Below are 275,281 nucleotides of genomic sequence, written 5' to 3'. Positions count from 1 at the left end.
CACACACACCGACTCTAAGGCTCTCCCTCCCTTGAGTGCTCTTGAAATGTAACTGGCTTGGACCCACTTAGAGACATCCTAGCGTTCTGATTTTCTGAGTAACCTGTCATCTGTCCTTTCTCCTCCCAGGGTCTGGAGCCACTGTGGCCACCACTCTCAATGCTCTGCTGTGCCTCAGTGAATACTGGGCAGGGGGAAATTGGCAGCGTACTACTGGGGACTTTCAATGCTGGAATGGACTTAGAGACCACCAAGTTCGGCCGGCTATGCCGGCTCCCCCTTTACTGAGCCCAATGAGGGGAAATGACGTCCCAGGACATATCCTGGCCTTGAACCCTGGTCCCCTGGTCCCTAGCCAGCCGGCTCAGACCAAGCCCCAGGCCAGGCCTCTGGGCCCTCTCTGTGTTTGGTGGGAAGGACACAAGGACCCATGTCTCAGTCAGGGCTATGTCGAGGAGTGAGGACAGGGGAAGCTGGCCTGGACTGAGGAGGGTGACCCCAGAGAGCCACTGAGGCAACAGCTCAGAGGAATAGTGGGGAGCTGGGACTTCAGGCTCTGAGTCTCTTCCAAAACCAGTCCCCAGACTGACCCCCTGGGCTGAGCCAGGCTCTCCGGTCCTCAAGGGGCATGTGAACCTTCAGGGTCCAGGACATCCTGAGGTCAATGGGGACAGCAGCAGAAAGTAGGATATGTCAGGGGCTTGGGGATGGGCTGTTCTCCTACTCGCTGCAGCAGAAAACATTGGGGGTTCCTATGTCTCTGCCAGAGTTAATGATTTCCTTGGTTAGAGGTCAGGGATGTCCCAGAGCTATTGCTGTCCACTGAGGCGCTGGGCTCCATACCCCCCAGCAGGCCAGGCCTCAGGTGCCACAGCGCTCTCAGATGTACTCCTCCTCCTACCCTCCTCCCCACCTCTGCCTCTCCCCTCTCTTCCCTGCTTTATCAGGGAGTCAGATCTAATCTGAAGCAGAAGAGGAGCCAGCAATCCCGGTCCTGACCCTGGGACACAGGGGTCTCAGCCTGGGTTCTCTGAGGGGTTGGAGGGAGGGTGAGGGTAACTGCCTGTCTGACCTTCTCTGTGAAACCAGGAGAGGGAGGACAGGATGGAACACACACACACACACACACACACACACGGGACCAGAGCCCAAGTTTGGGAGGAGACTCCTTCTGTTCTCCAGGTCTACGGTATGATAGGGCTTCCCTTTCAGTCATGCTCAACCCCAGGTGGCCTCTGGGCAGAGCATGACTCCCTCAGAGGAAAGGTTTGATGGCCAGGTCTTGAAATGGACAGATGCCTGAACCTAGAGTGAGGAAGACCTAAGTTCAAATCTAGCCTCAGACACTTACTAGCTGTGAGACCCTGGACAAGTCACTTAACTCTTGTCTGCCTCAGTTTCCTCATCTATAAAATGAGGATAATAGTAGCACCTGACAAGCTGACTGTGAGGATAAAATCTGATATTTGTAAAGCACGTAACACAGTGCCTGGCCCATAGTAGGCCTTATAGAAAAGCTAGCTATTATTTTTATTGCTGTGGCACAAGGAAGGGGTGAGTTTACATCCCAAATCTCAGGCCACTTGCCCATCCTGGCTGTGAGGCGGCACAGGGAGGCGTTTACAGACAGAACATTTTTTACCAGCTTCATTCCTTTCTCTCATGGTCTACCATCTGGAACTCAGGCTCCTAGGGGAGAGTGAGAGGGCCACAGCTTTGCAATATCCCCCATCCCTCCCCACCTTATCCAGTCTGGCTACTCAGTGCCCTTCCTAAGGGGAGCCCAGAGCCCACTTGGCCCGCAAATGCTCTGAGGCTGACAGGAAGTCTCTAAGCCCAAGGAAGGTCAATGAGGGCCCCAGGATGGACCCTGAAGGGCCTCCCCTGCCCTCCCACCCTGGGCTTCTACCCCTGGTCCCCCTAGATGTAAACAATCTATCTTCTGGGCCCAACTGGAGGAAGAGGTGGCCCTGGTCCCTAGCAGGATTCTGCCTCCCAGCTCCTGGGAAGCCTTGAGAGCTAGCTACCAGGGCAGAGGCTCTACTGTGGGAGTGGGACATTCCCACCCAAGGGGGTTAGTGAGGGGAGGTGATAGGGAGAGGTTGAGGAAAGTAAGTCAAAGGCTTGGGAAGCATGGAAGACCAGGGAGGTGACACCCCTTCCCCCTCCCCTCCGAGCCTGCCAAGAGGGATCCCCCCTTAACAACCCGCACACTGTTCCCTGGGACTCTGACCTAACTAGACTGTTCTTGGAACCCATCTTCCCTCCTCTCGTTATACCCCAGGTGAAAAAAGAGAACCCTACATAAGACTTAGACTCCTCAACCCAATGAGTGAGGGTAACTACAGAATGTGAGTTGTCATGTTTGTCTGACATCCTTGCCTGCTTGGGCCTAGTCCAAATGGGGAGAGAGACACAAGAGAGTGGACAGACAGAAAGACTGGGAGACAGGGGAAGGGGGTTGCAGCTGCCAGAGGCTTGGGGAGGTCTCTAGAGAAAGGAAGAACAGAGCTGGGGGGGGGATGGGAGAGACAACTCCAGCCCCTCAGCTTTCTTAGCTCTTGATTCACTGGTGACCCTGTGGGACTACACCATGTCGTCAACACAGCCAGGCTAGCTGGCCTGAGCCCCAGGGTGTCTGCATGTTTCCTAGTCCCTGCCTCCCCCAGGCCTAAGCTAGGGGGATTGTCTCCCCTGTTCTCATCTTAGCTTCCATAAGGTGAAGATACCTGAGTGACCCTCCCCAAGGAATATCTCTCCTTGCCCCTAACTCTACTTCTGACCTAGGTTAGTGACTCAAGGCTGTGTCTCCAAGCAAAAACTCAAATCTTGGGCAGCTGTGTGGCATAGTGGATGGAGCCCCAGTCTTGGAGTCAGGAGGACCTGAGTTCAAATCTGACCTGTGGGCAAGTCACTTAATCTGGTTTGCCTTAGTTTCCTCATCTGTAAAATGAACTGGAGAAGGAAATAGCAAACCAGTCCAGTATCTTCACTAAGAAAACCCCAAATGGGTCATGAAGAGTTGGACACAACTGAACAACACAATATGGTGGGCACCTGGCTAAGCATTTTCATAGATAACTTCTCACAACAACCCTGGGAAGCACAGTGCTATGATGATCTCAGCTCAGCTACAGCTGAGGAAACTGAGGCAGACAGACATTAAGTGACTTGGCCATAATGCAACAGCTGGTAGATACCTGAAGGCAAATCTGAACTCAGATCTTCCTGACTCCAAACCTGCACTCTGGGCCACCCACCAAACCCACTATCTCTGCTTCAGTAGCTCCAGCCAGGCTGGGGATGTTTCCCCAGGGTCCCCTTGTAAGTCAGAAGTGGGTCCTTGCCAGGGGCAGCATGCCCTGGGGTGTGGGAGGGGTATGTCTGGGCCTCTGGAAACCCAGGGTCCTACCCTGTCATCTGTTCCCCTTAGCAGCCCATGCCCTTGTGGAGGGCCTCCATTAAGAGCCAGGGAATGTCATCCTCCCCTCCACCCAGCCCACCTGCAGGAATTCCAGAAGAAGTCACTCCAGGAGGCTGCACTAAGTTTTAGTGAGTAACACCCAGTGATTTCTTTCGTGAGGTGTGAACACTTCTACAAGTCAAGAAAGGAAAAAGGTGATCCTCTGAGCAAACAAATTAGCCCCATCCCTGAGGGCTTTAAAACGGTCTGGTAGCTCCAAAGGAATTTGCAGCTGTTTGTACAGGAAATGCCTACGGGAATGAGAAGAGAATTTCACAGTCTCCTCCTGCCTTCTCCCAGTCTCACAGCTTTGAAGGGCAGCTGGGGGCGCCATAGTGCATAGAGCGCCAGGCCTGAAATCAGAAAGACTCATCTTCCCCAGTTCAAATCTGGCCTCAGACACTTACTAGCTGTGTGACCCTGGGCAAGTCACTTCACCCTGTTTGCCTCAGTTTTCTCATCTGTAAAATTGTCTGGAGAAAGAAATGGCAAACCACTCCAGCATCTTTGCCAAGAAAAAGTTAGACATAAAGTGTCAGACATGACTGAACAACAAGGCACACATCCCTCAGAAAACAGGCACATAACCTCAGAAGATACAAATTACACGTGAAGGAAAGGTATTTACGCATTTATTAAATGGATGCCTAGGTGGGTTTTTTCTGAGTTTTTTTTTATATACTACTTTGTTCTTTTTAAAACCATTCTTTTTTAAATAAATAGTATTTTTTCCAATTACATGTAAAGATAGTTTTCAAAATTCATTTTTTATAAGATTTGGAGTTCCAAATTTTTTTCCCTCCACAAGACAGCAGGCAATCTGATATAGGTTATTCATGTACAATCATGTTAAACATATCTCCACATTAGTCATGCTGTGAAAGAAGAATCAAAACAAAAGGGGAAAACCGTGAGAAAGAAAAAAGAAAAAAAAGTGAAAATAGTATGCTGCAATCTGCATTCAGACTCCATAGTTCTCTCTCTGGATGTGGATAGCATTTTCCATAATGAGTCTTTTGGAATTGTCTTGGATCATGGTATTGCTGAGAAGAGCGAAGTCTATCAAAGTCAGTCATTGCACAATGTTGCTGTTACTGTCTATAATGTTCTACTGGCTCTGCTCACTTTACTCTGCATCAGTTCATGTAAGTGTTTCCAGGTTTTTCTGAACTCTGCCTGCTCCTCATTTCTTATAGCATGATAGTATCCCATTACATTCATATACCACAACTTACTCAGCCATTCCCCAATGGATGGGCATCCTCTCAATTTCCAACTCTTGGCCACCACAAAAAGAGCTGCTATAAATATTTTTGTACATGTAGGTCTTTTTCCCTTTTTTATGATCTCTTTGGGATATAGACCTAGAAGTGGTATTGCTGGGTCAAAGGGTATGAAATTTTTATAGCCCTCTGGGCAAAGTTCCAAATTGTTTTCCAGAATGCTTGGATCAGTTCACAACTCCACCAACAATGTATTAGTGTCCCAATTTTCCCACATCTCCACCATTTACCGTTTTCCTTTTCTGTCATATTAGCCAATCTGACAGATGTGAGGTGATAGCTCAGAGTTGTTTGAATTTACTGATCAATAGTGATTTAGAGCATTTTTTCACATGACTACAAATAGCTTTAATTCCTTCATCAGCAAACTGCCCATTCATATCTTTTTACCATGTATCAACTAGGGAATGATTTGTATTCTTATAAATTTGACTTATTTCTCTCTGTATTTGAGAAATAAGGCCTTTATCAGAAATACTGACTATAAAAATGGTTTCCCAGCTTTCTGCTTTCCTTCTAATCTTGGTTGCAATGGTTTTGTTTATACAAAAACTTTTACATTTAATGTAATAAAAGTTATACATTTTGCATTTCATAGTGTTCTGTATCTCTTGTTTGGTCATGAATTCTTCCCTTCTCTGTAGATCTGGCAGGTAACCTATTCCTTGCTCTTCTAATTTGCTGATGGTATCACCTTTTATGTCTAAATCACATACCTATTTCGACCTTATGTTGGTGTATGCCTACTTTTTGCCATACTATTTTCCAGTTTTCTCTAATAGTGAGGTCTTTTCCCAAAAGCTGGGGTCTTTGGGTTTATCAAATAGTAGATTACTATAGTCATTGACTACTGTGTCTCATGTACCTAACCTATTCCACTGATCCGCCACTGTATTTCTTAGAAACTACCAAATGGTTTTGCCAATTTCTGCTTTATAATACAGGTTTATATCAGGTTGGGCTAGACCACCTTCCTTTGCATTTTTTCCCCATTAATTCCCATGATATTTTTGACCTTTTCATCTTCCAGATGAATTTTGTTATTATTTTTTCGAGCTCTATAAAAATAATTTTTGGTAGCTTGATTGGTGTGGCACTGAATATGTACGTTAATTTAGGTAGAATTGTCATTTTTATTATATTAGCTCAGCCTACCCATGAGCAATTGATATTTTTCCAATTGTTTAGATCTGACTTTATTTGTGTGAAAAGTAAGAGCTATTCTTTTTATATAGGATGGCTCTCCAGGAAGGGACATGGGGAAATTTAGGCAGTATAAGAACTGAAGACATCAATAAAATTATTTTTGAAATTTGATTGACAGATCCCTGGCCAGAGTTCACTCAAACAAGGTAGGTCAGCATGCTGCTGTCAGATGTCTAGCAAATCTAATCAAAAGGACACTCGGGGGTGGGGCACACCGGAGGAGAGAGAACACCTGAGGACACACATCCTAAGACAAAGCCCAAGAAAGGAAGGAGTTAGCAGCCAAGCCGCAGCCTCAAGCGTCTGTACAGGGATGCCTGATGTTCAGACAACAGCCAGAGCTGACCAGAGGCCATAACGCAAAGGGGAAGGGTGGCCCTCCCAAATGGCGCTGAGACTCGGTGAGAGGAAGCCAGTGAGGGCCCATAGCTCGAATGGGTCTGCTTCACTCAAAAGAAACAAACTCTCTAGCTGCGTGACCTTGGGCATGTCACTTCACCTCCGTCTGCCTCGGTATCCTCATCTATAAATTGGGGGTGTTAATAGCGCCTCCCTCCCAGGGTTGTTGTGAGGATCAAACAAGATAATATTTGTCAAGTGCTTTATAAACCTGAAAGTGTTATAACAGTGACGGCTGTGAGCTACAGGGGGGTTTCAATGCTACAGGCTTTGGCTGAAGCTCATTCTCTCTGGCTCTCCCTCCCTCTCTCACTTTCATCTCTTCTCTCTCTCTCTTTCTCTCTCTCTGTCCCTCCCTCCATCTCTCTGTCTCTCTCTCTCTCTGTCTCTCCCTCTCTCTCTCCCTCCCTCTCTCTCTTTCTCTGTCTCTGTCTCTCTCTGCGTCTCTCTCCTCTCTTCTATCCTCTCTCTCCTCTCTTTCTCTTTTTCACCTCTTCTCTCTCTCTCTTTCTCCTCTCTCTCTGTCTCTGTGTCTCTCTCTTCTTCTCTATCCCCTTCTCTCTTCTCTCTCTCTGTCTCTCTCTCTCCCTTTTTCTCTTCTCTCTCCTCTCTCTCTTTCTCCTCTTTCTCTGTCTCTTCTCTTCTCTATCCCCTTCTCTCTCTTCTCTCTCTCTGTCTCTCCTCTTCTCTATCCCTTTCCCTCTTCTCTCTCTTTTTCTCCCTCCCTCTTTCTCTCTGACTCTGTCTCTCTCTGTATCTCTCTCCTCTCTTCCTCTCTCTCCTCTTCTCTCTTCTCTCTCTTTATCCCTTTTTCTCCCCTCTCTCCTCTCTCTCTCTCTTTCTCCTCTCTCTCTGTCTCTGTGTCTCTCTCCTCTTCTCTATCCCCTTCTCTCTTCTCTCTCTCTGTCTCTCTCTCTCCCTTTTTCTCTCTCTCCTCTCTCTCTTTCTCCTCTTTCTCTGTCTCTCCTCTTCTCTATCCCTTTCCCTCTTCTCTCTCTCTTTTTCTCTCTCCCTCTTTCTCTCTGTCTCTGTCTTTCTCTGTGTCTCTCTCCTCTCTTCCTCTCTCTCCTCTTCTCTATCCCCTTCTCTCTTCTCTCTCTCTTTTCTCCCTTCCTCTCTCTTTCTCCTCTTTCTCTGTCTCTGTCTCTCTCTGTGTCTCTCTCCTCTGTCCTCTCTCTCTCTTTTTCTCCCTCCTTCTTTCTCTCTGTCTCTGTCTTTCTCTGTGTCTCTCTCCTCTCTTCCTCTCTCTCCTCTTCTCTATCCCCTTCTCTCTTCTCTCTCTCTTTTCTCCCTCCCTCTTTCTCTCTGTGTCTCTCTCCTCTGTCCTCTTTCTCTCCCTCCCTCCCTCTCTCACTTTCACCTCTCTTCTCCGCCCTCTCTCTCTCTCTCTTTCTCTCCCTCCCTCCCTCTCTCACTTTCACCTCTCTCCTCTGTCCTCTCTCTCTCTCTCTCTTTCTATCCCTCCCTCCCTCTCTCACTTTCACCTCTCTCCTCTGTCCTCTCTCTCTCTCTCTTTCTCTCCCTCCCTCCCTCTCTCTCTCTCTCTCTCTCTCTCTCTCTCTCTCTCTCTCTCTCTCTCTCTCTCTCTCTCTCTCTCTCTCTCTCTCTTTCTCTCCCTCCCTCCCTCTCTCACTTTCACCTCTCTTCTCCGCCCTCTCTCTCTCTCCCAAAAGCAGAGAAGCTAACAACTTCTTGATTTACCTCAGTGATTATTTCATGCAGAGGGAGGATCCAACCAGGGGACAATGGCTGCCTTTTCTCTGGCTGTTTGCCGTGCCTGGAATGCCCTCACTGCTCATCTCCACCTCCTGGCCCATCCCCTGCCTACCCTTCAATTGCCAAATAAAACCCCAACTTCTGTAAGAGACATTCCCAAGCCTTTTCATGCTGGTACCTGCCCTCTGAGACTGCTCTCAGTGTGGCTTGTCTAGATCTTGTCTAGATCATAGTTGTTGGCATGGTTGTGTCCCCCATTAGACTGGGAGCTCCTCACGGGCAGGGACAGTCTTTCGCCTTTCTTTGTATCCCTGCCACCTAGCACTGTGTCTGGCACCTAGCAGGTGCTTAACAAATGCTTGTTGGCTGACTATTAAAAACATCTACTTTGCAATAATTCACTCATTTTAAGCCTAGGAAATGATGCCAGGGCCCCTAAAGTCAACTAGATTCCTTTCTTTTTGGATTTATGGAGGATTTTTCAGATAAAAGGTTCTTAATTCAGTCACAATTACTTTGGGTCCCCAGTTAGAAAAATTCCTAACACCTACCAAGTAACCTCCCCTTTACATCGTCTCACCTAGCCTCTTTGTGGTTGAGGCAAAATTCAGTTTGCTAGAAATGTCTGGGTAAACAAACAACAGATTATATTATAGGGTCTGCTGATAGCTAGACTTCAGAAGGGAAAGTTGAGGAAAGGGCTGAGCTTTTCTTGGGACTTTTCTCCTGCTGGGCCTACCTTTGAGGTGGGTCCCCATAGAGCTGATGACTCCCTGAGATCACCTCGTTTTGCCACAGCTCCCCTTTCTCCTTGAAAGTGAGACAGAAAGGCCGGCATGGCCTCAACCTTCCAAACTCCATACCCTCAGAATATCTCCCCTTGGGAAGTGGCTTCTTCCTTTGGACAAATGGCTCAGGGCATGTCCCAGTCTCTCTCTCAGCGGCTTTGGTTGGTTCAATGAGGTGTATAGGCCTTATTCACACTCAGTTCTGAGTGAGTCAACCAAAAAGTATTTTTTGCCTGGTTCCACTGTCAGAGCTGAAATGCGGTCATAATAACCTCCCCTGCACACTGTTCTGCATCTGATTCTCACTGAGAAGAATTGGTTGCTAGGGTAAAAATGATGGGAAATCTGAGGGGAAGTGGCCACTCTATCTTAGAGTTTGTGACAGAAGAGAGGAAGTCCAGGCATGATCTGACTCGTACCTTCCATTTAGGGAAAATAGATTTCAAAGAGTTAAGATAAAAAATTGTTGTTTCTCGTTCAGTCTTGTCCGACTCTTTGTGATCCCATTCAGGCTGTTCTTGGCAGAGACACTGGAGGGGTTTGCCATTTCTTTCTCCAGCTCATTTCATAGATGAGGAAATTGAAGCAAACAGTATTAAGTGACTTGCCCAGGGTCATACAGCTAGTAAGTGTTTGAGGCCGGATTTGATGAGTATTCATCAAATAATGAGTCTTCCTGACTTCGGGTGCAGTGCTGTATCCACTGCACCACCAACTGCGCCCCACCACCCACCACCCACCACCCAAAAAGAAAGGTAGGATCCCACAGACTAAAATGCTTCAAGGGAAGCCAGCCCAGGAGGTATGAGATGATGAGGAATGAAATTCTGCAGGTACAAAGGGAAACAATTCCACTGAAGAGGAAACATGGGATTTGTCTGAAGAGACCAATTGATACACAGAGAACTCACCAAAGAAACAGATTTTTAAAGAAGAACCATCCAGAAGAAGGAAACAAAGCCAGGTGATAGAGGGTGAATGGGAAGATAAGAAGGTGGAACGGCCTTGTTAAAACAATGCCAGGAATGCCAAAGCTCAGAAGGAGCCAAGACTGGCCTAGGGAGTGAAGAACTGAGCAGAAGCACAGGATTTCATTTTCTTAGCCATATTTGGAGGAAGAGAAGGATCAGAGAAGGGAGAGGACCTTTGTTTGGGTGGAGGGGAGGCAGGATGATCACAACGGACAACAGAGATGCCGGGAGACCCATTTTTCATTTTGTTTCCATTTTCTCGACCAAGGACGATGACTGGCCTTCTGACTAGAAATAGCTGAACAACTCACAGAAAGTTAATAGCCAGATAAATTTAGGAGACAGCGAGAGAGCCCCTCACTGCCCTGGATGAACTCTAATCATCAAGAAATGGCAGCTGACTGCAGAGCCCCTGTCAGTGGTATTGGAAAGATCATGGAAGATGGGAGAGGAACCCATGGGAGACTGGAGAGGGACAAGTGGAGCAGTTTTCAGCAAAGGAAAGAGAGCAGTGTCTACCAGCTCTAGGTCAGTGGAAAGGTTAGCCTTGGCAAAGAAAAGAATCAGAGGGAGAGAGAGAGAGAGAGAGAGAGAGAGAGAGAGAGAGAGAGAGAGAGAGAGAGAGCGAAGGGGAGGAGTTATAGTGATCCTGGAGATAAGTGATTGAGTGGGAGTGGGAGGATGGTCAGATATGATGTTTAGGAAGATTACTTTGACAGGCAACTGCACGATGGGCTAGAGTGAGGAGACACTTGAAGCAGGCAGACCTACCAGCAAGTTAATGCAGTAATTAAGGTGTGAGGTGATGAGGGCCTGCACCAGAGAGGTGGCAGGGGGGCATATACAAGAAATATTGTAAAGGTAGAATTCACAGAACTTGTCAACAGATTGGATAGGGTGGGGGGAGAGGTAGAGAGACAGAGGAGTCAAGGATGACCCTGGGGTTGTGGGTCCAAGTAACTGGGAAGATGGTGAAACCCTTGAAACAGTAATAGGGAAGGAAGTTAGAAAGAGGAAGGAGTTAGAAGGAAAGAGAAAGAATTTAACCTTTGGCATGTTTGATGATGATAGAACAACCGTCTTGAGATGGTCAGTAAAGAGAGGAAGATAAGAGACTGGGGGTCAACAGAGAGTTTAGGGCAGGAAAAGTTGATTTGAGAATCATCAGCATAGAGATGGTCATTGAATCCATGACAACTGATGAGATCCCCAAGAGAAGTAGTTTAGAGGTGAAAAGATAGATCCTTGGGGGACATCCACCCATCAATAAAGACTTAAATCAAATCTTGCCTCTGAAACACATTCACTATATCACCTTGGGCAAGTCACTTAAATCCTCAGCACATCAGTCTACTCTCCAAGAGCGTAAGTTGTGGAATGTAGAGTCTAGGTACTGATTTGCACTGGTAGAAGGAGCTTCCTCACGTGGGAATTCCCTATACCAACAAAATCACACCTATTGATACAATTATGGAATTTTAAATATGACTTAAGCGGTTGATTATGTTTATAGTTTTCCCAGTATTGAATAATCGTGCATTTCTGGCACAAATCCAACCTGGTCAAAGTGTATAATCTAAGAAAGTTGCTATAGCCTCTTGGTTCATGTTGTTTTCAATATTTGTAGTGATAAGGACTATAGATTTCTTTTTCTATTTTATCTCTTTATAGTTTAGGTATCAGGCTCAAAGTGGTCTTCTAGGAAGATTTTAATAGAATTCCTTCTGTGGTAGGTGAAATAGCTGCCATGTAAGGTAGGCCAATTTTATTTTTAAAATATATTGAAGCCATTCTCCAATAGATTATGAACAGAAAGTTTTCAAAGGAGGATATCTGAGCTACTTATAGATAAGAGAAAATGCTCTAAATCATGACTAACTAGAGAAATAAAAATTAAAGCAACTTTGAAATTCCACCTCCAGAGACCAGCAAAGATGGCAAAAGAGGAAAATGGAAGGGCTTCAGGAAAACAGGCACACTAATACATTATTAGTGAAGCTGTACGTTGGAACTCTAATCAAAAAGCTTCCAAGCTATGCATACCCTTTGACTCACTCATACCACTACTAGGTTTATCCTCCAAAGAGAGCAAAGAAGGGCAAAATGGACCTATGTGTACAAAAATGTCTTTTCATGGTGGATAAATATCAGAAACTAAAGAGGTTTTGCTAGGTGGTGCCATAATGCACAGAGTGCAGGAAGACCTGCATTCAAATCAGTCCTCGGACCCTTTATTAGCTGTGAGACTCTGGGCAAGTCACTTAACTGCTGGCTGCCTCATTTTCCTCATCTGTAAAATGGGGATAATAATAGCACCGACTTTGGGTAGGTCAGGACCACATGAGGTAACAATCAGTGCCTCCCCTTCCTTTCCTCTATAGTTGGGCTTCTGACATCATCATTCAACTGAAAATGCTTTCTCTGAGTTCTCAGGAGTTGACAAAGCTAATGCCCTTTTCTCAGTCTTCATCCTTCTTGACTTCTCTGGAGCCTGTGACGCTGTCAATCTCTCTCTTCTCCAGGATAATTTTTCCTCTCTGGTTTTTTTTTTTTTTGGTTTTGTTTTGTTTTTTCTTTTTTGGTGAGGCAATTGGGGTTAAGTGACTTGCCCAGGGGGTCACACAACTAGTAAGTGTCTAGGGTCTGAGGCCGGATTTGAACTCAGCTCCTCCACATGCCTAGGCTAGAGCTGTATGCACTAGACCAGCTAGTTGCCCCTCTCTGTTTTCTTGCCACTGCTCACTGATGGTTTTCCTCCTACCTGTCTGACCCGTCCTTCTCAAGCTCTTCATTCAGATCAGACCCACTCAATGTGGGAATCCCTGGGTCTCGGTCTTCTTCTGTCCTGGGTTTTTTTCTTCCTCTATATTATTTCCCTTGCTGTAGATTCAATTATCATCTCTATGCTGGTGACTTTTAGCTCTATTTGGCCAGCCCTGACTTTTCTCTTGTCTTCTGATCTTATATCTCCCTCCCCACCTGCCCATCACCCAGACTGGAAACCTAGTGTTTGACTGCTCCCCTCCCCCACCCCCACCCCCTGTACCCAACCTGTTGCCCAGGCCTATGCATTTTACCCTTATAACATCTCTCAGGTATGCCCCATTCTCTCTCCTGATGCAGTCCCCACTCTGGTGCAGGCTGCATCATGCCCAGCCTGGACTACAGCCATAGTCTGGGGGAGGGGGAGGGTCTGCCTGCCCACTCCCCACTCCAGGCAGCCTCCATTCAGCTGCCAAAGGGGTCCTCCCAAATAACAGGTCCCCCCCCCATGTCCCTCCCACCCCCACCATAAATTGCAGTAAATCCCGGTGGCTCCTATTACCTCCACGATCCCAGGTAAAGCCTGTTCTTTGACTTACCTGGTCCCTCCCTCCCTTTCTGGTCCTGTTCCCTGCACTGATCCCACCAGCCATGTGATCTTCGTTCCAGAGACACTGGCCTCTTCGCTGGCCCTTGCACAACACTTTCCATCTCCCAATTCGCTTTCATTGCCTTCGCCCACACCTGGACAGTCCTCCCTGTTCATCTCTGTCTCCTGAATTCCTGGCTCCTTCAAGGTCAGGCTAAAATTCCACCTTTCTCTCCTAACTCCTCTTCATCCCAGAGCCTTCTCTCTGTTCCTTATCCCGTGTTTGGCCTCTCAGCAGCTGGTTTGCGCACACTGGCTTACCTGTTGTCTGCCCCATTAGACTGTGAGTTCCCCAAGGGCAGCGACTGTCTTTGTACCCCTGGGCTTAGCATAGTGCCCAGCACACAGTAGGTACTTCATACCTGAGCATTTGCTAAAGTCTCCTTGGGGCTCCTCCCTCGCCCCCACAAAACACCTTGTTCGATTTGGTCTTTAGACCTTGTTTCTAAGAGTTTTCTTTGCTCCAACCCCACCTCCTATAATCTATCCTCTTCTTCCTCCCTCCCACTTTTTACAAAGAAGAAAACGGGAGAAAGAAAAGACTGGGAACACCGACTGATAATGGCAGCGATCTGCTCCCGCCACTCCGTCCCTGTTCTCGGACCCTGGTCCTCACACCTTCGTCCTTTCTCTCCTCTTCATCAGCCCTTAATGGTGGGCCCCGCTCCCCTCATAAGGTTAAGTTTGTCTTACTTGTGACTACTCCTTCCCCAAGGCCTCTAGGGGGCACCATGGTGCACATAGTGCGGGGCCTGGCGTCAAAAAGACTCAACTTCTTGAGTTCAAAACCAGGCTCACACCCTTACTAAGTTATATGACCCTGGGCAAGTCACTTAACACATTTGCCTCAGTTTCCTTACCTGTAAAAATGAGCTGGAGAAGGAAATAGCAAACCTCTCCAGTATCTTTGCCAAGAAAACTTCAAATGGGGTCACAGAGAGTCAGAAATGACCAAATGACTGAACAGCAGCTCCTTCCCCAACTCTACACTCCCCCCCTTAAATTCCCCTCTGCTGTCTCCCTTCCCCTGCCTGCTCCTGGCTGAGTTGAATGCATTTCGACCCCAAAGTCTGTGTTTGCTGTGTGTCCCTGGGCCTCCTTCTTGCACCTGACTGCCCTTCCCCTCCCCACAAAGCCCCACCCTCCTTCAACTGGAGACCACAAGGAAGAAGAAGCTGCTACTTCCCTTTCCTAACAAGGCTGAGGATCGGGAAACATTGCGGAATCCTCTGCCTGACCTTCTCTCCAGGGCTGGGGCCACCATGGGTCCTGCAGGCACTGCCCTGCTGTGCTTGGGTGAGTCCTGGGGAGGGAAATCCAAGAGGGCTCCAGGGACGGGGGCTCCTGTAGCTTTTACAGCGGTCTCACAGACCATTGTGGTCATTCCCCAGCCCATACGTGCCTTTCACAAAGGGAGAAGCTGAGGCTCAGAGGGGGGACTGATTTTCTGGAGGCCCCAGTGAGTGGGGGGCAGGATCCAGGTCTCCTGAAACCCACCTAGCCCCTCTCAGTCCAGTCTCCAGGGCCAGGCTCTGGCTTCCTTTTTGTTTCCTCTCCAGGGCTGGGTAGGAAGGAAGTGGGGAGCCAGGTCTAATGGGGGTCTTCTTCAACAGGATTGTGCATGGGCCAAGGGATCAAGGCACAGGCAGGTGAGCCCCTTCCCCCACCCCAAGCCCTTTTGCCCCTGATCCCCATTTGGCACAGACTGGGTGGCTGGGGAGGGAGGACTTCGGAGCCTTGCTGAAGCTAATGGGGCTGTCTATGGGAGGAGAGACTGGGATGGGGAGGGAGGACCCCCTGGACCTCTGGACTCTGATTCTCTTCCAGAGACATTCCTCAGACCCACCCTCGAGGCTGACTCAAGCCCTGTGATCCCGCAGGGGACACCCGTCACCCTCAGGTGCAAGGGACATCCTGGGGCTATTTGGTATTTTCTGATGAAAGGAGAAATTCAGTTCCAAGGTGTACTTGGAGAAAAGATGGAGGCTAACTTCCACATCCACTCCATGACAAGGGACACTGCAGGGAGTTACCACTGCTTCTATATGACCCTGTCTGGCTTCTCAGAGCCCAGTGAGCCCCTGGAGCTGGTGATGACAGGTGAGGCAGGACCCCCTAGCACCTGGCTCTACCCCTCAGCCAGGGTGGAAGTCTGTGTCCCCAGCAGATTCCTCACCCCTCCCCCAATCTTCTGCTCCTTGCCCTTTGTGCCCAAGCCCAGCTGGGGCTTAGGATTTATGATGGTAGGGCCCTAACTCTATGTAAAGGGGCCTGCAGTGTGTGTGTGTGTGTGTGTGTGTGTGTGTGTATGTGTGTGTGTGTATGTGTGTGTGTGTGTGTGTGTGTGTGTGTGTACTGGGGGAGAAGGGAGACAGAGCTGCACAAGAGATTTGGGGGGAACACTCCAACCAATAGAGGGGTTCAGCTATCCATGGTTATGGGGGAGGAGAAGACTGGGGAGAAGATCCTGGAGCTGGACTGGGCAGGAGGATGCTGAGGACCCCTGGAGCCCTCCAGGGGAGGAAGCTTCTGCCCCAGCCTGTGACCTGGATTGTTATAACTGTGCTCCTGCCCTCTCCTTGTCCCCCTCCCCAACCTCATCCCAGCCCTCTGCCCCACTTCCCTCCTCCGACTCCTTAGCTGAGTTCCTCCTCATGGGGTCATAGTGAATCTTGGGGCCAGAGAGGAGATAGGAGCCTCACCTCAGGGAGTCAGCACAGAGATCTGTTGATTCTGTTGAGGGTCACAACCCAAGCTTCCTAGGGAAGAGCAAATGGGGTGTCTCCCAGTCCGCAACCACAGCCTTTATACCTGGAGAAGGAGAGGAGGATGGACCCACAGGTCCCCCGGGCACTCACAGAGGAGACCAGGAAAAGGGGCAGTGCCTCCTCTGTCATTCTAGGCTCTCCTGTCAGTCAACAAGCATTTATTAAGCACCTGCTGTGTGGCAGGGACAGTGCTAATCTTTGGGAATACAAAGGAAGGCAAAAGACAGACTCTCCTTTCGGGGAGCTCCCAGTCTAAAGGGGAAGACAGATCCCTACGTCCAAACAAGTTACGGATGGGGTAAACGGGTACTAATCAACAGAGGGAAGGTCCTGGACATCAGAGGGATTGTGAAAGGCTGCCTGTAGGTGGGATTTTAACTGGGAGTTGGCCAAGGAGGCCAAGAGATGGAGAGGAATGAGGAAATTCTGGGCCTCGGGACAATCAATGTACACAGAGTGAGGAGAGAGAGAGAGAGTCTTGTGCAAGGAACAAGGACATCAGTGTCACTGGATTACAGAGGATGAGGAAGGGAGTGGCATGGAAGAAGACTAGAAGGAGAGAAGGGGGCTGGGTGAGGGAGGGCTTCGAATGCCAAGCAAAGGGTTTTTTACTTGATCCTAGAGGTAATAGGAGGCCGCTGGAGTTTCTCGAGTCATGGGGAGACACGATTGGACCTTTGCATTAGGAAAATCACCTCAGTGGCTGAATGGAGAATGGACTGGAGGGGGGAGGGACTCGGGGCAGGCAGGCCCCCAAGGCTATTGCCATAGTCCAGGTATGAGGCGATGAGGGTCTGCACCAGGGTGGAGGTGGTGTGAGAGAGGGGATCCTATTCAAGAGATGCTATTTAGATACAAACAACAAGAGTTAGCATCACACTGAGAATAGGGAATGAGAGAGGGAGGAGTAAAGGATGAAGCCTGGGTGACTGGCCAGTGGTGGTCCCCTTGACAACAATACGGATGTTAGGAAGAGGGAAGAGCTTGAGGGGAAAGACAACATGCCCAGTTGGGATGTGTGGAGTTTAAGATGTCTACAAGATGTCCAGTTCAAAATGTCCACTAAGTGGACATGTGAGATGTGAGACTGGGGGTCAGGGGAGGTTAGGACTACTCAAATAAATCTGATAACCACCCACCTGGAAACTCTAGTTGGAATCATGGTGATAAGAACCCCAAGTAAACTATCATAGAGGGAGAAGAGGCTCTAGAATGAAGCCTTGGGGATATCTGAGGTTAAGAGGTATGACTTGGGTGAACATACAGCACAAAACTGAGGGGTAATCAGACAGGTGGGGGGCTTAGAAAAGGGCAGGGGCTTAGTGTAATTTGTGGGATTCAATGGGTGAATAATGAGGGAAAGGGGACTCCTGCTGCCTCTCATCAAGAACTGAGGAGAATGAGTGGGGTGGAGAAGGGAGGGACTGAAACAGGGAGAAAGAACTGGGAAGGAGATCCCTGAAGAGCCGTGCTATGGAGTAAGCAACCAGGAGGAGACAGGGAATGATGGAAGACCAGAGCAAGGAAAGGACTGGGGAGAGGGGCGCAATCTACTGAAGAGGACACTATGGCCCAGTTGAATTCATATAAGGGATGCAAGAATGGTTTGATGGTACGGAAAACCAAGCACACAGCTAATCACATGAAAAACACAAACAGAAAGACAATTTGTTTTCAGTCATTTCAGTCCTGTCTGACTCTTCATGACCACATTTGGGGTTTTCTTGGTGGGGCTATTGGAGTAGTTGGCCATTTCCTTCTCCTGCTCATTTGACATATGAGGAAACTGAGGCACACAGGGTTAGATGACATGCCCAGGATCACACAGCTAGTAGGTGTCTGAGGCTAGATTTGAACTCAGGAAGATGAGTCTTCTTGACTCCAGAGCCAGCACTATGGCAGCACCCAGCTGTCCAGAAAGACAATAGCTGTAGGAAAGAAGACAGATGGCAGAGTACCATCATTTTGATGTCATACAAAGTGGCTAGAGAGAGAGGCAGCCTCGGAGTCAGGAAGTCCCAGGCCTCTGAGATACATAGGAATGAACACTGGGCAATAGGTGCTATTATTATCCCTACTTTTTTTTTACAAAAAGACAAAGGATGTGACTTGTCCAACTGCAAAATTCTAAACCCTGTATTAATAATGCATGGCATTTAATTTGTTTCAGCTCCATACATACACATCAAAATTTCATGAGACAATATGTATGCTTTTTAAGCATAAAACCTTGCATCTAGGCCTATACAGCAAGCCCTCACTGTCAGCGGCACCCAGCCAAGAAGTGGCCCTAGGACAGAACGTGACCCTCCGTTGTCAGGATGAGCAGAACTTTGACAGGTTCGTCTTCTACAAGGAGGGAGGGGCCAGCACCTGTCAGCTTCAGAACAAGACGTCTCAGCCTGACTTCCTCATCCCAGTGGTGACTGCTGCTCATGGGGGCCTTTACCGATGCTACGTATTTCACAGTCAATATCCCTACCTGTGGTCCGAAAGCAGTGACCCCTTGGAGATCAACATCACAGGTGAAGGAGCCCCCACTCCCACCCCTTTCTTCTCGATGTCTCCCACCTCTTCTCACTGGCCCTGAGACCCAGCCCAGCAGCTCGGGCCCAGGAAGTTTGGGGAGGGGAGGATCCTGGGTCCCCGGGAGGGGTGGAAAGTCCTCCTGTCTCCTTCCCTGATGCAGACCACATGACGATGCAACCAGGAAGCCCCAGCCACCACGGTTTCGCCTCTCCCCTTTCTCAGGGAATCTTTCCCTCAGAATTCCTGTGAAGGTTTAAGCATGGACATGCAATCAAAAACCAACTGATATTTCACTCACCAGGTGTCAAGCATTGCACTAAATTCTGGGAATACGAGGAAAGATAGAACCAGGCCCTGCTCCCAGTTCTAATGGGGGAGACCCCCATCCTGACAGAGGCTTGGAGGGAGGAGAGAGGGAGAGGTGCAGAGAGCTTAATCAAGGGCCTACAAAGGACACGGGAGAGGGAAGATCCCCCAGCACCTGCAGAAGTGGAGTCCTCCCCCAGCACCCCAATTCCTCCTGGGTCTCTGCTCCACACTGACTGGCCCTGGAAACTCCCTCCCCACCCCTCAAATGCTCCCTTAAGGAAGACTACAAGGAAGGGCAGAGAAGGTTCTCAGCACCAGGTCCCCCATGGCCCTGCCTGGCCCTTTTCTCTCCTTTTACTGGGAAGCCTGAGGGGACAGACAGAAAGGAAGAGGATCTGGCTGCCTGGGGAGGGGCAGGGGGGGGGGCAGGTCATGGTCACTAGAGAAAGGAAGAACAGAGCTGAGGCAAGATGGGAGCCACAGACCCAACCCCTCAGTTTTCTCTACTCCTGATTCACTAGTGACCCCGTGGTCATCAACTCTCCCCCAGAGCCTCAGCCCAGGGAGAGAAGGAAACCCCCAGAGCACTTAGATGTTTCCCCAGCCCTGCCTCCCCCAGTTCTGGGATGGGGGGAAAGGAGGGGTGTCCCACTTGTTCTCATGGCACCTCCCATGGGGGAAGAAACCAAGTCATCTTCCCCAGGGGATGTCCCTTCTTGACGCTAATGCTGCCTCTGACCTAATTCAGTGACTCAGGGCTCTGTCTACAAGCAAAGAGGGAAAATCAGGTCTGTGGAGCCAGGGGAGGAAAGCGGACCCTGAGGATTCAGAAGGCTCCTTCCCTCCAAACCAGCTCCTCCATTGGCCTTCCTCACTTTCCCCTTGTTCTCCAGAAGCCCAGGCAGAGACAGAGGAAGTAAGTCATAGGGGTTACAGAGCCATCTAATGTCAATGGCCGAGGACCCTGAGGGGCTAAAATCCAAGCAGGCCCCCATATCTCAGAGCCAGTGAGTAAAGGCAGAGGCAAGTCTCAAACCTAGGCCTCTGGGGTTCCATCCCAGGACCTCTCTGAGCTTCTCCTGCCCAGCTCCTAATTCTGTTCCTTCCCAAGTCCCAGAGACATCTGGTCCAAGGCCGAAACCTCCAGACATGCTATTAGGTAAGTAACAAGGGGAACCTCAGTGCAGGCGGTAGGGAGGCAGGGAGGCAGATGCTAAGTGAGGATGGAGCACTCCCTCCTGCCAGCTCCAGGACCATCAGCATTCCCCTACGTCCCTGCTCTGTCACAATCTCCTGGGCCTTCTCCCTTCCCCTGCTCCCAAGTCCTTCAACCCCTGGACATGCTTTTCAGGGATGTGAATCTCCCCTCAGATTGGCAGTTCCCTGAGGACAGGGCTTTGTCCTTTATCCCCACTCACACTGGGGGCCCCCAAGGACCAGGATGGTGCTAACACGGCCCCTCCAACTGCCCTTCCCCCTTGGCTTTGTCAGGTCTTCCCAGACTTCACGCGGGCATCTTGATGGGCATCTCGGCACTCCTCATCCTGCTCTTCCTCTTCTTCCTCCTCTTCCTCCTCCTCCGAAACCACCAGCAGCAGCAGCAGGCCAGGCTCTGTGAGTCCTTGGGGCTGAGGGTGACTTGATCTGAGGTCTCGATGGGGCACAGAGCTTGATCTCCAGTTCTCTTTTCAGGGACTGGAGGCGAAGATGCAGGTGTTGAAAAGACCCTCAGGAGGTAGGGCCCCAGAAACGCCCCAATTCCTCCCAGCCCCCTCCGCACCCAATCTCCCTCCTCTCTCCTCATTTTTTCCACCTTCTTCTACAGCTGCAGCCGGGCCGAGGATGCTCCCCTAGAGTCCCCGTGTAAGTGGAAAGGGAGCGTGTCCGGGACAACGTCTGGGACTGGGAAGAGCCGAGATCCTGCTGTTTCATCTCTGCCTTTTTGGCCTCTAGATGTGACCGTGGAGGATGTCCAGGCCGAGGAGCGCAGAAATCCCAGTGCTCTGGTGAGCCTCTCAGTCCAACTCGACAACATGGATATGCTCGTGGCACTAACTATACAGGCCCTATAGATGCTCCTAAGCTAACAGCTCATGTGGACATCCCCCAGCGCTCACCTCCCTTGTGCAGGTCCCGATGCCCTCCACCTAGACCAGTGTACCAGCCTCCTTCTCACTATCCCTATCTACAGTCCCTACCCTGGCCAACACACTCCAAAACTGATCCCACAAAAGGCACGGATTCACCTGTAGGCAAGATGTGGTGAGGTCTAGACTGGGACATTTCAGGCCTGTTTCCTCACCACCACTTCTATTTAACTTCTGCCTTGTTTCCTGGTGTAATCTTAGAAAGAAATGTCTTAATGGCTCTTTGTTATTGTCACTCCCTTGATTGTAGTATTTGTTTGCCATTCTTATACTTCATTTATATGGGGTATTTGAGAAACAAATAATTTCTTTAGGTCCGTTTTTTTTTTTCTAGGAGAGTTTTAAGCACCTCTTTTCTATAGAATATCCATCTTTTCTTCATTTGTGCTTAGGCTCATATTTGCAGGGTAGGTCCCCTTGGACTGCATCTTTAGCTCCTTTCCTCTTTAGAATACATTATTCCACTCCCTCCTGTGGTTTCTGGTGGGTGCAGAATAGTCTTGTGTTATTTGACTTTCCTTTCTTATATAATTGAAGGTCTTCTCTTGGTCACTTGCAGAATCCATTTGTTTCTCAATGGGATTATTCAATTTAACTATTATGGGGTCTTAGAGTTTGCAGTCTCAGTTTCTTCTGGAAAAGGTCTATGGATTTTTTTTATTGGCTCTTTATTTTCTGTTTTCAGAAATCCTAGGCAGTTTTCTTGTATATTTTCTTGCATTATCATGTTTAGGCTTTTTAACTTGTCTTGCTCTTCAGAAAGATCCATAATCCTTAGGTTGTCTTTATCCACCCTGTCTTTGAACATCCTCCCATCTGAGGTTGGATACAGTGAACTTATAATGTGACCCGTCTGCAAAATTGTCTAACTTCCTCCCGCTGAGTTCAGAGGCACATGAGTGGAATGGTGTGACTAATGGTGGCATCAGTAACCCAGGGCTGAGGTGTGGGAAAAGGTGACTGGTCACAGGACAAAGGAGCCAGAGGATTTGAGTATAGAAGACATCTGTGCTGTTTTTATGGCTATCCTTGCTTGATTGGCTCATCTCCCATCTTTTCTGCCTTCCCCCTAACAGGTAGAAGACCCTCAGGAAGTGACCTATGCCCACCTGATCCACAAGACCCCCAGTCAGCACCTTGAGCAACTTCCTCCATTCCCACCAGGGGAGACCACCCTCTATGCCCCATTGGCCATCCAGTAAGTATGCCAGTGGGGCCCAGGAGATACTCAACTCATCTCTCCCCAGCTCTACCTCTTCTTTCCCGGTGTGGGCCATAATCTCAACCACAAGACAGACTCTAAAGTCTCATTGGCATTAAACATCAAACACCCAGGAATTTGAACATCAGAGTATCCTCAGCCCTATCCTGACACTGAGCGAGAACACCTCAACACATTCCAGTTCTGTGGTCAGTAGACCAATTAAAACCCTTTTATTAAGCACCTACTCTGTGCCAGCCGCTATACTAAGCCCTAGGCAAGCATCACTTGAACCCTTACCCCCAGCAGCCTAGAAGTGTGCATGGACTGGTGCCTTCTCCTCCTACAATAAATATTTTCTGCCCTTATTCTGCCAAAATAAGGAAACTGGCTGAAAAAAGCAAGTAAACAAATAAATGTATGAATAAAAGAGGAATGTGGCTGTATTACTTGGGCTCTTTCTCATTGTCTTTCCCTGAAATCCCGCCTCAGTACCAACTTCCTCTTACTTGTCTCCACCCTCCCACTCACCCAGGCTTCCTTCCTTTCATGAACCCCAGGGCACCCCGCCTCCAGACAAATCTCCTTCCTTCCCTTTGATCCGGGGTGATATCATGCTTTCTAGCTCACAGGAGTAAAACTGGATTCTTTCCCTGTTGGGAAGAATGGGGCAGAAGACTTTCCTCCCATTCAGCTAGCTGTCTACTCGTGGGATGCTGGGATGCTGGGACTGGCCTGAGAGATTGTCTCCCCTCCCCTCCCATTGGGAGGGGCTGGAGAAGAGAGACTCTGGCAAACTGGTTTGGCCCTGGGCCTTCTGGGCAAACAAAGGGGAAAGACAGGTGGAGTGACGGGTCTTGTGAGGGTGGCTCTTACTCCTAACTCCCATGGACCCTGATCCAGTGTTTCCTCAAGCAGCAAGAGAGGAGGTGGAGATTGCCAAGCAGGCAGAACCTCAGTACCGATGCTCCATTCCTGGACCTTCCTTGGTACCCATTCTCCACCTCAGTATGGTACTGCCTAGCGTCATCACCAGCCTAGGACTGCCCTCGAGGAAAGGGCTGCTTCCAGCTCCTCCACCACAGCCCCACCTTCACTCTGACCACTTGCCCTACGACTCTGCCTGTTCTGTGACAGAACACAGATCAACGCAGCAATCGTTATTAAAAAGGTGCTGTGTGCCAGGCACTCTGCTAAATACTGTTGTTCAGTCATTTTCAGTCGTGTCTGACTCTCCGTGATCCCATTTGGAGTTTTCTTGGCAAAGATACTGGAGAGGTTTGCCATTTCCTTCTCCGGCTCATTTGACAAATAAGGAAACTGAGGCAAACAGGGTTAAATGACTCACCCAAGGTCACACAGCTAATAAGTCTCTAAGACCAGATTTGAACTCAGGAAGATGAGCCTTTCTGACTCCAGGCCTGGTGCTCTCTCCATTGCTACCTCACTGCCATATGCAGAAACGTGCATATATAGTCTCTGCCCTCAGACAGCTCATATTCTAATGAGGGAAACAAGAGGCAAAAAATTATCCATGCAAGATATATACAGTGTACATGGAAGGTGATCTCATAGTCAATCCATAAACATTTAGTGTTAGCATCTACTATGTGCTAGGCTGGACAGCTAGGTGGCACAGTAGATAGACTGCCAGGCCTGGAGTCAGGAAGACTCATCTTCCTGAGTTCAAAATCTGGTCTTAGAGACTTATTAGCTGTGTGACCCTGGGCAAGTCATTTAACCCTGTTTGCCTCAGTTTCCTCATCTGTCAAGTGAGTTGGAGAAGGAAATGGCAAACCACTCCAGTATGTGCCAAGGAAACCCCAAATGGGGTCATGAAGAGTCAGACACAACTGAAAAATGACTGAACAGCCACAAAAATGTGCCAAGCACTGTGCTAAGCACTGAGGATACAGAGAAAGGTGAAAACTGTCCTTGCCTTCAAGGAGCTGCCGGTCTAATGGAGGAGACACATGTGCAAACACATATGTGCAAACGAGATATATAAAGGATAAATCAGAAATAACCAACAGAGGGAAGGCACTAGAATTAAGAGGGATTGGAAAAAGCTCCCCATAGACAATGGGATTTTAGCTGGGCCTTTAAGGAAGCCAGGAGGTAGGGATGAGGAGAGAAAGCATTCCAGGCCTGGAGGACTATCAGAGAAAATGCCCAGGGGATAGAGCTCCAGCCTTGGAGTCAGGAGGACCTGAGTTGAAATACGGCCTCAGACACTTGATATTTACTAGCTGTGTGACTCTGGGCAAGTCACTTAACCCTGATCACTCACCAAAAAGCAACATAAATAAATAAATAAATGCCTGAAGCCAAGAGATGGAGCGTCTTGTCCAAGAAGGCCAAGCTTCTGGGATCAAAGAGGACAAAGAAGAGAGCAGAAAGTAATAAAACTGGGAAAGGAGGAAGAGCCCAGATTGCTGAGGGCTGCTCAGTTGACCCAACCCAGTTATGGCCCCGAGTGCAGGACGGCCACTGTTCTGCACAATTCCTCAGACCAAGCCGTAACTTTCAGTTTCCTTTCCACTTCTCAGCCTGGGGTTCCTGAAATCATATATCTGGATTTTGTTTTGAGGGGGTTTCTTTTTTCCGCTTTTCTCTTACTGTGTCCAGTTACTCATGAACCAGTGTCTAATACAGCCAACGTGGGGTGGTCTTGATCATTATTACGCCAAATTACTAGTAGGGGCGATTGTCCACCTGGCAGAAATTATCAAGGGGACTGTCACATCCCTGTAATAAAATGAAGATCTGACCTCGAATGTTAGCGTTAATTTGATTGACCTGTACTTGGCGTCATGGAGGTTGGAAATGGCCCCCATTTCTCAGCCTAACAATGATATTCCTTCTAGCACTGTAATTGGTATTCTCCCCTGTCTTCACTTAGCCCACCTTTCCCCTCTCACAGTGCCCATTTCATCTAGGGGCCTATTTTGTCTTTGATCATAGAGTTCCTCATCCCTTGAAATCATTAATGCTATTATCCCTGTCTTGCCCCCTGAAGTTACTATTACTTCGCCTAGGGCAAGCCTTGTCTTCTCCAAGGGGAGTGCATATATAGTTTCTGAGCTGACGGCCTCATTTATGACATGTTCTATAGTCTCTGCTCCTCCTAAATGGGAGATGAGCACAGTTTTAACACTTTGGCCTGCCCTAATCGGTATCCTCTTCAGTTCCACAATATGGTCTCTTAGTCTTGGTCTTTCTATATCTTTATTCAAATCCAAATATATTCAAATAGTCTTAAATAAATTCAAATCCAAAATCCAAATATTCTACCAGAACCATTTTTAATAGTAATTGTACATCTTCAGAAATAGCTTTTCATTTGCATGGGCAGTAGGCTGTGGCTTCCTCTGAGCCTGAGAAATTCAATGGAAAATAATGTCATTGTCATTCCTCTACCTTCTGCTACCATTGCCTTAACCAGGTGGGCCGGGCTTTCCTCTTCAAAAATCATCTCCTGGCTTTTAACCCCATCTTGTTCTATCATGACAAACTCACCACCTGTTTGGTATCTGTTTCCTCTTTCATCTTAGCAGCCAAGCATCATCTATTTCCTCTGGTTTGGTTGTGTGTGTGTGTGTGTGTGTGTGTGTTTAAAGGAAGTCTGTAAGTCTGACCTAAATCTGTTCTATTAACAGGCTCTGGTTTCTGAGCTGGAAGCTATTTCTTTTCTTTCTCTAAAGATTTTGTGGTTAGATATGGGACACAAAGGGCAGCTAGGTGGTGCCATAGTGCCCAGAGCATTTGGCTTAGAGTCAAGAAGACTCGTCTTCCTGAGTTTAAATCCAGCCTCAGACACTTACTAGCTATATCACCCTGGGCAAGTCATTTCACCCTGTTTGCCTCAGTTTCCTCATCTGTAAAATGATCTGGAGAAGGAAATGACAAACTCCTCCAGTATCTTTGCCAAGGAAATCCCAAATGTGGCCCTCTAGGTCCTCAAGTGTGGTCCTTTCACTGAATCCAAACTTCACAGAACAAACCCCTTAATAAAAGGATTTGTTCTATAAAACTTGGACTCTGTCAAAAGGCAGCACCCAAGGACCTACAAGGCCACATGTGACCTCGAGGCCACAGGTTCTCCACCCCTGACTTGGAGCTTCTAATTAAACCCTGATCACCTGCTCATTCAATTAGCTCTCTATTTCTATAGTGAAAAATAAACTTATATCTCCAGAATCAAGTCTACTCTTTCTCTGAACTTCTTAAGTAAGAATTCCTCTATAACTCACAAGAGTATATTTTTCAATTTCTGCGGTGGTGACTCTGCCTTCAGAAAAGTCAGAAATCCTTTGATCATTGAGTTGGAATTAGGGTTAGATGAAGAACCTTAGAATCAGGGCTGCTAATAGCCTAATTATAATAATAACAGAGCTTTACTACAACCCTAGGAAGTACCGGCTATTATTATCAACCTTATTTCACAAAGGAGGAAACTGAGGCTGAGAGGGGTTTTGCCCAGTGTCACCCAGGCCCCATATGCCTCCAAATATTCATGGCAACACTTTCCCTTGTAGCAAAGAACTGGAAACAAAGTAGGTGTCCATTGATTAGGGAATGGCTAAACAAATTGTGGTATGTAAATGTACTGGAAGATTTTTTGCTGTTGTTTCAGTGCCTTCCAACTTTTCATGACCCCCATTTGGGGGGTGTTCTTGGCAAAGATACTGGAGTGGTTTTCCATTTCCTTCTCCAACTCATTTTACAGATGAGGAAACTGAGGCAAAGAGGGTGAAGTGACTCACCCAGGGTCACACAGCTAGGAAGCTCTGAGGCCATATTTTAACTTGGGAAGAGGAGTCTTCCTGACTCCAAGACTGGTGGTGCAGGACTCTGTTTACCACAGCACCACTTAGCTGCCCCAGCTGGAAAATTATGATGCTAATGAGTAAGTTGACTACCCCGTTAGGGAAAACATAGATGTGAATGAAAAGAGAAGTAAATAGAGACCATATATACATACATATGTACACACACATATATACACTATGATTACAACCACGTAAATGGGAAAAAAAAACCAACCAGAATAAAGCAATTGAAACTGAACATGGCCAACTTATAAAGACAAAGCTGGGCACCAACGAAGAACCATGGGAAGACCTCTCCTCTCATTGGACAGAATGCCAAAGTTGTTTAAGGGTTGATTTGTTTGGTTGAATTTTTTTCTCTTTTTCTTCTTTTTTCATTCTTGATTATAAGAGATGACCCTACAGGAAGGGATAGGAAAAATCAATAAAATGTTGTTTCTTTTTAAAAAAGAATTTCAGAATCCTAGAGTTGGTAGGGTGTTGGCTTGTACAAAAAGGGAAAATGAGGCAGAGACAGACAGACAGGGAGCCGGCCAAGGCCATGTACCTGAGTCTATCCTCTCCCAGAACACCAGACGCACACACACACACACACACACACACACACACACACACACACACACATACACACACACACACTGGAGGCTACATGGAGGAAGACACTGTCTCAGAAAGGCTAGGGGATTGGGAAATTCTGGGTGGGGCTGACCCTGGCTGTATCTTGTGTCTCAGTCAGCCTGCTTGACCAGTGGCCTGTCTTCCCTTTCACCAGAGCCTGGAACCACCATGTCCCCCTCGCTGATCACCTTGCTGGGTTTTGGTAAGTAGGGAAAGGGATGTGAGGCTCAGAAGAGCCAGAAGGGGCATCAGAGACCCTGAGTGCCCCGCTCCCTTTTCTGTCTATGCCATTTACAGAGGGGAAGTCTGAGGTTCAGAGGGAGGATCTGATTTCCAGGAGATCACGCAGTGAATGGGGGAGAGGGTTTGGGCCAGGACAGGAACCCAAGTCTTCTGCTGCTCAACCAGCCAGCCCCCAGCCCTAAGGTTTCTCCCTGTTTCTTCTCATCCAGCATTTAGCCCAGCACCTGGAACATTTGTTTCAGTAGTTTTTAGTCATGTCTGACTCTTCATGACCTCATTTTGTGGGGTTTTCTTGGCAAGGCTACTGGAGTGATTAGCCACTTCCTTCTCCAGGTCATTTTACAGATGGCGAAACTGAGGTAAACAGGGTTAAGTCACTTAATCAGGATCATACTGCTAGTAAGTGTCTGAGGCCAGATTTGAGCTCAGGAAGACTCATCTTCCTGACTTCAGGACTCTATCTACTGTGCCGCCTAGCTGCCCACCTGGCACATAGTAGGCACTTAATGCTTATTGATTGACTGCCTGCCTCCCCAAGGTTTTGGTGGGAAGGATGTGTTGATCTGTGTCTGACAGAGATCTTCTCTGGCAGGATTATGGCTGAGCCAGTGGATCAGAGCTCAAGAGGGTGAGTGCTTCCCCCCTCCCATACACCCCAGCCCAAACTCCCCCTGACCCTTATCCAGGCTCAGCACTCACGGGACAGCTGGGAAGGGAGACCAGAGGAGCTGGGGTTGGGCTGATGGGTAATCTGGGAGGAGAGCCTAGGGACAACAAGGACAGAGGACACCCCCCCCAGACCTCTGGACTCTGATCTCTTCCAGGGACACTCCCCAGACCCACCCTCCAGGCTGAGCCAAGCCGCCTCATCCCTCATAAGGAATCTGTCACCCTCCGGTGTCGGGGATTTCCTGGGGCTGAGATGTACCGTCTAAGGAGAGAAGAAAGTTCTCAGCACACAGATGTGCTTACATCTGGGAGGCAGGCCGAGTTCCCCATCTCCTCGGTGACACCGGACACGACTGGGAGCTACCGCTGCCTGTACAAGAACCAATCCCACTGGTCCGAGCCCAGTGAGCCCCTGGAGCTAGTGATGACAGGTGGGAGGGTGCCCCCAAGCTTCCTTCCCACCCCTTCTCAGGGGCTGCTCCTTCTTTAGGGAGTCAGAGCCAGTCTTGGGAATGGAGAGCAGAGAGGACTCTCAGCTCTGAGCTCAGGAGGCAGGGTGGAGCAAGAGGCTCAGCCTGGGCTCCTTGGGGTGGGCCGAGGGGCTCTCCCATAGCCGGGAGATTGAGGAGGAGGGAGCCACAGCTGCTCTTGGAACAGGCCAGGAAAGGGACAACTTCCCCTTTCAATGCAATCCCCTTCTCCCACAGGCTGGTACGATAAACCTCGGCTCCTAGCCCTGCCCAGTCCAGAGGTGTTCTCAGGAGAGAATGTCACCCTCCAATGTTGGTCCCACCAGTGGTTTGAAATATACGTCCTGCACAAGGAGGGAGGGGCCAACCTTTCCCGGAGCCAAGGAAGGTGGAACCGCGCGAATTTCCACATCCCTGAGGTGACTGCTGCTGATGGAGGCTCTTACAGATGCTACAGCCTTCACATGGACACCCTCTATGAGTGGTCAACCCCCAGTGACCCCCTGGAGCTCAGGGTCAGAGGTGAGGGAGCTCCAGCCTGGGCCCTTTTATTCCCATCAGCCTAAAATGCAATGCTATGGCCAAACTGACTGCCCTGGGGATCCCAGAAACTGGGAGCATTTGGGTAAGGGAGACCCCAGGGGTCCCTGAGGAGGGTCAGAGGGAGTGATGACAGAGCTAGGGGTCTAACAACTGGAGAACATGAGTGGAAAGATTATGAAGTTCCCAAGGCCTTCTCCCTAAGTCACTGACAACCTCCATCCCCTTGCCAGATGCTTATACTGTGGGAAATCTCATCCGCCTCGGCCTTGCTGGGCTGGTACTCATCATCTTAGGAGTCCTGTTGGTGGAAGCCTGGCACAGCCAGAGGGGGCACCGAGAAGTGGCCCAGAAGCCCCTGCCCACGCAGTCAAACCAAGCCAAAGAGCAAGGCGGAGTGGGGGACCCAGTGAGTTTGTAACAAGACTTACAAACTGCTTCTCTCTTTGGCCACCTGGGAGGCTGACTGGCATGGTGTTTGCGCTCTTTGCTCAGATTCAATAAAAGGAGCACTTTGATACATTGTAATCAGCCTCCTTTCCTGCTCTCAAAATGCCACCTGCCCCAGGGCCCGTGGTGATGGGGGCGATGAAGGAGGAGATGAAGGCCCGCTGGTATTTGGCCACTGGGTGTCCTGTCCCTTCAGGGACTTCCAAATGCTCCTCCCTGTGGCTGGCTGTCCCTGGTGGAGCAGGGGCAGTGGACCCAAAGGCAGGACCCACTAGGAGGGCCTACTCCCATTCCACCCCTCCCATCCATGGCTTTGGAACACCCCCCACTTGGCCAGCCTTTCTGCCTCATTTCATAGTGTCCTTACTTTGTAGGCACCAGAAGATTACCCAGTGTGGGGGAGCAGGAACCAGAGACACAGGACCAGGGTGGACCCCAGTCTAGTCACTGAGGCTCTGAGGAAGTAGTTCTGCTACATCGAGACAGAGCTAGGGATCCTAGTCAAGCCCTGCCTGCCCGCTGGAACCTGTCTCTGGGGTCCCTCCTTTGCCTTGTTCCCCTGCCTCATATATTTTTGAATTGAGCTGATGGGCTATCTGAGAGATGCATGATGTGACAGATTCTTACCAGTTTACTGCATGGTGCCAGAAAGGCTGTTGAGCCAGCACTGAGGGTGGTACCGAAGGCCTGGTCTGATGAAGCCTTTTGCCCATCCCTGCTGGCAGATGAGGCAAGTGCTGTCATGGGTCTTTAAGCCCCTCTCACCCTACCTGGCCCCCACGTGAGGGACAGGGCATGGCGCTACCTCTGAGTTCACTCTTTTCTGAATTGAGATATGTGTGTATCAGAGTGGGAATGGACCAGGTAATGAGCTCAGAATCTTCAAAGCTCCCAGCTTTGGAAAAGCCAGCAGATGTCTCACCACAAGAGTCGGGTAAGAGAGTCTTCCAATGGCCACTGCAGCTTGGCCTGGTGAGAAGCCAACTCTTGGAAGCGCCAAACTCATCATGAATCAGCCTCCTAGCTGAGACCACCGGGTCCGACAAGCAAGAGAGTGACTCGTCAGCTGGCTATGACACACCCAGGGGTGAACTCGGTGCAACCTTCTTGTAGTACTTACTCTAAGTGTTAGGCCCTTGTCCCCATAAACAGATGAGGCAGCTAGGTGGTACAGTGGATGGCATGTTGGACCCCCTCAGATGCTTACTAGTTGTGTGACCTTGGGCATGTCACTTAACCCCTATTTCCTCATCTGTAAAATGAGGGTGATAATAGTATCTCCCTCCCAGGGTTACGATGAGGATCAAATGAGATCATCTGTGTAAAGCACCTTGCAGGCTTTTACAATGCTACCTGAATGTTAGCTGTGATTATCACATGGCAGAAACGGGACAGGAATGAGTCAAGGGCTATTCAGGATTTGTGAATTGAGGTCAGTGGAGAGGTGGTGGGACCTTTGAATAGAAAATTGTGGAGGAGGGTTGTGAGTGGGGTGGGGAGTGGAGTGAAGAAGTGAATTATTACCAATTGGGATGGATTGACTTTGCAAAGTCAATGGGACATTCCTTTGGAGAAATCCTATAGGCAGTAGAAGATGAAGTATTGCTGTTTGTCCTTTGTTTTCAAAGAGGACCAGTGACATCACAGGGTGATGTCTTGGCTTGCACATGAATTGGATATAAGTGAGGCAGAGCTGCCCAAAGTCATCAGTCTCACTTTGTCTTCCAGAGGCCTCAATATCCAGTGCCAAGACAAAAGTCAAGATGACTGGTGATGGCCCAGGATGCAATGGATGACCTTGGTGTTATCAATGACTGGCCAAGCTCGAAGTTCATCACTGTATCTGCTTTGGCTGCCTTCATGGCTATTGGAATAAATTGTTTTCATCTGCCCATTTCACTGGGCTGGAAGTTTTCACATGCTTGGGGCAGACATCCCCCTAATTCACCACTGGGTTTGAGACCCATCAGTTACTCTCAGCCTGGTTCAGCCCATCTGCTGAGATGGTTTTACTGGTGTGTGGCCACTGTGTGTGCTACAGATCCTTGGAGCCACAGGTGAGAGCTGTGAGCATGCCTGACAAGGGCTCGGTAAGCCCTCATACCAGATGTGCTAGTCCTCCATAGACATAAAAATGTAATCTAAGGTAGCTGATGAAATTCCGAAGAAAGAAAGTATAGAGAAAGAAAAAGGAGGAGATCTAGGTCAGAACATTGGGCAAGAACCAGCAGTTAGGGGGCAGGATGTGATGATCCAGGGAAGGAGACTGAGGGGTGGCAGTCAGAGAAGGGAGAGGAGAACCAGGAGAGAGCAAGTCTTCCCAAAGTTTAGGAAGGAGAGAGCATTCAGGAAGAGACAGTGGCAGACAGTGTCAAAAGTCACACAGAGGACAAGAATGTTGAGGACTGAGAAAAGATTAGGGAAAGCAGCAGTCAAGGGATTTCTCATAACCCACTGCAGAAAATCATTTTTGTTCAGTTGTAGCATCTGAAAGCAGATTGTGAGGGGCTGAAAAGTGAGTGGGTGAGACAACAGGGGCCCAGGTGTAGACAGCTTTTTATAGCTTCTATTTTAACACATTTGCTAATTTGGTGCTAGTTAGACCATCATGGCCCATCCCAGAATGGTGGGTGTGGGCTGAGAGAGCCTTCTCCATCTGAGCCTCCCAACCCCCACCTCCATCCCAGGCTCTCTGTCAGTGAGCCCCGATACGCTCAGCTCTCCCTCTTCTTGCTGATGGATGCTGCTGAATGAGATCTTTCTCTAGATCATGCTCACTAACCATGGGAGGGACCCAAGGTTGGGTCCAGGGTCCTCTTTTTAGTCTAAACTTCCCCTCCTGATGACTTCATCTGCTTCCGTGGGTCCAGCTATCATCTCTACATGGGTGACTCCCAGATCCCAAGATCCGTAAGTCTCTCCCTTGAATTCGTCTCAGATATCCAAATGCCTTTTGGACATCTCAAAGTGGGTGTCACAAACTTAAGATATCCCAAAGAGAAATCATTCTCTTCCCCACCTCCCAAACTCTTCTCTTTTCTGAACTTTGCTGTTATTGTCAAAGGGACTACCATTCTCCTGGTCCCCCAGTCTCACAATCTGGGTGTCACCTTCCACTCCTGTCTCCCACTTACCCCACACAGAAAATCTATTGTTAAGTCTTGTCTTTCCACATTCACATCTTTCTTCTGCGTCTCCTTCTCTTCATTTCTCATCAGCTATTCTATTTGGTTTCAACTCTATGAACATCCTGCCTTCCCCCAAATAGACTCATCTCCTGAAATTCCATCCTTTTGATTAGAGGGCTGGAGGACAGCGCAATGAACTCCTCCCAAGGACTCCCATTATAGAGGACTTCTTCCCTGAAATCCCATCATCTTGGAAATTGTCAGCTTTGATATTCAACACCTTAACATCCTCAGCTTCCTCTCTCCTCAGATTGGAGGGCTAGAGGGTGGAGCAATGAACTCCCAGGGCCTCTCTAAATGCCACGCTTCCATGCCTGGTACCCTCTGATGGACAAGGAAGCAGCTTCTCGTACCCAGCCCAGCCCAGATTGGTATCTTTCCTCCTTAGCCTTCTTGTCTTCCTTATTGTTCTGCCTGGGCATCCTGTCCTTCTAGGCTCTGCTCCTCCAGACTGACAACCTCTGAAATCCTCTCTGACTCCTTTCTCTTCCCCCATGACATCCTTCACTCTCCACTTTCCTTGATAATAACTAGTACTTCCCAAATGTGTCCTTAGCTCCTCCCATTCCTGGTAAGGTGATGGGTACGGGTATAAACCCACCAGTGAAGGGAATGTTACCAAAGTTTCACCAAAACCATGCTCCCAGGCTACAAATGCCATGGGTTAACAGGTGGCACCTTCAAGCCATTTGACTAGGTATGAAGGCAATGGGACAGCCTGAGCCTTTCCACCTCAGTCCTGCCAATCCAGGAATGTTTCCTTCATAGCCACAGAGGGAATGACTCTCCCTGAGACAGGAGCTGGATCACTGGTCACTTAACTCAAGACAGAATCCTCTCCTTCCAAACCGAGTTACTCTGCTTAGCCAAGCTCCCAGTGTGGAATGGCAGTGCACCCCTTCCAAGAACATGGAGCTGAGAGGGTGCACAGGACTGAGCCTGGGACATACTTTGGTCAGAAGTAGTAGGCAGGCCTTGCTGGACCTTGCCTCCTACCCCTTACTTGCTTAAAAGCTCTGCTCCTGCTTCTTTCACTATGGCAACCCTACAAAGGGTCTAAAATTTGACTGCTAACCTGTTGTCAGTCTCTTCCACACAGATTCCTGAAGGAAGAAGTTCCTGGAGGCTTCCTCCTCTTTGGGAAAGGGAGGTCATAAAGCAATCTTTAAGCTGTGCCCCTTTCCTTCCTGTGGCCCCCAAGTAGACTAGAACAGGTCTGGCTTCAATTTTTAAAGGTTTTAAGTTATTATTTTAACTAATTAATTAATCTTTTTTCAAGGAACACAAATCTATTGATAACCAACTGTCCTCAAAACTATTGGTGAATTAGGGTGATGTCTACCTCAAGCACGTGAAGACTTCCCTCATCAGAGTGAGTGGATGAGGACAATTTGTTCCAACAGTCATGAAGGTGTCTGAAGCAGGTACTGCGTAGCCCTTAGAGCTTGGTCAGACACTAAAGAGGCCAAGATCATCCACTGCATCCCAGCCACGACCAGTCTCCTCGACTTTTATCCTGCCACTGGACTTCAACGACTCTGGAAGAAAGAATAAAACTGATGACTTTGTATAACTCTGCCTCACTTCAATCCAATTCACATTCACTCGCAAGTTGAGACATCACCTCATGGTGTCATTGGCGTCCTCTTCAGAAATGAAGGACAAATAACCACAGAGATAAGCTGGAGGAGAAACTGGCAAACCATGCCAGTATCTTTGACAAGAAAACCCTAAAACTGGGTCACAAAGAGTCAAACACAGCTGAAATAACTGAGCAGCAACAAGAAAGAGTAAAAGGGCTGCCTCGCCGCAGTGGGGGCAGAAATAAGATTACCAACATACATTTGTAGACCACCCAATTAGTACAGTTTTGTGATTTTTGCCAGCTTCATTCCACAGCCTGAGGAGGAGTAAAGCTGGAAGATGGTGGGAGTAACACAAGTTTGGGGCTTGACAAGGCGAGAACTTTGATAGGATAATACTAAAATTAATAGCGAACTTTCATATAGTGCTTATTATGTTCCAGGCACTATGATAACCTCTTTACAATTCTCAATCATGTGATCCTCACAGCAACATGGGGAGGTAGTGCTATATTATTGTTCTTGTTGTTATTCCCTGCCCCCATTTTCCAGATGAGGAAACTGAGCCATCTACTAAGTGTCTGAGGCCAGATTTGAACTGAGGTCTTCCTGACTCCAGTACCAGTGCTCTAGGTAGTGAGGCACCATCTAGCTGGCTGCTTTCCACCTGCAGCTCTGCTTGATTTCAACTCTACAGGAAAATGATGCCCCCCCCCCCCCGGGTTAAGATGATCACTTCAGATCTCAATCACTATGCTGCTAATTCAGCCTTGGAAACTCAAACTCCTTCCCACCTCCCTCAGACTCCTCTTCACTCTGATTGGAGGGCTGGAGGGTGGAATACTAAGTTCTTCCCAATGTCCTCCTTTCTAGAGGGCAAGCTGTGGGCTTTCCGGCTAATTCCACTTCTCATCTGCAACTCTGCTTGTTTTTGACTCCAGGGAAGAAAATACCTCCAGTTTCCTTTTGCACATTGTCTTTTCCCATTAGATAGTAAGCTCCTTGAAGGCAGGGATTATCTTTCTTTTTTTACTTGTATCCCCAGGACTTAGCACAGTGCCTGGAACATAGCGGGCATCGTCATGGGCATCAGTAATAAATGTTTATTGAATTGAATTGTTAAGTTGAATAAGAAGTCAAGGGATGTGAAAGAAGAGAACAGCGGAGAATTGGAATGATCCCTCAAAGTGTCAGGGTGGGGAAGGGCAGAGACTGTGGCCAGTGCACGGGTGATAGCCTGGAAAAGAATTGAGGGGTGGGGGATCAGAGGTCATAGTGAGGATGAGGAACGGAGCCAAAGGATAGATAAAATGAGAAAAGATTATGGTCACATAAGGAAAATTCATAGTTTATGAACATAGAAGTGGTGCATTTGTGAGCAACGGCAGGGTCAAGGGTATGACCATGTCTGCATGTAGCTGGTATGGAGTGGAGGAGTCATTCATAAGGAATGGGTTAATAGTGGAAATGGGAAATTGAGGTATTTGATGGCGTATCAATATGTATGTTAAAGTCTCCTAATGTGAGAGCAGGAGTTGGGGAGGAGAGAAAGACTGTGAGCTAGACATCGACCTCATTGAGGAAGGAAGGTAAGTAGGGGTTGGGGGCAGTAGATAACAACTACCAGAATCTTGATTGGGTGATAAACTGGATTCAATTAACCTCAAAGGAAGAGGTTTTACTGAGTAATAGATTGAGGGGAAATGTGGCAGTATCAGTGGTGGGCAAGGTGTATTCTGACACCCCCACCATGATGAACAGTGAGTGGGGGGTGGGAGGGTATGAATGAGAAAGCAACCAGTGTTGGAAAACGTGGCCAGGGAGGCCATGCCATCAGGAGGGAGCCAGAAAATGGAGGGAGAGGGAGAGGAAAAAGTTTAAGATCAAAACAATTGGTTACCAAGGGAGCAGGCATTATAGAGGGCATGGTGGAAGTGGTGGGTAGATCTGGGTAGGAGGAGGATTGAATGGGATGGGAATGAGGGAATGGACAGCAGGGGGATGGGGAATGATGCCTGTACAATGAAAGTTGAGGGTTCAGACTCACTGGGGTGGGAAGAATATGATGGAGTTGAAGGAAACAGTCGCTTACATAATGAAAGCCACTCACAGCAGTCATCAAGGCCCAGACTTCCTGGTCCCTCATGGCATGGATGCTCCTACATCTGTAGGCTGCTCCTTTTCCTCAAAATTGTGCCACTGAAGAGTTTCTCCCTCTAGTTGGTCAGGACCCAATCCGTAACCACAAGAACTTTCAGATTCATTATCATCCACGATGAGGTAACTCTCAAAGCTGAAAATGTCTGTTCTCAGAATTGCTCATCTCCGACCCAGGCAGAGAAAAGGAAACAGAAAGTCAAAAGAAGGCCTTGAGGAATTAGAGATTCATGAGCTCCCTTCTCTGGCCCCATGCATGGTCCTGTGCTTCCAGCTATAAACCACTATTGATCAACAGGGGAAAAAAGAATCGACTGCCCCACCCACCACCACCACTTTGCTGCATGCTTGTCTGAAAGAGAGATTGTGGAAAAGGCCCAAAGGGTAGGAAAGTCTGGAGTTCCGCTTCCAGGAGCCAAGATGGCCGAGTGAAAAGGTAGTCGCTCTCACTCTCCCCTATCAACCTCTGCAAACCCAGAAAATATCAGCCCAGAAAAAAAAAAAAACCTGGAACACCTGAACTAGAAGAAAGACAAGGAGCAGCAGGGCAGTAGCCCAGCAAATGGGTCTCCCAGTGCCTCAGCAAAAACAAGGGGCCCCAGGAGGATAAGTACCCTGTGGCATTCATCTGAAAGGAGGTGAAGAAAACAACCTAAAGGCTTCCTAAAGCCCCGAACTTGCTGATTCCAACCCAACACCAGGTGAGCTGTAGGAGCCCTGAAGCCCCCAATTGTGAAGAATCCTGAAGCCCAGGTGGTAGAGCAGGCAAACACCAACACCTGGACCTCCGAGTGCCTCAGTGAGGGCGGGGGAACCGGTGGAAACCAGCTCAGAAAACCACCAGGAGTCTCGGCAATCCACCGCAAAGGAATCTCCCAGTGCATTAGCAGAAATGAGGGAGACAACACTGCAGGGGGCCCCAGGCAGATAAACATCCTGCAGCAGCCATCTAAAAGGAGCAGAAGAAAGCTAAAGGAAAGGAAAAGCAGGCAACCTAGAATTGCCTGAAAGTTCCAGCCTTGCTGATTCCAGCCCAACACAAGGTAAGATGCCAGAAACCTACAGCCTCCGAATCCCAGCATAAAAGGCCCCAGAACGCAAAGCCAATGACCAAGACCTAGGCTCCCAACACAAGAAGCTTGGGTCAGTACCCTCTGTTCCCCAGCAGGAGAGCTCAATCTCTTTAACGGCCAGGAAATAAGGAAACACCATGAGTAAAAAGAAACATACAATAGACTCATATTATGAGAAGAGTGAAGATCAACACAGAAATTCTGAAGAGGACAACATTGTCACAAACCCACATCTGCAACAAAAGGGAATATGAACTGGTCTGAAGCCCAAAAAGCCTTCTTAGAAGAGCTCAAGAAGGATTTTAATAGTCAAATGAGAGAGGTAAAAGAGTCCTTCAAAAATACAATTGGCCAGTTGGAAAAAAAATACACTGAAGAAAACAAGTCCCTAAAAAACACAATTGGCCAATTGAAGAAGGAAGGACAAAAACTAACAGAAGAGTACTGAAGAAACAAGTCCCTAAAAAACACAATTGGCCAGTTGAAGAAGGAAGTACAAAAACTAACAGAAGAAAACAATCTGTTAAAAACTAGAATTGGACAAATGGAAACTAATGTCTCTATGAGAGAGCAAGAATCAGTCAAACAGAAACAAAAAATGAAAAAATAGATGAAAATGTAAAATACCTCATCAGTAAAACAACCGACCTGGAAAATCGACTCAGGAGAGACAATTTAAAAATTATTGGACTACCTGAAAATCATGATGAAAAAAAGAGCCTGGACAGTATCTTTCAGGAAATCATAAAGGAAAACTGCCCAGAAGTCCTAGAACCAGAAGGGAAAATAACCATAGAAAGAATCCACCGATCACCACCTGAAAGAGATCCCAAATTGACAATGCCAAGAATATAATAGCAAAATTCCAAAATTACCAGATGAAAGAGAAGGTGCTGCAAGCAGCCAGAAAGAAAGAATTTAAATATCATGGAACCACAGTCAGGATTACACAGGACCTTGCAGCTTCTACATTAAAAGACCAGGGCATGGAACATGATATTCTAAGGCAAAGGAGCTTGGAATGCAGCCAAGGATTTACCCAGCAAAAATGAGCATCATTTTTCAAGGGAGGAGGTGGATATTCAATGAAATAGGAGACTTCCAAACTTTCCTGATAAAAAGACCAGAGCTCAACAAAAAATTTGATCTTCAAGTACAGTACTCAAGAAGGACCTAAAAAGGTAAATGGGACAGAAGGATACAATATGTTGTTAATAAGGGGGGGCTGTTTAAACCCCTACAAGGGAATATGAGACTTGCAACCCTTGAGAACTGTATTGTTATTACACCTTGTTAAAGGAGTATACATAAAGAGGGTGGATATTAGTTGACTTTGATGTAATGATAAAAAAAAATCTAATCAAGTGGGTTAAATGGATCCAAATAAGTGGATCAATCTGATCTTAGAAAAGTACTGAGAAAGGAGGAGGCAGACAAGGGTAAATTACATTACAGGAAAAGACACAAAATCCTATTACAGCAGAGGGAAGGGGAGCATTGTTTGAACCTTACTCTCATCAGATTTGGCTCAAGAAGGGCATAATATAATCAGTTAGGTATAGAAATCTAACTTGCCCTATAGGCAGTAGGAGGGAAAAGGGGAAAGAAAAGGGAGGGGGAAAGAAAGGGGGGGAAAAGGGGGGAAGCAGCAGTAAGACTAAAGGGGAAGAAAAGGGAAAGGGATAATAAAAGGGGGAAGGGACTGAAGGAGGCGGTGGTCAAAAGCAAAACACTAGTGAAGGGGAGAAAGGAAAAAGGAGAAAGAAAAGCATAAATGGGGGGGGAAAGGATGGAGAAAAAGACACAGATAGTAATCATAACTGTGAATGTGAATGGGATGAACTCTCCCATAAAACGGAAACATTGCAGAATGGATTAAAAACCATAATCCTACAATATGTTGTTTACAGGAAACACATTTGAAAAAGAGTGACACATACAGGGTAAAGGTAAAAGGCTGGAGCAGAATATATTATGCTCAGCTGAAGTAAAAAAAGCAGGGGTAGCAATCCTGATCTCAGACAAAGCAAAAGCAAAAATAGATCTAATCAAAAGAGATAAGGAAGGAAACTACATCCTGCTAAAAGGCACCATAGACAATGAAGTAATATCATTACTAAATATATATGCACCAAATGGTATAGCATCCAAATTCTTACAGGAGAAGTTCAGGGAGTTACAGGAAGAAATAGACAGCAAAACTATACTAGTGGGGGACCTGAACCTCCCCCTCTCGCACTAGATAAGTCTAACCACAAAATAAACAAGAAAGAAGTTAAGGAGGTGAATAGAACATTAGAAAAGTTAGGTATGATAGACCTCTGGAGAAAACTGAATGGGGATAGAAAGGAATATACTTTTTTCTCGGCAGTACATGGCACATACACAAAAATTGACCATGTACTAGGGCATAAAAACCTCACAATCCAATGCAGAAAGGCAGAAATATTAAATGCATCCTTTTCAGATCATGATGCAATAAAAATTATATGTAATAAAGGGCCATGGAAAGATAGACTAAAAAATAATTGGAAACTAAATAATCTAATCCTAAAAAATGATTGGGTCAAACAACAAATCATAGAAACAATCAATAATTTCATTCAAGAGAATGACAATAATGAGACAACATACCAAAACCTATGGGATGCAGCGAAAGCAGTTCTTAGGGGAAGTTTTATATCTCTAAATGCTTACATAAATAAAATAGAAAAAGAGGAGATTAATGAATTGGGCATACAACTAAAAAAACTAGAAAAAGAACAAATTAAAAATCCTCAACTAAACACCAAATTAGAAATATTGAAAACCAAAGGAAAAATTAATAAAATTGAAATTAAGAAAACTATTGAACTAATAAATAAAACTAAGAGCTGGTTTTATGAAAAAACAATAAAATAGATAAGCCTTTGGTTAATTTAATTAAAAAAAAGAAAGAAGAAAACCAAATTACTAGTATCAAGAATGAAAAGGGCGAAGCTACCAAAGGAAGAGGAAATTAAAACAATAATTAGGAATTATTTTGCCCAACTATATGCCAACAAATTTGACAATCTTAGTGAAATGGATACATATTTACAAAAATATAAATTGCCCAGATTAACCGAAGAGGAAGTAAAATACTTAAATAACCCCATCTCAGAAAAAGAAATTGAACAAGCCATTGATGAACTCCCTAGGAAAAAATCTCCAGGGCCAGATGGATTTACATGCGAATTCTATCAAACATTTAAAGAACAATTAATTCCAATACTATATAGACTATTTGGGAAAATAGGTGAAGAAGGAGTCTTACCAAATTCTTTTTATGATACAAATATGGTGTTGATACCTAAACCAGGAAGAGTCAAAATAGAGAAAGAAAATTATAGACCAATTTCTCTAATGAATATAGATGCAAAAATTTTAAACAAAATACTAGCAAGTAGATTGCAGCAACTTATCACAAGAATAATACACTATGACCAGGTAGGATTTATACCAGGAATGCAGGGTTGGTTCAATATTAGGAAAACTATCAGCATCATTGAGCATATCAACAACAAAACCAACAGAAACCACATGATCATCTCAATAGATGCAGAAAAAGCTTTTGATAAAATACAACACCCATTCCTATTAAAAACACTAGAAAGCATAGGTATAAATGGAGTCTTCCTTAAAATAATAAATAGCTATATCTAAAACCTTCAGCAAGCATTATATGTAATGGGGACAGGCTAGAAGCATTTCCAATAAGATCGGGGTGAAACAAGGATGTCCATTATCACCACTGTTATTCAATATTGTACTGGAAACCTTAGCTTTAGCAATAAGAGAAGAAAAAGAAATTGAAGGCATTAGAATAGGCAAAGAAGAAACAAAGCTATCACTCTTTGCAGATGACATGATGATATACTTAGAGAATCCTAGAGAATCAAGTAAAAAACTACTTGAAATAATAAACAACTTTAGCAAAGTTGCAGGCTATAAAATAAACCCACATAAATCATCAGCATTTCTATATATTACCAACAAAGCCCAACAGCAAGAGATAGAAAGAGAAATCCCATTTAAACTTACTGTAGACATATAAAATATTTAGGAGTCTACCTCCGAAACAAACCCAGGAACTCTATGAACACAATTACAAAACACTTTTCACACAAATAAAATCAGATCTAAATAATTGGAAAAACATCAGTTGCTCATGGGTAGGCCGAGCTAATATAATAAAAATGACAATCCTACCTAAGCTAATTTACTTATTCAGTGCCATACCAATCAAACTACCAAAAAATTATTTTATAGAGTTAGAAAAAATAATAACAAGATTCATTTGGAAAAACAAAAGGTCCAGAATATCAAAGGAACTAATGAAAAGAAATGCAGGGGAAGGTGGCCTAGCAATTCCAGATCTTAAATTGTATTATAAAGCAGCAATCATCAAAACTGCTTGGTACTGGCTAAGAAATAGGGAGGTGGATCAGTGGAATAGGTTAAATATGCAAGACACAGTAGTCAATGACTATAGTAATCTATTATTTGATAAACCCAAAGACCCCAGCTTCTGGGATAAGAACCCACTCTTTGAAAAAAACTGCTGGGAAAACTGGAAAAGAGTATGGCAGAAACTAGGCATAGACCCAAATCTCACACCATATACCAAAATAAAGTCAAAATGGGTTCAGACTTAGATATAAAGGCTGATACCATAAGTAAACTGGGAGAACAAGGAATAGTTTACCTATCAGATCTATGGAGAACAGAAGAATTCATGACCAAACAGGAGATAGAGAACATTATGAAAAGCAAAATGGATAATTTTGATTACATTAAATTGAAAAGTTTTTGCACAAACAAAGCCAATGCAACTAAGATTAGAAGGAAGGTAGAAAATTGGGAAAGAATTTTTACAACCAGTCTCTCTGATAAAGGCCTCATTTCTAAAATATATAGAGAATTAAGACAAATTTATAAGAACACAAGCCATTCCCCAATTGATAAATGGTCAAAGGATATGAACAGACAGTTCTCAGATGAAGAAATTAAAGCCATCTATAGTCATATGAAAAAATGCTCTAAATCGTTATTGATTAGAGAAATGCAAATCAAAACAACTCTGAGGTACCACATCACACCTATCAGATTGGCCAACATGACAAAACAGGAAAATGATAAATGTTGGAGAGATGTGGGAAAATTGGAACACTAATACATTGTTGGTGGAGTTGTGAAATGATCCAACCATTTTGGAGAACAATTTGGAACTATGCCCAAAGGGCTACAAAAATGTGCATACCCTTTGATCCAGCAATAGCACTTCTAGGGCTATATCCCAAAGAGATCAAACAAATGGGAAAAGGACCCACATGTACAAAAATATTCATAGCAGCTCTTTTTGTGGTGGCAAAGAATTGGAAATTGAGAGGATGCCCATCAATTGGGGAATGGCTGAGCAAGTTGTGGTATATGAACATAATGGAATACTATTGTGCTATCAGAAATGATGAACAGGCTGACTTCAGAAAAACCTAGAAAGACTTATACGGTCTGTTGCTGAGTGAAGTGAGCAGAACCAAGAGGACTTTGTACACAATAACAGCCATTATGCAATGACTAAGATTGTTAAACTGAACCCTTCTCAGCATTACGAGGATCTAAGACATCTCCAGAGGCCTCGGATGGAAAATGCTGTCCACATCCAAAGAAAGAACTATGGAAGTCGAATCGCTATCACTTATTTTTACCTTCTGTTGAGTTTTGTTTCATCTTCCCGATGGTTCCTCGTATTGGTTTTAATTTTTACTTACAACTTCACTAATGTGAAAATATGTTTAATGGGTATGTAAATGTAAAGCCTATGTCAGATTGTGTGCCGTCTTGGGGAGGGTTGGGGGGAGGAAAAGGGAGAAAAATTTTCAACTCAAAAGCATATGGAAAAAATTTTTTTAAAAAAGGGGTAAGAAAGTCTGGAGCTCACTTGAGCTGACAAGAGAGTCCACCCTCCTGGACCTAAGTAGGAATGAGTAGGAAGCAACCCCAGTCACCGGGGAGCAGTCAGAGCATTTTCTGTGGTCTCTCAGCAATGGGTTGGGGCACAGGCCCACTTCCATGGGAGCCTCATGCCTTATAATCTTGTCAAATTGATCATAAGTCCCACTGATCCTTTATTTTATTGTCATTTATTACTGAGCTCAGAATTCCATTGTAGTGGATATTCTGATATCTCCACTGTATTTCTGTCTCTGATGCAAAATTCTGGGGCTAGTTTGTGTGTTCAGCCTTCTTGGAGAGCTAAGACTAAGGCTAAGAGATATACCTGGCACCCCAAGAGATTTAGGGAAACAGCTCAATGGTAGAAGTTAGGGGAAAGCAGGATTGCACACCAACTCTAAGATTTACCAACAGTTTCAAAGGCCTAGACTTTCTTCCACTCTGAGGCTCTCACTGAGAATTTGTGGACCATATGATTTTCTGTCCCCATCTCTCTTGCTTTTTTTTTTAGCCTCTCTTATCTCTCTCTGTTCTTTTTTTGTGACTGTGTTCCCTTCATATTTCTTTTTTTTTCCCCTTCATATTTCTGTAGCGCTTTTGAGACCAGCTTCTCTCATATGGGACCTCTGAAACAGGGGCACCAGATTCAAGGTTCTAAAAGCAATAGCTTATAAGCCTCTCCCCAACGTGTTTCCTCTTCCTTAAGTCAGGCAGAGGCACAATTGCTTCGAAGCAAAGACATTTAATGAAATAGCTAAGGGAGATATTTTGTAACAGAACATTCCCCACCCCCAAACTGAGGGCATATGCTCCCACAAATATGCACACCACCAATGGGGTGAACATGTGTGAGGAGGAAATGGGCAGTGGTTGTGGAAGGCCAAGACATACCTCCGCTGCCGCGGACTCCCAGGGTTTTGGGGAGGTGTTCTCATGCTGCTCTCACTCAGCCTTCTGTCACTGGTTCCAGGGTCTCTTGGCTTGCTCCGCCGGCCTCCACTCACTCCTTGCTGTATACTGGTCTGTTGTTTCCCGGGAAATGTTGTTTCCTGTGGCTGCTTTCTTTGCAAGGAGAGCTTTTAAGTTGGACTGTGGCATAACATTAAAAAAATCATGGTAAATGTTGCAGTGTGAGAGGTTGAGAGGTTGTGACCCCTCAAAGACTGAAGTACATGGGTCATCTGGAATGAATTCACAGACTCAAGCATTCTTTAAGTCAAGGTGGCAAAGTTTATTTTTATGCTTTTCAGCAGGCAAGGATTCTTAAAGGATCCTGCAACCTTAGAGAGGTACAGTTAAAGTTTATATAGGATAAAATACAATAAAACATGCGCCAAATATGCTAACTAGGGGATTCAGGGTGGGATTAGGGAGTGGTTAAGGAGTGGTCAGTTCTTAAAAGAACATGCACTTCTTGTACCTACTGTGCAGGCATTTTACCCAGAATTCATTAGGAAAAGCCCACAAGGGGGGACTACATGGAGGTGTGGTTTTAGGCCGTCGACATCATTAAGTCAACCAGAGTTCAGGGTAACTGAGAGTTGTCCAGTCTGCCACCAATCAATGTCTTGTTTGACAAGATAGATGTAGGGAGTACACATATGTCTTAAGTCTAGAATACAGTTAATGAGGAGCCCAGGATGTAGATAATGGGGTAGGGGGGTAGGATAGTATAGTAGTGCATAAGAATGTCTTTATGACCCAGTGCAAAGCCAGTTTAAGCTAATAAATCCTTCAGATGCTGTTTGGAACTGCACCAGGGAGAGAGATAAGGGTCTTGCTGGGGCCCACTCATGAGTAATTGCTAAGCACAGGGTCCTTGGGCTGGGGAGAAACTGTCAGGGACAGTGTTTCTGAGGCTAGGGAGAAATTGGGGTCCAAGTGCAAGCACCCAAGCACCCCATCAGTAAATAATTCTATAACTTCCTGACAAACAGAGGGAAAATAAATGGAAGCAGGGTCAGATTTTGAATTCTTGGGCTCAAAGACAACTTCAGTGACTGCAGTCATGAAATTAAAAGACACTTGCTTCTTGGAAGGAAAACTATGGAATATCTGGACAATATACTAAAAAGCAGAGACACCACCTTACCAGGAAAGGTCTATATGAGCAAAGTTTTGCTTTTTTCCAGTAGCAATGTATGTCTATGAGAGTTGAACTATAAGGAAAGCTGAGCTCTTGAATTGTGGTGCTGGAAATGACTTTTGAGAGTCCCTTGGAAAGAAAGAAGGTCAAATTTGTCCACACTTAAAGAAATTAATTGACATTACTCATTGGAATGACAAATGTTGAACCTGAAGCTTAAATACTTTGGACACATGATAATAAGATGTGACTCATTGGGAAAGACTTGATGTTGGGAAAGATTGAAGGCAAAAAGGAGAAGATAAGACAGATAGTGTCATTGAATCAATGAGCATGAGCTTGGGTAGACTTCGGGAAAGAGTAAAGGATGGAAGAGCTCGGTGTTCTATGGTCAGTGGGGTCATGAAGAGTTAAACATCACTGAATGAACAACAAAAATTATATATAACATAGCAGTAAAAAAAACTTTCTTTGCAAAATAAAGACACATCTAAGGATTGGAGAAATATTAATTGCTCATGGATAGGTCAAGCAAATATAATTAAAATGACAATAGTACTTTATTTTAAGAAAGAAAATTAAATTACTTATTCAGTGCCATACTAATAAAACACTATTTTTTTAATCTTTTTTTTTATTTTTAGGCAGTTGGGTTAAGTGACCTGCCCAGGGTCACAAAGCTAGTAAGTGTCAAGTGTTTGGTTTGAGGCCAGATTTGAACTCAGGTCCTTCTGACTTCAGGGCCAGTACTCTATCCACTGTGCCACCTAGCTGCCCCACCAATAAAACATTATTCAGTCACTTCAGTGGTATCTGACTCTTAATGACCCCATTTGGGGTTTTCTTGGCAAAGATCCTGCAGTGATTTGCCATTTTCTTCTCCAGCTCATTTTACAGATGAGGAACTGAGCCAGACAAGGTGAAGCGAATTGCCCAGAATCACACAGCTAGGAAGTGTCTGAGGCTGGATATGAACTCAGGAAGATGAATCTTCCAGGCCAGGCACTCTGTCCAGTGCATCACCTAGCTGCCCCACCAACCAAATTACTTTAGGATTATTTTATGAGCTAGAAGAATGAATTTCAAAGGTAATATTGGGGGGAAAGTGGCAAAGGCAGGGGTGGAGTATCGATCAATGCAATACAAGAAACATTTATTAAATGCCTTCTGTGTGCCAGGCATTGTGCTGAGCTCTGGGTATACACATAAAACTTTGCCTGCCTGAAAGGAGCTACTTTTCCAATGGGGGAAACAACACCCAGAAGGAAATTGAAAAGTGGGGGAGGCAGCAGGTCCCCAGCTCAGGGGCATGATGATGATGATGGCGGAGTCAAAACAAAGCAGAGCAGCTGGCGGGCAATCTCCAATTCTGCCGCAAAGCTTTGATAATTACAATGATCAGCTTAGTTATCTAGCATGCAGAAGCAGCAAACACAGGAGCTTAGTGTTTGATAAACTCAGAGATTCTATAATGAATGTTTATTGCATTGATTACTGTGGGGAAGGACTCACTAACGCAAACTGCTGGGAAAACCGGAAAGCGATCTGGCAGACAGTGGGCCCAACTAGGGGTGGGGAACCTGCAGCCTTGAGGCCACATGTGGCCTCTGGCATCCTTGGGTGCAGCCTTTTGACTGAGTCCAAGTCTGATGGAACAAATCCTTATGAAGTTTGGATTCCATCAGGGAGCTGCACTGAAGGACCTAGAGTGCCACGTGTGGCCTCCAGGCTGTAGATCCCCCACTCCTGGTAGAACAATGTCCCATACTATACACCAAGATAAATTCCAAACAAATATTTGACTTAAACATAAAATGTGGCATCATATGCAAACTAGAAACGTGAGGAAGAAGTTGCCTTTCAGATCTATGGAAGAGTACAACTAAATGAGTGGTAGAAGCATAGAAAATATAATGAACAATTTTGAATATGTAGAAATGAAAAATTTTTGCACACATTTCATGCAGTTAAAATTGACAGAAAAACAGGTAAGGGGGGAAATCTTTGTAATAAATTTCTCTGATCTCATATCTAAGGCTAAGAGCCATTCCACTCTCAAGGTCTCTCTGAAGAACTTTGGAATTGATTGGGTGACGTGGGAGACTCTGGCATAGGACCACCCAGTACAGTGCGCCCTCATCAGAGAAGGTGCTGTTTCTATGACCAGAGCAGACTTGAAGTAGCTCAAAGGAAACACAGGATGCGCAAATTTAGAGAATCCGCCCCAAATGTTCTCTAGGAATATTTGAGCCCAACCTGTGGTGGAGCATCCCAAGCTTGTCTTGATCTAATCAGCCACAGCTAGACACACTGTAACTTGACTCTAGTGCAGCAATGTCATTTTGGTGCTCTTCGAGAATGAAGGATAAAAACCAACCAACTGACAAATGGTCAAAGGCTAGGAACAGCAAGGACAGGAAAAGAAGAAATGCAAGCTATTAACAATCACATGAAAATTTTACAAAACACCAATGATTAGCGAAGTGCAAATTGAAGCAGTTCTCAGCTTCTACTACATCAGTTTGTCAAAAAAAGAAAATGACAACTGTTAGAAAAGCAGACATACTGATACACTATTGGGGGAGCTGCAGAGTAGTCCACTCTTTTTTTTTCTAGGCAACGGGGTTAAGTGACTCACCCAGGGTCACACAGCTAGGAAGTGGCAAGTGTCTGAGGCCAGATTTGAACTCCGGTCCTCCTGAGTCTAGGGCCAGTGCTCTATCTACTGCTCCACCTAGCTGCCCCTGGTCCACTCTTGCAGAAAGGAAATGCGGCCTATGCGTATGCTTTGACCCAATTATGCCACTACTACACCTATACCCCAAAGAGATCAAAGAGGAAAAGGAACTATATGTACACAAATATTTAAAGAAGCTTCTTTCATAGTAGGTAAAAGTTGGAATCTAAGGAAGTGTCTACCTCGGGGAACGTCTGAACAAATTGTGGCATGTGAATGAAATGGAGCATTGGCGTGTCGTAGGAAATGGCGAAATCACTTCAGAGGAAGCTCTGAGAAGACATTTATGTGGGAGAGTGAATCGAACAGAATCCGGAGAACAATTCACACAATGACACCCTTATAGAGAAAAACGATTTGGAAAGACTTTGAAACTGATTAATGCAATGCTAATCCAAGAATCCATGAGACTGAAGATGAAACACACCACCCACCTTCCGCTGGACCATATATATTTATTGTGAAGAAGAATTTTTTAATTGTTCTTTTGAGAGGGAGAGTGGGAGGGAGAAATAACAGGCTCATAAAAATAAGCAGAAAGGATGACAGTATCCCCATTGGCCACCAGATGGCACTAGGCTCTCAATCGTTCAGATGAGTCCCACTCCCACTGCCATGTAGCTTTTCCTGTAAGCAAAGGAAACTGAACTTCAAACAAACAAACAAACAAACGATAAACAGGACTCTGGCCAGGCTCTGATTTTAAGCTTGGTGATCATGTAGAAAAGGGCACCAAATTATCCGAGAAATTATTTTTATCTATGGCTTCTTCCCCCTTTCTCACATCTGGGCTATCCTCTCAGTCAAACAACCTCTAATATTCATAAGATTCTGTCAATCAGCCCTCTGAAGCCACAAGAATACAGAAAGAATCTGGACTTACTCTTTCAGAGGGAAGCCAGCTACATCTGCCCCTCAAGGTTCTAGGGATATCCCTGAAGGGTTGCAGATATCTTTCTCTAATGCTATCAGCTCAAGCCTCCATTCTTGTGTTCTCCATATTGTTAACCACCAAGGATTAGAACCTCAATTCCATTTAACCCATTAAATTATATTAACATTTGTAAAAGCATGCCTGAGAAAATGTAGCAGGTTAGAAAGAAAGTAGAAAATTGGGAAACAATTTTTACTACTGGTCTCTTTGATAAGGGCCTCATTTCAAAAATATACAGAGAATTAAGTCCCCAATTGATAAATGGTCAAAGGCAGTTCTCAGACGAAGAAATTAAAGCCATCTATAATCATGTGAAAAAATGCTCTAAATTACTATTGATTTAGAGAAATGCAAATCAAAACAGCTCTGAGGTACCACATCACACCTATCAGCTTGGCCAACACGACAAAACAGGAAAATCATAAATGTTGGAGAAGATGTGGGAAAATTGGAACACTCATGCATTGTTGGTGGAGTTGTGAAATGATCCAACCATTTTGGAGAACAATTTGGAACTATGCCCGAAGGGCTCTAAAAATGTGCATACCCTTTGATCCAGCAATAGCGTTCCTAGGGCTGTATCCCAAAAACAGCATACAAATGAGAAAAACACCCACATGTACAAAAATATTCGTAGGAGCTCTTTTTGTGGTGGCAAAGAATTGGAAATTGAGAGGATGCCCTTCAATTGGGGAGTGGCTGAGCAAGTTGTGGTATAGGAATGTAATGGAATACTATTGTGCTATAAGAAATGATGAATAGGCTGACTTCAGAAAAACTGGGAAAGACTTGTATGATCTGATGCTGAATGAAGTGAGCAGAACCAGGAGAACATTGTGCACAGTAACAGCCACATTGTGAGAGGACTAATATTGATAGATTTAACCCTTCTCAGCAATGCAAGGATCTAAGACATCTCCAAAGGCCTTATGATGGAAAATGTTATCCACAAAAAAGAAAGAACTGTGGAGTTTGAATGCAGATGGAAACATACTATTTGCTATTTTTTTGTCTTCTGCTGTGTTTTGTTTTCTCTTTCTGGTGGTTCTTCTTATTGGTTCTAATTCTTACTTACAACATCACTAATATGAAAATATGTGTAATAGGAATATATATGTATAACCTATGTCAGATTGTACACTGTCTTAGGGAGGGAGGTGGAGAAAAATTTAAAACTCAAAAGCTTATGGAAGTGATTGTTGATAATTCAAAATAAATTAATTTAAATAAAGAAAATATAGCAGGGACAGATTCTTTGGACATTTCTCATCCATACCAAGGGGTATGCTCTTCTCATTCCCCATTCAATCACATAATGAATCACTCTTTCGCTGAGATCCATTCCTCCTTTTAAATGGACAATCATTCGTCTCAGAATCTCCATGTTAAGGAACACTCCACCCCTACCCCGGACCAGCCACGAGCATGCGTTCATTTTTCTCTGGGTCCTGTTCCTGATTCCTTGGACTTTCTCCACCATGCCCCAACATGAGTACCTTCCTCCTCCCTCTCCTTCCCCCATCCTGCTTTTCAGTCTTCTTTTGTGGCTTATTAGAATGTAAGCTCCTTGATGACAGGGGATATCTTTCATTTTGCTTCTATTTGGACTCTTGGAGCTTGGCCCAGTGCCCAGTACACAGTAAGCATTAAATAAATACTTGTTGAGTTGACTTGATTACCTTGGTAACTGAGGAGAGCAGCCTCAAATTTTAAGCAGTTTCTATAGCATTCACACCACCATGTTCCTTTCCAAATGGGACATAGCTGCTGGATGCTGGATGGGTACATGGCTCAGCTACATCTGGACTGGGTCAGACAGGTTGCTATGGATTTTGCTCTCTACCTTCTGGCTTCAGGCAAATTTTAGCATGTAACTCAGCTCCTGGATCTCTAGTGCCCTGCCATTTTGACCTTTTAAAGTACATAAAGTCATATTTCTCCAATATTCATTCACCTAAAATAGGAAATACATGCATATTTGGACATGACCAAAGCGGAAATTACAAAGACAAAGCAATAGTACATTCATTCACTCATGGATCACAGTAGGATGTCCCTGGTGGTTAAACAAAGGCCTGAGGCCTTCTCTCTCTATCAAGGGTCTTCATATGTTCTCATCCTGGGCCATCTCCAGTTGTCCTGATAAATATTTGGCCACTGAATTCAGGTGGCTCTGGAGAAGAAAGTGAGGCTGGTGACTTTGCATAGCCCATCCTCTCTTAAATCCAATTCACTTGCAAATCATGTCATCATCTTCCTAATGTCATGGTCCTCTTTGAGAACGAAGGACAAACCACAATCTTCTGTTCTCACCTTTTCACTAGAACATACCCAGATATAGAGATCCCAATTATACCAGCACAGGATTTGACATCAACAACAATAAAGCAAAGAAGGGATTGGAATATGATATGACAGAAAGTGGAAAGGAATGTATACCCAGGAATTAGTTATCCTGAAAATTTGGGCATAACCCATCAGGATGGAAATAGCCTTTTAACAGACCCAATTATTTTCAAGCATGCCTCTTGAGAAAACCAATCCATTGACAAGCATCCTTTCTTTAGGTTCCTACTGGGCACTGTACTAGGTACTAGGGATACAAAACAAAGATGAAGTAACCCTTGCTCTTAAAAAGCTCACATTCTCTCAAAGGAGACAACATGCACACAAGTAAATATATACAAGATGTATACAATATGAATAGTTATTTAGGAAAGGCATGAGCAGCTGGGAGAAACAGTAAAGACCTCACGTCGAATGTGTCACTTGAACTGAATATGGGATAAAACTCGAGTTTCTGAAAGGCAGAGAAGAGGAAGAATTGCATTCTAAGCAGGGGGTAGAAAGGAAAGTTGTGTATGAGGGACATCAAGAAAGCCAGTTTGGCTGGATCATGGATGATGTAAAGGGAAGTAATGTAAGTTGAAGACTGGTCGTAAATGGCTTTTATTGGTAAAGTGAGGAGGTTTTAGGGAGCTACTGAGTCAGGTAGTGGTATTGTCGAATCCCACCTTCTGCAGGTCTTTCTTTCTCCATCCCCTGCCCCCATCACTGTTGATGTCTTCCATTTGGAATTACTTCCACACATTCTATGTATCTTTAATAAACAGTTACTTGCATGCTATCTCCCACATTAAAATGAGTTCCTTGAGGGCAAGGGTCACGTTTTAGCCTTTCCTTAGATTCCCAACACTTAGATCTGAGAGCTTAGAGCCTGATGAACTCTTGTTGACTGACTCAGTAGCAGCCAGGGAAGTCTGGGTCTGCAGAGTTTCACAGGTTGTCAGCGGTGGCACAGGGCAGCTGCTTGATGCTATTTTTCTAATTTGTTTGATTACTGCTCCCAGAGGAACAGGTGGAAAATGATGGGTGAATGGGGCTGAGGGAAGAGGAGAAAACAGGAGTACACATACAGCAACAGGACAGATTGCAAGATACCCAGGTACAATCTAGTTTCCCAGTAGATTGTTCATGCACAAGTCAAGACTTCACCCCATGATGTCTTTAGTTCTGTTTGAAAGTGAAGGACAAATTCCTAGCTGTGTGACTCTGGGCAAGTCACTTAACCCCAATTGCCTCACTTAAAAAAAAACACACACAACAAAGAAAATGAAGGACAAGCAAGTTAGTTTCTGGGTGACATGTAACTGCATAAGCTAAGGATTGGCTAGAGATAGTGAGTTAAGTGAGTTTTCACTCACACACCAATCAGAACAGCTCAGCCCCATGACAGAAAGTTCTAAAGCTAAGTGGATTATCTCCCCAGTGCATCTGGGGTGCATGGTCTCCAGAGGTCAGGTCTAGAAATTGGCTGCTCCAGAGCAGGGAAGGCAGCATGATTGTACCCAGTTTTCTGACAGATTGTTGCTAGATGGGATGGGAAGCTTGGCCTAGCACTGACTAGATATGGTGGTACAACTTAGTTGCCATTTACTCACTCACTAGTCTATGGCTGTTAGAGTTCCTATTGCTGAGGAGCTTTGTGAAATTTCCCCTTCCTTACTTTTCTTTGTCCTATGAACCCAACAGCAAGGGGAAGAAAAGTTTTTCCTATCACCCCCTTTCCCCTTTTAGGATCACGGTTATATATGAGTTAGGAACTTTTTGATCTACAAGATTTGGGGAATTTCTCAATCCACAAATATGTGGGATCTGAAGGATGAGGAGGCACAGATGAGGAGACTTAATACATTTATGTTATATGCTTCTTTGCACTGGATTCCACAGCAATTTCAGGAGCTGGGGGCTCGGAGTAGAAGAAGTTGATTGATTTCCCCAAGCAGAGTCAATGATATTGTAGAATAGGTAACAGAGAAAATGAGGTGCTAAAATCTCAAAACGCAAGTGTGCACACTTTGTTACCTATTTACAAGATGTGAATTAAGTTCTTTAGTCATAGGGGATGGAATTATCGAACAGCTACCCATCAGATAATCAAAAGATGGACCACACCCCCTGGTGGCCCTTTCAAAGGCAAGCTGCACTTTCTGTGGGTTTACTTGAGGCAGGAAGCAGTGTGAGCTCTGTCACTGGAGAAGAGCCATCCATCAAAGAAGATTCTTTATCATTGTTGAGTTGTGTCTGACTCTTTGTGACCCCATTTGGGTTTTCTTGGCAGAAGTCCTGGAGTGGTTTGCCATTTCATTTTACAGAGGAGGAAACTGAAGCAAACAGGGTTAAGTGATTTCCCCAGGGTCACACAGCTAGTAAGTATCTGAGACCAGATTTGAACTCAGGAAGATGATTCTTCCTGATTCCAAGCTCTGTCCACTGTACCACCAAACTGCCTCAATGAAGGTTCTAGCTCTTAATAAGAAATCGCTCTTCATCTCTTGGTGGGAAGGGGATTTCTCTCTCTATCCTATGGGCCATGGTGTCTTGTAGAAGTTATTTGTCTAGTAGGAAACATCTTATGCATCAGGGAGCTGAGAACTAACTATATGACTGGAAGAGATTCTCTGTCTAGCGGAAATTACCTGAGACCACCATGAGAAGAGAAAGAATTCTAGTCCCCTGCAGCACCCAATGGATGAGATGCCTTGGTCATGCTCTCTAAGTGCCAGCATACTAGTATGCCCTTTCTTCCCAATGATGCTTTTTAAATTTGTGAGAGAATGAGCCCCAGATTTATGAGAGGATTGCTACTGCTCATGATACGTCATTGTGGTAAATACCTTTGCTTTTAACTCTTTGTATCTTCTGGCTGATTATTGGAGATAAATGCGCTGAGGGGTGCATACAGCTCGTAAGCTATAGTTCAAAGTGGGACAGACCCTCAGAGCATGTTGAACCTGAGGTAATCTTCCCCCAGGAAAGCCAACCTACAAGGTCAACGGTCCCAAAGGGGAGCTACAGAGATATTACCATCAGTTAAACTTTCTGAGATTGTTAACAGATTTAGGTTTGGTGTGAGGGCCAAGGCAGAGATAGGGCTTTGTTTGGGGGACTGAGCTAAGAATTTCAGACTCCTAAAGCCAGAAAGATACTGAGATATCACTACTAGGCCAACTCCTTGTTCTTTGTATAGAGGGGGAAATTGAGTCCCTGAGAGAGACAGGGACTAGGCCAAGCCTCGGAGCGAATCAGACAGAGGCAGTCAGCACTCAAACTGGGACTTCTGGGTGATTCATCTGAAACTCTCTCCCTAGCCCAGGTCTGGTGCAACCTAAATTGTCAGCAGGAATCTGTCTCCTCCAGCCAGGTCTGGTTCTTTTCTCCTGCTTCTGCCACTTGACTCTGCTCCTCTCCTATTGTTGAATTGGAGACTACGTTGAGGAAGGAGTTGTTCCCCTCACACACACTCCTAGGGGCTGGTGAAACTCAGTGAGGGGTTCTCCAGGCTTCTGATCGGTGACCTGTCTTTGATATCTCCAGGGCCTGGAGTCACCATGTCCCCCACCTTCATCTCCCTTCTGTACTTTGGTGAGTGCTGGGAATGGAAAGCCAAGAAAGCCTTGAAGAGGATTAGGGTTAGAGTTGAAGTGGGGAATGCCTCCAAGTTATAAATGACCTCAGAAACCCTTGAATCCAGCATATGCAATACATAAACAGTTAATCGTGTTCAAATAAATGATAAAAAGTACATGATTATACTGTTGGATACTGAATTCAATGGAATATCATTGTGCCATAAGAAATGATGAAATAGACAGTTTCAAAGGAAACTGGGAAGACTTCTATGATGTGATGGGGAGTGAAGTAAGCAGAATTAAAAGAATTTTACACAATTATTAAAAAAAACATTATAAAGAAAAAACAAATTTTGAAATACTTTAAAACTCTGAAAAACAGAATGATAATCCAGGAGTCCAGAAGACTAAAGATGAATTGAACCACCTACCTTCTGACAGAGAAGTGTTAGACTTAAAATCCAGAATGAGATATACATATTTGGACATGCCCAATGCAGGAATTTGGTTTACCAGACTGCGAATTTATTGTGAATGTTTTCTATGTTTTTGTTAAATTGTTTTGTGGGAGGGCACAGTGAGAAGGAGGAATCATAAAGGATTACAATAAACAAACAAACAAACAAATAAATAAGTAAGTAAACTTTAGAAATGCAGTTGTGAGAAGAAAATTGAAAGGAGCAAATCACCAGGGAAGAGGTAGATCTAATACTGAGGTGTTTTGCCAGAGCACTGTCTCTTGCTGAGCACTAAGACCTGTGAAAAAGATGGAGACAATTACAAATCAAATTCCCGAATTAAAAATGTGGTTAAACCAGGAAACCCATTAGGGCAATGAGTCAGCAGTGAGTCAATATGTCATGAGTGAATGGGGCAAGAGTTATTGAATAAGCCTGATCAGCACACTCTCCCCCTGAATTTTTCACCCTTGCAGTACTAAATTATAAACAAAATATGGTTTTATCATAAGGTGGATATTAATTTTGAAAGTGAGGGAAGCCTAAGAACTTTTACTAAGGCTGGATCTACGTAAGCAAAATGAGTGAAAAAAAAACAATAATCCAGATAAAAATTCTACAATAAATTAACTTCATTGACTCATTCTTGGATTTTATTTAGATTGGATATTGACAGAAAAATTGTTAATATAAGGACAGAAATTTTAAATTCCAAATATAATATTGTTGAGGTTAGATTTTGGACAGAGGTTCAGGTGTGAAAGAGTTCATTTAGACCTTCTCTGTAGCCATTGGTGATGAGTTCAGGGTGGGACCCCAAGAATGTTGGGGTGCTATCTGAAATGATGAGCAATATATGTGTGGGTCCTAGTGTCCTGAAAGAATTCACTCAGACAGTCTTGAGTTAAAAGAAAGGCATTTATTGGGGTGATGCACCCAAGTGGACCTGCTCCCTGTGAAGCAGAGCCCCAGTGGGCTCTACTCCACATGGGAGGCAGGGCATAGGCCACAGGCCCTGCTCCCCTAAGGGAGCAGAGTGGTCCCTGCTTCCCATGGGAGGCAAAGGTGGTTAGCCAGGTCAAAGGTGTGGTTTAAATACCATTTTATGGAATAGGGGAAGGAGACAAGAGGATGGAAGGAGCAAAATACCTGGGATATCAGGTACTCTAGAGTGACGAGCAAAGAGAACAGGAAAGGGGAGGGGAAGAGTTGTTGTGGAATTGAGGGTGCTTTGTGAAAGCACACAGGCTAGTCTCTAGTGGGGGCTTCAATGCATAGTCCTCTCTGATCATCTTTCTGGCTGGTCACACCCTGCATCTTATCTCTTATCTTGTGTCCTGCTTGCTCCATCTGCCTCAAGCACTCTTTTCTACCTCATCATTCCCCCCTCAAGAAATATCCACCCAAACGCTTTTGGGAGAGGGAGGAAGGTCTCTTTTTCTGGAGCTGCTTCCTGCTGGGAGGGTCATAGAGCTGTCCCTGACTGAGTAAGGGTGGAGAGGGGAGTAAAATAAGGCTGAAGCAGCATCCAGGGAATAAGGAGAGTGTGAGGGTATTGAATGACTACTCAAAACAGCAAGATCTCACACACTTGCATTGTGCTCACATTTTTTGCTGTCTATTTGCTTTGATCACAGAAATTTGCCAAAAAAAAAAAAAAGGAAAAGCAAGAACATCACAGTTTTCCAACCATGCAGTATCAGTTCCACCTCATAGACAGACTCAGGAATAGCCAGGTAGGAAACATTCCTTTTCAAAGGAACATAATGGAGAAACAGAGCCAGGAAGATCCCATCTTAGACTGAGGCTAAGATTGTCCTCTTAGCTTTTCCAGATGCAGACCTCCACCTGTAACAGTCACATTCTCTCTCAGTAGCTTGAGGCATTTCTCTCAGATGGTGGATCATTGACTGTTGATTATTGATGGATTTTTAAGATCCATCAGACAACTCAAAATAAAACCCATTATAGTCCCAAGAGCTTTTACCCAGATGGCAAGTTTCCACAATCAAAAATTTACCAGAACTTACATTTCAAATTTAAATTTGTCCTTGTGCAGAAGCCAATCACTAGAGATCATTTCTACACACTCACAAATTCTCAGTAAGCCAAGTTCATTGCTGAGGAACTCCATAACCCAAACAAACTTTTTGGCAAGTTTACACATTAAAATAATAACCAACAATCTTACAATTTTCACAAGTGATAGTCAAATTGTTTTAGCTGTAACACAAACAATAAACTTCAGATGACTTCAATTGCTTTTCCAAATTCCTTTACACAGGGAAGCAGTATCTCATGATTAACATGATTAAAAGATAGGGCTTACCCAAATTTGGAGGCCGGTTGGTTTCTTTACCTTGACCCATCCCCCTTCCCTCTCTCATCCCATAGCCGTTGGGGATTGAGGTGGGGGGGGGGGTTGGTGAGCTGGATGTGAGGAACCTGGGTGATACTTCCAGGCTTTCTGGGTTGCCCCAAGGCCCAAGGCCATTTCCAGTGGGGCCCACGCTGTAGCTGCTGCCCCTCCCCCTCCTTCCTTTTGCCAGGTGGGGGGAAAGGAGAAATTCTCTTTTCCTAATCTGATTTAGGAAGAGAGGGGTTAACAGGTGTGGACCTGAGAGTTGGTTAAAGAGGCAACAAGCTAGGCGATTAAAAAAAAATTCATATTGTTTATTCCCTTAAGTTTACAACATGTACGTGGAACCGGAACTTTAACTCTGACTAAATCAAGCAATTTTAGGAGGACATTTAAACCCTGACTCAGGATGTCTGTCTTACTCAGATTTGTGTTTAATCACAGCATGAGAAAGGAAGTTTCTTAACTATGTTGTAAATACAGTAAGATAGGAGAACGTCAAAGTGTCCATTGAAATTATAGATCCAGGATATCTGTGTTTAACATAGCATATGTCCATAAAATACCAAGATAAGAAAAATCCCATTATTCAAGGTAGAATCTGTGTCCAAGACACCTTCACAGTTCAAAGCAGCTGTTGACACAGGAAGGGGCATTCTTGGTTCAAAAGCATGTCTGTTATGTTGGGGTGCTTCTTGTGGTTGATTCGTTCAGGCTTTGGCCCTTATTGGGGCTCAGATGATCTTAAATGATTATCACAGGAAAATGTGGGGCTGGTTGCAAGCCCCATCTTTAGATCCCTTCTTGACTCAAGGGAAGGGAGTGACCAGGGTTGTAAGGAGGTGTTTCAAAACTCCTTAATGATCAATCACAAAATCTCCAGAATCTGCTAAGGTGTTTTTAGCTGTTCTAACTTTTCACTGCCTGGTCAGAGCTGGGACTACAGGAATAAGAAGCACAAAGCTTTCCTTTTCAGGGCCTTGGAAAACAAGTTTTTTCCAGTTCCAACCCGGGGGCAACTTTTAGGGAAGTCCCGCTGAGTCCAGCTATGAGAATCTGGTGGCCATGAGGCGGGGAGAGAAGAGGGATCCTGCAGGCATGGGTGTGGGTACAGGGAGTATAGAGGGAAAAGAGTAAGCAGCCATAGTTTTCCCAATTCCCTAGTGCTGAGAAAATTGAATTGGGCATATGCTTCTAGATAGGGTGTCCATCCTCTACACTGTAGAAGATGTGCCCAGGTCCATAGCCTTGAACTGCTAGACTGAGAGCCTGAGAGGTCAGGCTGAGTGTGAGACAGCCTCATAGCTGTCTGACCTAATGAGACCTGAGAAGTAAGGCCTGAAAAACACCTCCATGCCTTCCTAGGTGCTTGGAGACTGACCCCAACTGCAGGGAAAGAAAGAAAGGGAAAGGAAGAGAGGGGAGGCTTACATACCTTCCAGTCTTAGCTGGAGAAGAGCTGTGGTTATAACAACACAGGCACAGAGATCCTGAAACTGGAGTGCAGGGACACCCAAAGGAAATTAGGCACAGAGGCCCACCTATCCACTTCCCCCAAAGTCCCATGGGGGAGGGGAAGGAATGACACAGGGTCTTCAAGTTTTGGAGACCAAATTTCTTCACAAATCACTTTCCTAGATTATATTGAGGGGAGGCTAGGTTACAGTGGAACACTAGGTACTTTTTCTTAAGATCTCCTCCCCTGAATCTCTTCCAATGCCATAATAGACATCCTAGTGGAGAATCACAGGATATTGACTGGTTCTATCCCATCCTAACAGTGTCCTAACAGTCTCTCAATGCTCATACACAGAGGAGAGAAAAAAAAGATATGGCTGACCTAGTTCAAGGGCATCCCCTTATATGAGGGTCAACAGTCCAACTGACTGCCCAGAGGTCAGTGAAGCTTCAGACACCACTGGCAGTGTCCGGACACTTCAGGGGTCTCACAGCTAGAGAGACAATGGGAGCAGAAAAGGTCTGGGGAAGAGAACAAAGAAAAGGGGCTTACCCCTTCATCCAAGTGGCTTAGGAGAAGGTCAGGGGAGTGTAATTAGTATTTGGACCTCCCGGGTCTGGGCACCATTTTATATGGAGGTTAGATTTGGGAGAGCAGTTCAGATGTGAAAAAAATCACTTAGACCTTCTCTGTAGCCATTGGTGATGAATTCAGAGTAGACCCCAAGAATGTTGGGGTGCCACCTAAAATGATGAGGAATAGATATGCAGGTCCTATTGTCTTGAAAGAATTCACATGAACAGTCTCCAAGTTAAAAAAAGTCATTTACTGGGGTCATGCACCCAAGTGGGCCTGCTCCCCATGAAGTAGAGCCCCAGTGGGTTCCCAATTACTGGGAGCTGCCTGATTAGAACCACATGAGGAAACCACAACTCCTGAACTCTCATGTTTGCTGCTAAGATATTGGTCTCAGTTGGGGGAGGAGAGTCAGAGATTTGCTACCTTCCCCCCTCCATCTCAACCGATGTAGCCATAGTATACAATCAGGATGATGAGCTGCTGTTAACGATGTGTTAATAAGATGTTAACTGGTTATTCTAATACATAAGGCAAACATCTTTCTGATTGTGTTGAAAGGGGCAATTCCAAAGGCTGACTTGAAATTTGGCCATACACTTGAAATCTTTAAATAGCTAAGCCATGGAGGCAGTTAGGGAATCAGAGAGTCAGAGGGTCCAAGGCAATATAGAGGTAACCTCTATACCTCAGCCATATGACAATAAGCCAGGGAGGGGAGGTGCTCTCCTCTCCACCCCCCCCCCCATCATTGACTATGGTGTTCAGCAGCAGAGTTAGTCATCCAGAAAGAAACACTCCATCCTGCAGTCTCAGAATCAGTTTGAGAGATTTTGAGGCTCATACGAGGGAATATATATATATATGCCACATAGATATAGTTACAGAGGTCATCACTTGAGGGAGAAAGTAGCTTCTAGGGGCAGTATCTTTGCCAACAGAAAAGAGATATGGTCTTGTACACCAGTGAGAGTTAGCCCTGGCAATTCAGAGCTGGAGAGAAGATACTGGTATTCCAGAGAATCTGAGACTAGGGGCAACACCAGGTAATGGAGACTCCAAGAGGAGTGAAAGGACATAGAGGTATTGCAGGACCAGAGTTGGGAGTTGCTTTAGTCACATACATTTCCTAAAGGTGTGCCTCATTGCCCTGTACTCTAATTTTGAGTCCAATCTTCCCATGGAATCCGTGTGTAATACTGAAAGAGCATGCCCCCGGTTTGGGGGGAGGGGAAATGTGTTGTTGCTACTGTTTCTATGATGCCTTAATAAATGCCTTTGCTAAGAGCTAATGGCATCTACTGCCTGGATATTATGGGAAAACACTATGGGAATTTATGAGCTACAGTATTAGGAGTGGCTACAATTTGGGTACTCCTTAGTAACAGATATTGGAAGCCTTCCTCTGGGGGCTCAACTAGCCAGTGTCAGCGTAAGTTGGGAAAGGAGCCCGTAGAGACTGCTGCATCAGGATCACCTAAACAGAAAGGGAAGGAAAAAGTATTTATTAAGCACCTACTATGAATGAGGCATTGTGCTAAACTCTTTGCAAATATTATCTTATTTGATCCTCACAGTGATAGGTATTATTATAATCCCCGTTTTTACAGTTGAGAAAAATAAGTCAAACAGAAGTTAAGTGACTTGCCCAGGGTATACAGTGTAAGTAAGTATTTGAGTCCAGATTTGAACTCAGGTCGTCATGACTCCAGGGCCACTGCTCTAGGCATTATACCACTTGGCTGCCTCAGATTCACCTAAACAAGCACGTGTTGCTACAATGTACATGCAGTTGCCAGTGCTGCTAAAGGTGGGCTGGAATCCCTCCACCTTCACATAAAGACCCAAAGAGACGTCACAAAATTTCAACAGGATTGACACATGGTGGAAGGAGAGGAAGCAGAGCTTGAAAGAGCCAAGTCATTCTTTCTGAAGTCAACTGAGTGGACTATTCTTTCTGGCTCAGTGACCACTCCTCTATGACACAACCATACTCCCAAAACCCCATGCCGCCTCCATCTGGCCCAATGAGGGGGGTCATTCTAATATTGAACACCTCTATCCCCCAAAATTGTCAGGAGAGGATAGATCAGCTCTACCCATTCTTCTCTGGTCATAACCTAGCCAGGGAAGATTAGGGGAGAAGTGTGTCCCCTGACTATGCCTTTATCTGTATGTTTTAAAGGATCATGTAAGCTCCACAAATCTCACTTTTCAGTTCTGGACAATTCCTCCCAACTCTTGGATTCTCAGTCCTTGAACTGTGTAGCTCCAAACAGAAACTAGAGCAATGGGAAGGACCCATATTGTCTTGGGAGGTGGCTGTTTCCCCCACCTTGGAGGTCTTCAGAGGCTGGATGACCACTTGCCAGGCTTGTAAGAGTAGGGAGTTCTTTCAGGGGTGTGGGTTGTCCTAAAGAACCATTGAGGCGATTCTGTGATTCCATCCAGAGGGTCAGGGACAATAGAGAGCAAGAACCATACTGATGGGTGGTTCCACCAAGCACCAGCAGCAACAGCAAGAATAGAAGATGAAAGCATGCAGGTGAGTAGAAGCTGGCCTCCTAACACTGGCCATTCTATTGAGATCCTAGAAATGGGGGAGTCCTGTTGGAGCGGTGATGGCACTGGGGCCGGATGGAGTTTGGAAAGGTCCTTCAGCGATTGACTAGAACAGCAGTGTCTCACTAAAGCTGATTAGACTTCAGAGACCAAAACCAGGGAAAGTCTACTCCAAGAACACCTGCAAAATTTGCTGGAAGCAACAACATAAAAAGCAAGAATGAATGGACCTCAAGAGAAGGAATTAAGTGAGGTGTTGATCCTTTTTTTTCCCATTTCGCATTGTTTGCTTTTTCTTAAACTGTGTATTAAATACTACACATTGTTTTCAAAGCTACCCTGCTTTTCTGTGCTTCTTTCTAAATTTTCTTTCGTTCCCTGCTGTGCACCTTTTTCCTCCCTCCCTCCCTACCCCACCCTACACAAAGCTACCATTACACACAAATGTGTGTGTGTGTGTGTGTGTGTGTGTGTGTGTGTGTCTCCATGCTATACATAGTTCTTTCTCTGGATGCAGATAGCATCTTCCTTCATAGGTCCTTTGTAATATTCATAATATTCAAAATGACTTATTCATTCAAACTAGTTCTTAGAACAATATTCCTGTTACTGTATATGACATTTTCTTGGTTCTGCTTGTTTTACTTGTCATTATTTCATGTTAGGCTTTCCATGTTTTTCTAAAATCACTGAGCTCATCATTTCTTATAAGCACAGTAACATTCTATCACAATCATATACCACAACTTGTTTAGCCATTCCCTAGTTGATGGGCATCCCTTCAATTTCTAGTTATTTGTTCCCACAAAGAGTTGCTATAAATATTTTAGAACATATAAGTTCTTTTCCTTTTTCTGTAATCACCTTGGGAAACAGACTTAATAGTGGTATTGCTGAGTCAAAGAGAATGCACAGTTTTATAACTCTTTGGGCATAATTCCAAGATTGTTCTCCAAAATGGTTGGATCAATTCATAGTTCCACCAACATTAGCAAACCCAAATGAATTAGCAACCCAATTTTTCCACATTCCCTTCACTATTTGTTGCTTTCCCCTTCTCTCATTTTAGCCAATCTGATAGGTATAAGATGATACCTCAAAGTTGTTTTAATTTGTATTTCTCTAATCCATAGTGATTTAGCGTATTTTTTCATACGACTATACATAGTTTTATTTTTCATTAAAAAACTGCCTGTTCATATCCTTTGACCATTTATCAGTTAGAGAATGGCTTATATTTTTTATAAATTTGACAAAGTTCTTTATGTATTTGAGATATAAGACCTTTATCTCAGAAACTGTCCATAAAAATTTTCTCCCAGATTTCTTTTCCTTCTCATCTTTGCTACATTGTGGTTTTTTTGTACAAATCATTTTAAATTTAATGTAATTATTCTTACATCATTTACCAACATAAGGTCAAAATAGATATGTGACTTGATATAAAAAGAGATTTTACAAGAAAATTACAAGAATATGGAACATATTACTTATCAGACTTATGGATAGGTGAATAATTTATGAATAAATAAGAGGTAGAGGCAAAGTTAGCTATAAAATGGATAATTTCAATTATATTAAGTTTAAAAGTTTTTGTACAAATAAAACAAATGTAGCCAAGATCAGAAGGAAAGCCAAAAATTGGGTGGGGGGGGGATTTATAGACAATTTATCAGATAAATATCTCATATCTAAAATACATAAAGAACTTTGTCAAATCTGTAAGAATACAAGTCATTCCCCAAATGATAAATGATCACAGGATATGAACAGGCAGTTTTCCAATGAAGAAATCAAAGCCATTTATAGTTATGTGAAAAGATGCTCTAAATAATTTTTGATTAGAGCAATGCAGATTTTAAAAACCTTGATATATCATTTTACACCGACCAGATTGACTAAAATGATAGAAGAGGAAAGTGACAAATGTTAGAGAGGATGGGGGAAAATTGGGACACTAGTTCACTATTGGTGGAATTTGTGAAATGATCCAGCCATTTTGAAGAGCAATCTGGATTTATGCCTAAAGAGTTATTAAACTACCTATACCCTTTGACCTAGCAATACCACCACTTGGTCTATTTCCAAAGATGATTAGGGGAAAAGAAAAAGAACGTATGTCTTCCAAAATGTTTATAGCAGCTCTCTTTGTGGTGGCAAAGAACTGGAAATTCTAGGGATGTCCATCAATTGGGGAATGGTGACCAAGTTCTGGTATATGATTGTGATGGAATACTACCATGCTATAAGAAATGATGAGCTCAGTGATCGTGGAAAAACATGGAAAGACCTGCATGAAATAATGAAGAGCAATATGAGCAAAGCAATAATATTTTAAGATAACTTTGAGCAAGTAAGTTATTTTGTCTATTATAAATACCCAAATTAACTAAAAAGGACATATGAAGAAAAGTGCTATCTGCATCCAGAGAAAGAATTGAGAAACATACACATACCTATTTGTGTCTAATGGTAGTCATCTCTAGGGGAGGGGGGAGGAAAAAAAAGAAATTTGTATGATAATTTTGTTGTGTATTCATAAGGAATAGCAAATTATGCTCAGTGGATTTGCCATTTCATACACAATCATCTTTTTTTATTATGCTATGATATGAGAATGTTTATTTTATCCCACAAGTTAAAAATATAAGTAAAAGAAATAAAGGAAATAGAACTAAGAACAAAATTAATGTAATTGAAATTATCCATTTTACACCTCACAATGCTGTCTATCTTCTTCTAACATCTCCCTTTATGTCTAGGTCATTAGCGGTTTTGACCTTATCTTGGTAAATGATGTAAGATATTCGTCTATGCTCAATTTCTGTCAGACTGCTTTCTAGCTTTCCCAATAATTTTTACCAAATAATGAATTCTTATACCAAAGCTTAAATCTTTATGTTTGTCAAATGCAAGGCTATTATAATCATTTGCTAATGTGTATTGTATATCTACTCTGTTCCACTAATCTTCTTTTCTACCAGATACTTACGATAATTACTGCCTTATAGTATAGTTTTTTTGAATTTCATTTTCAATTTATGGAATAAAGCAAACATTTCCATGATATAGTACAATAAAAAGATGATTGCTTATGAAACTGCAAATCTACTATGTACAACTTGCTATTCCTTAAAATATACAACAAAATTATCACACAAATTTCTTTTTGTTTCTTCTCTCCCCACCCCCACTCAAGAGATGGCTACCATTAGACACAAATAAATAAATATATGTAAAATTATTCTGTATATACTTCTATGTATCAGTTCTTTCTCTAGATGCAGATGATGTCTTTCCACATGTGTCCTATTTAGTTAATTTGGGCATTTATACTGGACAAAATAACTTACTCAAAGTCATTCTTAAAATATTATTGCTGCCACTGTATACAATGTTTTCTTGGTTCTACTAATTTTGCTTTTCATTATTTCATGCAAGTCTTTCCATCTTTTTTCTAAAACCATTAAATTCATCATTTCTTATAGCACAGTAATATTCCATCATAATCATATACCAAAACTTGTTTAGCCATTCCCCAATTGATGGGTCGCCTTGCAATTTCCAGTTCTTTGCCACCACAAAGAGAGGTGCTACAAACATTTTTGGAAGACATATATTCTTTTCCTTTTTACCTAAACATCTTCAGAAATAGACGAAGAGGTGGTATTGCTGGGTCAAAGGTAGTTTAATACCTCTTTGGGCATAATTCCAGATTGCTCTCCAAAATGGTTGGATCAGTTCACAATTCTACCAACAATGAATTAGTGTCCCAATTTTTCAATATGCCTTTCAACATTTGTCATTTTTCTATCATTTTAGCCAATCTGGTGAGTGTAAAATGTTATTTCAAGGTTGTTTTAATCTGCATTTCTGTAATCAAAAATTATTTAGAGCATCTTTTCACATAACTATAAATGACTTTGATTTCTTCATTGGAAAACTACCTGTTCACATCCTTCGACCATTTGTCAATCGGGAAATGACTCATATTCTTATAGATTTAACAAAGTTCTTTACATATTTTAGATATGAGCACTTATCTGATAAATTGTATATAATTTTTCCCCAGTTTTTGGCTTTCCTACAAAAACTTTTTAACTTAATGTAATCAATATTATCTATTTTATGCCTAACTTTGCTCTCTATCTATTGTTTATTCATAAACTGTTCACCTGTTCACAAGTCTGATACATAAAATGTTCCATTTTCTTGTGAAAATCTAGATCATGTATTCATTTTGATCTTATCTTCATAAATCATGTAAGATATTGGTCTATGTCCAGTTTCTGCTACATGGCTTTTCAGTTTTCCCAACAATTTTTACCAAATCATGAATTCTTATCCTGAAGTCTTAAGCCTTTACACCTCTCAAATGCAAGGTTATTACGTTTGTTGCTATAAATTCCATGTCTACACAATTCCATTGATCTACCATTTTATTTCTTAGCCAGTACCAGATAGTTTTGATAATTACTGTCTTATAATATAGTTAAAGATCTGGTCCTGTTGAACCTCCTTCCTTTACATTTTTTTTCATTATTTTCTTTAATATTCTTGACTTTTTCTTCTTCTGAATGAATTTTGTTATTATTTTTTTCTAATTGAGTAAAAAAAATTGTTAATTTAATTGGGACAACATTGAATATGGAAATCACATTGGGTAAAATTGTCATTTTTATTATATTGGCCCTGTCTACCCAGGAACAATTAATATTTCTCCAATTATTTAAGTCTGATTTTATTTGTATAAAAAGGTTTTTATAATTTTGTTTATATAGTTCCTATGTTTGTTGTAGCAGGTGCACTCCCAGGTATTTTATACTGCCTAGAGTTATTTTAAATGGGTTTTTTTTTTACTATTTCTTCTTGCAGAGTTTTATTTGAGATGTATAGGAATGCTGATGATTTATGTGCATTTACTTTATATCCTGCTACTTTGCTACAATTACTAATTGTTTCGACTAACTTTTTAGTTGAGTCTTTGGAATTTTCCAAGTAGATCATTGTATCATCTGCAAAAAGAAATAATTTTGTTACCTCATTCCCAATTCTGATTCCTTCTATTTCTTTTTCTTCTCTTATTACTATCGCTAGTATTTCCAATATAATATTGAATAAGATTGGTGGCACTAGGCATCCTTGTCTCACACCTGGTCTTATGGAGAAGGCTTCTAGTCTATCCCCATTACAAATAACATGTTGATGGTTTTAGATAAATGCTTTTCATCAATTTAAGGAAAAATCCATTTATACCAACACTTTCGAGTACATAATATAGTTTAAGATCTGGTACAGCTAAACCTCCTTCCTTTACATTTTTTTTTCAGTGATTTCTTTGATGCTCTTGATCTGTTGTTGTTCCAAATGAATTTCATTATTATTTTTCTAGCTTAGCAAAACATTTTTTGGTAACTTATTTAGGATGGCATTGAATAAATAGATTAGGTAAAATTGTCATTTTTATTATGTTGGCTCTGCCTACTGAGAAAAATGATAATTTCTCTCATGTTAATAACCAATTATTGAATTAGGACTAAGATTTTTCATCTACTTATTTCCTAAAATCAGAAATCAGTCCCTGTAGGTTATCTAGCTAGCCTTTGAAAGGCAGGGTTGATGAGAAGATGAAATATTGGGCAAGATGCACCCAACTGGGAAAACTTCGAACTGACTAAAAGGTAAAGAAATTCTAGTCTAGGGGAAGTGGTGAATTCAGGCCTATTGTGTTGTGGTCAGGCAGGTCTGTGTGGAAGTGGATTCCTCCTTTTGTCCAGATTGTTCTAGAAAAGGAAGTCTGGTATAGATAAAACTGTCCCAGATTGAGTGATTACAGTCTTGTCCCCCAGACCCTTATTATAATAAGCTCACCTCTCATTATAACATTCATTTTCTCATTATTTGTTAACCAGTCAGAGTTGATTTCCACCATCAGAAACACCTACTCTTCCAACAGCACATAAGTGTTGAGTGGGTTCCATGAGGAGGTCTTTGTTTTAAGAGAGACAGCCAAATGACCCTTTTGTTAATTATCTACTAGCCACAATTAATAAATTGACTGTTAGTTACCCAGAAACTATATCTCTCAAACATGTTATACATCATACTACCCATAAACAATTAATATTTCTCCAATTATTTAAATATTATTTTATTTGTGTAAAAAGTATTTGATAATTCTGTTCAAGTAGTTCCTGGATTTGCCTTGTTTGGTGTTTTATACTGTCTACAATTATTTTAAATGGGGCATCTCTTACTATCTCTTCTTGCTGGGCTTTGTTGGTGATATATAAAAATGCTGATGATTTATGTGGGTTTATTTTATATCCTGCTACTTTGCTAAAATTGTTTCCACTAAATAATTTTTAGTTGAATATTTAGGATTTTCCAAGCATATCATCATGGTGTCTGCAAAAAGAGATAGGTTTTTCCTATCTCATTGCCCGTTCTGATTCTTTCAGTTTCTTTTTCTTTTCTTATTGCTATTGCTTAGCATTCTAATAAATTGTTTTTGTTTTGGCCAGAAACTCTGAGAGTTTTCCCATCCTAGATTGATATTTTTTTGATCACATAAAAGAAGCTATTCTCTGCCTCATTTCTTACCTAGCCTTAATAGTTGAATGGGAGTTGCCTCAGTCCAATTGAGACCTGGGAAAGACCTTAGCATTAAAAGGGCAAGGCTTCCCACTGCATCCAGGGCCATCTCCAGTCATCCTGATCTATATCTTGTCACTGGACCCAGATGGCTCCAGAGGAGAAAGTGAGATTGGTGACTTTGCCCAGCTCTCCCTCACTTAAATACAATTCACTTGCAAGTGATAGCATCACCTTCCTGATGTCATGGTCTTCTTCAAGAACAAAGGACAAACAACAAGCATTTTGAATACACTATTGAATAATATTGGTGATAATGGGCATCCTTGTTTTACTGCAGATCTTATTGGGAAGGCTTCTAGCTTATCCCTATTACAAATAATGCTAGCTGATAGTTTTAGGTAGATAGGTCTTATCATTTTAAAGAAAAATCCCTTTATACCTATGCTTTCAAGTGTTTTTAATAGGAATGAGTGTCATATTTTATCAAAAGCTTTTTCTACATCTATTGATAAAATCATATGATTTTTGTTATAAATATAATCAATTATGGCAGCAGCTAGGTGGCACAGTGGATAAAGCACCAGCCCTGGATTCAAGAGGACCTGAGTTCAAATCTGGCCTCAGACACATCACACTTATTAGCTCTGTGACCCTGGGCAAGTCACTTAACCCCATTGCCTACCCCCCCCAAAAAAATATATATATGTATGTATGTATGTATATATATATATATATACATATATATATATATATACACACACACACACACACACACACACACACACACACACATATATATACAATCAATTATGTTGATAGTTTTCCTTATATTAAATCATCCCTACATTCCTGGTATAAATCCCACTTGGTCACTATGTATAATCTTTGTGATATATTGTTGTAGTCTACTAATCAGTACTTTATTTAGGATTTTTGCATCCATAAATCATTGGTGAAATTGGTCTTTAATTTTCTTTCTCTATTTTTGCTTTTCCTGATTTAAGTATTAGCACCATATTTGTTTCATAAAAGGAGCTTGGTAGGACTCCTTCTTTGCCTATTATTCCAAATAATTTATTTCATATTGGAATTAATTGATGTTAAATATTTGGTAGAATTCAATTGTAAATTCATCTGCTACTGATCCCTTTTTCTTAGAAAGCTCATTTATGGCCTGTCAAATTTCTTTTTCTAAAATAGGTCTATTTGGATATTCTATTTTCTCTTCTGTTAATGTAGGCAGTTTATATTTTTGTAAATATTCTTCTATTTTGCTTAAATTGTTAAATTTATTGCCATGTAATTGGGCAAAAGAACTAATAATTGCTTTATTAGTGGTGTGTTCAGTCTTTTCATTTTTAATACTTGTGATTTGGTTTTCCCCCCCTCTCTTTTTAAAATCATCTTAACCAATAGTTTATTTTTTTTTCATAAACCAACTCATAGTTTTATTAATTAATTCAATGGTTTTCTTAGACTCAGTTTTATTAATCTCACCTTTAATTTTTAAAATTTCCAATTTGGTGTTTAATTGGGGATGTTTGATTTGTTCTTTTTTCTAGTTTTTTAATTGTATACTCAATTTACTGGTCTGTTCTTTCTCTATCTTATTGATATAAGCATTTGGAGATATACATTTTCCTCTGATTACTGCTTTTGCTGCATCTCTTAGGCTTTGATATGTTGTCTCATTATTGTCATTCTCTTTAATGAAACCTTGATTGTCTCTATGATTTGTTCTTCAACCCACCCATTCTTTAAGAATAAGTTGTTTAGTCTCCAATTTTTTTTAACCTATGTTTCCATGCTCCCTTATTGAATTTCATTTTTATTGCGTTGTGACCTGAAAATGATGCATTTACTATTTCTACTTTTCTGCATTTAACTATAAAGTTTTTATGGTCAGTTTTTGTGAGTGTAACATGTACCACTGAGAAAAAGGTGTATTCTTTTCTATTCTCTCCAGATAGGTATCATATCTAGCTTGCCTAAGGTTCTATTCACCTCCATAACTTCTTTCTTATTTATTTTTGGTTAGATTTATACAATTCTGACAGGAGAAGGTTAAAGTCCCCCATGATTATAATACTACTACTTATTTGCACATGTAATTCATTTAACTCTTCCTTTAAAAATTTAGATGCTATAGTATTTGGTAGGTGTAGGTTTAGTATTGATATTGCTTTGGTTTTTTAATGGTATTTTTTTCATAATGTCATTTCCGTGTTTCTCCATTTTAATTAAATCTATTGTAGCTTTAACTTTCTCTGAGATCATGATTACTACCCCTGCTTTTTTTTTACCTCAGCTGAAGCATAATAAATTCTGCTTCAGCCTTTTCTTTTTATTCTATGTGTATTTCTTACTTTAAATGTGTTTCTTGTAAACAATATATAGTCAGATTCTTATTTTTAATCCATTCTGCTAACCATTTCTGTTTTATGAGTAAGTTCATCCCATTCACATTCAAAGTCATAATTATTAGTTATTTGTTTCCTTCTATCCTATTTTTCTTCACTATTATCCTTCTCACACTCTCTTTTTACTCTATCCTTCCTCACAGTCTGATTTACTTTTAACCACTACTTCCCAAATCCCTAACCCTTTCAGAATTCCTCACTTATCTTCTCCCCCTATCTTTCTATTTCTTGACCAACATAGCCTTCTAAAAGTTCTTCCCTTATCCTTTCCCATAACCTTCCTATTTATTTATAAATTTAGAAGACTTTTATACCCTTCTAGACGTGTATGTTATTCCCTCTTCATCCCATTTCTTATGAGAACAAGGTTCCAGCACTACCAGCCCTCCATCCCTTCCTACTTCCACTGTAATAGTTCTTCCATTCATGCCTCATTTGTATAAAATAATTGCTCCATTTACCTCTCCCTACCCAGTTTTATTTTTTAGAATAATCTCATCATATTCAACTCAAGCCCAAACCTTCTATCTGTGTATGCTCTTTCAAACCACCCAAGTAATGATAACATTCTGAAGAGTAGAGATAACATTTTCCCATATAAGAAATAAACAGTTTGACCTTACTGAGTCCCTTATAATTGGTCTTTAATGTTTACCTTATGCTTCTCCTGGATCTTATATGTCAAATTTTCCATTGAGTTTTGGTCTTTTTGGCACAAATACTTGAAAGTCGTTCAATTAATTGAATGTCCATTTTTTCCATTCAGGATTATATCCAGCTTTGCTGGATAAGTTATTCTTGGTTGCGAGCCCAGCTCCTTTACTCTCCAAAATATGATGTTCCAAGCCCTTCATTCTTTTAACATACATTGCTTCTTGATCTTGTGTGATCTTGATTGCATTTCTACGTTATTTAAATTGGTTTTTTTTCTTGTTACTTTTAGTGTTTTCCTTTGAAACTTGGCTATAATGTCCTTAAATGTTTTTATCTTGGGATCTCTTTCAGGTGGCAAGCAATGGATTTTTTTCTATTTCTGCTTTGCCATCTCATTCTAGAACTTCAGGGCAATTTTCCTAAACATTTTCTTGTAATATCATATCTAAGCTTTTTTAAAAATAATGACTTTCAGGTAGTTCAACAATTCTTCTATTGTCGCTCCTAAATCTGTTTTCTAGATCAATTACTTTTCTAATGAAATGTTTCACATTGTCTTCTATTTTTTCATTCTTTTGTTTTTGTTTTCTTACTTCTTGGTGTCTTATAATGTCATTAGCTTCCCTTTGCCAAATTCTAGATTTTGTTTTCATTTTGTTTAAATTCTTATTTTTACATAGGGAAAAATCAAATATACATTTAACCCAATTTGGTGGCAAGTTTCTTAGCTCTTGCCTTTTCCAGCTTGGCAGTAAGAGCCACCAGTTTGGGACCCAGAACACTGCCACCTCCGTGATGATGGATCTCAGCATATCTGTTGTTGTGATTGGTTTTGATGGCTTCCACCAGCTTAGCTAGGGCTCCCTTGTCTTCAGGGTTAACCTATGTGAAGGCGATGCTTGTGTAGGTCTTTCTGTGAACTAAGCACCCCAGTCTGGCTCTACCTTTGGTAATACAGGAAGAAACCCTTATTTTTCTACACAAGGCAGGTAGGAGGATCACTAGCTCAGTGGGGTCCACATCATGTGCAATCACCACCAGCTGTGCTTTCTTGTGTTCTACCAGGGTAGTAACAGTGGTAGCACCTGCTCTGAGGACACAGGTGGTCTCCTAGTGGGGACATCTCCTTTGCCTGCAGCTTTTTGTTCAGCCTGAGCCAGCAGCCTTTGTTTCTTCTCTTGCTTTGTCTCAGGTCTGTACTTGTGAGCCAGTTTAAGCGGGTGAGTAGCTGACAACCCAAACCTTGGGAGAACTGGTTAATTGCTGGTGGCACTTTCAAATGTTCATAAAGGACAGACCTTGAGCCTTTTGACAAATTGAGTAGATCCCTTTTGGGCTACATGTCCTGACCGATGCCAAAGCTCTTTGGCCACTTCTCAAGCAAAGGCTTGACCACTTTCTTGGCCTGCTGCTTCTTTACTACAGCAGGGACCAGAGCCACCTTCTTCTCCTTTGGCATCTTGGCCAACGGAATGAGAAAGGAACAGAAGAGACTTGTGGGTCCCAATTCTAGATTTTAAGGAGTTATTTTCTTCCTTAAGATTTTGGATCTCTTTTTCCAGTTGGCTGACTTTCTTTCATAACATTCTTGTTTTTCTTAGATTGCTCTTTTTTTCCCCAAAATTTTCCTCAACATCTCTTCTTTGATTTTTAAAGTCCTTTTTAAGTTCTTCCAAGAGCTCTTTTTGGGCTTGTGACCATCTGACATTTTTCTTTGAAGTAGGAGTGACATTTTTTAACTTCACTAACTTCTTCTGAGTATGAACCTAGAATTTCTCTATCCCCATAGTAACTATCTGTGGTTAGGTTCTTTCTCCTTTGCTTAGTCATTTTTTTAGCAACTTATTATTATAATCAGGTTCTAGTCCTGAGGTGTGGGGGATGGTGCCTCAGGCTTCATGTTTTTTTGTGCCTGTAGTTTTCTGAGCTCTGTCTGGGGGCCTGACCTCAAGCATTCCTCTCCCCTCCTGAGCCACAGCTAAGGCCCACATCCACATTGTGACCACAAATGCTTATTCTCACTGTGGTCCCTCACACAGCTGGGAACCAAAACCAGGGACTCTGCTTTCCTTCAAGTGCCAACACCCAGCAAGGTCTCTGCCCTCTGCTACGGCATTCACTGGGCTTGTGCTCACTCCTCCTCACCCACAGCCACAGCCTGGAACCATCAGCACAACAGTGCCTGGCATCCGACAATAGCAGAAGGTCCTTCAATCTTCCATTGTTTAGCTGTCTGACCCCCGCACTGTCTAGCTGGGCCTGCTGCCAAACCCAGCTGCCACCCGGGCTTGTTGCTTGTTTATTCAGCCAAGTCAGAATATGGGCCAAACCGCCACCCCTGCAGGTCAGATCTTTCCTAAGGTCCTCACAAGTTGTCTTAGGAAGACAACTGTTTTACCCTGACTTTGAGTTATTTCTGCCATTCAAAGTTCACTGTGAGGAGATATTTTATCTTATTTTTAGAAGAATTTTGGATAGCTTGGTATTTCCTTTTTCATTTCACCATCTTCCCAGAATCCTTGATAGGTGTTGACACTGCCCTTCTCTGAGGCCCTTGCCTCAGAGTTAAGAGGAATAGCTTCAGGAACAGGTAACCTTAAGAAAAAAGGGATTATAGCTGTTGAGGTGCTCTGCCCCTCCCAGGTGCCATATCGTTTCTATCACTTGAATAAGCCTGTCCTATATTAAAGGTTTCTAGACCTTATGGCTTGCAGGAAGCAATAGGGGAGTAGAGCCATGCCCTTAAAGAGTGGTGATCCAAAGTGTAAATGGTCCTACCAGCATCTTATACAAGTCTGTCTCATTGCCTGTTACCTTCCCCTAGCCTTCAGTCATGACATTAACAATCAGAACTCAATTGGTCAAAGACAAGTTTCCCCTCTACAAGCATTTTCATTTAATCATTTTTCTTTGTTACAAGGGATGGTTCAACACAGTTTTTAAAGGCAAACTGAAGCTAACAAGGGTGTTTCTAAAACCATGCAGGAGCTTATTCTAAGACCGCAGCTAGCTGCTATCTTAACACCCACATCCCCCACACAGCTAAATTGAATGTTTCCTTTTAATTCTTTGGCTACCATTGCAGAGAAAACCCTGCCTCTCTTTTTAAAATGCTTATTGAATTGAATTGAACCTAACTGAACTGAATTATCCAGTTAAAGATAAGTCTGTTTAGGAGAAAAGTTATGTCTATGGTTGAGTCAGGTCAGGAACATGGTTTGTTTGGGGATCAGATTAATAATCTTACTTGCCTAGGGTTTCCAAGGGGTTCAGCATTCACTGAAGCTAATTTCTACCCATTGTAGAGGGCAGAAAATTGAGGCCTAGAGAGATCTAGGGATTAATCCAAGAGGATACAGCAAAGCAAAGTCAGAGCTAACACTAAAACTGGGGCATCTTGATATCTCATCAAGGCTCTTCCCCCAGTTGCCTACCAACAGAGGCCTGATTATTATCAAAAAGTCAGGTCCCTAGCACTGGCCTTTATCTCCTACCCTCATCTCTTGTCTGAGTCTACCACTCCCTAAGACCCCCATTTCCTCTGCCAAGGTGCATTCTATGTACCAAAAACCACAGTGAGGAAGGAGGACTTTACCCCAGCAGAGGGGCTGAGGGATTGGGAAACATGGAGCTGGGCTTTGTTCTTGCCACATGGTGGGTCTCCATCCTTCTGTCCTCCCTTTCAACAGCAGGGACTACTTTGTACCTGCATGCTGTTCTTTTGCCCTGTGGTGAGTCCTGTCTGAGGGAAGGAGGGGTCTAAGACCCCAGCTATGGGGCTCTCAAGTCTGGTGGGGACCTTGCAGAACAAAAAGTCCATCTCCTCTCCATTTTACAGAGAAAGAAACTGAGGCCCAAAGGGAAGAATGGCCTAAGGCTGTGCAACAAGTGAGGGCGGGAGCAGGGAAAGGACTCTTGTGTCCTTGTCTCTAGGTATCCTTTCTCAATCCTACTCCTAGGCCTGGGTTCCAGGCCTCTATCACCTTCCTCTTAGGGATTTGGTGAGGAGGACGTGAGGAGCCACATCTGATCAGGGTTCTCACTGATGGAGTTGTCTCTGGGTCACAGCATCGGGATCCAAGATGGTCAGTCCTGGTTTCCCAATTGTCCCTAAGCCTTTTCATAGAATCACAGAATCTGAGAGTTGGCAGGGACTTCAGTGGCCTCTAGGACAAGCCATGCTCCCAAAAGCAGACCCTGACAAGTGGTCACCCAGGCTGGGGAGCCGGCTGCCTCCCAAGGCCGTCCATCCCACCTTGGGAAGCTCCGTCGGGTGGAATTACTCTGCTGACATCAAGCCTAAATCTCCCCCTTTCCAGCTTTTGCTCATTGCTCGTGGTTTGTCCTGTGGGGCCAAATGGAATAAATCTAATCCAACCTCAGACACTTACCAGCAGTGTGACCCTGCATAAGTCATTTGACTTTTGTCTGCCTCAGTCTCCTCAGCTGTTAAATGGGGATAATAACACATATAAACACTTAGCACAGTGCCAGGGACTTAATGAATGCTCTTTCCCTCCCTTCTTCCTCTATGTGACAAGCTTTCAAATGCTCAAATACAGCCATTCTACACCCCACTCCCTCTGTTGCTCGTACAAGTTGCCCTGCATTTAGTTTGTTTGTACGTAGTTTTTTGCATGTTGCCGCCTTCATTAGATTGTGAGCTCCTTGAAAACAGGGACAGAAGAAAGAGAAGGAGGAGGAGGAGGAGGAGGAGGAGAACCACTGCTACTACTGCTGCTGCCACTATTACTAGTAGTAGTAGTAGTAGTTACTGGCATTTCTATAGCATTGCAAGGTCTGCAAAGTACTTTTAAATCCACTTTCATTTGAGTCTCACAGCACTCCTAGGCATTCTCCCCTCTTTCTCAGAGTTCCCACCATTTCCACCCAAACATCAAATTCCTCTCAGTTAGTGAGAATGAAATACAGCATAGAATTCCTCCCTGCTTGTTCGTCCACCTTTTGAAAGATGAAATTATTACCAAGACTAGCGAAGAAATTATTAGTGTAGATTGCATGCATGTGCGTGTTGCCCATGTAGGTTATATGTTGCCACGTTGGATCTGTCTAGGAATGTATCACCTGGAAGGATGAATAAATATGTCTCGAATCTCCCTCACCGCCCTTCTTCAAAAGAGGCTTTGATCCTTACCCAGAAGGGAAACAGAGGGATCGTTGCCATGAGACTGGGCACTCTGCTCTCTCCAAACAAAGGGTCCAAGGGGTGGCTAGGTAGCACAGTGGATAGAGCACCGGCCCTGGATTCAAGAGGACCTGAGTTCAAATCCGGCCCCAGACACATAATACTAGCTGTGTAACCCTGGGCAAGCCACTTAATTCCATTACCTAGCCAAAAACAAACAAACAAAGGGTCCAAGACTAAAACTGCACCTAACCACTCGCTCCACTAAATATTGTTTGTCCTCGAGCCTCTGTTTGAAGACTTCCGAGGTTGGGGAACCAGCCACCTCCCAAGCAGTGGGAAATAATTTTGAAACAATAGTCATGAACTAATGAAATAATCAAAATAAACTCCTGATAGCTATCCCTTCATAGAAATGGAATGTCTGAGGCTATATGGCTTGACCTCCTTGACAACAAATGCCAGTTACACAGAGTAGCAAATAGAATATAAACCCTTTTATCTAAGCTAATAACAAACAGAAATCAAAGTAGGTATACAGATGAGAATACATAGCAGATAACAGATGGAGTAAATGAGCTCTCCCACTGACAGTGAAATAGCTCAATCTTGAGAGAGTCCTATGTCTCATCCAAGGGGAAATTCCCTGAGAAGTAATAAACTTGGGATAGGGAGATGCTCAAGGTGCTCACCCTTCTACATACCAGCTTCTTTCCAGAGTCTTTCTCTCCCTTTGGGACCTGAAGAAAATCTGGAAACATATGTCTTCTCTCTTCAAGCAGGATGCCAGAAAGCTAAGATGTCTTCTTTCTCAACCTTTCCCCAACTCCACCCCTCAGGCCGTATGGGAGCATTGAGTAATCCATCCCCTCCAATGAAAGGAGTCTTATGCAAATGGCTCTGAGCCCTTGGTTCCATTAGCTACTTTGCTTTTTGCAAAATGAAGAAGGAAAAGAAAGTTCCAGCAAGTGTAAGGATAAACAGAAGGTATTTCTATGACTGCCCCATCATGCTGTTAAGCCAGACCAGCCATCCGTTTCACTGGCTCTTTAACTACTTCCTTTCATTTTTTCTGTTTCCTTAATTTTATTTTTTTATGTAAACAGTATTTCATTTTTTCCAATTACATGTAAAGAGAGTTTTTGACATTCATTTTTGAGTTCCAAATTTTTCTCCCTCCTTCCTCCCCAAGATGGCAAGCAATATAATATAATTTATACATGTGCAATCATGTCAAACATATTTCTATATTAGTCATATTCTGAAAGAAGAAACAGAACAAAAGGGAAAAAACATGGGGGAAAAAAAAACAGGGAGAGTGAAAATAGTATACTGTGATCTGCATTCAGACTCCAGTTCTCAGTTCTTTCTCTGGATGTGGATAGCATTTTCCATCATGAATCTTTTGGAATTGTCTTGGATCATTGTATTACTAAGAAGAACAAAGTTTGTCAATGTCAGTCATCACACAATGTTCTCCTGATTCTGCTCAATTCACTCAGCATCAGTTCACGTAAGTCTTTCCAGGTTTTTCTAAAATCCACCAGCTCATCATTTCTTATAGCATAATAGTATTCCATTACATTCATAAAACACATCTTGTTCAGCCATTCCCCAATTGATGGGCATCCCCTCAATTTCCAATTCTTTACCACCACAAAAAGAGTTGTTCTAAGTTATTTTGTACATGTAGGTCTTCTTTACTTTTTTATGATCTCTTTGGGATATGGACCTAGTAATGGTCTTTCTGGATCAAAGGGTATGCACAATTTGATCACCTTTGGGGCATAGTTCCAAATTGCTCTCTAGAATGGTTGGATCTGTTCACAATTCCACCAAAAATGCATTAGCGTCCCGATTTTCCCCACATCTTCTCCACCATTCATCATTTTCCTTTTTAGTCATATTAATACCTCAGAGTCACTTTAATTTGCATTTCTCTAATCCATAGTGATTTAGAGCATTTTTTCATATGACTATAGATAGCTTTAATTTCTTCAACTGAAAACTGCCTGTTCACATGCTTTAATCATTTATCAACCAGGGAATGACTTGTATTCTTATAAATTTGACTCAGTTCTCCGTGTACTTGAGAAATAAGGCCTTTATCAGAGACACTGGCTGTAAAAATTGTTTCCTAGCTTTCTGCTTTCCTTCTAATCATGGTTACATTGGTTTTGTTTGTGCAAAAGCTTTTAAATTTAATTTACCTATTTTGCATTTCATAATGTTCTTTGTCTCTTGTTTGGTCATGAATTATTCCTTTCTCCATACATCTGTCAGGTAAACTATTCCTTGTTCTCTTAATTTGCTTATTCATTATCCCTTATGTCTAAGTCATGTACTCAATTACACCTTATCATGGTATAGGGTGTGAGATTCCATACTATTTTTCAGTTTTCCCAGCAGTTCTTGTCAAAGAAGCTAGAGTCTTTGGGTTTATCAAACAGTGGATTACAAAATCATTTACTACTGTTTCTTATGTTCTTAATTTTTTTTTATTATTTTAGACTTAAATACATAATGTAAAAAGAAAAGAAAAAGAAAGATGTTATAAACTTAAATATAAAATAAGAAAAAAAAGAAAAAATCATATCATGTGCACAGCAGAACATAACAGAGGGTTCAAAATATGTAGCAGTAACATTCCATTTCAAGAAAGCCTATATAATAAATACTATGTGTAGTGTTGAGAGCTGTCCATCTCTTCTTTGCTTCCTTGTTGGTTTTCTTTTGTTCTCTGCTGTACACTTTTTACTTTGTTCTTATTCCCCTCTTCCTTTACTCCCTCCCTCACTACACTCTGCCATTTGATTCTGTTTTATGAGAGAGTTCATCCCATTCACATTCACAGTTATGATTACTAACTGTATATTTCCTTCCATCTTATTTTTCCCTTGTTTATATTTCTCTCTGTCTCTCTCTGTCTCTGTCTCTGTCTCTGTCTCTCTCTCTGTCTCTCTCTCTCTCTCTCTCTCTCTCTCTCTCTCTCTCTCTCTCCCCTTTCACCCTGTCCCTTTTCACCATTGTTTTGTTTCTGAACACCTCCTCCCTCAATCTGTCCTCCCTTCTATGATCACCCCCCCTTTTCTTTTCCCCTTCCCCTCCTACTTTCCTATATGCTAATATAGATGTCTATACCCAACTGAATGTGTATGTTATTCCCTCTTTGAGCCAAATCCAATGAGAGTAAGATTCAAACAATGCTCGTCTCCCTCCCTTCTTTCCCTCTACTGTAATAGGTCTTTTGTGCCTCTTCATGTGAAATAATTTTCCCTGTTCTGTCTCCCCCTTTCCTCTTTTCCCAGTACAATCCTTTTTTTCACCCTCTTAATTTTTTTTATATCAGCACATCAAAGAAAACTTATGCCCACACCGTCTATCTATGTATTCTCCTTCTAACTGCCCTAATAAAGGTACACTTCTTAAGAGTTACAATTATCATTTTCCCATGTAGGGTGTAAACAGTTTAATCTTATTGAATAACATGGTTTTCTTTCTGGCTTACCTTTTTCTGCTTCTTTTGATTTTTGTATTTGAAGACTGAATTTTCTGTTTGGCTCTAGTCTTTTCATTAAGAAAGTTTGAAAGTCCCCTATTTCACTGAATTTCCATTCCACCCCCCCCAAGAGATTATGCTCAGTTTTGCTGGGTAGTTGACTCTTGGTTGTAATCCAAGTTCCTTTGCTTCCAGAATATCATATTCCAAGACTTCCAATCCTTTAATGTAGAAGCTGCTGAGTCCTGTGTAATCCTGACTATGGCTCCTTGATATTTGAATAGTTTCTTTATGACTGCTTGCAGTATTTTCTCCTTGATGTGAGCTGTAATTTGGCTGCGATATTCCTTGGAGTATTCATTTTGGGATCTCTTTCAGGAGGTGACCAGTGGATTCTTCCAATGACTATTTTACCCTCTAGTTCTAGTATATTAGGGCAATTTTCCTTGATAATTTCTTGAAAAATGCTGTCTAGGCTCTTTTGTTGTTGTTGTTGTTTAATCATGACTTTCAGGTTCTCCAATAATTTTTAAATTATCTCTCTTGGATCCATTTTCCAGGTCAGTTGTGTTTCCAATGATGTATTTTATATTTTTTCCTATTGTTTTTTCATTCTTTTGATTTTGTTTGACTGATTCTTGATGTCTCATGGACTCATTAGCTCCTACTTGCCCAATTCTAATTTTTAAGGAATTGTTTTCTTCATTGAGCTTCTGTACCTCCTTTTCCATTTGGCCAATTCTATTTCTTTAAGGAATGGTCTGCTTCAGTCAATTTTTGTGCTTCCTTTTCCAAGCTGTTGACTCTTTTTTCATGATCTTCTTGCATAACTCTCATTTCTTTTCCCAATTTTTCCTCTACCTCTCTTATTTGATTTTTAAAATCTTTTTTGAGCTTGTCCAAGAGGACTTTTGGAGATTGAGACCAGTTTATATTCCTTTTTGAGGCTTCATATATAGGTGTTTTGACATTGCTGTCCTCTTCTGAGTTTGTGTTTTGATCTTCCCTGTCACCATAGTAGCTTTCTATGATCAGGGGTCTTTTTTGTTTTTTGCTTTTTTTGTGTGTGGGGGGGTGGGTTGCTCATTTTCCAGCCTATTTCACGACTTTCAAAATTGAGCTCTACTCCTAGAATACATGGGGTATTGTTCCAAGCTTCTTGCACTGGGGATCAGAGGTCTGGTCATTGACTTTCTGTACCAAGACCTCAAGGGCTGGCAGATTGCCTGCCATGCTGAAGTGGCCAAGCCTAGTCATTTCTGTTGTGCCGAGGATTCTGGGGCTGACAGTTTTCCTGTTGCACTGAGGCTGGAGGCCTCACAGCTGGCCTGCTGCAGCACTGGCCTGCTGAGACAGGACCACAAGGCCTTGGCTGCTGATCTGTGCTGTAGCTAAGAGGCTCCTAATGGCTTGCTTGAATACCACCTGAGCTGGGCTGTGCTCCCCTTTTACCCAAGTGAGACAGACCTTTCCTGCAGTCCTTCTAAGTCATCTTGGTTTGGAAAATTGTTTCACCCAGTCTTTTAGTGGCTTCTGTCAGTCCAGAATTCATTTAGAGGCTTGATTTAATGTTGTTTCAAGAGAAACTGGGGAGAGTTCAGTCAACTTCCTGGCTTTGCTCTGCCATCTTAGCTCTACCTCTTTATTTCCCCCTACCTCCCTTTTCTGTCCAAAATCACTTCTGTTTCTCCATTTTTTACTTTCACCCAAACGCTCTCGACAACCCTTCCCCTCCACCACCACCCCCCAATTCCTGGATTTCTTCATATGCTACCCTCACACTACCTGGCTTCTTTTTTGCATATGAAGCATCCCCATCCAGGGCCATGGTCCAGTCATAAACTGTTCATCCCATCAGCAATCTTTACCCTCCCCTATCCTTTTTTTTCCTTTTCCAGGGCATCTGGAACAGCTAAGTGGCATAGTGGATAGAGCATAGAACCAAGAGTCAGGAAGACCTGAGTTCAGATCCTATCTCTGACACTCACTGATGATATGACCCTGGGAAAAGCATCCAATCTCTCTCATTTATAAAATGGGGATGGTAACAGTACCTGCCCTCCAGGGTTGTCATGAATATCAAATGAATTAACATATGTAAGGTGCTTTACAAACCCATAAAGCACTCTATAAAAAGCTCCTGACTATCAATGCAGGGGGCCCCCACTTGGGCTGAGCTGAACTGCTTGATAAGAATGTCCCTGGACCTACTCTTATCTATGATGTGGAACGGAATTGAAGTTCACACCTACCCACTTGTGGTTGACTTGGGGTATAGAATGGAACATACACTGTCAGATGGTCTCTGTATAGGCTGATTTTGCTTAACTATGTTTTGTTATGGTTTGGTTTGGTTTGGTTTCACAAGGGAAGACTCCCTGATGATGTAGGGAGAGAGGAACAGGTAGAGCACTTCTGAAAATAAATATGAACTAAAAGCAAATTAAAGATAGAAAAAAGAATAATATATTCAAGCTTACACTGTACTAGGGACACACAGGTAAATCAATACAAGGTCATTTGAGAAGGGGGCAGGAATGGACATGTGGAGACATCTGGAGAGGCTTTGCCTAGGAAGCTGGCTCCTGGAATTCCTCAGTTCATCCAGGAACTCCTCCTTGCTCCCTCCAGACACTGTCTCCTCTGGAAGTGAGTCTGAATCTCTGATTTTCTCCATCCATTTGTCTGGCTGTAGCTTTCCCTTTTAAAGTCCAAGCCCATGGAAAGAGCCCAGGCCTGTGATGAGCTTCAGATGAGTTGATAGGGGAGATGTTTGTGCCCACTATAGGGAGACTTCATCCACAGCAGGACAAAGGGTCAACAAGGACCTTGTCAATGCAGAAATACTGCCGCTACTTCCTGACCTCCCACACAATTCTCAACCTCTTGTGAACTGGCTTCCTTCCAAACCCACACTCCTAATGACTAAATATAACAGCCTTTTCTGAGACCTCATCCTTCCTGAGCTCTAAAGCCTTTGACATTGCTGACCTCCAGGTTTTGTGAGCCAAGATAATCCAGTAGGGGTTCTGTAAGCACCAGCTATGTTCAAGGTGGTGCTAAGTACCAGAGATACCAAGACCAAACCAAAACAGTACCTTTCCTCAAGGAGCTTATGTTAGGGGCAAGAGGAGATAGAAAGTGGATAGTATGTGTAAACAGATAGGTTATAACTGAGGGCATCAGGAAAGGTATCCCTGGGAGAGGCACAAGAACCGAGCCTTGAAGGAAGCCAGGGATCCTAAGAGGTGGAAGTGAGGAAGAAGGAGAATACCACCTCTTCATTTCCCACTCAGCAGCACTGGACTAGACTCCATCATTCTCCTATGCTAAGTACTTTCCCTCCTCCTCCTTTTTTAGCTTCTTTTGGTATATTGCCTTCCTCCATTAAACTCTAAGTTCCTTGAAGGCAGGGATTGTCTTTTTTTATTCTCCACATTTAGCACAGTGCCTGGTCCATAACTTAATTAATGTTTATTGACTGACAGATTAACTGAATAGCTCACTCAAGGTCAACAGCTTCTGGTCATACAGACCAGAAACTTATCTCCTCTCTCTGTCCAGAGTCGTCTTCTCCAAGATATGCTAGAGGAGCTGTAGAGGACACTTCTCAGAGTCCATCAACTGAAAGAGACAAGAGCTCCTGATGCAAGTACTCTACAAAAGTCCATCTCCCAGAATCCATTTGCAGAAAAGCTGTCAAAGACCTGAGACCCAAGCTCAAATTCACTTACACAGTCCTGAGTGGGGAAGTCTGAGGAAGTCCCAGAATGAGAGAGAAAAAGAGACAGAGAACCAGTGACATGACAACATGTTCCAAAGGAAAGAAGAAGAGAGTCCTCCAAAAAGCAGAGTCTCTTAACTTCCAGCTCAGTGACAATTCCTCTCCAAGGCAGAGTTGATGTAACTACTCTCCTCTGGCTGCCAGCATGTGGGACCAAGGAATTGTTTCATCAAGCCAGAATCTCCAAGTCTCTCCCCACTGAGTCAGTACAGGTGGCCTCTTGGAAAGCACCAGGGCAAATGTGTCACCATAAGAGAACTAGTTCTAAAGACAATACATGTGGCATGCAGAGAAAGAACTAGTGGACAAAGAGATATTGAAAATTGGGGAGAATAGTCATGAGTAGGACAAACTTCACCTTTGGAAAGTGGATCTTAATGAAGGGTTCAAAGGAAAAGCAAAGCAAAAAATCAAAAATTAAGGAGGTTTCCCTCAACTGCACAAAGGCTGAACAAGTTATGATACACAGATATAATTGAATATTATTGCGTGCGAATAAATGGACTGATGCAAGATGAAAAGAACAGAACCAGGATTATCCAATAACAAGAACACATAAAGATAATCCACTTTTCAAGACTTAAGAACTCTGAGCCAAGCAGTGACCAACCATGACGTTCCAGCATGTTACCCACCTCCTGATAGAGAGTGGATGGACTTAAGGAACAAGTGGAGACATTGTCATACATGGCAACTATGTAGATTTGCTTCAACAACCTGTGCTTATTTTTTATCTTCTATTTTACTTTATTTTTCAATTACAAGTATTTATTTTATCTCCCTCCCATTTACCCCCAGTTTAAAAGAAAAAAAAAGGTACAAACCCTAGTAACATATATGAAGAGTCAAGCAAAATAAATTCCGTATTGGCCATGTCCAATCATCCTTCTGTCAGGAGGGGAGTAGCATTCTCCATTATCAATACTCCAGAATCATAGTTGATCATTGCATTCATCAAGACTTCTCAAGTCTTATCAAAGCTGTTATCTTTACAGAGTTGTAAAAATTGTTCCCTTCATTCTGCATGAGTTCATAAAATTATCCTCAGGTTTCTCTGAAATATCCATTTTTATCCTTTCTTATAATACAGTAATATTCCATTATATTTTTATGCCATAATTTGTTTAACCATTCCCAACTGATAGGCACCAACTTAGTTTCCAGTTCTTTGCCACCAACACCAAAATTTTTAAAAAGCTGTTAATAAATAAATAAATATACATATACATATATGGGTGTACACACACACACACACACACACACACACACACACCCCTATAGATACTTTTCCTTCTTCTTTGATCCCCTGGGGTACAGGCCAAGGAGTGGTATCACTTAGGTCAAAGGGCATGCACAGTTTAGTGATGTTGGGGGCATAGTTCCAATTGACATCCCCAAAAGCTTGGACAAACTCACAGCTCCACCAACAGTGAACTGCACTTATTTGTGACAATGTTGGGGATTTTTTAATCAGCATCAAAGATTTAGAGGAGTAGCAATAATAATCCCCCAAAAGGGGGGGCATTTAAATATTATTTTAAACTGTACAGCGAACTGCTATAAATATTTTTGTAAATATAGAACCTTTTCTCATTTTTTCCATCCCTATTAATTAGAGCTGGGCCAAAAGTTATGCACTGTTTGGTAATTTTTTATGGATCATTCCAAACTGATTTCCAGATACGTAAACATAGCTGTTTATATTTCCATTAATGTACCTGTTTTCCCACAATCCCTCTGACATTTTTCATTTTCCTCTTAGGTTATCTTTGTCAATCTGATGGGTGGGAGGTGGGAATCTCAGAATTGCTTTAATTTGCATTCCTTTAATTATTAGTGATTTGGAGCATTTTTTCATATGACTATAGATAATCTGAGTTTTTTCACTTGAGAAATATCTGTTCATATCCTTAGACCATTTATCATTTGGGGGATGACTTTCATTCTTATAAATTTGAATCAGTTTTTATATATCTTGGCAATGAAATCTTCATCAAAGAAATTTGCTGTAAAGCTTTGGTTTTTTCCCCAGTTATTTCTTTCTCTTTTAATCTTAGCTTGATTGGATTTGTTGGTATAAAAACTTTTAAATTTTATGTAATCAAAATAGTCTCTTTTCTTTTGTATGGCCCACTCTACCCTTCATTTGGTCCTGAACTTTTCTCCTTTCCATAAATCTGATAGCTTTTCCCACATTTTTTCTATTTTTATGATGTGATCTTTTTCATTGAGGACATACATCCATGTGGGACTTATTTTGGCATAAGATGTTATACGTTAGACTGAATTCAATTTCTCCCATACCACTGTCCAATTTGTCAGCAGTTTTTGTCAAATAACCAGTTCTTATCCCAGTAGCTCATCGAATATTAAGATATTAGACACATTTTCTTCCAGACCAAAATGTTGTGAGGATTACTGCTTTGTAGTATAATTTGGGCCCTGGTACTGCTAGGCCCCCTTCCTTCCCAATGCTGTTCAGAATGTTCCTCAAGATCCTTGACCTTTCTGGCCTCCAAAAGAATTTGATTATTATTTTTCCTGGTTCTTTAAAGTAATTCTCTGGTAGTTTAATTGGTGTGGTATTTAATCAGTAAATTAATTTAAGTAAAATTGTCATTTTTATTCTATCAATTTATTCTACCCATTATCAAAGAATATTTTCCTAATTATCTAGGTCCATTTTTATTTCTGGAAACAGTAGTTTACAGTTGTATTTATATAGTTTTTGTGTGTATCTTGGCAGGTAGATTCTCAAGCATTTATACATGCTGTAGTCATTTTAAATAGAGTTTCTCTTTCTATCTCTTCCTTCTGGGTTCTTTTTGCTATCATATAGAAATGCTGATGATTTGTGTGGACTTATTTTATATCCTATAATTTTGTTGAAGTTATAATTTCTGTGTTCTAAAAAATATTCACATCTTTCATTTAAGCTGTCTATTTTCTTGGCATATCATTGGACAAAAAAATTTTCTAATAATACTCTTTATTTCTTCTTCATTTGTTATGAAATCTTCATTTTCACTTCTGATACTGGTCATTTGGTTTTCCTCTTTTTTCTCTTCAATCAAATTAACTAACAGTTTATCATCTATTATCTTGTTAGGGTTTCCTCCCCCCAAAAATGGCTCCTAGTTTTATTTGTTAATTCTATGCTTTTTTATTTTCAGTTTTGTTCATCTCTCCTTTGGTGTTCAGGATTTCTATTTTGACATTTAATGGGAGTTTTTTAATTTATTGTTTTTCTGACTAATTTGCTTCTGCCTTTGTGTCCCCTGGGGCCGTATGATATGGTACATAGAGAGCAGGCTTCTGAGGTAGGAAGACTTGAGTTTCAATCTAATCTCCGACGCATTTGGGCTAGATGACCCTGAACGAGTCACTTCAACTCTCAATGGCGCAGATCACTCTTCTAGGCAGGAAGTTTCAAATGCATTGTACATCTGTCCAAGAAGTTCTCTATATTAATAACCTTGGTGCTTAGCATGGCATTGGGCACAGAATAGGAACTTTATAAAAATATTTTTGAATGAGTGTTGAACTGAAACAAGAATAGAGAGGCAGAGACAGAGGAGAGATGAAACAAAGACAGAGAAGGGAGAGCTAGAGAGACAAAGAGAGAGAATGGGGAGGAGAGAAAGAAAGAAAAAGAGAGAAAGGAGAGAGAGAGAGAGAGAGAGAGAAGAAAGATGAGACAAAGAAAGAGAAGAGAGGAACAGACGCAGAGACAGAGATAAAAGAGACTGAAAAGAATAAAGAAAGAGGGAGAAACAGGGACACAAAGAGAACCCCAGAGAAACAGAGAGAAAAAGAGGTGGGGGAAGAGACAGAGAGACAGACAGAGAAGAGAGACAGAGGGACAGAGACAGAAAGAGAGAAGAGAGAGTGGGGGGACGACAGAGACAGAAAGAGACAGAGGGACAGAGAGACACAGGGAGGCATAAGGCAGGAACAGATGAGACAGGGACATAGAGATGGGGACAAAGAGAGATGGGCAGACAGCATGCTAAAGACCAGCACATGGGGGCAGAGAGAAACACACACACACACACACACACACACACACACAACACACACACACCCCAAGGACTGAGAAACCAGAACAAAGAGATATAAACAGAGAGATGCATAGATGCCAGAGAGAGAGAGTCAGGGAACAAGACAGAGAAAGTCACAGCCAGAAGCAGAGCACACTCACGGAGATCCAGAGAGAAGAGACGTTGGCTAGGAGATAGAATGAGTGGGACAGAGACAGAGAGGCAAAGAAACAGGACAAGGAGGAGATGGAGCTTCCTGCCTGCCCATCTGGCCAGGCTTCAAGCCATGATGAAGGGAAGAGGAGGTCGCCCCAGGCCAGGGTCTGGTTTAGGGACCAGGTTGAGAAGCATGGAGCCCAAGACAATCTTGCCCATTGCGCATTGGAGGAAATTGAGGCCTAGAGAGGGTCAAGGAGTAGGCCAAGGCTACACAGCAGATGCAGGCTGAGTCAGCCCTAGAACTGAGGCTCTCTGATGTCGCATCTGGGGCTGGTCCTCCAGGCCTGCTCAGGAGGGCTCTGACTTGTCATCTAGTAGCCGGAAGCTGGTTGGACTTCGGCCTGGGTCTCCTCTGGAAACCACATTGAGTAGGGTGTGATTTCCGCCTAAAGTGACACTGAGTGATTGGAAAATTCAGAGTGGGGCTCAGAACGCCACATCCTGTACCTCCTAAGAGTCGTTTGCTCATCTGTCCATCTGTCAGTCCATCTCCTCACACATACCAGGAGCCATCATGGCCTCCGCACTCTCTGCCCTGCTGAGCCTTGGTGAGTCCTGGGGAGAGGGGATTCAAGACCCCTGAGAAGAGAGGGGTTTCACAGCTTAGAGATAGCCAAGTCAAGCCCCAACCCGACCCCCACATACCCATTTTTAAGAGGAGCAAACAGAGGAAATGGCTAGCTTGAGATTCTGGCTGTACGTTGGGGACAGGATTAGGATTCTAACACAGATTTCCCGGTGTCCAGCTCTCCCTTCTGGCTCTAGTCCCCAAGGCCTCCCTCCCCTTAAGGTGTTTGGTGGGTAGGACATGGGTTCTGGAGCTAATGGTCCTCTGTCACAGGGCTATGCCTGGGCCTGGAGATGGGAGATGAAGGTGAGTGCCTCCCCTCAGCCGTGGCCACTCCCTTGTTCCTCTTCACCCTCCCGGCAGCCCCTGGAGACCAAGGACAGGAGGGTCAGGGTCGGGCTGATGGGGATGACCACAAGAGGGAGGGGGGAGTCAGGGGACCACAGAGAGAGGGAATAACCTCTTGGAGCTCTGGCCCAGCTTCTCTTCCAGACACGTTCACCAGACCCTCCCTCTGGGCTGAGCCAGGCACTCTGATCCCTGTGGGAACAAATGTGACGCTCTGGTGCCGAGGCCCTGCTGGGACAAGGCAGTACCACGTGCCCCGAGTAGGGCTGGAGAGCCCATCCTGGCCTCAGACAGAGGCGGAGTTCCCCATCCCATCTGTGGCAAGGGAGGATGCAGGACAGTACTGCTGCCTCTATCGGGGCCGGTCCGGCTGGTCTCGGTGCAGCCACCCCCTGGAGTTGGTGGTGACAGGTGAGGGAGGACCCTCCCCCCCCAGCCCCAGGCTCTGGTCCTCAGCCAGGCCCGGAGGCTTTGTCAGCTGAGGGCCAGCCTGGTCTGCAAGCCACAAGAGGACTTCTCCGAGCCTCCTGTCCTCAGGGTTCCCCACCCCATCCCCCCTCACTTGTACCTTCCTCCTCTTCCCAGAGCTAGCCCGAGGGTGGCAAAACCTAGGGAAATTAGAGCCCAATGAGTCTGGCCTCTTTATTTGACAGAGGGGAAAACTGAGGTCTTAGTTTGTGGGGTATTTAGGGGAAGGGATTTACCCAAGGGCAGCTAGGTGGCTCTGTGGATAGACTGCTAGGCCTGAAGTCAGGAGGACTCGAGTTCAAATCCTGCCTCAGACATTACTAGCTGTGTGACCCTGGGCAAGTCACCCAACCTCTGCCTCAGCTTCCTCAACTGTAAAATGGGAGTAACTACCAGGGTTGTTGTGAGGATCAAATGGAATAATAGTTATAAAAGTGCTCAGCTCACAGTAGGCGCTATAAGAATGCTTACTCCCTTCCCCCTCCCCCAGAATCACACAGGTAATACATGGCAGAACCAGGATTCCAAGCAAGCTGGTGCCCAGGTGCTCTCCTAATCCAGGGGCCATGAGCCCCTGAGGACATGCCCTGGGGGCTCCACCCTGTGTCCCCCTCGGCCCCACTGACCCGTGATGCTCTGTCCCACTTCTCTCCCCAGCTCCCTTCTTCCCCATGTCTGATCCGTCTTCATTTTTATGTATCTATCGCTGGTACTTAGCTGGGGTCATTCCTTCACTCACTCACACACTCATCCATTCGTTTAAGGAGACAGTCCTAACCCGGAAACCAGAGAGAAGATGAGAACCCTGGGGAACTTTAGTCCAGACAGCAGGAGGCTGGTGGGGGGAGAGGGGAGAGGGTGGGGAACCTGAAGGCAGCCTGTGGAGGAGGGCTCCAGAGGGAAGAGCCAGAAGCAGTGGGGGGAGGTCACCAGACCTCGGGAGCCAGAGTAAAGAAAGACTTCCCTTCCATGAGAGCTGCCCTTCAAGGTGGCAGGCTGCTCCTTGTTGGGGGCAGTGGACCAGAAGCCAGAGGACCACTTGTCTGGAGTCTAGTGTTGAGGGGGGAATGATGAGCCTTGTTATGGATTGGCCTAGATTCCTCTCAGGGCCCTTCCGACTCTTCCACTTGGGGGAGGGTTTCTCAAACATGAATCCAGGATCTCAGCCTGAGTTTCTTCTACAGTCTTCCAGCTCAGGTCATTCCCCCTCAGTCCAAAGAAGGAAAGACTCCTGGACCTGCAGCTGCCCTATCCTTCCCTAGTTCAGATCCCAACATGAGGAAGGAAGAGGGCAACTCCTCTTTTAAATTGTTTTTCTAATCCTTAATACTATTTTTTTCCAATTACATATAAAGATAGTTTTCAACATTCATTTCTGTAAAATTTTAAGTTCCAAAATTTTTCCCTTTCTTTTCCCCAAGACAGTGAGCAATCTGAAACAGGCTATACATGTATAATCATATTAAACATATTTCCACATTAGTCATGCTGTGAAAGAAGAATCAGAACTAAAGGGGAAAACCAAGAGACAGAAAAGACAGAAAACAAAAATAAAGGGAAAATCATCTGTTTGGATCTGCATTCAGACTCCACAGTTCTTTCTGTGGCCGAGGTTAGCAGTTCCACTTTAACCAGAAGGTCTTCTTCCCTGCCAGGTATATATGAGAAGCCAACCCTCCTGGCCCTGCCCAGCCACTCGGTGGCCACAGGGAAGGCCGTGATCCTCCAGTGTGAGGCGGAATCCAGATCTGACAGGTTTGCTTTGTACAAGGAGGGAGATGCCCACACCCACACAGGCTATGAATGGAGGTCTCAGGCCAGCTTCCCCATCCCTGCTGTAACCAGAGCCCACGAGGGCACCTATCGATGTTACAGTTTTTCCAGCAACTTCCCCTACCACTGGTCGGGTCCCAGTGACCCCCTGAAGCTCATTGTCACAGGTAAGGCAGGACTCACCCGGCCCCCTTCCCTCCTGTAAGGGAGCTGTCCATTTTTCAAGCCTCCAGGCTGATAGGCTTTGTCTGGGATCGGGGAGGTGCCTCCTCAGGAAGTGGGGTATGCTGAGGAGAGAGACGCGGCAGGCACCGTAGATCTGGGAGTCGCTTGCTGAGATGACGCCCGGCCGTGCCAGCAGGGCCTGAGGGGCATAGGGAAAGAACAGGAGAGGACGCAGGAAAGAATCCTGGCTACGTCCAAGTATGGAGGATGAGGATACCCAGGGGAGGCTGGGTCAGGAAACCCCAGAGAGGACAACAGGCCGGGGGAAGGGGGGTCCATGTCATCAAATGCTTCAGAGACAAGCCCCGCAGGAGAGGGACTGAGAAAAGGCCCTCAAATCTGGCAATGAAGAGATCATTGGTAATACGGGAGAAATCCATTTTGGTCGAGGGATGGGGTCAGAAGCCAAACTTTGAAAGGTTTAGAAGTGAGGAGAAAGTGAGCGGGTGTAGACCAACAGCCCTGAAGACCCTTCCTAGGGGTCTGGCTGAGGAAGGGAGGGCAGCTCCAGGGGACGGCCAGGTTGGTGGGGGACATGTGAGCAAGCTCTTGGGCAGAAGTGAAGGGGGGCTAGAATTTAAGAGACAGGGGTTGATCACAGGGTCAAGTTCATAAGAGAGGGAGGGTAGGGGCCCAAGCAGGGGAGCTGACTTTAGCCAGAAGGGCCATCTCTTCCACCAATGAATGAGAAAATAGGGACTTTCGAGGGGATTTCAGGGATAGAATCAGAGCAAAGGGGCTCATAAGGAACAAGAAGGAATTCTGGACCCGGAGTAGAAAGCCTGAGTTCAAATCCTGCCTCAGACACTTACTAGCTGGTTGACTCTGTGCAAATCCCTTCCCTCCCCGGGCCTCAGTTTCCTTGTCAGTAAAATGAGGAGGTTGGGCCCTTCCAGCTCTGGACTGTGAGTCTGTTTCTTTGTCAAGCTATATACGTGCTTTGAGCTCATTGAGTCTAAGGCTCCACTGGAGGTACACGCCCAGGAAGGGAGAGACACTTGGCTCTGTTACACAGCCAGGTCTCGCTGGGCACCTTCTCCCCAGCTCCTGACCTCACTCCTGTGCTCCTTCCCAGAAACCTCTCCAAGGCCTGGAACTCAGGACAACCTATTGAGTGAGTAACCAGAGGCTTTCCAGGACGGAAAATGGAGAGGGGCTGGGGGCTGGGGGCCGTGTGAAATACTGCCCCCTTTTCTGTCCCTCCCTCCCTTCCTACTACAGCCCCTTCAGAGCTTCCTCTGCCTTCCCCACCTCCCAAATCCAACTTCTGTTTCCATGTCCAAAAGGAGATACCCAAGTGTGGGGAAGTGTCACTCCCCTCAGAATGGGGCCTCCCTAAGGACAGGCCACAGACTTGTAAAATTAGGGAGTTGAAAGGGGAAGCTTAGTGCATAAAGTGCCAGGCCTGGAGTCAGGAAGACCTACATTCAAATCTAGCCTCAGACACTTACTAGCTGTGTGACCCTGGGCAAGTCACCTCATCCTGTATGCCTCAGTTTCTTCATCTGGAAAATGAGCTGGAGAAGGAAATGGCAAATCACTCCAGTATCTCTGCCAAGAAAACCCCAAGTGGGGTCACAAAGAGTCTGACATGACTGAACAACATCATAGAGTTTAAAAGGATTTCAGCCATCCCCCAGGCTGACCTGAGCCCCAAAATAATCCCTTCTGTCTCAGAAAAATACTTCTCTGGCCTCTGCTTGAAGCCCCCTACCCAGGCATGAGGACCCCACCATCCCCTAGGCGGCCCATTCCACTTTGGGATAGCTCAAGTTTTTAGAAGCTTTTCCGTAAATCAAGAAAAAACCTGTCTCTGTGAATTCTCTCGTGTTATCTCCTCTACCTGGACTAGTGGATTCCTGAGGGCCAGTCTCTGTCTCCCCCTCAGACTGGGGACTCCTAAGAGGCAGGATGGGGTTAACTCTGCTTCTCCCCTCTTGGTCTTCATCAGGAGCTCCCTCAGGTCTCCCGAGGCTCTGGGAAGGCATCCTGACAGGCGTCTCACTACTCTCCACCTTGCTCTTCCTCTTCTTCCTCCTCCTTTGCCACCACCAGCATCTGGCCAAGCTCAGTGAGTCCTTGGGGCTGGGAGAGAGGGGGTGACACAGTCTTGATAGGGGATGGCTGCCACCCTCTGGAGCCTCACCCCTGACTCTCCTTCCAGATACCGAGGGCAGAGCGGCAGAAGACAAGGAGACCCTGAGGAGGTAGGGGCCCCAGAAATACCCTATTCCCTCTGAGCCCCTGCCTCCCTCCTTCCTCATCATCCGGTCTTCTTCCCTAGCTACAGCCCAGCTGGGGCCGTGCAGGAACAGACCCTGTGTAAGTGACAGAAGGGATGCTTGGCAGGGGCGGCAGGGCCTGGGGTGTTGGAAGGGCATGTCTGACCCTGGGGAAATCCCTGTTCCTTTCTCCTCTTCTCTCTCCTCTTGCCTGTAGACACAGCAGTGAAGAACAGCAGACAGAGCAGACCAGAGGACCCGGCTGTGAGTCACTCATTTCAATTCAACAATGATTAAGCACCAACTGGCTACAAGGCAGTAAGCGTTATCCCTCCCTAGAGGAAAAACTGACCAGTTTCTGCCCTCCAGGCGTGCACTTATGTTCTACTTCTGTCCCCAGCAGTGAACCACACTTCCATTGTACAGAAAAACCTGGCAGGATCTGCAGGCATCACTCCCTGCACCATCCCCACCCCAGCTGGCTCACCTCTCATCTACTCTTCCTCTCTACAGGCCCGAGACCTCCAGGAAGTGACCTACGCCCAACTGATGCACCCAAGCCTGAGTGAGGGCCCTACCTGGGCTCCCCCCGATCCTCTATGCCCCACTGGTCATCCAATGAGCTGAGCCTATCCCAGGGGAGGAGGGAGGAGCTCTCCCCACTTTTGCCTCTGGTTCTGTGAGCGTGCCCTAAACTAAAGCAAAGGAAGTCCAGGAGATCTGATGCTGGCACCTGGAAATTTTTAAAATAAGGTTTATCAGTGCCTTATATTTTCTGCATTACAGACATTTCAGGATAACTCGGACAATCCTGCCCCGGTCCACTTTTCCTTTGTAACAAAAAAAACAAACAAAAACAAAAACAAACAAAAACCCAGTTGAGCAAAACCCAACAGCATGCAACATTTTGCATACACAGTTCTCCACCTCTCTACCAGAATGCAAGAGGTCCCTTCCCTCTCCCAACTTCCCTCCCTTCCTTTGCCTTCCTTTCCTTCTTTCTCTTCCCTTCCATCCTTCCCTTCTCTTCAGCTAGCATTGGTCGTTACAATTGCATACTGCTTGGCTTCCATTCAATGGTCTTTTCATTTACATTATTATAGTCACGGCCATCATGAGCCAGGCCTAACTGGGACCCCTCTGATTTTTTCAGCCTCAGACTAGAACAAAAGGAGACACTTGCAGGGTGTTTCACAGTTCACAAAAGGAAGTCCGGCGGTCGTAGAAGGGCAGGGGAGTCGGCTGGGACACGGCATCACTGATTCAGCAGGGCTCAGCTCTCTTCCTCTGGCTTGTGATGCAAGACTCAGGCCAGTCAGACGGCTAGCACTTATTAAGCGCCTACTATGTGCCAGGCACTGTGCTAAGTGCGGGGGGCTTCTCCTATGTTGGGGCCAGTAGGAAATGGCCTGAGCCTAAGGACCCTGGACTGGTTAGGTCTCAAGCATGGTTACAATATCTTTTCAGGGAAAACTAGCTTAGGCTGCATGGTCTAGGGCCTTGGGGTGCTGCTCCCACAAAAATGGAATGGAATATTATTAGATCAAAAGAAATTATTAATGGGACGAATTCAGAGAAACAAGAGAAGATTTGTATGAACCGATGCTGAGCAAAGAAAGCAGAACCAGAAGAACAATAAACTCAGTGACTGCTGTTCAGTCGTGCCTGACTCTTCCTGACCCTTTTGGGGTTTTCTGGCAGAGACACTGGAATGGTTTGCCAGTTCCTCCTCTAGCTCATTTTACAGATGAGGAAACTGAGGCAAACAGGGTTAAGTGGCTCTCCCAGGGTCACACAGCTAGTCAGTGTCTGAGGCTGGATTTGAACCCAGGTCTTCCTGACTCCCAGCCCAGCACCAAAGGCTTGTGTCTTTCCACAGGCCCAATGGAACTCCATGCTTCCCTTTCTGTCTGTAGTGACACCAACCCTCCAGCTAGGTCTCCCCCGCCCCATCCTCCTCCAGCACATACATTTGCACACAGCACAGTCCAGGAAGGGATGAAACTCTTCCCTACTTGATAAGGAAACTGAGGCAAAATCCAGAGAACCTGTAACCCCTGTCACATGGATTCTTTTCCTGTCCTGACTAGCCACTGCCATTCAGTAGCGCAAGGAATTATTCACTCAGACTGAGCCACCCCAGTAGATGGAGGACCTGGGCGTCTTCTGGTTAGACTGGTGCCGGATGATGCTTCCATTTTTAAGAGGGGAGGTGGAGGAGGCTGTCCGCTTTCTGGAGAGAGGCAAGGACCCATTCAGACCACAGAGGAGGCTCCTCACTAGCCCCCCTACCCGATCAAAGGGAAGCAGATGCCAACAAGAAAATCCTTTTGTAGGAATCAGAGGAAGAAAGTAAGCTGGTCTTGTCTGACCGACTGTGGCAACTCGAGAGAAAACGGAGAATACAGACCACTCCTCTGACTGCTCCCTCTGCCTCCCTCTCCCCACATGTGCCCCCACTTACATCTGGCACCGGGAAAGAAACCAGAGATTTCCCCCAACCAAAAGCTACCCCCCACCCCAGGGGCTGAGCCTTCCTCTGGGTGATGTGTGAGCTGAAGGTGGCAAAGGGAGCTGGGCCTGGAAGAGATGGGAGCTGAAATTCAGATGCTCTGGGGCTGGGGGTGGGGGGTAGGAAGGTCTCAGCAAGTGTGAACCTAAGTGGTGCTAGTATATGGGGTGGGGATGTCTGTCCCAATGAGACAAAGAATTTGGAATTCATCCTCCCCCAAGGCCCCCAGGAGCCAGCCAGCCCTAGGCACCATGCCAACTAACCAGAGTAACTAATGAGCCACAGGGACTAACCCAAATCCTGCAGAACCAGGCATTCAGATGTCCCCTCCACTACCCCTACCACAAATTCTCTAAACCCCTCACTTCCTCCTTTATTTCCTGGGGAGGAGGGGGGATGCAGGCATTTTATCCCAGGTTACCACCAGCTAGATACTCAGGGGTCTTCTTCTACAGTTCCCTGCCCCTCTTAGACCCAGGCATCCTCTCCTTCATTTCCTGGGTTCCCCCCCAACACAGCCTTCCCCACATCTGTTGACAGTACTGGCTGTTCAGGGTAGAAGGAAGGGCAAGGAAGGTACCTATGATGAACCAAAGCTAGAACTCAGTGGAGGAAGTGAACCTAAATGTCTGAGATCGCTGCCCACACCCAAGGCTCCTGAATAGCTCCATGCCCAGGTTAGGGTTAGTAGGCGGCCCTGGAGGTGAAAGAGGGCAACAGCAAGGAAGGGAAGAGAAGGGGCTGGAGGGTGGCCCCACATCCAACCAGGAGCAGCCAGTAGGGAAGCCTGGGACTCCTGGCTCCTGCAGGATCCCAGGGGAGGGAGGTGAGCCCACCTTAAAGACTGGGGAGGCTCTCCAGGCTCTCATACCCTGGGGAGAGATAAGGCATTCCATCTCCTCTCCTGTTTCCTCTTCCTGCCTCTGTCTTTGTCTGTCTGTCTGCCTCTGTTTCTCCCCCCTCCCGCCTCTCTCTTTTCCTCCTTCTCCCTCTCCTCTCTCCACCCTTTCTGTCCCTTCCCCCTACACCCATCTCCTTCTCTGTATGTCTCTCTGCCCCTCACTATTCTATATTTAAGATCTAAGGTTATCCCATGGAATGTGAATGGGGAAAGCTGTGGAAGAGAGAGACTGAGAAGAGGTCTCCGGAGGGTGGGAGATTTAGGTGAGAACAGAGGCCTAGGAGAAGGGGAGGAGGGATGGAGTGTGGTAAGGACCTACCTTAACCTGAGAAGCAGCAGGCCAATCCCTCTTTGTGGAACCTGGTGATATCCTCTATTGCCCTCTTCTCTGGGGCGGGGCGGGAGGGGGGAGAAGGAAAGCTCTGGATGATGGAAGGTGGGGTAGAGGGGAAGGATAAGCAGGTTGGGGGGTGGTTTAGATCCTGCCTGAGACAGAGCCAGTGCAGGCATCCAGCTCAGCCTCCAGGCAGCCTGGCCCACAACTACAGCCTGGTCTTGGCCACCACGCTTGGGACAAGCAGGGTCTGCCTGCCCCATCCCGGAGTACAAGAGTACAGGTGCCCCAACCCAGACACTAAGGCTGGAGATCCCCCTAAACCCAACAGGGACAGAGAGGGAGAAGCCCAGAGACAGGAGCAGAGGGAGCAGACAGGCAGCCAGTCAACCAGCCAAGGGCAGAACAGGCAAGGTCTTTCAGGAGCCCAAGGCCGATTTCACTGACCGCAGAGGGAGGATACCCTCGGGGCAGGGGGATGGATTGATTGGCTTGGGTTCTTGTCGTAGGCTTATAAAGGGAGTCTTCAGTGCAAAGTCAGCCCCTTTTCCCCTCTCAGGAGAGACCCTGGGCCCAGCCCCAAAGGTGACAGGGCTGGAGCAGGGCTGAGGCACCCCCCCTGAGCCCCAGACTGACCTCCCTGCTCCAGGTCAGTTTTCAGAAGCAGGGCTGCTGTGGACATCTATCAGGCCTCTTAAGAGGGCCTCCCAAGGCCCTCCTGTGCCTTGATAAATCCGGGGAAAGAGACATCTCTCCCGCTGTTCTGGGTGTGTGTGTGTGTGTGTGTGTGTGTGTGTGTGTGTGTTTGTGTGGTTGTGTATGTGTGTGCATGTATGTGCCTGTGTGTCTGTATGCATGTGTGTGCATGTGTTTGTATATGTGTGCATATGTATGTGTTTGTATGTGTCTATGTGTGCGTGTTTGTTTATATGTGAGTATATATACGTCTGTGTGTGTGCACATGGGCGTGTGTGCGTGTGTGTGTGTGTGTGTGTGTGTGTGTGTGTGTGTGTGTGTGTGTAGTCTTCACCAATTGGATTGTAAGTTCTATGAGAACAGGGACTTGGTCTTCCTTTCCACGCCACACCCAGGTTTGTATCTGGCACTTGACACAATGCCTACAACACAGGATATGCTTAATAAATATGCACTGACTATTTATTGACTCTGCTGCCACTTGCCATCAGGCCTGTACCCCAAGACGGATTTCAGACCAGGAAAGAGAATCTAGCACTTCTACATAGCACACAGCAGTAGTCCATCCCCTAAAAGATACGGAGAAAAAGTCCCACACTTCTTGATAGCATCTTCTGCCATCTTGGGCCAGGAGAATATGTTTCAGTTGATTAATTAAGCATTTATTAAATGCTTAGGCAACACTTCCCCCCAGTGCTAGGGTGGTTCCCTAAAGGATAATGCTATGAAGGATACTGTATACACTCAGGGAGGTGTGACTCCTGATTGACCAACAGCCTGAAGGATCCTCAATACTACATGTTGATAAACTTCAGAGAGCAGAGGGAGAGAGTTTGAGAAAGACCAGGCAAGAAGCAAGGCTACAGAAGTGTAGGGAGCATGGCTCCCAACATGTCCTTTGATTCTCAGTACCTAAAAGCCCAGGAACTGCAGAACTGCTGAAAGTGGACTTTCCCAGTAAGAAATTCTCTCTTTGGTTGAGCTGAGATTTTATCTTCCTCTCAAGGCAAGGAATTAATTTACTCTCAAATTTTTTCTTAATTAACAAAAATATATTTGGAAGGAAGGAGAGAAGGAGGAAAGCCTTTTTAATATCCGTGCATAGTAAAGCAAAACAAATTCCCACATTGGTCAAGTCCAAAATACAAGTCTCATTCTTTTTCCATCTACACATTCATTCATTCATTCAGCCACTTATGTATTTATTTGTTTGTTGCCTTTTGAGTTCCAAGGTGTCTCCCTCCCTCCCTGTCAGCTCTGCACTAGAGAAGGTCAACATTAGATATTGATATGTATATATATATATATGGAACCATACAATACATTCGCCCGTAGAGTAGTTCTTTCTCTGTAGGTGGACAGTATCTTCCTTCACACATCCACTGTAGTTGTTTTGAATATCCGAGTTACTCAGAATAGCTTAGCTATTGTACAGTTGCTCTCCCAACAATGTTGCTATTACTGTACACAATGTTCTCTTGGTTCTGCTCATTTCACTCTTTATTATTTCATGCAAGTCTTTCCGTGTATTTCTAAAATCAACCAGCTCATCATTTCTTTTCTTTTCTTTTGCTTTTTAGTGAGGCGATTGGGGTTAAGTGACTTGCCTAGGGTCACACAGCTAGTAAGTGTTAAGTGTCTGAGGCTGGATTTGAATTCAGGTCCCCCTGACTTTAAGGCCAGAGCTCTATTCACTGTGCTACCTAGCTGCCCCTAGCTCATCCTTTCTTACAGCACAGTAGCATTCCATCACAGTCACATACCATAACTTGTTTAGCCATTCCCCAATTTATAGCCATCCCTTCAGTTTCCAGTTTTTTGCCACCACAAAGAGAGCTACTATAAACATTTTAGAACATATAGGGTTTTTTTTTTCTTTTCCACTGACCACCTTGGGAAATAGACCTAATAGTGGTATTGCTGGGTCAAAGGGTATATATATATATACATACATGTATACTATACAGTTTAATAACTCTTTGGGTGTAATTCCAAATTGCTCTCCAAGACAGTTGGATAATTTCACGGTTTCACCAATAGTGTATTAGTATCTCAATTTTTCCATATCTCCTCCAACATTTGTCATTTTCCTCTTCTACCATTTTTGCCAATATGATAGGTGTGAAATGGTGCCTCAGAATTGTTTTAATTTCTATTCCTCTAATTAATAGTGGCTAACAATTAATGATGAGCATTTTTTCATGTGACTATAGATAGCTTTTATTTCTGCTTCCAAAAACTGCCTGTTTCTATCCTTTGACCATATATCAATTGGAGAATGACATATTCTCATAAATCTGACTCTGTTCTCTGAAAATCTCCCTCCAATTTTTTGCTTTCCTTCTAATCTTGGCTACATTGGTTTTATTTGTGCACAATCTTTTTAATTTAATGCAATCAAAATTATCAGTTTTACAAACTGTCATTTATTTATAAATTTTTTTCTTATCTATAAATCCAATAGGTAATATATTCCATGTTCCTCTTACTTACCTGTGATATCTTCCTTTATGTCTAGATTGACCTTATCTTGCAAAGCGGTATAAGATACTGGTTTATGCCTAGTTCCTGCCAGACTGTTTTCCAGTTCTCCCAACAATTTTTACCAAATAGTGAGCTCCTTTTCTTAAAGTGTAGATCGTCACATTTTATCAAAGATGAGGTTACTATAGTCATTTACTACTGTGAATTGTATACCTACTCCACTCTATTCCATTGATCCATCATTTTATTTCTTAACCAATACCAGATGATTTTGACAATTACTGCTTTATAATGCAGTTTAAGATCTAGTACTGCTAGACTTCCTTTACATTTTTTCATTAATTCCTTTCATATTCTTGACCTTTTGTTCTTCCAAATGAATCTTATTATTTTTTTCTAGCTCAATAAAATTATTTTTGGTAGTTTAATTGGGATGGCACTGAATAAGTACATTAGTTTAGGTAGAATTGTCATTTTTATTATATTGGCTTAGCCTATTCATGAACAATTAGTATTTCTCTAATTATTTAAATCTGACTTTATTTATACAAAAAGTGTTTTATAATTATGCTCATATAATTTCTGGGTTTGTCTTGACAAGTAGACTCCCAGGTATTTTACATTGTTTATGGTCATTTTAAATGAAATCTCTCTTAAATTGTCTTTTTACAGGACTTTGTTGGTGATATATAAAAATGTTGATGATTTGTAGGGGGTTATTTTATACTTTATACCCTGCTACTTTGCTAAAATTATTGTTTCAACTAATTTTTAGTTGAATCTCTAAGATTTTCCAAGTACATAAGAGTTTCCAAGACATCATTTCAGTTCCTCACTGCCCATTCTGATTCCTTCCATTTCTTTTTCTTCTCTTATCGCTGTTGCTTGGAGCGTATGGAGTGTTCAGGAAGACTAGCACCTCTGGTGTGTGGGCTACTCGTCTACCTTTGGTGTCCACCTGATTCACCCAGCTCTCATCTGTGGCTCCAAGAAGCTGCAGCATGTGCAGCAGCCATACCCTGATGAACCATCTCAGCAGATGGGCTAAACTAGGTTGAGGGTAACCCCAGGGCCTCAAACCCATTGGTGAATTAGGGGGCTGTCTCCCCCAAGTATGTGAAGACTTCCCCAGTGGAATGGGTAGATGAGAACAATGTGTTCCAATGGCCATGAAGACAGCTGAAGCAGGTGCTGCAGAGCACTTTGAGCTTGGTCAGACATCAAAGATGCCAAAGTCACCCGCTGCATCCCGGGCCATTGCCAGTCATCCTGACTTTTGTCTTGCCACTGGATTTCAATGACTCTGGAAGAGAGAGTGAGGCTGATAACTTTGCAGCTCTGCCTCACTTAAATCCAATTCATGCCTAAGTCGAGACATCATCTGTGTTGTCATTGGTCCTCTTGGAAAATGAAAAACAAGCAGCAGTATCTATTATCGCTAGTATTTCTAGTATAATATTGAATAATAATGGTGACAATGGACATCCTTTCTTCACTCCTGATCTTATCAAGAAAGTTTCTCAATTATCCCTGTAACAGATAATGCTTGCTGATGCTTTTTGGTAGATATTTCTTATCATTACAGGGGGAAATCCATCCATAGCAATGCTTTCAAGTGTTTTTAATAGGAATTAATGTTGTTTTTTGTCAAAAACTTGTCCTGCATCTATTGACATAATCACATGATTTTTGTTTTTATTGATAAAATCAATTGATGTTATTGATATAATCAATTATGTCAATGTTTTTCCTCATGTTGCACTGGCACTGTGCTCCAGATATAAATCCCAATTGATCACAATGTATAATCTTTGTAATATATTGCTCTAGTAACCTAGCTGTTATTTTATTTAGAATTTTTACATTAATATTCATTAGTGAAATTGGTTTATAATTTTCTTTCTTTATGCTCTCTTGGTTTGGATATAAGCACAGTATTTGTTTCACAAAAGGAGTTGAGTAAAACGCCTTCTTTGCCTATTATTCCAAATAATTTATTTAATGTTGTAATTAGTTGATCTTTAAATGTTTGGTAGAATTCACTTGTAAATCCACCTGGTCCATCATTTATGGCATGTTCAACTTCTTTTTCGGAACAGGATTTATTTAGATGTTCTTTTTCCTCCTCTGTTAATCTGGTGGTTTATATTTCTGTAAGCATTCTTCTATTCTACTTAGATTGTTCAATTTATTGGCATATAATTGGGCAAAATAACTCCTAATAATTTCTTAATTTCATTTTCGTTAGTAGTACATTCACCCTTTTCATTTTTGATGCTGGTGATTTGGTTTTCTTCTCCCTTTTTTAATCATATTAACCAATGAATTATCTATTTCATTGGAGTTTTTTTTGGGGGGGATAGGCAATGGGATTAAGTGACTTGCCCACAGTCACACAGCTAGTAAGTGTCAAGTGTCTGAGGCCACATTTGAACTCAGGTCCTCCTGACTCCAAGGCCAGTGCTCTACCCCCTGTGCCACCTAGCTGCCCCTTGGTTTTTTTGCTTTTGTTTTTGTTTTTCACACCAGCTTCTAGTTTTATTTAATTTAATTGTTTTCTTACATTCAATTTTATTTATAAATGCTTTGACTGACTGGTAAAGAAAGTACTGTTTTCTTTGGTCTATATAACACACATTTATGTCTATCAAGTGCTGGGGAGGTGGGGCATGTCACATCTTTAAGGGAATAAATAAACTGCAGTTTACTTGTCAGTCTATATCATCAGCTGGTTTATTTCTTGGCAGTGGCTAAACAGGATCCTAAGAAAATTCACACAACATTCCTTATAAACTTGGCTCATTATTTTGCTCCAAAACAGATAGCTCACATTTCATATCCCTTTAATTTTTTTTTGGGGGGGGGGTGAGGCAATCAGAGTTAACTGACTTGTCCAGGGTCACACAGCTAGTAAGTTTCAAGTGTCTGAGGCCATATTTGAACTCAGGCCCTCCTGACTCCAGAACCAGTGCTCTATCCACTGTGCCACCCACCTGCCACCTCTTTAATATTTTTTACTTGTTTTTTTGGTTTCATGTGCAATTCCCCTTTTTTGTCCTTTGTATATAGAAATGCCCACTTCTGCTGTTTGTCAAGTTCAGAACAAGAAAGGAAATTAAAAATAGTTCTAAAAATCTTATTGAATGTAAATAAAAGAAGATTCTTATCGCAGCTGCCCCCAAGGCTTACTTTTTGTTGGCTCAATGGTATCTGCACTTTGTCCCTAGCCAGATCATCACCAGTAGGTCAGGTCTTTCCTAATGTCCTCCCAAGTTGTCTTAGGCTGGATAGCTGCTCTACCCTGACTTTTTGTTATTTCTGCAGCTCTAAAATTCAATTTGAGGTTTTGTTTTAAGTTATTTGGAGGAGAATTTGGGAGAGCCAGGTAATTTCTGGCCTTATTCCACCATCTTCCCACAATCCCACCTATGTCTCATTCTATACCCTGAGTCCATCACCTCTCTGTTAGGAGGTGGATGACATGTTTCATCACCAGTCACCTGGATTTGGAGTTAACATTGATCAGAGTTCCTAACTTTTTCAACATTGTTTGCTTTACCATGTTGTTGTCATTGTATAATTTGTTCTCCTGGTTCTGCTCACTTCACTTTGCATCAGTTCATACTAGTCTTCCCAGTTTTCTCCTATCCCTCCTAATTCCCCTACTTTACTTTTACCTGCTATCTTGCCCTCCTATTACTTAACCTATCCCACCTCAAAAGGATCCCTCCCTTATTCTTCCATTCCTAAACACCCTTCTATACTCCCTTTTGACCTATTCTTTCACCCTCCCCTCTAAAGACCTCTCCCTTATCCTCTCCCCACCTCCCTATCCTCTTAGCATTTTATTTCTTTCTGAATTTAGAACACTTTTATACTCTTTTAGATATATATGTATCGTTCCCTCTTGAACCCAGTAGATTTCCAGAACTATCAGCCCTCCTCCCCATCTAATTTTTCTGTGTTGCTTCTTCTTCTCACACCTCATTTGTATAAGATAAGTATTCTTTTTAACTATTCCCAAGTGGTTTTACTTTTTAAAGCCATATCATACTCAAGTCTACCCTAATCTTTCTTATGAATTACCCAATTACTAATAATAATCTTAGACATAACATTTTACATATCTAAAAGGTAAACAGTTTGTCCTTATTAAGTCCCTTGTAATTAGTCTTTGGTATGTATTATATTTCTCTTGTCTCTTGTATGTCAAATCTTCTATTTAAAAAAAAAAAGTCCTAACAGTCTGACAGTTCATTAAATATTCATTTTTTTCATTCAAGATTATACTTAGTTTTGCTGGGTATGATAGTTTCAGCCAGAACCTGAGTTCTTTTGCTCTTCAATATATAGTGTTCCAAGACCTGTGGTCTTTTAGTGTCTCCATTACTAGGTCTTGTGTGATTCTAATTGTGGCATGGCTATATTTAAATTGTGGTTTTTTGTTGTTGCTGTTGCTTGTAATATTTTATTCTTGAGCTGGGGGTTTTGAAGTTTGACTATTATATTCTTGTGGGTTTTCCTCATAGGATCTCTTTCAGGTGGTGATCGGTGGCCCTTCATCATTTCTTAACAGCACACTCATATATCGTAACTTACTTAGCCCTTCCCAAATTTATGGACACCCCCTTAGTCTCTAGATTGTTTTCTTTTGCCACTACAAAAAGAGCTGCTGTATTTTTGAGTCCTTTTACTCTTTTATTTGTTTGTTTGTGTTGTTTTCGCTTTTTTTTTTTTTTGGTGAGGCAATCAGGGCTAAGTGACTTGCCCAGGGTCACACAGCTACTAAGTGTCAAATGTCTGAGACTGGATTTGAACTCAGGTCCTCCTGACTCCAAGGCTGGAGCTCTAACTGCTGTGCAACCTAGCTGCCCCACTTTTAGTCTTTTAAAAAGCTGTTTGGAGTGTCAGTCTTATAGTGATTGTTGTGTTGAGATCAGTTACTCTCAAGTATTCTATTATCTATTCCAATCTGTGTAACTTCTCCAATTTCTGTTTCCTATTTGTGTAAATGTTTGCCCATTATTCAACATTATTTTTTGCATAACGATCATTTGATGGAAGAGAGCTAACCCCTAGACATGCCCTCAGATTACTACACTCTGGACACAACAGGAAAGAACTCACACAGGAAAGAGAAAGACTGTCCCAGTCTTTCCTATTTTAAAGGCAAAGTCTTTCTGGCTGTGCAGCCATTCAAAGCACGCTGCCCACATCCACATGGCAAAGGATGCAGAGTGCCTTCATCTTTGGAGATCTGTGCATGCTCAGACAAGCCTGGGTTATATATAGTATATCTCCCATGTATCATGCACTGAGCTAAGCACTGGGGACCCAAGCCCAAAAAGAGAAAACTGTCCCTAATCTCAAAGTACTTACATTCTAATAGGGGAAAGTAGCACATAAAGGGAAATGGACATCAGAGAAGAGAATCTGCGTCAAAGGCAAGGGTTTTTAACCACATATCACAGATTTAAACTTGGATGGGAAAACAGTGCCCTGCATCATACAGGTACTAAGTAGCAGAGGAAGAATTTTATCCTAGGTCTTAATTCCAGTTTCTTGCAATAAATATATTTTAGGGGCAGCTAGGTGGCTCCATAGTGCATAGAGTGCTGGGCCTGAAGAAAGAAAGACTCCTCTTCCTGAGTTCAAATCCCACCTCAGACACTTCCTAGCTCTGTGACCCTGGGCTTGTCACTTAACCCTGTTTGCTTCAGTTTCCTCATCTGTTAAACGAGCTGGAAAAAGAAATGGCAAACCACTTCAGTATCTTTGCCAAGAAAACCCCAAAGGGGGTCACAAAGAGTTGGACACAACTTAAATGACTGACTACCACCAACAACAAAATAGTCTCTACTGAGCGTCTACTTTCAGACTTGGGATTTTTCCATGCAAGCTCATATCTTCTTGACATGCTATGAAAGCTCTCAGAAACTTGATTTTTAAAAATAAATAAATAAACAAATAAATTCTAAACTATGAAGGGTATGTGACTTTCTTATGCACTAAGGGAAGACCGGAAGGGTTAGAAAGATAAGAGGTTTAGAACTAGGAGAAAGAGATCAGAACCTCCTTTTATTTAAATTCAACAGGAATTTTTTTCTCTTTTTAATTTTCTTTCTTGTCCTGAACTTGACAAACAATAGCAGAAGTGGGCATTTCCCTATACAAAGAACAGAAAAAGCAGATTGCACATGAAACCACAAAACTAAGTTAAAAATATTACAGGGAAGTGAGCTGTGAGCTATATTTTTTGGAACAAAATAATGAGCCAAGTTTATGAAGAACATTGTGTGAATTTTCTTAGGATCCTGTCTAGCTACTGACAATAAATAAACCAGCAGAAGATACAGACTGGCAAGTAAACTGCAGTTTATTTGTTCACTTAAGAGTGCGACATACTCCCACCAGCACTTGATAGACGTATGTGTGTGTTACACAGACCAAAGAAAACAGTACTTTCTTTACCAATCAGTCAGTAAATATTTTTCAAGGGTCTACTTCCTGCTTTATCGAGTAGGATATAAAGAGGGGTACAACTTCCTTGAACTATCAAAGTCCTCTTGAGACCTCTTTTGTAAAATGATTAGGAGAAAGTGAGCTCTTGAAGGAGAAACAGTTTACTTTAAGCTGTCCCTGAAGTAGGTGCTGAGACATCGCATAGCAAATTTGATGAATATAGAACAAAATGGAGCTGGTTATGTCAATGCTTAACAGACCACTTTAAGCTTTAAAAAAAAATTATCTTTCAACAAGAGTTTACTTCATTTTTTGTGCCTTTCTTAATTATTGTATTTGTTTACCTTTCTTGTATTTCTGTTGTTTGAAATGTTTGCAGAGCAAATAGTCTGCTCAGGTCTGGGATTCTTGGTAGAAATGCTTCAAATGCCTCTTTTTATTTAATGTCCAGCTTTTTTCGTTGATCATTACACTCAGATTTGAAGGGTAAGTCAACTTGGATTCATTTGGAGCTTCTATGTTATTCAGAACACCTTATTACGTTGCCTTGTGTGGGTGCATAATAGTCTTGCATTATTAAAATTTCATTTCCTTTATATTTGAAGGCCTTTCCCCTGGTTGCTTGCAGGATTTGGTCATTGTCATTGGAATTGTTCGGTTTAACCACTATGTGTCTTAGAAATTTCAGTATACGGTTGTTTGCTGTTGTTGTTGTTGTTGTTGTTGTTGTTTTCCATGAGGTAATCTGTGAATTCTTTAAATTGGCACTTAATTTTCTGTGTTCCAAAATTCTGAGCAGTGGTCTTGTATTATTTCTTCTGTTATGGTGTCCAAGATTTTTTACTTATCTTGTCATTCTGAGAGACCAATGGTTTATAAGTTGTCTCTACACATCCTATTTTCAAGATCAATATGTTTTGCTTTTATGGAGAACATGTTTTCTTTTGATGTTAATACTTTCTGCTTTTCCTCTTCCAGATTGTTCTTTACTTCGGTATATTTGCTTTCTCAATCAGTTGTTGTCTCTTGTTTCTTTGATGAGATTTGCCACTATGGATTCAAGTTTTTCTATTCTGTCAATTATTTCTGCTATGCAGGCCATAAATTCTCCTTTCACAGTTCTTATTTATCTCTTGAAGCATTTTGCAATATATCACAAAGATTGTACATTACGACCAAGTCAGATTTGTATGAGAAATTCAATGTTGGTTCAATATTAGGAAAACTACCAACATAATGGACCACATTAGTAACAAGAGCAACAAAAATTATATTACTATATCAGTAGATAAAGAAAAAGCTTTTGACAAGATACAATGCCCATTCCTATGGGTGTGTGTGTGTGTGTGTGTGTGTGTGTGTGTGTGTGCATGCATATATATAGGAATGAATGGATCTTTCCTTAATAGCATAAGAAATATCTATTAAAAACCAGGAGTCAGCATAAATGTAATGGGGGCTAACTAGAGATTTTTCTAATAAAATTAAGGGCAAAAGTCCATGTCACTATTACAATTTAATACAGTGCTAGAAATGCTAGCTATAGCAATAAAACAGTAAAAAGAAATTGGAGGGAACAAAGACATGAAAAAGAAAATAGAATTATTACTTTTTGCATGTGAGAAGGAAGAAAAAAGCATGTATTGAGTGCTACTACGTACCAAGCACAGTACTAAGCACTTTACAAATGTTGTCTCATTTGGTATAAGATGAGATGGTACTTTAACTGGAGTACCCTAGAGAGTCAATTAAAAATTAATTGAAATAATTAACAACTTTAGCAAAGTTGCAGGATATAAAATAAACCCACACAAATGATTGCCATTTCTGTACGTTACCAACAAAACCCAGGAGAAAAAAATAAAAGGAGAAATTCCATTTTAGGTAACTACAGCATGTATAGAATGCTTGAGAGTCTACCAACAAAGGCATAAATTAAAACTATATGAATAAATTACAAAACACTTTTACAGAAATAAAATGTAAATAATTAAAGAAATATTTATTGAAGAAATATTCATATTAAAATAATGTAATTATATTCAATTGGGAAAATACTTGTTAATTATAATGACATGTTTTGGCTATACCAATATAATAAAGATGTCAAATACAACCTAAATTAATTTGTTTATTCAGTGCCATACTGATAGGATTACTTTATAGAGAAAATTCCTTATAGAAAAAAAAAAATGTAAGTCATCTAGGGGAACAAAAGGTCAAGAATCTCAATGAAAATAATCAGGGAAAAAAAGTGGGAAGGAAGGGGACCTAGCAGTACCAGAAATCAAATTGTACTACAAAGCAGTAATCATTTTTTTCATGGCACTGTGTAACGACACAAGATATGTATGGGAGCAGAATATCCTGCCAACTCTGCCAATTGTAAGGCCAAAAGTAAGAGGGCTGCTCTGTTCTGCCCTGGTATGCCAATTGTAGGGACACAGGCCTTCCAAGAGAATACTGAGACACTTACTAGCTGTGTGACCCTGGGCAAGTCACTTAACCCCATTGCCTAGCCAAAAAAAAAAAGAGAGAGAATGCTGAGATACCAATGAAAGTGGGGCCCATTCCCCCTTAGTAGTAAATACATGGAGGTTTATTAGGATTTGTTAGGTTAATTGGGTTGTTTGAGGGAGTTTACTCATGAGACCTAGTCCTTGGCAACAGGAGGACAGAATGGTATGATGAATCCCTGCACCAATCCCAGGTGAGGTCAGGTATTATATAAGAACAGAACAAAGAGGGCATATTGCCAAGGATGGCTCAGGGTCACATGCAAGTGTTGCCATGGGACAGTTGGGGCTTCTTTTTCTGTTTACATTTACTATAGGTAGTCTATATTTTTCTGTGAAGTGATAGGTCACATTCTCACTCTGGGCTGCCCGTGTACACCCCATTCATTATGACCTGCTCAAACAGTCTTTACAATAATATGTTACACAAAGTTCTCTAAGTGGGGCACGAAGGGTTCCGTTAACATGGAGGAAGAAGAGGACCCCACCAAGAAGTTACATTGAAGGCACATTCCACAGCAGCACTACAAGCACAAGTAGGGAAACAACACGAGCAACAAGAAAATCACCACAACTGTTAGGATTTTCTTCCATATCCCACTCCTAGGGAGGTGAAGGAAGAATCAATGGCATTCGGTGATTAGCGGCAGAACTGAATTCCTGAACTTAACTCAGTGCAGACCAGATGAATTGCTGGAGCAAGTTCAGAGACAAAGAAACATGGCTTGGGCAATTTTACAGCATATTAAGGGTGACACAGAATGATTTCAATTACCAAGTGGGATCAGAATCATTTGGTTCTCTCAATTTCTCCCTTCTTGTCAATGGCAGATGTCATAATTTTTCCTGACTAGTTAATGTAAGGACAAGAAGATTAACCAATCACAGCACAAACCATAGTAAGAATGTCTACAACCATGGACTAACTTAAGAGGCAAATTTGACATGAGAGAACTCAGTATACAGAGAGAATGAAACAAAAAGCCGAAGTAGTACAATGATGACCATCAACCCACTCCCAATGTCCATGTAATCAACACATCCCATCTTGGATCTCACGTGTCCCATGTTGTCATCTGGTGTCTGGAACATCTTCTCTTGGACATTCTGGGATAGCTCTTCTGTTTAGTAGATTTGCTTCTCTGGTTCCAAGTTACTTGTAAAGATTCTTTAGATGTTCCTGCTAAAATCTTTTACAAAATAGACCTCGATACATTAAGTAGGGCCTCTCAAATTTTATTTCTCCAGTAACTAGTTCATGTGGTGAAAACTAGGTCAAACTTTATAGTTCTCACCCTTTTAACAATAGAGTTATAAGAAAAAATGTCAAATTAGAAACTCATAGTTGACCTGAAACCATAGAATTTTGCATGCCCTATTAGAATCATTTCCATTTCACATATAGAATTGTCTGATCTTGTTGTTTTCTCAATATTTTCCACTCTAATTAATTCCAATTCCTTTAGGAGGATCACATGCTGTTAAGGATCTAATCCTATATATGAGAACAGAGGTAACAACACTCTTTGCAGGTAGAGGCTTTGCACCCCTAAGTTCAGTGTTTATACAAATGAATTTACTTGTAAGAGCCTGACTTTCCTCCAATTGTGAGAAAAATTCTCAGTTGTATACAGAAAACTGCATATCAACTGAATTGCCTGTAGTAAAACATGTCTAGCTGTTAAGCATATTCAAATGGAAAAGATATTACACAAACATTACTCTTCAGTAAGAAGACTGGTGGTACTAAAATTCTACTCCTTAAACTAAAACAGAAGAGATTTCTGATTTTAACCTCACAAACTAATAGATTTGTGTCTTTGTTTCACAAGTTTTTTTTAAACCTCTGTCCAAATATTCCCATAGCATTCTGAAAAAATAAGCTATTTCAGGGATATAATCTCATACAAGACTGTGTAGGTATTATCAGGCAGATGGCAAGCCCAAATATTAATTTACTTAGTTGTTTGGGATATGGAATCAATGATTCAGATTGAATTCAGATTGAAAACAGTATGATCTTACATACTTATACTGTGCTCATATCTTCCATTGACCACTTGCTTTGATTATAGAAATTCGTTATAAAAGGAAAAAGCAGGGTATGATTAAAACAGCATTAAAACTAGTCTTTCAGGTCTAGGCCTAAGGGCATAGAATGACAATGCATGTATGCCAGGATAAACCATCCTTAGCTCTATTTGATTTCAGGTGACAGTCACAGTGGACAGCTGATCACACAGTAACAATTCCACTTCATAACCAGACTGTGGAATAACCAGGTGGGAAGCATTTCCGTTCAAAAGGAAGTAATACAATGGGGAAACTGAGTCAGGAGGATTCTACCTTAGGCTACACCAAGGTTGCCCTCCCAAATTTTCCCCCTATGCAGACCTTCACCTGTGACAGTTCCAGATCACAGTCCTTCTGAATAACTGGTGGCATATTTCTCAAATGGTGGATTACTGACTTAATGATCCATACCTGAATTCAAAACTCAAAACAATATCAGTTGCAGTCCCAGGAGCTTTTACTTCAAATGGTAAATTTCACTAATTATAGCTTAGGGCCAGGTAATAATTATTTTTACTCCATAGAGTTGCATTAAGCAATAAAAGTTTACCAGGACTCACCCACACATAAGAGATTTCACTTTACATCCTTCACTTAGTTTTTCTTTTCTTCTTCTTCTTGAGCTTAGACTCACTTTGGTATAAAGATCAATCATTAGAAATCATTTGTATATTATAAACAAACTTGTAAATTCTCAGAAAGCCCATTCCTTATTTAGAAATTCCATAATCCATAACAAGCTCTTTTCCCAGGGCTGATGACTGCCCAAATGGATGGTTTCATGAAACCTGGCAGGTTTACAAAATAAGGGGAGTCTACAAGGTCTTTTCTTTGTCCCTTTTCTCACACAGTAATTATCCATTTCCTTTTGGTTTTTTTTTTTCTTAGTTTTTCCAGTCCTTACCAAGCCTCATCACTCAATAGTGGATCTGACTGGCAGGATTTTTTTTTCCCCCAAGCTATTGCAGCTCATCCATCTGAGAGTTCTCAGGAGGGCTTGGCTTGCCCCTCTCATTCCCTTAAATGTTTCTCTTTCTGTAGGGAGGAAACAAGACAATTCTTAAAATTCAGATTGAACATAATCTATTACAAAAATGGGTAGGAGTCTCATATAATTTGCAGCCAAATTTCCAATTTCAAGACACACTCAAATTTCAAAAGTTATTTTTAAGTTGATCAGTACTTAACTTCTGTTTGTGAGATGCCCTAAGTATCTAACTAGATGTTCCAATCAAACTCAATTATCTAATCGCACAAACCTCTCTTTTCTTAAGCCAGGAAAGGGTTAAGTGTCAGATCTATTCTAAAGTGTAAACCTCCCTTTCTTTTTTTTTCCCCTTCACCGAGAAACTTTCACCTGACACAGTCCTCAAACCAGCCTCAATTATCATGCAAATGCAGGTCCTTTACTGCTGCTGGAGTTAAAAAATGGCAGTCAACTTTTTCTTTCAAAACTTTCCAAACTGTTTGCTCTCCAATCCTCTGTTCATACTGTCCATGCAAACAGATTATGACTTTTTTTCTGCCCATGCTCCTCTCATTCCTCCATGCTTAAGCTTTTTCTCTTTTCCTTCTTTGTACATATTCCTCCAGGGGACTCTATTTAAAGTCCCCCTTTAAAACTGCACTTCTGTTGTTTGTTTCATATTCTGATCTGTCTCTTTTCTTGCTTTCTTCTATCCTCTTATCAATCATATTTCAGATAATCTTCACTTCACTGAATATCCCCCCCCCGTCTACCCCTCTGATGCTGCTGCAATCAGGGAGGGAGGGAGAGAGAAAGAGACCCCCCAGTTTTCCTTTCCCCTATCCCTATTCCTATCCTCCAAATCCCCCTTGTATCAATCGCTGTCTTCCCAGGGGTCCCCTACCTTTGCACCCTATTCTTAGCTTTTTACAATCAGTTTGCTCCTTCCCAGGAGAGCAAAATATGAGGCAGGGGTTTTTAACTTGTCATTTTTGTTGGAGTTCCTCCCCTCCACCTCACCTTCCTCTCAGCTTCTAACCAGGCTTCAGCAGCCCTACCCAGACTACAGGCAGTGGCCAGCCCACAAGGGCAGCCCATGGTCTACTCTCCCTAGTAAAGTGAGGCACTCTCAATTCTTTCACCATGCTGCGCAAGCCAATCAGCATTTGTCCAGGCATCCCAGATCTCATGCACCCAGAATTACCTCTGGCTAACCAGCCAACACTTCACACACAGGTGACCAATTCGGGGACTTCTCTGGTGGAAGTCTATTTCCTGGGCCCCGAACAGACATCTAGCATTCAGACCACCCCTCCCTCTAGGGATGTGGGTGACAAGTCCCAGTCTCTGTCCCCAAGCCCTTTTCCTTGGTATCCTGTTCATGACACCAGTTGTAAGGACACGAAATTTGTGTGGGGGCAGATTATTCTGCCAACTCTGCCAATTGTAAGGCCAAATGTAAGGGGGGGTGATCTGTTTTGCCCTGATATGCCAATTGTAGGGATGCAGACCCTCCAGGAGAATACTGATATCTAAGGAAGAGGGGCCCATGCCAGCTTGGTAGTAAATATATGGAGGTTTATTAGGTTAATTGGGTTGTTGGGGGAGTTTGCTTATAAGACCCAGTCCTTGGCAACAGGAGGACAGAATGGTGTGATGGATTCCTACACCAGCCCCAGGCCAGGTCAGGTATTATATGGGAACAGAACAAAGAGGGCCTGATGCCAGGGATGGTCTAGGGTCATGTGCAAGTGTTCCCATAGGATAGTTGTAGCTTCTTTTGCTGTTTAAATTTACTATAGGTAGTTTACATTTTTCTATGGAGTTATAAGTCGCATTCCTAGTCTCTGGACTATCCCCATACACGTTAACTAATAAATAATTCAGTCAGTGGAATATACAAAAAGAAAGCCATGTGTAGCATAGCATTTGATAACCCAAAGACCCCAGCTGTTAGAGTAATAATTCATATTCAGCAGAAATTTCTGAGAAAACTATAAAGCAGTTTGGTAGAGAGTAGGTCTCATACCACACAGCAAGAGAAGTTCCAAATGGATATGTGACTTGGACACAAAGGGTGGTGTCATAAACAAATTAGAGGAGCATAGTGGAAATTATATGTCAGATCTCTGGATGGAAGAAGAGTTTATGACCAAACAAGAAAGAGAGAGATTCACAGGAGGTAAAATGGACAATTTTTATTATATACAATTAAGGTTTTTTTTTACAAACAAAACCAATGAAAATTTAGAGGGGAAAAAAAGTAAATTTTTTTAATAGCTTCTCTGAGAAAGGCCTCATTTCCAAGATATATAAGTAACAAACTTAAATTTATAAGAATAAGAGTCATCCCCCAATTAATAAAAGATCAAGGGATATGAACAGACAGTTTTTTAAGAAATGCTCCCAATCACTAATGATCAGAGAAATGCAAATTAAAGTAACTTTAAGGTTCCAACGGACACCTATAACATTAGCAAAGTTGACCAAAAAAATGCCAAATATTGGAAGGACTGAAGGTAAACAGAAACAGTAAGGAATTCTTTCAGGATCTGTGTATAGGTTATTCCATTTTGGAAACCATTGGATCTATGCCCCCAAATTTACTAAACTGAGTATCCTCAGAGCCAACAATACTATGGCTATGCCTACATCCTCAAAGGGATTTCAAGAGGTTAACAAGCTTTATACAAACATATTTCCAACAATGCTTTTTGTGGTGGCAAAAACCTGAATACTGTCAATTGTGGAATACTCAAACAAATCACGTACTATTGAGCTAAGGGATGACAGGGGTCAGCATCATTGAAACCTTGTGACGCATGACCTAATGCAGAGTGAGGGGAGCAGAATCAGGAGAACAATTTATGCAATAACAACAACTTTGTAAAGACACATGACTTAGAGAGACTTCAGAACTTTAATCAATGCAATGACCAACCTGATTCCAAAGGACCAATGGTAAAAAATGTAATGGTAGTTTGCAAAGGACCTATGGTAAAAAATATAATGACAGTTTGCAAAGGACCAATGGTCTCTGACAGAGAGGAGGTAGATTCAAGATAGACAATGATATATAAAGTTTGGGGGCATGACCAGTGTAGGAATTGCTGTTGCATAAGTATGAATATTTGTTACAAGAACTGGGGTGAGGGTTCCCTAAATGTGAGACAGGAAGTGGGAGGAAGAGAAAATTGTTGTCTGTTCTTCATTTTCAGAGAACACCAGTGACATCACCAGGTGACGTCTTTACTTACTCATAAAGTGGGTTTAAGTGAGGCAGAATTGCAAAAGTTGTCAGCCTTGTTCTCTCTTCTTGAGTCATTGAAGTCCAGTGGTAAGACAAAAGTCCGGATGACTGATTGATGGCTCAGGATGTGGATGACCTTGGTGTCTTTGATGTCTGACCAAACCCCAAGTACTGAACAGTGCTTGCTTCAGCTGCCTTCATGGCCATTGGAACAAATCAATTTTCACCCACCCATTCCATTAAGGGAAGTCTTCATATGCTTGGGGTAGACACCTGGCTAATTCACTGACAGGTTTGAGAACTGTTGGTTGTATTCATTCAACAAATTAAAATTAATTAGTTAAATAGTAATCCCACCCCACCCCACCCCCCAAAAAAAAAGTTGTTTCAAAGGATGCTAATTAGACATTTAATATTCCACCTTGGCTTAGCCAACTCCTGCCTCCAATCTGCCATCAGGATGCTCACAGAGTCTTCTTTCCATGGATCTCCCTCCAAAGCCAATGCTTCCTCTTCCATAAGCCAATGATGTTCTGGTGGTGGATCACCAGCGCTGCTGCTGCTGCTGCTATTACACCAAGAGATGCCACCATGGCCAGAGCAGACTTCCAGCCCCATCAGATCTCGCAAGATTGCCTGATCAAAGAAAGGAAACCCAGAAGGGCTGGTAAGTCCATCCAGCTCTTCACACAACAGCCTTCTGCTTTCTTCATCCAGCAGTCCAAAACAGCACCTCTCTAATCAGCACAGCAAAACAACTGACAAGCCTGAAAAGCTTTTCCCCGTTCTGTTCCCCCTCTCTTAAGCCGTAGACATTAGTAAATGGCAATAGAGGCAATTCTACAAGGTTTCCCCTTTCTCAAGCTGTAGTTGGGGACAAAGAGCAATATAGCCTTTCTCCTATCAACCAATTCTCAACAAAAGCAAGTCGGTCAATAAGCATATTAAGCGCTTACTAAATGCCAGACACTGTGGCAAAAAAAAAAAAAGGGCAGAAACAGGCATTACACTTCAAACATTCACAGTGTCATGGGAGAGACAAGAGGCGAACAAGACGTGTACAAGGTAACCTCAGAGAGAAGGCGTCAGCATTATGAAGGGCCAGGAAAGGCTTCTCCCAGAAGGTGAGGTTTTAGATGCAACCTGAAGGAAGCCAAAGCAGCCAGGAGATGAAGGGCTTGGTGGCTGTCTTTGGAGCAGCACAGCTTCCCGCAAAGCAGCCAAAAAGCCAGTCTCTAAGCCACTCTCGGCTGCTGTTTTCTCTTTCTCTATTTCGGCTTCTATAAGCACACGTTCTTATTGCCTTCTCTGACTTCTGTCTCTGGTGTCTTCTGGCTGCTCTTGGGTTTGGCTTCTGACCAACTTTCCTGTCTTAAAGCAGGACCTCCTTGTGCTTAATAATGCGTCTCTACCTCACGGTAAGAAACTCAAAAATCCATCTTCACAGTATTAGCTTTACCATGAATTCCTCGAAGCCATTGTTGAACCAGGAAGACATTTTATTAACAGCCTGGGAAGTCCAGGCATCCCACATATGAGAGCATACATGTGAGAGCATATGTATTGACAGATACACAGCTTTTTATTCCCTATTCCTGATTCAAATTCCCTTCCCCTTTTTCCCCGTTGGCTGGGTACTATAGAAGTTGCAGCCTATCTGAAGCGCCTGATTTCCCCACCTGACTTTCTGCCCCTGTTTACATGTCGCACTCCTCACAATTCAGTGACCCCTGTCCATATTTCCTTTTGCCCTTTTTGGGGTATGCCCGCACCCCTTTTGCTTGGGATGTGGATATGTTCATCTGTACCTAACCTCAGAACCGGTTTTCAATGGTTAGTCTATTCACTTACCAATTCTACTTTATGGCTTCCTGTGTTCAACTTCCCCCTAGCCCCTAGACTGGATTTTTGTGGAAATAAAAACTAGCTATTTCTCACATTCCCTCCCAATTTAAACTGACTCCAATGTTGTCACACAGGCATCCACCCTCTGACTGAGTGATATGCAGAAGCAACATCCCCGATCACATCTTCCACAACATCATGTGTGACCTGGAGTCTTTATATACATGTCCCATTGTTATACTGAGAAATGAGCGAGTTGACGACCCAAGCTAATTTTAAATTGTGGACTTTATTAGCGCGCGGCTGCCAGGGATATTCACATCCAAATCAAGCAGCCCCTATCAGGGGTCGAGCTAGGGTTTATATAGAAAAGAGCATGGGAAAGAAATGCGAGGAACACTGATGAGGTAATCCAAAGATGCAGGTGTCTTTGGGGCTATGGATGGGAAAGTACAGGGAGTGTACAGGACAGGGAGGGGGATGGATCTTTGAAAGTCTCGCAAGAGGAAGAGTTCTTGGGCTGGTCAAGGACACCCCTCTCCCTCTGTCTTGACGAGAGAATGCTCTGCAACAAGGGAAAGCTTTCTCACAACACAGGAACTTACTGAGGAATTGGGAGGCTTCCAGAGACATGATCTGAGGGCTGGGGCCTCAGCAGCCCAGCTCTGTGTAGCTGTACCAGGGAGAGATACCAGGGGCTGAGGCCCATGCATGAATAACTGCTAGGCACAGTGTCCTTGAGCTGGGGAGTGGTTGTTGGAGACAGTGTTTCTGAGACTAGGGAGAAATTGGGGCACAAGTACAAGCACAAGCACCCAAGCACCCCATTATTACAGATCAGAGATCACACAAACCAGACCAGGTGTCCTGGTCTCTGGTATAAACATAATTATCTAAAGCAATTATATTGCAAGCTTTCTTATCCATTTGCGTTGGAGGTATGGGCTATGCTGAGCTATGCAAGAGTACGTTTCACTATTGTTTAGATTTAGGAGGAAAGAGGTCTGGGGCAAGATTAAGCACCAACTTTTGCTTTCCATGGCTTAAAGGGCCCTACTACCTAAATGGCAAAATAATGTTCTGTATTACACCATGGCCCCTAGTTAGCCCCTAAACCTGGTATTTCCTACCTATAAACTTTCAGATTTTTTCAAAACAGTAATAAATTATCTGCTTGAACCTAACGCATTGCATTTATCTTCAACATAGTGTGTGTCTCTCCACAAGCACTTTTATCTGATGCGCCGTTTCCTTTCCTGTTGATTTTACCAATGTTTCACACACAAATATTCTTTTTCTGTCTACTTCAGAAAGTAAAAGGTCCACATATCAAAAGTGCAGTATTATACACAAAAGCCAAAGTGATTACAGCCTTTGCCCTCAAAGAGCTTACATTCTTACATTCTAACATGTCTAATTAGGAGACAGTGTGTACATACATAAGTAAAGCAATGGTATTGATCAGTGGAATCATTTATCAAAGGAGTCCTTCAACTGACTTGCTGAAATTACTGAGATTCTAGGGCTTGCAAAAAGTTAGTGGCGAATTTACACCAGTGAAAGAGGTGAAATTGAATGGACAATTTGCGAATGAAAAGGTCTGGAAAGAAAATTGAGATTTGACAGAGACAATGGACTTACCCCAGGATGGGGATAGCCAGGTGAATTTAAAAATGAAAACACCAACCTTGAAGCAATCCTGCTGTGGAGTTGAGGCAAGAAGAAAGATAGCTTTGGAGGAAGAATTCAGTCTTTGACTTTTCTTTGGTGCCTTCTGAAGAATGCAGTAAGAGAGGAGGAAATTTCTCTCTCTTCCTCCTACCCCATCAACAATTTTTCTTAGCATGTTATTTCAATGATTGCCTTTACTTTAAGCTAACTGTATCTTCTGGTTGACTACTGAAAAGTAAGCCTGTTGGTAGGGGCTCATGAGCTAGAGTTTTAGGAATACCGTGAACTTAAGGTAATTGCTGTGTGTCCAACTTTCAAAGACAAGTTGGAGAGGTAGTCCTGAGGAATTCTACACAGGAGTTCATCCAGGACTTGTAGCTTGTATTCTGTAGTATTTGAGGAATCCATAGTGGGGAAATGTTTTTTTTTTCTTTGTATCTTCCTGCAATGTTCTGTACAAAGGGTATGGATTTTCAGGATGTCCATATAATGAGATCCTACTTGCTATTATGCTTTCAGAATGGATTGGAATTCTTCCCAATCCATGCTGACATATATTCCCAAGGTCATAAAATCCACCCTCCCAATTGTTGAGGTCAGATTTGGGAGAGCAGTTTGAGTGTGAAAGAATTCACTTCTCTTTTAACCATTGGGAGCTCTATTACATGAAAGCACACTCCGGCCTCCTTAACAAGAAAGCTAATTAAAACCCCAATATTTGGGGGAGTTAGGCTTATATAGAGGTTTCAGAATGATGATGTAATTTTAGGGTCTTTTATGGGGGTTAAATATTTAAGGACAGGACAAGTAAGGATTTTATGACATAGGATGAGGAAGACCAAAAGGAATTCTTTTGGTACAGGTTAAGGAGAAGTTTTACGGTATTTCAAAATAAGGGGGAAAGGACTTTAGGAGAGGTACAGAATGATCCCCAACCTCCCTCAGGAGGGTCTTCACAAAGCACTGGAGAAGCAAGCCTTAATATTCTTTTTAACCCTTAGGGCACCATATGCTACATCCACATCACAGTGACACGTATGACATTCTTGAGGGACGTAGCCCTTTGAATCCTTGAAGACAGCTTTGAGCCTGTTCTCTCCCAGACTAAACATCCCCGGGTCCTTCAACCAATCTTCTGCTGAGTATAGAAAGGGAAGTAGTGCTGGAAGGGTAGGTTAGGTCAGGTTGTGAAGGGTTCAGGTGTCAAACAGAAAGTTCAATTTGATCCTAAAGATCACAGGCAGTCACCAGAGTTTATTGAAGAGGGAAGTAATATGGTCATATGACCATATAACCATATGGTCAGACTTGTGCTTTAGGGAAATCCCTTTAGTGGTTGAATGGAGGATTGACTGGAGTGGGGAGAGACTGGAGGCAGACAGACTCCTCCCTCCAGCTGCTACTGCAGTAGTCCAGGGGTGAGGGGATGAGGGCCTGTAGCAGAGTGGTAGCCATGTGCATGGAGAGAAAGGCTGAATGAGAAGGATGCTGTCAATCATCATAGAGACAATAAGATTTTCCAACTCACTGTTTATGTGGATCTAAAGGAGATGAAAAGTCAAGATTGGAACCTGGAGTGACTGAGAGGATGGACAATGAGGATGTGACCTGAGTGACCTTGAGTGACTGAGAGGATGGTCGGTGTTTGTCAAGCTTAAAACAAACAAAAAGTGAAACTTAAAAATAAAGGGAGAGGGGAAAAGGAAGAAAAATGATCAGCTGGACAGTCTTCCTGCCTTCCAGGCTTCCTCCTGGGGCAGCCCCCGCTCCCTGGCACTGATACTTAACCCAGGTATTTTTAGTACTCAACTGGTGGGCAGGAGTTAAACCAGCAAAGTTGGGGGTGAGGTGGAGAGTGCTTTGAAAGTCTCAAATGAAGTTTCATGTACCTGGACAAGAGACTCCTTCATTCATGTCTCCCCCTTCCCTCCCACCTCCACACATATATACACACAAAACACACACTCACAAATACACAATCACTCCTACCAGGTCATTTTTTCCCACCTGCCTGACCTTCTGGATTTCAAGATCTCTAGGAATGCATCATTCCACTGGAAGAAATCAACTCTGACTCACATCTCTTCAGCTTCTTCTACCCCTGGGAACTCCCCCAATGGTAGAAGGGGGAAGTGGGATACATCAGAGAACTCCTCCCACCTCCATCATCAGGGCATTCACCTCATTATTTCCCACCAAGGATAAAGTACCCTTACTGCCTTCTCTCCTCTAGTTGTGAGCTCCTTAAGGGTAAGGACTTTCTTTTTCCTTTTCTTTAGATCCCCAGTACTTAGTACAGTACTTTACACATAGTATGGGCTTAATATATATCTGTTGATCCCAATTCTGCTGTCATTTTTAATAAAAAGATAGAGGAGTGCAGAGATTTTTTTAAAAACACAAAAAGAAACAGAGAAACAAGAGACAGTCCATAAACATTTTATTAAGTGCCTACCATATACCAGGCACTATGCTAGGAACTTAGGAAGCTGAAAGACAGTCCATGCCTTCAAGGAGCACATAGTCTAATGGAGAAAACAACTTGCAAATAACTAGGTAAAACAAGCAAATACAAAAAAAAAATTATACTTGATATTAATTATCAATATTCATTATTATTTAGGAGGAGTTGGAACTAATTGGGAGAAGAGGGAACTAGCATCAAGGGGGATGGGTAAAGGCTTCTTGTAGAAGGAGGGGTTTTAGCTGGGACTTGGAGGAAGCCAGAGAAGCCCAGAGGAAGAGATGAGGAGATCAAAGAAAAAGCCTGAGAAACAGGAGTGTCTTGTTGGAGGAACAGGAAGGGTTTAAGAGTATAGGTGGTGGGAAGGCATAAAGGTCAAGAAGACAGGACGTGTTTCCTTTTTTTTCTGGCAATTAGGGTTAAATGACTTGCCCAGGGTCACACAGCTAGTAAATGTCAAGTGTTTGGTCTGAGACTGGATTTGAACTCAGGTCCTCCTGACTTCAGGGTCAGTGCTCTATCCACTGCACCACCCAGCTGCCCCAAGACAGGACATGTTTGAACAGCAGACAGGGTTTTATATTTGATCTCCAAGGTACTAGGAAGCCAATGGAGTTATTGAGTAGCAGGGATGATGACAAGGTCAGATCTGGGCTTTAGGAAAATCACATTGAAAGCTGAGTGGAGGATGGACTGGATTGGGGAGAGACTTGAGCCAGGGAGACTCAGCAGCAGCTATTGGAGTGCTCTGAGTGCGAGGAGATGAGGGTCTGCACCAGCATGAGAGCAGGGTCAGACGAGAGAAGGGGCTCTTAGAGAGATGCTTTAAAGGTAGAAATGAGACTTGTCAAAAGACAATGGAGACTGAGAGCTAGTGGGGTGGAGGATGACTGCTAGGCTGGGAGCCTGGGGGTCTGGGACGATTGTGGTACCCTCAGCAGAAAGAGTAAAGTTTAGAAGTGGAGCAGGAGAGGAAAGATGGGTTCAGCTTGGGACGTGTCGAGTTCGAGATCCAGGACATCTAACCCAAGGTGTCCAACAGACAGGACAGAGGGGAAGACTCAATGAGGCATAATGAAGGACAGAGCAAAAGCAGGACCAGGGATAGAGATAAAGAGATCCGTCCATGCAGTGAGTCCAGAGCTGGCCAGGTTGCAGATCGCCTTGAAGCTGGTGGCCTCTGGTTTGGTGACCAGCTTCAGAATCTGAGTAACCAAGAAGAAAGAGGGTTCTTAGAGCTCTCTGAAGTCAATGCCCACCCACTGCACAGAGGGGAAATTGGGGCAGAGATGGGGACATGGACCAGTCCAAGGACACACAGTGACGTGGGGCAGACCCTTATCTCCACTGGGTTTTCCTGATGCCCCAGAATGCTTGGGTTCTAATGGGACCCACACAGTCCTCTAGGACAGTTAGTCCCTCCCTCAACTGACTTGTAAATTGTAAAGAGGAAGTAGTTACTCCTCTAATGAGAGAGGGAGGAGCCAGGAAGGGTCAGTGATAGGAAACTCATGGCTGGGCTTGTTCCATCCCCAGTCTGGGCCACCAGCCTTCAGTCCAGCCCCGGGACCACCATGTCTCCCTGGCTCCCTGCCCTGCTGTACCTCGGTGAGTCTGGGCAGGGAGAATTTCAGGTTCCTGATACAGGGCTGTCAAGGGCAAGAGCAGCCTTCTCTTCTCTCCCTCATTTGACAATGAAAGAAAGAAGCCCAGAGTGAAGAAATGACTCCCCTGAGTTCACCCAAGGCTAGAACCCCAACCCAGGTGCCCTGATGTCCAGCAGCATGCCTCCCCCCACTTCCCATCCCCCACCCAGAGCTTTGGTAGGGAAGCTGAGGATTCTGGGCAGGGCTGATGGGACCCTCTCTGACAGGACTGTGTCTCAGTGGGAGGATCAAGGCACAGGACCGTGAGTTCTCTCCCCCCAACCAACCCCCTCCCATTCTCTCTTTTTGTCTGTATCTGTGTCTCCATGTCTCTATCTCTCTGTCTGTCTCTGTCTCTGTTTCTGTCTCTCTCTCTCTCTCTCTCTCTGTCTCTCTTTCTGTCTGTCTGTCTGTCTTTCTCTCTCTCTCTCTCTCTACTCACCTGTCCCCCCAAGGGAGGACAGACTGGAGGGTCTGGGCTAACCTACTGGAGTGACTCTGGGAGGGGCCTGGGGGCAGGAGGCATTGGAACCCTCTGGAACTCCAGGCTCTAACTTCCTTCCAGATCTACTCCCCAAACCCTCCCTCTGGGCAAAGCCAGACCATCTGATGCCTGAGGGGCAACTTGTGACTGTCTGGTGTCAGGGCCCTTCTGGGGCTGTAGGTTACAAGCTGGAGAAAGTGGGAACCTTTTGGTTTATGTTGTCCTACCCTAATGGGAATAAAGCTTCATTCTTTCTGGGGAAAATGAGAGTAGAAGCTGCTGGTCTTTACCGCTGTCACTACTGGACCTCATCTGGCTGGACAGAGTCCAGTGACCCTCTGATGCTGATTGTGACAGGTGAGGCAGAGACCCCAGCCCTAGCCCCCACCCTTCAGCCAGGGCTCAGTCCCCACTAAATTATTCCCTCCCCAGGTCTACACACACACACACACACACACACACACACACACACACACACACACACCCTTCCTTATCTAGGGCCACAGTAGAGATGGGATTCTCAACTCATAACCTAGCATGGGCAGCCATTAGGGGTCTCATTCTATGGCCATCATTCCAGAGCTGGGGGGAGAGGGATGGACCCTCACATGGCACAACTATCCCTTTGAGCTCTGACCTAGGCACAGAGAAGGGGTGCTCCCCTGTAACACCAGGGTCTCCTTGTCCCCTAGGCCAATATGACAAACCCATCCTCTCTGTCATGCCCAGCTCTGTGGTGGCCCCAGGGCAGACTGTGACCTTCCACTGTCAATCTTTATATGGCCTGGATGGCTTCATGATGTCTAAAGACCAAGCAGACAACATGACCCCTCATTATGAGTGGAAGACTCTGGCCAGCTTCTCCATCCAGGCTGTGACAGCTGCTCATGGGGGCACTTACCGATGTCACACTTTCCATAGTGACTTCCCTTATGTGTGGTCAGCTCCCAGCAATCCCCTGGTCCTCAGGGTCACAGGTGAGACATCCCCAGCCTAGCCCCTTTCCCAATGGTGCCTAGCTGTCCTCTGCCACAGACTGGCAGCTCTGTGCTCAGCCCTGGGGAGCTAGGATATTGTGCCCTAGGACTCCTAGCAGTATCCTGGGCAAGGGACAAGGAAGAGGGTAGGGAGAGAGGACAGTGTCTAACAGCCTCAGGGTGGGTGGAAGACACCTCCCCTGCCCTGCTTTCCCTCTTGCTCCCCCAGGAGAAGACAGGGTATCCAGTGGGACCAGAAAAGGGGGGGCTTACAAGAAGACTCAGTAGGGACAGCCTGGATGGGGAGGGGGATGACAGGATAAGTTAGGCTACCTGCCCTATCATCTCATTCCCAGACACTCCTGAAGAGCACAGCCTCCCAGTTCCCAGGGAACCAGACCCCACAAGTCGTAAGTAACTGCAGCCCAAGCTGGGTGTCTGGGAATGGGGAGAGGGGGGAAGGCTTCAGCCATTTTCAGTGCCCCTCCCTGTCCCAGAGACAGAACCCTGTCCCAAGGGAGCCCAAAGGGGCAGAAGGAAGGATCCCAGGAAAGAGACATGGGGAGAGAGAAGGAGAGCCAATCCTCTAAGAGTTAGGGAGAAGGTGTTTGGGTGAGACCCAGGAGGAAGGAGGAGGAGCATTGAACCTATGATTCTATTGCTATAAAGAGCTCCCAGATGGGGAAATACCCTTTACCAGTGCAGGTTTTCAATTTCTCTACAACTTCTAGTCCATAGAGAGCTGCCAGAAGCACTGAGTGTATTAAGTAACTTGCCCAGGATCGCACAGCCAGGTAGAGTTGGAGTCAGGACTTGGACCCAGATCTACCTGACTCTGAGACCAGCCCTCTCCCACCATTCCATATTGCCTCTCAAATATGTAAAATATATACATAATAAAAGACAAGGGAATTAGAAGGGGGGATGACTATTAGCTGGGAGAAGAGGGTGTTAGTCCTTATTAAGAAATTGACCCTTGGACCACTTCTAGGAAACTAAAGACTCTGAGAGGTAGAGGTGGAGAAGGAGGACATTCCAGACATCAGAGCAGCCTTTGCCAAAGTATGTGGGCAGGAGATGAAGGGTCCTACGTGAGAAGCAGCAATAAGGTCAATTTGACCAGATTTTACAGAGGGTTGAGAGAATGGCTATAAAGAGCTTTAAGTGCCAAACAGAGGAGTTTAAATGTGATCCTAAAGAAAATAGGGAGCCACAAGGGTTTAATGAGTAAAAGAGGAGAAGGTCTGACCTAAACTTTGGGGAAAATCATGTTAGCAGGTAAGGAGGGTGGAGTACTGAAAGCTGGCAGCCCCCCAGCATCTAGCTGTGTCCAAGGTCTTGAAATCATTCAACATTCAATATTGCAAGAAAGCAGCATTAGGACCAGCCTGAACCTTCCCTCCAGTAGTTTGCAGAGCCTAGCTCTAACATGCAATCTGAAGTCAAGAAATGGGCTGGAAGAATGGACAAACAAATTAAAAGGATCCCACCATAAAAAAGTATTATGGTGATGGGGACACTCAAGGCAGAAACCTAGAAAAAATAGAATGACTCCAAAACATCTTATGAGGAAAACCACAGAGAAAAACCCATCTTGAACAACTAGAATTTCTGGAAGAAATGAAGCTAGAATTTTTAAAAACAGTTTAAAATATCTTTCCAAATTAAATCAGAGTACTAGAGGAAAACAATTGGAAAAGAAATGAGAGCTATAGAAGAAAAAATTGGAAAGAGAATGTATAAATGAATAAGGACTTGTAGGAATCAGACCACATCCATGTCAGCCCAATAGACCCTTAAAGATCATGGATTCCAGCCCCTCCACCCCTTTAGTTTCACAGATGAGAAAGTGAGGTCCAGAAAGGGGTCCAGACTAGTCACCCAGTCAGTGGAACCCAGGTCTCGGGACTACCAGCCTAGGCAGTCTCTGTGCTGGCCCTGCTCCCCTAACCCTGCTTCCTTCCTCATTCCCCAGGAACCTCCTCTCCAAAGCTTTCTAACCTGCTGTTTGGTGAGTAACTATGATTCCCATACCAGCCAGTAGTGGGAGGCCCTGAGATGGATGTTAATTGAGGGTTGATTTCTCCCTCCTCCCTGCCCCCCCAAATCCTGGAGTCCCATTAATTACCCATCATGTCCCCTTGAGCACCTCCTCTGCCTTGTCCCCCAACTCTGGGGGCCATCCAGAGAGAGGGAATCTAAACAGAGCTCATATCTCCTCCTTCCAACTGGGGGCTGAATTCTCCCACCCCAATTCACAATGGGGAGGATACCCCCCAAGTACCATAATGGTGTTAACACTATCCACTATGCCTTGGTCTTCACACCAAGGTCTCCCCAGGCTCATAGCAAGCATCCTGATGGGCATCTTAGCCCTCATCATCCTGCTTTTCCTCTTCCTTCTCTTCTTCCTCCTTCGACGCTGCAGCCAACATCAAGCTAGACTCAGTGAGTTCTTGGGGCTGGGGGTGGCCTTGGCCAAAGGCCTGATAGGACACTGGCTGAACCCCCCTGGAGTCTGATTCTGACTCTCCTTGCAGAGACCAGGGGCAAAAAGGCAGAAATCAAGGAGTCCCTGAGAAGGTAGGGTCCCTAGATATACCCTGATTCCCCCTGAGCACCTCCCCAGTGATACCACTCACATTTTTGGACCTTCCCCCTCTTCTATGTCTTCTTCTTCCTCAGCTCTGACTCAGCTGGGACCCCCGTGGAGGAGACTCTGTGTGAGTGAGGTGCAGGGGCTGGGGTCCTGGGGGTGCCAGAGGGAAGAGCCTGGTCCCGGGCAGAGCCAGGGTCCTGGCCCCTCATGCCTTCTCCTCTTGCCTCCAGATGCTGCTGTGAATGACGACAGACAGACAGAGGAGGCCAGACAAGAAGACACGGCTGTGAGTCACTTACACATCTCTCCTTCTGGAGGGAACAGGGAAAAGAGGCTTCCCCAAGGCCCCACACAGCTGGGAGGGTTCAGGGTCCTTTCCTCTCCTCAGGCCTCTTGTCCCATGTCCCACTCCATCCCTCCATCTCCTCCTGCCAGGTTCCCAAAAGGGAAGACCCTCAGGAAGTGACCTATGCCCAACTGAACCCCAACAGCCTCAAGGCTGGGGCCAAGGACCCTCCTCCTTCTGGACCAGTGGAGCCCAGCCTCTATGCCTCCCTGAGGTGAGCTCAGCCTGAACCCGGGGGACCCCAGGAGGAAGAGGCCTCTCCCTATTTAGCCTCTGCTTTCTGAGGGCAGACCCTGTCCCAATATTAACCCAGGTGTTAGGATCTTTTCCATTACAGCAGGTACCCAGTAATTTCATTTCTCTTGTGGCAGCAGTCAGGTTGTGTGTGTCTATCCTTGGTGGGCCTCAAAGGTAACATTGGTAGCCTACATGAGCTCATCTTCTGCTTTCTGCAACCTACCAAAAAAAAAATCAGGCTCTCAACTTATCAATAATTCACCAGTAAGGAAATATAAGATAATTTGCCTACTGGGTGAGTCTACACTCAAGCCACCAGCCATCCACCAGCTCACCAGAGGAAGCTAAGTAGGAATTGATAATAGTAATAATAATAATAATAGCTAACATTGATATAGCACTTACTGTATGCCAGGCACTGTGCTAAGCACTTTACACGTATTATCTCATTTTGATCCTCACAACAACCCTGGAAGGTAGGTGCTATATTATCCCTATTTTATGGAAGAGGAAACTGAAATAAATAGAGCTTAAATGGCTTGCCCAGGGTCAGCCAGCTAGGAAGTATTTGAGGTCAGATTTGAACTCAGGTCTTCCTGACTCTAATCCTGGCACTTTGTCTACTGCACCACCTACTCACAAGCTCTGAGCTTAAGTTCTTACCTCTCCCATAGCCTAGGCTCTCTGTGACCCCTAGTAGAAAAAAGTGCTGGTCCTGATTCAGTATTGGTCCAAGAGTTTGCAACTAACAGCACTCTGAATTATGAGAATTATAGGAAAATATCTACTTGGCAAAGCCCCACCCTGTTTCTGAGAACCGTCCTTCCATCTGGCCAGTCTTCTATTTCTGTTACATAGGCAAGTGATCACAAGATTTTATTATAAAAAGATTTTTTTAAAAGTTGTCAAGGGCTTGTTTACCTGATGTAAATCTTTATGACTAACCTCACTGCTGCTCAAGTGGGGGAGGGGGGTGAAGTGAATGCTCTGTCTTCCACCTGGCCTCCACGTAGCCATGAGCACATGGTTGCCCCTGCCTTTTCTGGTTGGTTGGTTTCTGCATTAGGCAAGAACTCCAGAGTGATCTGGTCCAGGACTAATGGAGATCTCATGAGTTCCAAAAGGTGTGGAGGTCCCAGATGCCAGTGAGGAGCCACCTGGAAACAAAGGATGCTTCTGAATCACAAAGAATGGCCACTGGAATAGAGGTTGACCCAATTTGCCCATTTGGACAGCATGCTTTTACCATCAGTGTATTTGGATGGTACAGGGCAGTACTGGACAGGTGAAATGATAAAGAATTAATTAACAAGCTGTTTCGTGTATGAGTGAGATTTAAGCATTAGCCTTCTTACTGATTATAATTGGAGTTATATGTTGCTACTGAATCTTGTGATTCCAATTAATTCTGCACTTATGTGCTGTGATTCTCCCTTGATTAGCATTTCTTTCTGTGTAGGAATAAACTACCATCCTGTACTCAGCTCATATTGTACACTGGGTACCTCTTTTACCACTACCCCTCTTTTGGAGGAAGCCTGAGACTTCTTGAAGCCATTTTGTACCTACAGTGACTGTCCCTCTGCAATCAGTGTCTACCTGGAGGGTGTGTCTCTGTCCCCTACACTGTGTCTCCAGAGACCCAATGAGACCAACAACCCTACAAATGAGCACAATAAGGATGCCTCTAGTGAACTGGGGTGTCCAGGGATGGGCAAATAAGAATATCTTCCTTTCCCAGTAGGATAGCAGTCATGTTCTGTTACACTGAGACTGCTGAGAAGCACCTCCTAGACCATCAGAATATTCCACCAAGAATGTTGGTAAACAGAGCTTCCAATCTCCTTGAATTCGTTTTGCTTGTTTCTTTGTTTTTCCCCTCAGTGGAATGAGATCATTTTTATTATTCCTCTGTTAGCTAAAGTCAAATCTTAACTGCAGCTTAAATTTTTTTTAACTGCTCAAACTAACTCTCCACCAATTTCACAGGGTATCTCCTGGCCAGATAGTTCTAATGCAGACCAAAGAAACATTGCCTATTGTTCATTGACCAGAACAATATCAAGCCAAGTGAGTGACCACTTCTCCTGCAAAGCCTGGTCATACGTCAAATCATCTGGTGCTTTTGTGACCTACTGACTTTTCTGTGTCCATGTCTAACCTCATAGGTAGTGTGGACCATCATTTTCTGTATGTTTTATGGCTAACCTTTTTTCCCTGCCTTGAGAGTCTCTACTAAAGAAATCTGGGACAGAAGAGACGGTGTCTCTGGGATCGTCCTTACTAAAACTTTCTTCAACAACATTTGGAGAGCAGAAATTGCATTTGTATCCCCAGAGCATACCTCAGTGAAGTGCCTGGCTCATAGTAGGTACTACTAAATGCTCATTGATGTATGAATTAGTTGGTTGGATTCCCTGAGGAGCAAGAGCTGAGTAACAACGAGCAATTAGTTAAAAAGACTAAAACAAAGAGACTGTGCCAGTAATAACCAGATAGTCTGAGCTCAAAAAGTAACCCTTTTAATGAGGAAGATACTGTGTATAGAAATACAGCAACTATGCCTTGGATTGAGGATAAAGGACCCCATTTTAAATGGGGGGGGAGGCTCAACCCAGAGTCTCCAGGTATTATGATCTCTCACATAAGATATGTATGTCCATATAACTTGTCTAGCATGTTTTGGTGGAGGCCTGGGGAGATATGATCATAGGCCCACTTATTAGGAGAGGAGAAGAGCCAATAGCCATACCTGAATGGATACACAGGGCCCCGAAGTGCCACCAAGAACACCAAGTATCCTTATCTTTGGTCTCTGAGAGGAGACATTTGGCTAGTATTGTATCCATTTACTCTTCCCTTAAATATCTCTTGTCTAGAGGCAAAAGTCTGCATTCAGAAGGAAAGCTATTTCCTTGTTTGCTCTTGGAGGATGGAGTAGCCCTTAGCTTACACTAACCAGCTTAATTCCTTCCCACCAAATGCTGGTCACACAAATGACATCACAGTTAACAGTTAGTAAATGTATTTATCCAGGCAAAACAGTAAACAGAAATTGGAAACATTCTACAGACTGGAATGTATCCAAATCCACAGGCTGAATGTAGACCCACACTCAGCCCTGACCACCCATCTCTGTTGACCACAGAGATCACTGTCCAGCCCCAATGCCTCACTCCCTTCACCAGCCTCCTGGGTGAAGGAACAGACTCAGGCCTGTACCAGCTCTCTCTGCAACAATCTTTGAGGACTGTGAGCTCCTCTTACCATCTGCTACCCATTATTACCACTATGGTTTTTCCTGTTTTTCTCCCTATCCCTTAAAATAATTAGTCAGCTACCATTTAGTAAAAAACTATCCCCTGCTTACTCTTCATGTTTTCTTGTCCTCATCCTCTTCAACTCAACCCCAACCATGTCTGAAGAAAACCCTATCCATCCTTTCTTCTGTGTCCTCTGATATTCCAATTCCATAGCAATCTTCCCTTCATCCTTAGACCTCTTCCTCTCATACTCCTTCCATCTATTGACCATCTATTATATCTTGTTCTCCTCTGATGACCCTGTAGATCCAGCTACCCTCTCTAAAACTTCCCTCACTTTCTGTATGTTCTCTCACATCTCATGCTAACACTGAAGAGAATTAAATAACTTGAAGGAATGACAAGGTGCAGTGAGGGATCTTTTTTTAAAAAGTAGGAGCATTGGGTTTGCTTGTAGGTAACAGGAATGAAACCAGCAGGTAGGGACAGAATGAAGAGTAGAGAAGTAAGGAGGTGATTTGGAGGAAACTTAGCTAGAGGAGACGAGAAGTGATGGCATGTGAGAAAAAGGGACCCTTCTTCATAAGAGACCAGAGTAAAGGAGGAGAGGGTGCAGATGGTCAATCAGTCAATCAACAAACATTTACTAATGCCAGGTTTGGGGCAGGCACTGTGCTAGGTACTTAGGATACAAGGTAAAAAATAAACAATCCACACTCTCAAGAAGCTTCTGATGACAAGGAGTTTTGAGATTAGTAGAAGGGCAAGAAGGAAACTCATGGCCAAATGCCCCTAATTTCTCAACAAAGTATACCTACTGAAATAACTGGTGATAGAGGAGGCTTGGGGAAAGAAAAGAAGAGAATGTTTGGGACTGCCTCTGAGGGGGATGTAATAGAGAACTGATTAGAGGGCAATAAAAGGTTTGCCTTGCTTCAGTGAGAGCTCACTTAACAGCAGATAACAAAATGTATAGACCTCACAGCTTTATGACTTCTTTCAACTCCATTCAGCTGCATGGGAGTAGGAATAGGAGACAGATGGTGGGAATAATCGAGGGCTGGGCTTTTACAAGGTAGGAGCAGGGGTAGAACAAGACATCTGAGAGGAAAATAAAGGTTCATGTTGAATCTGTTATCTATGGTACGGAGACTGTGAATGGAAGAAAGGGAAGTCAGAGCAGAGATGATGGTTTGGGAAGATGCTATGATGAACAGAAAGGAGTTCACAGGGAGAGTGAAAAGTGTAAGAATGTCAGCTCCTTCAGAACAAAAGCACCAGTTTGGGTTTTGCCTTCATCTCCGCAGGACCCAACCTGGCAGGCACGTCATAAATGCTTTTTTTGGTGAATGAATGAAACGCAGAGTGGGAAAGAGAGAGGGGCACAAAGAGGGACAGACGGAGACATAGAAGACAGAGACAAGGACAAGCCCTTTCATGCTGGTATCCGAGTTAAGAATAACACAAAAAGAATAACAAAAGAAACACGGATTTATCTCAGCATTTACCAGTGAGGGTGAGGAAGTGGCGAGAACCCCAGGTTTGAAGTCAGAGGAACTGTCTAGTCTGTCTCTTTTGCTACATAGTATTTGCATTGATGGCCACCCTAATGCAATGCCTCTCCCCTCTCACACCAGTTTCCGGAGAAGGACCACCACCACAGGGTGCTAAAGGCACCTCGAGGTTCTGAACTCCTCCTGCTCTCCCGTTCTACCTCATGAGGCCCCAGCACTGTCCTTCCCTTTACATACTTGGAAGTAGACAGAGCATGCCTGTCTCCCCTATCCCCCCACCCCACCACTTTCATAAATATTAAGAAAGCATTCTAAAATTATTCTAGTCTGAAATCTTTAGACTAATCTGAAAGATTAGTCAGTCTTTTGTTAACTATCACTTCCAAAACAATGTCCTACTCTCCTCTTTCGAATCAGCTCAGGAAGGATTTCTACTTTGAAGTTACTAGAGCAGTAACCAGACAAGGGCAGGAATCCCCTAACTGATGAATTTAGGGGTGACATAGGCAGACCTGGGGCTTAGGAAGATCACTTTGAAAGCTGAGTGGAGGATGGACTGAAATGAGGAGAGACTTGAGGCAAGCAGACCACCCCCCAACAGTGATGGCAATAATCCAGGCACAAAATAATGAGGCCCTACATGAAAATAGTGGCAGTATCAGAGGAGAGACGGGGATATATACAAGGGTGGTAAGGCTGACCTACACATGTGGCATGGGAGTGTCATTGGAGGTGGCCAGCCTCTTCTTCCCCAACCCTTCTCCAAGGGTCATTCTGCCAGGAGAGGAAGAAGGAAATAGGCCAGAGATCACCATTCTGCTCTTCTCAGAGAGAGAGGTAATAGGCTAAAAGTGTATCTATCTGTTCCCTTAAATATTAGCCTAAGGATGTGTTTTCAGGTTAATGCTAACTTCTGATCACTGTTTCATTAAAAAGAGGGAAAAGAAAACCCTAGGCTCTATATCTAAGACTTGACTCCCTTACCACCAAACATCATTATCACAACAAACATACAAAATAATTAGCAAAGAAATTCATTTATCCACATCATAGCAAAGCTGGAATCAGAGAAAGTGTACATAGAATATACACCAGACAATAATGAGTGAAGGAGCTCTCTCATTGGCAGCAGCATAGCTCAGCTCTACCAAGAGAGAAGTTGCTGGATCTAACCCAAGGCAAAATGCCTCAAAGTCTCTAGGGTAGCAAGCTGGGGAAAGGGACATGAGGGAGAGTGCCAGCTCCTCTCAGGTCTTCCCAGAGTCTTTTCCTTCAACAACCTGAAATGGAGTTGGCCTTGTCCATCTTCTCTCTTGAAGCACCTGAAGTGACTGGAAGAAAACTGAAGATCTTTCCTCTCTCTGGTTCTTCCCAACTCTGGCTATCCTCTCACACAGGGCTGGGCATTTATCCCCACCAACTAGGAGAATGTCCAACACCAATGGGCTTTGGAGCTCCAGTTACATTCCTCCCTTAGGCTGAAACTCTTTGCAGTCCATTGCAAAGATCAGCTGAGGCAGGTCCAAAACCTGTCATTATATAGCATAAACACAAACATCAGCACTTTAAAACAACAAGGGTGAGTTTTCTGCCATCCCAGGTAACCAAACCTAAATAAAACAAATGTTTGTTAACAAACATGCAGTATATCAGCAATACCACTGCTAGGTATGTATTCCAAAAGAGATAAAAAAAAAAGAACTTATATGTACAAAAATATTGATAGCAGCTCTTTTATGGTACAAAGAACTGGAAATTGAGGGGATGCCCATCAACTGGGGAATGGCTGAACAAGTTGTGGTATATGAATGTAATGGAATACTATTGTGCCATAAGAAATCATGAGCAGGATGCTCTCAGAAAAACCTCAAAAGATTTATGTGAACTGATGCAAAGTGAAATGAGCAGAACCAGAACATTGTACACAGTAATAGCAATATTTTAAGATGACCAATTGTGAATGACTTAGCTAGACAACTCTGAAGGATCCATTTATTTCTATATACAGTAGCATTCAGACTTTAAAGAAATATGTCCTACCAATAAATGCAGCTCTGCAGTCAGTCATTTGTGTAGTTAGTCTGACTGACCCCATGCTTAAAACCTTGCTTAGACTTCAGGTACATGGGCAGCCAGCCTGCAGGAAATGACTTCCAGAAATACCCTTGAGCATTTGCATTAATCCCTAATCTCCCTATGATCCATAATGGGGTGGGGACTGTTTTAATCCCACCTCTTCGTGATCTCATGTACCAATCAACACATTTTTGACCTTACATGGAAATTGTTTATTTCAGTCTATAAAAGCAGCAGTCAACTGCTTGTTGTCTTGGTATGCCAATAAAATCCTGTTGACCTTTCTTTTCCTGGGTTTGCCTTATTGACAGTAAGGCCCAAACAAAGATTTCTTTCAACTTAAATCCTGGCAACCAACTACAAAGGAACCACTCTCACTCTGCAGCCAGCATTCAGACTTTTGTCTGATCTCAGGTGGGAGTGGACTGTCCTAGAGGACTGGACTGTCAGTCAGCCATGAAGTGGTCAAAGGAACTCAGGAAAGATAAGGAGAAACAGGTCCCAAACCCAAAATTGATTCTCTCTTGCTCGTGCATAAAAAAGTGAAAGCTGTGTGCATGGAGAAAAGGGCAGTGGAGAGTAGCTGGTTTTGCCCAACACTAGGTCACCAAGGGACAGAACAGTCCAGGGATACCAGTATCATTCTGGGATTGGGATAGAGTCAGCCTCCTGCTGATTCCTGCTTAGACAACCCACTAAAGCTTGGGACAAAGGAAAGTGGCCAGTACAACCAGGAATGCCCAAAATTTAAGTAGTAAATCTCAGCGGAGACGGGACTCAGTACTTAGACAATTGTGAGAAGCACATTTGGCCAGATGAATATGAGACCTCTGAAAAAAACAGACTTGAAGATCAAGAGCCTAGAGAGACAGTGGGGTCAGAGGTACTGTTGGGCAGAACTTTCAAACTAAGACTGACCCTCATTACAGTGGCCACACAATCCATATTTTCCAAAGCAAACACCATGGCAACCTTAAGAACCACTTTTGTAGGACATAATCAGAGAAGGAAGATAAGATTAAGGAAGATTTGGCAGCCCCCATGAAGGGGTGCTATGCAGGAAGACAGAGGAGAAGAGATTATGGACAGGGAAGGGAGATTCAGAAAACCAAAGGGAGCCCGGTGTGGTTATGTCTTTTTGTTTTAATTTGTTTTGTTTTACTGTACAAGGGAAGGACATTATAAGAGAGTTTGAAAGAAACTGAGATGTGACATGCCCAGATCATGAGCAGGGAACCCCCATGAAGAACCACCAGCGCAGCTCAACCCTATCTGCCCTGCAGCCCATTGTCCCCACCGTGGGAGCCAGAGCATCCAAACTTCCAAACTTCCTCTTTGGATACTGGGGAAGAAAATTCACAATGAGAGGAGAATGGGTGGAAAGTAAAAAAAAAAAAAAAAGCTGGAGTCTGTTTGCACTGAGTATGAATGGAAGGTTTGAAAGTCAAGGGTTTAGATTTTGGAAAAAGGAGTTTCAGGGAGGTTTGATCTCATTGAGATAAGGACACGAAAAGTGTTATGTGGTCATTCTTTATGATCCAGAAACTATAGTAATGTATTTGCAACATGGAATTATTTGAGAATAGCATGCCAAAAGTTTGTCCTTGAAGGACCATTAGCAGGGATATATTTTAGTCTTCATGTGAGGAATATAAAATCCTCATGGACCCTAAGAAAAAGCTGAAAATACAAGACTGTCACTTTAAATCTTTGGCAGTAAACTACCTGGGCGTAGGAAGTGCTAGCAGCAAATGGCCTTTGGAAAAACTGAGATTCCATGTGATATTATTTGTACATGTAGATCCAGATAAGATCAGGACTTAATGGACAAGACACTTAATATTTGTAATTCAGGCAATGTGTTTAGAAACTGCAAAATTAAATTTGTTAAAGCATAGTTGGATCAAAATTATTCTATACTTGCCTTTAATGCAGTCAGTATAGAGTACCAAAAGTGATAAAAAAAAAAATGAAGTTACTTTCTATGTAATTCAAAAATGCATTTAACTGAACTGATGTCATCTGATTGGCAATAAGTTTGTTTCATGTTTTAAGTCCATGACATTGCGTGGGTTATTATGTTTCTAAATTCTATTATATTGTGAATGTTGGGAAACCACCGCATAAGAAAGACTGTTAAGAGAATGATACAATTGTATCATTAGGCAATTTAATTTCTCTTTTGATATGGCTGCTGTGAGATTACTAAATTATTAGAGGTTATTGTAATAACGTTAAAACTTATCAAGTATTTAAGTATATTTTAACAGGGAAGAATAACAATTATTGTATGGGAAAAGAAGAGAGAGAGGGAGAGACAGAGAGAAGAGGAGAGAGAGAGAGAGAGAGAGACCTTGTAAAATCTCCTTATTTATAAACTTACCAGATTCCTTGGGACCATCTGTTTGGGAAAGTTCATAAAATCTTATCAGCCCTTCAAAAGAACTTGCTAAATATTGTGAAATTCCAAAATAATGAATCGGTTTACTGAGAAAATGGGATCCCCTCTTCCATCACAAATGCCCCTTGGCTTAGTGGAGGGGAGAATTTACAAGTTTGCTTATAGTATAGAAGTGATTTTATCATAATTTGTGAATATGAAAATTATGAAATTATACCTGGAAGTAGCCAGTGTTTTTCTTGGTTTTGAGTGAACAATCATTCATTCTCTATGGGGAATTCCATAATGTAGTTATTTTCTTAATTTCTAATGACTGATTTTTATACCAGGATGAGTTAAATTCTAGAGGAAAAAGGAAAGAAGGAAAAAGAAGAAAAGGATGTTGAGTGAATTTCTTTTTGAAAGGCTGGGTAAAACTTTTTATTGCAACAACATGAGAGAAATAATAATAACTGAATCTAGTCCTAAGCTATGATTATTAGAAGTCTCTGGCTGCCTGCACTTGATATCTTACAAGGTAATAGACTCACTCACAGCACACATGACACAGACACAGCGACACACACTGACAGACAAATTGATAGGACAAATATAAAGAGAGCACAAATTAACAACAGGGATAGGGAGAATTAAAGGCTTGTTAGAAACCCCCAACATGAGTTGGCTATTATTATTATTTGGAGAAAGTGGGGTTGGGGAATTTTCAAGGATCCAAGACTTGACAGGGTAGGGGTGGATGGGGACCAGATCCTGCAGCCTTTGCTCAGAACACCGCGATAGTCATTGGGGGGAGCATTGTCACCTCCGGTGTTTCTGCTTTTCTATAACCTTGAGATGGGTCCTGCATACAGATTCCCAATGCCCTGGTTTCTTGCAATAGTGATAAATACCAGGTTTGTGGTCCCTTCCCACGTTAGGAGTTGGGTGTGGGGTTTGGATGGGAGCTGTTCAAAACTCCCTTTTTGCTTTAAGGTCCTCCTCAGCCTGTGTTGCTAGCATCTGGGCAAGCTGGGAGGCAAGCTCAGCTATAAATTATGGGAAATCCTTAAGGGAAAGGGTGAGGAATAGGGTAAAGGAAGAGCAAAAGTTAGAGGAGAGGGAGAGGCTAGGGCTATTGGGCAAGAGGGGAGGGTGCAGTAGAAGGAATTAGCCACTGCTGGGGAGAGAGGTGGTGATGCTAAGGGAAGAGGCCTCTGCCTCTCCTTCTCCCTCGGCCATCTCAGCAACCCAAAGATGAAAACATTCCCCTCCTGGATAGATGTTTTCTTGATCATCAAACTTAATTTGGTTTTAAGATAAAGTAATTTTGGTCAAAAGAACCCCATTGTGGCCAACATAATTTGGGGCTATCTTTAGTTAACCGACACCGCTGGTGTTCATCAGATTGGTAATGGCTTGACGTATAAGAGGTGGCCATCTTATTAGCCAGATTTCTAGTTTTAGTTTCTGATTGACCCATCCTAGATCGACCCTTACCTGAGGGGATCTAACTGATACAAAGCAATTAAATCTCAACTTGATTCCCAACCCCAGAGCTAACTTAAAGGGAATTTTTTTTTGGACTTCAACCAAACAACTGGGAGGTCCATGGAAGCTGGGAATAGGAGAACTTACCCGACCCAGTCCGGGTTAGAACTCCAGGAAAAAATGGATCCTGAGGCATCTGAGCCACTAGCTGGGGTGGGCTGGTGTTTTCTCTCATTCCTTCAATTCCATCAGAAATCACGGTACCATTACTGTCAACCTGAAAGCTGGTTAAAGAGGCAGCAAGCTAAGTGATAAGTAAATTCATATTGTTTATTCCCTTAAGTTAGCAACATGTACATGGAGCCAGAGCTTTAACTCTGACTGAATCAAGCAATTTTAGGAGGACATTTAAACCCTGATTCAGGATGTCTGTGTTACTCAGATTCATGGTCTCTATATATGTTTAATCATAGCACGAGAAAGGAATTTTCTTAATTAAATAGGTTGTAAATACAATAAGATAGGAGAATGCCAAAGTGTCAATTGAAATTATAGATCCATTAACATGGCATAGCATAGTATATGTCCATAAAATACCAAGAAAAGAAAAGTCCCATTATTCAAAGTAGTGTCTGGGTTAAGGCGCCTTAGTGGTCATAAACAGAAGAATGCTGGTCAGCTTCATCTGTTGACACAGAAAGGGGCATTCTGGGTTCACTCAGAGAGCAATACAATGCATGTCCAGAACACACAAAGCATTGTGGTAGATTAAGCCCAGAGTGGGCCAAAATGTCTCTCTTGATTTACCAATCCAGGTTTAAGGTCTTTCTCAGGCACTGGAGTTCAAAATGGTTTGAGTACAAGTCTACAGTATGTATGCACACATGCCCACAATAACAAAGCACACTATTGGCTTCCCCAAAGTTGGCAGGAATGCTGCAGGATGGATAGTGTTCTTTTGGCCTGTGGCCCATACCCTCCCTACCTGCAAGTATGCTCTTGAACAGCAAGCATGAAGCCATCCAGGTGTCTGCTACTTATCTCCATTAGTAGGAGAACCTGAGTGTGACTTATTGCCCATGTCCGGGGCCACCTACAGCCTAGCCCTCCTGAGCAGAATGCACACGTTTTTCCAAGTCTTCATCAATGAGACCATAGGTGCTGTGGGGACACTCAGTACTGAGGCTCATGCATTTAGAGCTGTGGCCATACTCGACTTTCCCCTGGCAGAGAGGGCAGGGGTATGGGCTTTCATAGGTCAGGAGGGCTGTACTTGGGGTCCTGGAATGTTTGACAGCATTCATACCCACCTGGACTCCATATAGAAAGGCAAGGAGGGGTCTTGATCTCCGCTCCATGGGAGAGGCTAACATGGCTAACCTGATTTTTCACAGCTGAAGAATCATGTTTGTAGGTTTTCTATTGGTCTTCTTTATAGAGTCATTTGCTGCATATGTTTGCAGTGTCTCCCCTGATGGCAAGAACTACTCCCAAGGCTGACTCCCAGATTACAAGCAGCAGAGATTAAAATGATGCAGCTGAGGCTAGAGACGAGATGTGGGTCCAATTGTCATGCTGCACCATGAGTCTGGATAGCATGGAACGGGGCATTATTGTACAAAATCAGTTACTCATGCAGAGTCTGAGTGACCTCATGTTTACCACCTTGCTTAAACTTTGGGCATATGGACAACCACCCTGCAGGAGACTGTGGTCTGGAAATACCTTGCACGTGTGCACTAATCCCATCTCCCCAAGATACTGTAATGAGGGACAGACTGGGGCAGCACGAATCTCATCTCCTCATTGATTACTTGCATCAGATGGAAGTAGCTCACTCCAGTCTATAAATGCTTCCAGGGGCAGCTAGGTGGTGTAGTGGATAGAGCACTGGCCCTAAAGTCAGGAGGACCTGAGTTCAAATATGACCTCAGACCAGGCACTTAACACTTACTAGTTGTGTGTGACCCTGGGCAAGTCACTTAACCCCAATTACCTAAAAAAAAATTTTTTTTTAAAAAGCCTCCAAAAGTTTGAAATCACGTCAGGCTGAGTTAATGAAGTATTTTTACATTTCTTTTCCTGAGTTTGATTCATTGAACACAGAAAGGCCCAAACCAAGATTTCTTTGGCATAGCGATTGAATAACATTGGACAAAGCCAAGTCAGTTTTGATAAACTTGTTACATCTCCAAAAACTAGTAAAGCAAAATAAGAATAACATTTAAAAACAATTCCAGGATACAACCAGGAACAAAATTATCTGTGACTCAAAAGATTATCTACTCCCAATGAAGAGAAAAATGAAAGAAAAATGCAAATAAAATGCTTCCTCCTCCAGAAGAGGAAGCAAAGATCTTCAGACACAGAAACTGACCACACTGAAAAACCTGCCAGCAGATTTTTTTCCATTCAAGGAAGTTTCCTAAGTCTCAAAATACTTGCCTAAGGCAACAGCATTGCAAAGCAATGGGTTAAGCAAAATCAACAGACTGAAAGAAGATGGTGTCAAGATTCAATGTCACAAAAAAAAAATCCATCTGGGAAAGAATCCTTCCATAGTTTCGCAGGAAATATTTCAGCTTACCAATACACATGGTAAATCATGCTATTTGCAAAAAATAATTCCCAGTTGCTTTCATTCCATGCCAGCAAAAATTAAACAAACTTTAAACGATGGGCTTTATCGATTTGAAAACTGAAACTTTTTCAAAAGCCTGAGGCAATTTAGGCTAAATAATAATAAATAATAAAATGAAATAAATAAATAAATAATAATTAAAAGTGTACTTATATAGCCCCATTCAGAACACATACTTGAGAAAATAAAACACTGAAGAAGCACAGGATGGGAAGAAAATTGTCCTAGCTTTTTAGAGAAACTAGCAAAAAAAAAAACCCACAATTTCTTGCAAAACTAAGTAACCAGAAATAATATTCTTACAGACAGAGTTCCTACACGTAGCAAAGGATGATTCCTCCCTGCAGCACTGGGGCATCATTTTTGTGGCCCAATGGGAGGCACAATCAATATCTCTAGCCTCTTTCCTTCCCCTCCCCTCCACCATTACAGAGTGAAGGAGCTCTCCCATTAGAAGAGAGATAGCTCAACAAAAAAAGAGAGTCCCAGATCTCATCCAAAGAGAATCTTCCCAGAGTCTCTAGAGTAGCCAAATGGGAATAGGGAAATTGTTGCGGTTCAATGGTACCCCAAAATATTGAGGTGCATGGTGTATGAGTCGTCTGGAATGAATTCACTCAGGCTGTCTCCAAACCAAGTAAAGGCATTCATTCCAGGTAGCACAATACACCAAGCAGGCTCTTCTGCCCCTTAAAAGGAGACACAGCTCAAGGGAGACCCCAGCTTAAGGGAGGGTAGTGACAGCCCCTTAAGAGAGGCAGCTCTCTAAGGGAGATGGTCACTTCAGGGAGACACCTCTTAAGGGAGATGGACCCCCCCCCCTCACTTAAGGGAGATGGCCACCAGCCAGGAGAAGCTATGGGTTCTTGAATGGGATGTCCCAGTGAAGACTGCTCAGTGTCTTTAAGGTTTGGGATAAGGCTGAGTGGGATTAGGGTCCTGTGAAAACTTCTTAGAAGAATAAATAGAAATTGTATTAGACTCAAGGCAGGCACAGCAGCCTGACAGGCCTAAGTTTCGATTTACTAGAAATCACCTGACTTATGGGAATTCAACCCCAAGTACCCCCCCATGCCATTGTTAAGTAGTTAAAGTTTGCCAAGCCTGAAACTCCTGAAGAAGCACCCCCCTGTATGCACCTGTTGCTATATTTCAGTCATGGTGACCTGGCTGTACAGTACAGTGTCTAGCTTGACTGCACATCTTTAATTACTTCTTTGGTATTACTTCAGCAAACTAAGAAATATAGATATGTATATTGTGTTCATTGTTTTGTACATTGAGAATGTGAGCCAAATTTGGCCAGTTGGTGGGAGGGGGGAATTTGCCCATTAGGGTATATAATCAGGTCCTTTGCTTCTGTCTGTGTCTCCTTTCATCAGAGTATTCTGGTGGAGGGACACCCAAATCTCGAGGTTTGATATAATAATAATAAATTAACTTTCTGTTTCTCCTTGGATACCTCTGTGTGTTTTTTTAATTTGAGTGGCATCCCACACAATTCCTATAGTGGAAAAGCTGCTGTGGGTGGGGAGATGAGGCAACCAGGGACGTGTAGGCAAGGGGGGTAGGGTAGTTCAGCATTTTGAGCATTATCTAAGCACATCATTATTCCACTGTCCAGCCTGGAGAAGGAGAGGAAGTAGGGGCCCCCAGCCTACTTAAATGTCCTTGTCTCCTAAAGTGGCTTTAAGTAGTACTTGAGATAATGGGCTTCCCATTGACCAATCTATTTGAATCTCATCAGACAGGATGGAGACACTTGGGTCCTCTCAGGTCAACTTCTTCCCAGAGTTTTTTCTCTTCAGCAGCCTGAAGTGGGGTTGGCCTTTTCCATCTTTTCTAAGAAGGCTGGAAGTCAGAAATGTCCGAAGTATAAACCAGAGACTGAAGAGACCCTCGATCTAATGATCAAGAAAGCAAATCTCTATACTTCCCCTCTCCCTAATTCTACCCTACCCCTCACACTGGTGCAATGCATTTGTTGAGGTTAGAGAGCTAGTTCAGGAGTGAAAGAATTCACTTAGACCTTCTCTGTAGCCATTGGTGATAAGTTCAGGGTGGCCCCCAAGAATGTTTGGTCTTAGTGTGTAGGTCCTAGTGTCCTGAAAGAATTCACTTGGACAGTCTCCAAGTTAAAGGCATTTATTGGGGTGATGCACCCAAGAGGGCCTGCTCCCCGTGAAGCAGAACCCACCTGGGCTTTACTCCACATGGGAGGCAGAGCATAGGCCACAGGCCTTACCACCCAAAAGCAGTAGAGCAGCCCCTGCTCCTTGTAGGAGGCAAAGGCAGCTAGCCAGATCAAAGGTGTAAGAAAGGATTAAGAGTTAAGCTTCCACAACAGAACAAGGGAATTCTGAGAAGGACCTCCAAGATCTTGTGGATACTCCCTCAACCAATCAGAAAGTGCCCCAAACATTCTGCAAACAACTAGTTCCTTAAAAAAGCACCCTGGAGGCTAAACCCATTGCAATCCATCAGGATCAGGGATGGGGCAAAGGCTTTTCTTCACTGTACTTGCTTAAAAAGCTTATTGAATATTAACTGATACACCCCCAGAGTGGAGATAGCCACCATTTTTGAACATGGAACACATGAACTGGGAGGAGATAACATGACAAGGAGAAACACGGAGGAAGATGGGATGGGTGGTTCAGAGAGAGTGTAACTCGGCTGATCTCATCCAATCACAGGCTCAGGCGGGTGTAGTATGGATCTTGCTAACCATTTAAAGTTGATTCCACCACTGTACCAGTGCACACGTGCTACTAGGGTGCAGTGTGCCTGCTTCCGGAAAGATGTATAACAAAGGCTTTCGAACTTCACTTACTCCTGTAGCAGATTTTTGTTTCAGATTTTTCTAACAAATGGTATGGTTTAAATACAACTCTATGGAATGGGGAAGGGGACAAGAGAATTGGAGGAGCACTCCTGGCTCCAAAATGCCTGTGGACAGATGAGAAGCAAAGAGAACAGGAAAGGGGAAGAGTTGTCGTTGAACTGAGGGTGCTTTGTGAAAGCACACAGATACACCCTCGGGGGGTGGCTTCAATGCATCCTCTTCTTTGATCACTTTTCTGGCTGGTCATATCCCGCATCTCATCTCCTACCTCATGTCCTACTTGCTCCATTTGCCTCAAGCACTCTTTCCTACCTCATCGCGCTGATCTCCAACAAAAAGGAGAGAGGCCAAAATCAGTGGGCTTGGGGACTAGGGTCACACAAAGAATTCACTAATGGCTCCTGAGAAGGGGAGAGCCGGTCAAGTCAAGCCAAGTCAAGGAGAGTTCACACATCAAGCATCTACAGAGTGCCAGCCACTGCACTAAGAGGTGGGAATACAAATAGAGGCAGAAAGACAATCCCTGCCCTCAAGATGCTTACATTCTAGTGGGAAAATTCAATATGTAAAAGAGAGTTGAAAAATTGGGGAGTGCGGAGGAAAAGCACTGGGGAATTGTAGACAAAGCCTGGAACTGAGAGGAGCGAGCATCTGGCTGGTGTGAGCATCCGTCCTCCTGAAAATGGAGGATCAAGGAGGAACCAGCCAATCAGAAGACAAAGCTGAAGGGGTGGAGGGTACTTCCAATGTGTGAGGTCTAGAGGTGAAGTCTCACTCTTCATACTTCCATTCAAAAAGGACCAATGAGGAGGCAGAGCCAAGATGGCGGAGTGAAAGCAGTGACTTGCTTGAGCTCTCCCCCAAACCCCTCCAAATACTCATAAAAAATGGCTCTAAACAAATTCTGAAGCAGCAGAACCCACAAAAAGACAGAGTGAAACAAATTTCCAGCCCAAGACAACCTGGATGATTGATCAGAAAGGTGTATCGCGCTGGGTCGGGAGCGCAGTGCAGCGGGGCATGGGCGTGCAGGCCGCAGCAAACCTGGAGCAGGCCTCAGAGGACTGAATTGCCCAGCAGCTGTGGAGGTTCCCAGACTCCTCAATCCACGAATGCCAAAGACAACTTAGAAGGTCAGTGGGAAAAGTCTGTTTCTGTCGGTGGTCAGAGAGGAAGGCGGGTTTTCCACTCCATTCCCCAAGAGCGTGGCCCTGGGGGGGGCAGCTGCTTCCCAAGCTTCCAGCCCACAGACTGAGGGGGAATCCAGTGGCTGATCAGAGAGGGACTGCAGGGATCTCTTTGCCAGTGCTGAGGCAGGAATCTCTTGCTTTGCCCGTGTGTGGATCTGGGTCACAGTTCTGGGCGGCAGTGCTGGGGTGAGGAGGACGCTGGGTGGTGGAGCTTGTAGTGGCTGTGGAGAAACCCCTCCTCACAGTTACAGGACAGAAAGGAATACTTGTGGTCACAGGCCAGGAAAGGAGTAAACACCTCGCCCCTTATCATACCACCTTGGAAGAACTGAAAATTTACAGGTCCCTACAAGTATCTCTGAAAACAGCTACACAAACCCCTGAAGCTTGGGACAGTACACTCTCCACATTGGAAGCAGACTCTTACCTTAACAAAGAGTTTAAAACTCAAGTAATTGGCTGGGATCATGAGCAAGCAGCGCAAAAAGAGTCAGACTATATTATCTTACTTTGGTGAAAAAGAAGATCAAAATATACAACCAGAAGAAGACAACAAAGTCAAAGCTCCTACATCCAAAGCCTCCAAGAAAAATATGAATCAGTCCCAGGCCTTGGAAGAGCTCAAAAGGGATTTTGAGAAGCAAGTAAGGGAAGTAGAGGAAAAACTGGGAAGAGAAATGAGAGTGATGCAAGAAAATCATGAAAAACAAGTCAACAGCTTGCTAAAGGAGACCCAAAAAATACTGAAGAAAATAACACCTTAAAAAATAGCCTAACCCAAATGGCAAAAGAGGTCCAAAAAGCCAATGAGGAGAAAATGCCCTAAAAAGAAAAATTGGCCAAATGGAAAAGGAAGTCCAAAAGATTACTGAAGAAAATACTTCCTTAAAAATTAGAATAGAGCAATTGGAAGACAGTGACTTTATGAGAAATCAAGACACTGTAAAACAAATCCAAAAGAATGAAAAATTAGAAAACAATGTGAAATATCTCATTGGAAAACAACTGACCTGGAAAATAGATCCAGGAGAGAGAATTTAAAAATTATTGGACTATCTGAAAGCCATGATAAAAAAAGAGCCTAGACATCATCTTTCAAGAAATTATCAAGGAAAACTGCCCTGATATTTTAGAACCAGAGGGCAAAATAGAAATTGAAAGAATCCACAGATCTCCTCCTGAAAGAGATCCCCAAAGGAAAACTCCTAGGAATATTGTAGCCAAATTCCAGAGTTCCCAGGTCAAGGAGAAAATATTACAAGCTGCCAGAAGGAAACAATTCAAGTGTGGAAACACAATCAGGATAACACAAGATTTAGCAGCTTCTACATTAAAGGACCGCACAGCATGGAATATAATATTCCGGAGGGCAAAGGAGATAGGATTACAACCAAGAATCACCCACCCAGCAAAGCTGAGTATAATCCTTCAGGGGAAAAAATGGTCATTCAGTGAAATAGAGGACTTTCAAGCATTCCTGATGAAAAGACCAGAGCTAAACAGAAAATTTGACTTTCAAATACAGGACTCCAGTGGAACATGAAGAGGTAAACAGGAAAGAGAAATCATAAGAGACTTATTAAGATTGAACTGTTTACATTCCTGCATGGAAAGATGATATTTATAACTCATGAGACCTTTGTCAGTATTAGGGTACTTGAAGGAAAAAAATTATATGTATGTATATATAGGTAGATGGATAGAGGGCACAGGGTGAGTTGAGGATTAAGGGGTCATATCTGGAGAATAAAATTAAGGGATGAGAGAGGATGATACTCGGAGAAGAAAGGGAGAGGTAGAATGGGGTAAATTATCTCAACAAAAAAAACAGAAAAGTCTCTCACAGTGGAGGGGAAACAGGGGAAGGTGAGAGGGAATGAGGGAATCTTATTCTCATAGGATTTGGCTTAAGGAGAAATAACATACACATTCAATTGGGTATGGAAATCTGTCTTACCCTACAGGAAAATAGGGGGAGAAGGGGACAAGAGAGCAGGGGGTGATAGAGAGGAGGGCAGATTGGGAAAGAGGGTAATCAGAAGCAAATACTTCTGAGGAGGGACAGGGTCAAAAGAAAGAATAGAATAAATGGGAGGGCAGGATAGGATTAAGGGAAATAGAGTTAGTTTTTCACAACATGTCTACTAAGGAAGTGTTTTGCATAACTGCACATGTACAACCTATATTGAGTTGCTTGCCTTTTCAATGAGGGTGGGTGGGGAGGGAGGAAGGGAGAAAATTTGGAACTCAAAGTTTTAAAAACACCTGTTTTAAAAAAAAATGTTTTCACATGCAACTGGGAAATAAGAAATACAGGAAATGGGGTACAGAAGTCTATCCTGCTCTACAGGAAAATAGAAGGGGAAGGGGATAAGAGAAGGGGGGAGAGATAGAAGAGAAGGCAGACCAGGGGAAGGGTATTCAGAATGCATGCCATCTTGGGGTGGGGGAGGGGTGAGAAATTTGGAACTCAAAAACTTGTGGAAGTGAATATTGAAAACTAAAAATAAATAAATTTATATTAAAAAATTAAAAACAAAACAAAACATAAAGGACAAATGACATGCCCGTGAATTGGATTTAAGCAAGGCAGAAACGCACAAAGTTGTTGGCCTCACTTTCTCTTCCAGAAAGTCCAGCAGCAAGGCAAAAATCAGGATGACTGGCAATGGCTTGGGTTGTAGTGGATAACTTTGGCATCTTCTATATCTGATCAGGCTGTAAGCACCCCACAGTACCTGCTTCAGCAAACTTCATGGCTGTTGGAACAAATTCTTTGTGTCCACCCATACCACAGGGGTTCATACGCTTGGGTAACCACTCCCACAATTCACTGACAGGTTTGAAGCCTGTCAGTTACCCTCAATCTTGTTTAGCCCACCCGACAAGGTAGTTTTACCAGGGTGTGGCCACTGTAAATGCTACAGCAGCTTGGAGCGACATTGATTGGAGTGAGCTTCTAGGGTGAAGAGATTTATGGGCCCTTACAGAGAATGTGCAGGTGAGTCAGGAGTGCAACAGAGAAGGATAAACAAAGGGTGAGTATTTTTCCCATGATTTTTCTGAGCCAAAAAAAGGGGTAGCTCTTCCTACAAGCTTCCTTCCCACAATCCTAAGAGCCAACCAATTCAGCCAGTATTGAGGAAACCCATTCTCTAGAAGGCATTAAGAGGCACGTCCACATCCTCAACAGGGAAACACAAAAGGCCAAATGATGGTTCACCTCTGTATTGCTTTCACTTTGCTCAAGGGCCCTACACCTAGATGGTGTGCTTACCCATTTTACAGATGTGACAATGACATTAGGTATAACTAATGCCCTGAATGAGAGAATCCAGATCTGCCAGGGTTTGTGGATTGGGCAAAGATTGTCTCACCTGCCTGGGCCTCAGATACTTAGGAGTGCTTGATGCCGATGAATTTCCTCAGGTGCATTTTCCTCAATCTAATTAAACTGCTTTACTATAACTTTGAAGTTTGAGGGATACTACCTGGCACGTAGAAGGCACTTACCAACACTGAATGAAGGAGGGAGAAAATAGCCAGTACGTGGAGAAATGTTAGGGCTTCTAAGTGGTAAAGGTGAGGGAGGGCATTCTGAAAGAGGGGACCTTTTAGGAAAGGCAAAGAGATGGGTGGGTAGAATTTAGCCAAGGGCACATTAGCAGCTTTCCCTGGATCAGAGAGTATGTGGAGGGGATTGTGCCCCAGCTACAGAGATCTGGACCCAAGAGTTCTAGGGTCAGTGACAGTCACAGGGTCAGTTTGGGTAGTTCCCCATGGCCATGCAACTCTGGAGTTCCCATAGAATGTTTAGCTCATACTTCCAGTAGGACTGATGATCATGGCAGACACAGAAGACCAGAAGATCCTCTCATGCCACAGGGTCTGGTACAAACCAGAGCTCAGGAAGGTGGCTGTCTTGCTGACCCCTGATGAGACCTCTGATCTCATTTGACCACAGCTAACCCAACACAGAGCAGGGGCAGTGGAGGCCTGAGCCGTCCTGGGGGAGGAGCCATGCTATGATTGTCCTTGACTCCCTTATTCCTTGGGGTCCTTCAAGCCCCAGCTGAATTCCCACCTTCTGTAGGAAGCCTTTCCCAGTCCCCTTAATGCTAATGCCATCCCCTCAGAAATTATCTCCAAGTTCCCTGGTCTACAGCTTATTTCTACATAGTTGTTTGCCTGTTGTCTCCCCATTAGACGATGAGTTCCTTGAGATCAGAGACTGTTCTTGCCTTTTTTGATATCATCCTGACTTACAGAAGTGCTTGGCACATAGTAGGGCTTAATAATTGCTTGTAGAGAGCTTGGGAGCAGCATCAACTCTCTCTCTGCCAGAGGTCCCATACATCTCCCCCTACTTCCTGACATGACCCTCAGCCCCAACGCTTCAGGAATGCTTGAGAAATGATGAGAGAGTGGGAGAGGGACAGAAGAGAATTACATTGTGTTCCTGTCCTAGGACCCTTTCATCTTGATGTATGCTGAAGCAACCTAGAAACTCATCCTTGAACAGGTCTAGCAGCTGGGGAAGCCGCTGTGTTGGGATCTACTACTGTCAGTCCTTGAGGACAGACTGTGAGACTTATGACTTATGCCAGTACTGGATACTGAGAAGAGCAATATGAAAGGAGACAGCAGCCCTGGGCCGGTTATCGAGGGGAAAGAAGAGAAAAAGAATGGGCCACTGTGTAGGAGGCTGAGAGTATGTGCTGGATCCTGAGGAAAGAGAGAAAAAACAGCTCTGGGCCATGTGATGGGCATTGAGGGGACAGAGAAGAAGGAGGCCTAGGAACCCACCCCTGGCCCTGAGAAGAAAGAGAGAAGAGCCCCAGGTCCTGTGCGGAGAATGAGGGAGGTCAGGGGGGAGGGAGCTCCCACTGCAGCAAGATGCCAACTTCAACTGAAAGGCATCCCACTCCAGGTTGTACACCTGGTAATGTGGACCATTCTGAGCCTCAGCACATGAATAACCAACACTTGAATCAAAATATGTAAAAATGCTCCCAGGTGAAAACAGCTCCCATGGGATTAAAGCTGCCCTCCCCTCCAAAAAAAAAAAAAAATGAAAGGAAGTCACAAGCCAAGAAATTAAAGAGTGGGTAATGAAGTCCCCGAGGACTCCGAAGCATCCCACTAAAGTCCTAAGAAGCACATTTACAGCCTTCTTGCCCAAAGGGCCCACGCCTGGTCACAGGACCATCCACCTGGGGGCCAAGTCAACTCAAAATGGTCCTTGTCTGCAACCTGGCTTCTTCACTCCCAACAATCCCAACTGAGACTTTGAGCCTGGAAGGGGTTAAACTCCCATCTCCCCAGTGCTGTAAGACAGGACAGATTTCTATTAACTAGCATGATACTACTCAGGGGAGGAGGAAGTTGTGGGCTAATGTGCGGAGGCAAAAAAAGGGCCTGAGAGTGAGAAAAGAGCCCAGCTGTGATGTCCACACCAGGGGAGGGCAAAGAGCTGGGAGGAACCGCAGGGGCCACTCTTGGATCCCTGGCTCTGCCCAACACTCACTACATGACTCCAGAAAACTCAGTCTCTGGGCCTCTGTTTCCTCGCCTATAAAATGGAGGGGTGGGATTCAGTATCCAAGGCCCTCCTGGCTATGTCCTAAGCTGTGTCTAAAAGACTCACTTGTGGCTAGGCCAAAAGACTGAAACAAAGGATTGGTGACATAGCGGGGTAGTTCCCCTTCTGGAAGTGCTGAGGGTCACAGGGCAAGGAAAGCGAAGCTGGATGTGGGTACATCTTCCACACCCCAAAAAAGTCCCCATTTCCTCTTCCTCTGCCCAGAGGCGTGAGCTTCGAGGCCTATCTGAGGGAAGGTGAAAGACCTGGCCACGCACCACAGAGTCCTCAGCCACAGTGCTCAGGCTGACGTCTTCTTGGTGCCCACCCAGAACCTCTATGGGGTTCCAGGATTCTTGTGTGGTTCAACAAAATATGTGCGTGGCCACAGTGTGGCTCATCTATGTAACGGTGCTGGGCAGAGAGGGTCAGAGAGGAGAAGAGGCCTCAGAGGTGGGTGGGGGCTCAGGACCAGAAGCCAAACTTGAGGCTAATTCAGTCATTTTAAGGCTTGTGCCAGACCGGTGGCCGCTCCCTTCTGGCCCAGCCTTTTCCAGGCCAAGATTTGGCAGGCCTGGGATGTTGGTGGACCGGCTTAGAAAAGACATTCCTCACTAGGGAGGTCCACTCAGGCAGGCCCTCTAGTGGCTTCCTTTCAGGAGGTATGAAGTCCCTGAGGGATTCCCAGGAAGAGGCTGGTGATGTCCTGGCTTTGAGGAAGCTGAGGGCATTGCTGCTTCTGGTACCACCTGAGGGGGTGGTATGAAGGTGTCCCACAGGTAAGGCACTGCCACTATAACCCCTGGGATGGAGGAAGTGTCCTCCCCAAAGAGCCTGACTCCTTCCTACATGTTTGAGTGTGCACAAACTCACAAAGTCACACTCAGTCTCACACACACACACATACATACATGCAGTCACACACACACCATACATGTGTGCACACACGCACGCACACACACATACACACACCCCTCACGCACACACACATACACATACACACACACTCATACACACACACATACACATACACACACACATACACATACACGCACGCGCACACACACACACACACACACACACACACACACACACACTCCTTGGCTCTAATGCCAAGCCTGTGACTGGACTTGGATGTCCAACAGCTAGCCTAGCAGCACAGAGGTGTGGGGTTTCCCCTCAGCCATGATGGGGACCAGAGAGCAGCTCACAGAAGATGCAGGAGGACTTCAGTAGCTGCGAAGGGGTGAGCATCCCTCGAGCTGCGATCTAGAAGTCTGGGGTGTAAACACTATTAAAGATGGCTGGCCGTTTTCCCAGTAACCACTTTATGTCTGAATCCACCGTCTCTAAGGACAACGTGGCTGTCCAGAAGGGCCAGCAGGCCCACCAGCTGGGGGCAGAGGACAGGATTTTTTGGTACTTCATACTTTGCTATACATTCCCAGTAAATATCATTTTGTAACAGTTAAATAAATGCTTGTGGAATCAATGTGAGCTAACTGACGTCCCTTGGTTAATTGATACTGGGGAGACAGCAACTGGCTAAGTGATTGTGGGAGCAAGCTGGGGGTGTGACTCAAAAGCAACAGTATTAAAAAATTAGTTACCCTGTCCTGGGGACGTGACCTGCCAATCTGAGGGCAAGTTGGGAGGGAGAGTCCCAGGGCCTGCAGTCTACAGAAGGCAGAGGCCTCAGCAGTGCTGAGGAGTGGCTGAAGCTAGCAAGGTGACTTGGAAAACTCCAGGAGAGACCATCCTGGGCCCTGAGGCAGCAACTCCCCCTTCAGCCCCTTATTCTGGGGCTTGGCTTTAACCCCTTCATTACCAGGACCCCAGGAATCATCCCTGTCTGCTCAGTGAGGGATTGAGCCCCATTTAAAGAGGCAGGGCTGGGGACAGGGCTCAGGCTGAGGGCAGGATCTGGTTTGGGGACCAGGGTCAGATTCATGGGCCCCTAGTGAGACCAGCACATGCCAATTACCGGGGAGGGGGATGCTGTGAGGCAGACACCTAATGCTTACCTGGCGATCTTTCACAGGCTGTGGGGCCCGAATTATCACCAAAAAAGTAAGAACTGTTCCACCATCCTGACACTAGAGGACTCCCCAACCCCTCCCACTTCACCTCACCCCCCCCCACACACACACACATACACACACACACAGCATGGGGCCGTCGATGAAGCAGCAACCACAGAGAGGAAGGAGAAGTGAACCTTCTCGGGTCTGGCAAACTCAGAGCAGAGCCAGCCCTGGTCACGTCCTGTGCCTCAGACTGTCCTGGTCAGACTGCAGAGCCTTCTCCTACCAGCTGCTGGGACCCATGACCCACACCCTCTCTGTCCTACTGTGCCTTGGTGAGTCTTTAGAAACCCCCTGTTTGAGGGGACTTTACACACCATTCAGTCCAACCTGTTCCCACCTGCACGTTGTTGAGGAAGAAAGTCTCGTCCAGAGAAGGGGAGTGATGAGTCTGAGGTCACCCAGCCAGGAGGGAGGGGGGAGAAGCTGGAGCTCTTGGAGAGGTCTTCTGGCATCCAGCCCCTTTCACTCCCACCAGCCTTAAGCCCAGGCTCTGGGCCTCTGTCTCTATCTTCTGGGGGTGTTGGGTGGGGAGGATGTGGGGACCTGGGAGTAACCAGGGTCCTCTCTGCAGGGCTGTGTCTGGGCCAGAGGATAAAGGCAGAGGCAGGTGAGTCCTTCCCCCCACACTCCCCCTGCCCAGAGCAGACAGCTGCCCCCAGGAGAGGGAGGGGGAGGTCTGGGCAGGGCTAACAAGGCTTAAAGTGAGGGGATGCAGTATGGGGGGCTCACAGAAGGGGGTGCCCTGGAACTGACAGCTCTCATTCACTTCCAGACACACTCCCCAGACCCTCCCTCAAAGCAGAGAACGGCCCTTTGGTGCCACTGGGGACAAGTGTGACCCTCAGGTGCCGGGGGGGATGGGAAGGTGATGAGTACCGTCTGGAGAAATGGGAGGAATATGGAAGGCAAAGGATCATGGATATGAAATCAAATGAAATGGAGGGCGAGTTTCTCATGCCATCAGTGACAGCGGAACATGCTGGGACCTACTACTGCCTCTACGAACACTCATCTCACTGGTCAGATCGCAGTGACCCCCTGCAGCTGGTGGTGACAGGTGAGGAATCCCCCCACACACACACACCAGGCCCTTCAGGCAGGGCTGGCTCTGGGTCCCAGCAGCCCCTAAGCTCCTCCCCAGCCCAGCCTGGCCCCAAGCACCCTCTGCCTCTGCCCTTCTTGTCATCTCCCCTGTCTCTGCCTCTGCTCTCCCTCTGGGGCTAGAGGTGGGGGAAGGGAATCAGCATTTATACAGCACCTACTGTGTGCCAAGCACTTTACAGGCATTATCTCCTTTGGTCCTCACAGAACCTCTGTGAGGTAGGTGCTACAAGGATCCCAGTCTTACAATGGGGAAAACTGAGGTGAAAGACAGGAAGTGACTTGCCCAGAATCACACAGCTGACAAGTGTCTAAGGCTAGATTCGAACTCAGCTCTTCCTGACTCCAGGCCCACGGCTCTATCCACTGCACCACCAGTTGCCTCAGTCAGAGCCAGAGAGGAGGCGGGAGGCTCAGCTTGGGTCTCAGGTCACCAGACAGAGCTGAGAGCTCCCTAGGGAGGGGGCACAGAGATGGTGGGGCATCTCCCCCTCCCAGCCCTGACCCTGCCAAAGCCAGGAGAGGGAGGCCAGGGTGGACCTGCTGCTGCTCTCTCCCCTCTCTCAGCTCAGGCCTAGGCACAGGGAGGGGAGGAGAGGGGTGTCTCCTCTGTGTATCCCCAAGGATTTTCTGTACAGGAAGGTTTAGGAGGCGAGGATGGAAGTGAAGCAGAAATCTCAGCCAAGCCTCCTACTCTCCTTCCCACACCTGCCCCAGGTGCCCACCAGGGTCCAGGATGAGAGCCAGGCTCTGCTTTGGGGAGCTCATGACTACCCCAAACTGCAGAGATGTGTCTTAAATGTGCCTCCACCCCTAATGTCCCTGGAGAGAGATTCTATAGTGAAGGACCAGGGATTGGGGCTCCCAGCCCCAGATCAGGGAGGAAGATGCCCTGTCTATGTTTCCCTCCCCAACACTGGCCCCCATTTGTCTCTGTGTCTCTGTCTCTGTCTGTCTCTGTCTCTGTCTCTCTCTGTCTCTCTCTCTGTCTCTCCCTGCCCAGTCTCAGTCTCTCTCTGACTCTGTCTGTTTCTCTGTCTCTCTCTCAGTCTTCACTCACCCACTTTCCATTTCCCTCCAGAGCTGCACAAGGTCCTTCCTCTCCCTCTCCCCTCAAAGCTCTGATTTCACCATTTTTGTAAAGACGAACTAAATCTCCACACCCAGGCAGGGGTCTAAGGAAGGCCCAGGCCAGTTCTCCCACCAACCAAATCTGCTCCCATACCCTGAAGGAGGAGACTTACAGCCCTAACTCCAGGCTCTCCTCCTCCTCCTCCTTCCCCAGGCCTGTATGACCCACCCTCCCTCTCAGCCCTGCCCAGCTCCCAGGTGGCCTCTGGACACAATGTGACCCTGCAGTGCCAGTCAGAGGACGGGAATGACAGATTTGCCCTGTACAAGGATGGAGAACAGATCACCCAAGGCAGGGCCCAGCCCCATGGAAGGGGGTCTCTGGCCAACTTCTCCATCCCTGCTGTGAGCGCTATCCACGGAAGGACTTACCAATGCTACATCTTTCATAGCTACCGCCCTTACGAGTGGTCAGCCCCCAGCAACCCCCTGGTACTCAGGGTCACAGGTGAGGGAGCCCAGCCCCACCCCATGCCTCCTATCCCTCCTGAGCTCCTTCACTGGCCCTGGGGCACCTCCCTACTTGCACAAGGGATCCCAGGGGCCAGGAGAGCTGGGGGAAGAGGAGGCTCAGAGGGGGGGATGGGGAGCCTGGGCCATGGGTCCTGCTCAGAGAATGCAGACAGTCAGGCCTCTCCTCCCTGGACCCTCTAGACACCCTCACCATCTGCCACCTCTCCAGTTATGTTGGTCCCACAGACAGACAATATGTCTACTAGGTCCCAGGAAAGGGGTTGAAGAGGGGGAGCCAAGAGGAGACCAGAGCAGGCCTGTGGTATAGACAGTGAGGAGGGGGGAGGTTAAACACCACCAAGCTCCTCACCCTTCTCCTCCCCTGTATCCCTTCCCTGCCTCCAAAGCTCAGACAGGAGCTAGAAAAGGGGTCAGAAGAATCATGGAATCATCAAATCTCACAAGTGGACAGGCCAGGAGAGGTCACTGAGCACACACACCCATTTAACAGATGCAAAAATGAGGCTCAGAGAAGGGAGGGGCTTGCTCAACCTCCCACACCAGCACATCTGGGCACATCTGGGGCTCCCTGCAGACCCTCCAGGCCTCTCTGCACTCCTCTGTCCAGCCCCTAACCCTGCCCCCTTCCTCATCCCCAGGGACCTTCTCTCCAAGCCCTGAATCTGGGAGCACACAGTTTGGTGAGTAACTGGAGCCTTCCCAGCAGAGAGAGGAGGGAGGCAGGGGCTGGATGTCCAGTCAGGGTCTGCCCACCCCATGCAGGGCCCCCCTCATTTCCCACCACTCCTCCCACAGCACTTTGTGATTCTCCTTTTCCCACCTCCAGGCCTTTGACCAGGCTGTCTCCCCTGCCAGGCATGCCCTTCCTCCTCACCTCCTCCTCTTACAATGCAAAGATCCCTCCCAAGCTGAGCTGAGGAGCCTTGTCCTAAAGAAGCCTCTCCTGCCCCCCTCCCCAGTTGTTAGCCATCCCACTCCTCAGATGAGACCCCGTTGATTTATTTGTGAATATACCACAGAACATTCCAGGAGAATGTCAGCCCCTTTTTGGGCAGGAGCTAGCTCTGTTTTGCCTTATTTCCTACGGATGTGACCTAGCCCAGGGCCTGGGCCAGCATGAGTAAGGGGCTGTAGACCTCAATTGTGAGCAGCCAGGTGGAGCAGCAGAGTGCCAGGCCTGCAGTCAGGAAGACTCATTTTCCTGAGTTAAAATCTGGCATCAGACACTTACTAGCTGTGTGACCCTGGACAAGTCACTTAACCCTGTTGGCCTCAGTTCATCATCTTTAAAATGAGCAGGAGAAGGAAAAGGCAAATCACTCTAGTATCTTTGCAGAGAAAACCCCAGATGGGGTCATGGAGAGTCAGACATGACTGAAAAATGACTGAATAACAGAACTGAATTATTGAATAAAACTGGAGGGTCCCTGAGGACAGGGCTCTTTCTCCTTCCCCTTGGACTGGGGGCTCCTCAAAGATCAGTTTCCCATTAACACTTCCCCCTTCCCTGGTCTTCATCCTTGGCTTCCCCAGGTCTTGCAGCAGGCATCCTGATAGGAGTCTCAGCATTTCTCATTCTGATCTCCCTCTTCCTCCTCCTCCTTCTCTGCCATCGATGCCATCGGCATCAGGCCAGACTCAGTGAGTTCTTGGGGCTGGGGGCCACCTGGGCTGAGGGCCCAATGGGGCATGAGCTGAGCCCCACTAAACCCTGACTCTCCCTCTCCTTACAGGGAATGGGGGCAGAGAGGCAGAGGTCAGGAAGACCACCAGGAGGTAAGGCCCCAGACACACCCTGACTCCCCCTAGACCCTCCCCCAGCGCACCTGACCACCTTCCCAGACCTTCCCCCTCAACTTTCTGTGCCTTCTTGCTCCCCAGCTCTGACCCAGCTGGGACCTCCCTGGAAGAGACCCCATGTGAGTGAGAAGGGCAGGGGCAGGGGGGCCTGGGGTGGCAGAGGGAAGAGCCTGGTCCTGGCCCCTCATGCCTTCTCCTCTTGCCTCCAGATGCTGCTGTGAATGATGACAGACAGACAGAGGAGGCCAGACAAGAGGACATAGCTGTGAGTCACTCACACATCTCTCCTTCTGGAGGGAACAGGGAGGCAGAGGCTTCCCCAAAGCCCCACGCAGCTGGGAAGGTTCAGGGTCCTTTCCCCTCCTCAGCCCTCCTGTCCCATGTCCCACTCCATCCCTCCATCTCCTCCTGCCAGGCTCCCAAAAGGGAAGACCCTCAGGAAGTGACCTACGCCCAGCTGAACCCCAACAGCTTCAAGGCTGGGGCCAAGGACCCTCCCCCCTCAGGACCAGTGGAGCCCAGCCTCTATGCCACCCTGCGGTGAGCTCAGCCCGTGCCCAGGGGACCCCAGGAGGAAGACGCCCCTCTCCATTCAGCCTCTGCTTTATGAGGGCAGACCCTGACCTACCCAGATGTTAGGACTCCTGCTCCTCACCCCAAGGGGAAGGGCAGAAAGGATGACAAACTGCTGGGAACAGGGGTCCTCTCTCCTCTGCCACCAGTAGAATGTGCCCTGGGCAATGCCAGGCCACCAGAGTAGAGGCAGACCAGTCACCGAACACTGATTCTGAGTTATCTGGGTCCTGCCCACGATGGATCTATCAGGACACTGAGGGGCAGAGATGCTATGTAGTAGAGGCCAGAGGGCCCGCTTGTCTCCAGAGGAGGAGAGGAAGAGGAGGAAGGAAACAGGTTCTCAGCACCTACTCTGTGCCAGGCTCTGTGCTAAGCACTCTACAAATACAATCCCATAGTATCTCCATACCAGTCTTGGGAGATAGCTGCTGGTGTTATTGCCATTTTACACTTTAGGTAAACAGAGGTAGATGGAGGTTAAGGAAGAAGACAGAAGAGGACAGGAGAAGAGGGGTAGGGAGAGGAAGGGAAGTATCTAACAATGGGGCAGTGGCTGGGCACACAGTGGGACGGGGATGTTGTTACACCCTGAGAAATGATGGGAGAAATGATTTCAGAGAATGCTGACAGAGAGCAAAGTGAGCAGAACTGGGAGGAGGGTTTGTACCAGGGCAATAGTATTATGAAGAAACAACGAGGAAACACCAAAGAATTCCCACCAGGGCAATGACTAAGCATGACTCCAGAGGAGGTCAGATGGTGCCTACGACCACCTGCTGGTAGAGACAGGGTGTACACCTGGGACAGAAAAGGACAGGGGTTTTGTGCACATAAGCACTTTGTAGGCTGGTTTTGCTTAACTTGACTTACTTGTTACAAAGTTGCTGTTACTTCTTCCTCTAGGTTTTCTATTTGGGAAGGGGCTTTGGGGGGAGGGGCACATCAGTACTGTAATAGTGATGGGGGGAAAAAAATCCCAGAGGAAAGATCATCCAGAAAGAGAGGTTGGTCAGTGGCATCGAAGGCTGAGGATCCAGAAAAGAGATTCCATTGAGCAAATAAGAGATAACTGAAGATTTGGGAGAGAATGGCTTCCACGGAGTGCCGATATCAGGTGCCTGCCCCCAGGGAGCTGCCAGTCTAAGGGGGAAGACAACAGGCAAATGATTCTATACATACAAGGTACGGATAAATTGGGGGCAATCTCCTGGGAAGGCAGTGATATCAAAGAAGATTGGGAAAGGCTTCCTGCAGGAGGTGGGGTTGGACCTGCAACTTCAAGGAGGCAGGGAAGGCCATTTGCTTGTGAAAAATGGCCTTTTATTCATGGTTAATTCCAAGAATTTGTCCCTCTGCTCATGATGGAGTCCACCACGAAAGGTTTTTCATTTAGACTCTAAGCACATCCAGAAAAGCCTTATGCCATTAGGAATTCATCACTGCCCTACCTTCACAGTTAATTGGTAGAAAACAGATAAACTTTTGTTCTTATTTTCATACATTTCCCTGCATTTTCTTGCAGAATAGCCTCACTCTCTTGGTTAAGTCAAATGGTATTGTCTTAATGATTCACCATCTGTGTGGTCCTTTCTACCCTGCTAAGCTATCAGATGGCTCAGTGGAAGGAGCACCAGCCCTGGACACTTCAGGGTTTGAATTCAAATCCAGCCTCAGATGCTTCCTGTGTGACCCTGGGCAAGTTACTTCACCTCTTGAGGCTGCCTCAATTTCTTCAACTGTAAAATGAGGGTCATAATAGCACCCTCCTCCAAGGGTGGTTGTGAGGATCACTGGAGACAGTATTTCTAAGGCATCTGGCACATAGTAGACTCTTAATAAATACTGGTGTCCTTCCTGTCAAGCACCAGCAGCTAAATATTTTTAACTTTGTGATTACGCATATTTACCTTCATACTTAATGATCAGTATGGTAAATTAATAGATATTAGTGTTGAATATTCAACAGATGATATTACAGAAAGCAGTAAGATTGATAAAAAACAAAACACACAAATATTTGCCCCCCATAACACCCCAAAAAAGAATCATTCCTTTTTCTTCTACTGGAATCCTCTGCCCCAGGAAATCTAATAAATCCCACTAGGAAATCACTCCAATGGTTCCCTGCCAATGCATAGGATAGCCCTCTCCCTGCCTCCCCAAATGCCTAGGATGGGGCAGCTGACTCCTGGGCAACCCAGCCTATAAGTGTGAGGCAAGAGGGAAGCCCCCACACAGAGAATACAGTGGAGGGATCCTGAGCAGAGAGGGGGACCAGGCACCTCCTACCCCAGGACAACTGTAGGAGGGTCCCAGGACCTTCTTCTCTGCTGCTCAAATCAACTCTGCCCCAGAAGCTTCACTTCTTAGAGGGCGCCTGGCCTTAGAAAGGGCCACCAGATGGCAAGACTGACCCAGGCACGTTTCACCAAACCCCTGCCTATGCTCCTTTAAAGATCTCCCCAGTCCTTGTCCCTGTTCCCTGCAGTGACCTGCTGTGATTGCTTCAGTTGGGCTGGGGTGAGACCCCCTGTTGGGGCTTCCTGACCAGTGCCACCCCTCCCCCCATACATGACTACTTGCTGCCCTTCCAGCTCGAAGAGGACAAAAATGACATCACTACACTGGAGTCAAGATTCAGTGTGTTTGACTGTGGCTGATCACACCAGTACAAGCGCTGAATGTTCTACCACAGGTTGAGCACAAACAGTGCGTGTGAACATCGGGGCTGAATTCTCTACATCTGCCTATCCTGTCTTTCTTTTGATATATTTCAGCTCTGCTTTGCTCACAGAGCACAGCGCCTTCTCACATGAGGGCACGCCATGGTGAGGGCTCCTGTGCCAGTGTCTCCTATTCGCAAAATAAAGTCCACGTTTCTGAAGAGGGTTCTTGATAATGTCTGTGCCCTGCCCCATACATAACCATATAATAGAAGTATGGGAGAGAAGCCTAGTGGCTTCTATGGTTTGTGGGAAGGGGGAGACTGAGGGGAAGAGGCTTCCTTAAGCATCTACATTGCTCTCTCATTTGAACTTCACACCACCACTGGATGGTAGTGATGGGGACACGGGACCTGGACCCTGAATTTTAACACACATCTCAGTAGCCCAGAACACTGACATCTCTTGGAAGCATCTGGCCCGGCCCAGCCCACCTAGATACTCAGCAGTCCTTTCACAGTGCTCTTCACCCATCCCAAACCACTTCACTCATTTCACTGGTCCACCTGGCCCACCCCAGGCCATTTACCACTCCTGAATCCCATCCAGATCTTCTCACTGTCTGTATTTGTATGTAAGTAGCCATCTCACCCCCATCAAGACACAGATTCATTGGGAATCTTGCCCACTCTGTTGGCATTACCATAAGCCTCACTGCCTTGACTGAAAGAACGTTTGAGTGCTTCAATTCTTTCCAGGCGGACTTGCCCTGCATCCTGACATTTCAGGGCTCCCAACACCCCAAACCACATCAGTAGGCGTTATTATGAACCTCATTTTAAAACTGAGGAAACCGAGGAAGATAGCGGTGAAGTGATTTGCACAAGGTTTCACACCCAGGTCTTTCTGACTCTATCCACTTCACCCTCTAGCAATGAAGGTGGTGATTGAACTGAGGGCCCTAGGGAGGTGAGGACAGAAGGCACTTCAGGGGTCTCCCACTGGGGGGGATGGGCAGGGGAGAGATTTGGAGGGAGGGAAGGAAGGGTCCAACCTTCACTCCCCAGCTCACTCTCGGGAAAAAATGGACTTGATCAGGCAAGAGTAAGGGCCCAGAGAAAGAGAAGAAGGGAAAGAGTGGGGCACAGGGATTTGGGAGCACACAGGCGGTTTAGTCTTCTAAGGGTATTAAGTTCGGTAAGTGTCCGAGGCCGGATTTGAACTCAGGAAGATGAGTCTTCTGGCTCCTGGCCCTGCACTCCCTGCACTGTGGTGCCACCTAGCGGCCCCAGGGTGGAGATACAAACTAAAATAATAGACTGAGACTCAATTGGCCTTAGGCTGCCTGAGTGAAAGGTGCAGGCCATCACAAAACAAAAGCTTGAACTTGACTTTCTCTGGAATGTGGGTGAAGGGTACAGTTACAAGGGTAAGCAGAGTAGGTACTTCTAAGAGATTGCCTAAGTCTTCAAAGCAGAACTAAAATCCATTTTCAGTTTGACAATGACACTGGGGAGAGAACTACCGGCTGAATGATATTCTGGGCACACTAGGTGGGGGCTCATAAACAATGCTAATAAGTAGTTATTGGTGCTTCTTTTTCAGAGGGCCAATGACCAACAACGTTGCCTGAATTGGAGTAAAGCCAAGCAGGGCTGCCCACAGCCTCAACCTCACTCTCTCTTCCTCAGTCAAAGTTGGTGACAAGACAACAGTCAGGAGGACTGCGGGTGGTCTGGGCTGGGGTGGATAACCTTGGTGTCTCCCTGGCTGACCCAGCTCTAAGCACCCTGCAGAGCCTGCCTCAGCAGCCTTCATGTTCTCCTCTGCCCATTTCTGCCATGGGAACTGCCCACGTGCTTGTGACACACTGGACATCCCCCTCACTCACCAACAGGTTGGAGGCCTGCTGGTTACCCTACACCTGGCTAAGCCCATCTAAAGGGATGGCTTTACCCAGTGTGGCCACTGTCCATGCAGCAGCTTCTTGGAGCCACAGGGGAGAGCTAGCTGACAGGTAAAGACCTAAGGTAGATGAGCAGCCCTCACACCACAAGTGCTGGGCTCCCTCAACACCCCATGTACCCCACTAGAGGAATAGTAACCCTGTCCTGGGGACCTGACCTGCCAATCTGAGGGCAAGTTGGGAGGGAGAGTCCCAGGGCCTTCAGTCTACAGAAGGCAGAAGCCTCAGCAGTGCTGAGGAGTGGCTGAAGCTAGCAAGGTGACTTGGAAAACTGCAGGACAGATGACCCTGGGAACTGAGGCAGTAGCCCCCCCATCAGCTCCTTATTCTGGGGCTTGGATTTAACCCCTTTATTAACAGACGCAAGAATCCTTACCTACTAAGTGAGGGATTGAGCCCCATTTAAAAAGGCAGGGCTGGGGGCAGGGATCAGGCTGAGGGCAGAATCTGGTAGGGACCAAGGTCAGATTCACAGGCCCCTAGTGAGGCCAGTACCCGCTAATTTCAGGGACAGAGGGGAGGGGCTGTGAGGCTGACACCTAACACTTACCTGGAGATCTTTCCCAGACTGTGGGGCCAGAATTATCACCAAAAAAGCAAGAATTCTTCCACCATTCTGACACTAGAGGATTCCCCAGCTGCTCCACGCAACTTCTCCCCAGCACAAACACACAGCATGGGCCCATCGATGAAGCAGCAACCACAGAGAGGAAGGAGGAGTGAACCTTGGGGCCTGGCAAACTCAGAGCAGAGCCGGCCCTGGTCACGTCCTGTGCCTCAGACTGTCCTGGTCAGACTGCAGAGCCTTCTCCTACCAGCTGCTGGGACCCATGACCCACACCCTCTCTGTCCTACTGTGCCTTGGTGAGTTCTTTAGAAGCCCCCTGTTTGAGGGGACTTTACACACCATTCAGTCCAACCTGTTCCCACCTGCACGTTGTTGAGGAAGAAAGTCTCGTCCAGAGAAGGGGAGTGATGAGTCTGAGGTCACCCAGCCAGGAGGGGGGGGAGAAGCTGGAGCTCTTGGAGAGGTCTTCTGGCATCCAGCCCCTTTCACTCACTCGAGCCCTAAGCCCAGGCTCTGGGCCTCTGTCTCCTTCCTCTGGGGGTGTTGGGTGGGGAGGATGTGGGGACCTGGGAGTAACCAGGGTCTTCTCTACCAGGGCTGTGTCTGGGCCAGAGGATGAAGGCAGAGGCAGGTGAGTCCTTCCCCCCAACACACCCCCTTCCCAGAGCAGACAGCTGCCCCCAGGAGAGGGAGGGGGGAGGTCTGGTCAGGGCTGAAAGGTTTAAAGTGAGGGGACGCAGCATGGGGGAACCACAGAAGGGGGTGCCCTGGAACTGACAGCTCTCATTCACTTCCAGACACACTCCCCAGACCCTCCCTCAAAGCAGAGAACGGCCCTTTGGTGCCACTGGGGACAAGTGTGACCCTCAGGTGCCGGGGGGGATGGGAAGGTGATGAGTACCGTCTGGAGAAATGGGAGGAATATGGAAGGAAAAGGACCGTGGATGTGAAATCAAATGAAATGGAGGGCGAGTTTCACATCCCATCACTGACAGCAAAAGATGCAGGGACCTACTACTGCTTCTACAAACACTCATCTCACTGGTCAGATCGCAGTGACCCCCTGCAGCTCGTGGTGACAGGTGAGGAATTCCACACACACACACCAGGCCCAGGCCCTTCAGGCAGGGCTGGCTCTGGGTCCCAGCAGCCCCTAAGCTCCTCCCCAGCCCAACCTGGCCCCAAGCACCCTCTGCCTCTGCCCTTCCTGTCCTGCTCTCCCTCTAGCACTAGAGGTGGGTGAAGGGAATCAGCATTTATACAACACCTACTGTATGCCAAGCACTATACAGGTATTATCTTTTTTGGTCCTCACAGCAGCTCTGTGAGGTAGGTGCTTCAATGATCCCAATCTTACAGTGGGGGAAACTGAGGTGAACAGACAGGAAGTGACTTGCCCAGAATCACATAGCTGAGAAGTGTCTAAGGCTGGATTTGAACTCAGCTCTTCCTGACTCCAGGCCCACGGCTCTATCCACTGCACCACCAGCTGCCTCAGTCAGAGCCCATCTTGGGACCAGAGAGGAGGTGGGAGGCTCAGTTTGGGTCTCAGGTCACCAGACAGAGCAGGGAGCTCCCTGGGGGGGGAGGGGGCACAGAGCTGATGGGGCATCTCCCCCTCCCAGCCCTGACCCTGCCAAAGCCAGGAGAGGGAGGGCAGGGTGGACCTGCTGCTGCTCTCTCCCCTCTCTCAGCTCAGGCCTAGGCACAGGGAGGGGAGGAGAGGGGTGTCTCCTCTGTGTGTCCCCAAGGATTTTCTGTACAGGAAGGTTTAGGAGGTGAGGATGGAAGTGAAGCAGAAATCTCAGCCAAGCCTCCTACTCTCCTTCCCACACCTGCCCCAGGGACCCACCAGGGTCCAGGATGAGAGCCAGGATCTGCTTTGGGGAGCTCATATCTACCCCAAACTGCCAAGATGGTCTTAAATACACATCCACCCCCAATGTCCATGGAGAGAGATTCTATGATAAAGGACAAGACATTGGGGCTCCCAGCTGGGAACCAGGGAGGAAGCTTCCATCCACCCCCACTGGTTCTCTCTTCTCTCTGTTATAAACGACCCCAGGCTCAGTTCCCAAGACTAGTGTCTCAAAGACTTTTTACTAAAGAGGTTGAAGTGCGTCCTTTCCATTCTCAGGAGAAGTTGACACACCTCCTTTGGGGGAGAGTACCCTGAGCAAAGAAGCCAGAGCAAGCTTTATCTTAGTAATTGCCTAACTCCTTCCTCCCTTCTGGATCAGGATTGGTCCTAATCCTTCTGGGTTACAATCTTCCTTATATGCCTCACCCCCAACATACGTTATGTGCCTAGAACTGTGTTATCACTCCCTGCCCTGGACAGAGAAGTCAGCCTGTCTGTGCTGATGTTTTATCTACTCATGTGGAAACGCGACTCTTTCAGTTCTCACATCTCGGACTCTCTCACTGTTCTGTCTTCCTCTGTCTCTGTTTTTCTCTCCTCCCCCAGCCTCACTCTCTCCTCTCCCTCTCTTTCATTCTCTCTGTCCCTGCCCCCACTTCCTCGTCCACTTCCCTTCCCCTACCCCTCATCTGCCGAAGGCCCTTCCTCTTCCCCAAAAGCCTTCATATTTCCATTTTCTGGAGATGAGCTAAACCTCCACCTCCAGGCAGGAGTCTAGACAGGCCCAGGCCAGTCCTCCCAACAACCAGGGTTGCCCCCTCCCCTAAAAGGGGGGGTAGGGCCACAGCCCTAACTCCAGGCTCTCCTCCTCCTCCTCCCCCAGGCCTCTATGACCCACCCTCCCTCTCAGCCCTGCCCAGCTCCCAGGTGGCCTCTGGACACAATGTGACCCTGCAGTGCCAGTCAGAGGACGGGAATGACAGATTTGCCCTGTACAAGGATGGAGAACAGATCACCCAAGGCAGGGCCCAGCCCCATGGAAGGGGGTCTCTGGCCAACTTCTCCATCCCTGCTGTGAGCGCTATCCATGGAAGGACTTACCAATGCTACATCTTTCATAGCTACCGCCCTTATGAGTGGTCAGCCCCCAGCAACCCCCTGGTACTCAGGGTCACAGGTGAGGGAGCCCAGCCCACCCCATGCCTCCTATCCCTCCTAAGCTCCTTCACTGGCCCTGGGGCACCTCCCTACTTGCACAAGGGATCCCAGGGGCCAGGAGAGCTGGGGGAAGAGGAGGCTCAGAGGGAGGGGCGGAGAGCCTGGGTCATGGGTCCTACTCGGAGAATGCAGAGAGTCAGACTTCTCCTGCCGGGCCCCTCTAGACACCCTCACCATCTGCCACCTCTCCAGTTATGTTGGTCCCACAGACAGACAATATGTCTACTAGGTCCCAGGAAAGGGGGTGAGGAGGTCAGAGGAGGAGCCAAGAGGAGGCCAGAGCAGGCCTGGGGTGTAGACAGTGAGGAGGGGGGAGGTCAAACACCACCAAGCCCCTCACCCTTCTCTTCCCTCTGTATCCCTTCCCTGCCTCCAAAGCTCAGACAGGAGCTAGAAGAGGGGTCAGAAGAATCATGGAATCACCAAATCTCACAAGTGGAAGGGCCAGGAGAGGTCACTGAGCACACATACCCATTTAACAGATGCAAAAGTGAGGCCCAGAGAAGGGAGGGACTTGCCCAACCGTCCACACCAGCATATCTGGGCACATCTGGGGCTCCCTGCAGAGCATTCAGGCCTCTCTGGGGGCCCCTAACCAGCCCCTAACCCTGCCCCCTTCCTCATCCCCAGGGACTTTCTCTCCAAACCCTGAATCTGGGAACACACAGTTTGGTGAGTAACTGGAGCATCCCCAACAGAGAGGGGAGGGAGGCAGGGTCTTCCAGCCCATCCAAGACCCCCTCATCTCCCACCACATCCCCCACAGCACCTTGTGATTCTTCTTTTCCTACCTCCAGGCCTTTGTCCAGGCTCTCCCCCCTGCCAGGCATGCCCTCCCTCCTCACCTCCTCCTCTTACAATGCAGAGATCCCACCCAGGCTGACCTTAGGAGCCTTGTCCTAAAGAAGCCTCTCCTGTCCACCTCCCCAGTTGTTAACCTTCCCACTCCTCAGATGAATGTCCCCCAGGATAGCAGGACAACAGGAGCTACCTCTATTTTCTCATTTATCCTATGTGTGTGACCTAGCTCTGGGCCTGGGCCAGAGGGAGTGCTTAATAAGGGTCTGAAGACCTCAATTACTGAACAAGACTGGGGGCTCCCTGAAGACCGGCTCTGTCCCCTCCTCTCACCCTGGGGGCTCCCCATTGACACTTCCTCACATGTTCAAGTCATCTCCCACCTCCAGGCCTTTGTATCAGCTGTGCCCAATGCCTGCAATTCTCCAGCCCTTATTTCCCTCTTCCCTCTAATACTCTGCTCACTCTCCCCTTCTGGGAAGAGACCTTCCTTCGTGCTGCCCTCCTTCCCTCCTACCAGGGCCTGCCCTCAGACATCACCTGCTCTGTGGGGACCGGGACAATTTCAGGTCTTCTGCCAGTGAGAATCCAAGCTGCCCGAGGGCAGGGACTGTTATTAAATGTAAACAGCAAATGCCTGTGGGTACCAAGATTAATAGCAACCAGCTTATGGAAAGCCCTTTAAATGCTCTACAATTATTAGCTCAGTGGATCCTCACAACAGCCCTGGGAGGCAGCCACTGTTATTACCCCATTTTCCAGATGAGAAAACTGAGGCTGAGAGAGGGGAGGGGACCTGACCAGGGTCACACAGAGAGGAAGTGTCTTAGGTGGGATCTGAATTCGGCTCTTTCTCACCACAAATTTCATGCTCCACCCACTCCACCAAGCTCTGACCAGAACTTCAGGAGATGAAGAAGGAGAGGGAGGAGAGGAAGTGAGGACAAAGGGAAGGTGCCAGGAAAGGGACCTGGCTATGACTCAGGGCCCTGCAGAGGAAGCACTGGGGGGAAGGGTGGGGGGAGGCTGCGTCAGCTCCTCTCTCAGGCTTCTCTCCCCCAGACCCCAGCCCTCACCCCCACACTCAGGCTCCCAGCCAGGGAGTTACCCGGGGCAAGGGCTGGGCTGGGGCTGAGGAGTCTGTGCCTCCCTTGATGGGGCCAGAGATCAGGGAGCTCTTTCCCCCTCCCAGACTCTGCTCCCCAGGATTACACCGTGGGCAACCTCATCCGCCTCAGCCTGGCTGGGATGGTTCTCCTCCTCCTGGGAGTCCTCCTGGTTGATGCCAGGCACAGCCTCAGGGGACCACTGAGCAGGAACTCCAGGTACCCCTGACAGATGGGAAGACAGAGCTGGGGTTCCTTCAATGTGTGCATCCCAAGGACTCATTAAGGCACTGAGTTCTGCCTGCTCCAGACAGAGGGCAGGGCCCTGCCTTCCCTACAACTGACCCTGGCCCAGTTCATAATGCCCAGCCTTTCCCTGGCCTGGCGTCGTACTGCCCAGCCTTTCCCTCAGGCCCCAGCTCACAATGCCCAGCCTTTGCCCCAGGCCTCCCCCCCTTCCCCACTGCTATTGCTCTGACCCCACACACACACTCCCTCCCTCCTCCCCACTTCAGTCCCTTCCACCCTCCCAGCAGAGACGATCACTGAGGACATCTCTCAGTGATCAAAGAGGAAAAATATTCCCCCAGAATTCTAAAGCCTCTCAGGAGTCATAGAAACCTGTAGGCTTTATGATTTCCTCCATCAGTGATCATTATTGTGTGTGTGTGTGTGTGTGTGTGTGTGTGTGTGTGTACACGTGTACCAGGCCCCGCTGCTTCCTTCTCTCCCAAATCAGACTCCCCACATCCCAGGACAACCTTCCCTGAGATGGCAGGGCCTACAAACACTGTCTCCTACCAGGCCTTCCTTGAGTGTGGTCCCTGAAGTTGTACACCCTGCTAATTAATTAATATACAAGAGCACCTTTACTCCTTGGGGTTCCTGAAGCTACCAGAGTCAACCTTTCTTTGGATGAATGTAAATAAATCATCCCTGCTTGCTGGAGAGCACACACCTGCATAAATACCTGTACCTGGCCATCAGGATCACCTGGGGCCTTTTCTGTCAGACACTAAAGGTCCCCCCCCACATCACCACCACCACTGCCCCTAGAGGTGTACCCTGGATTCCAAGATCCAATTGTATGGATGCTCTCCTCAAAGGCCAACATTTTGCTCCAAGCCTCTTGTCTAAGTGACATGTGAGTGGTGTTAGTGAGAGGGGGAGAGAAGACACATCTGCTCTTCTGGCATCCAGCTTCTACAGAAAAGGTGCACCATTCTAACCTCTCTTCAGGTCCCTGTAAGGAAATAAAGACTCAGAGCAGAAGCTGACGGGAGAGGATCTGGCCATCTCCCTCACGTCCCTATCCTAAGCTCACCACACTTGGGGTTTGGGGGAATTTCTCCTTGGGTCAGACCTAGGACTCTTTCTTCTGGTAAAGCTGGGCTCCCTCTTTCACAAAGGGAGAAAGAGCTCCTTCGGTCTGTTGTCTGCTATATATCCTCTCTTGCATACCTTCTCTGAGTTCTGTTTTCTATAGACCCGGATAAATGGGTTTCTTTGCTATGGGCTGTGTCTGTTCATTGTAGAATTGGCATCTGGTGGTGTTGCCCGCAACCAGATTGTACACCGAATGGAGAGGCGTGAAATAACTTATGACATGGGCCAGGCGGAGTAGAATTACTGACTCAGTTTATTCATCTGAGGGCACAGAATATATGGGGAAGATCTAGCCTAACTTCAAAGAGTCCTCCCCTTGAGATACTCCCCAGAACATCTGCTGAGAATGTGACAATTATGAATTCCCTCCTTATCAGGGTTCCTAGATTGGGCTGTAGATTCCAAGGTTTTCCAAGGCACCTTGGTGCCACCTGCACAGAGGAGTGAATATGTAAATCTAAGGTTCAAAGAGTGAGAAGGAATGTCTCAGCGACCTCTTAATCAGGAAGGAATTGGACAGCCATGCCACTTAATCAGCAAGCCCTTTTGGGTAAAAGCCTGGGCAGAGGTCAAACTCTGCCTTGGATCTTAAACCCTTATCAGACTCTTAAGATCGGCGCTCAACATGATGGGAAGGGAGCCAAGCCTCAGATAGATGGCTTAGGGCTCTCCCTCCACTTCAGGACTGCTTCAAACTAAAAGTCATTTCCTCCGGACTAATAATGTGTAAGGGAAGAGGTAGATATAACTTGGGCCCAGTTCCCCATCTTTCTGAGGGGATCAGAGAAGCCTCTGGCCCCAGCCTCCCTCTTGCCCTCCTGGCAGGAATCAAAGTCTCCCTTGTAAAAGTGAGGTGGGAGGGACGAGGTGCCAAAGGGGTCTATTTTTGCCTCCCTGTGAGCCACATCTAGACAGATTCTTAAGGACATTCATTATGTTCTTGGGCAGAACAAAGAGTACACACCAAATGATTCCATAGGCCAACACTATTAGGGAGCATCACCTGGGCTCTCACTCCCTCTGCTTCCAACATGAAAAATGGATTCCAGGATCTAGGAATGCCAAGGAGATAACCAGGGGCAAACGGTGATGTACAGACAAGGATAGAAAGGGTAAAGGTGAGAACATCTGAGAGGGAAGGTGCTAGCATCAGGGGATCAGGAAAGAGTTTGATGGGCAGCTAAAATTGGAAACTATGTAGCATGATTGGAATCCTATTACTTCATTGGCCAACAGTTTGATGGGATTTTAGAGGAGTCTTGTAAACCATGGAGCAGATGTTAGGGAATCGGTCCTGCGTACCTCTTGGACACGTCATTGAGAATTCTCCCTTTGAAGCAAAATTTCCATGGCAGAACACGTTTGTGAGATGACTCAGTGCACAGTAGGACTACATAATGTCATAGTGCCGACACCAGCCAAACTTTGAAGCAATACCAACCTCCAGACTGACTCCGCAACCACAACTTCTTTAGCCATTCCCCAATTTATAGCAATCCCTTCAATTTCCAGTTCTTTGCCACCACAAAGAGAGCTTCTTTAAAAAAAATTTTAAATTTTTAAAAGCTGCTATAAATATTTTAAAACATATAGTTTCTATTCCTTTTTCCCTGATTACCTTGGTAAACAGACCTAACACTACTATTGCTGGGACAAAGGGTATGCACATTTTGATGACTTTGGGGGCATAATTCAAGATTTCCCTCCAAAATGGTTGGATCAATTCACAACTCCAACAACAACGTGTTAGTGTCCCCATTTTTCCACATACCCTCCAACATTTGTCATTTTCCCTTCTATCATTTTAAGACAGTCTGATAGGTCTAAAATGATACCTCAAAACTGTTTTAATTCACATTTCTCTAAACCATGATTTAAAGCATTTTTAAAATATGACCATATATAGTTCTGATTTCTTTTTCAAAAAAATGCCTGTTCGTATCCTTTGATCGTTTATCAATCACTCAACCACAATCTACACACCCATCAAAAAGTCCCTCCCTTTTCTTCTGCCCCCACTTTCCTCAACCTTAATCCATACATTCTCCTCTACCCTGTCCCGCAGTTTTCTTGCCTCTCTACAAGTTCAGAAGACTTCTTCACCCCTCCACATGTACACTTTCTTTCCTCTTCAACCCAGATGAGAGTAAATTTCCAACATTACCAGTCCTCCACCCCAACCTGCTTCCTCTGCATTAGTGCTTTCTTTCACACTCCATTTTTATGAGATGATTGCTCCTTTTTACCTTTTCCATCCAATTTTTCAGAATTACCCCATCATACATAACTCAGCCTCAACCTTTCTTCCACATTCCCTTAGTAATGAAGACAGTTTTAAGAATGCTGGAAACATTTTCATATATATGCATGTATATATATATAAGTAGATAATGCAACCTTAATGAGTACCCTATTGTCTTTAATGTATTCCTTATTATTTTTACTAGTATTTCTTTTTTTTCCCAATTAAATGTAAAGACAATTTTCAACATTCATTTTTTGAAAGATTTTGTGTTCCAAATTTTTCCTTCCCTTCTTCTCCCCACTCCCCAAAACTGCAAGCAATCTGATATAGATTATATTTCTACAATGATGTAAAACATGTTTCCACATTAGTCATCTTGTGAAAGGAGAATGAGAACAAAAGGGGAAAAGCACAAGAAAGGAAAAACAAAATAAAAAGAGAAAATACTATGCTTCGATCTGCATTCAGACTTCATCAGTTTATTCTCTGGATGTGGATAGCATTTTCCATCATGTGTCTTTTGGAATTGGCTTGGATCATTATATTGCTGAGAAGAACTAAGTCTATAAAAGTTGGTCATCACATGATGTTGTTGTTACTGTATACAATATCCTCCTGGTTCTGCTCATTTAATTCAGCATTAGCTCATGTATGTCTTTCCAGGATTTTCTGAAACCTGCCTGCTAATCATTTCTTATACCACAATAGCATTCCATTACATTCACATTCCATGACTTGTTCAACCATTCCACAATGGATGGTCATCCCCTCAATTTCCAATTGTTTGCCACCACAAAAAAGCCGCTACTAATATTTTTGTACACATAAGTCCTTTTCCCTTTCTTATGGTCTCTTTGGGATACAGACCCAGCAGTCGTATTGCTATACCAACAAGTATACACAGTTTGTCCTTTGGGCATAGTTCCAAAGTGCTCTCCAGAATGGTTGAATCAGTTCAAAACTCTACCAGCAATGCATTAGGGTCCCAATTTTCCCACATCTCTTCAACATTTATCACGTTCCTTTTCTGTCATATTAGCCAATCTGATAGGTGTGAGGTGACAGCTCAGAGTTGTTTGAATTTGCATTTCTCAAATCAATAGTGATTTAGAACATTTTTTCATAAAACTATGGATAGCTTATATATCGTCATCAGAAAACTGTCTGTTCATATCCTTTGACCATTTATCAATTGGGGGATGACTTGTAGTCTCACAAATTTGACTCTACATATTTGAGAAGTAAGGCCTTTAGCAGAGACACTTGCTGTAAAAATTGTTTCCCAGCATTCTGTTTTCCTCCTAATCATGGTTGCATTGCTTTTGTTTGCACAAAAGCTTTTTAGTTTAATGTAATCAAGATTATCCATTTTGCTTTTCATAATGTTCTCTATCTCTTCTTTGATCTTAAATTCTTCCCTTTTCCATAGATCTAACTGGTAAACTATTCTTTGCTCTCCTAGTTTGCTTGTGGTATCATCCTTTATGACTAAATCATGGATCCATTTTAACCTTTTCCTGTTAGATGGTGTGAGACGTTGCTCTATACCTAGTTTTTGCCATATGATCTTCCAGTGTTTCCAGAAGTTTTTGTCAAATACTGAGTTCTTATCCCAGAAGTTGAAGTCCTTGGGTTTATCAAACAATAGATTATTATAGCCATGGACTACAGTACCTTGTGTACCTAATCTATTCCACTGATCCACCGCTCTATTTTTTAGCCAGTACCAAATAATTTTGATGATCGCCACTTTGCAATATAGTTTTAGATCTGGTACTGCTAAGCCACATTCCTTTGCATTTTGTTTCCACTAATTCCCTTGATACTCTTGACCTTTTGTCCATCCAGTTTATTTTATGTTTTCTAGCCCTATAAGTTAATTTTTTGGTAGTTTGATTGGTATGGCACTGAATAAGTATATTAATTTAGGAAGAATTTTTATTTTTTTATGAGTTCAACCTATTCATGGGCCACTGATACTTTTCCAATTATTGAGATCTGACTTTGTTTGTATGGAAAGTGTTTTAGAATTGTATTCATACAATTCCTGGATTTGTCTGGTCAGGTACACTCAAGTATATTCATATTGTTATTTTAAGGGGAATTTCTTTTTCTATCTCTTGCTGCTAGGCATTGTTGGCAATATAGAGAAATGCTGGTGATTGATGTGAGTTTATTTTATATCCTGCAATTTTGCTAAGGTTGTTCATTATCTCAATGAGAGTTTTAGTTAATTCCCTAGCATTCTCTAAGTATACCATCATATCATCTGAAAAAACGGATAATTTTGTTTCCTCATTGCCTGTTCTAATTCCTTAAATTTCATTCTCTTCTCCCATTGCTGAAGCTAACATTTTTAGTACAATATTGAACAATAGTTTCCTTGTTTCACCCTTGATCTTATTGAAAAGGCTTCTCACTTATTCCCATTACAGATAATGCTTGCTGATGGCTTTAGATAGATACTACTTATCATTTTAAGGAAAGCTCCATTTGTTCCTGTGTTCTTTCCTTATATTTCTTCTGGATCTTTTATATTGAATTTTCTGCTGAGTTCTGGTCTTTTTGTTACGAATCCCTGAAAGTCTTTCAGTTCATCAAATATTTATTTTTTTCCACTCAGGACTGTACTCAACTTTGTTGGGTAAGTTCTTGGATACAGCCCAAGCTCTTTTGAAATACAATGTGCCAAGACCTACAGTCCTTTAGTGTAGAAGCTACTATGTCTTATGAAATCCTGGCTGTATTTCCACAATATTTAAATTGGGTTTTTCCTGTTGCTTGAAATATTTTCTCTGTAACCTGAGAGTTTTGAAAGTTGACCATGACGTTTCTGTGAGATTTCTTCCTGCGATCTCTTTCACATGGATGGTACATTTTTTTTCTATTTCTACTTCTTTACGTTCTTATTCTAAAACTTTAGGGCAATTTTCCCTAATTTCTGGTAATGCTATATCTAGATTCTTTTTTTTTACATGACTTTCAGGTAGTCTGACAATTTTTATATTGTCTCTGCTTACTCTCTTCTCTAGATAAGTTGTTTTCTGGAGGTATTTCAGATTCTCTACTTTTTTTCCCTAGTTTTAGTATTTCTTGATGTCTTATAACATCATTCAATTCCTCTTGCCCAATTCTACTTTTCAAGGAGTTATTTTCTTCCCTAAGATTTTGTACCACTTTTTCTAATTGGTTAATTTCCTTTTCATAATTTTCTTGGATTGCTTTTAATTCTTTTCCTGATTTTTCCTCCTTCTCTCTCATTTAATTTTTTAATTCCTTTGTAAGTTCTTCCAGGAGGTCTTTTGGACCTGTGACCATCTGAAATTACTCTCTGGGGTAGGAATGCCTGGTTTTGGTTTTGGTTTTTTTACATCTGCCCCAAACACTTTATTTATAAATTGCTAACAAAAGGAAATGTATCTTTGGGTTCTGATAGCATATTAACACAGACAATTGTATTGACCAGAGTTTGGTTGTTTCTTTGCCTTTCTTTGTAAGCCCAGTTCTTAACAGTGTCTGGCACAAAATAGGCACTTAATAAATACTAGTTGATTGATGGCCTTATTTTGCATTTTTTGTCATTTAGCATGTTCTTTTGATTCTACCTTGACCTCCTATATTTCTCTGATTTTTAAAATTTTATTAATAAAATTAAAGTTAATTTTTTTTAGGCGATTGGGGTTAAGTGACTTGCCCTGAGTCACACAGCAAGTAAGTGTCAAGTGTTAGGTCTGAGTCCAGATTTGAACCCAGGTCCTCCTAACTTCCAGGCCTGTGCTCTATCCACTGCGCCACCTAGCTGCCCTCTGATTTCTTTTTTTAACTTTATGGATTTATTTTGATTTATCAACATTCTCTTCCATAACCTTCTGAGTTTTAAATTTTTCTTCCCCTCCCTCTGCACCTTCCTCCCCAAAACTGCATGCAATCTGATATAGGCTATACATACACAAAGAATGGCTGTTTTTAACCTCTCTATCTTCCTCTGACTATGAACCCAGATCTTCTACAGCAAAGCCGCTATCTATGGTTGGGTTCTTTTTCCTTTGTGTGCTCATTTTAATTTTTATTTTGCCTCATTTAATTTTTACAGCTTATGATTATAATCAAGTTTTAATCCTGAGTTGTGGGTCATGTTACCCTAGGACTAAGGTCCTCTTCATTGTTATGTTCTGAATTCTGTCTGGGGGCTCAACCTCAGGGACTCCTTTTCTCCCCTAAGTCACAGTTAGGGTCCCCAGCCCCAAAAATATTCTTGCTCCCTGTGCGACCACACTCACTAGTTGTGTGCTCACTTCCCCTCACCCTCAGCCACAGCCCAGGATAACTTCCCATCAGCACTGTGCCAGTGCTGGCCTGGCTACTGGAAACTATAAGGAGTCCTTCTATCTGAGGCACTCCTTCAGTTCTGCTCTGACCTTCCTCCTTGATGTTGACATCTGATTCTTGAACCAAGGCACCCAAAGCACCCTCCCCATGGGGCAATCAACAGGAAACCACAGTGAGCAAGGAGCTGGAAAGCCTTCTCAGTGAAACTGGACCCTGAGGGACCCAGAGCAGAGCCGACCTTGGTCACATCCTCAGCCTCACACTCTGCCTGATCTACCACTGGGCACCATCATGACTCCCATCCTCTCCGCCCTGGTGAGCCTCGGTGAGTCCTGGGGTGGGAGGACTCCCAGAGTCAAAGGGACTTTAGGTACCATGGACATGAGATACACACCCAGTTTGGGAGAGGAATACCTTTGGCCCAGAGAGGAGGGGCCAGTCTGAGGTCACCCAGCCAGAAGGGGAGGGGGGAGAAGCTGGAGCTCTTAGAGGAGTCTTCTGGCATCCAGCCCCTTTCACTCACTCGAGCCCTAAGCCCAGGCTCTGGGCCTCTGTCTCCTTCCTCTGGGGGTGTTGGGTGGGGAGGATGTGGGGACCTGGGAGTAACCAGGGTCTTCTCTACCAGGGCTGTGTCTGGGCCAGAGGATGAAGGCAGAGGCAGGTGAGTCCTTCCCCCCAACACACCCCCTTCCCAGAGCAGACAGCTGCCCCCAGGAGAGGGAGGGGGGAGGTCTGGTCAGGGCTGAAAGGTTTAAAGTGAGGGGACGCAGCATGGGGGAACCACAGAAGGGGGTGCCCTGGAACTGACAGCTCTCATTCACTTCCAGACACACTCCCCAGACCCTCCCTCAAAGCAGAGAACGGCCCTTTGGTGCCACTGGGGACAAGTGTGACCCTCAGGTGCCGGGGGGGATGGGAAGGTGATGAGTACCGTCTGGAGAAACAGGAGGAATATGGAAGGAAAAGGACCGTGGATGTGAAATCAAATGAAATGGAGGGCGAGTTTCACATCCCATCAGTGACAGCAAAAGATGCAGGGACCTACTACTGCCTCTACAAACACTCATCTCACTGGTCAGATCACAGTGACCCCCTGCAGCTGGTGGTGACAGGTGAGGAATCCACCCACACACACACACCAGGCCCAGGCCCTTCAGGCAGGGCTGGCTCTGGGTCCCAGCAGCCCCTAAGCTCCTCCCCAGCCCAGCCTGGCCCCAAGCATCCCTCTGCCTCTGCCCTTCCTGTCCTCTCCCCTGTCTCTGCCTCTGCTCTCCCTCTGGGGCTAGAGGTGGGGGAAGGGAATCAGCATTTATACAGCACCTACTGTGTGCCAAGCACTTTACAGGCATTATCTCCTTTGGTCCTCACAGCACCTCTGTGAGGTAGGTGCTACGTGATCCCAATCTTACAGTGGGGGAAACTGAGGTGAAAGACAGGAAGTGACTTGCCCAGAATCACACAGCTGACAAGTGTCTAAGGCTAGATTCGAACTCAGGTCTTCCTGACTCCAGGCCCATGGCTTTATCCTCTGCACCACCAGCTGCCTCAGTCAGAGCCCATCTGGGTGCCAGAGAGGAGACGGGAGGCTCAGCTTGGGTCTCAGATCACCAGACAGAGCTGGGAGCTCCCTATGCAGAGGGCACAGAGCTGATGGGGCATCTCCCCCTCCCAGCCCTGACCCTGCCAAAGCCAGGAGAGGGAGGCCAGGGTGGACCTGCTGCTGCTCTCTCCCCTCTCTCATTCTCAGGCCTAGGCACAGGGAGGGGAGGGGAGGGGTGTCTCCTCTGTGTATCCCCAAGGATTTTCTGTACAGGAAGGTTTAGGAGGTGAGGATGGAAGTGAAGCAGAAACCTCACTCAAGCCTCCTACTCTCCTTCCCACACCTGCCCCAGGGACCTTCCAGGGTCCAGGATGAGAGCCAGGCTCTGTTTTGGGGAGCTCATATCTACCCCAAACTGCAGAGATGTGTCTTAAATGTGCCTCCACCCCAGTTGTCCACGGAGAGAGATTCTAGGAGAAAGGACCAGGGATTGGGGCTCCCAGCCCCGGATCAGGGAGGATGCCTTCATCTGCCCCCACTAGTTTCTCTCTTCTCTTTGACTGTCTCATTGTTCTGTCTTCCTCTGTCTCTGTTTCTCTCTCCTCTTCCAGCCTCAATCTCTCCTCTCCCTCTCTTTCATTCTCTCTCCCCCTCCCCACTTTTCTTTTTTCACCCAGAGCTGTCCAGGTCCTTCCTCTCCCCCAAAAGCTGTGATATTTCCTTTTCTCCAGAGATGACCTAAACCTCCACCCCCAGGCAGGGGTCTAGGCAGACCCAGGCCAGTCATCCCACGAGTGAAGTCTGCCCCCTCCCCTAAAGGGGGAGGGGTGACAGCCTTGACTCTGGACTTTCTTCTTTCTCCAGGGCCCTATGAGGCACCTTCCCTCTCAGCCCTGCCCAGCTCCACGGTGGCCTCAGGACACAATGTGACCTTCCTGTGTCAGTCACAGCGATGGTATGACAGGTCTGCCCTGTACAAGGATGGAGAACAGATCACACAAGGCAGGGCCCAGTACCATCTAAGGGGGTCTCTGGCCAACTTCTCCATCCCTGCTGTGTATTCTACACACAGAGGGACTTACCGATGCTACACCTTTTACAGCTACTTGCCTTATCTGTGGTCAGTCCCCAGTAGCCCCCTGGTGCTCTGGGTCACAGGTGAGGGAACCCAGCCCCATCCCAATCCTCCCATCCCTCCTAAGCTCTGTCACTGACCCTGGAGCACCTCCCTAACTGCCCAGAGGACCACAGGGGCCAGGAGGGCTGGGGAAGAGGAGGCTCCGAGGGAGTGGATGGAGAGCCTGGGACATGGGTCCTGCTCTGAGAATGCAGCCAGTCAGACCTCTCCTGCCGGGCCCCTCTAGACACCCAACCATCTGCCACCTCTCCAGTTATGTTGGTCCTACAAACAGACAATATGTCTACTAGGTCCCAGGAAAGGGGTTGAAGAGGGGGAGCCAAGAGGAGGCCAGAGCAGGCCTGCAGTATAGACAGTGGGGAGGGGGGAAGTTAAACACACCCAAGCCCCTCACCCTTCTATCTCAGTTCCAGGCACCTCAAAGGATGCTCACCTCCCCAAAAACCCTGGAAATCCCCAAGCTCTGACATCTACCCCACCCAGTGAGTAACTAGTTACCCTCAGGACAGGGTGAAGGTCTCTCTCCCTTATTACTTTCCACCTCCTTTCTAGGCCAGGGCTGAGTCTCCTCCTTTCTCAGAAAAACCAAGTCATGAAGGGACTAGAGGTAAGGGACAGGGTCAAGGAAAATTCCAGCCTGGGGAAGAAGGAAGAACATGGCTGGTTAGGAAGGAGCTAGGGAGGTGAGGAGCAGAGATGGACAGAGAAGCCCCCACCCTTCTGCTTTCTCTCCCCTTCCACAGGAGCCCCCATAGCCTCCCACCCCTCACCCACACAGCCATAGCTGGGAGTATGGGGGAGGGAGGCTCTGCTTCTCCAGTCCCTGGCTGCCCCAGTGATGAGGGAGGGGCCTCTCAGATACTCTCACTCCAATTCCTCTCGGCTGGAAGCACCACAGTGACCTCCTCAGCCCTCATTCATCCTCTGCCCAACACTGCCTCTCACTTATGCCTCGGAGCCTCAGGCACAGAGGGAACCTCAGGGCCCTGGGGACAGCCAACAAGAGGGCCCTGAGAATTCAAAGGGCCCCTCCCTCTCACCCCAGCAACTACCTTCTTCTTCCTGTGTCCCTCCTCTGCCCCCACAGCCCAGACAGGAGCTAGAAGAGGGGTCAAAAGAATCATGGAATCATCAGATCTCACAAGTGGACAGCCCTGGAGAGGTTACTGAGCACACACACCCATTTAACAGATGCAAAAGTGAGGCTCAGAGAAGGGAGGGACTTGCTCAACCTCCCACACCAGCACATCTGGGCAGATCTGGCGCTCCCCACAGACCCTCCTGGCCTCTCTGGGCTCCCCTGTCCAGCCCCTAACCCTGCCCCCTTCCTCATCCCCCAGGGACCTTCTCTCCAAGCCCTGAATCTGGGAACACACAGTTTAGTGAGTAACTGGAGCCGTCCCAACAGAGAGAGGAGGGAGGCAGGGGATGGATGTCCAGTCAGGGTCTGCCCGCCCCATGCAGGGCCCCCCCTCATTTCCCACCAGTTCCCCCCATAGCACCTTATTATTCTCCTTTTCCCATCTCCAGGCCTTTGTCCAGGCTATCCCCTCTACCTGGCATGCCCTCCCTCCTCACCTCCTCCTCTTACAATGCAGAGATCCCACCCAGGCTGAGCTTAGGAGCGTTGTCCTAAAGAAGCCTCTCCTGTCCCCCTCCCCAGTTGTTAACCATCCCACTCCTCAGATGATTGCCCCCCATTGATTTATTTGTGTACACGACACAGAGCATTCCAGGAGAATGTCAGCTCCCAGAGGTCAGGACCTAGCTCTGTTTTGTCTTATTTCTTGTGAGTGTGACCTAGCCCAGGGCCTGGGCCAGTGTGAGTGCTTAATAAGGGGCTATAGACCTGAATTACTGAATAAGACTGGGGGCTCCCTGAGGACCAGCTGAGTCCCCTCCCCTCACCCTGGGGGAGAGTAGGGTCCTCAGTGTCAGCGGCAGGGGAGACCTGGGACCATTGGTGTTGACAGTGAAGACCTCACTGGTCTCCTTTGGGGAGGGGGCGCTTTCTGTCCAGTGAGAAGGGTGGAGCAGTGAGCCAGGACAGGAAGTCTCTGCATTGAGGTTGGGGAAGGAGAAGGCTGGCTGAGGGGGAGGAGGAGACCAGAGGCTGCCCCAGCCCCTCAGGCCTCTCCCCCTCCCTCCCCAGGCAGGGAGAAACAGGAATGTTCTGCTGAGGGAGGAGGAGCTGGGCTGGGACCAGGGTCTGAGCTCTAGGGGGGGACAAGACCCCTGCTCACACTCGGGGCTGGGAGGCCTGGCAAGAAGGCCCACGTGTCACAGACAAACTCTGATTCCCCAGATGCTGCTCCCCTGGATTACACCACAGGCAATGTGGTCCGCCTCATCTTGGCGGGGCTGGTCCTCATCATCCTGGGCGTCCTGATGACTGAGGCCTGGCACAGCCTGGGGGGGCACCAAGGAGCAGCCCAGGGAGCCCTGGCCTGAGCATCCTGGCCACACCCGACGACCAGGCAGAGGGAAAGAAGGAATGGATGAATGAATGAGGGAGGGAGGGAGGGAGTGGGTGAGTGAATGAGTGAATGAATGAGTGAGTGAGTGAGTGAATGAGTGAGTGGATGAATGAATGAGTGAGTGAGTGAATGAAGGAGTGGGTGAGTGAGTGAATTGAGTGAGTGAGTGAATGAGTGAATGAATGAATGAGTGAGTGAATGAGTGAGTGAATGAATGAGTCAGTGAGTGAATGAGTGAGTAGATGAAAGAGTGGGTGAGTGAGTAAATGAGTGAGTGAGTGAATAACTGAGTGAGTGAATGAGTGAGTGAATGAATAAGTGAATGAATGAGTGAGTTAGTGAGTGAATGAGTGAGTGAATTGAGTGAGTGAGTGAATGAATGAGTGAATGAGTGAGTGAGTGAATGAATGACTGAATCCACTTTTTGCACATGTAAGGAGTGGAGACTACAGACTGGGTACTGTGTTAAGTACAAAGATGAAATATTAAAAGAGCAAAAGAGACAGAGAGAGATGAGAAAGAGAGTACGTGTGGGGGCTCCTGGCCTCTAGGAGCTTACACTTTAACGGGGCTGACCACACCTAGAGGGGAGAGTGTTTCCTTCTGGGGAGGGCATAAGGGGGCAGAGAGGCACGAGGGGGAGGCATGTGCAGCCCCAGGCAGGGACTGAGGGGCCTGTGGAAGCCCAAGTCAGTCCATCCATCAATCTAGAAGCGTGGCTTAGGCCCCTCCAGGGTCGCAGGTTCTGGACCAAGTGCTGGATGGGCCTGCTCTCAGGGAGGGGTGCTGCCACCTCCAGGGAGGGGAAGGGGCCTGGCTGGCCCACCCTTCCCCTCTTCCTCCCACTGCCCCATCTGGCCCCCCAGGGGGGATGTTCCTGGAAAACCAAGCCATCAATTCAAGCAAAGGTCAAAATGTCCCCCAAAGAGGACGTGAAAAAAACACCGAGGAAGGGAGAGAGCTCAGAACTGGGGCAGCACCCTGCACCCCTAGGCTCTCGGGATCACCGTCACCATGGCTGTGCAGGGGCAGAGCTGGGGCTGGGGGAAGGTCCTCCTGGGAAGCAGGGAGGCCTGTCTGGGGAGAGGACCTGGGGGACAAGAAGGCCTGAGCCCCAAACACGCCAGGAGGAAGGCCTGGGGGCCGGGGCTGGCACAGGGGCAGCTTCCAGCCATCTGGCCTTGCGGCAGACACGCAGGCACCAGCAGGAGGGGGCCTTGGGGAAGAGAGGCTGGGGGACCGATGTGCAACCACGCCGTCTTTGCAGAGGGGCCATGACAGATCACTGAAATCCCTCAGGGTCTCAGCCTCTCTTGGAAAGTGGGGGTGCCATTGTCAGCCCTCCCTAGTTCCCAGGACTGTGGAAAGGAAAACATTGTGTACAGAATGAGAGGCAGCTGCGGGGATTCTGGGGAAATGGCGGAGTAGGTCACAAAATTCCAAGCTCTCCTGATTTCCTCCACAAACAAGACAAAATAGCGTCTCAGGGTCAACGTAGAGCTGCAAAAGTAAAGAAGAGTTGGGGCAGAGCAGCGTCCTCCTAGGACGACCAAAGGACAGCCAAGGAGGGACCCTGAGGGAGGAGGCTGCGCCTGAGTACAGCAAGCAACCAACTCTGGGGGGCAGCTGGGCTGGCTGCTGGGAGTGCTCACCTCACAGACGGCATGGTAGTCAGACATCTGCCCAGGCGAAGACTGAAAGACCCTCTGCTGCCCACCAGCATGTGACCAGAGAGTGCAGGAGCAGTGGGCAGCGGGCTGTGGAGTTCTTGGTTTGGGTTCCAGGCCAGAGGGGAGAATGGAAGGTTTCAGCCCCTGGATGATCCTCAGGGAGCAAAGGCATTTCCAGCATAGTGTGCAGGGGGGCCCTGGCTGTGGCTTGGAGAGCAAAGGAGTGCTGAGGCTGGCTCTGGGCGAACCTCAAAAATTAATAGCAAGAAGGACCCAAGACCAGAGGCACCATCCTCCACACTAGAGGGGATTACAACAAAGAGCTGCTAAAAATGGTAAATAAAAGTGAGCCAGCAAACGGGAAAGAACCCAGCCATAGTCAGCTACTATGGGAATAAAGAAGACCAGGGTTTGTTTTCAGGGGAGGATACCGAAGCAAAAAAAAAAAGGCTCTCCAGCCCCCCAAAAAATGGCAAGTGGCTACCTGCCCACAAAGAGGTCCAGGAAGAACTTAAAAAGGACTTGAGAAAAATCAAATAAGAGATGGAGGACAAATTAGAAAAAAAAAATAAGAACAATCCAAGAAAACCAAGAAAATTATGAAAAGTCAACCAACTGGAAAAGGAGGTCCAGAATCTTAATCAAGAAGACGACTCCTTGAAAACTAGAATTGGGCGAGAGGAAGCAAATGACGTTCTATCAAGAAATAATAAAACACTTCCGTGTCACCACTGTTATTCAATATGGTGCTAGAAACATTAGCTTTAGCAATGAGACAAGAAAAAGAAATCGAAGGCATTAGAACAGGCAAATTAGAAACAAAGCTATCACTCTTTGCAGATGATATGACGGTATATACTCAGAGAATCCTAGAGAGTCAAGCAATAATGACTTGAAATAATAAACAAATTTACAAAGTTACAGTACATAAAATAAATTCACACAAATCATCAGCATTTCTATATAGTACTAACAAAGCCCAATAGCAAGAGATAGAAAGACAAATTCCATTTGAAGTTACTATAGACCTTATAAAATATTTGTGAGTCTACCTGCAGAAACAAACTCAGGAACTATATAAACACAATTACAAAACACTTTTCACACAAATAAGTCAAATCTAGATAATTAGAAAAATATCAGTTGGTCATGGGTAGGCCAAGGTAAAATAATAAAAATGACAATTCTACCTCAATTAATTAACTTATTCAGTGGCATACCAAACTACAAAAAAAATTATTTTATAGAGCTAAAAAAAGCAATACTAAAATCCACCTGGAAGAACAAAATGTCCAGAATATCAAGGGAATTATTAAAAAGAAATGCAAGGGAAGGTGGCCTAGCTGTACCAAATCTTAAACTGCATTATAAAGCAGCAATCATCAAAACTACTTGGTACTGGGGGCCCCTAGGTGGCGCAGTAGATAAAGTACTGGCCCTAGAGTCAGGAAGACCTGAGTTCAAATCCAGCCTCAGACACTTGACACTTCCTAGCTGTGTGACCCTGGGCAAGTCACTTAGCCCTGATGGCCTCACCCAAAAAAACAAAAAAACTGCTTGGTACTGGATAAGAAATAGAGTGATGGGATCAGAGGAATAAGTTAGGCATGCAAGACACAACAGTCAATGACTATAGTAATCTATTATTTGATAAATCCAAAGACTCCAGCCTCTGGGATAAGAAATCATTATTTAGCAAAAACTGCTGGGAAAATTGGAAAACAGTACAGCAGAAACTAGGCGTAGACCAGCATCGTACACTCTATATCAAGATAAAGTCAAAATGGATACACGATTTCGATTTAAAGACTGATACTATAAGCAAACTAGGAGAGCAAGGAATAGTTTACCTATCAGATCTATGGAGAAGGGAAGAATTTGTGACCAAATAAGAGACATAGAACATTACAAAATGGAGGACTTTGATGGCATTAAATTAAAAAGGTTTTGCACAAACAAAGCCAATGTAACCAAAATTAGAGGGGAAGCAGAAAATTGGGAAATAATTTTTATACCCAGTGTCTCTGATAAAGGCTTCATTTCTAAAATATATAGAGAACTGAGTTGAATTTATAAGAATATAAGTCATTCCCCAATTGATGAATGGTCAAAGGATATGAACAGGCAGTTTTCAGAAGAAATTAAAGCCTTCTATAGTCATATAAAAAAAATGCTCTAAATCACTATTGATTAGAGAAATGCAAATCGAAACAACTCTGAGGTACCACATCACACCTATCAAGTTGGCTAACATGACAAAACAGGAAAATGATAAATGTTGAAGATGTGGGGAAATTGGAACACTGATGCATTGTCAGTGGAGTTGTAAACTGATCCACCCATTCTGTAGAACAATTTGGAACTGTGCCCAAAGGGCTATAAAATTATGCATCTTCTTTGATCCAGCAATAGCCCTTCTAAGGCTGTATCTCAAAGAGATCAGAAAAACAGGAAAAAGACCCACATGCACAAAAATATTTATAGCAGCTCTTTTTGTGGTGGCAAAGAATTGGAAATTGAGGGGATGACCATCAGTTGGGAAATGGCTAAACAAGTTGTGGTACATGAATGTAATGGAATACTATTGTGCTCTAAGAAATGATGAGCAAGTGGACTTCATGAAAATCTGGAAAGACTTACATGAACTGTTGCTAAGAGAAATGAGCAGAACTTAGTTCTTCTCAGCAATGGAAGAATCTAAGACAACTCCAGAACATTCATGATGGAAAATGCTATCCGCACACAGAGAAAGAAATATGGAGTCTGAATGCAGACAGAAGCATACCATCTGCTCTCCTTTTCTTTTGTTGTTTTGGTTTTGTTTTGTTTCTTCTTTCTCATGGTTCCTCCCATTAGTTCTAATTCTTCTTTACATCATGACTAATGTGAAAATATGCTTCATATGAATGTATAAGTAGAGCCTGTATCAGATTGCATGCTGTCTTGCAGTAATACAAAAAATAAAGAAAGAAAGAAAATTGCCCTGAAGTTTTAGAACAAGAGGGGAAAGTAAATATAGAAAAAATCCACTGGTCACCACCTAAAAGAGTTCCCAGGATGAAACACTATAGGAATATCATAGCCAAATTAAAAAAAAAAAACCCAGATTAAGGAAAAAAATATTATGAACAACAAGAAAAAAACAATTCAAATACTGCAGAGCCATAAGTAGAATCACACAAGACCTAGCAGTGGCGACACTAAAAGACCACAGGTCTTGGAACACTATATATTGAAGAGCAAAATAACTGAGGTTGCAGCCAAAAATATCCTAGCCAGGAAAGTTAAGTATAATCTGACCAAGAAAAAAAAAAAAGGATATTCAATGAACTGACAGACTCTCACAATTTTGTTGCAAAAAGACCTGAACTTACTAGAAAATTTGACATACAAGATCCAAGAGAAATATAAGGTAAACATCAAAGACCAGTTAAAAGGGATTCAATTAAGGATAAACTGTTTACTATTTGTACATGGAAATGTAAACCACATGCTTAAGACTGTCATTAGTACTACCACGCAGCTCTTTCTGTGGTGGCAAAGAATTGGAAATTGAGAGGATACCCATTAATTGGGGAATGGCTGAACAAGTTGTGGCATATGGAATACTACTGTGCTGTAAGAAATGATGAGCAGGCAGACTTCAGAAAAACCTGGAAAGACTTGTATGGTCTGATGCTGAGTGAATTGAGCAGAACCAGGAGAACATTGTACACAGTAACAACCACATTGTGCGATTACTAATACTGATAGACTTAACCCTTCCCAGCAATACAAGGATCTAAGACATCTCCGAAGGTCTCATGATGGAAAATGCTATCCACACCCAGAGAAAGAACTATGGAGTTTGAATGCAGATTGAAGCAGACTATTTACTATTTTTTTCTTCTGTTGTGTTTTGTTTCCTCTTTCTGGTCGTTCCTCCTATTGGTTCTAATTCTTACTTACAACTTCACTAATGTGAAAATATGTTTAATAGGAATGCATATGTATAGCCTATATCAGATTGCACACCATCTTGGGGAAGGAGTGGGGAGGGAGGGGGAGAAAAATTTAAAACTCAAAAGCTTAGGGAAATGATTGTTGATGAATCAAAATAAATTAATTTAAAAAATGATGAGCAAGCAAACTTCAGAAAAACATGGAAAGACTTGTATAGACTGATGCTGAGTGAAGTGAGCAGAACCAGGAGAATATTATACACAGTAATACCACATTATAAGATAACTGACTTTGATAGACTTGGCTCTTCACAGCAATGCAAGAATCTAAGACAACTCCGAAAGATTCATGACAGAAATTGCTATCCACACCCAGAGAAAGAAATATGGAGTCTGAATGCAAATGGAAACATACTATTTTCTCTCTTTTTGCTTTGTTGTTTCGCTTTATTGCTTCATTCTAGTAGTTCGTCTCATTAGTTCTAATTGTTCTTCATATCATGATTGATGGGAAAATATGCTTAACATGAATGTATATGTAGAGTCTACATCAGATTGTACACTGTCTCGCTGGGGGTGGGGTGGGAAAAAAGTGGAAGGGGGAGAAAATTTAAAACTCAAAATCTTATGGAAGTGAATGTTGGAAACTAAAAATAAATAAATTTAAATTAGAAAAAGACAAAGAAAAAAAGACTATTATTAGTAATTGTGTAGTTGGGGGGAAATGGGGGAAGAGCTGAGTATGATATGGTGATTCTAAAAAGCAAAATTGTGTAGGAAAAGGTAAAAAAAAAACAATCATCTCATACAAATGAAACATGAGAGGAAGAACTGATACAGAGGAATCAGGTGTTGGTGGAGGGCTGGTAGTGCTGGAATCTTACTCTCACCAAATCTGGGTTAAAGAGGGAATAACATATACATCTAGAAGGTTATAAAAGTGTTCTAAATTTATACAGAAAAAAGAGAGTGAGGGAACAGAATGAGAGGGTAGAGAAGGGTGCACAGATTAAGATTTAGGAGGGTGGAGGAAGAAGAAAAGGGAGGGGCCCTTAGAGGAGTGGGTAGAGCAAGGAAAAGGTGGGTAATGGGAGAGGATAAGGGAGCGAGTCTTTAAAAGAGTGTGGAATAGGGAGGTAGTGGTTAGAAGTAAACTAGAGGAGGGATAAAGTAAAAAGAAAGACTGAGGGCAATAGTGAGAAAAAATAGGATGGAGGGAAATACACAAATAGTAATTATAACTTTGAATGTGAATGGGATGAATTCACCCTTAAAAAGGAAAGGGGTAACAGAATGGATTAAAAATCAGAATCCAACAATATGCTGCTTAACACGAAACACATTTAAAAATGAGAGATACACACATTTAAAATAAAAGGCTGGAGAAGAATGTATTATCCCTCAGCCAATGCAGAAAAAGCTGGGGTAGCAATCATGATGTCAAACAAAGTCAAAGCTAAAATAGATTTCTTTAAAAGAGATAAACAGAGAAACTACATTATAATAAAAGGCACCATAGATAGTGAAGCAATATCAATACTAAACTTATATGCACCAAATACCATACCATCTAAATTTTCCAAAGAAAAGTTAATTGAATGATAATTGGAAATAGATAGTAGTACCATAATAGTGGGGGACTTTTATCTTTCCCTCTCAGAACTAGACAAATCTAAAAAAAAAAAACTAAAACAAAGAAGTTAAGGAAGTGAATAGAATTTTAGATGAGCTAGATATGATAGATATCTAGAGAGAAATGAATGGGAATAGGAAGGAATACACTTTTTTCTCAGTGGTACATGGTACCTTTACAAAGACTGACCATATATTAAGGCACAGAAATTTTATAGCTAAAATCAGAAATATGAAATACTTCTTTTAGAGACCACAATGCAATAAAAATCATATTTAATAAGGGAAACATAGAAAAAACTAATTGGAGAATTTGCAACTTAATCTTAAAGAATGTAGGGGTTAAAGAATAACAGAAGCAATCAGTAATTTCATTTTAAAGAAAATGGCAATAATGAAACAACATATCAAAACCTATGGAAAATAGCAAAAGCAGTAATCAGAGGAAAATTTATATCTCTAAGTGCTTATATCAATAAAACAAAGAAAGAGGAGACCGATGAATTGGGTATGCAATTAAAAAAACTAGAAAAAGAACAAATTAAAAATCCCCAATTAAATACTAATTTGGAAATCTTAAAAATCAAAGGTGAAGTTAATAAAATTGAGTGTAAGAAAACCATTGAATTAATAAATAAACTGGGAGTTGGTATTATGAAAAAATCAATAAAATAGATAAACCATTGGTCAATATGATTTTTAAAAAGAAGGAAACCAAATGACCAGTACCAAAAATGAAAAGCATAAATATACCACTAAAGAAGATGAAATCAAAGCAATATTTTATCCAATTAAATACCAATAAATTTAACAATTTAATTTAAGGAGGATGGAAAAATATTTACAAATATACAAACTGCTCAGATTAACAGAAAAGGAAATAGAATACCTAAATAGATCTATTTTAGAAAAAGAAATTGAACTGGCCATAAATGAGCTTCCTAAGAAAAAAAGCACCAACACCAGACAGATTTACAAGCGAATTTGGTGAAACGTTTAAAGACCAAATAATTCTAATATTAAATAAATTATTTTGAATATTAGGCAAAGAAGGATTCCTACCAAATTCCTTTTATGAAACAAATATGATACTGATACCTAAAACAAGAAACGTAAAAACAGTGAAAGAAAATTGTAGACCAATTTCATTAATGAATATGGATACAAAAATCCTAAGTAAAAGATTAGTTAAAAGATTACAACGTATTACAAATATTATACATTATGACCAAGCAGGATTCATGCCAGAAATGGAGTGATGATTTAGAATAAGGACAACTATTAACATAATTGATTATATCAATCATAAAAGTAACCAAAAATACAATATCAATAGATGCAGAAAAAGCATTTGATAAAGTACAACACTCATTTCTATCAAGAACCCTTCAAAGTAGAGGCATAAATGGACTTTTCATTAAATTGATAAGAAGTATTTATCTAAAACCATCAGTAATCACTGTTTGTAATGGGGATAAACTGGAGGCCTTCCCAGTAAGATCAGATGTGAAACAAGGATGCCCACTGTCACCAATATTATTCAGTATTATATTGGAGGCAGGCAGCTAGATGGCGCAGTGGTTAGAGCACCGGCCTTGGAGTCAGGAGGACTTGAGTTCAAATCTGGCCTCATACACTTAACACACTAGCTGTTTGACTCTGGGCACGTCACTTAACCTCAACTGCCTCACCCCCCCAAAAAAAAAAATATATATATATATATATATACACGTATATATTATATTGGAAATCCTAGCTACAGCAATAAGAGAAGAAAAAGAAATAGAAGGAATCAGAATAGGGAATGATTTTGCAGATGATATGATACATACGGAGAGAATTTGGAGCTGAATACAAAAATGAAATTGAATCTTTACAAATTTTAAAGTGAAATGAACAGAAATCTCAGCTCCTGCAAGAAGCCTTTTCCTCTCCCCCTTAATGCTAGTGACTTTGCTCTGAGATCATCTCCAGCTGATTCCATCTATACCTTGTTTGCATGGGGTCTCCCCCATGAGACAGTAACCTCCTTGTGGGCAGGGACTGTCTTTTTTGCCTTTCTCTCAATCCCCACAGCTTAGCACAGTGACTGGAACACAGTAGAGCTCAATAAATATTTCTTGGTTGGTTGATTTGGGGAAGCAGAGAGTCTTAAACACAGAAGATGCTTTGACCTCCTGTCCATTGAATAGAAGGAGAAATCAATGTCCACAGAAGGGCAAGGACTGGGCCAAATCTCAAACTGAGCCTCCCAGCCTCCCCTGCTGAGAAATCCAGCCCACTCCCATGGATGGAGTGCCAACCACAAGGAGGAAGGAGTCCCCCCTCTCCCCAGCAGCTGCAGGGGATTGGGGAAATCGGAGCAAGACCAGCCCTGACCACACCCTGTGCTAATGACTACTAAGCAGCTCATGTGTCCACCCTGTCACCAGCCCCTGGGCCACCATGGCCCCCACACTCTCTGCCCTGCTCTGCTTCGGTAAGTCCTAGGAAGTGGGAGGGCCACGGCCTTCAGGAGGGAGACTCAAAGCTAGAAGGAATCTGGAAATCACTGCCCAGACCCTTACTCCCCCATTTCACAGAGCAGGGAATGAAGGCCCTATGAGAAGGGGCACACCCAGGACAGTAGCCAAGGTCTCCTGGTATCTGGCTGTCCCCTCTGCATGCAGCCCCCAGGCAGGGACTCTGGGTCCTCCTTCCCTTGTCCCTCTGGGTTGGTGACAAGGATTGGGGTTCTGGGACTGAGAGCCAAGTCTAACCCAGAGCCTCTCCTACAGGGCTACGTCTGTGCTGGGGCATCTGGGCACAAGAGGGTGAGTCCTTTCCCCAAACGCCTCCTGCCCCTGCTACCTGCTCAGCATTGAGAGCTGTCCCCAGCCAGGGGCAGCCAGGGGCAGTGGAAGATGGGGCTCTGGGCAAGTGGGATGATTCTGGGAGGGGACCTAGGACTGAGACTTGGGAAGCAGGGGCTGAGGGGGACCCTCTGGGCTCTGATTCTCTTCCAGGAGTATTGCCCAGACCCTCCCTCAGGGATGAGCCAGGCCTGCTGATCCCTGAGAGGAAGCCTGTGTCCCTCTGGTGTGAAGAGGCCCCTGGGGATGTTTGGTACTATCTGAAGAAGGGAGATTATCAGTACATGGAAAAGTCTGCAGCTGGGAGGGTGGCCCAGTTCCTCATCTCTCACGTGGCAGCAGACACTGGAGGGAGGTACCAATGTCTCTACCAGACCCAATCATCGTGGTCAGAGGCCAGTGACTAGCTGGAGCTGAGGGTGACAGGTGAGAGGAGACCCCTCCCCCCTCAGCACCAGCCTCAGACTCTGGCCTGAGCCAAGGCTGGCTCTGGGGCCCCTGCATCCCCAAAGCCCTGCAGCCCCTGGCTCCCCTGAAGCCAGACTGCTGCTCTGTCCCTCTCCCAGCTCCAGCCTGGGCACAGGGAGGGGAGGAATGTCCTTGTTCTAACTCCAGGTTCTCCTTCACCTCCTTCCCCAGGCCCCTATGACCCACCCTCCCTCTCAGCCCTGCCCAGCTCCATGGTGGTCTCAGGACACAATGTGACCCGGTAGTGTCAGTCAGAGGTGCGGAATGACATGCATGCCCTGTACAAGGATGGAGAACAGATCACCCAAGGCAGGGCCCAGCCCCACAGAAGGGGGTCTCTGGCCAACTTCTCCATCCCTGCTGTGAATGCTACTCACAGAGGGACTAACCAATGCTACACCTTTCATAGCTACCACCCTTATGAGTGGTCAGCCCCCAGCAACGCCCTGGTACTCAGGGTCACAGGTGAGGGAGCCCCAGCCCCACCCCGTGCCTCCTATCCCTCCTAAGCTCCTTCGCTGGCCCTGGGGCACCTCCCTACCTCCTCAGGGACCTGCCCAGGGGACCACAGGGGCCAGGAGGTCTGGGAAAGAGGAGGCTCAGAAGGAGGGGATGGAGAGCCTAGGCCATGGGTCCTGCACAGAGAATGCAGACAGTCAGGCCTCTCCTCCCTGGCCCCTCTAGATCCATTCTGCTCTGTGATCAAAGGCCCCGGTCCAATGATATTCTCCTGCTTATGTGCCTGCAGGGCACGGGGTGGGGTGAGCACCTGGAGGAGGGCAGGGGGCTGCCAAGGTGGCAACTGCAGGGGTTCTCTCTCCTCTCCTAGGAAGCCCCAGGCTCTACCGTCCTCCCTGCCTTTGGATAGCCAGAGTCTCAGTGCACACAGGAAGGCAGGAGGACTCTTGCCCCTCTCACCATCCAGGCTCCCATTTGACAGATGGGAAAGTGAGTCCCAGAGAGGGCAGGGGCTTACCCCCCGACTTCCAGACCCCCCAAGCAGCTCTGAGTTTCCCCTGGGTACACGGTCTTCAGCGAGTCACTGAAGGATTTCCCTTGTAGGTCAGACAAAGGCAGGAGACTGGGCTTGCAGTCAGGGTCTAGGATTCCCTCTGCTCTGATTCCCCTTCTCCCACCTCTGGACCTTTACCCAAGCTGCATCCCACCCCTGGCATTCGCTCCCAAGGCTCACCTCCTAGGTGATGTCTTTCTTGAAATCCTCCTTTACTCACTCAACATGTGCTCTAGGTGCTGCTGTTACTCCAATTTTACTAATGAAGAAGCTGAGGCAGAGGTTAAGCGACACAGCTAGGAAGGGCTGGAGCCTGGATTGGAACTCAGATCTTCCAGCCTCCAAGCTCTATGCACTGAGCCAGCTGTGGAGGGGCCCAGGCTGGGGCTGCCTTCATTCCCCACCTTGGCCTTTCTCCTGGGTGGCCCCCTTCTCTCCTTCCTCCCCCCCACCCCCACCCCAGCACTTCAAAAATGCTTGTCTTTCTAAAGTCCAGGGTTGATCCTGCCTGGACTCGTTTGTGCAGGATTACAGGATTACAGCCAGGAGAACGCAAGCCCACACAGGGCAGGCTTGCCTTTCTGTTTTGTCTCTGCATCCCATGGGCCTACCCCAGCACAAGGCCAGGCCCTTGGGGGAGGGGAGGGGGCTTAATCCAAATGTGTAGGACTGAATTAATGGATGTGCCTTGGCCTCCCCAAGGACCAGGACAGTGTTAACTCTGCCCACTCTCCCCTTGGCCTTCATCCTCAGCTTCCCCCGATCTCACAGCAGGCAACCTGCCAGGCATCTCAGCATTTCTCATTCTGCTCTCCCTCTTCCTCCTCCTCCTCCACCGTCGGCACCGTTGGCATCAGTTCAGACTCAGTGAGTTCTTGGGGCTGGGCGCCACCTGGGCTGAGGGCCCGATGGGGCATGAGCTGAGACCCACTAAACCCTGACTCTCCCTCTCCTTACAGGGAATGGGGGCAGAGAGGCAGAAGTCAGGAAGACCACCAGGAGGTAGGGCCCCAGACACACCCTGACTCCCCCTAGACCCTCCCCCAGCACACCTGCTCATCGCCCCAGACCTTCCCCTCAACTTTCTGTGCCTTCTTGTTCCCCAGCTCTGACCCAGCTGGGACCTCCCTGGAGGAGAACTCGTGTGAGTGAGAAGCGCAGGGGCAGGGGGGCCTGGGGTGGCAGAGGGAAGAGCCTGATCCTGGCCCCTCATGCCTTCTCCTCTTGCCTCCAGATGCTGCTGTGAATGATGACAGACAGAGGAGGCCAGACAAGAGAACACTGCTGTGAGTCACACATCTCCCCTGGAGGGAACAGGGAAGAGAGGCTTCCCCAAGGCCCAACACAGCTGGGAGGGTTCAGGGTCCTTTCCCCTCCTCAGCCCTCCTGTACCATGTCCCACTCCATCCCTTCATCTCCTGCCAGGCTCCCAAAAGGGAAGACCCTCAGGAAGTGACCTACACCCAGCTGAACCCCAACAGCTTCAAGGCTGGGGCCAAGAACTCTCCTCCCTCAGGACCTGTGGGGCCCAGCCTCTATGCTGCCCTGCTCAGCCTGCACCCAGGGGACCCCAAGTCTGCCTGTGAGAAAGCTGAAGCCTCAGGACACCTGAACTACGGGATGGATGACCCCAGCTGAGCAACGTTGGCCCATAGATTGATTTTGGCCTTTCTTTGTACTCTCATCCCTCAGCTTAGCCAGGGACAGTGAATAAAAGCCATTTATCCATCACCTCCAGTGTGCCAAGCGCTGGAGGCAGAGTAGAGATCTCCCATTCTGGGCAGGTGGAGACAACAGGCAGGGAAGACCCCCTCCTCATCTCAAATGTCATTTCCACAATAAACATCTCCCTGTCTGATACACAACCATTTACTGGGCCAAGGACCTGATCAGCAGGAACCGTCTTGCTCAGAGTGCTGGGCAAGTTCAAATGTGGCTTCAGACACCAGCTGTGTGACCCTGAACAAGTCACTTAACCCTTCAGACTCAGTTTCCCCATTTGTCCAATGCAGACAAGTGTGAAGCCCTCTGTGCAGTGCCTAGCACAGAGTAGGTATAACATAAACGCAAGATAACTTTGGGGCAGTGGGGAGCGGCAGGGGGGTCTTCAATAGTGTGGCCGCACTCCCCAGTACTCTGCAGGAATGATGGCTAAGGGCAATGGGCTGGAAGCGTTGCTATTCCCAAGGCTCCTGGGGAAGTCTCTCCCTTCAGCCTCCAAAGTGATTTTCCTAAAGCAGATGCGTTCCTGTCATGCCCCTACTAAACGAACTGCCAAGGACTCCCTGAGCCTCTGGGATCCATACAAACGGGGCCCTTCCTAGCCCCCTCCTCTGCCTTCTCACACCTCCCACTCCCCGTAAACCTGGGAAGCCTCTCAGGCTCCCGGTCTTCTCCGGACAGTCCTGCCCCTCTCCCACTCCTCTTCATTCCAACACCTTTTATTTCCTATTTATCCTGTATTTGCACATAGTTTCTCCCAGCAGAGCGTAAGCTTTCCGAGGCCTCTTTCTGTACCCTTAGCATGGCCTCTGGGGTAACAGGGGCCCAGGTTGCAGAAGTGGCTTGGCCAGCCCTTCCAGAGGTTGGACGTCCAACCTCCGACCCCAGGACCTCACGGGTGGCCAGAACGACCTGCTGGGGCCACTCCCAGAGTAGCTGTTGCTGGTGCCCACTGGGTCCCTTTCTTCAGATTTCTCCCCTCCAGAGACGGCTGTAAGGGGCAGACCCAGTAGCCTGGAGAATGGCCAGGCCTCTCTGTGGCCCCGGTTTGACTTGCCTGCCCTGGACTCAGCAGAAGCCTTTGCCTCGGCCATGCCGGCAGCCACCCGTCCCCCGCCATCTCCCTCTGGGCCAGGGAAGGACCTGGATCAGCCTCAGGACCCTCTTGAGGACAGACAAATGGCCGCGTCACAAGTTAAAGAGCTTTATTCCAAAGGGGAGTGGCGTTGCATTTAATCTTCCTCCTCATCATCCCCGGTGCCCGCCCCTCCCTGGCCCTTCTTGGCATTCTTCCTCTTGACCCTGCCAGCCCGGCCGCCCCCGTAGGGTGAGCGCAGGGAAAAGTCGATGTGCTTCTGGGAGTCGAGGCGCACGATGAAGGAGGGGATGTTCACCACCTGCTTTCGCACCCTGCAAGGAAGGAGAGCTGGGGGGTCAGCAAGGATCACACGGAGGCTCGTGCACGTTCTCCAGGGCAGGACCCCCTCCTCCCTCCCAGCACGGCCCCCTCACCTCGGCCGCCTGGCACAGAGCACCTTCACAAGGTGTACGGCTGAGCCGCAGTGAGCCTTGCGCAGGACTTGGGGAGGGGGCTGCCGGCCCCCGTCCCACACTAACACGTGGCAGCTGCAGCCCGGCCCTCGGACTCAGCCGGGGGCGTTACCCGCAGCAGCTGCGGGGGGGAGGGGCGTGGCCGCACCTGATGTGCCTCTGGCGGATGAGCACGCGCGCGTGGTGGATGGACTTGGCCAAGCCCAGCTTGAAGACCTGAGTCTGCAGGCGCCGCTCCAGGAAGTCCTCGATCTTCAGGCCCAGGATGTAGTCCAGCTTCATCTTGCCCTCGTCCAGGACGCCGATGCGCACCAGGCGCCGCAGCAGGGCATTGCCTGGGGGAGGGGGGGTGTGCAGGGGTTAGGGAGCCTCCCCTCCCCCACTTTCCAGACGCCCTAGAACAAGCTAGGGGAGAGATTTGCGGCGCCAGCCCCTCCCCCCTCCCCGGGTCCCGCCCGGCCCGGCCACCTTCAAAGAGCCGCCGCGGGTCCTTCTCGTCCAGCGTGAGCAGCTCCCGCGCCGCCTTGCGGATCTTGGCCAGCGTGAACTTGACCCGCCACACCTCGCGCTTGTTGCGGAGCCCGTACTCACCTGGGAGGAGAAGGAGGAGGAGGAGGAGCGGAGCACGTGGGTGGAAGCACCCAACGGGCCGCGCGCCCTCCCGGCCGCCATAGCCCCCCACCCCCACCCCTCCTCCGCTGCCGGACGCTGACCGATCAGCTTCAGCTCCTGGTCCAGCCGCGACTTCTCAAAGGGCCGCCGCGGCGTCACGTACGTCTTCCGACACACCCAGCTCCTGGCGACCGGCATCTTGGCCTACCGGGACGGTCTGGCTCGCACCTGCGCGTGGGGGAGACAGACACGCGGGCTCGGCAAGGGCGCTGCGGCGCCTGCGCGGGGCCCGGGAGCGGGGGAGGGGAACAGCCCGGAGACCGGAACGAGCACATGCGGACAAACAAGAAAAGGGGCGAAGCCGCGCTCCTGCGGCTGCGCGGGGAGCGAGCGTCCGGGGCCGCCGCGGAGAGCTCCGAGCCCGTCCCCCTCCCTCCCTCCCTCTCTCTGTGAACTCACCTCCTGCAGGCTTCACAACTGGCCGGGAAAGGACCCTACGCCTCGACGTGCGGCCCTTATACCGCCGGGGGGGGCGGTGCTCGTAACGTCAGCGCGCTGCGCGGCGCCCGCCAATCGGAAGCGAGCCGCCGGGTGAGGCGGGGCCGGCTCCGAGCTGAGTTCCGGTCCCGCTCCGGGCGCTGGGCCGACCTCTCTTAAGTCCGCGTTTCCTACGTCCGAGCCGTCTAGTCAGCTCTTCTCTGACCGGGAATGCGGTTGGGCTAGATGATCACCTCCTGGGATGGGGAGCTCGCTACCTTTCACTTTGGGACAGGAAGTTCGTGGTTAGGGAGTTCACACGGACAGGCAAACGCAGTTGGCGTCTTCGCACCTGCCCCCCAAGACGGAAGGGCAGAAGCGCAGCCCCTACATGGTCATCCTGGGCCTGGGGTGCTCGGACCCCAACCCCAAGGCCGTGCTTCTCCCTGCGGCCTCTCCCAGCCCAACAGTCCCTGAGCGCCCGGCAACACTCATCCCTCCCCCGGGGCAGTTACAGACGCCCCTGCACGAGTCGTTAGTTGGGACTGGCTTTCCGTCTACACCCGCCGTGTAGCCTAGACTTGGGACACACGTATACCCCTTCCATCCTCTCGTCAAACGAGAGGCGGATTGGTGGCGGACTGGAGCGCCCGGTCGTCCCACACCCCGGGTTACCTTAGTGACGTAGCAGGCCTAAGACCACACCTCCATGTGCGCTCCCCCCCCCCGCTGGTCATTTGCTGAGGAATCTTGGGTAAGGTGCCTGCGCAGTAGGGATGGGGGTGCGTGTTCCTTTAAGAGAGGCCTCTGCTTAGCCACGCCCTTATCCCCTAATCACCCGCTTAGTGGGCCTTGGTCCGTGCTTTACGTCGTTTGTGCTCTATGCGCTTTAGCTGCCCCGCTCCAAGGGTGAAGGTTCCTTAAGAACTTATGCCGCTGAAAAGCCTAACGGTGAACCTTTGCCAGCTTGACTTAAAGGACGCTTGAGTCCGTGAATTCACTCCAGACGGCCCTGAATCCCTCAAACTGCACCCCGGGGCGATGGGGCCGGATAGCCACCACCAGGCCCCCCCCCCACAGAGGGGGGACAGGCCAGAGCCCCGAATTAGGACGGAATGACCCTGTCCCCCCATGGAGGGGCCCCCAGCGAGGGTCAAGGTCCCAGAAGGGCCGCACCACCCGGACCACTGCTCCAGCTTCCACACCAGTGGGTTGGGCAGTGGAGTCTGGAAGAACCGAGTTCAAGCCTCGCCCTCTTGGCCCCGGGACAAATGGCCTCCCGTTAGAGCCTGCAGAGCGGGAGAACCGTGGAGCACCTGCGGATCCGTGATCCTCGTGGAGCTCCAAGTGCTCTCTCAAATCCCTCCTGCGGATTGCACCCAGCCGCTGCTACCCCGGGCCCTACAGCCCCCGACACTGGGAGACGGTCCAGCAGAAACAGACACGATTTTTTGGGCGGAAGCCACGTGAACCAGGCGTCCCGACCACCTGCTCAGCCGCTGCTCCCCAAGGACCAGCCGCTGAAATCTCCCCCCAAGAATGTAAACTCCCTTTACGCTGGCCGGCTGCGTTTTTCTACAGTCAGCCCCTTTCCTCTTTCACTCCTTCAAGTACCAAATAGGGCTTGGCCTGCAATCTGTTGTTGGCCAATCAGTGAGAGCCTGAGTGATTTAGGGCTAAGGCTGGTTTTTAAAAAAGAAAAGTCCAACAGAGACCCATTAAAGACCTTAGCTTCAAGGACCTCCCTGCATCCTGGGCCATCTCCAGTCGTCCTGATTTCTATCCTGCCACTGGACCCAGGCGGCTCCAGAGGAGAAAGTGAAGCGTGACCTTGCACAGCCCTCCCTCCCTCAAATCCAATTCAATTGCATGTTATGGCATCACCTTCCTGATGACATGGGCTTCTCTAAGAACAGCTACAATAAGGCAGCTGTCAGGTCCCACGGCCCCAGCACCTTAAGCCAGCTCCCTAGAGCTGGTCTCCACATCCCCTTGCCAGCTCCTCACAAAAGCTGCCCACATTGGGCACTGTCCTCGGGCCTTGGCTTAACTGTACTGTTCTCACTACAGAGTGGAGGGTGTTCTCCGTGGGCAGAATACCTCAACCAGAGTAAGGCTGTGAGGACAATGAAACCAAACACACGGCCTTGCTTTATGTTTGGAAAAGATCACAGCATGATTCTCTGGACTTCTCAGTAACGTGTGGGTGCACACTCTCTCTCGAGCATACACTCCCACACAGGTAAATGAACAAAATTATCTGCAAAATGATTTGCTTTAAAATAAAGGGAATGCTTTCTTCAACTAAGATATTTACAGTCACTTTCAATAGTCTTTTCATGCATTATTAGTGAATTGTTTAGTCATGACCGACCTTCTGTGACCCCATTTGGGGCTTTCTTGGCAAGGATAATGGAGCAGCTTGCCATTTCCTTCTCCTGCTCATTTTATAGATGAGGAAACTGAGGCAAGCAGGGTGAAATGACTGGCCCAGGGTCACACAGCTATTGTGTCTGAGGTCAAATTTGAACTCAAGAAGACAAGTTTTCCCGATTTCAAGCCCAGTCCTCTATCTACAGCTCTACCTAGCTGCCCAACTATCACAAAAGGAAAGATTTTTTAAAACTTACCACTATCTGGGCAAAGGGGGGTTTTTTGTTTCAGTTTTTAAACTTAGGAAGGATAGTTGGTTTTGGTTTTTTTTTTTTAAACCCTGCCAAGATATTAATACCTAACAGCTAATATTCACATTGTGCTTTACCTGGAGGGAACCTTGGAGGTCATGGAGTCCAAGCCCCTCAGATGGAGAAACTGAGGCCCAGAGAAGGAAAGGGACTTGCCCAAGGTCACAGGGTAGGACGCAGCAGAGACAGGATTTGAATTCCAGTTCTCTCCAAATCCAGCAGTTTTCACTTCTCCCCTTCATGAACTCATTTGACTCCCCCAGCAATCAGCAAACATTTATTAAGCTCCTACTGGGTACCTGGCCCTGGGCTAGGCACCAAGGATATAACTATAAAAACCAAACAATCCCTGCTCTCAAGAAACTTCCATTCTACTGAAGAGAGATGCATATATGGACATATATATATATATACACACACACACACACACACACATACACACCTATATCATATAGCTATATATAAATATACATACACCTACCTATAGTCCATATAAGAAAATAAATACAAGGTGATTTAGGAGGGGGAGGACACTAGCCATTGAGAGGACTAAGAAGGGGTTCACATGGAGGAAAGCCCTGAGCTGAGTGTGGAAGAAAAATGGATTCCAAAAGGCAGGGGCAAAGAGGGGGCCCATTCCAAGCCCCAGGGAAGGTTTTAGGGCAGTACCAGAGGAAGGGCCTGAAGTCTGGCCCCAGGGGTTGCAGCCTGGTAGGGAAGGGCTTTCAGTGACAAAGGAGTTTATCCTGGACCCTAGAAACCAAAATTGGGGACTGAACAGGAGCAAGACATGGTTGGCCAAGCTTTAGAAAGAGCCACCTTGGCAGCTGAGAGGACCCACAGAGTAGGTCATGGATGATGTGAGAAGCTTCCGAGGCCTGGTGTCCATGACTGGCACAGGAAGGGAGTGGGGTGGGGGGAAATGACCAGCCCTGGAGCAGTGTTCAAATCCAGCCTCAGATGCTTTCTAGCTGTAGGACCCTGACCAAGTCATTGTTTACCTCAGTTTCCTCATCTGTAAAATGAGCTGAGGAAGGAAATGCCAAAATGCTCCAAAACCTTTGTCAAGAAAACCCCAAATAGGGTTCTGGGAGAGTGGGACAGGACCAAAATGATGGAACAAGCATCCCGTTCAGCAGGCTGTCTGCTCCAGAAGGACTCTGTGTGCAAACAGGATGGTGAAGGGCCCTGAATCTCTAGCACAGGAAGACAACAATCACAACACAGTATATATGTACACATACATATACAGCACCTGCTATGTGCTGGGCACTGTGCTAAGCCCTTTACAATTATCTTAGCTGATCCTCACAACCACCTTGGGAAGGAGGGGCTAGGATTGTCCCCATTTTACAGATAAGGAAACTGAAGCAGAATGAGGTGAAGTGACCTGCCCAGGGGCACACAGCTAGGCAGCATCTGAGGGGGGGTTAGAACTCAGGTCTCCCCGACTCCCCTCCAGCACTGTAACATTTAGCTGCCTCTGGGATCAAAGTTTCTCCCCAACATAAAGTAACCAGGTAAGTCTCCTCTTGACTTGGAAGGAACTGAGTCATCTTGTTACTTGGAGGAGAGATTAGGCCCCTTCTCTTTGGCAATGGAGAGTCTCCAATTCTGAGCCCAAGCAATCCCCCTGATCACTTTGGTAAAATGAGGATTTCCCACCCACCCCCTCATGCTGCCCCCATTTTAAGGATGAGGAGTCTGAGGCCAGAGGGGAAGACAGACATCTTCGGAATGCTGGAGCTGACTCAGACTTCTGGGAGGGTTTGACCCCCAGGATCGCCACACCACAAAGGCCCTGGCTCATCCAACTCTCCTTCCCCTATCCGAGGGGCTCTCGTTCTCCAGCTGAAATGCACAGGGACACACTAGAGTCCAAAATAATCTAGGACACAGAGGAAGGGCAGAGTCACACAAGCAATCAGGAGCCCAGAGTTCCTTCCCTCTCCCTTCTCTGGTCATGGCAGGCCAGCCCACTGCAGGGAGGTATAGGCCACAGAGCCATCAGGCTGAGGGGAGCAGAGGAGCAAGGTCTTTCGTACGTTCGTCCCAAGACGGCCAGCAGAGACAAGGTCTGGCAGCGGGAGGGAGTCCCCAGGGGCACAGCACTGGGCCACAAAATGGGCATGGAAGCGAAGGGGGTCACCTGGCATCAGGGAGAAGGGAGGAATGAGGCAGGTGAAAGAGACACCCCCGATTTCATCTGCTTTCTCAACCCTCCCTCCACCCCACCCCAACCAACAACGTCACTGACGCAGAGCACAGAGCAGAGCCAACGTGAAGTCTGAAGTTCATTTGGGACAGCTGAGGAAACTGAGGCCCAGAAAAAGAATGAGTCCAGGTTGGGGCATCTAGATGGCATAGTAGATAGAGCACCGGCCCTGGAGTCAGGAGGACCTGAGTTCAAATCTGGCCTCAGACACATAACACTCCCTAGCTGTGTGACTCTAGGCAAGTCACTTAACCCCAATTGCCTCACCCAAAAAAAAAAAAAGAGTCCAAAGGGTCTGAATGAGAGCTGGCAGTAAGGCTTAGGGGGGTGGCCTGGATGAGCTCAGGGATCAGAATCCACTATCTTGGACAGCTGCCATCCAGCTACTGCCTGGAGCCCCCCAGTGAGAGGAGGCCCATTCCTCTTAGCAGCGGCTCTGGCGACATCAATCCCAAATCTGCTTTCCTGCAACTCCTCAACCAACCCCTACCACCCACACACCCGTTTTACACTGGGGGGAAACTGAGGCCCAGAGAAGGTCAGGGCCTTGCTTGAGGTGAAATCGGCAGACCTCTTAGAAAGAGAAGCAAGAGAAGGCGGAGCTGTTGACCACAGGGACTTGTGTGTCTCCCTTCCACACTCCCCCCTCCCCAGTTCAATATATATATCAGACATCGGAGCTAGACACAGAACGTGGGCTACACCTTAAGTGACCATGAGGCAAAGGGGTGGGGTGGGGGAAACCAGCTCACCTGGATAGACCAGAAAGTCACCTCCAAACTTGCCCCCGGAGGTGAGGAAGTAGCCTCTTTCCCACAGGTCCTTGTAGACTTGGTACCTCAGCTCATGGGATGGGTTCCCAGCGTGGGGCCAATCTGGGGATGGATGGTGCCAGTCCAGGGGCCTGGCCCAGGCCGGTCTGGGCCGGGCTGTGGGGAGCTGCACCAGCATTGCAGTCTCTGGGAAAGGGGGCTGCGGCCCTGGTTGGGGAGAGGGAAAGTTAGAGCAAGGGCAGACGCTCCCGGCCCCTCCCCCAAAGGCCCCCCCACCTCACCTCCCTCCTCTCCTTGCTGCTCCTCCCTCGGCCCCGCTGTTTCTTGGCCCGGGCCTCGGCAATGTGCTCCTCCAGGTCCTTCAGACGCCTCCGCCGAGCCTCAGACGCCAGGGCTCGCTGCTCCCGGAATCCCGACTCCTGCTCCCGATGGTAGGCAGCCACAGCCTGGGGAAAGGGGAGAAGGGGGGAAGCTTTCAGCGGAGACTAAGCAGGCAGATGCGCGGGGCTCCACTGCCCGTCCCCTCCCTCTGGTCCCAGGCTCCCCGGCCCCGCGCCCCCTCCCTCTGGTCCCAGGCTCTCCTGCTCCGCGCTCCCCACGCGGTACCTGGGCCTGCTGGCCGGGGTTCGGCCGCGGGGCAGTGACGAGCGTGGCGACGCCGATCTCGGCCAGCAGCCGGGCCTCCTCTGGCAGCAGCAGCAGCGGGAGGCCCAGGCGCGCGTTCTGCCGGGGCCCCCGAGCCAAGCTGCCCACGGGCCGGCCCCCCACGCCTAGTCGCTCCCGCAGCGTCCGCGCCGCCTCGGTGCCCCACACCAGGGCCTGCCCGGCCTTCACCTCCACCAGCAGCATGCAGCCGGCCTGCGCAGCCACTCCAGCTCGGGATCGGGCTCCAGCTCCGGCCCGCCTCCTCCGGGACTGCCGGGGGCCCAAGTGTCCGGAGGCTCCTCCCCCCGCCGCCGCCGCCGCCGGCCCAGCCCCAGCCCCGCCCTTTCAGAGCTCGAGACGCCTGCGGCCCCGCCTTCGTTCCCCGCGCGGTTCAGCAGCCCGGCTCTCAGCGTCACCCCCTCCTTCCCAACGCTCGGGCTTCAGCTCCGCCCCCTTCCCAATGCCCTGTCCTCAGCCCCGCCCCATTTCGAGAGCTCAGACCTCAGCAACGCCCCGTTAGAACCCTCACCCAGCAGGCCCGTCCCTTTCCCAACGCCCCGCCCCTTCCCGAATGCCTCGTCGCCCGACTCCGCCCCCGACAGTGGATCATCCCTTAGCCCCACCCCTTCAGAAGTCAGCGGTCTGAAGGCCCGCCCCCTTTTCACCCCGCTGGGCAGAGCCCCGCCCCTCCCCGCCCCGCCCCCTCCCGTCCAGCCGTGCCAGGCCGGGCTTACCGAGCCCGGGGCTCTCGTTCGGGCGCCTGGGGTTCCACCCCGGATCCGGAAGGGGCGGCCGGCGGCAGGAGGGGGGCGGGCCGGACGGGGCAGGGAGGCTGCCTCAGCTGCTCGGGCCTGGGTCCGAACAGGGTTGCTGGGCTGCAGGTGGGGCAGGGTACCAGGGTGCGGGGCCAGCGACCCCAGGGTGGACAGGGAGGGGCTGGGGTAGGAGAGATGCACTGGACGCTGGGCGCGGGGCATGCACAGGCGCCCCTGGGGATGGGGGAGGGGTGCCCGGAACCTCCTAGGTGGGGGAAAGGGGCATACTCCCTGGAATGGGGGAGGGACGTGCCCCCGATGGGGGGAGGGGCGTGCCCGGGCCAGGAAGGGATGGGTGGCTTAGGCCTTGCTCCCCCACCCCAGAAACATGACGCCGGAGGAGTGGAAGTATCTTGCGATCCTCCTTATCTCCATCCCCGTGGGCTTCCTCTTTAAGAAGGCGGGTGAGGCGCTTCCCCTTCCTGTGGTCAGAGATTGGGCAGAGGGCGGGTGGGGGAAGGGAAAAGCAGGGGGCCCCCAGCTGGGGCCAGCATGGGGCTCCCCTACGAGGGGCAGAGGAAGGCTCTCCTGTCCTGACTACCCTCACTGCTTACCTCCAGGTCCCGGGCTGAAGCAATGGGGAGCAGCAGGGGTGGGTGTGGCCCTGACCCTGCTCACCTGTGGGCCCCACATTCTGCACTCGCTGGTCACCATCCTTGGCACCTGGATCATCATGGAGACCTGGCCCAGGTAACTGGCTGGCCCGCTCCTTCTGGTGACCCATACACAGAGGCTCCAGGGTCCAGTTCCCCCGTGGCCACCCCAGGTTGTCTCTGTGTTCCTGGTTGGGAAGAGCCGGGCTTGATAGCCATGCTCAGGTCTTTCTATCTGTCTCTGTTTTTCTCTCTCCCCCGCCCCCCCCATCCCTTCCTCTGGGCAGATCCTGCCATGCCCTGGCACTGGCCTGGACCTTCCTCTACCTCCTGTTCTTCCGAATGGTCACTGTATTTGGGCTTCCAGCTCCAACACCCTTCACCAATGCCGTGCAACTGCTGCTCACGCTCAAGGTGAGGTCTTTGGACTACGTGCAGCTCCCAGCACCCTTAGGACCACCCACTCTCCCAGACTCCCCATCGATAGCCCCTACCAGCTGGCCCTGGAATTCTGCTTCCCGGCAGCACTTCCCTCTGGGCCCACGGGATAGGTAGGGTTCTCAGTTCCGGGAGGAATTTGCTGGGGCTGCTGGGAGCTGGGACTTCTTTATTTGACTCCTGGATCCAGGCTACAGCCAGAAGGGGCCTTGCAGGTCCATGAAACCCAGCTCCTCATTTTACAAATGCAGAAAGGATCGGTGGTGGGGTTGGAACCCAGGCAGGCCTCGGAACCTGGAGCTCTTTCCTGCTGCCTCTCGGAGCTCGCTGGGACAGCCAGGGCCGGGCGGGCTGGGGCGTGGAGACGCTGGGCCCAGCCCTGATCCTGTGGCCCTTCACAGCTGGTGAGCCTTGCCAGTGAGGTACAGGAGCTGCGGGCTCAGAAGGAAGACCTCCCAAAGCCCCCGCCCGTGGGGCAGCTTCTCGCCGTGCCCTCGCTGCCCCAGATGCTCAGCTACAGCTACTGCTACGTGGGCCTCTTGACTGGTGAGCCTCCCATGCATGTTGTCCCTGTCACCTGGCATCTGCCGCTGTTGTCCTGGGCTCTCTTCTCTGGCTGTCACCTTTGTCACCTCCAGGCAGGGGGCATGGGGCACATCTGGAGGCAGCCGGCCCGGCCTCCTCGTCAGGGAGGCCAGCGGGCCCACTGACTTTGCCAGTGGCTGGAGAAGAGTTCTCTGTGTCTTCTCTTCTCCAGACCCTTCTGCTGATCCTCAAGGCCCTCCTCTGAGCCCTGCCCCCCCCAGCTTCTCAGTGTCCTCCTTAAACAGCAGTGCCCACTACTGAACCCAACATCGCCCAAGGCCAAATTAGCTTTTAGCTGTCACATCTCACTGCTGATCCATGTAGAGCTTGTGGTCCACTAAGAATGCCTGCTGTTTCATCATGCCTCCCTGTCATCTTCTAGTGACTAGACTGCTGGATGGGGAATCAGGAAGAACTGGGTTCAAATCCCACCTGTGACACTTACCAGCCTAGGGGCCCTAGGCAAGTCACTTAACATCCCTGGGCCTGGCTTCTCCCTTGGGAAAATGAAGTAGTCGGTGCCTCTTCCTGAAGGGCCTGCAGATCTGCCACTTCCTGCCTCCATTTGCCCCAGCTGGGCTCTGGGACGGGCAGTGTGGCCCAGTGGGTAGGGTGCTGCTTCCAGTCCTGCCCCCGGCACGTCCTAGCTGTGTGACCATAACCTCCATCTCCTCCTCTGTGGAATGGGAGTAACGTTGGTAGCTTCTCCCTCGCGGGAGAACAGCCGCATAGCCATCGCTGTGTTCGTCTTTTGTCAGTCTCATGTTTCTCTGTTGAGGGTCTGTGTCTCTCTGGTGTCTGCAGTGGCCTTGACGACTCCCCTCTTCCCTGGCAGGCCCCTTCTACCGCTACCGTACCTACCATGACTGGCTGCACCAGGGACCGGCGGTGCCCAGCCTGGAACCGCTGCTGCTCCGGGCCCGGCCTGCCCCTCTCTTTGGGCTGCTCTTCCTGCTGTCCTCCTGGCTCTTCCCCCTGGAGGCCGTACGGGAGGATGCCTTCTATAGCCGATCCTTGGCATTCCGCCTCTTCTACATGGTGCCGGTCTTCTTTGCCTTCCGAATGCGTTTCTACGTGGCCTGGATCGCAGCTGAGTGTGACTGCATAGCCGCTGGATTTGGGGCGTACCCCGTGGGGGCCAAGTCAAGGGCGGGGGGTGGCCCCACCCAGCCCTACCCTGCCCCAGACAGGTCAGCATTCCACAAAGGGTCACTGGGGCCAAGGCATGCCCCTTCTGCGGGCTGGCAAGGCATCCATGGTCTCCTTGGCTGAGCCCAGCCTCAGGACCTAACCGTGGCCCCCTGGAGAATGTGTCTCAGGCTAGCTCCTTCCTCACTGTTGGAGGACTGTCCCCACCCCACCCCCCCAGCCATTCTGTGGCCAAGGGAAGGTGGTCTTCAACACCCCTGCCCCCTGGGTTCTCCCTGGCGGTCATAAAGCTGCGGTGCAGGATAGGCCCCTCACAGCCATGGTGCCTAGGGGTCCAGAGGAGCACGGCCCTAGCCCTCCCAAGCTAAGTGGGGCCCTGTCCTGCGGGGCGGCCTCGCCTCCAGCCCATTCAAGCCTTGAGAGAAGATTTGGGAGGCAGGGCCTTGGGAGTCCCGCTTCTGGCAGCCGCAAAGGCTGTCAGCTTCCCTGGGCCCTGTTGTCAAGGGCCAGGTCTGCCCTTCGCCTCAGTGACCTTGCACAGTCTTGGGCTCCAGGATTCCTTGGGCAGGCCGTCACTCTTGGCAGCTGTGGGGGCCCTGGAGGGTGGCAATATCAGGGTCCCACTCTGCCCTGATACCCAAGAGGGATGACCCCCACACGGTAACTGTAGTGGTAAAAGGGCCCCAGCCAGGCCCCTTTGGAAGTCATGGAAGGGGAGTCAGGAGCCCCTCCTGACCCCGAGGCTCTTTCTCTAGCCCTGAAGCTGGGGCAGCCACCAGATATGACTATGAGACCATCCGCAACATCGACTGCCACGGGACGGACTTCTGTGTGCGTGTCCGCGACGGGATGCGGTACTGGAACATGACGGTGCAGTGGTGGCTGGCCCAGTACGTCTACAAAAGCGCCCCGGCCCGCTCCTATGTGCTGAGGTGAGCCGCCTGGGGCTGGGGCCTGCTGTGGGGGCGGGGCTGGGGCTCGAGGTGCCTCTGACACCCTGCCCCCACCCTGCAGGAGCGCCTGGACCATGCTGCTGAGCGCCTACTGGCACGGCATCCACCCCGGCTACTACCTGAGCTTCCTGACCATCCCCTTGTGCCTGGCCGCCGAGGGCTGCCTGGAGTCAGGCCTTCGCAGCCGCCTCAGCCCCCAGGCCCAGCAGGCTTGGGACTGGGCACACTGGTTTCTGAAGATGCGGGCCTATGACTACATGTGCATGGGCTTCGTCCTGCTGTCACTGCAGGACACCCTCCGCTACTGGGCCTCCATCTACTTCTGCATCCACCTTCTGGCCCTGGCGGGCCTGGGGCTGGGGCTAGCCCTGGGGGGAGGGGGCCCCGGCCGCAGGGGAAGGGGCGCCAGGGCTGAAGCCAAGACTCCCCCAGACAAGCCTCCCACACCCCCAGACAAGTTACGGGAGGAGTGAGGGACCCCTGGGGCTGAGCAGGGCAAGTCTGGGCACTGAGCTCCCCCGAACTTTGAGGGGACACCAGAATCCCCAGAAGACCTGAAGGCTAAGGGGGCTGGAGACCCGGAAGCCTGGATCCCAGAAGAGACAGGAGGATCGGTCCCCCTCGGTCCCTGAGAGAGCAGGGCCTGATGAGCCCTATTCCTGGGGGCTGATATGGCTGGGAACCCCGATGCCAGCCTCCCCCCAGGCCGGCTCCTTGGGGGGAAGATTTTAACTTTCTCAATAAAGAGCCTTGAACAAAAGTTTTGTCGGTACTTGTCTTCAAGGGAAGCTGGTGGCTTCTGAGACCCTGGGAGCCGCGGGCTCCCCCGGCTCTTGAGCTTTCCCTTTGTCTGGAACTAAGGAGGAACACAGTTTGCTTCTGCCAGGAAGGCGGGCTCTGGACTACTGCCCCCACCTGGCGGTGCGCCAGGTGCCCTTAGGGCCACAGGACGGTCCCCAGAGTGCTGCTGGGAGAACGATTCCAGGTGTGGGAGGGGCCAAGCCAGCCACGCCCTGGTCTTACCTGGGCTCTCGGATTTCCAGCCCTGCTGTAGCGCCAGGGACAGAGACAAGAATGGAGGCTGGAGGAGGATCTGGGGAAGGTTGGATCACCCAGGGGCCTGGCCCAGGCCGGTGGGGGGGGCAGGGAAGAGGAAGAGTCCCCATAAACGAAGGAGGGTGCGAGCCATAACCTCAGACTCTGTCCCTAGGCCCTCTCTAAGGAGGAAGGAAGTGGCCTGGAGCCCCAGGGCAAAGTCCTGGTGGAGGAAAGAGGGGAGTCTAGGGTCCCCAGAGAGGGTGGGGTCTAGGGAAAGAATTTCTGGGTAGCTTAGAGGGTTAGACTTGGGGAGGGGATGCTGGAACCCTAACCCTGAGAAGCTGGGGGAGGACTTGTTAGATGCTATAAAAAATGAGGAAGGCTTGGTTCCCCCTGGGGAGGCTGATGCTCAGAATCCTGAGACGATGGAGAAGGGGATGTCTGGGTCTCCCAGTGGGAGGAACTGAAGTATCGGAGTGAATAGAAGCTAGGGGGGAGGGAAGGCTTAGATCCCCAAAGGAAAGGACCAACAAAGGGATCCGGGGACCTCTGAGGGGGCTGGACTAACAGGATCCTGGGATCACCTGGGGGAAGGTTTGCCTCAGACTGTGGAGACATGAGCTAGGAGAGTGGATGCACGTGGCTGCCCCCTTTCTCTCCTCTGGAAGGATATACTTCAGGATGGGGACAGTGGGGGCTGGGGAAGGGTTTTCCTGGAGCTCCTGGAGCCTCCCAGTCCTTTCTGTTCCCGGCACCCCTCAGGCCCATCACTGTCAGCCCTACTGAGCAAGCTCCCCAGCTCAGCCACAGTGAGATACAGAGGGCCGGGCGTCCATCCCTGGGGAGAGCCAGAGCCACCCCTGGAGAAGAGCAGGAAGGAGAGCTGGTCACAAAGGCAAACTGCCCCCGTGGCATCCCCTGTGGAGCCCCCAGAATCCCAGGCCCTTCGAGAGCTGCCCTGGCCCATAGAAGCCAAGCAGCTTCTGTGGTGAGAACCTAGCCTTAACCTAGCCTCTGCCTTGCCTTTCCCCCTCTTTCTAGCTCTGGCTCTAACTTGGAGGGGTGGTGGCTCTTCCATGCTTCTATCCCCCTGCCCAGCACTGCTTTTTCCTCTCTCCTCTTCCATCTATTTTTTTTTCAAGTCCCTGTGTCTCTGCTCACCTCTCCCTAGGAGGCTTCAAGCACAGAGGCCAACAAAGCCAGAGCCAGGCATTCGGGGATCCAAGGGGGCCCTGCTACTGGGCAGAGCTTGGGCTCGCCTGGTTGGAGTCCCAAAGATGCTGGTACCCTGGAGGACCATACTGACGAAGATTGGGAGTGAGTGAGGCTGATGGGACACATGACTCCCGCAGTGAGGGCTGGACCGTGATATCCTTAACATCCCTCTTCTCCCTCCAGGCCAGTATGGGGCAGGCACTGAGTCCTACTTTGGACTACTTCGATTCCTGCTGGGTTTGAACATTCTGGGGGTCTTGTTCCAAGGAATTCTGACCCTGCTGCCCCTCCTCCTGTTGGGTTCCATCCCAGGGCCGCCCTCACCAGGGGTCACTAAGCCTTGTGGCTCCTATGACCCTGTGCCCCAGGGCCTTGTGGACTATGCCACACATCTCACCAACCTGCTCTCGGGAGAGGTAAGGATCCCCTCACCCTGAATACCTGCCCCGCCCCAATCCCAGCACTATCCCCTAGAATTGGACCACAGGACTTCAAAGCAGAAAGATATCCTGCATACAGTCCCATTTCAAAGGAAGAAATTGAGGCTGTCAGAGGGCACAAGTGACCAGTGGTCACCAATTAGGCAGAGTGTGGGCTCTGGTCTCAAACCCCGGTCTCCTGATTCCCCATCCTGGACTCTTCCCTTTCTACATGGAGCCCCCATCGAGCATTTTTGTCTTTCTGCCTGCCCTTTGTTTTCATCACAGGGTCATCTGGAGTGGTCCCCCCTTTTCTATGGTTTCTACCCAGTCCAATTAACAGGTAGCACCTTCCAGCTGCCAATCGCCTACCTGTTGTCCACATTTCTCTCTGGCTTCCTCTGCCTTCTCCTGATCCTCCGCAGGTAGGATTTCCAAGGACCCTGGGCCCAGACCTTCCCTCCCAGCCTCTGGAGTCCCCACCTCCCCATAAATCTCCAGCACTCTCAGCCCCTTTCTCAACCTGTCATCCCCCAGGTCGGTGTCAGGACTGAAGCAGACCCTGCTGATCGAGTCTGGGGTTCTGACCAGCTACAGTCACCGTGTCTTCTCTGCTTGGGACTTTGGACTCCAGGGCAGCGGCCCCGTGGAGCTCCGCAAGCGAGCGATACGCTATGAGCTTCAGGTGCTTCCAGGGCGGCAGAGAGAGCAGGACCATGGACAAGACCCAGACGCCTAGACGGCCTGGGGGCAGGGCTCAGAACTGGGAGGGGTGGGACACTGGCTTGGGAAGCCAGCGGGGCCCCAGAAGAGGGGGCGGACCAGGACTTAGGCTGGAGGAGCTTAGAACTGAGAGCGCGGGGAGACTTGAACAGGACCATGAGACGGGGAGGGAATGCAGAGGGAAGACGCAAGAAAAGGGCCAGCTGCCAGCCTTCCCCCAGGCCCCGGCGCCTGAGGTCTGTTGTCCCCGTCTCTTCCACAGGTGGAGCTGGAGGAGGCCTCGATGAGGAAGCTCGCAGAGGCCCGGACCCGGGCGCAGTGGGCTGGTCTGTGGGTGACTAGGATATTGCTCAACCTGCTGGTGCTGGCTCTGCTCGCGGCAGCCTTCTATGGGGTCTACTGGGCCACGGACCCCGACAAGAATCTGCAGGTGTGGCCCAGATGCCGACGGGACGGGACCAACAGACAAGGTGCAAGGGACCCTGCGGAGGGGGGAAAGGGGCCGGGATTTGGGGCACATGGAATGCTCTGGAGGGAGCTGAGACCCTGAGGGCAGGGACGGAGCATCCTGGCAGGTCTGCTCCCCAGCCCCGTTCTCCCACATCAGGAGGATCCCGTGGTCCAGGCGACCCCGCTGCTGAAGCTGCTGATTGCCTATCTGCCGTCCATCTTCATATCCACGGCTAACCTCATCCTGCCGCCCGTCTTCAGCCTTATCACCAGCCTGGAGGGCTACACGCGGAGCCGCCAGGTCCAACTCATCCTTCTCAGGTGGCCCAGTCAGAGGGACCGGCTCTGGGGTCAGACCGAGCGCCTTAGACACCCAGTTTGGGCTCCTTCATCACTTCACACTCCGCCTTCCCTTCCTCCTAACCAGGACCGTGGTTCTCCGCCTGGCCTCACTCGTGGTCCTGCTGGTGTCCCTCTGGAATCAGATCACCTGTGAGGGCAAGCCCGAGGCTGAGGCCTGCGCCGCGTGCGGCTATGACTACAACATACTACCGGTGACGCCAGGATCCCAGAGAAAGGGCCAGGGCTGGGGCCACCTGGACTTCCCGGGGTGGGGGTGGAGGTGGGGGGGCCGGCCCTGGGAAGGGGACACCTGGCACCCCAAGGAACAGAGACGGGGAAAGGACACGTGGAGCCTCAAGGGGCAAGATGCAGGGTCCCCGAGGGGGGAAAGGACAAGGAGAAGGGAAGTGAGGCGTTGGGTTTTACCTGATCGACCCCCAACCCCATCCCCAGTGTTGGGAGACTCGGGTGGGACAAGAGATGTACAAGCTGCTGCTGTTTGACCTGCTGACTTGCCTGGCCGTCCCTCTGCTGATCCAGTTCCCGCGCAAGTACGCTCCAGTCCCAATGCCACCCGCACCTCTCCCTGGCCCTTCCTAGCGGCCCTACACTCTTCATCCTCCTCCCTTCCACTGAGATTTTTTTTTTTCCTCTTCTGGCCAGCCGCGTACTCCATTCTAGAAATCTATCTTTTACATCAGTTCTATGGGATCCACCCCTCTATTAGACCCCGCCTCCTCTCCCTTGGGATTGGGTCTTGCTTGGAAGGAGTGCATAGAAGCGGAGCAGTTAGAGGAGTGCTGGATGCCCATTGGGCGTCCAGACGAGGGACATGGCAAGCCTGAGAGTTGAAGGGAAAACCGGGGACTGGACAACAGCAAGCCTTGAACCGGATTCTCCTCTCGTTTCTTTTCCAGACTCCTAGGGAGTATGTGCGGGGGCCGTCTGGGCCGTCTGGTGGAGACCATGGAGTTCCAGGTCCCGGATGAGGTGCTGGGGCTGGTGTACGGGCAGACGCTGGTCTGGGTAGGGGGTTTCTACTGCCCTCTCCTGGCGCTGCTCAACACAGTCAAATTACTGCTCACCTTCTACCTAAAGAGGGTGAGGGAAGCGCCCTAGACCCTTGGGACTCAAGTGGAGTGGAGGAGGGGGCGCCCAGCAGCTGGAGCGCGGAAGGAGCTAGGGAGAGGGATGGGACTGTAATGTGGAGGCGTCCGGCCCCCTCACTCCTCTTCCCCACTACAGTTTACGCTCTTCGCCTTCTGCTCTCCGGCCTCTCGCACCTTCCGGGCCTCCACAGCGAACTTCTTCTTCCCGCTGGTGCTGCTCCTGGGCTTGGCCATCTCGGCTGTCCCCGTGCTCTATGGCATTTTCGTGTGAGTGCTGAGGGCTCCCTCCCTTAGACCCCTCACGCAAAAGCTTGTCGTTGTCGGGGGGATGCTTTGTAAGGGACAAGTCCTGCGGAAAGGTGCGCACCAAGCCCCGCTAGGTGGGAGTCAGGCTTCCAAAGGCGCTCCCAACAGGCACTGGATGTTTTTGAGCCTGCTCTTATTTTACAAAGGGAGAAAAGAAAGAGAGTTCCCCAAATCACGCATCAAGTCAGAGGCAGAACCAGAACTGGGATATCACGGGGCTGTTAGAGGAGATGCCGGAGTCCACCCTCCTCTCCATCTTACAGAGAGGGCAGGGGCGGCGCTGGGATTCATACCCAAGGCCGGCGAATCCAATCCGGTGCTCCCTGACCCAACCCTTCCCCCCCAGTCTGGATTCTGTACCTGTCTGCACTGATTCCTGTTTCTAGGATCCCGCCGTCCAAGCTGTGCGGCCCCTTCCAGGGCCAGCCGGACATTTGGGCTGCCATACCGAATGCCATCCAGGGCCTGTCCCAGGGTGCCCAGGACTTCCTTTTCTTCCTGGGGACCCTAAGCTTCGCTGTTCCTCTGATGCTGGTGTCCAGGTGAGGCAGGAACGCCGGGGGCGGGGCGGCACGAAAGGGGAGGAGACCCTCGCCCCCCCTTCATGCCTCCTGTCCCCCAGCGTCCTGATGGTCTACACCTTGACACTGGCCACTTCCTACGGCCGCCTGGTCTCCAAGCTGAAGGGGCATTTAAAGATGGTGAGAGAACGCCAAAGGACAGGACGGGGCTGGCCGGGATCACCGATCCCCCTTTCATTCGCTCCGCTCCTTCGTCCTCAGGAAAGCGAAAGTAAAGTGCTGTTGGCCCAGAGGATTGTGGAGCTCAGCGGGGAAGAGCGGGACCTCTGATCCGCAGGCGGGAGGCACCGGGGCAGGCTCGGGGACGCCGTCCAACTCTCACCCAGCTGGAGCGGGAGGCACGAAGACTACAAGTTCCATGAAGCCCTGGGGCAGGGGTGCCCCGGGGGCTTCTGGGAGACAGAGTGCCTCGGGCCAGACACCGGAGTGGGGCAAGGAGGGGTGGGGTGAAAGGGACGCCCGGGCTCCCCTGGGGAGCCCAAGCGTTCGAGTCCCAAGGCGAAGCTCTCTCAATAAAGGTAGTCCCGTCCCCTCGACTCTTCTCATTCTCCGCCCCCTGAGCTCGGCTAGATTGGGGAAAGGCGGTGGGGCGGGGAAGGATAGGAACTAGCCAATCAACCGCCGCGTCCCGAACCGGGGGCGGGGCTACCAGGAGGAGCCACGACTGCGCACCACCTCCCTGGGAACGCTAGGTCCCTTCGACCAATCAGCCCGGAGTGGGGAGGCGGGTCGAGTTCACAGTTTCTACCAATAGAAGGAAGTGCGGTTAAGAGGACGAGCCGGGGGTGGGGCCAAGCAAAACTCCGAAGGAAGAAGCGGCGCGCGCGGCCATGAATATCCTCCCGAAAAAGAGTTGGCATGTTCGAAATAAAGACAACGTAGCCCGTGTACGGCGGGACGAAGCCCAGGCCCGGGACGAGCAGCGGGAGAGGGAGCGGCGGGCGCTGCTGGCCCAACAGGAGGTACGAGGCCCGGCGGCGAGAGAGCGCAGGCGCGCTCGAGGTGGGGCGGACGCACACTGCGCCAGCGCGGGAGCGATGGCGTCCAGTCTCTCGCCGTTTCCTCCCGGAATAAACCATCGGGGCGGGGAGGTGGGGGGAGGGGCGGGATGCAGCTTCACCGCGTACCTAGGGTGGTGCAGTAAGAATGACAACCCCGGCGCGCTGGGGTGGCCTGTGAGGCTTGCTCCAGGACCTGCCCCGCCAGCATCCCCCACGAGTGGGCATCCCGCATGAGCTTGAGCACCGTGGCTCTCAGGGCCTGCCCATGGATGGGTGGGACCAGCAATCGAGGCACGGACTCACAGGGACCCAGCGGCTGTGTGATGGGGCCAGGGCAAGCCACCTCATGGCCTCCGAGCCCCTTTCTCCTAACAGCCTTGGTTTGGGGGCACTCCTTTCCCATGTCATCCATGACTGACTGCTCTGGGTCCACCAAGCCCCCTGCTCTTTTTCCCCAGGAAGGCTCATGCAGACCCCCCAAAGGCCACCTTCTGCTGGGGAGCCGATGCCCCTTCACCCCGTAAACTTGCCTGGGGCTGGAAGGGCTTGGTGTCCCCGCCCCCACTTTGTGCCACCTGCAAACTTGGCATCCAGCCTCATCTGTGTCACTGGCCAAAGTGCGGAGCAGCCCAGGACAGACACGCATGTTCTCATTTCCCAGGCCCGAACTGACCTCCTTCGGAAAAGAGCCCGCCACCGGACGCCCCTCCCTGCGCCAGGGACGGAAGTGGCCGAGGAGGGCCCTCGCCCCGTGGACCTGTTTAGGGAGCTGGTGGAGGAAGGGAAAGGGACGGCCAGGGGCAACCAGGAGTATGAGGAAGAAAAGAGGCAGGCCAAGGTAAGGGGGCAAGGGTCCGCCCTCCCCGATCCTGCCCGAGGCCCTTGACCCAAGTTTGTTTAGACCCAGAATGACTTGGCAGAGGGCTCCTGCTACCTCATAATGAGGGAATAGCAGCCAGACTCCCCTGGTACCCGCCCCTCAGCACGGATGGTAGCAAGGTGGTTGTCCAGCCACTGGCAGGAAGCCTCGAGGGAGCTGGACCCCCTCCCCTGGCCCTGACCCCTCCTCTCTATCCCAAAGGAACAACAGGAGAAGGCCCTAGGGCTCCTGACCTACCTAGGCCAGAGTGCAGCTGAGGCACAGACTCAGCCCCCTTGGTACCAGCTCCCTCCTGAGCCCAGGGGCATGCAGTGCAGCCCTGCACGCGATGAAAAAGCCAAGAGCCACCTGGACCCACTTCGGGAGCTGAAGAGGCAGCTGGGCAGAAAGAGGGGGAGTAAAGGCGGTGGAGAAGGGGGTGGCCATCACGAGGAGCCAGAGAAGCAGCGCCTCAAGAGGTAAGGGGCAGGCAGGGATCTTCAGGATCTTCAGGATCTGGGCAGGTCTGAGCCACTCACTTGACAGGTGGGAAGGCAGGCCTAGAAAGAAATCCATCAGCAGATCCAGTTTCCCCTCCCCCATTTTCCACATGGGAAACTGAAGCCTGAGCAGGGACCTGCTCAGACACCCCAAACAGTTCCACTCCCTCCCATCATACAGATGGTCAAATCAAGTCAAAATGATTCACAGCCTCCGTGAAACCAGCGCCAGGGTCTCGGACCTGAGGGTGGAGACAGACCCCGACGGGATCCCTGGTCCGAGGAGAACGTGCATTTGGGGCCTAGAGCCAGGGCCCCTCCCTCACTTTCTTGTCCCCATACAGCCCTGGGACAACCTCCTTGGAGCAGCTGCGGGCAGAGCGTCTGAGGAGGGAAGCATCCGAGCGGTCCCGGGCTGAGGCCCTCATGGCCATGATGCGAGGAGAGCAGCCCCGGGAGGAAGAAGAGGCTGACGAACGCAAGAGACGGTACAACTCTCAGTTCCACCCCCAGCTCGCCCGGCCCCCTCGGCACTAGGACTGCAGACCTCATATAAAACTATTTATTCATAAATATCTTCAAAAATGAAAATAGGTTTACGAAAAACAAGTCCTTCCCCAGCAGGGGAGGGGTGGGGGAAGGAGAGTCCCTGGCCCTGCGCACCGTCCCTTGCCCCAAGTGCTGGGGGCAAGCAGGAAGAGGAGGGCCGTCAGGTGGGCCAGGGGAGGGGGCAGAGGGTCAGCGGGCAGGGGTCACTGCAGGTCCCGGTCCTCCAGGTAGCGGTACTCGAAGGTGAACCCCTCCTTCTTCCGCTGGCCCCACTTCTCATAGTCAAAGTAGATGTAGGTGCCCTGGGGAGACGCGGAGAGGCAGGGATCAGACCACACAGCCAACTGGAGAGTTTGAGGCCCCCGGACCCAAAGTCTCACTTCTCCAGTCCGCACCTGCTTCCCCATCTGAACAAAGAAGGGGTTGAGCACGTGATCTCTAGGGACAGCCCCAAAGGAGAAGCTGCTAACCCGAGGCTAGGGCTAAACCCCTCTGGAGGCTCTACCCATCGAAGGCCATGGGTTAGGGTTAAATGCTGTATTTCAGCCAAGTATATACAGTAAAAACTTTTGTTCCCATCCAAGCTCACATTCCTTCCAAAAGCTATTGAAGGCAAGAGACCAGGTTAAGAGGCCGCCCTCCATCTGGGGGGGGGGGCATGGAATGGTCCAGGAATAGGAGGGAGGGCTATGGTGCCATAAGAAACAATGCTTCCTTTATGACCTGAAGCAAAACCAGGAGAATCACCTTTCATAAGACTTGAGACAGCAGAATGACTTCTACCAACCACCCCAGGATAGACTGAGATGTGGAGCTTTTACACACGGCCAACTACAAAATTTGATTAGCTAGGCGATGCCTGTTGTCACCATGGTTTCTCTCCCCACTCCCACCCCAACAGAATGTCAATTTTCAAAAGTAAAATTTAAATTTAAAAAATTGGAGTGTGTGTAGGTAGGGTTAATAATGCCGCCCCCCCCCCCCCCAGCACTGGGGCAGAAGTGAAAAGAAGGAGTGCCAGGAAATGAAGTTTGGAAAAACCATTTTGGACTATAGCAGTACCCTCGTTGATAAAAGGGTTTAAGACCCTAGAATCTGACAGAGCATTTTTATGGAACCAGTGAGCTGGGACCACTAAATTTCCCCCATCTCTTCCCCCCAGCCTCCACCTATCTTACCTATGCCAGATTAAAGGCACGCGCCCCCCCCACCTTAGGCCTGGACTCCCAGTCCTTTGGCATCTCTGAGGGTCACTCAATAGGTCACCCCACTCCAATGCTTCACTTTTTTGGGTTCAGACCCCTTCTCAGAATCAGATTTTTAAATGCAAAAAATAAAATGCATGGGGGTAACGAGGGAAAGCAACGATACTTAACTTGGGCCAAGTCTGCAGAGCCCAGGTTAGGAAGGCTTGGCTTACAGGAGGCAGCTCGAGGTGGGGCAGAGGGCACTTCTCCCACCCCCTTCCTTCCATTTCCAAGGAAGCCGAGGCTTTGAGGCAAAGCCAGGGGTCCCTCACCTGCTCAAACTCGTCCGTGATGGTCTTGGGCTCCTCGTGCCGCTGAAACCACATCATGTATTTGGTGTGAAATCGCCATGACTGCTTCTTGAGGGCCTTGGCAGCCAGGTACTGAGCTTTGGTGCCCTGGCAGGAGTCAAAGGGTAGGGTCAGGGCCCCACGAGGATGGCATGTGCAGGGGGGAGGGTGCCTGGACAGGCTGAGGAGGGGGATGGCCCAGGGGAGCCGACCCTTCCCTCTGCCACCCTACCTCCAGATAGTAGAAGATGAAGAACAGGGTTTCTGTTGAGAGGCGCTGGTAGAACTCCACTGTGTCTGAGTGAGGAGGCGGCATCTGATGGTGGTACAGCGGGGTCGGGCACGGGTTCCGGGGCAGGTACTGCCTATTGAGGGCAAAGGAAACAAGGCAGTCAAGCTCTATTCCTGAGCCTTGGAGCCCCTCCTCTCCCCACGATTCTCACCACCGGCACCCCACCCCCTCCCACTCTCTCCAGAGCCTGGACCTCCCCCCTCAGGTCCCTGATCCCCAGCACACCCTGCCCACAAGGACCCCCCAATCCTCATCCCATCTGTCACACCCCTCAGGCTTCCAGTCTCTGTCTCTCCCTCCTCAGGCACTCAGGTGGCCCGGGCCCAGCTCAGGATTCAGGAACCCCAACCTACTAACTCAGTCCCCAGGGACTGATCGGTAGCCCTCTTCTGAAGACCCCAAATGCTAGACTCGTCCCCTCTGCCGCTGGCCCTGGGCACTCACCTGATGCGTTCTGAGTCAGAAGGGTGGGGCATGTGGTGCCAAGCAGCCTCCTCCATGGCCTGCTGGTAGAGCTGCTCCTTGGTGAGGGCCACAGGCCCCAGGGGGCAGACGCCCAGTGACAGGGGGATGTTGACCTCAGACAGTTGCAGGGGTGGCTGGGCTGTGAGGCCGGAGGGGCCGAACTGCTGCCCAGGAGCAGGTCTGGGTGAGAAGGACAGGAAATGTCTGGAGGAAGACTCCAGCGGGACCCACCTCATGGCCCAGATTCCCCAGGGCTCCCACTCACCACGCTCGGCCAGGTGCAGGGCGGGTACGGGATCCTCAATGCCAGAGCTGATGGCTGCCCGCTCTGCCATGGACTTCAGGGAACTGAGGGGCTCAGGAGCCTGGGGGCAGAGGGAGTCACAGTGGGCCAGACCATACACACAGAAAGCAGACGAGGGGGGTTTGAACCCAAATCCCTCAAGTGCACGTCTGGTGTCCTTTTCTCACACTGCCTCTGCTGGTGGCAGGGAAGGGGAGGGTGGAACGTCCTCCTTGGAATGAGGGCAGGCCAGGACACAGATGCCCCCAACAGCAGCACAGGCCTAACGCCTCTCCTCTCCCAGATGCTGGGGATATTTCCTGTGGACCTCAGCAAGAAGTCACGAAGCTTACGGCTCACCCAACTTGCAGAGGAAGAAATTAAGGCTGAGGGAAGGGACAGGACTTGGCCTAAGATGGGAAGGTGCCATGGGAGAGTCTCACTAGAGTGGTGCAGGGGCCAGGAGACGTGGGAGGAGGCTCTCACCTTGATCTCCGGGGCTGTGCTGAACTGGGGGGGGCCATTGAGCAGGGCCCCAGCTGCCTTGGGCTCACTGAAGCTGGGTGTCGGGGAGCTGGGAGGGTTCACAGGCAGGGGCACCAGGAGGCTGGGTCCTCCAGCACCGCTCCCTGAGCCCCCACCCACGCCCCCTGCTCCCGCTGGGGCCGCCCCAGCCGCCTCCTTCCTGGTGTGGAAGAGAGAGGAAGTCAAGGCTCACACAAATATGAGGAAGGAGGGCACAGACTAGAGGGACCGGCTGCAAGGAGATGCCCGGACCCTTTGGAGTGCTCCCAAGGAAGGAGGACAAAATGTCCCCCTGCTGGCTGGAAGGGGGTCTCCTCAGGAAGCCAGGGACCCGCCGAGGTGTCTCCCACGGCTCCCTCCTCCCCAGCCGGCTGGGACCCTCAGACCACCCCAACAGAGCCCATGGGGTCCAAGGGGAACCCTCTCGGGACTCTGACTCACGTGGTGGTGGGTGGTGGGTTGTGGGGACCAGGGGGAGGCCCCAGGGCTTGGCTGCCGCTGCCGCCGCCACTCAGGCTCAGCTCTGACGAATTATCGGCCACCACGGAGCTGTAGCCTAAGGGGCGAGGGACAGAGCGTCAGGCGGGAAAGCTTCCCCGACACGTTCTTCCGCCGCCCCCTCGGGCCCCCCACTCACTGGTGGCCCCGTTCTGCTTGCCGCTGCTCCCGCCGGGTTGGACACTGGGTGGCCTGGGCTGGGCAGAGCTGGCGCTCGGGGCAGGAGGGGCTACAGCCTGGGCGTACGGGGTGGGGGTGCTGGCATTGTGGCCTGGGGCTGGGTTGGCTTTAGGAGGTGCCACGGGGGCCCCGTTGCTGCCGGGCCCATTGCCCAGTCCAGGGGGCGCAGGGGCAGGGCCAGCCGGGTAGCTGGACGGCACAGCAGGGGACTGTGGATGGTGGTTGCCGTGGACAGGCTTAGAGCCATTCTTGGCTGGAGACTGAGGAAAAGAGGAGAGAGAGCGAGCAGTCAGGGCACAGAGGAGCAAGCAGCGCTCCCCCCAGTGCCCTGGGGCCCAGCTAAGTGCAGACAAAGGGGACTGAGGGGCCCCACCTGGCTCACTTCACTGTCTGTCGATCGTCCTCTCTTTTTGTCATCTTCAGAGTTCTCCTAGGATTTGGGAGACAGAATTAGGGTCTGAAAAGACTGGTGTCCAGACTTCCTCCGTTCCAGGACCTGGGTCTTGAGACCCTCTTGAGAGCGCAGGCGTACAGACCCCGACCTCAGCCCCAGCCCCTGTGGAGGCCATCCGTGTAGTGTCCCCGCCTTTCCTTAGGGAACCTCAAGGTCCACAGCCCTGCCCCTCCCAATCAGAGAGGCTTCTCAAGAAAACAAACAATCGACGTTCCCTGCCTCAGCCCCCGCCTTCCGGGGACCCGGGGTTCGGCTCACCGTCGTGCAGTTGGCTGGGCTGGGCGGGATGGGGGAGCTGGAGGTGGTGGAGGTGGGTGTGCTGCTGGACTGATTAAAGATCTCATCCTCCATGTGGCTGTGGGTCGGGGGTGAGGTGGCGACCAGCGCCTGCGCTGTGGTGGTGGAAGAGAACGTGGCCAGGCTCCCAAGCCCCTGCCTCAGAGCCAGGCCCCCAGAGCCCCCCCTGCGTTCCCCACGGCTCCTTACGAATGTCCTCAAGATCAAGGTCGTCGTAGAGGAACTCGTTCTCCTCAAAGTCAGGGTCCTGCGAGGAGTCCACATAATACTCCACATCGTCCTTGATCTTCCGAATCGAGTCCACAAGGATGGAGTCATTGTCCAGCATGCGCAGGATGGTCTCCAGCATGCGCACATGGTAGCGGTGCTTCTCAATGTGGCGCTTCAGGCCCTCGATCCGATCCTGCTTCTGCGGGCAGTCGTGGGAGAGCTGGCTCAGGACCCCAAGCCCAGTCTGGGCCAAGACATCCTGGGAACCAGGCCCTACCAAGAGACCCCAGGAGCCAGGACCCACACAGCCTGGCAACTGATCCCAGTGGCTAAATGACAGACATTGGTATCCTGATGTCTAACACCCACAGACCTCCCCAATCTAGAGCCAGAATTATTCCCAGGGCAAGAGAGGAGACAGCAGCACAAGTGTATGGCCACAAGGAAAGGGGGCAGGCAAAGAAGTACACGTGTTTGAGTGCACACGCGCACGTACACACACGTATCTCAAAACACACACAGACTCTGTGCCCTCAGTGACCCCAGAGTCCAAGCTCCCAGCCTCCATCTCCCCAAACTCCCTCACTCTTAGGCCAGGCCCTCAGCCCTTAAGCCCAGAGCTCCCAGTGGCCAACCCAGACCCTCGCCGGCGAGCCCCAGCTCTCTCACCTACATCAGGCTGGCCTCCAACCTCCTAAGTCTCCACCATCCAAACCACCAGCCCCCACATACACCAGGCCAGCTTCCATGTCCCAGTACCCAGAGACCAGGGACTCTGACCCTCATAGACATTAGCACCAATGAGCCCAGCAACTAGCCCAACTCAGACCCATGGGTAACAGCTTCTAAGCCCCCTGCCCTCAACCACGACACGCTGAAAGCATAGTCTCTAGTTGGTGACACAATTGTTCAAGTCTCTGATTTGTGCCCCTCCTTTTAAACCTTTGCACCCATGCCGCTAGCTCCCTAAGTGCCTTATAGCCAAGCCTCCAGCCCCAAAAGAAATCGGCACCTGCCCACCAGTTAGCCAGCATTTCTTAGGTGCCCACTCTGTACCAGACACTGTGCCAGGCTCTGGGAGTACAAAGAGCCAACAGCCAGGCCCCTGGGTCTACCCAGACCTCAACATCCTCATCCCAGCATCCAGCCCCTTGGCCTTCACACACACCAGCATAAAGGTTCCCCCTTATCTAAGGTCTTAAAAGAGAGATGAGATGACCACTTGTCTGAAATGCTGGAGTGGAGATTCTTGTTCTGGCACAGGTTACCGGCTGAGGTCCAAATGCTAAGCGTTCTAGGAACCAGACACACCATCCCAAGTCCCTAGAACCTTGGCTTCCAGCCCCGAGACCTGACCTCACCTTCCAAGTCCTACAGACCAAAGCGTAGGGGTCCCTAACCCTCGGACATCAGGTAGCAGACGCCTAGCATCTGCAGAACCCAAACGCTAGCATCTAAGCCACCAGCATCTGGATCCCCAGCTTCCAACCTTCCTGCCTCTACAGATTACATCACCTCACTCACAGCCCCCAGCTGCCAGCTGTCTAACAAGCAAAGACCCCATATTGAGGCCGCCAGCCCCCACAGCCCCTGGAGTGCAGACACCTACCAACGGAACACCCCCAATCTGGGCCTCTAGATCCCGCCACAGGCACGAAGGCCCCTGGCTCTATCTGACCTACAAAACCTAGGATTCAGGGCATTTTTCGCTCCAGAGCCCAGCACCCAGGCTCTAAGTTCCTGCAATCCCAGCATGCAAAACAGCCTGGCAGACAGACCAACAGGGTCCACAAAGCCCCTCAAACACTGCGCTCCTATGGGTGACTCTGGCACCTTCAATCCAGCCTCCCAGACTCTACAAACGCACCCAGTACCAGGTCTCCAGCTCCCAAAAACCCAAATGCCACTAGGGACAGCACCGTCTGCCCACCCTGGGGGCACCCCCTCCGCTTCCCCCCCACTCACATCCTTGTCCCCCTTCTTCTTCCGGGTCTGCACAGACAGTGACTCCACTTCGCTCTCAAACTGGTCCACCTGCATGTTGAGGGTGTCGATGGTATTCTGGGCAGAGGAGGAGGGAAGCGAGGCAGCGATGAGATCCGGACCACTGTCCGACCAACCAGGGCCCACACCCTCGCCCAGGGCCCATACACTCACAGTGAGCCACTGGCCAACCTCTTCCTTCTCCTTCTGGGCCGGGTCCACCTTCTGAGCCAGGCCAAGCCCCTCTTTGCTGTAAGCTTTGGTCTTCGTTTCCCGTTCCACAACCTTGAATCGCTCCATTTGCTGCGGTGTGAGAGAGGGGAAGGCTCTGGGGGCTGCCGGCCCTCCCGCCCCGGGGCCCGGCCCTGGTCTGGCCAGTCCCCCAAGATCACCCTCCTCCTCCTACCGTCTCGATGAGCTTGCGGTTGTCGATGAGCTGCCGTTTGTCCTTGATTTCGTTGGAAGCTACCCATGTCTTGATCTGGTCCCTCAGGCGCTGGAGAGCAGAGAAGCGGGAGCCAGAGTGAGCAGCTCCATGGCCAGTCCCACCGTCTCCCGCCACCCTGCAGCAGCCCCCCAGAAACCCTGCCCTGCCGAACTCAGCCGTGCATGATCAATGCTGGCCCCCTCTTGTGGTACTGGCCTGTGGGCTCCTCAGAAAAGGGGCTGAGAAGGAAGGGGCCCGGGGGCTATTTTGGCCCAACACCATCCCCTCCACAGCCCCCTCTCAGCAAGTGGGCACCCAGTCTTGGCTGAAAGACCTCCAGAGATGGGAAACCCACTACAACCTTTGCTGTACACAGCAGACAAGTGAACAAATTCTGTGAAATAAACTGACCCATTTCGGGACAGAGCCTAGCAAACAGGCTCCTAATACTTGGGCAACAGGCCTGCATGCCACCTCCCCCACACACACCTGTAGCTTCTTAATCTCCTTCTTCAGGTCAGCCTCATACTTCTCCTTCTGGTTGGCATTTGCTGCATTGTGAAGCTGATGAAGGAAGATGATGATCAAGGTTTGGTGGGAGCCTTGATTCTTTACCCCATCCCTCAAGGTCATGCCAGGCAAAGTGCCACCAGGTGGAGAGAAAAGTATAGACTTCAGAGAAAAGTATCCTTACTCCTCCATTGTTTGGGGACCCACATCCCTTCAACTTGACACTAGCCACAAAACTTCCCCTCAGGGACTCAGGGGTCCAGCCTTCCAACCTCCCGGCCTCTGCCCTCTCAGGGACCTCAGCCTCATCACCTTCTGCCAAATGTCCTCAAACTGCTCAACTCCTTCGGACACCTTCTTGAGGCAGCGATCAATCTCACCTGGGGTGATGATGAGAGAGTCATGGGGCCAGTGGAGTCGGGCTTGGGGGTGGGAAGGAGAAGAGGACAGGAGGGGGAGCCCATACCTTGGAGTTTTCGCTTATCTGCCATCTTTCCTGCCCTAGAGACACCTGCTCTTCATGCTCCCAGAGTCAGATACTGCAGAGGGAACGGAAGGGACGGGGGTCAAGGTTGGAGACTGGGGCCCTGCCATCAGGATTTCAGCTCAACCACTAGTCACTAGCAGCCTCCTGCCAGCACCCGACTTCTCCTAGCGTCCCTGGTAGGACAGGAAGACGGCTCTCCCCCCCCCCCCCCCCCCCCCCGGTATCTCAAAGCCCTGCGAGCATCAGGAATAGGAAAGTGATTTCCCCCTCCCCATCCCACCCAGGAACGCTACAAAAGAGAGAGAAGCGTCCCTCACTCCCAGAGCCAGACTCTGAGCTCCACTACAGGGGAGTGGCTCCCAAGGTTCAATGAAAAACCCACTTGATGCCTTCCTCGGTGGCTTAATTACTGACAGGAACACTGCTCCAAGGTCTTTGTCATTTCTTCTCTCGGGTACCAGGCAGGCAGGCAGTAGCCTGGCTACTTATGAAAGGAGCCCACACTGGACCCCTGGGGGGGTCGATATAAGGTGGGGTGCCCTTTGTCTAGAGCCTTACTGTACAGCACCCCTCCAAGCCGCAAAGGCTCTCACAGCAAAGTCCTTCACCTTTAATGGGGGGAAAACACCCCTCGGACAACATCCTCCCAAGCGCAGGGCGCCGCTGGCAGGGGCATTACGGCACAGCCTGGACCTACACCCCCAACACTAGAATTCAGGGACCCCACCCCCACCAGGATGAGGAATCAACCCAAGAGACCAAGACTGGGAGACAGATTGCACCACGCCCACCCTGAAGGCGGGGGAGCTCTAGGAGAGGGCATAAGCTTGCCTTTCCTCCCTGTAAGGATATACTATGTGGGGACCCTCAGAAGACCCTTCCTCTCAGGGTGCTCCGGGACAAAGGCAAGGGCCTAACCCCAGAGAACGCTACAACTGAGGCCAGAGGCTGGGGGGAGGAGGAATGGAGGTCTCTACGGCAGGGGCATGACTCGGGGTAGGGGGTCCTGCGGCAGGGGTCACATGGGGGTGGCCTCCATGTCACCACCATGACTGCTCTAGGGGGGTGCTCTGCATCCGGGACAGAACACCCGGGGGGGAGGGGCACGGTGCTCGTGGGGGCACGACCCCGGGGCGGGGGGGGGGACAGGGGCTGGCTCGGCGGCAGGGGCATGACCCCCTTGGTAACGGACTCTACAGCCGGATGCTCCCCCCAGAGACCAGCTCTGCAAGGAGGCATGGCCACCATGGGGTCACGGATGGCTCCGCGGCAGGGGCAGGGTGCCCGTGTGGGGCACGACCCCCGGGGGGGCGGATACTGCAGCAGGGGCACGGTGCTCTTGGGGGCACGACCCCAGCCGGCTCTACGACAGGGGCAAGACCCCGGGGCGGGGGAGCTGGCTCCACAGGAGAAGCAGGGTGCTCGTGGGGGGGCACGACCCCCTGGGGGGTAGGTTCTACGGCAGGGGCACAGTGCTCTTGGGGGGCCACGACCCCCTGGGGGGCGGCTCTGCAGCAGGGGCACGGCCCCCCGGGCGGCAGGACCCCTCGGCCCGGGTAGGGCGGCGCTCTCACCACACAGGCCCGGCGGCTCTTGACTCCTCCTCAGCGGCTCCTTGGCGGCCTCGGGGGCCGGGCCTGGGCCGGGGCCCGGCCTCGGGCTCCCGGCGGCGGGCGGGCGGGCAGAGGGGGCGGCGCCTGGGAGGGCGCCTGTCGCGACAGGCCCGGGCGCTTTCGTGACAGCGGCGCGGGCCGGGAAGGGCTCCCGGGGGGGCCGGGGAAGGCTCCCGGGGCTCTGGGGCCAGGCGCGGCGGCTCCGCTCACTCGGTGCTCCACGGAAGCGGCCCTGGCCGGCTCCAAGATGGCGGCGGCGGCGGCGGCGGCGGCGGCGGCAGCGGCAGCGGCCTCGTCTGCGCCCCCGGCCCGGCCCCGCCCCGCCCGCGCGCCCGGGCCGCGCCCGCCCATTGGCCGCGCCGCGCCGCTGCGCCCGGACTCCATTGGCCGCACGGCGGGCAGCAGCCGCCGATTGGGTGACATCGAGCCCGGCCCGCCTCCCACATCCTCCCTCCAGACTCCCACCCCTCCAGGCACAACACGCCGGCGCGAGGGCAGAAGCGTCAGTCAGGCAGCCGTCGCGGCGCCATAGGCTGGCGTTGGTCCTTCCCGCCCCACCTTTGCCCCCATTGGTCGAGGGGGCGGAGGCGGAGCCTGCAACCTCAGTCAGAGCCTGGGCGAAGTTTCACGGGCTCTAGGTAGCGTTCTAGCCTCCTGCCATTGGTCAAGGGAGGGAACCTAGGCGGGGCTTCATTGGTCCCAGCCCTACCCCCCGTGGACAACAACACAGCAGTGTGAGGCTCGACGTGTCCGTCAGACGGGAGCGGCCTCGCCATTGGCCAGCCCTAGCTTCAGCCCCGCCTCCAGAATTTGGGGGGCGTTCCCAAGCTTGCGAGGGCCGTCAGAATCTCCGCAGCGCCGCGCTCACTGGCAGCCGTCGGCGTCCGATGCTCCGCTATTGGCCGAGAGGTGGGGTCGGGGCGAGCGATTTTATCCGAGCTGCTCCGGGGCCCGATCCTTCCTCGCATCCTCCTCGGTGGAGAAAGCCTGGCCTCGCTCTGGGCCCGGGCCCACAGCCCGTAGCGCCAGAGGCAGTCACCGAGGGAGGAGCCAGGGCTCGGCGCCCATTGGACGGTGGGCAGAAGGCGGGCCCCAGGGCCGCGAGCTGCCGGCGCGCCGCTGGCCGGTGTGACCGCCACTCCTCCTTGAGCCACCAATGAGGGGGCGCGCCTGCCAGGAGGGGGACCTGATTGGCCCGAGGGCCGGGGCGGGCCTTGCCCCTCAGCTTCTCTCTCTCTGTAAAACGGACCCTCCTGCTACCAGGAGGGAAACTGAGGCCAGAGGCTAGGATGCCATCACTTTCCCCACACAGAAGAACCCAGCCCCTTTATTAAACGTTTTTATTTGTTTTTTAACTTTTTCTTTAAAAATTACAAGAGGAAACTAAGGGGGGGGGCAGTTGGTCTTGGGTGGGCCCATCACGTGGACAGCACCCCGCTCTTCTCCCCCTTGACCTTGAGGAACTCGGCCATACTGGAGAAGTACTTCTGGTTGGCCTCAGCTACCTTCTTCTCAGCGGCCTGCGGGTTCACGATCTCCAGGCCCTGCGGAGGGGGCGGGAGGGGCGCTGAGGTGGGGGCAGCTCCACACTGGCCCTCCCCCAGCCCCCCACTCCCTCCCGTACACACACACACACACACACACACACATTCACACTGAGGAGGGCAGCCCCCCACCCTCCCCCGTCAGACCAGGGGCCTGAGGCAGTACCTGCAGGGGTGTGAAGGCCACGCTGGATGCTGTCCCCGAGGACCGGTCTCGAATGGTTGACTTGCCACCGTAGACCACGCTCTGCTTCTGCAGGGTCCGCTATGGGTGCAAGAGAACAGCCTGGCACCCGGGCCCCCATCCGCCATGCTGACACCCCCCCTGCTCCCACAGCCCCACCTCCCCGGGCACCTGCAGAGTCTTGGAGATCCGGGCCTTGGTAGCCTCGTTGACTTGAGTCTGGCGCACACGCCCACTGCCCGACTTGCCCAGGTGGCCCAGGCTGAAGCCCAAGTCTTCTTGGTAAGCATCCTCTTCAATCTAGGGAGACAGAAAGGAGCTGTGAGAGCCCAGCCCTCCAGAGAGGGGGTGGGCAGGGGCGGCCTCACCCCCCCCAAAGAGGGCCCAGTGGGGGGGGGAACACACCCAGGGAAGGGTCTCACCTCCCCAAAGCTCATGCGATTGGCCTGTTTGCGAATCTCAGTCAGCCCCAGACGCTCCTTCATCTTTCGGTACCTGGGAAAGGGCAGAGAGGGGAGGGATGAAGGCAAGGAGATGCAGTTAGCTGCAAGCGCCCCTGCAGCAAGCAGGGCCCGTCCTCACCTGCGGCCACCGCGCTTCTTCCTCTGCCCGTCTAGGGGGGCGGGCAGCGGCTTCACCTGCTTCACAGGGGGGGGCTCCTGCCATTTGTCAAATTTCCGCTCGATCTCGTCCTTGAGGTCATAGCCTACCTGGGGGGAGGGGCACGAGGCTGAAGGAGGAGCCATCCCCACAGCCACACATGGAGAAGGGGGCAGACAAGGACCCTGTCCCTGGTCTGGGCCTCGATTTCCCATTTTGTCATCAGTAAACCCTGAGCCATTAGGGTCTCACTGCAAACTACAGCAGAAGGGACAGTGTCTGCTCTCAGTCAGCTGATGAGGGGCACAGGCAGGATGGCACCCCCCCATACCCCCAAATCCCAAGGTTCCTGGTGTCACCCAGGGGATAAGGCCTGCCCACAGCAAAGGGGGAACAGAGGCAGATCCTCCCCGGCCTTCATACCTTCCCCTCAGGGCTCTCGTGGAAACTGTCCACTCTCGCGGCCAGGGTGCATTTGGCAGCCACCAGGCGAGCTGCCTTCCGCCGCAGATCCTTAGATGAGCAGGACACACTCTGTCATGGGGTGCAGTGACCCTCGCCACCTCCCCCCTCCCAGACTGTCCTTTCCAGAGACGACAGCACTTCAAGAGCAGGCTTGCTAAACCCTAGTCTGGGCAGTGGTCTGTTAGGCGTTTCACTTGGACCCTGTAGTTCACACTAATGGGTTTCCTTTGCAGTCTTGAAGATTTGATTCTAATGTCTAACTAACCTCCGACCCCATTGTATAGACAGCAAGACTGAGGCTCAGAGAGAAGGGGCTTGCCCAAAAGCACTAAGGCCTGCCTGTACATGGGGGTAGGGAGATATGAATGTAGATGACAGGTGGTGAAAACAAGCAAGGACACATGGATGGAGAGGCAGGCTGGCCGGGGCTGTGTCACTCAGTGTCCTCGTCTATAAAAAACTGCTGCCTCACAGGAGTACTCAGTGTGTGGTGCACACATGTATGTAAGCGTGCACACACAGCCTGCACATTCTGGACAGAGGAGGGCTCACCGGGGGGAGAGACTGCACAATGTCACTGTGGTAGATGTAGCCTGTGTGCGGGAGCACGGAGGTGGACGAAAAGCCCGACAGCGTCTTGCGCTGGGCCCCAAGCAGCATGATGTTGCAGGCCGGCATCTTGGAGAGGTTGGTCAGACCGCCAGCCACGCCTAGGCGGGGCCAAGGAAGCTATGAGGGGAGGCAGGGCCTGCCCCCAGGATCTCTTCCCAGCCTTCCCCACACCCCACCCAGACTGGGTACCTTCTCCCCCGAGGTCCCCAGGCCTCACCCATGATCTTGGCAGCAGCTGAGGCACCGATGATGAGGGAGAGGTTGGGGGCGATGAAGGACATGCGGGACTCCACGTACTCATAGATGCGATGCTTGGAAGCGTTCAGCTCCAGCGCCATGTCACAGGCCTCCTCCAGGCGCTCCAGCTCCTCCTCAGATAGCTGCTGCCTAGGGAGCCAGGGTGTCAGGCCCCTCACCCCAGGAGCCCCCCGGACATGGGGGGTGAAGGCCCCACCTTCCAACTCTGAGCCTGACTGATGCTTGTTAGCTAGGGGGCCGGGGCGGGAAGTGACCTGAGCCTCCTCTGCACAAGGCCACACCTGGGATAGGGCATAACAGGACAGGTGGGAACACCTCAGCCCCTTTGGCCTGCAGACAGGCTGCCCCCAGGCTCTGGCCATCTGAAACATGGATCAATCGCTCTGGGAGGGAGGCAGACAAGAGAATCATCAGCCCCCACTTACATGTAAAGAAAATAAGGCAAAGAGAGGGAGATAACATGGCCAGGTAAGGAGGTGGCAGCCGGCCCTACACGTACCCCTGGGTAGTTGAGGCCGTCACGCTGACCACCATGATGGTGGCATTGGTCAGGATCTGCTGCAAGGTCTCATTGTTCTTACACTTGTCCAGGCTGTTTCCAAGTTCCTGAGGAGTAAAGAAGAGGGGACATCGAGAGTCTAGGGAAAAGTCAGTCCACCTGGGCCTGCCCACAGGGTCCAACTCCTCCTGATGCCCAGCCCACCTTCAGCCCTCTCAGACAAAGGTCTTAGAAACAGACTACTCCAGACTCATTGCCTCCCCCCCCAACTGGACACCCCTTAGGACAAGCCTGTGTCTCCCCACTTCCCCCTCCCCCCAACAATGTCCAAATTTCCTCCTCTCCTGCCTCTCACATGCGCGGGGACACACACACACACACACATCCCCCACCCCGGCCTACTCACCTTCACCGTCCGGATGTAATCCAGGGCATTTGGAACAAGAGACTCAAGTTCTGGGAAGCGCTTTGAGTATTTGTCCCGGATAAACTTGTGAATGATATCTTCAGAGAGGAGAGATGACAGTTGTGGGCTCCCTCTGGGAGCCCCCGCCCCCACCCCTCAGCTGCCCCCTCACTCGCTCACTCACTCACTCAGCTCATTCTCAATCTCCACAGTCAGGTTGTTGGCATCCACAATGACCCGGTACTCAGGGGCTGCCTCAACTGGCCCTGTCACTGTGAGGACAGAGGGGAAATCATGAGGCCACGGACTCTCCCACTCAGGAAAGGAAACATCCGACTTGAGGGAACTGATGCAGAGTGAACAAGTACCAGAAGAAAAAGGACAATAACCACAGCCCTGGAAAGCCTTGAGGTCTCTGGTCAATGGAATGAGCAGGCCCTCCCTGTCCTGGCCCCCACCTCGGCTGAGGGGACAGACTCCATGCAGGAACGAGATCTGCTCCAACGCACACAGTGGTTCCAAGGGCTTTCTTTTTCTCCCCCCTCCCCCTGGGGAGGCAGGGAAATGGGAGGAGGCCTCCCTCAGGTTCCTCCTCTGGGGAATGAGGAGCTTGGCCCGAATGCTTCCAGCTATAGATGTGGGCTCTGTGTCCCTGGTGGGTAGCGGAATTTGGGAGCCAGACCCCAGGGTTCTGGCTGTCCGACCCTGAGGTCCCAAAATGGTGCTGCAGCATAGCCTTGAATTACAACTGGGAGGGACCCCAGGGGCCATCACAGCCAAACAGCCTCATTTCACAGGAGAACCAAAAAAGCCCCAAAAGGAGAAATGGCTTGTCCAAGGTCACCCAGGGAGTGGATGCTGGGAGTACGATTTGAACCCAGGTCCTTGGATTCTAAATCCTGTGCCTTTTGCCTTATGCTCCATGGCCTTGCAGGCCACATCACCCAAAGGGAGGGATGGGTTACCTTCAGAAGCCTTGGCCTGTTTGCTGACATACTCTTCAATCTTCACCATGATCTCAGCAAACTGAAAGAGGTAAAGGTTCAAGTCAGAGCCGCAGGCCTGGAGTGCCACATCATCCCCCCCGCCTTCTCTCCCCACTCACCATCTTGCTGTCCCATAGCTTGGCGATGCTCTTAACTGAGTCCCCTGAGAGGTCCAGCTGCATCTCCTCCTGGACATCTTCAATGGGAGGCTCCTCCTCCTCTTCTCCAAAGCTCCCCCCCTCTTCCTCCTCGGCCGCCTCCTCCAGGTCAGCCAGGAGCTCATCTGCTAGCGACATTCTGAGGCCTAGGACATTCCACCCCCAGGGGTCAAATCAAGTCGTCTTGTCCAACCCCTCAATTTTGTAAGAGAGGAGACCCATGAGCAGCCAGCCGCTGAGCTGCTAGTCAGAGTCTATGCTCGTATCCCATGGGGAAGGAGGAGGCCGGGCCTGCGGGCTAGGCCTGGTGACACCAATGGAGAAGGGGCAGACCCTGGCAAGGGACAGGCCATGGGACAAGGGTGTCTAGCTTGGGGTCAAAGGACACCACAGTAACAAAGAGCCAGGAAAAGCCAGCATGAGTGTGTGTATGCTGATAGGAAGGAGGGGAGTGGTAGAGTCAGATGGAATCTGGGATCTAGAGGCACAGACAACACTGAGCATAAGACATGGAGAAAGTAGAAATCAGAGCTGGGAGGAGCCTGGAGATCGGGTTTAACTAACGAGGGAAGAGACTTGGCCAAGGTCACAGGGCTGAAGAGGCAGAGCCAGAACTCCAGGCCAGTCACCTCGCTGGACTCCTTCTCCCAGGCCCCTGGGCCACAGAGAGGCAGGGACACAGGCACCACAGACACTGCCTTCCTCTTCCAGGCTTGCTACTCCTCCTGCCCTCTCGGCTGGGACTAGGCTGGGACTCAATCTGCTCAGGCAAACTCTCCTTCCCCTCTCAGCCCTCTCCTACACTCTTCCTTCTTCTTCCATGCAAAAAAAAGCTGGCTACTCCATCTCCATCCCTTCTTCCCTTCTTGCCCACCTCACACAGACTCCCTGGACCAGAAGGAGCGAGAGGGATGCAGACAGGTACACCCAAAGGGACAGACAGACGTAAGAGACAGAGATAAAGGTGCAGAAGGGCAGGCAAACAGACAGAAACAAGCACAGAGGGAGAGAAAAGTGGGGAGAAATACATGAAGAAAGTGACCAAATGCTTGAGTCCATGCCAGGTCGGGGGGGGTGGGGAACAGGACACATTCTGTAGGCAGGCAGAGATACGGATAAATCCTGAAGCAAAGTCATGAAAACAAGGAGAGAAAAAGCAACGCGTTGACAGAGAGACAGCTCTGTGGAAAAAAACGAGGGGTAGAGTAAAGAGAAACGGGCATGGGCAGGTCAAGGGGAAGGTGGGTCTGGAGGCAAAGCACACGGGGCAGATGGGACACACGTCCCCCAGGCAGGAACAGACGAAGAACCAGGGGGCTACAGACAGAGCTGGACAAGGCCCGGGGCAGGCAGCACAGGACTGGGCCCACTGCATCTAGAGCAGCTAGCCCCACCTGGCTTCACGGCGCCAGCGGGACGGCTGACCGTTGAGTGGCCGGCCACGCTCACCTCCGGCTCCCACAGCTTTTGGTCAGGGCTCAGCTCCCCATCTCAGGATGAGGCCCAAGAACTGAGATCTCCTGAGTGTAGTCACAGCATCAGTTCAGCCAGGCCCCAGGGGCCTGGTCACCAGGTATGCTCTCCAGCATCCTGGGACTATGGACAGCAGGAGGTCCCTGGACCTTCTCCCCTCACAGCTGGGACTCGGTCTGCTCAGGCAAACCCTCCTTCCCCTCTCAGCCCTCTCCCACACTCTTCCTTCCTCTTCCATGCAAAAAAAAAAAGCTGGCTACTCCATCTCCATCCCTTCTTCCCTTCTTGCCCACCTCACACAGACTCCCTAGGCCAGAAGGAGCGAGAGGGACCCACTTGCAGCAGCGCCCCCACCCCAACCCCTCGGTCTGCTGCCACCCCTTGAGGGTGGCTCTCAGGCTCCATCCCCCTCCTCCAAACTCATTTGCCCAGCCCTCAGGTCACTCTTCCTCCTTTCTAAAGACTTCCAGTACCTGGCTCCCATGCCAACTCATGCCCTCACATCCAAGAACTCCACATGTTCACATCTGCTCAAACACTCTTAGTTCTCACATCAACCTAAATCTGCCTTGACCTCCGGCACCAATGACTGCCAACATGCCCTCCTCTGCCGTCACTGGCCTTATCTCCTTGATTCTGAACTCCGGAGCTCTCTCCCCAGACATGGCTCAGATCCTTCGAGCTCTTCCCCCACCTCACTCCTCCACCTCCTAGAGAACAAAAAGCCCTTCGCCTCTCCCTGTTCTTCCAGGACATCGCCCCTGCCTACGTCTTCTGTCCTTTACAACTGCCCACTGTGTCCAGTCCTGAATGCCTCCCCCGCTCACACCAGGCCACACCTCAACCGTCAGTCCCACTGTTTTACCATAAACTGGTTTTCTTGTACCTCACCAGATCATCACAGCTGAATGCCTGCCTTTTTACCCCTGACTGCGCCCCTATCGCATTCCCTGCAGTGGCCATTCCAAACATGTTCTTCCTCAAGGCTTCTGCCCCAGCCTGCTCTCTCCCAAGTCGTCCCCAGGCACTCTTCTGTCGGGATCTCCCTCCATGACCTCCGCAGCTCCCATCTCTAGGATCCCAAATCCTGACGCCTCACTCTAGTCTCCCTCCCGAGACACAATCCCAAATCACCATCTGCCTGCTGGGCATCTCCAGTTGGGCGGGCCTCCAAGAGCCAGCTCAACATAGCCAAGACAGAACTGATTCACCTTCCCCTTTACCAAGCTTCAGTTCAAAAACTCCCAGACTGCTGGGTGGCACAGCAGAGAGCCCCCTCGCCCTGGGAGTCCAGAAAAACCTACATTTGGATCCTGCTTCAGACTCACACTAAGTTGTGTGGCCCTGGGCAAGTCACAAGCCTGCCTCAGTTTCCTCATCTGTAAAATGGGCGTGATAACACCTATCTCAAAGTGTCATGAGGGTCCAATGAGATGAGGCTGTCCTAGGTTAGCCACAATCACGGTTTGTCTACAGTGCCTGGTGGCCTCCATCGCTCCACTGCCCCAGTCACCTGGGGTCTCTGCTTGAACCCGGACACATTCCGTCCCCCATCTCTGTGTCTCTGCTCAGGTTCCCCACTTCCACTTCACAGACCCCCAGCTTCCTTCAAAGCACCCCCGGGGAAGTCTGCAGTCAGATGCCCTCGGCTGGAACCCTGGCTACCCCACCTATTGCCTGAGCAAGGCACTTAACATCTCTGGGCCTCAGTTGCCCCATCTGCAAAACCCATCATTCCTCCCCCATTTCTTCCTAACCTGCCCCTCCTCTAAACTGCCCCCATGGTCACCAAAGTCGGAGCCTGCCTCAGTTTCCCTCTTCGCCCCTTTCCCAAGCTCAGGCCAAGGCCTCTTGTTTCTACCTCTGCAGCATCTCCCCGGTGCAGGACCTCATCCCCTCATCCCGGACCACTGCCATAGCCTGCTAGAGGGGGTGGGGGGGGTCTTCCTGCCTCGATGCCCCCCGCCCTCGGCTGTCCAAGGGAAGCTGCCCTCTCCAGCCTGCCCTGGCCGTGCCAGAGGGGGCGGCTGACTGGGTGCACACCTCGGCCCTCCACCTCCCGCCTCCGCGCATTTGCACAGGGCCCGTTTCCCCGTCGCCGCCTCCGTGCAGCCAGCCCGGATTTGCCCCCGCGTTCGGCGCACTCTGCGAATCATCTCCGATTTATTTAAACGAGAACGCGTCGAGTCCCTAGAATGCAGGTTCCGGGGGGAGAGAAGACCTAGGCCGCCCTGGCCCCGCCGCCCCCAGCCCCCCAGGCCCCCAGCCCCCAGCCCCCAACCGTAGCTCGCTCACCGCCTCCTCACCAGCCGGTGCGGGATGTCTGTAGAAAGCGTCTCGGGAAAGTGACGTAACGCCCACCCGGCTCCACCTCGCGCATGCTCCAGGCCCTCAGAGGGGCGCACGGTTGTGACGACATCAGCAACCGCTGATTGGTTGCCCGGAAGAACCAATAAAAATCGGCGGCGGCGCCCAGAGAGGCGCGGGGGGGGGGGGGAACCAAGTGAAGCCGAACTACACTCGCGGGGCCCTCCGGCAACTCCGCAGGCCGGGTAGGTTGGAAGCCCTGCATGTTGGAGTCGCTGAGAGGGATGATGGCCTGGACCCCCGGGCCCCTGGCTCTCTGGATCCCCGCAGGGAGGCCAGAGACCCAGAGCCTTGGACCTTGGGGAGAACTGCAACTCCCAGGAGAAGCCAGGGCAGAGGCCTGGGCTGTGCAAGGGCCGGCTGCCCCGGGGCCTGCTGGGAGTTGTGGTCTCCCCGGCCGCTCCAGCCAAGACGGTGGCTGTAGGTGCGGGACGTGAGGTTGCTCCGGGGTTCCCAGAGGGAAAGGAGAGAAGGCCCGGGGAGGGAGCACCGGGGGGCCCCCAGAGGAGGTGACGAAAGGTCCCGGAAGGGAAGGCTGGGAGAGGGAGCACCGGGGCCCCGGAGGAGGGGGACGGAAGGCCCCGGGGGGGTTGGGGGGAAGGAAGTGGGGGAACAGGGTCCCCGAAATCAGGGCCCCTAACCAACCCTTTGCTCCCCGGCAGCGCCATGGCTGGCGTGGGCTTCGAGGAGTTCTCGGCGCCGCCGGGCTCGGAGCTGGCGCTGCCTCCGCTCTTCGGCGGGCACATCCTCGAGTCCGAGCTGGAAACGGAAGTGGAATTCGTCGGGGGAGCCCTGGGTGGGCCCGGGCTGCGCGAGCGGGAGGAGGAGGAGGAGGCGGCCCGGGGCCGACGGCGTCGCCAGCGAGAGCTGAGCCGCCGCAAGTACCAGGCGCTGGGCCGGCGCTGCCGGGAGATCGAGCAGGTGCGCCCCAGTCGGCTCGCAGACCTTGGGCTGGCCCTTTCCCTTCCATCGCCTCGGGGGAGGGAGCTTTCCTCCACCACCCCCGCCCCCCCATCCCTGCCTTTTAGACCCAGGCACTTCCAGGCTATGTCCAGATCCATCCCCCTAGAGGTCTAATCCTCTTCTCTGACCAGCCCTTCTAACTAACACTTGGGAGATGATGGCAGTCTTCATGTTTGCCTCCAGACCCTTCACAGCTCTGCATGAACTGAGATCTACCATGTCCCTCCCATCCAGTACTTGAGCCGTGAAAGACTTTACGTTTAGCAGCCTCTAGCCTGCCTTCTGGATCCCGTGTCTCCAAGGGTGATTCTAAACAACCTTGTGTGACTGCCCGGGTCCCTCACCCCCAAGCCTTACACCACCCCCAAGATGGTCTGATCAGTGACTCTCCAGTACTGTGACTAAATTACTTCCCTCTGATCCATTTCTCCTTTGTGAAAAGGTCCTTGGACTAAACAACTTTGAAACATTCCTTATCGGAGCTTATTTCCTGGGACTAAAATGTTGTTATAAATGGTAGTGGGATGTTCTGTCACACCTGAGGGAAGACCAAGGGAATGGGGGGAGGGAGGGAATCCTCCCTGATCTGATCTTTTCTGTCACCCTCAGGTGAATGAGCGGGTCTTGAATAGACTTCACCAGGTGCAGAGAATCACAAGGAGGCTCAGGCAAGAGCGAAGGTGAAGTTGAAAATTGGACCAGAACAGTGGGGGTATCTAAGGACAAAGTCTAGGGCTGGAAAGGCTCCCTTGCCAGAATTTTGGGGTAAAGGGGGATTTTAAGCCAAGATAAAACTATGAGCTCTCTGTCTGTGGAGACAGCAGCTAAGTAGGTCCTTGGAAGGTAAATTAATATTCCCCAAACAGTTCTGAGCATATAAATTCCCTGCTGGCAGATCTTACATGGCTTCCCATTGGCTTCAGGATATCATACAGGCTCCTCAGCCTGATATTTAAAGCCCCCCCCATATGTGGGCCCCCACCTGTTTCTCCAATCAGTTCCTGTTACTACTCTGTAAACACTCTGTGTTCCCACACGTCCCTCTCCCTTTTCCTCCTGCTTCAGTGCATTCTGGGAATGCTCTCCTTTCTGTCTCAGAATCTTTATGTTCCTTTTAAAGCTCAGGTGCCCCTTCTGACTTCCCACCTCCCTCCAGTTTCAGCATTCCCTCCAAATGGCCTCATGTTTACTTATGTCAGTCAGCAAGCATTTATTAAGTTACTGCTATGTGCTGGTCAGTGTGCCAAGCACTGGGGAGAAAGACAAAAAGTCATTACTCTCAAGGAGGGCACATTGGAATGGAAGAGGCTATATGCCAAGTAGATGGAACTTTCTGTGAGGGGAAGGCAGCTGGGAGGACTAGCATGCTAGGACTAATGGAGCAGGGGTGCCGAACCTACAGCATTAAGGCCACATGTGGCCTTCTAAATCCTTAAGTCCAGCCTTTTGACTGAATTCACATTTTACAGAACAAATCCTTCAGGCCCCATGTGGTCTTAGGGCTGCAGGCTCCCCACCCCTGAACTGGAGACTAAGGGACTGACTGTAGGAGCCACAGAGAGGACCCTAAGGTTTCCATCCTCAGAAGAGCTGGTCCATGAACAGCCAGAGTTAAGACTGAGGTTGCAGAAGGGAACTTGGGGAGTGAACTACACGTGCCATATACAGCATGTGGGTGGAGAGACCCTGAGAGATCAGACCCATCAACATCAACACAGTGAGAGGAGCTGGTCTGAAGACCCCTGAAAAAGCAGAGGGAAAACCAGGACTCAAATCCTGGCTGCTCCAGCTTCTCACTTCATAAGGCTTCCCCTGTCCTGGCCCCAGGTTTCTTATGCGAGTCCTGGATTCCTACGGAGATGACTACCGGAAGAGCCAGTTCACTATTGTCCTGGAGGTGAGGCCTTGGGCCGGAACCCTGGGCCACAGCGGGTGGAGAGACCATGGTCCTAGAAGGGGTGAACACTCTGTTCTTGCCTTGGTCCCACTCTAGGATGAGGGTAGCCAAGGCCCTGATGCCCCCACCCCAGGAAATGCAGAGAATGAGCCACCAGAAAAGGAAAGCCTGTCACCTCCCCCTCGGAGGCCCCCTGAGCCCAGCAGTCCCCCACCTGGGGAAGGCCCCAGTGGAAGAAAGAGACGGAGGGCCCCCCGGGATGGACGCCGAGGTGGGGTGTTGCTAACCCCAGAGCTAGGCCCGGGCCAGGTAAGCATGTAGAGATGAGGGGAATCAAGGCAAAAGTGGATTTTCAAAGGAATTCACCCTCCCCTTCTTTCTTTTCCCTCAGATCAAAGTGGAGGATGACTTTGGCTTCGAGGCAGATGAGGCCCTCACCACGGGATGGGTGGCCCGAGGCCCAGGCAAACTGCTTTCCTACCCCAGTTTGGCCAGCCCTCCCTTTGACATTACCCCCCAATAAAGCTTTGCCTCCCTCGAAGCCCTGGTGGAGACTCGCAGGATAAGACAAGGATGTTTATTTGGGGGGAGCAGATGGGGGGATTCACAGATTCTTCAGCCACTGGAGGGAAGGACCCTGGGGATCCTGAGGATGGCTGGGGATGTCAGGCATGTTGCCGTCATCTCGAACAGGAACTAGAGGTGGGAAGAAGAAAGGAGACTCATTGGCCTGGTCCTCTTCCCCCCCAGCCCCCAATCCCTGCTTCTCCCGAGGCCGGGGACTCACCGGGGTAGTTGTAAGGGGTAGCTCGGTTGACCATGCCTGTGTACTTGGTGTAGGGGCTTAAGGGAGGCACGAGCATAGCTGTAGGGGAGACGGCAGAATCAGGGCCTGGGGTCCTCGCTCTGAAGCAGCCGCTGCCCTCGAGGGGCTTACCGGGAGGCCAGAGCCGCGTCCGATCCTCGGATATGCGGGAGAGGGGGCGCCTTCCAGGCCCAGGGCAGAGGAAGGGGCACCAGGGCAATGACCGCCCCCCTTCCCCCCCCCGACGGTGACCTTGACCCTGGCCCTCCCCAAGCCCGGGACGTGGGGCTCACCCAAAGTGCCGATGGCGAAGGACGCGGTCAGCACCGGCTCCTTGGCCCAGATCTCCTTCAGGAACCGGCCCAGTCCTGGCAGGGAGAAGACGGGAAAGCCCCCGCTGACCTCTGAACTCCGCTCTGGCTAGACGTCACCCCTCCACGACCCCCGACCCCGCCATCCGTGATCCTGACCCCTACAGGGCCGACCACATACGCCCCGCTGCCCGGACCGCGGAACCCACCTCCTGCCCCAGGGCTGTTCGCGCCGCCCCGGCCCACCCTCCCCCCCGCGCGGACCCCCGAACCTCTCCCGGCCGCTGACACCCGCACTCACTGCCCGCCATGTTGGCCGCTTTCCCCGTCACCGCAGGGGCAGCTGGGATTGGTGGCAGTAGGAGCCAGGACGCATGCGTATCTGCCTGACCGGCTCCCCTTTTGTAGTGCGCATGTGCACGCCAGATTTGTTCTCTGCCCTCCCTCGGGCCAAAAGATACGTGCGTTTTGTGAATAGAGTGGGCGGAGCCAGACCGTAGGGAATCTCAGCCCTCTTCTTTCCACTGAAGATCTAAACGGAGCATGCGCACCTGGAGTCACCTGCATGGATTTGTGGCTCTTGGTCAAAGTTGACTGTAGACTTTGAAGCAGGCACATTGCTAGGTGGCACAGCAGATAAAACACCAGGCCTGGAGTCAGGAAGACCTGAGTTCAACTGTGGCTTCAGACATTTACTAGCTATATGATCTTAGGCAAGTCACGCAATCCAGTTGGCCTCAGTTTCCTCATCTGTAAAAAGAGCTGGAGAAGAAAATGGTAAACCCCTCCAGTATCTATCCCAAGGAAACCCCAAATGGGGTCACAAAGAGTCAGACACAACTGAACAGTATTTTAATTCCATGATTTTTTAATAAATACTACTTCTAAGAAATAGACAAATGTTGTAGCTCTTAAAGAGTGTACATTAATGACTGTTAGAGATATTGCAATGGATGTTGGTGAGAGGAAGTCAAGCATTTCAAGGACCACTCAAACCCATAATCAAACAGGATCAGTTGTCAGCTTAATTAATCCTCAGAAAACAAAAGGGACCTGGCAGCTGGAGAGGATGTTACAGGTCTATCCGAAGTTCCAGAAGTTGGAAGAACAACATGGGTGGTGGTGTGGTGGACGGCTGCTAATCACTGCCATGAAGAAAATACACTTGTCATGGGCAAGGTGATGCAAAAATTGGTAAAAGTTCATCTTGGTTTATGAAATTGTCTTTTTTATTCAAAACCATTATCAGAAGAAGTCTGACAGTCTGTAAGATCTAGGCATCTTCATCACGAAGTGAAACATTTACACTCCCACCTCCACCCCTAAAAAAGGTTTGTGGGTTAGGGTTTGGGTTTGTTTGGGTTTTCTTCCAAAAATTCTATATTTGTGTTTATTAATATTATATGCTTTATATTATTAATATACATATAGTTTAATGAATTTGAGTATAAAAGGATATCTTATGCTTTTTCTAGGTGATACATTTGCTATGGAGTTACTGAAGTCTTTCCCCCCACCATTTAATAATATTTTATTTTTTCTAATTACATTTAAAGATGGTTTTCAACATTCACTTTTATAAGATTTTGAGTTCCAAATTTTTTTCTCCCCTCTGTACCTCCCCTCCCCCCTTCCTAATTCAGCAAGCAATCTCATATGGGTTATACATGTACAATCATATTACATATATACTTCCACATTAGTCATGTTGTGAAACAGGAAACAGAGCAAAGGGAAAAGCCACACACACACACAAAAAGGTGAAAATAGTATGCTTTGATCTGCATTCAAACTCCATAGTTCTTTCTCTGGATGTGGATAGCATTTTCTATCATGAGTCTTCTGGAATTGGCTTGGATCATTGTATTGCTGAGAAGAGCTAAGTCTATCAAAAGTTAGTCATTACACAATGTGGCTGCTACTGTGTACAATGTTCTCCTGGTTCTGCTCACTTCACTCAACATCAGTTCATGTAAGTCTTTCCAGATTTTTCTGAAATCCACCTGCTCATCATTTCTTATGGAACAATAGTATTCCATTACATTCATATACCACAACTTGTTCAGCCATTCCCCAATTGATGGGCATCCCCTCAATTTCTAATTTTTTGCCATCACAAAAAGAGCTGCTTGGAACTTCCACTTCTGGGAGCCAAAATGGAGGAGCAAAAAGTAAGTTGCTCTCACCTTCCTTCACTGACCTCTAAAAGCCCAGAAAATATCGACCCAGGAAAAACCCTGAGACGGCAAAAAGAGAATGCACAGCAGTTTGTACCCCAGGAAGCTTGGGGGATTAACAGGAAAGGCCTTTCTTGCTCTGGAGGAGGGGGAGCAGTACAGGTTGGAGATGTCCCAGCAACCCAGTGACAAGTCTCACCTCAACATACCAGGGGTAGATTCTGAGACCCAGGGTGGTGGAACAGGCAAGTGCCAACACCAGGACCCCGAAGAGCCTCAATACAGGAAGGGGAACCAGTAGAAACCAGCTGAGAAAATGACCATGGGCATCAGTGTTCTCCAACAATGAAATAACCTGGGACAACTCTGGGAAGCACAACTCCAGAAGGAAAGCGCCAGGCTACCAGAAACCCACCAGCAACAAAGCATTCCTGTGCAAGGCCCAGGAGACCAGGAGCCAAACATTCAAATGCAAGGCCCCGGTGAGCAGGAAAAGAAGCTTGGGTAAGTTCCCCCTTCACTCCAGCAGGAGAACTCAACAGTTTTGTTTGTTTTTTTTGTTTTTGTAAAAAGTCAGAAAATAAGCAAACATCATGAATAAAAAGCAGAAACAGAAAATGACCATAGATTCTTATTTTGGGGAAAGGGAAGATCAAGGCACAAATTCAGAAGAGGACAACATTGTTAATATACCCACATATGAAACCTCAAAGGGGAATATGAACTGGTCTCAAGCCAAAAAAGCCTTCTTGGAAGAGCTCAAGGATTTTAAAAGTCAAATAAGAGATAGAGGCACAGTGGATAGAGCACTGGCCCTGAAGTCAAGAGGACCTGAGTTCAAATTCAGCCTCAGACCAAACACTTGACACTTAATAGTTCTGTGACCCTGGGCAAGTCTTTTAACCCCAATTGCCTTAAAAAAAAAGTCAAATAAGAGAGGTAGAAAAAAATTTGGGAAAAGAAATGAGAGGTATGCAAGACAGAGTCAATAGGTTGGAAAAGGAAGGACAAAAATTAACTCTAGAAAACAAGTCCTTAAAAAGTAAAATTGACCAAATGGAAAAGGAGGCACAAAATTTAATAGAAGAAAACAACTCCTTAAAAATTATAATGGGACAAGTGGAAGCTAATGACTCTATGAGAGAGCAAGAATCAGTCGAACAGAAACAAAAGAATGAAAAAGTACAAGAAAACATAAAATACCTCATTGGTAAAACAACTGACCTGGAAATTAGATCCAAGAGAGACAATTTAAAAATTATTGGTCTACCTGAAAACTATGTTGAAAAAAAAGAGCTTGGACAACATCCTTCAGGAAATCATCAAAGAAAACTGCCCTGAGATCCTAGGACCAGAAAGCAAATTAGTCATGGAAAGAATCTACCAATTACCTCCTGAAAGAGATCCCAAATTGAAAACACAAAGGAGTAGAGTAGCTAAATTCCAAAGCTACCAGATCAAAGAGAAAATACTGCAAGCAACTAGAAAGAAACAATTTAGATATCATGAAACCACAGTCAGGATCATGCAGGACCTTGCAGCTTCTACATTAAAAGATCAGGGTGCATGGAATACTATATTCTGTAAGTCAAAGGAGCTTGGATTACAACCAAGAATCAACTACCCAGCAAAAATGAGCATAATCTTTCAGGGTAAGAGATGGACATTCAAAAAAATAGGGAACTTCCACACCTTCCTGATGAAAAGACCAGAGCTCAACAAAAAATTTGACCTTCAAATACAAGACTCAGAGAAGTATGAAAAGGGAAACAGGGAAAAAAACAAGAGCATATTATCAATAAGGCAAACTGTTTACATCCCTACAAGGGAAGATGACACTTGTAACTCTTAAGAAGTGTAATGTCATTATGGCATTTGAAAGGGGACATACTTGGAGGGTGTGGGTTTAAGTTGACTTTGATATGATGGTAAAAAATCTAATTAAGTGGAGAAATGAGATTGTACTGGGAGAAGAAGAAAGGAGGAGGCAGACAAGGATAATCACATGAAAAGGCACAAAAACCAACCACAGTAGAGGGAAAGAAGGGAGGGAGATGAGCATTGTTTGAACCTTACTCTCATCACATTTGGTTCAAAGAGGGAATAACATGATCAGTTAGGTAAAGAAATCTAACGTACCCTATAGGAAGTAGAAAAGTGAAGAGAAAAGAAAAGGGAGAGGGCTAATACAAGTGAGGGCAGACCGAGGGAGATGGTGGTTGAAACCAAAATTCTACTGAGGAGGGAAAAGGAAAAATGAGAGAAAAAAGCAAAAACAAGGGGGAAGGGGAATAGGATGGAGAGGAAGATACAGATAGTAATCATAACTGTGGATGTGAATGGGATGAACTCTCCCATAAAATGGAAATGGATAGCAGAGTATATTAAGAACCATAAACTTACAATATGTTGTCTACAGGAAACACGTTTGATGCAGAGGGGGTACACACAGAATAAAAGTAAAAGGCTGGAGCAGAATATATTATGCTTCAGCTGAAGTAGAAAAAAGCAGGGGTAGCAATCCTGATCTCAGACAAAGCAAAAGCAAAAACAGGCCTAATTAAAAGAGATAAGGAAGGAAACTACATCCTGCTAAAAGGTACCATAGATAATGAAGTAATATTATTGCTAAACATATATGCACCAAGTAGTATAACATCAAAATTATTAGAGGAAAAGTTCAGGGAATTACAGGAAGAAATAGACAGCAAAACTATATGAGTGGGGGATGTCAACCTCCCCTCTCTTAACTAGATAAATCTAACCACAAAAGAAACAAGAAAGAAGTTAAGGGGGTGAATAGAATATTAGAAAAGTTAAATATGGTTGAGCTCTGGACAGGAGGGGAGGGGAGGGGAGGGGAGGAGAGGAGAGGAAGTCCTGAATACCCTTTCAGAAGGTCTGCAAGGTCAAAACTGTTTTCCTAATAAAACTAAGACATTATTTACCTATTAAAATACTCCTCCCTTTTCCAGTCATGTAGTCCTATGAGGCTGGGTTTTCTCCATTTGACACATAATATTGCCAGTCTCTTTTGAAGTGAGCGTCAAAGAGATTTGTACAAATATATTACACAATGCCGCTCTTCTCCCTGTTTTTTTTTTTAATTTGGAAATGATAGTCTTTTTTTTATTTAAAAAGTCAACATGTAATGGGGTCTATTTCTGTTATTTTAAGTGAATAAATATAAATTATCAAATCTATTGTGTATATTATATTTAATATACCAAGTATAAATTATTACAAATTAAAATTGTTAAAAATTAAAATATGTCCATTTGTATTTCTAATACGGTCAATACCAGAGATAACACCCATGTTAGCCAAAAAGCTCTTTCAGAGACTCATATGGTCTGATGCTGAGTGAAGTGAGCAGAACCAGGAGAATGTTGTACACAGTAACAGCCACATTGTCAGATGACTAAGAGTGATAGACTTAGCCCTTCTCAGCAATACAAGTATCTAAGACATCTCCAAAGGCCTTGTGATGGAAAATGGTATCCACATCCAAAGAAAGAACTATGGAGTTTGAATGCAGATCTAAGATACCACTTGCTATTTTTTTTCTTCTGTTTTGTTTGCTTCTTTCTTGTGGTTCCTCCTATTGGTTCTAATTCTTCCTTACAAAATCACTAATGTGAAAATATGTTTAATAGGAATGTATATGTGTAACCTATATCAGATTGCATGCCATCTTGGGAAGGGAGGTGGGGAGGAAGGGGGAGAAAAATTTAAAACTCAAAAGCATATGGAAGTGATTGTTGATAATTCAAAATAAATTAATTTTTTTTAAAAGCTTCTTTCAGGTTAACAGTAATTTTTTTAAGAATGTAAAGGGGCCCTGAGATGGAAAAGTTTGAGAATCACTGGCCTAGAGCCTGACATGATGCCTAGCATGTAGGAAGGGCTTACTGTGTCCTCTCTCATTCATTCATTGATAGGGATGGGGCAACGGGTACAGAGAGCTTGGGGCCTGTCCAAGGCCATGCAGATAGTGTCTGAGGCCAGTCTGAAGGTAACTCTTGGAGACTCCAGTTCAGCCCTCTGTGCGCTGGGCCACCTAGCTGCCTCGAGAGAGACTTTGTAGAGGGAGGAGGGACAGACAAGAGGGAGGAAGCAGAGAAGCCTCAGGATATAGGGGGGGGCCAGAGAGAACTCTGGGACCAGGAACAGCAATGGGGAGAATATGAAGGGAAGCTCCAGGCCAAGGGTGGCTGTGCAGGGAGAGGTACCCTGCAGGCCACAGGAGATTCTGGACACAGAGCTAAGAGATGTGGGGACAGAGAGAGGCAAGGGTTCCAGGGATGTGGCCTGCTGGGCCCTGAGAGACAGAGGAAGGCAGAAGCCAGTATGAAGCAGGGATGCCAGCCCCTCTACCCACACCAACCCCAGCCCTGCCCAGACAGACCCACGCTCCAAAAATAAAGCCCACTCCAGCGAGGTCTGGACCTTTTATTCCACATTCCAATAGCTGGGCTGGGACAGCCAAGGCTCACAATGGGGCCTCTCTAGCTCCCGCCTGCTTCTTCCTGCTGCACCACCTGACCAGGGTCTTGGCCACCAACCTTAGGAGGAACTCTGCCAGGCTCAGCTGGGCCAGGCTGAAGAAGTGGGAGGGAGAGATGAGAGAATACGTGAGAAGACTGGGGCACGGTTCTTATGCACCCCCCCCGCATCATTTACGGGGGGGGGGCAAAGGCTTTCGAGGTGGGAGGGCCCAGAGAGTTCAAAAAGCCCAGCTTGTGTGGAGAGGAGACTGAAGCCCAGAGTAGGGAAGGGGCCAGCCAGAGGCCCCATCTCCAGTTAAGTTGGGGCAGCGTGCTTCCACATCCCCACATCCATTTTAAAGATAGGTCACCCCGTTGCCAAGTCTAGGAGCCAGTTTCTTCTGTCCCAAAGGTCTCGAGGGTCTGAAGCCGGGGTCTCCCCACTGGAGACCTCAGGCAGATCTTTTCCCCTTCGGGGTCCCCGCAGCTGGGCCAGGAGCGAGGAAGTCGTCTCTCACTCGTCACCTTCAGCACCCGCGGCTTGCTGGGGTAAAACCAGAGGTAGGAGTGGAGGGTGTGGTAGCCGTAGCAATGGTGAGCCCCCTCATCCCCTTGGTCACCGACCGATTCTGAAGCTCATCCAGGAGCTGCTGCTATTCCTCCGCTGGAAGGTCCTTTTCTCCCCGGCCACTGGAAACCCAGCTGGGACTGACACAGCAAATCCGTGCTCTTCCCGTCCCGCACAGCCCTGCTCGGCTCTGCCCAGAAGGCAGGTCGGGGGTACAGTTAGAGCTGGGTGCCCCCGGAGGGGCCCCAGTCCCCTGCGGCCCCACCCCAGAGGGCTCCAACAAAGGGCACCAGAGAAGGGGGGCCCCAGGGAGCCTCATGGGAGCCGGCCTTTGGGCCGTCCTGGGGAGGGACTCTAGGGCTCACCTGTCACCACCAGCCCCACAGGGAGGCAGAGGGACCTGGACCAGAGGGCCTTGCTCAAGGAGCGGCAGGTGCGGGGCCCAGCTGACACTACCGAGATGTCCTGGATGGAAAAGGAGGCTTGATTCTAGAAGAAAAGGTTATTGGGTTTCTTCTGCCCCAGGATCATGGGAGCTCCCTCCTTCTCCGGCCGGTACAGGTCAAGCCTGGACTGGGGCTGAGCAACGCAGGATCACCAGGGACCCCCTCCGGGCCAGCGGGAAGGGAGCAATCCAGAGGACCGGCCTGTTGGACACTGTTTGGGAAGGGTGTCAGGGATGGGAGCGCCAGCAGAGCCCTCTTCCCACCCCGGAAGTTCCTTCCCCCACTTTAAGGGCCCCCTCCCCAGCCTCCCTTGGGAGGAGGAGGAGGCTGGTGGGGAAAGGAGTCAGGGATGGGAGCGCTAGCAGAGCTCCCTTCCCACCCCGCAGAGCCCCCTCCCGCAGCCTCTCCTGGGAGGAGGAGGAGGAGAAGAAGACTGGGAAGGGAGTCAGGGATGGGAGCGCCAGGAGAGCCCCCTCCTCACCCCACAGGGCCCCCTCCCCCAGCCTCCCTTGGGGAAGAGAGCAGGGGCTGCTGGCGCTCAGGACTCACCGTCTAATGCAAACTGGCTCCACCTCTGACCCAGACACAGCCCTGCAGCAGACACCTCACGAGAGTCAAATGCCCCTCCACACACTCATCCATGCACACCTGGTTTCCCCACCCACCTTAGGGGTGCCCCCTGGTATTGCAGGAGGGGGAACACGGGTCCAGAGGTGGGGAGTCGCCCAGCAAACCTCCCAGGACTCACCGAGGCAGAATAGGATGCAGAGGGAGGGCCCTGTGCTCCCCAGCCCAGCTGCTACCATGCTTAGTCACCAGGGGATGCTACTGTACAAGGTTCCACTAATTCATTGTTGTTGGAGTTGTGAACTGATTCAACCATTCTGGAGAGCAACTTGGAACTTTGCCCAAAGCAGTCTCAAACCGTGCATACTCTTTGACCCAGCAATACTGCTGCTAGATCTGTATCCCAAAGAGACCAAAGAAAACAGGAAAGGACCTATTTGCCCAAGAATATTTCTAGCAGGGCCAGCTAGGTAGCACAGTGGATAGAGCTCTGCCCTTGGAGTCAGGAGGACCTGAGTTCAAATCCAACCTCAGGCACTTGATATTTACTGGCTGTGTGACCTTGGGCAAGTCACTTAACCCCGATTGCCACACACACACACACACACACACACACACACACACACACAAATTTTATATATATACATATATAAAGAATATTTCTAGAATGCTGGCCTGGACTTTTAAAACAAAAGCTTCATCCTCACAGCTCCAAACATAGGGCTGGTTGTCCTATCTGGTGAATTGGCACAAGTGTAAGAAAGGGAAAGGGTCTGCTGCCCAGCTGCCCAGCAGGTCCTCAGCTCCATCCCCATCTGTCTTTACATCTTCCCCATATCTCCTTGGAGAGTGAGCTCACTCCTCTATTGAGGCCAGGGCTGGCAAGCTGGCTTCCTGTAAGGGCCACCAGAGGCATGGACAGTCTTCACCCTGCCAATACAAAGCACCCTTCCAATTCAGTCAGGAATTGTTCTCAGATTTCCTAAATGGAAAAGAAGGTATAGACACACACGTGTGCTGAGGTGAACATATCAACAGCTTGTACACCTTGTTTCATCTGTTATCTCCCTTTCCTCCTCCTGTGATGATCCTCCATTTCCAATCTGCTGCCTCCATATACCATCTAATACCTCTCAAATCCACCCCCTCCTCTCCTCCATCACCCTGGAGCAGGCCCTCCTCACTTCTTGCCTGGACTACTGCAATAACCTGCTGGCAGGTGAGCCTGCCTCAAGTCTCTCCCTACTCCAGCCCATCCTCCACTCAGATGTCAAAGTGATCTTCCTAAAGCCCAGGTCTGACCATGTCACCACCACCCCTCCTTCTAGCTGCTCCACTGGCCCCCTATCGCCTCCAGAATCAAATACAAACTCCTCTATTTCCCATTCAGAGGGATCTTCTAACCCTAACCCTTACTGCCCTCCACTCCTTGGGAGAAAATCTCCCCACTCTGGACATTTTCTCTGGCCGTGTCCCTCACCTAGATGTCCTCCGTCCTCATCTCCATCTGCTGGCTTCCCTGGCTTCCTTCAAGTCTCAGCTAAAATCCCACCTTCTAAAGAAAGCCCTTCCCAATCTCCTTTAATGCTAGCCCCTTCATCGTCTCCACTGTGTCCCGTCTAAACTGAGCTGGGGAGTGGGGGAATCAGCGCATCAGGAAGCATCCTGCCCAGTATCCCCCAGGGCATTCACATCGCTTTCATTTCCACAGAGATCCTTCACTTCCCCTCCTCACAGAGCCATCACAGTAACAAAAAGGGGAGGGGGGAGGAAGAGAGAGAGAGAAGGAGGGAGGGGAAGAGAGACAAAGAGGGAGGGAGGGAGAGAATGATAGAGAGACAGAGAGATGGGGGGAGAGAGAGAGACAGACAGAGACAGAGAATAGCTCACCAGAACTAACGGACCCATCACCCACTTCTGACAGTTTATGCCGAGCTCTGCCCCCATCACCACCCCTTCTACAAAGAAGAAAGGGGCACGTTTTTCTCATCTGTCCCTCCAGAACCTGCCCTGGCATTATGACCACACAACATTAAGGCTTTGCTGTTGTTGTTATTTCTTGTCCTCTCCATTTAAGGGTCACTGTGTAAATCGCTTGCTGGGCTCGGCTTCCTTCAGTCCGCCTCAGTTTGCCTACCTCTTCTCGTGCGTCTTTCTGCTCCCCGTGCGGCATGCCTCTACAAAGATTCATGAGTCTACGAAGGTGCAGAATCATTGCAGGTAATTTCCCAGATGGGGGAAGGGGGTGGATGCAGGTGGGAGCCATGCAGAGATACTCCACTCTCCTTCCCCCTGGAATGAATTTCAAATCCAGCTCTCTAGAGAGACTAAACATGCGCGCTTATGCGAGAACTGATTTCTTGCCTAGGCATGGGCGAGCACTGGCTCCCGTCTGTCCCCTTCCACATGCACCCTTGACCAGTGGCTGGAGTAGAGCGACACCTAGTGGATAAACCATGCGTAACATCCCCTTTCTGGTTGGTTAAGCAATCGCTTCCCAAACAGCCGGATTCTCTGCAGAGAGAAGAAAGCGGGGAGGCGGAGAGGCAGACCAAGTACCAGGTGAACACACTTCTCCTCCACTCTGCCCGTCACAACAGGATTCAGAGCTAGAAGGGGCTTCTGAAACCAGCTATTTCAAGTCCATTTTACAGAGGAGGAAAAATAAGGTCACCTAGGCAGGAAGTGGAAGAGCTGGGATTAGAACCAGGTCCTTCGGGGCAGCAGATAGCGCCAGGCCTGGAGTCAGGAAGACTTATCTCCCTGAGTCCAGATTCAGCCTCAGACACTTATCTGTGTGACTCTGGACAAGTCACTTCACCCCTTTGCCTCCATTTCCTTACCTGTAAAATGAGCTGGAGAAGGAAATGGCAAACCAGTCCAGTATCTCTGCCAAGAAAACCTCAAATTGAACACGACTGCACAGCAATAACCTTTGGCCCAAAGCCTGCTATCTGAATACTGACATCTCAGACTCCTGAGAGAACATCTCTGCCCCCCTCACACCCCAGGGCTGAAGAAGGAGGAGAGCACAGTAGTGGAGAAAGGTCTCTGAAATGCAGTCAATCACAGTAGTCTTCCTGGAGGTGGTGGCATGTGAATGGGGCTTTAACGGATGAGAGATATTTTAGATGCCAGGGATGATGTGCAGAGGTATGAGAGTGCTTCGCTACATGATAGAGCCTGTGGTGAGGAGCCAGGGGAGCCCATAAGCTTAGTCAATCAATCAAATATCTACTGCCTCGTTCAGGGCCAGGCAATGACTGTAGAGCTGGAATTGACCTTAGAACTAATCTGATCCTATTCCTTTATTTTACAGATTTGGAAACTGAGGCTGAGAGAAAACTAAGGACTCTCGAGCAAATTAATAACACAAAGAGAGGAGATAGCTAGTGTCTGAGGCAGGATTTGAATTTAGGGCTCCTGGTGCTGAATCTACCACTCCATCTACTTTGCCATATCCCTGGTAATAGGAAGTACCTAAGGCTTTCCAGCCACTGTATGAAGGATGGATTGGCAGGGGCAGATAATGGTGGCAGGAAGGCACCTTGTTCCCAGATGAACCCGAGGCTCTGAGCTTGGGAGAACAGGTAAATGGTGATGCTGGAGACAGAAATCATGCTTTTGAAGGAGGAGCAGGGTTAGGGGGAAGGATAATGAATGAGCTTGGATCCAGGGTCCGTGAGAACAAAGCTTCTTGGGATAATCCGTTCTGAGCACCATGGATTCCAAGCTGAAAAATATCCTAGGGGTCATCTAGGTCAATCCCCTCATTTTACAGAGGAGGAAACTGAGACTCAGGGGGATTAAAGCCCTTACCCAAGGTTTCACGGGTGAGTGGCCAGGCTAGGATCTTCTCACAACACACCTGGGGCTCTGGGAGTTCAGAAGGCAGCAAATATTGGAAGGAGGGTCTGCACTGGTAAAGCGCGGGTCCTCTCCAGGCTTGGGAGTCTGGACCGCACCATGGCGACCCCTGGTGGCCGCCCGCAGCAGTGGCTGTGCTGGACCCACTGCCTGGATCTTCCACCTCCCCTGGCCTCCCTTTCACCATCTGTAAAATGAGCTGACCTACCTGCTGGAGACTTAAAGGGATACATGAAGGTCAGCTGTCATTGCTATTTATCCTAGCATAAGGTATCTGTGCCCTATAGTTCCTTCCCCTCTCTGGCCTCAGTTTCCCCATCTTTAAGATGCAGGGCAATCAGATTCCCTGACCTTCTGCTGGGGCTGTGTGACCCGTGGAAGGTCACTTCGCTAATGCAAATACAGTGAAGATGCAAGAGAGAGATTAGGCTTCTCACCTGGTCTCGGGGACCCCAGCTTTCCCCTGGGTTTTCTGTGTGATGCTGGTCCAATGTCTTTTCTCCTGTGTGCCTCAGTTTCCTCCTCCATTAAGTGAAGAGGTTGGAGTTGATGATCTCCAAAGTCCTTTCTAGCTTTGGCAGCCAGAGTCCCAGATCTATGCTGCTCCTAGGGCTATAAGGATACCAGAGAGGGGAGGGATACTGGAGCTGGCTGGTCTGCTGGTCTGATGCCAGGGGGCAGGGCGTCTTGGGATGGGACAGGCAGGAGAGAAGGATGATTCTGAACTCTGGTCTCTGATACCCTCCCCAGAGCCTACCTCTAGACTCTGCCACCCCTCATGGAAAAACAGTGACCATGGGGTGCCAGCCCACACACACACTCTGGAGGTCAGCACCTACCACCTGGAACAGGGACCATCTGCTTGTGCTCGGCCTGCCAGTGTCCCTAAAGGAGATAGCCTTCTCCTCCAAACCCACCATAGAGGATGCCACTGAGCAATACCTCTGCTGGTATCTCAGCCCAGAGACTCCCTGGAGCTTGAGGTAACAGGTGAGGATGGTCCCCTGCCTGGGATCCACCCTGCCTGGCTTGGCCATCCTCCCTCTATCCCAGAGAGGGTTCCTTTGAGCAGGCTCACAGATGCCACCCAACCTGCCCCCCTCCAGGGAAGGCTTCAGGGCCCCAGGACTTCACCAGAGCCCAGCCTCCTCCACACAGCATAGCCCCTGTTTCTTATCACACTTTAACATCGAAGAGGGATCGAACCTAGCTTGATAAAAAGCAAGCCATCAAAAATGAAGACAATGCAAAGATGAGATGGGTAGTCTTGGGAGGCATGGTCTTCCTCAGCCTCTGCAGCCCTCATTGGAAACCTTCAGGCAGAGGCTGAGCAGTCACTTGTCAGGTACTGCAGAAGGGATTTTTGTTTTGAGGATGGGCAGATTAGTGGTCCCTGAGACCTCCTTCCTGCCATGGGAGTCTGGGGTTCTCTGATTCTGGACCCCAAGCACTTTACCTACAGAGACCTTATTGGGGTTCAAGGCAAAAGACTGGTCCAAGGTCACAGATAGCCAAGGGCCATGCGATTAGAGTTCAGCTCTGTGCATCTTACTGTGAGTGGCCATCACAATTATAGAATTCCATTTTGGAGAGCTTACTATCCTTCTCTGGGGCCATTTCCCCTTCAGCCCCAGCTTCTACACTGTGCCTGAATGGCCTTGGCACCTGCTTTCACTAGCCGTGACACCCAGCGCTCCCCACCCAACTTTCATGAAACCCAGGACAATGCTGCTCCCCGCAGAGCCCTGGGCTAGCAGGCATGGGCCTGGGGGCAGCCTGGGGCAGGTGCTCTCTCTCACTTCTCTAAACCTCAGTTTCCCCATCTGTTGCTAAGCCTAACCTGAGTTCCCAGGGGCCTGGATTAGACCTCTAAAGCTCCTAACAACACCAGTACTCTGGGCCTCCAACTCTGTGGCCCAGATTCAGGGCCCAGGCCTGCAGCTCACTAAGCTTACTAGTCTTTCCCTCTCTAGGCCTCATTCTCCTCAAATGCCCAAAGATGGGCCTCCCCCATCTGTCTCAGTTCTATGACCCTGTGATGTCATCCTTCCCAACCATCCTCAGACAATGCTCAGGGCACTAACCTAGGGAAAGCCCAGAGACCAGGAGAGTCTTTGGGTGGAAGAGACCCCAGGGCTCATGGGGTCTGTGCAGGGGTCTCCTCTAGCTCAGTTATACAAGGACAAGGAGTTAGGAAGACCTGAGTTCAAATGTGGCCTCTGTCTGCCTCAGTTTCCCCCTCCCATCTAAATGGTGATAATAATAGCATCTTCCACTCAGGATTATTAATGAAGATTAAATTAATTAAATTAAATTAATGAGGATTAAATGAGATATTTGTAAAGTATTTAGAACATTGCCTGGCACATAGTAGGCATTTAATAAATGTCTATTCTCTCCCCTCTAACTCTAAAATCCTAAGACCCTATGCTTGATGATAAGCATTCCTTTGGGCAGGAATCACAGGGGAAAGGGGAAAAGAACATTTGATTGAGAAACAGATTATCCGGATAGGAATGGACCAAGGGGCAGCAGGACAGGTGGAGGATATGGATGATGCCCTGCAGACATAAGTCACAAAGGTCACACAGTGGGGTCAGGATTCAGGTTCACATGGCCATGCATCCTCCGAAGGGACAAAAACTCTTCATTGCTGGGGCTAGGGATCCTGACCCGGCTCCCTGGGTTGGGGGCTACAGAGGTCGGACCGAGGAGAAGGGTCTGGCAGTCCTCTGCAGTGGCTCCAGAGGAAGGATAGGCATAGGAAGGTGGATGTAGAGCTCAGAACTGGGCATGCAGGCGAGATGGAAAGGTTTCCCTTTACTCTCTGGTTTCCTTCTGCTTGGGGCATCAATGTCAGGTCCTCCTTCTCCATCCTGCCCAGCTCTAAGATTCTTCAGGGGGAAGGTGCCGCACAGAGTTTGAGACTGGCCAAGGAGAAGTGATAAATATGCTGAGAAGTCTGGGGCAGACCACAGCAACCACCCTGTAACCACTTCCCATGCTGGCATGGATCACTACTACATGTCTAGCTCCTCCTCCATCTGGTCATACCCCAGTAATGATGAGTAAACTGACCCATGGCACTCTCCCCTGTCCCCAGATCTCCAGCACTCTTTCACTGTCCCAGGGCCTTGGGCCCCCACATCCCCACTCCCCACATTATACCCAGACAGCCAACATTTTCCCAATGTCAGCTCCCACAGTCTTGTACTGCTTCAAGCCAGCCCCATCTTGCCTTGTCCATCTGCTTCCCAGGCTTCCCCACTTTCCCTAAGCCTGGGACTCCCAGCTCCAGGCCTGACCCCCAAGGAAGCCCAGAGGCCAAGAGTCTCTCAGCCCAGGGCTCTGGGGGGTTCTGAGAGGGAGCTGGAGGGCTAGAAGGAAGGGAGGGTACGTGCACCCAGGCGCCCCAGACGAGGTGAGGGACGACAGACATTCCTCTAAGACTTTGAAGAAGGAGCATGACAAGAGGAGAAAGGTCTGTGGATGGCGACTCAGGAGCCCCGTGTCTGAATCCCAGCTCTGCCCTCTTGGCTGGCTGTTTCCCTTCTCTGAGCCTTGGTTTCCCCTTCTATAGGATAAGCGGTTAGGACGAGACAACCTTTAGAGTCCTCCCAGCCCTAACTTCCATCACACCAGGACCTCCATTCATGTTCTGACTGCACCTTTGAGACACTAGTTAGCCTTAAATAAGCCCCTTCTCCCCCTGCCAGATGATGACTTGTCAGGACTCTATTAGATGGGGGATGAACTAGAGGGCCACCGAGCTCCCTTCCAGCCCTGTGATGGCAGGACCAACTGCCCTGTGGCGTCCTCCTGCTCCCCTAACTCGGGATCCTTGGGATAAAGTGCTCACCTACCCTCCCTCCCCCTCCATCCTCTCTCTCTCTGTCTTTTTCTCCCTCCTTCCTCCCTGCTCTCTCTCTCCCCCTCTCCCTCTCTCTCTCTCTGTCTCTGTCTCTGTCTCTTTCTCTTTTTCTGTCTCTCTGTCTCTATCTCTGTCTCTGTCTCTGTCTCTCTCTCTCTCTCTTTCTCTCTCTCTCTCTCTCTCTCTCTCTCTCTCTCTCTCTCTCACACACACACACACACACACACACACACACACACACACACACACAAAGAAGGTCCAAACATCCCAGGCTGCCAAAGCTGTTAGAGATCCAATCCAGGCCTCTGCTGGAAACGGAGGCCCAGAGACAAGAAGGGGCTTTTCTAAGGCCATCCAGGGGACACACAACGGAGCTGGGATTCTGGCCCCCAGAAGGACTCTCTCTGCAGCACTGCCCAGTCTTCTTCTTTCCCAGGCATGTGTGGCAGACCCTTCCTCTCAGCTGTGCCATGATCCATAGGCCCTTTTTGAGAAGAGGAGACCTTCCACTGTTGCCCCACATTTAGCTTTGATGGGTTTGCTCTGCCAAGGAAGGAGAAAGTCACCCAATTCTCCATGATTGGAAAGGGATGTACAGCTACCCAGGGCGGGGCTTCTGGTCACACTCCAGGGAAGCCCCAGTGACCAGTGAGCCAGCCCCTGCCCCTTCCTAGCCCTGAGACCTTGTACGACCATTCAGCCTTTCTGACCCTCAGTTTGTATCTCTCTAGAGCAAGGACAATTATCAATCTTAATAGCTAGCATTTACACAACACTTCGAGGTTACAAAGCACTTTACAGATGTTATCTCGTGGGAGCCCCACAACAGCCCTGGAGGTAGGTGCTATTATTATCCCTGTCTTATAAAGGAGGAAAATGAGGCATGCAGCATTTAGCAAGGAAGGGTCTGGTGAGGCAAGATTAGAACTCAGGTCTTTTTTCACTCCAGGCCCAGCCAGCCTCTCTACTCTGCCACCAGGCTGCCCATAAAAGGAAGAACTAACTCACAGAAGATCCCTTGGGTCTCTCCTCACTCTCAATTCCCAGGATTCTGTAGCCTGCATTTGAGTCCAGGCTTTGGACTGCTTCCCAGCTGCTGACCTCAACACACTCAGTCCCCTCCCCTCTCCAGGCCTCGGTGGTCTGTATGGTCCTTCCCAGCTCACAGTCAGGGTTCCAGGACCCCCCCCCCCATCCACAGCATGCTCGTTCACAACCCCAACTCCAAGTGTCCAAGACACTCGCCCACAAGGTTGTTCTAATCTTGCCTCACCAGACCCTTCCTTGCTGAATGCTGCATGCCTCAGTTTCCTCCTTTATAAGATAGGGATAATAATAGCACCCACCTCCAAGGCTGTTGTGGCGATCATTAGAACCCAATCCCCTCTCATTAATTCTTAACCAGTAAGAGTTGATCACCACCCCCGGGAACACCCCATCTTCCAGTGAGCACATAAGCCAGGAGCCAGGATTGTCTTTGGTCTAACAGAGAGATGGCCAAATGACTATCCATTTATTAAAATGCTGGCACTATTAATACAATGATCAAATTGCCCAGAAATTGTGTCTCTGGAGTGTTTTTAATCTCCACAGGGTGAAGAAGTTGGTGGGGCCAGCCCTAAGCCTTTACCCTTCTGCTCCTCCCATTTCCAGGAAGCCAGGGGCCAGCTTTACCTCCTGGCACAGAAGCTAAGGTTCCTGGCCTGTGACTAGTGGGAGCCTCCAAGTTCAAGGGCTGTAGGAAGCTGGTGCTTCTGGGCCCTGGCCCCTGCTTGGCCAGGCCTTCCGTCTCCTCCAGATACGGCTCTCCAGGATGTCACCCTCGGTCCACCTCATCTACCTGGCCATGGCCTGCCCAGCCTGCAGGCAGATGTCTGGAGCAGACAGAGGGGAGCCAAGGGAAAAGCTGCCCGGACATCTGGACCGGATAGGCAGAGCCCCACATCCGTTGCCACCCAGAGCGAGAACTTGGTCTCTGCGTCAGGGAACAGTGGCAAGAGTAAGGGGCGGCCCCACCACCACCACCACCCCCCACCCCCGGCCCCAGGGAAGGGGACAGAGAGTGTGTTCACTCCAGACATCTGCTAGGCACCAGACCCGGGGCCAGGTGCTAATGATACAAAGACAAGTCCCTGTCCTCAGGGGATTCCATTCTACTGAACATAGGCCTCAGCATTGTTAGGCACCATCCAGAGTGCAGGAGGTGATAAGGCCTCGGCATCCTGCCCTGGTCAAATCCCATCTGGAATGGACAGCCACATGTCTTAGGAATGATGTTGCCAGCCGGGAGAGTGTTCGGACGGGCTGAATGGAAGAGGGGGAAGGGAGGAAGGGGCTAAACATTTATATAGCCCCCCCCAATGTGCCAAGTGCCGCTAGAACTCCGGGCCTGGAGTCGGGAAGACCTGAGCACCAGTCCAGCCCCAAGCACTCAGGAGCTGTGCGCCCGTCGAGACTTTGTCCTGGGCCTTCTCTCCTCCCTCTGTCCTCGTCTGTGGACGTAATCACCACCCCATGCTGATGGTTCTTACATCTGCCTCTCTGGCCCCACTCTCTGCTGACCTTCAATCTCCAACAGCCCATTGGACGTCTCGAATTGGCCGTCCGGTGAACATCTTCAACCCGGTGAGTCCAAACAGGACTCGTGACCTTTCCCCGTAAACCCTCCACCCCTTCCCAGTCCCTCGGGCTCCCCACCTAGGAGTCACCCTGGATTTCTCTCTCTATCTCTCACCTCCCATATTCAATACGGTGCCAAGGCCTGCCGGGTTCATCTTTGCAGCATCTCCCTAGGTACCCCCCCACTCAAGGTTGTTGTGAGGGTCAAATGACATATTAATTGTAAAGTGCTTAGCACAACGCTGGGCACGTAGTAGGTGCTACATATATATGTTAACTATTACTGTCTCATTTGATCTCACAGCAACCCTGGGAGGTACCTACTATTATTACCTCCATTTCTACAGTTGAAGAATCTGAGGCAGAGAAAGGGGAAGTGACTTGCCCAAGGTCACACAGCTAGTAAGTGTCTGAGGCTAAACTTGAATTCGGGTCTTCCTGAGTCAGTTGGGCTCAGTGAATCGCAGAAACTCAGGGCTAAAGGCACCTCGTTCAGACCACACACGAACAAGAATCCCCTTTTTCATTTGCCCAACCAGTGGGTACAAAGCCCATGCACATGCCGTTGACTTGGGTCAGAGGGGGAGAGTAGAAGGCCTGCCGTGGTAGACGTCACATCCAGGCTCTATCCGAGCCATCCACCAGAGGGCACTCCCAGCCCTCGCTGAAGTGCCTCTCACGCTGCCCCCCCACACGTGTGGACAGAACCTGTTGGCTGGCTCTGCCTCTGCCCGGCTTATCACCTTTCAGGGCCACCCCCAGGCTCTCTTCTAGTTTAGGGGTATGGCTATTCCCAGCGATGATTCAAAACCTATCAAATGACGCTAACCTCTATGCCCAGAGCCTCCTAATCCCTTCCCCAATTTCACGGAACCTTGAAAGGATTAGTCACCCACAGGCAGGTCAGATCAAAGTACCTTTGCTATGGCAGAATCAAATGAAAGAAGTCCACAGTGGTAGAGGCCCCACTGACCACAGCAACCTGTGCTGTACATCAAGCAGACAGGAGCTCCCAGTGAGGCCCTTCTCCTTCCTCTCGGACGGGGGAAGTGCTTCCTCTCACCTCCTAGCTGGCTGCTGGAGGAATCTGACACTGGAGACCTCTGCCCGCTTCCATCCCCTCGAGGCATCACCCTCCCCCCACCCCAGGAAGGGAGGGAGGGAGGGAGGGAGGAAGGGAGGAAGGGAGGGAGGGAGGGAGAAAGGAAGGGAGGAAGGAAGGAAGGAAAGGAGGGAGGAAGGGAGGAAGGAAGGGAGGGAGGAAGGAAAAGGAGGAAGGAGGGAAAGGAGGGAGGAAGGGAGGAAGGAAGGAAGGAGGGAGGAAGGAAGGAAGGAAGGAAGGAAGGAAGGAAGGAAGGAAGGAAGGAAGGAAGGAAGGAAGGAAGGAAGGAAGGAAGGAAGGAAGGAAGGAAGGAAGGAGGAAGGAGGGAGGAAGGAAGGGAGGGAGGAAGGAAGGGAGGAAGGAAGGAGGAAGGAAGGAAGGAAGGAAGGAAGGAGGGAAGGAAGGAAGGAAGGAAGGAGGAGGAAGGGAGGAAGGAAGGGAGGGAGGAAGGAAAAGGAGGAAGGAGGGAAAGGAGGGAGGAAGGGAGGAAGGAAGGAAGGAGGGAGGAAGGAAGGAAGGAAGGAGGAGGAGGAAGGAAGGGAGGAGGAAGGAAGGGAGGAAGGAAGGAGGGAGGAAGGAAGGAAGAGAGGGAGGGAGGGGGAGGGAGGGAGAGAGGGGGAAGGGAGGGAGAGAGGGAGGAAGGGAGGGAGAGAGGGGGGAGGGAGGAGGAAGGAAGGAAGGAGAAAGGGAGGAAGGAAGGAAGGAAAGGAGGGGAAGGGAGGAGGAAGGAAGGGAGGGAGGAAGGAAGGAGGAAGGAAGGAGGGAAGGAAGGAAGAAGAGAGGGAGGGAAGGAGGGAGGAGGAGAGAGGAGGAAGGGAGGAGAGAGGGAGGAAGGGAGGAGGGAAGGAAGGAAGGAAGAAGGAAGGAAGGAAGGAAGGAAGAAGGAAGGAAGGAAGGAAGGAAGGGAGAGGAGGAAGGAAGGGAGAGGAGAAGAAGGAGGAAGGAAGGAGGGAGGAAGGAAGGGAGGGAGGAAGGAAGGGAGGAAGGAAGGAGGGAAGGAAGGAAGGAAGAAGGAAGGAAGGGAGGAAGGAAGGAAGGAAAGGGGGGAGGAAGGAGGGAGAAGGAAGGGAGGGAGGAAGGAAGGAGGAAGGAAGGAAGGAAGGAAGGAAGGAAGGAAGGAGGAAGGAAGGAATGAAGGAAGGCGGGGAAGAAGGAAGGAAGGAAGGAAAGGAGGAGGAAGAGAGGAAGGGAAGGAGGGAGGGAGGAAGGGAGGGAGGAAGAAGAAAGGAAGGAAGGCGGGAAGGAAGAAGGAAGGAAGGAAGGAAGGAAGGAAGGAAGGAAGGAAGGAAGGAAGGAAGGAAGGAAGGAAGGAAGGAAGGAGGGAGGGAGGGAAGGAAGGAAGGAAGGAAGGAAGGGAGGAGGAAGGAAGGAAGGAAGGAGGAAGGAAGGAGGGAAGGAAGGTGGGAAGGAAGGAAGGAAGGAGGAAGGAAGGAAGGAAGGAAGGGAGGAAGGAAGGAAGGAAGGAAGGAAGGAAGGAAGGAAGGAAGGAAGGAAGGAAGAGGGAAGGAGGAAGAAGGAAGGAAGGAGGAAGGAAGGAGGGAAGGAAGGAAGGAGGAAGGAAGGAGGGAAGGAAGGAAGGAAGGAAGGAAGGAAGGAAGGAAGGAAGGAAGGAAGGAAGGAAGGAAGGAAGGAAGGAAGGAAGGAAGGAAGGAAGGAAGGAAGAGGGAGGAAGGAAGGAGGAGGAAGGAAGGAGGGAAGGAAGGAGGGAAGGAAGGAAGGAGGGAGGAGGAGGGAGGGAGGGAGGGAGAGAGGAGGAAGGGAGGAGAGAGGGGGAAGGAAGGAGGAAGGAAGGAAGGAAGGGAGGAAGGAAAGGAGGGAGGAAGGAGGAAGGAAGGAAGGAAGGAAGGAAGGAAGGAAGGAAGGAAGGAAGGAAGGAGGGAAGGAAGGAGGGAAGGAAGGAGGAAGGAAGGAAGGAGGGAAGGAAGGAAGGAAGGAAGGAAGGAAGGAAGGAAGGAAGGAAGGAAGGAAGGAGGAAGGAAGGAAGGAAGGAAGGAAGAAGGAGGAGGAGGAGGGAAGGAAGGAAGAAGGAAGGAAGGAAGGGAGAGGAGGGAAGGAAGGAAGGAGGGAAGGAAGGAAGGAAGGAAGGAAGAAGAAGGAAGGGAAGGAGGAGGGAAGGAAGGAAGGAAGGAAGGAAGGAGGGAGGAAGGAAGGAAGGAGGGAAGGAAGGGGGAAGGAAGGTGGGAAGGAAGGAAGGAGGAGGGAAGGAAGGAAGGAAGGAAGGAAGGAAGAAGGAAGGGAAGGAAGGAAGGAGGGAAGGAAGGAGGAAGGAAGAAGAGGGAAGGAAGGAAGGAGGGAAGGAAGGAGGGAAGGAAGGAGGGAAGGAAGGAGAGGAAGGAAGGAAGGAAGGAAGGAAGGAAGGAAGGAAGAAGGAAGGAAGGAAGGAAGGAAGGAAGGAAGGAGGGAAGGAGGGGGAAGGAAGGAGGAAGGAAGGAGGGAAGGAAGGAGGGAAGGAAGGAAGGAGGAAGGAAGGAGGGAAGGAAGGAGGGAAGGAAGGAGGGAAGGAAGAGGAAGGAAGGAAGGAAGGAAGGGAAGGAAGGAGGAAGGAAAGGAAGGAAGGAAGGAAGGAAGGAGGAAGGAAGAGGGAAGGAAGGAGGAAGGAAGGAAGGAAGGAAGGAAGGAAGGAAGGAAGGAAGGAAGGAAGGAAGGAAGGAAGGAAGGAAGGAAGGAGGGAAGGAAGGAGGAAGGAGGAGGGAAGGAAGGGGAAGGAAGGAAGAAGGAAGGAAGGAAGGAAGGAAGGAAGGAAGGAAGGAAGGAAAGGAGGGAAGAAGGAAGGGAGGAGGAAGGAGGAGGAAGGAAGGGAGGAAGGAAGGAGGAAGGAAGGAAGGAAGGGAGGGAGGGAGGGAGGGAGGGAGGGAGAGAGGGAGGAAGGGAGGGAGAGAGGGAGCGAGGGAGGGAGAGAGGGAGGGAGGGAGGGAGGAAGGAAGGAAGGAGAAAGGGAGGAAGGAAGGAAGGAGAAGGAGGAAGGAAGGAAGGAAAGGAGGGAGGAAGGAGGGAGGAAGGGAGGGAGGAAAGGGAGGAAGGAAGGAAGGAGGAAGGAAGGAAGGAAGGAAGGAAGGAAGGAAGGAAGGAAGGAAGGAAGGAAGGAAGGAGGGAAGGAAGGAATGAAGGAAGGCGGGAAGGAAGGAAGGAAGGAAGGAAAGGAGGGAGGAAGAGAGGAAGGGAAGGAGGGAGGGAGGAAGGGAGGGAGGAAGAAAGGAAGGAAGGCGGGAAGGAAGGAAGGAAGGAAGGAAGGAAGGAAGGAAGGAAAGGAGGGAGGAAGGAAGGGAGGAAGGAAGGAAGGGAGGAAGGAAGGAAGGAAGGAAGGAAGGAAGGAAGGAAGGAAGGAAGGAAGGAAGAGGAAGGAAGAATGAAGGAAGGCGGGAAGGAAGGAAGGAAGGAAGGAAGGAAGGAAAGGAGGGAGGAAGAGAGGAAGGGAAGGAGGGAGGGAGGAAGGGAGGGAGGAAGGAAGGAAAAGAAAGAAAAGATGAGAGAGAACATGGTGACAAGCACAGAGAAAGATGCATAGAGTCCCGTTTCTGCCTTTTTTAAGTCTCTCCCTCGAACAGCACCTTGTGAGCCCTCTCTCACTTCCTTTGAACTAATCCACTAGGGCTGTGGAGCCCACACTTCCCATCTCTTTCTTCCCTGAAGAAGAAGGCAGATCAGGGAAAACCGTGGCAGCAGCAAAGCCTGTTGAAATAACGGTTGCATCACCTCCCTCCACCTCTGACTGAGGCCCTCCCCCGGCCCATTCTACTTCGAGGGAGTGCAGGCTGCTAGGAAGTGGGTTCTGCCTTCCAACCTGCATTGGCCTCTCTTGGACTCCCACCCTTTGCTCCTGCTTCTGACCTCTGGGGCCAAGCACCAGAAATCCAATGCCTCTCCCCCACAACAGACACTTGTACACAGCTCTCATGCTCCCCCTGAGTCTTTTCTTCAGCCTAAACAAGCCCAGGTCCTTCCACTGATCCTCATGTGGCATGGAGGTCCTCCCACTATCCAGGCTGCCTTCCTGTCCTCCCCCTGAACATCATCTTTCTCGCCTTGTAGGCTAGGAAATTGAGGCTTTCCCAAGCTAAGATGCACCAAAGCCCTAAGGCTGACACTGACAGAGAAATGCATAATAAAAACAGGACCATGGGCTAGGTAGGTGGAGAACGCTGACCTAAGCCAGAGAGGATTGTGGGGCTATGGTTGATTGTCTGGACCCTAAGGAAGGTAGTTGGGGGTTGGGGAGCACTGCTAAGGGACACTGTGGGCAGAACACTGAGCCCAGAGTCAGGATGACTCATCTTCCTGAGTTCAAATCTGACCTCAGACACTTACTAGCTGTGTGACCCTGAGCAAGTCACTTAACTCTGTTTGCCTCTATTCTTTATCTGTAAAATGAGCAGGAGAAGGAAATGGCAAACCACTCCATTCTCTATGCCAAGAAAACTCCAAATGGGGACCTGAAGAGTCAGACACAATTGAACAACAACAAAACACATACACACCCACCCCAAAGGACATAATTATCCAGAACAGAAGACTTGGCCTTCCTCCCAGGCACAGGGATCTCAAAGGAAATACATACTAGAGAGGAGGGGGCGGTGCCACAGGAGCCACTGAATAATCTCAGGGCACACTGCCTGGTTTTGTTGGCTGAGGGACTGTGACTAAGGGACAAGTTTTGGCCACTATACCCTAGCAGAGTGAATGTAAGACGGCTGAGCTGGAGATGAGCATTCTAGTGGAAATTAACAAAGCAATAACCCCCCACACACACACACAGAAAGGCCTGTTTGGCCCGACAGAGCAGCGTACCAAACAGAAGCAGCACCCGTCCGTGAGCCGAGCAGCGTCACCAGGAATCCGAGGGTCCTACAGGGGTGGAGATGTTATTTCCCTCCACGTACGTCCCCGCTGCGGGACCCTCATTCATGGTCCCTACGTTCTCATTCCCCCAACGGATGACGCGTGTATTTGTGGGAGAGTGGGCTGCGTTTATCAGAGGAACGTTCTAGTGAAAATCACCTTACTGTGCTATTTCAACAAATGCCTTCCCCTTTATAGAGTAACATTAATAACTGGTATTTATATAGCACTTAGCATGTGCTAAGCACATTACAATTATCATTTCACTTAATCCTCATGACAACCTTGGAAGGTAGGAGCTATTATTACCTCCATTTTGCAGATGAGGAAACTGAGGCAAACAGAGGTTAAATAACATGCCCAGGATCACACAGCTAGTAAATGTCTGAGGCTGGATTTGAACTCAGGTCTTTCTGACTCCAGGTCCAGCACTCTAACCAATCCACCACCCAGTTGCCCAAAGTACGTCTTCTGGATGACTAGAGAAAAAGTAAGAACACCAGCGGGGGCTTGTGCACTATTGTGTTGAATGGCTGCAGACCCACAGAGTACCTAAACCTGAGGGTAGCTATTCGGAGGATCCCATTTGTGTGTGAGAGAGGGAAGGGTGGAGGGAGAGAGGAAAGGGGGAGGAAGGGGGGAAAGGGGAGAGGGGGAGGGGAAAGGGGAGATGGGGAGGGGGCAGTGCCACAGGAAGCACATATAGTAATAATACTTATGGTACTTCCCTCACACAATTTTTGAGGCAAGTGTTTTGACAAATTGAATATGTCTGGGAATGTGTCATTATTATCATTAGCTGTCTCCAAGTATTAGAAGGGCTGTCATGTGGAGGAAGATTCAGCTTTATCTGCTTGGCTCCAGAGGCCAGAGCCCGGAGTGCTGAGGGGAGCTGCAGAAAGGTCAGTTCCGATCTGATGTCTCGCAGCACTGCCTGACCGTCCGAGCCATCTCCACCTGGAGTGAGTGGGCAGGCCAGGGTTGGGGGGAGGGGGCTCCCCTTCATTGGAGGCCTTCGTGCAGAAGCTGAATGACCATTTGTCCAGCATGAGGTAGAGGGGTTATCTGGGGTAAAGGCTGGACCACCTGGCCTTTGTGGTCCCTTCCAATGCTGAGATTCCTTGATCTTCTGGGGCCCAGAGACAGGACCTGTTAGTCACAGAGTTGGTATCGATAAAGACAGAGCTATCCTGGCCCAGACCCAGCATTTCAAATTTCAGCTGTGCTACTTGCCGCTGTGACTGTACCATTCACTCAACTGTGACATTTAGCATCTGCCATGTGGCAGGCCGGGTGCAGGGGATACAGATGCAACACATCAAAAAGGCCCTGCCTTCAGGAAGCTTACATTCTACTGGGAAATACCATGTGTGTATACAGCTCAAATTATTCCCCTTATCCTCCTCTCTAGAGCAGTGGTTCCAATTTCTCTCCCCTGCTCATGCTCCCCACGGCACTCCTTGCTCCCCCCTCTCTGCTGAGGACTTTATATCATGCATCACTGACAAAAAATAAGGCTGCTGGTGGGGGGCTCCCTCTCCCCCATCCCTCTAACTCTGATGGCCCTGTACTATGTGATGAGTCAACTTTTGCCAGGGCTATCCCCTTTACATGCACAAGGGATCCCATTCCATCCTATCTCCTCCAGAAGATTTGCCCCCACCTTCACCCCTACTCTATCTCTCATCTTCAGTCTCTCCTTGGCTACTGGCTCCTTCCCTGCTGCCTACAAATACACCCAAGGCTCCCCATCCTAAAAAAAGAACCCTCATCAGCTGCTACCATGTCCTCCAGCTATTGTCTGGATCTCTGCTCTCCATCTCAGCCACAATCCTTGAAAAAGGCATCTACCCCCACTTCCTCTTCTCCCATTCTCTTCTTCACCCCTTACAATCTGGCTCCCACCTCATCATTCCACCCAAACTGCTCTCCCCAAAGTTACCAGTGATCTCTTAGTTGGCAAATGCAGCAACCTTTACTCCATCCTCATTCCCCTGACCTCCCTGAAGCCTTGGACGCTGTTGACCATCTTCTCCTCCTTGAAACCTCCTTCTCCTCCTCCATGTCTGACTGCTCCTTCTCAGCCTCTTTGGCTGGATCTTCATTCAGGTCATGCTCACCAACTCCAAGTGTCCCCCAAGGCTCTGTCCTGGACCTTTTTTACTCTGGATACTCTGTCACCTGGTGATCTCATCAGCTTCCATAGATTCAATTATGAACTCTTATGCAGCTGACTCTCAACCTATTCAGCTCTAGTCTCTCTCCTGAGCTGAAGTCCCCCATTGCCACCAAATTGGATGCCCTGTAGGGAGAGGGGAGAGAAGAAGAAGAAGAAGAAGAAGAAGAAGAAGAAGAAGAAGAAGAAGAAGAAGAAGAAGAAGAAGAAGAAGAAGAAGAAGAAGGAGGAGGAGAAGGAGGAGGAGGAGGAGGAGGAGGGGGGGGAGGGGGAGGAGATAAAGAAAGAAGAAAAGAGGAGGAGGAAAATAAGAAGGGATGACAAGGAGGAGGAGGAAGATGAGGAAAGCAAAAACAAGGAGGATGAGGAGGACAATGAGAAGGACAAGGAGGGAGGGAGAGGAGTCAAGGAGGATCCCAAGGTTGCCAGCCTGGGTGTGTGGAAAGATGGTGATGCTCTTAACAAAAAGAGGGAAGTCTGTAGGAAAGTTGGCTTGGGGAGAAAGATAATGAGTTGTTTTGGACATGATGAATTGGAGATGTTGAGGCTTCTCAACTGAAAATGTTAAGCAGGCAACCAACGATATAGGATTAGAGCTCAGGGGAGAGATTATTGCTAGTTATATGGATCTTGGAATCATCTGTATTTAGGTAGCAAATGAAAATTGGACCCATAGGATCAACAAGAGAAAGATGGTCGAAATGGAAGAGGAGAGTTTTGAGAAATATCCATACTTAGTAAGTGAAAGAAGGGTGATGTTCCAGCTGAGGACATCAAAAGGAATAGTCAGACAGGTAAGAGAAGGGCGAGAACATTGTCACAGACATGAAGGAAAGTCCAGTAGGAAGGAGTAATTAGGTCATTGAATGTAGCAGTTAAGAGATAAAGTCCCACAACTTTCCTAGGCCTCATTTTCCCCATCTGTAAAATGAGGTAAATGGACTTTATGATCTCCGTGGGACCTACCTGATCTAAGCTGTTACCCTAGATTCCTCTGGCAGTACCTGAACAACTTAACAAGTCTTGGGGGTATCCTTCCAGACATCTGTCTCTCACCAAGACATGTAACTCAAAGTTAGTCACACGTCTCCAGTGAGGTAAGTTCACAAACAAAGCACTTTCCTGAAAACAACTCCAGGAAGAAGGGAGAGAAACAATCATTTTTCACATTTTGCATCGTGTGTTCTAACATTCCACCTCCTCAGCTCCCTTCCTTTGACAAATGGGGCCTCCACGATCCCAGGCAGGTCCCTTACCTCTCAAGGCTCCACCCTGGGCCCTCTCCTCTTCTCCCTCCCAAACTTTATTTAGCGATCTCATCAGCTCCCATGGACTGAACTACCCTGTCTCCACTGACAATTCTCAAATCTGCTTATCCTGCCCCCACCTCTCCACTGACTTCCAATCTCGAATCTCCAACTAGTTTTAGGACATCTCAAACTGGATGCCCATTTGACATCTTAAATTCAGTGTGTCCAAAACCGAACCTATTATCTTTTCTCCAAAACCCTGCCTTCTTCCTAACACTCCTATTACTGGTAATATCACCACCACTCCCAGTCACCCAGGCTCCCAACCTAGGTGTCAGCCTTGCCCTCTCACTCTCTCACCCCCCCCCAGACCCAGTCTGTCGTTTCTACCTGCGTACCTTCGCTTGTATATTCCCAGGTCTCTTCTCCGGCACTACCGCCATCCTGACACAAGCCCTCCTGTTCCTGGACGATTCCAGTAGCCAACTGGTTGGTCTCTCCACCTCGTATCTCCCCACTCCGGTCCAGCTGATCTTCCTAAAGTAGAGGGCTGACTGTGTCACCACCAGCCCCCAGACATACCTGGACCAAAATAGTAGAAGCAAGAGAAAGGGAAGCTGAGGAATGTTGGATGTCAAGAAGAGACATATAGGTAGAAATCCATGGACTCAGTTTCCCCTCTCAGTCAAATGGAGTAAAGAAAACCTCAGTGATCTTTCCTATGGGTCCTTCCAGTTCCAGATCCTAGAAAATCAGATGGCCAAGCTCACAAAAGAATAGCCTCCATTAGCTGCTCAATTCTTCGAGGAGGTTCCTGCCTCATTGTGGGTGGGACCTATCTGTCTCTTTTCCTGTGGAGAGGAGTGCATGGGCTTTGTGGTGGCTGTTTCCTCATCCTGCAGAGGTTCTTTCCAGCTTTGGTCCAAGGTCCTGAATCATTAAGACTTACTACCATCAGGTGATCTGTGATAGGAGGAAAACTAGGGTCAACTCCTGATGCTGTGGCATTAAGCAGATCCGTACTCTCTCTAGGTCTTTTCCATAAACATTCTGTATTTCACATAACACTTTAACATTTGTAAAATGTTTTACAAATGTGATCTCACTAGATCCACAGCAACCCTGCAAAGTAGGTACTGTTATTACTCTCATTTTACAGATGAAGAAACCAATAGAGGTTAAGGGACTTACCCAGGGTCAGAAAGCTAGGAAATTTCTGATGAGCCAGGATTGGAACTCACGTCTTTCTGACTCCATGTCCAGCACTCTAACCACTACATCACCTAGCTGCCCTTAATTAAGTTAAATGATCACAAAAATGTAAAAATTTTTTAAAAAACTAATTAAATGATCCAAGATCACAGAATAAAAATCTCTACCAAAATTACCCATCAAGGGGTCACCCAGGCTCTGCTTAGTGGCCTCCAAGGAAAAGGAATCCACTACCTCTCAGAGCTGCCTCTTCCACTTTTGGACACGGGGACTTGGGGACCCCCTAACTGTTAGAGAGTTTTCCTTGTCATCTCACCTAAATGGGTCTATTTTCAAGGCCAAATACAATCCAATTCCAAAAAAAAAAAAAAGCAAAATCGCTGAATGTTGGATCAAATGTCATGGGTTTGAAAAAATAAAACCATCCGATCCCTTCTCCACAACCCCCTAATATTGAATGCAGTTATTCTGACCTGTCTTCTCTTCTCCAGGCAAAGTCTCCCCAACACCTCCCCTTCACCATCTGAACAGCCTCTCATGGAGGTCCTTCCTAAAATACGTAGCAAAGTGCCTGGCACACAACAAACACTCATTGGTTTGACTTCCTAAAATGGGGCATCCAGAAGTGCCCGCAGCCCTGCAAATGGCTCTGACCAGGGCAGGGGACTGAAGGGTGAAATAGAGTGTCTGGCACATGGCAGCCCTTAATTAATAATAGTAATGAGGACTATAGCAAACTAGGCCCCTATTCATGGAACCCATGGCTGTCATGCCACGCTATTGGTTCATCTTGATGTCAGAGGCCACTATACATTTTTTTCTTTAAAACACAAACTTTAGATGAATTACTGCATAACCCTAATTCCTCCCTATATTGCATTTATGATGTTGAATTCCAGAACCCAAGTGTGTTTCATTAATCTCTATTCAGTTTCATCAGATTAGTTTCAGTTCAACACTTTCACCTGTGATGTTTTTTTTTTCCTCTAATGTGTTCACCATCCCACTGTAGCTACAGAATTAAAGATCATGCTATCTCTGCCTTCGTCCAAGTAACTGCTTAAAAATGTTAACCCACCAGGGGCTGAGTCGATATCCCTGGGCCAGTCTGAAAGACACCTCCTTCCCAGTCCACAAAAAAACTAACAGTGACTCTATTCTGCTTCTGTCCATTCCACCAGTGCTGAATTTATCGAAGCATAGTCTTGCCTAGTCCCCGTCTCTAAATCTAACATAATATGAAATAGTTTATCACATACTTGGGCTAAAATCTAGGTAATTGTATGGACAGGCTTCTCCTGACCTACTGGTTTAGTAACCTGTCCAAAAGGAAAAAGATGGGGGCAGCTAGGTGGCACAGTGGATAGAGCTCTGGCCTTGGAGTCAGGAGGACCTGAGTTCAAATCCAGTCTCAGACCAGATACTTGACACTTACTAGCTGTGTGACCCTGGGCAAGTCACTTAACCAACACTGCCTAGCAAAAAAATAAAAATAAAAAAAAAAACAAAAACAAAAGGAAAAAGAAAATAAGTTTGGTCTGGCACAACCTGTTCTTTAGGAAGCCAGGCTCACTCTTTATAATCACTCCCTCCTTTCCTAGAACCTTGCTAACCATCTGGGGACCATCTCCAGTCATCCTGAGCCATATCTGGCCACTGGACCTAGATGGCTGCAGAGACAGTGAGGCTGGTGACTTTGCACAGACCTGCCTCACTTAAATCCAATTCACTCTCATGTCATGGCATAGCCTCCCTGATGTCATGGGCCTCTTTGAGAACAAAGGACAGACAATAACAGCTAACTGTCTCTAGTGATCTGCTGGAGAATTCTCCCAGGAATTGAAGTCAAGCTCAATGAACTCATAGTTTTCAGAATCTATTATCATCTTTTTAATTTTTTTTTTACATTGGGGACATTTCACCTTCTCTAGTCCTGTGGTTAAGGGCAGCTAGGTGGCACAGTCAGGAGGACCTGAGTTCAAACCTAGCCTCAGACACTCCCTAGCTGTGTGGCTCTGGGAAAGTCATTTAACCTTCTCTGCCTCAGTTTCCTCATCTGTAAAATGAGCTAGAGAAGAAAATAGCAAAGCACTCCAGTATCTTTGCCAAGGAAACTCCAGATTGGGTCACAAAGAGTCAGACACCATTGAAATGAAAAGGGATACAGAAAGATACACAAGGCAGTCCCTGCCCTCAAGAGCTTACAACCTAATGGGGGAGAGACAACAAGCAAATACATACAAAGTAAGCTGTATATGGGATAAATAGGAAATGACTAACAGAGGGAAGATGCTAGAATTAAGAGGGGTTGGGGAAGGCTTCCAGTAACAAATGGGACTTTAGTTGGGATTTAAAAGAAATCAGAAAGATCAGTAATCAGGGCAGTGAAGGGAGAACACTCCAAGCATGGAGACAGCTGAAGAAAATGCCGGGAATCAGAGATGGATGGAAGAGCATGTATCGGGGAGTAGGAAAGGTAGGAGAGGGGCAGATCTGAAGGGCTCTGAAGGCCAAGCAGCATTTCCTATGTGCTCCTGGAGGCAACAGAACGCCACTGGAGTTTATTGAGTGGAGGAGCTACTAGGGTCTCTTTGTTTACTCTGGGTACTTACTGCCTATTAGCCCCTTCTGTCTTTTCCAACACAAAGGTCATTCTCCTTGACTGAGAAAACAAAGGTAAAATAAGGAAGGAACATCTCTGCCTTGTCCCTTTTGCCAGCTGTCCTCATCCCAAGCATTGGAAGCAAAGGTCCTGGGCCTTCTCTGATTCTGCCCTTTCCCCAGTAGCACTAAAAAACACCCCAACCTTCTGAGATGTCCTTCCTTTTGGCCACCACTTCAGCACATCACAAATCTTAGCTCTCCCAATGCAGCTTTGTGGGATCCTACCATCCTCCTATACCTATCCTCTGTTCCTGCCGTGGCTTCCAGTGTATGTACATTTCTTTTTCAGTTTTAAGTTTGTCGCTGAGTTTCCAGCACATCCACATCAATCCCTTTGGACGGCATCATCAGAATTGTTTCTCTGTGCATTCTCAGAATTTCACTATTGATCATTTCCCATCCCATCTGGGTTGACTTTTACTGTAACATTTTAGGCCATGGGATCCTGCCTACATTTCCTCTGGAATGAAATCCACTTTTGAAAAATGAAGATCACAAAAAAAAGAAAAAATCAAAATCACAAATCAGACTACTTTAGACTACCTCTCCTTATCACAAGCTCTACAGTTAGTGACAAATAGATCCATCCAGAATTTCCCCACCTTTGTCCTTTGAATGATAAAAAGTTGGTTCCTGAGGCAGCTCAGTAGCTGAGTGGATTGAGTAGTGGAGCTAGAGTCAAGAAGACCTGAGTTCAAGGTCTGTCTCTAACACTTGCAAGCTTCAGGACTCTGGACAAGTCACTTAAGCCCTGTCTGCCTCAGTTTCCTCATCTATGAAATGGGGAGGTTAATCCTAGCATCTACATCCCATGATTGTTGTAAGGATCAAATGAGATGATATTTGTAAGATGCTTTGTAAGTCTTAAAGAGTTCTATGAGCATTAGCTATGAGAGTGGAAGCAGTGGAGCATATCTGTAAGGTAGAATTCTCCCATGCCTTTGAGCCAGCTGCTTTGTGATCTGTTTCCTAAATCCTTCGTCTTTTCCCCCTTTTTGTCCAGGTGGTCTGTAATGTGTTCTTTTGACAAAATTACTTCAATTTCTCCTTCCTTCAACTCTCACCCAAACTTCTCCATCACATTTCCCCCAATCATTTTCCAGGATTTCCTCCCATGATTCTATTTAGTATACAATCCCACCCCACCCCTCTTACCTATCCAGTTTCTGGTACACCCAGCCAGATCTAGAAACTCATCATAGGTTTTGTCCCACCAACACTCAATAAAGTTCAATTTGCTTCCTTGCATTAAGATCTCTAATGCCTCATTTATTTCAGAGGTATTTCTTCTAACTCTAAGATTCGGTTATTGTACACTGGCTATATAA

The 275,281-nt window shown here is 48.0% G+C and overlaps 15 protein-coding genes, 4 long non-coding RNA genes and 1 pseudogene across 31 annotated transcripts; 11 read left to right on the top strand and 9 right to left on the bottom strand.

Annotated features, from left to right (window-relative positions):
- Positions 1-14,412: 14,412 nt before the first annotated feature.
- Positions 14,413-22,641, top strand: LOC110220205 (platelet glycoprotein VI-like). Of its 5 annotated transcripts, XM_021004157.2 has the most exons (10): positions 14,414-14,534; positions 14,852-14,887; positions 15,066-15,338; positions 18,247-18,531; positions 19,956-20,003; positions 20,336-20,458; positions 20,537-20,579; positions 20,670-20,707; positions 20,798-20,850; positions 22,068-22,641. In XM_021004157.2, exons 1-10 carry the CDS (start codon positions 14,501-14,503, stop codon positions 22,191-22,193), a joined length of 1,059 nt encoding a protein of 352 aa, XP_020859816.1. In that variant the 5' UTR covers positions 14,414-14,500; the 3' UTR covers positions 22,194-22,641. The 5 variants fall into 5 exon arrangements, with proteins under 5 accessions (XP_078002147.1, XP_020859815.1, XP_020859816.1 ...); XM_078146021.1 differs by having other exon boundaries at positions 14,413-14,534; positions 19,962-20,003; positions 20,670-20,850; XM_021004155.2 differs by having other exon boundaries at positions 20,670-20,850.
- Positions 22,642-27,724: 5,083 nt separating this feature from the next.
- Positions 27,725-30,092, top strand: LOC110220217 (platelet glycoprotein VI-like). 2 transcript variants are annotated; one of them, XM_021004188.2, is made up of 5 exons: positions 27,725-27,844; positions 28,478-28,513; positions 28,710-28,958; positions 29,262-29,546; positions 29,798-30,092. In XM_021004188.2, exons 1-5 carry the CDS (start codon positions 27,811-27,813, stop codon positions 29,983-29,985), a joined length of 792 nt encoding a protein of 263 aa, XP_020859847.1. In that variant the 5' UTR covers positions 27,725-27,810; the 3' UTR covers positions 29,986-30,092. The 2 variants fall into 2 exon arrangements, with proteins under 2 accessions (XP_020859847.1, XP_020859846.1); XM_021004187.2 differs by having other exon boundaries at positions 27,726-27,844; positions 28,710-28,985.
- Positions 30,093-33,655: 3,563 nt separating this feature from the next.
- LOC144454292 (uncharacterized) lies at positions 33,656-35,901 on the top strand. Its single transcript, XR_013482667.1, has 2 exons — positions 33,656-34,416; positions 34,533-35,901. It is a non-coding gene; the product is annotated as an uncharacterized LOC144454292 (long non-coding RNA).
- A 21,121-nt stretch (positions 35,902-57,022) lies between these two features.
- LOC110220220 (uncharacterized) lies at positions 57,023-78,846 on the bottom strand. The gene is made up of 2 exons (XR_013482661.1): positions 78,596-78,846; positions 57,023-61,989 (listed from the first exon to the last, which is right to left on the bottom strand). It is a non-coding gene; the product is annotated as an uncharacterized LOC110220220 (long non-coding RNA).
- LOC144454090 (large ribosomal subunit protein eL8 pseudogene) lies at positions 73,314-74,224 on the bottom strand (annotated as a pseudogene).
- Positions 78,847-89,921: 11,075 nt separating the features above from the next.
- Positions 89,922-136,639, top strand: LOC110219855 (leukocyte immunoglobulin-like receptor subfamily A member 6). Its single transcript, XM_078146269.1, has 22 exons — positions 89,922-89,981; positions 90,275-90,307; positions 90,482-90,760; positions 92,473-92,757; positions 93,891-93,929; positions 94,767-94,886; positions 94,980-95,022; positions 95,100-95,137; positions 95,255-95,301; positions 95,551-95,661; positions 124,688-124,820; positions 125,086-125,121; positions 125,424-125,699; positions 126,035-126,319; positions 126,676-126,729; positions 128,295-128,330; positions 128,651-128,767; positions 128,860-128,902; positions 129,005-129,042; positions 129,149-129,204; positions 129,354-129,478; positions 131,491-136,639. The coding sequence occupies exons 1-22, from the start codon at positions 89,948-89,950 to the stop codon at positions 131,549-131,551; spliced, it is 2,289 nt and encodes a 762-aa protein (XP_078002395.1). The 5' UTR covers positions 89,922-89,947; the 3' UTR covers positions 131,552-136,639.
- LOC144454290 (uncharacterized) lies at positions 116,242-122,842 on the bottom strand. The gene is made up of 3 exons (XR_013482664.1): positions 122,756-122,842; positions 117,654-117,868; positions 116,242-117,533 (listed from the first exon to the last, which is right to left on the bottom strand). It is a non-coding gene; the product is annotated as an uncharacterized LOC144454290 (long non-coding RNA).
- Positions 136,640-154,628: 17,989 nt separating the features above from the next.
- On the top strand, positions 154,629-162,532 carry LOC144454286 (platelet glycoprotein VI-like). Of its 5 annotated transcripts, XM_078146018.1 has the most exons (10): positions 154,630-154,838; positions 155,138-155,173; positions 155,339-155,623; positions 156,953-157,246; positions 157,911-157,952; positions 158,806-158,913; positions 159,006-159,048; positions 159,154-159,191; positions 159,282-159,337; positions 159,488-162,532. In XM_078146018.1, exons 1-10 carry the CDS (start codon positions 154,649-154,651, stop codon positions 159,614-159,616), a joined length of 1,221 nt encoding a protein of 406 aa, XP_078002144.1. In that variant the 5' UTR covers positions 154,630-154,648; the 3' UTR covers positions 159,617-162,532. The 5 variants fall into 5 exon arrangements, with proteins under 5 accessions (XP_078002142.1, XP_078002143.1, XP_078002146.1 ...); XM_078146016.1 differs by having other exon boundaries at positions 154,629-154,838; positions 159,282-162,532; XM_078146019.1 differs by lacking the exon at positions 158,806-158,913.
- An 809-nt stretch (positions 162,533-163,341) lies between these two features.
- Positions 163,342-183,452, top strand: LOC110219856 (leukocyte immunoglobulin-like receptor subfamily A member 2). The gene is made up of 14 exons (XM_078146268.1): positions 163,342-164,328; positions 164,845-165,141; positions 165,441-165,476; positions 165,643-165,927; positions 167,590-167,883; positions 168,555-168,596; positions 169,915-170,054; positions 177,996-178,113; positions 178,414-178,449; positions 178,616-178,900; positions 180,193-180,486; positions 180,874-180,948; positions 181,807-181,848; positions 182,772-183,452. Exons 2-14 carry the CDS (start codon positions 165,108-165,110, stop codon positions 182,915-182,917), a joined length of 1,827 nt encoding a protein of 608 aa, XP_078002394.1. The 5' UTR covers positions 163,342-164,328; positions 164,845-165,107; the 3' UTR covers positions 182,918-183,452.
- Positions 183,453-193,775: 10,323 nt separating this feature from the next.
- Positions 193,776-196,385, top strand: LOC110219857 (immunoglobulin alpha Fc receptor-like). The gene is made up of 6 exons (XM_078146267.1): positions 193,776-193,971; positions 195,263-195,385; positions 195,478-195,520; positions 195,625-195,662; positions 195,753-195,804; positions 195,944-196,385. Exons 1-6 carry the CDS (start codon positions 193,776-193,778, stop codon positions 195,972-195,974), a joined length of 483 nt encoding a protein of 160 aa, XP_078002393.1. The 3' UTR covers positions 195,975-196,385.
- A 1,045-nt stretch (positions 196,386-197,430) lies between these two features.
- On the bottom strand, positions 197,431-198,970 carry RPS9 (ribosomal protein S9). The gene is made up of 5 exons (XM_021003702.2): positions 198,863-198,970; positions 198,505-198,631; positions 198,260-198,382; positions 197,940-198,126; positions 197,431-197,650 (listed from the first exon to the last, which is right to left on the bottom strand). Exons 2-5 carry the CDS (start codon positions 198,599-198,601, stop codon positions 197,473-197,475), a joined length of 585 nt encoding a protein of 194 aa, XP_020859361.1. The 5' UTR covers positions 198,602-198,631; positions 198,863-198,970; the 3' UTR covers positions 197,431-197,472.
- Positions 198,971-201,826: 2,856 nt separating this feature from the next.
- TSEN34 (tRNA splicing endonuclease subunit 34) lies at positions 201,827-205,740 on the bottom strand. Its single transcript, XM_021003700.2, is given in 4 exon segments — positions 201,827-203,713; positions 204,532-204,832; positions 204,834-204,998; positions 205,159-205,740. Coding segments are annotated over 4 exon segments (897 nt in total). The 5' UTR covers positions 205,402-205,740; the 3' UTR covers positions 201,827-203,525.
- Positions 205,741-206,338: 598 nt separating this feature from the next.
- MBOAT7 (membrane bound acylglycerophosphatidylinositol O-acyltransferase MBOAT7) lies at positions 206,339-210,490 on the top strand. 2 transcript variants are annotated; one of them, XM_021003421.2, is made up of 7 exons: positions 206,339-206,416; positions 206,573-206,702; positions 206,893-207,019; positions 207,445-207,589; positions 208,464-208,818; positions 209,533-209,709; positions 209,792-210,490. In XM_021003421.2, the coding sequence occupies exons 1-7, from the start codon at positions 206,341-206,343 to the stop codon at positions 210,201-210,203; spliced, it is 1,422 nt and encodes a 473-aa protein (XP_020859080.1). In that variant the 5' UTR covers positions 206,339-206,340; the 3' UTR covers positions 210,204-210,490. The 2 variants fall into 2 exon arrangements, with proteins under 2 accessions (XP_020859080.1, XP_020859081.1); XM_021003422.1 differs by lacking the exons at positions 206,339-206,416; positions 206,893-207,019 and having other exon boundaries at positions 206,589-206,702.
- LOC144454284 (uncharacterized) lies at positions 206,696-214,432 on the bottom strand. Its single transcript, XR_013482658.1, has 3 exons — positions 214,344-214,432; positions 207,100-214,065; positions 206,696-206,793 (listed from the first exon to the last, which is right to left on the bottom strand). It is a non-coding gene; the product is annotated as an uncharacterized LOC144454284 (long non-coding RNA).
- TMC4 (transmembrane channel like 4) lies at positions 210,750-216,444 on the top strand. The gene is made up of 15 exons (XM_021003420.2): positions 210,750-210,832; positions 211,531-211,756; positions 211,940-212,085; positions 212,167-212,399; positions 212,691-212,827; positions 212,940-213,087; positions 213,388-213,555; positions 213,733-213,896; positions 214,003-214,129; positions 214,371-214,468; positions 214,835-215,018; positions 215,163-215,293; positions 215,719-215,874; positions 215,955-216,033; positions 216,115-216,444. Exons 1-15 carry the CDS (start codon positions 210,805-210,807, stop codon positions 216,181-216,183), a joined length of 2,094 nt encoding a protein of 697 aa, XP_020859079.1. The 5' UTR covers positions 210,750-210,804; the 3' UTR covers positions 216,184-216,444.
- A 96-nt stretch (positions 216,445-216,540) lies between these two features.
- LENG1 (leukocyte receptor cluster member 1) lies at positions 216,541-219,766 on the top strand. Its single transcript, XM_021003423.2, has 4 exons — positions 216,541-216,875; positions 217,576-217,752; positions 217,996-218,252; positions 218,618-219,766. Exons 1-4 carry the CDS (start codon positions 216,744-216,746, stop codon positions 218,808-218,810), a joined length of 759 nt encoding a protein of 252 aa, XP_020859082.1. The 5' UTR covers positions 216,541-216,743; the 3' UTR covers positions 218,811-219,766.
- On the bottom strand, positions 218,822-227,153 carry CNOT3 (CCR4-NOT transcription complex subunit 3). The gene is given in 18 exon segments (XM_021003419.2): positions 218,822-219,124; positions 220,342-220,467; positions 220,592-220,724; positions 221,096-221,256; positions 221,259-221,296; positions 221,382-221,481; positions 221,886-222,084; positions 222,366-222,480; positions 222,562-222,862; positions 222,976-223,032; positions 223,315-223,448; positions 223,543-223,762; positions 225,529-225,624; positions 225,721-225,849; positions 225,953-226,042; positions 226,463-226,537; positions 226,796-226,863; positions 226,950-227,153. Coding segments are annotated over 18 exon segments (2,166 nt in total). The 5' UTR covers positions 226,975-227,153; the 3' UTR covers positions 218,822-219,025.
- Positions 227,154-229,909: 2,756 nt separating this feature from the next.
- On the bottom strand, positions 229,910-238,873 carry PRPF31 (pre-mRNA processing factor 31). The gene is made up of 15 exons (XM_021003631.2): positions 238,781-238,873; positions 238,064-238,196; positions 234,257-234,441; positions 234,117-234,177; positions 233,340-233,423; positions 233,152-233,249; positions 232,746-232,852; positions 232,206-232,375; positions 231,929-232,086; positions 231,335-231,424; positions 230,894-231,021; positions 230,734-230,806; positions 230,483-230,611; positions 230,294-230,392; positions 229,910-230,127 (listed from the first exon to the last, which is right to left on the bottom strand). Exons 3-15 carry the CDS (start codon positions 234,431-234,433, stop codon positions 230,002-230,004), a joined length of 1,500 nt encoding a protein of 499 aa, XP_020859290.1. The 5' UTR covers positions 234,434-234,441; positions 238,064-238,196; positions 238,781-238,873; the 3' UTR covers positions 229,910-230,001.
- Positions 238,241-241,536, top strand: TFPT (TCF3 fusion partner). Of its 3 annotated transcripts, none has more exons than XM_021003635.2 (6): positions 238,241-238,320; positions 238,798-239,056; positions 239,708-239,778; positions 240,926-240,995; positions 241,092-241,304; positions 241,387-241,536. In XM_021003635.2, exons 2-6 carry the CDS (start codon positions 238,802-238,804, stop codon positions 241,516-241,518), a joined length of 741 nt encoding a protein of 246 aa, XP_020859294.1. In that variant the 5' UTR covers positions 238,241-238,320; positions 238,798-238,801; the 3' UTR covers positions 241,519-241,536. The 3 variants fall into 3 exon arrangements, with proteins under 3 accessions (XP_020859294.1, XP_020859292.1, XP_020859293.1); XM_021003633.2 differs by lacking the exon at positions 238,241-238,320 and adding an exon at positions 238,425-238,559; XM_021003634.2 differs by lacking the exon at positions 238,241-238,320 and adding an exon at positions 238,558-238,644.
- A 22-nt stretch (positions 241,537-241,558) lies between these two features.
- On the bottom strand, positions 241,559-242,518 carry NDUFA3 (NADH:ubiquinone oxidoreductase subunit A3). Its single transcript, XM_021003637.2, has 4 exons — positions 242,413-242,518; positions 242,094-242,168; positions 241,783-241,860; positions 241,559-241,691 (listed from the first exon to the last, which is right to left on the bottom strand). Exons 1-4 carry the CDS (start codon positions 242,420-242,422, stop codon positions 241,600-241,602), a joined length of 255 nt encoding a protein of 84 aa, XP_020859296.1. The 5' UTR covers positions 242,423-242,518; the 3' UTR covers positions 241,559-241,599.
- Between the last annotated feature and the right edge of the window lie 32,763 nt (positions 242,519-275,281).

This window comes from Phascolarctos cinereus, unplaced genomic scaffold (genome assembly GCF_003287225.1).
Source record: "Phascolarctos cinereus isolate Bilbo 61053 unplaced genomic scaffold, phaCin_HiC Scaffold_726;HRSCAF=1367, whole genome shotgun sequence".
In the NCBI taxonomy this organism is placed as follows: Eukaryota; Metazoa; Chordata; class Mammalia; order Diprotodontia; family Phascolarctidae; genus Phascolarctos; species Phascolarctos cinereus.
Note: the sequence above shows the minus strand (reverse complement) of the source record. Positions and strands in the feature narration are given on the sequence as shown.

Coding starts and splice junctions, on each gene's coding strand:
- LOC110219856 (XM_078146268.1), top strand. CDS start 165,108: ATGACCCACACCCTCTCTGTCCTACTGTGCCTTG. Junction 165,928..167,589: donor CCTGCAGCTCGTGGTGACAG/GTGAGGAATTCC, acceptor CTCCTCCCCCAG/GCCTCTATGACCCACCCTCC. Junction 170,055..177,995: donor GCAGGAACTCCAGGTACCCC/TGACAGATGGGA, acceptor TCTCAGTGAAAC/TGGACCCTGAGGGACCCAGA.
- RPS9 (XM_021003702.2), bottom strand. CDS start 198,601: ATGCCGGTCGCCAGGAGCTGGGTGTGTCGGAAGACGTACGTGACGCCG. Junction 198,127..198,259: donor CCCGCGGCGGCTCTTTGAAG/GTGGCCGGGCCG, acceptor CCCCTCCCCCAG/GCAATGCCCTGCTGCGGCGC. Junction 197,651..197,939: donor ATCCGCCAGAGGCACATCAG/GTGCGGCCACGC, acceptor CCTTCCTTGCAG/GGTGCGAAAGCAGGTGGTGA.
- LOC144454286 (XM_078146016.1), top strand. CDS start 154,649: ATGGGGCCGTCGATGAAGCAGCAACCACAGAGAGGAAGGAGAAGTGAA. Junction 155,174..155,338: donor GAGGATAAAGGCAGAGGCAG/GTGAGTCCTTCC, acceptor ATTCACTTCCAG/ACACACTCCCCAGACCCTCC. Junction 159,049..159,153: donor GTCAGGAAGACCACCAGGAG/GTAAGGCCCCAG, acceptor CTTGCTCCCCAG/CTCTGACCCAGCTGGGACCT.
- LOC110219857 (XM_078146267.1), top strand. CDS start 193,776: ATGCATGCCCTGTACAAGGATGGAGAACAGATCACCCAAGGCAGGGCC. Junction 193,972..195,262: donor CCTGGTACTCAGGGTCACAG/GTGAGGGAGCCC, acceptor CCCCTTGGCCTT/CATCCTCAGCTTCCCCCGAT. Junction 195,663..195,752: donor CTCCCTGGAGGAGAACTCGT/GTGAGTGAGAAG, acceptor TCTTGCCTCCAG/ATGCTGCTGTGAATGATGAC.
- TFPT (XM_021003635.2), top strand. CDS start 238,802: ATGGCTGGCGTGGGCTTCGAGGAGTTCTCGGCGCCGCCGGGCTCGGAG. Junction 240,996..241,091: donor AGTTCACTATTGTCCTGGAG/GTGAGGCCTTGG, acceptor GTCCCACTCTAG/GATGAGGGTAGCCAAGGCCC. Junction 241,305..241,386: donor CAGAGCTAGGCCCGGGCCAG/GTAAGCATGTAG, acceptor CTTTTCCCTCAG/ATCAAAGTGGAGGATGACTT.
- LOC110219855 (XM_078146269.1), top strand. CDS start 89,948: ATGGCCTCCGCACTCTCTGCCCTGCTGAGCCTTG. Junction 93,930..94,766: donor AACTCAGGACAACCTATTGA/GTGAGTAACCAG, acceptor GGTCTTCATCAG/GAGCTCCCTCAGGTCTCCCG. Junction 95,662..124,687: donor CCACTGGTCATCCAATGAGC/TGAGCCTATCCC, acceptor CTCTAATGAGAG/AGGGAGGAGCCAGGAAGGGT.
- TMC4 (XM_021003420.2), top strand. CDS start 210,805: ATGGAGGCTGGAGGAGGATCTGGGGAAG. Junction 210,833..211,530: donor TGGAGGAGGATCTGGGGAAG/GTTGGATCACCC, acceptor GGCACCCCTCAG/GCCCATCACTGTCAGCCCTA. Junction 213,556..213,732: donor ACCCCGACAAGAATCTGCAG/GTGTGGCCCAGA, acceptor CTCCCACATCAG/GAGGATCCCGTGGTCCAGGC.
- LOC110220205 (XM_021004155.2), top strand. CDS start 14,501: ATGGGTCCTGCAGGCACTGCCCTGCTGTGCTTGG. Junction 14,888..15,065: donor AGGGATCAAGGCACAGGCAG/GTGAGCCCCTTC, acceptor ATTCTCTTCCAG/AGACATTCCTCAGACCCACC. Junction 18,532..19,955: donor CTTGGAGATCAACATCACAG/GTGAAGGAGCCC, acceptor TTCCTTCCCAAG/TCCCAGAGACATCTGGTCCA.
- NDUFA3 (XM_021003637.2), bottom strand. Junction 241,861..242,093: donor CTTCGCCATCGGCACTTTGG/GTGAGCCCCACG, acceptor TCTCCCCTACAG/CTATGCTCGTGCCTCCCTTA. Junction 241,692..241,782: donor TACCCCTTACAACTACCCCG/GTGAGTCCCCGG, acceptor TCCCACCTCTAG/TTCCTGTTCGAGATGACGGC.
- PRPF31 (XM_021003631.2), bottom strand. CDS start 234,433: ATGTCGCTAGCAGATGAGCTCCTGGCTGACCTGGAGGAGGCGGCCGAG. Junction 232,853..233,151: donor ATTACATCCGGACGGTGAAG/GTGAGTAGGCCG, acceptor TTTACTCCTCAG/GAACTTGGAAACAGCCTGGA. Junction 230,128..230,293: donor TGGCCTTCACACCCCTGCAG/GTACTGCCTCAG, acceptor CCCCCTCCGCAG/GGCCTGGAGATCGTGAACCC.
- MBOAT7 (XM_021003421.2), top strand. CDS start 206,341: ATGACGCCGGAGGAGTGGAAGTATCTTGCGATCCTCCTTATCTCCATC. Junction 206,703..206,892: donor ATCATGGAGACCTGGCCCAG/GTAACTGGCTGG, acceptor TCCTCTGGGCAG/ATCCTGCCATGCCCTGGCAC. Junction 207,590..208,463: donor CTACGTGGGCCTCTTGACTG/GTGAGCCTCCCA, acceptor CTTCCCTGGCAG/GCCCCTTCTACCGCTACCGT.
- LOC110220217 (XM_021004187.2), top strand. CDS start 27,811: ATGTCCCCCTCGCTGATCACCTTGCTGGGTTTTG. Junction 27,845..28,477: donor GATCACCTTGCTGGGTTTTG/GTAAGTAGGGAA, acceptor CTTCTCTGGCAG/GATTATGGCTGAGCCAGTGG. Junction 28,514..28,709: donor GTGGATCAGAGCTCAAGAGG/GTGAGTGCTTCC, acceptor GATCTCTTCCAG/GGACACTCCCCAGACCCACC.
- LENG1 (XM_021003423.2), top strand. CDS start 216,744: ATGAATATCCTCCCGAAAAAGAGTTGGCATGTTCGAAATAAAGACAAC. Junction 216,876..217,575: donor CGCTGCTGGCCCAACAGGAG/GTACGAGGCCCG, acceptor CTCATTTCCCAG/GCCCGAACTGACCTCCTTCG. Junction 217,753..217,995: donor AAGAAAAGAGGCAGGCCAAG/GTAAGGGGGCAA, acceptor TCTATCCCAAAG/GAACAACAGGAGAAGGCCCT.